We start from the raw sequence: 267,995 nt of genomic DNA, 5'->3' as shown, positions 1-267,995 counted from the left end.
GATTTCCGGACAAGTGCAGCTGGGATGGATATTTGGAATACTTAAAGAATATCTGAACCGCCACTTTAGCGAGCCCCAGGTGCTTGGAAATGACGGTATCAAACTAGAACAAATGTTCACAGCGGTGGATCTGGAGCACATTGCGGGAATAAGGATAAAGCCCACGGATAACTTGGCAGATCATCTACGGATGATTGATAAAGAGAACAAGGTTGTTGCGATATTCCACCATGCTGCTTTCTTGAAGCGGCAGACCAGGTGCGTCTAAGACAAGCTTTCGAAGGCTGTTGCTGACTGGGACAGTCACTTACATCCTGATGGTCCCCGGGAAGAAACACTACGAACATTGTGGCTTCTCTTCCCATAGCATGATAAGTAAACTTGAAATTGGTTAAGAAGGCACCCCAAATCATATTAAATCGACATGACATTACTGACATGTGACCTAATGCGACTTAACTATCGACAAATTAAGGGACTACACTTCTAGCATAACCGCTTAATTATCTCAAAGCAGGCTTTCGACCAGTCTTGGCCTGAAATAATATCACAGTGGTGGTTGGATCGGCGGAATGGCGTCCAATGGTAACCTTCTTAGTGGCTATTATTATCCTGTTCTTAACCATCTTCTTTGGCATGGTGCAGAGCGTTAAAGGGGCATTGCAAGTCTACAAGGCGTTTCATCCGTCGTAGTCCATCTTGACACAACCGGCTTCGCTAGTGATTGCCAGCTGGGGTGGGATCTCTGCGCTTAGATTCGGCTGCTGGAAATCGGCGACGTCAAACCTTTGCAGGTAACGATGAAACTCGAATTGCTCTTTAAACCAAAACTTTCTCCATCTACAGTCGACCCGCCAGCAATACCCAAGTCCGCTTTGGCAGGACGGAGGCAGTATTGCCAATTCTCGTCTGCATCTTAAGCTTTCATCTGCCTATTTATTCCACGTAATAGCTAATTTATTTACGTTTTGTCACGTTCTTAGAGTCACAGTTGGCTTGATTAAATGCTGTGGCACGCAGGTAGTTAGCCGCTCTCGATTCAACACCCAGGGGTAGCATCTATGTTCTACGATGAGCCTCACGGCTGGCCAAGGTAGAATGTACCGTTAGCTCACCATCTCCAAAACTAGTTGCTTGGGTTAGAAGACTTGCTCTTTATCGTAGAAAACATTAAAGGTAGGAGAGCTGTGACAATGATGTACCTACTTGAAATCGAAGATCCAAAAAAAAAAAAAAAATCTACTTTTACCCAGGTACCTATTTTTATACCTTGATTAGCACCGTTAAACTCTTACATGATCTCAACTAACTTTAGTAAACACATTTTTTAGGTTTCATTACATTACAACCAATTTTAAAAACCCCATTACGATACAGAATCAGGACAACTCGAAAAGGCGCCGGGGGCCTAATCAGGCTTAGAAACAACTCCACGTATTGTAGCGTTATCAACTCCGCCAGGGCTAGTGTTTTGCCAGATTTCTCTCAAAGACGCCCATCGTCCGCGTTGAGGGTGGTCATGTAACAAGGGTTCAGCCTCGCCGCCACATCGCACAATCTCGGCTTTACATCCTTGTTTTCTAGTATACCTAGGTAGCCAAGAAAAGAGCAATTTCGTCACCCTTGTCTCGTCTAAGAGCCCCAACTCCAAACTCCACACCGTGTGGCTGCTGCATGGATAGACCCAAGCTAAGAACGTCCCGAAAGTATAAGCCCCTTGAGTGAGTCGTTATTCAGAGGTCCAAAATGCCGTGTCAGTCTAACAGTAACCGCAGTCTGCGTGGTCAAGCGATCGAGGTTATGGTGGGATCCGATGCCCAAACGATGTTTAGTGGTTCACGGGCATTTCATATGCTCATCTTCAGACTTTTTTAAAGCTGTAACGAATAGTCACTGGGGGGAATCAATCAATCGGTCCGTTAACCTAGGCGAGGAAGTCCCAGAAGTGTTTGTACTGCTATTGGTTCCCTGGATACTAGATTAGTCTCAAAGTCAGCCCTCATATGACGTTCTGGGCAGCCGGGCAGCCGATCTTGTCGTCTCGACTACGTACCTACTTTGCAGACGGGGCAACCGGAACAAACTCCCTTCCACCAGGCCATATTTAGTATTTAGCGCCACTTCGATTCGTTGGTGACGAGCAGATCCTACTGGCTGAGAGCGCCGAATCGTCTCGCTAGGACGGACGCAGTTAATGTCGCACAGCGTCACAGCGTCAAAAACAGAACATTGAATGGATATCAACCACTAGTTGCGCTCATTGAAGCCAACTATGCAGCCACAACAAATACATCCATCTAGCATGGACCCTCCATTACGTGTCCCTGATCCAAGCTCTCTCTTTTGTCATGGGCCTTCCAGCTACACTACCGAAAGTGGAGAACTCTCCTGGTAGTTTATGCTCGCTATCTGGTATAATATACTATCACATCTCTCAAGACCTTAACGAGATCGACTCAGATACTATCAAATCTAGCTAACTATTAATTGCATCTTAAACCTCAAAGCCAAATCGCTCTTGACGAACCTTGGGTGGAAGGCTTAGGAATTCCGATCTAGTAATATCCCCTAATTTGTCAAGGTTAGGTTGAATTTTTTTAATCCTCGCCCGGAAATCGTCGACCCTCGTTTTATTCAGCCTATCCTCGTTTAGGTAAACTGCATCAGAGAAGAGGGCGTAGGTATCAGCATTCATTATGCTCTCATCCTTCCTGAGGTTCGTAGCTTTATGTAGGCCGTATGCTATATCCTGAGTATCCTTGATCCATTTTAAATGAGTAAATTCATGAATTACGGTGTGGATAATAGAGGATATTTCGTCAAAATCCGGAAACATAGGTTGGAAATAACCTCGCTTGCAAAACATCAAATTGGCTGGGTCTGAATCGCGGAATATAGAGGCAAAGACAGGGCGGCGGCATCGGTTAGGACTGCAAGTAATGTAAAGTCGTGTATTGTTGAGGCTACACAAGGTAGCGACTTTATCGAAGGTATTGGCGACAGAGTTCCTGGTTTCCTGGCTTGAGTCCTTGAAATAGCCCTCCATTAGCTCAGCTGAACCAGTCAAGGCAGCTTTCCGCGCCGCTGTAGCTAAAGACGCACAGCCAAGAATGCCTTCCTTTAGCACGCTCAGATAATCAGGAGGGCACTTATAGACTCTCTCCTCAAATGCTTCCGGCAGGGGGGGGGAAAAACTTAGGGTAGATTAATGCATTGTCTAACTTGTATCGAATAGAGCGGACTAGCTTCGTGCTTCCAGCCTCGGCGGTACGAAAGGTAGCATCGATCCAGAAAAGAGTGTTTTTGTTACCGCAAAACCCAGAGGCGTTACGAACATCGAGCAAGTCGATAGTTGTAGTAATGCTCCCCCCTGCTGGCATAAATTGGAACTCTGACTCATTTTTTGGGTCGGTACGTGGCCGGTCAAAGCTGTTCGTAATACCCACTCTGCAGCCTGCGCAATGAGTAAGTATTAATCACTTGTAATTACTGTAGGGAATGAAGGCATACTTCGCTCGAGAAAAACGCGCATTGATTCTAGGGGGTTACCATCAAGAACACTACCGGCTTTGAGGATATTAAAAGCCTTTGGGCTTTTATTCTCAATAGTTATATTAAGCTTGGTCCATGTATCCAACTCGGCTCGGACATTAAGGCTTTTAGGCCAGTCTTCCGGGACAGCAGGATGGGCAGCGGCAAGTGTTAGCGGTGCAATAATTGCTAGCAGCCTCATGTTTAATGGTAGAACCAGCACCGATTTGGCTGAAGTGGGCGATCAATAAGGCTATAAATGAGGAAATATTGAGAAGTGGGAGCTCAAGGCGATTTCAAGCTTAGTGCTAGCGTTGAAAGTATCTTGTTCCCTCATATACCACCAGGGCAAAGAAGGGCGTCTTTATAAGACAGTAAGCGTTCATACGCATGCAGACCATCTAGCGGGTATATTAACATTAAATTCATGCACATGCAGACCATCTACCGGGTATAGTAACATTAAACTTCGAAGGTTGTGGCGTGATAAAGCACGAGGTGGGCCGGTTTCTCCCACGATTAAGGGTGTAAGAAAATCCCCACCGCATTAGGTACGTATGCAGGGACGGGACGAACACCTGTTAATAATCAAGCGTATTATAGAAAAAAGACTCCCACAGAGCGTCCGACTAGTCACTAGTGCTTTTCGGTGGGACTTGGCTAGGTAGTGTCAATGCCAATTAAATTTCTTCCAGTTAATCGTTTATGCGTTTCTTGTAAACTAGCTGGTTTACGTGGCTGCTTCTTATCTTGTGTATTGTCTTTTATCTGCGATATTACCAAGGTGAATATAGACTCATGTAGCTACCGTGGTAAAGAACGTATAATAAAATGCTAGTAGTAACCTGTTTGAGTGAAAAGTTAGCTATTTTCCCTTATATTAGCATAAAATGATTAAATAAAAGTAAACAGCGCAAATAATATATTAGTTAGAACTACTTTTATATAGTATTTTCTATAACCTCATTACACTTACTAAGGTAGTTACTACGAGTAGTATATTATAGAGTTTTTATTTTGTATAACCAGTAATAACTTATAATAAACAAGGATTCAGTTTTGTAGCCTTAGTGCGGCATTTTTTTCCTATAAATTATTACATTCAATGCGTTGTAGATATGCTTGCTCGTATTATACGAGATAGGGGAATACGAGTTAATTTCGGTAAAGTGGACATTTATACCCACGAAGTACCGGACGCAGAGGCGTGGACCTTTTTTACCACGTTTTCAAGTTGTTAGGGTAGGCTGAGGGAAGTCTTTATATGCAATATAGTTAGTGATAACGAAGCCTAACGGCGACCTGTTTAGTAAACACTACTAAAGACACCTCTTACTTAGATACTTAGCATCTTTACGCGCGTGTATATTTAGATTAGGAAAAGCAGGAAGAAGCTCAGGTTAAGCTTAGAGAGAACTTAAGAACTTAAGAAGCTTGCTATCACTTAGTAAAGTAATAGATGATTAGCGCTTGAGTTACTGTGGCTAAAAGCAGCAATGTAATGCGTCTTGATCAACGTTCTGTTGCAAAACAGACATAGCCTGACTACAGGCTAATAGCATGCGACTATAATATTGATCGATAACTGAGAGCGCGATGTCTTGTGTGATATCCAATTATATCTGTTATCATAGTGGAGTCGTAGCGATAACACGTTTAAAGCCCAACAACAACAATGCCCAAAAAGGGCATCGCCGATATAGGACCTACCAGGTTACACAGACTGAACACATGACCCGCTGGGAGCCTTAGGCATAACTATTCCTTTCATGTATATATAGCGGCTACTAGTCCCTTTCTTTCCCTTTACAATCAAGGACATTTAATATCCAACAAGAGTATCTTTGAATAGAGTCATTACGCTCCAAGCCCTTGATACCAAGCCCTTGTCACATACCGTCCCAGGGTGACCTTTCTATAAAGCCGTAACTAGTAACCCTTACTCCGCTGGCCATCTCGCAATTTCCATCTCAGCCCTTCTCACGATCTCCATGCCTTTAACACAATGAGGCCTGGGAGTTTTTTCATTGTTTTGGCGTTATCCACGAACATTAAGGGAGCAGAACTGGATTCTGGACTATCGCACTCTCCGTTAGAACAGGACCAAAACATACGCCACTACTCTGCATATGACTCTGATTGCCTAAAAACTTGGAGATGTGGTCCTGAGAAGCAGTATTACTGCTCAAAAATCAGCGGTAAATGGCTTTGTCTCGTAAGCCACAGACTATACCATAATAACAGACCTGGCTTAACCATAACTATTACTTAGGGTACGAAATGTCCTAATTTTCCGTGTGGGAACGATTGGTTCCAGTGCAATAACGAATGCGGTTGTGATCCAGGTCCGCCGCTGAGGCGAGGACTAGCGGTAGACCATTTGGGGCACTGCTATGAACCTTGAGGATGGACACCCTCTTTGCAGGGTTTGGTGATGGAGATATATTGAAAATGCGGCAGTACTATCTTGCTTCGCATGGTTTCACTCTTTGACGTACGAGATCAAGTTGCAGAAACGGTTTCCCAGTTCTTGAGTCACCGTGCCCAATCACTGATCTAGATAGCATCAGGACTAAACACGAGTACGTATCCCATCATTCGATAAAGCGCATTGAAAGTCATCTCGCTTGTGGCTGTCACGCCTATTCTGTGGCAACAAATGGGATTACTCGCGATATTCGGCAACGTATTTGAAGCCCCGATATGGATATCAGCTTGAGTTCGTTGTTAGTCAAGACGACGATCATATACCAAGACGAGCGACATACTCGGCCATTTTCTTGCCAGCCCATGTCCTTCGCCCACTGTTGAACACGGGGAACTCGTAGGGTGACCTCTAAATAAGCTTCCCAAGCTCAATCCGCCTCTCAGGTGCAAACGTATCGGCGTCTTCGCTCCATACAAGTTTCCACCTATTCATTAACCAGGTGCACCACATTACTATCGTACGCTTGGGCAGGAAAGTGCCATTGGGTAGTGAAGTTGCTAGCTCGCACTGCCTGAGTTTGAAGGGTTGGGGGGGGTAGAGCTGTAGGGCTTTATAGAAGACTTTCGTCATGTATGGCAGCGCCGCAGGTCGAAGTGCAGACGATTCAAGCCTTGGGGAAGATGTCAAGATTCATAATTCATACTTTGGATAGATATCACAACGGACAGAACAGAGTCTCACCCCAGGGTCAGTCGTGGCCAGTGAATGATTGCCTATCAATACCGGAATGGTAAAGTATAAGAATAACTCGGCCTGCTATTAGTGCATTCATTATCACGCACGCAAAGAGAATTCTGTCTGCTCCCTCTACCTACCTAGGCAGTCTGCATACATCGATTGTACCAGCCCCTCCTGTTTGGGGGATGCTAGAAGATGCATTCGATCATAGCAGGGGTACGTATGTCTTGATTCGTGTAGGTCCAAGGGGTGTTACATGTACCAACCATATCGGACATATGTTTCTGATATCATGGCCGAGTATATCGACCTTGTACTTAGTCTGGCTGTATGCTTGAGGAGCTAATAGAATTTCCACTCGGTTCAAATGAAAACAATCGGTCCAAGCGTCTCACATTACGGTGTGCATCATGTCTAGTGTGGCTGACAGTCCAAGTCTATCTCGAGACTCTGCTAAATTATAGACTATTATTAGAAATTCAAAGGGATATTCTGAATTAAAAACCCTTAATATAGGTCTGCTATCATTCGTTTAGTATGACGGGGTTTGGGGGTTGATCCGCTTAACATATTTAGGTGCTATTCGACTACACTCGTTATCAACATGTCTGTTTTTCTTCTTCCTGTAGTTTTTAGCTTAGAATTACCCTCTTACATTTAGTCTTCAAATATGTTGGAGAAGAGGTAAGTAGCTATTAATAGTTCTATCATTCAAGACTGTCAGGGAAGGATAGTACACGAATGATAGCGACGTACCTGTTCAATGGCATTTCCCCCGAAACAGTGTAACCTATTCCGCTCAGCGATTAATTTGCTAGCTGTGGTTGGCAGAATATTAGTAGACTCATTTACTGTATTCAAGGCGTGCGTTCTGGAGACTAGGCAGAAGGTGTCACACGGTTACACGAGGGCTACGACCACGGGACCTAAGGCAAAGACCCTCACCGACCTCTTGTACTTATAGAGACCTTTGGTCCCTCGAGGCCTTGAGGAATACCAAGGATTCTTGATACCAAAGACTGTTATTAGATGAATAGAGCTATTGCTCCAAGCCCTCACAGAGCCCTTGTCACAACTATCGCAAGGTGTAAATCAAAACTTCCTGCAAAAGCCACTGAAAACAGAACCGGAATTGTTACAAGGCTGGTGTTCAGAGGATATTCCTCCTAACCATACAAAAACAGGCCCGAAACACTACCCTGCGAGACCTCAGGAATTTGGTGGTCAACATCGCATCCTTAGTTCAACAAGAACATACCAGCACAGGGTTTTCCAGAAGGCTCTGCTGCTCTCTCTCTCTCTCTGGAAAACGGACCCAGGCTTCAAAATTAGCGCTGTGCAGTCTCAGCCAAAGCCTGCACCGTACTTCTTAGCAACGTTACATCCGCGCCTTGAATTCTTTCAACCACGCCGTCCTTGGGTTTCTTTGTAGATGTGCTGTGCTTGTTACTTTGCACTACAACCGACGTGGGCTCTCCATCTTTAAAAAATAGAAAGGTCGGCATAGCGGTAATCTTGTAGTGCTTAGCAACACCTTTACAATGGTCAACGTTGACTTTGGCAAAAGCGAGCTGTCCCTTCGAAGCATATTCATCGGCCAGCTTTGAAAATTTTGGAGCGATGGCGCGGCAAGGAGGACACCAGTCGGCGTAAAAGTCGACAACGACATAAGTGGTAGATGATAAGAGAGACTTTAGCTCAGAAAGCTCGCTAATTTTACGAACGTTGCTAGACGTTTCTGGAATAGGCGAGCGGTCTTGTAAAAGAATCTATGAAGCGAATACCTGTCAGTGTACTGCATCTCGCGGAAAACGAGTGTTGGCAAAGTGATGAAAGAGCGGCAGATGCATTGTACGCTCTTCCATCGCTCTTCTCATCTGTGCATGCAGCCTATGGTGAGGCAGTAGATTAAAGCGACTTACGGGGCCGATTATAAGGATTATGACGACAGCCCAGATGATGTATTGTACTGTCTCCATATTTCAGTAGAGTAAAATAAGATGTGCTAGACTTGACGTTACGTTGGGAGATGGTGAGATGTTTGGAAAATACCCAACAATGGGCGTGGCGGTGTCGCGGCGTTTTAATTGCTGTGCCCGACAACAAAGGGACTGGTATCGGAATAAACATTATTCCGGAATTGATTGGGTGCGTGATTTAGTTGAAAACGGCCCAAGGCATCTTAAATCTTGTAAAAATACTGCTATAGTACAATTTGGACACGGCTGTACGGCCTCACGGTTTTGTTGATGCAAAGCTACCACACATATGTCGTATGGTACTCGGTGCTGGCCACAAAAATTTGCGAGGCGCGAAGGAATCGGGCCTGATTTGGTTAGTCAACTTGGACCCGATCCTTGTACTTGACGCTTGGTAAGTTGTGGAAATGTCCGCATGGTCCGAGCAATGGCTCAAGGAGGGCCATGGAGGTATTGCAAGCTCCGCCAAGGTGTCTGGGCAAGATATGTATGCCCCAGCGCATATAGCTAGATATCGTTGCTAGGGATTGTATCCAGCTCAATAATATAATACGAATCGAGAGTTATAATATGTGGGATGATGATATGCGCTAACGGTTTAGCGGGTGTATTGACAACTAACTAGGTGATTCTGGCGAGTGACCAGCGCTGGAGAAGGAAAAGAAAACAAAAGAATAAAAGAGCAACTGTGAGCTCGATTCCGTTAGTCTCGCTAGTTGCTGGAGTCTCTGGCCTGGCGGACCGGGACGAAAGGCGAGAGTGCAAGCGGAGCCGGTTACATATACCAGTTGATGACTTCAAGTAGACATATATGTCATCCCCAAGTCGGTTCTAACTCGTGAAGATATGCTATTTCGGTCCTCCCATGGCCGTTATCGAGCAGATACGAGGACACCGAATTAATCCCGGCTCCACAGAACACGGCCACAATTGTCCAGACCGCGCCGCAGTAATTGACTTGCATGCCGACAAGACATGGATCCTAGTAACGGGTTTACTAAGCGTACTTATGCAAAAGACCTCGCACCTGATACTTACGGGCATTTTGAAACACAGGTGCACGAATTGCGCCCAAGTTATCTGTTCCTTGCGCCTGCAGAACTATTTCGTGTGGCTATGGAGGCAGCCAGCGGTAGGTTTAATATTGATGTGTTATATTTGAGCTGACAAGGGGGAGGAAAAGCCAGCGTTGAGGGCCTGGAAAGTCGGGGGAGAAGAATACTTAATATGCTTCCTCCTCAACCAACATCTATTTCCGTACACCAGGCCGAATCACTTATTGCATAAAAACCTAGCTGCTGCTGTTGAGCTGTACTTGAGAAGCCCGTAAGCCAATTCTCGTCTTTCCACACACCACTATGATAACCCCTCATGCATTTAGTACGTGGCATCACTTCGGCTTCGTGTGTCTGGGACGTGTAGTGTTCCACATGTGTCTTCTGGGCTAACAGGCGGGGGCCGAGCAGCAGTGGAAAGGAGCCACAAGCCACGTCAAACTATTGCTATTTATCCTATTGATTCCTACACAGAAGAGCAGAGCAGTAGCACTGAGATCACAAGGTCGATCGGTACGATAAATAAGGCAGCGGTTAGGCACAATTCTCGTATCAGCTTACCTGCCATGGCCCTTGTGCAACCCACCCGCTGGGGATGAGGGATGGCACATTCTGGTCGCTGTTCAAGCCGTAGTCCTCCCACAGTGTCTGACGTTGCATCATTTCTGACAAGTCACGTTGTATATCAAAAGAAATGGTCAAATCGTCAAGCCCTGATCTTATACGCCGACCGCCAGCCGCAACGGACACCGGGATAAGCCTGCAGCCATCGGCGTCTAGCCCCCTCTGGTTTGGCATCCTGGATGACTTTCCCCCATCTTGAGTTGCTTCGTGGCGATCGGTCAATGGCATCAGGCAGCGGGTGTGTTGGCTCTTCAGAATTTGATGTGACGAGGCAACCAATCGCTATCGGCTATATTGCTCGGTGAGAGAGAGGTATGGTCCAGACCACTTGTATTCGCAGGAAAGGCTGCAAAGCGAACTGAGCGGCACCTGTGCTTCATTGCTATCGACTAGAAACCCAAAACTGACATGACTTCTCCCCGTCCGTCGGCTATTCCGGCAGTCACCACCTCGCCCCGGCAGAAGCAGCATAGATGCGCCGACTCACACAGATTCACCCCAATGACACGACTCCCGTCCAGGAGACCACTCGAGACCAGATCGATGCAGACTCGACCTCACACAGGGACCTACGTGGTGACGGTGAATTAAGACTCATTCACTCATTCGTGATGATAGTGATCCATCACCATTAACCCTAACCCTAACCCGGGGGAAAACACTTCTTGACACTTCGATGCTGGGTCCGAGTCCGTAACGCGACGACCTGCTTTTCCCCGTCTCATACTTCTCAGAGAGCCTCCCGGTCTCTTAGTTTACATTCATACGCCTTGCTCTATATATGTGTGATGACAGCGGGTTATTAGTTTCATTTTCGACCACTGTTTTACACCACTGCGTTATCTCTCTGGTAGTATTGCGTCTTATAATCCCGAATCCACGACCGACCCAACTACAGTGTGCAGAGATTGTGTCACCGTACTCTCAATACTCTGTTTGCAAGTGTAGTCCACGCAGCTTTCTGCTTACATTCGTCTAGCCCCTGTATGGAATACAGTGCAATTCTGGTCAGGGGATTTCTAAAAATTTATTAATTATCTTTCATAAACCAAGCCCAACAAAGTTTAGAACGCGGAACCGCAGGGGATAATCTCTGGTGCTGTAGGTTCACATCTATTTCTCCTCTGCGAGTATAATAAGTAATGCATCACTTACTAAAACGCATTTACATAAGACCATCCCTGTGGATAGCATGGGCCTCAAGGCGCTGAATAAGAGCGGACCGGTAAAGTTTGTTGAGGTTAAAGACAGCGATCCTGACAACCCAACATACGGAGCCAATCTGGGGGTATTCCATCAACTGCACTGTTTGGTACGTTTCGAAGAGTTGCTGCGCGATATGGAGGAAGTTGATACGGGAAACGCCAACCATACGATACATGACGGAATCTAGTGCGGCAGGCAACTTGGACTTTTGACAAGTTCGATCCGTCATGGGCCATGTATCCTCAGTCGTTGGTAGAGCCTCTTACTGCCAGAATGCATCTAGACCATTGTCTCGAGGAGCTTCGTATGGGTCTTATGTGCTATGCAGACATTAACCCCGTGCTCACTGAAAATGACAAAGGTGCCTCGCAAGGCAGACTTCAACGTTCATCGGAAGTGTCGGGACTTTGACAAGATTGCAGATTATGTACGACGGCATGGCGTGTCTTTGAAGCCGTTATAGGTCATTAAGACGCATCACTTGTGATGTAATGAAGCACCCTTTTCGCAGAGAATCAAGTAGTAAGCCAACGCGACATCACATCTGGTATGTGTTGGAATTTCACGGGGATTTGCGAGGGCCATAAATGAGGTGGATTAGCAATACCGTTCGCCACGTGTTGATTGTTTCACATCAATATTCTTGTCTAGCCTGAATTCTATGCCCAACGCCGACCAACTTGACAGCAGTTGCGAAAATTGAAATAGAAAGTGACAATATATCTCTTTACAATCCTAATACCTCTGCTGGGTTGGCAGCTGCAATTTCTTCATCATAATCGCCCCGGCGAATAATGCGCCCTTTCCCGAAGTTCACCTTCCATCCGCTCATTCATCTCTGCTCTAGCTGTAATTAAATGCAGCTCATATGTCAGCTACAAGAATGCAAGAGAACTGTTTCTCAACTCACCAAACAAAGTTGGCTCAACTAGGCTGCTCAATAGCAGCATAATAACAACGTAAGGGCGGGACAGCAGATTCATGTCTGTTGGTGGCCTAATAATACGAACAACGTGGAGCCTAACTGGAAGAAATATCTCTCGACTTGCTTGATATCTGCAAGAACTGGAGGGAATTGATGTCATATATGCTAGCAACCTGACCACCTAGAGTAGCATCCACGTAAAATGGAGTTACTGACATGGTGCGGCGGATGCGATGACACACAGTGGCCAGCGGGAGAGGGGGCAGTCCGCGGTGTCCTCCAATTTGCGTACACGACGGGAAAGGGAGTGTTCTTCCTGCAGGTGCTTCCCTGCTCGGGTTCGCGATGACTTCTTGTGCTGGTTGGGAAAGCTCGTGTTCTCGGTCGCGAACATGTACTTGACACGACTTGCAGCCAACGTGCTTGACTTTATGCAGCTTACTACACATGTACAGGAAGCCCACTGTCAAGGACTTAACGGAGACTCACCGGCCATTGAGTCAATGGCGTGGATGCTACAGTAATGACCCTCCACCACTTGCCCAGCTCGTTGATAGATGCCTGATCCGCTGTTACACAGGTTTCTCGTATCGGGAACCCGGCAGGCCCCTTGCCATTCCCCCAGCGTCCGGCCTACCAAGTCACAATGCCGACACAATCGTGGCTCACTGTTGAGGACTGACACCGTTGTCATTGCTACAATTTTCCGGTGGCATGTGAAACGTTTGAACCGCCCATACACAGCCTTGCCCACACTGGACCGCCTGAGCCTTTTCTTTCCCCAGTTGCAGATGTTAGCGTCTACTATTGATACGTCTTATTAAACCTAACCGAACGTCGTTGAAGAAGTTGACGTGGTTGTTGTGGAGCTCAACAGCTCCTAGGCTTCTCTGCTGGCTTCATCTTGACTACCCATCACACCACTGGCTCTTGTGTTATCTCACAGCAGAAATTGTTACCAATTTGACTAGTATTCACTCTGAAACAAGGGCAAGGAGGGACGAGTCAGTCGCCGTCATTCAGAGAAGACGTGTCTGATGTGGTGTTTGCAACTCCCCTCTTCTGGCCCTCGCAAATGCAATTCAACAGGGTGTTGGACTCTCATCGTTCCATTCGGTAAAATCTCTAGTGAAATTCTACAGTGATGTTCACCCTGTGTAAGCATTAACCTGAGATGATGCGCGGCAATGTCTTACGGGTCAGACTCAATTAGAGGACGTGAGAACAGACGCAAGTTCATTGTATAAAAAGTACTTCACTACCACAATGCCCCAGAAGATACCAGGTCGGATTCTACGTTTTAGATTCTCAATTGAGAATCACTAGTCAAAAGTTCGTGTGGTGGTCCAGTTCTCACGACTCTACCACGATCAAGTACCACGATGGTGTCAAAGTCGCGTATAGTATCAAGCCGATGAACAACAGAAAATACGGTGTGCTCTTTGAACTCGTCTTCGAGAGCTCGAACCATGACTTGCGCAGTGTGCGCGTCAACCGAGCTCATAGCTTCGTCCAGAATGACTATTCGCCCGACATGCTTCCGCAGGATGGCCCTAGCCAGGCAAACCAGTTGCTTTTGTCCGTGTGAGAGGGACAGGTCTTCAATGTCGGTGTCTAATCCACCATGCAAAGATATGGCGGCCCAAAGCTCCAGTTTATCCAATACCGAAATGGTGTACTCGTCCAAGACTTCTTCGCCGCCTCGTAATCTCCCGTCCTCGGGTTCAGTAACGAGATTGGATCGCAAGCTTCCTTCAAAGAGAACGGGTTCTTGCGGAACAGCTATAAGTTGAGATCGTAGCACTTCACGAGGCATCGCTGTAATATCAGTACCGTCCACTTCGATCGTACCCGAGTAATCTAGCAGTCGAAACAAGGTCGATACCAGGGTAGATTTTCCACTTCCGGTTTTGCCGCAGATAGCTACTTTTTCGCCAGCGTGAAAGCGCAGGGAGATATCTTCAAGTACGGGTGGCCCTTGTTGGGCCGTTGAATAGCTGGCCGTCACGTTTCGCAGTTCAACTTGACCATTTGGGGGCCAAGGCTTAGCGGGACGTCTTCCAGTCGCGTCATCATTCACCGTTTCTAATGGTGTCGTCATCTCGAAAGCTCGAAGGCGTGCAATGGCACCTAAAGATGTTTCTAGCGATGTCCACGACGAAATCAGATCAGCAAGGCCAGAGTTGAAGCCAATTACGTTGAGCATTGCAAGACCAATGCTTCCAGCGCTGGACGCTCCAGTGAAAACTGCCAGAGCGACAAGAATGACAGCGGAAGCCGCCACGAATAAATCTAGCACCAACGTGAGCCACCGCTGAATCGAGTACAATAGGTAATGCGGACGTTGCGATCGGTCTAGAAGATCTAATATCGAATCTTGCATTATAGTCCGCCATTTGAATGCCCTTATGGTTGGTAGGCCCTGGATGGTTTCAAGCAGTTGTTTTATGATGGGTGCCTTTGCTTGTAAATCCAGTAGTCGAAGTTGACGAGACGTGCAAAGATAAAATGTCTGAAGAGCGTACAGCGTAATTAATGCTACGGGTACGATGGCAGCAATGTACTTGGCGCCCATGAGGATAAGTATTGCGTCGCCAATACATCCCAGTAGTCCTATGTTGCCAAGTTAGATCCAGAAAACTAAAGAAAAGAAGCCGGTACATCCCTCACCCCCAACTGTTGTATACATTGCCATTGGCAAGTCTTTATCCACAAGCGACATGTCTTGAGTGAATCTGGTAACATATTAGTCCACAGAGCGGTTGCAAACGCAAATAGCCACATATACCTATTCATTATATCGCCAGAATCCATAGACACAAATAGCGATAACGGGGCTCTAGTCCATAATTTGGTCAACAAATAAACCATTAAATTCTTAGAATATACCATAGGATTGCACACCTTAATACCGTACTTAGTAAGGTCCAGTGCAGGACCTGTGCAGATTTTGGGATTATTTTGACGAACATAACCCTGCAACTCCTGTCAGATTTTCCGCTGATGACGAGGCGAAACTACCTACCAGCATTCAAATCCAATGAGAACGGGGCACATAGCTAGGAAGAAGGCATAAACGCCGAAATATTTGCCTGTATCAACATGGCTCCCAGAAGAGTTCGCCTCACCCCACCACTTCAGCCATATCTCTGCACAGACGCTTAGCAAAATGATATTATCATTGGAGCGAGAGAATTTCCAGTTACTTACGAGGAAAGACTTGGAAGAATTGCTGAAGAATTCCAATCGCCAGTCCAGTAATGCCAAGTGCCCAACCAATTGATCGAAAATAGTAGATATATAACGCTGGATCCCCAGACTTCCTCATCAAATCCTCCATTTCGTTTTCGTCAGCAACCGATGCAAGACCGTCAGTAGCTGCCGACTTGTAGTCGTCACCATCTGCACCTTTGACGTTTGAGGAGCGAGCATCCGTTGTTTTAGTCAATTGGCCATTGTCTATCAGCTGATGATAAGTGCCTTGAGCTTTAACTCGACCATTGTCTAGCATGACTATCTTGTCTGCATTCGGAAGAAAATTCACTAGGTTATTAGCAAACATTGTTAGTATAAGACGACTGTTATCTGCTCTCTACGTGAGGGGCTGATTGATCGCACAGTCATGAGTGGCAAGTATAACGGTAACTTTTCCTTGCTTAGCAAGCCCAGAGGAGCCGAAGACATGCGTCCAGACATAAGCGCGAGTTTCTGCATCGAGGCTGGAGAGGATGTCGTCAACAAAGACTATCCTTTTTCTGGAATATAAGGCGCGAGCCAGTGACTATACTTTCGTCAGCGTCCGCACGTTCCGTATAGCACAACATTCACCTACAACTCTGTGGCGTTGGCCTCCACTGAGCGTAATTCCATTACTTCCGATAGAAGACTGATCTCCGTTGGGCATCTGCGCAAAGTCCTTGTCCAGCGCACAGGCCCGAACAGCAGTCCTATACCATAGCTCATCAATCTCATCAGTGTTTGGACCAACAATATTCTCCTTGATGCTTCCGTGTGTGAGCCACGCTGACTGCGAACAGTACCCAGCTCCACTGATATGTCTAGAGACGAACCCAGTCGCGTGAAGTTCGCCGAGTAAGCCCAACAGAAGCATACTTTTGCCGGAGCCAACCTTGCCAGTAACAATCGTAAGAGAGGCCGGCTCGACATTCAGAGTAATTTCGTGTAGGATAGGTGCGTCTCCTTGTTTTGGTGCGAACGAAGCACCATCCGCCAGGGAAATAGATCTACCTGGTTCGTACAAGCTGCACTGCTCTGCTAGTTCAATATTCGTGCTATCTGCAGATGGTATCACGTCATGTCCCTCGCCAACGGACACCATGTTCCCGTCCGCATCATGGGTAGCCTCAAGAAACTCTTGAATTCTCTCAAAGCAGCCAAGGGAGCTCAGAAAAGAGGGCATCTCAGACAAAAGTCGGGAGAGTGGTGCGATGATCAGTCCCATGATGGAACGAGCGGTGAACACAGTTGCAATTGAGAGCCTCTGGTTGGTGCCACTTTTGGAGACGGCAATAGCGATGCCAAATGTGAGTATAGGAGCCAATGCGGACGGGGTATTGCCTGTACAATAGTAAGATTACGAAAATGTTGTTGAAAACATGGGAGGAAGCACCTAGAACGTTCATGTAGGTGATGAACAAGCGGAAAGATTTAGAGCTCTTGAGCTCTATAACTCTTAGAACTTGTATGTCAGCCAGCCACTTATTTGACATGCCAAGCATTTTGACCTCCTTGATAGATCTGATGACCTTTGACGTGGTTGACACTCGATTTTGTATAGCGTTGTTCCACGCTTTCATTGCCGGGCCAATGTATTTCGATAATTGGCTCATGGCCAGTGTGCAAACTGCTCACATAGTCAACGACAGTTTCATTCATCGTGATGAGTCAAGCTTTACCGATGACAGACACCGCTGGCCCGATGCACCCAGGGCCTAACTCGCGCTCCAAAAGGTATATGGCAAAGCCAATCTCAATTGGATTAGCCCACAGTTCGTGGAAGGCGTGGAATGATGCACAGATTGCGTTTACATCCGGGCCCGTGAGCGTAAGAACAGCTGGTCCAGAGGATTGAGTAGTCGTGCCAGTGAGAGTCAGGCTCTGGACAGATATGACAGAAATCAATGCGCCTCTAATCATAGTAATGGTGCGAAATAGCTGGTGTTGATAAAATCCCGTGGATAACTATGTTTCTCGTCAGCAGAAGGGTCACGAAGCCAGTAGGTGCAAACGTACAGCAGATCCGACAAATGTCAAACCTGTAGCGAGAACTAACGCCCATGCAACACCCGGCATGTGTCCTTGACGTTCTCCCTCAGAGGATGCATCTTGTACGAATAGAATGACTCTTTTCATGAGATATGGCTGTGCAAATTTGAAGCCTATCAATGCAATCCGAGGCAGAATGGTTAGTAAAAGAGGCCATTTCAGAGCTTTGAACACAGAAAATAAGAGGCGGTGGCGGTGGAGGTTGCCCCTTTCTCCTGACTGCCACGCAAGAACAAGTTTGCGCTCGAGAGTTCTTGAGCGAAGCTCTTCATCAGTGTCCCACAGACTATCAAGGGACAAAGTAGCCCGGAATCCCCGGATCAACAATGAGTTTAGCCACCAAAAGAACCCCCGATTTACTATACCGCTTGTGGCCTCTGGAGGGAGTTCCCTCCACGCGCCGCGAAGGCTACGCCTCTTACTCTGAAGTTCTAAGATGAGCAGTACGACTTTTGTCGCCAATGCGGCCGTGAAGAAGGCCGCAATTTGATGGGAAAACCCTTCTAACAGCCATAGCGTACGGCACTGGGCAATGTCAAATAGCGTCGAGAAGACCAAGTAAATAGAGATAATGCTCGATGGTCGAATGGACCGGTTGTGCTCTAGGTAACTTAAGCCGCATAAAGTCGCCCCATTAATGAATCCCAGCGAAGTTGCAGCAGTGGCAACGTGATTCGGATATGGACCACGATAATGAGCCCATGTAACAAGGAGCGCGAGCTGCAAAGTCGTATATGAAACGGAAACAACCTTGATCCGATTTAGAAAAAAATTAGCTCTGGTTGTGTGCTCTGGTCAAACGATGCCAGTGAATGGGAACGAGCAAGTTGGTCTCAGTGATAGCTCATACAAATTTGATGCCTAGTAGGAGATTTGCCTCAACCTTGCGGTTCTCGTAGTACAGTTGCACTATTCGCGGCGTTGCAAAAATCAGAAGCAATACACTTGGCGCTATGGCAAGAATGGCTTGATCAAAGAGAAGAGAGAAGTCAAAACGGTTGATGTCACAATCTGACGCAGCCGGCCACAAGACTGAATCGCAGACACGTCCATGTACAGCAGCAACGTGGGCGTCGGAGGCGTTTATATCCATCGTAAGCTAACACTCTGGAAAGATGAGCAGAGGCATTCGCTGCGGCTAGATTTCAGAGCCACAAGACGATGTTCGTCACTCGCGCCAAGGTCGTTCTGCTGTGGCCAAAGAAGTGAGGGAAGTCAAGATTCTGGATCGCCTGCAACTGCGGTCGAAGATGATTGTTGACTGCAGATGCACTAATTACCCAGGTAGGCAGGAGGTTATGCATGGGAGTCTTGCTATTGGTGGCAGTACAAAGCTGCGACCCACTTCTTTCCGCAAAGATACCCGCGTATGCGCTGATGGACTGACAATTGGAATAAGCACCGCGGGCTGAGGCGGAGTTTTGGTACCTGATTCTTTGAAGTGAGGGCAGGGCCGGAACGGGCATGGTAATTACCTAGGTAGTAGGTCTTGTTGCCCCAAGAGCAAACCAACTCATAATGCAACACCAGACGGAATTGGCAGTCAGCCGTATGCCCCACCTCTGCCGGAACGAATAAACGACCAAATTCTTACTTCGCTGGCCTCGGTTCGTTTAACACTGCGTCTCGTCTCAACAAGGGCTTGGCTGCCGAATTAAAAAGCGCTGATTCACCTGAAGCTTTGTATTCAGGCGTGACAGATCATCAGCTGCGCATCGTGATACCGAGACCGCCATATACCCGAGCAAGCTCCGGATATATGGGCGCACGATACCCTATAGTAACCAAATAATTTATGATCGATTCACAGTTTCACCTGTGCTTCGTTTATGTTGTTACTTTCTTGACACGTAACTGTGAAAAAAAGTAGCCTGTAATACACCCATTCTTCTAACAAGTGCGTATTTTAAGGTTAATCTTGCGCCAATAACAAATCCTGCAGCTACTACGGAAGCCGAATATTGCGCCTTCGTGTAAGCTCCTGAATCCCGCCCGGAAGGCATCACCTTTTGGTTTAGCCGCGGATTTTGGTAGAGCTTCCTTCACACCTGGCAGATCACACTCATTGGCCGCCTACAGAAACGACCATCGCAAAGCCCTCAACAGTTCCTTGACTTATGACAATAGTGATCCGCCATACCGAACTAGTTTATGAACAGCTAGTCATAGATACACTTGAATCACTAGTCTTCCACTTCGAACGGCGGTTGGAGTCATGGCAATATTTAGCTTCCGACCGGCATATTTACCTGGCAATGAAGCCTTTCAAAACCTTCAAATATGTGCGGATCAAGCTTTTTGTCACACGGACACACGGGGGCTACGATCAAGGGGCCTAGGGCAGAAGGCTCTCACCGCGGCTTGTATAAATTGAGCTTTTAGTCAACTAGGCCTTAAGGAAAACCAAGGACATTTAATATCAAACACTGAAATCAGATGAATTGAGCTATTGACTTCAAGCCTTCACTGACCCCTTGTCAGTGGTTCCAATAATAACACCGTATTGGCGGCTTATTTCCATGAATTTCGTGAGAGAATCAGCAGAACAGTTTGGCCCTACCAATGAAAGATGGGCCGCCATGTCATGTAAGGAACAGAAGTTGCACGACCTAAACAAAGAGTAATTATAGGGAGCTGGAGCTACCCTGGAAATATGGATTCCCGACACGGACAAGGTGCTTAAAGCCGCTGATAATGCCAAGTATCAGATGTAACAATAACCCAGGCTTTCCTATACCTGCTGCAACTAGCTCGCTATCAAACCATCCCAAGCAACGACACGTTTGAGTCCGTGATATAACTTTGCCGCCTTTGCTATTCTTGGGCTCCCCATTACTGCCTCGCTTATTGAATAAATTTGCATTCGGCGAAATTTTTAATATGAAGCGCAATTAGGACCGTTCATGTTGAGATGCGCCTTAGCACTTGGGTGTTCTAGGTATATAGCTATAAAAACGGAGCAGCGGAGTATCATTTTGATAGGTGTATCGGCTATTCCATCCCCAGGACTTCTACATTTCGGTGCATGAAGTTGAACTGGGCCACTACTTTGGCGAGTTCGTCGCTGCGAGCAAGGAAATAGGGGTAAGCCTATACCCTTCATGACGCTGTCGCGCGAGATCAACTCCACGTCTTCCTACCGCACAATTTTGGGTCACTATATTGTGCGATAACCTGCTCAGAAGCCTGTTGGCAGCTTTTATCTTGCCACTTTTCGCGGGGTTGGTGAATGTTTCTCTGCCCATATACCTTCCGTGCAGGAAACCATGGATGGGAAAGTAGATCCAAGAACATGGCGACATGCTTAGCAAAGGCCCAAGGAAAATGTGATTTAGCGAGTAAAAAACATGTTAAAAACATGTAATAAGATAGCACCTGCTACATTAAGACATGTCGAAATGACAATATGTCAAAAAGATGCTCCGAACTTCGTTCGAACCTGTGCACACATGCACCATAATGCCTTGGCGGGGCACGGCCTTAACCGCTCGGCCCAACTTGCATCAGCGTATATATTGCTTATATAAGCCGATGCTAGTAGTAATCACGACTCACGAGTCTGGAAGTTGTTGAATTCAGGTCAACGCCGGCACCGGCATCTCCAAAAAGGCCCGCCTGCCCGCAACCACTTTAAGCTCAAGTGCACCACCCACCATGACTTAGCGCAGCCATTCTTACCTGCATTACATATACATTGCTCCCGTTCGCCCGCCCGCCCGTTGGTGGCCTGTCACCATCTCTTCCCCCTCATTGTTGTCTCGCTGTCTGGTCTTGTTTTGCGTCGTTGCGTCGTTGCGTCGTTGCGTAATCACACTAGGTCTCTGTCCCCTCTTCCCCCAACGAAAACGACCCAACGGTATTCCTCACCAGTTTGCGCAGCGGCGTCGCGCGCCAGACTCTTGCGGTTTCCAATTCGCCCGGCCGCCTGACTGCGTATTCAATCGTCGAATCTATCAATCGGCCCCCCCATAGAATGCAACTTAGAAGAGCAGCTAGAGTTATTCTTGTAGGCGCTCCTGGCGTCGGCAAGGGCACCCAGAGCGAACGATTGTTGGGGCGATTCCCCCAGCTCGCCTCCATCAGCACCGGTGATTTGCTTCGCAGCAATGTCAAGAACAGGACGCCTCTCGGTAAGCAAGGCCTAGCATACTTCAAAACAACCCAAGCGCTCGCATTAACATGTGCACAGGCATCAAGGCCGAGAGCACCATCAAGGCCGGCGGCCTCGTCGCCGACGACTTGATGCTACGCCTCATATCCAGTGAGCTCCGGAACCGCGGCTGGCTGCAGAGCCACGGACCTCCCGAGGTCATGACGCTCTCGTCCGAGGCCACCACCGCCGCTGAGATGCGGACTCCCGACAGCATGGCATTCGGCGCCTTTGCCGCCGGCCGTCCGCTCTCGCCCGCGCAAGCCTCCGAGGACCCCAAGGCGTCCTTCATCCTCGACGGGTACCCCCGCAATGCCGCGCAAGCCAGCAGTCTCGAGGGCATCGTCCCCATCAACCTGGCGGTTTCGCTCAAAACCCCCTTCGAGGTCATCCTCGAGCGCATCGCCGGCCGCTGGGTCCACGAGCCCTCCGGCAGAGTCTACAACACCACCTTCAACGCCCCCAAGGTCCCCGGCCGCGACGACGTCACCGGCGAGCCCCTGACACAGCGGGCCGACGACACGGAGGAGGTATACCGCGCGCGGTTCCAAAAGTTCCAGGAAACCAGCGAGCCCCTGCTCGAACACTACGCTAAGAAGGGCGTCCTCGTCGAGGTCGAGGGCATGAGCAGCGACGAGATCAGCCCCAAGCTGTACGAAGTCTTTGAACAGCGCTTCGTCATGTAGACGCCCCCACTATATTCACCATGTATCAAAGCGGAGACGCCTATGAAGTTTTGCCCCCCCGAGTTGTTTTCTACTAGCTACGTTTAATGTTTGCGAGGCGAGGAATTGTGATCGCCAGTTTTCTATTTATTTTCTGAGCGGCGTAAGCGGGCTCCAAGTGCCCTGCTAGCCTACATGATGGGCAGTTTCATGTTGTATTTTCCTTCTTTTTTTTAGGCCCTGGCGGACGGAAACGATTTCTACGGTTTTGCAAGAGCTGCAGCCATACGGAGACGCAATGGTGGATGGGGAATTACCGAGGAAAACTAGCTCGGTTGGAGTATTGATCGGGCACCATGTACATACGAGTTGAATCTCGAATCAGACCTCGGGTCTTCCAGGAACTTTTGCCGGTTTGTGATGTGTTGCTCGCTTTCACATGATTCATGAAGTGACCCGGTTTTGCTCCACACATGCATGGCGGGAAAATCCGGGGATTGCTGTTCCCAACTTGGGGGTATCTTGTCAGAAGACACACTCTCTTCAGTTTGACACGCAGTGCCTAATTATACATATAAACACATGGCGCGTGGATATAATGTAGCTTGACAGAATGTCGAGCTTGGATATAGAGGCGGTTGCAAGCAGTTGTGTCAGCTACTGAAGTACTCAACTAATTCCACAACTACCCAGGTACCTACAAAAGACCCCATTTCGCCTAGAGCTAAATCATATATTCGTGCAGACTTTGAATCCTCGAAAAAATGACCTGAAATTGTTGGAAAAGAATTTATTGGCAGCCGCGACGCCGGTGAATTCGTTAATCTCGCCATTCGTCACCGCTGCGCATGCCGCTGGGCATATTACCCCCGTTGCTCCCCTTCGATGATCCAGCCGCGGGATGAGCCTCATCCTCGTCATCATCCAGAGCCTTTGCTAGCTCATCCGGATCGTGCATTTTGGCATCCGGATCAACATGGCCCCCATCCAAGCCCCCTTCCTCGCCGTCGTGGTGGCGGTCCGCATCGAATACACCCTCGTCCGCACTGACGGAGATGCCCCGTGCTCCCCAGCCGGGTCGAGCGGCCCGTCGAGCTCCGTTTCCTTCGCCGCCCAGTGCGGGAGTGCTCTCTTCATCATCGACGGATTCCACGTGCTTACCAAAGATACGGCGGAGCAACCAGCCGCGGCGCATGTCGTCTGCGTCGACGATGCCGCCGCCGCGAAGCTTGACGCGCTGCCGGGTGTAGTATACCCATGCGAAGTCGACGTAGAGCGCTGTCTGGATGATGCCGAAGATGACGGCTACTGCCTCGGGCTTTCGGCCGGTTGTGTCGAACTCGCGGACGAACCAGTTGAGGATGTACAGGGCCCTGTAGGACCCGAGGGCAAGGAGGTAGAAGGAGTTGATGACCGTTGGGACCGTGGTCTGCCGTAGGAGGAGAAGCTGGGGCAGAATACAGCCTGCTTCAAGAATCTCGGAAAACACCCACATCCACTGCATTGTACATGCTTTAGCAATCTCCATATGTGATAGCGCGCAGGGGATATGCACGAACCGTTATAAAACCCCACTGGTCGTAGAAAATCATCATCATGAAGGGCGACAGGACTGTAGCAGCGACAAGTACGCCTCCGCCTAGCTTCCAAGAGAGCTCACGCTCCCTCGAACGCGGGTACACCCACTGCATTATCCCGATGGTGTAAAAGGATGACGAAATGTAGACAATCTTGAACAGCAGGTTCCATAATATAGTTGTTCGAAAGATGTCGAGGTATCTGGTACAGAATACGAGGGCATACAGGACCTGTGTGATCAGGGAGACGCCTTCGGCGCTGCGGTTTGAGTGTATTGCGAATATGAGAATAACCTTTGATGCAAGATGGGATAAATCTCCCAAGATTCGAAAGACCTGGTGTGCATCAATCGCTCTGGTCAGTGCTTGCCGAGAGAGGGGTTAAGAAGGGCATGGGACAGGGTGGCGGCAAGCTAGCTTACGTTCCAATTCACCATGGCTGCGGCTTCGAGCGAGGTGCTCGTCGGATTAGTTGGACTCAATCAGCAGAAAGAGGAGGGGAGACAGCGACGGTAGGGTGGCCCGGATAATAGAAGAGCAGGCAAACTAGGGCGCAAGAACGTGTGAAGCAAGGTGACACGCAAGGTGTTGATGGTTTGAGGATGACTTGTCGTGTCGCAAGCTATCGAAGTGAGGACACCTGAGCTCGGGTTGTGACAGTTGATTGGGTTGAGCTGGTGGAGCTGCCTGGCCGCGAACGAAAGTACCGAGTGGACGATTGCGGCGACAGTTGGCATCTTGGCATCTTGACGTGGCTGGGAGGCGGCCCAGGCCGTACGGAGTACTTGGTACGTCTGGTAGCGTGCGCGGGTCTCCAGACGTCTTCAACTTATCTGGATACTTCGTGGCTGGCCAAGACGAGGCAATGCAAGCTTCGCACGTTCAAGAAAGTGTGTAAACGAAGAAGCCGTTCGTAGAATACTACTGCCATGCCCGCGCATCAATCAGCCACCCCACCTCCGGAGTAGGCAATCAATGTGTAACAAAGCTGTGTCGTCCTGCTACTCGATGACGCGGAGCATGATCGACAGCCGCCAGCCAGCTGGTTATCCGTGGAGAAGATGGGCAGCATGCAAACCCCCTTGACACACGGCACATGTCCTCCTTTGTTTCTTTCAATGTGGATGGCGTCGGTTCGTTAAAGTCGACATACTCTTTGATTTTCGCTTTCGAGGGATTGCTCTACTAAAGCTTCTCTTCCAGTGTCTGATGGGCCTGCTGTCTGATTCGTGCTACAAAGGCGGGCGGCATAGAACCTTGCGTCGTCGCGAGCACGATATTGGATGACGGCCATTTCTTCTTTGTAAAGGTCTACTACAGACGAGCATCGGAGACAATAACTGACACAAAGAAACGTCAACCATGCACTACGTGCGAGCGCTCGTATGGCTGGTCGTAGGCTTCACCACGGCTGCGCCTGTTCATGGCTTCGCCGATGGTCTCGCTGACCAGAAGGCCGTCTCGCATGGTGATCAATCCTTCCGCGGATCCAAATCCGACAGTAAGCAACCTCTCCAAACTTTCTATCGCCGGGCACATTGCCCAAGGGTGGCTAACCATACTCTAGCATCCGAAACGTAAGCAACACCCCAAGCAGGTCCATGTTGCATCTGCTTCCCAACCTGTTTACTCACCAACGCGCAGACATCATGACGCAGACTTCGCTTACGACTCACGATACACGAAGAAGTTGCTCGATAAAAGCGCTCATCGCGACGCCGCTCGCACCCTCATCCAGTCATACCTCATCACATGTCGCGAACTCCAGGTGCAAACTTGGCTTACGAACGGGAGTCTCTTAGGATGGTGGTGGGGAAAGAAGGTAGACAAAAACAATGTCAACCATTTCCCATTTCATCCCGCTGACACATTCCAGATGTTGCCATGGGAATACTCCAGCAATGTTCAAATTACCGAGTCTGATCTCCATTTCTTGGCGGCCTACCACAATGCATCCATTCACTTCTACAAACGGAAAGCCATGCCGAAAGGAAAGACCTTTCTGCTCGAAATAAGTCCAGATTTCATGAACAGGGCGCAAACAGGCGCTACGGATGTGATTGATGCTCGCTGGACTGATCTTGACAGTGGGCTGTATCTGAACATTACGGCAGTGCGATATAGTCCTGACCATCCGAGCGGCGAAGGGGTGCTTTATACAAAGAACGGCCAACAATTTCACGTAAGCGGAGCCGTAAATGTGCCAGGGACGGTCGAACGTTGACTAACGGCGAGTAGGACACCTTGTTGTACCCGTTGAGAGACACAACGTTCGAAGGAGTGCCGGTCAAAATCCCGTATCGGTATAAGGAACTGCTAGCTGAGAGATATGGTGAGGGGGCCTTGGAAAACACGCACTATAATGGGTAAGTTGATCAAAACCTCTTCCAATGGTTTCATCATCGCCGGGCTGATAATTGTAGACACAAGTTCGATAAGCCTGGGATGCAATGGGTAATGCAAGGATGAGTTACAAGGAAAAGCATGTAATGGCAGGCAGCATCGATCTGCCATAGTGTAGCGAAATTATAATGTTGCAGAGAAGAATGAATGAAGATTCCAAAAGGGATCAATGTTGAATGATAGTGATTAATTGGTGCATGGTTCTTCAGCATTGTGGGGTGCGAACCAAGATTAAAAACCCGGTGCCTGCAGACAAGCTTAAGCCGCCATGCCCCGCGACGTCACTGTCAATGGATCTGGACGCGTCTGACTCAACCACATTCGCGTCTGCGACCACCAAGCCCGATCATCGCCACAACCACGCACCATTGCGTGCGCTCACGATGGGTCCCGACAAACATTCACAGGCACGGTATACTATTTTTCACATGTAAAAACACATTTATACGTCTCCCGGAATGGCAACAGGTAAGCCTGCCGCAGCGCATTGCGGATCTTCATGACTACGTGGTGACCGAGCAAAACAGGAAGGGAGCGTCGCGAAGGGAAGCTCAACGAGCGGCTCCGTGGTGCCGGGTACGTAAATCATACTGAAATCCCGCCTGCAACATGTTCCAGCTGATACCTCTCCAGGCGAGCAAACATCGGCGACAACGATACGTTCAACCTCGACATCCCCAGCATCGCCACCGGACCAGCCGTCCAAAGTTCGAGCTCACCAGGCTCGCTACCCTCGCACCCCGCTGCTCAATCAAGTCTTCCAAGCAGGACAACTAGTAACGCACAGGACACCCGAGAGGAGACAGAATCGCCGTATCAGCCTGCCGGAGGCGCAGATGTTCCAGGCCCTCGCAGCTCAAGCGCACCGGTATCAGCACCGTCCGAACGCGATGACCCTGAACCGGATGAACCAGAGCCCGTGCAGCCCCCGTCAAGCGCCGGGTTTCGGGGAGCACCTCGAGTGGTCAGAAACATCACAGAAGAGATTACGGAAAGTCCAGCCGGAAAACCTGGGAGCGGTCACAGGCAGCGCATCAATGAAGCAGTCAACATCGGCGGGGCATCGACGGGACGCACACCGGACATAAGTGATGAGGACGACACACAAACGCAGCCATCATCGCCACTCGCAAACAAGAAACGGACGAGCAATGTCTCACGACCATCAATTCCAGCAGTGCCCGAAGAATCAGAAGAGGAGAGGGGGGAGGAACCAAGCAATGAAGGTCGCATTCGTCCACCACAACGACCGGAAATGGCGAGGAAGGAGGCGGTGGTCGTGGAAGAAGAGGAGGAGGAGGAGGAGGAGGAGCCTGAAGAATCAGATCACTCCGATGAAGAAGCTGTAGAGATTGACGATCGAAGGGCAGCTCAATCCATCGGTGCAAAGCGCCCTAGGCCTAACAAAACACGGTCTCCAGAACTAGGTTCGGAGGAATCCGAAGACAGTCAGCCCGAGGAACCGGTGCAAAAGAGGCACCGCAGAAGCCCAGCAACCCAGAGGCAGCCTGCGAAGCGACCCAAGCCACAGGCAAAGAAGAAACGCCATAGTTCAGGAAGTGATCGAGACGATGACGCAGCGATTGAAATTACTGTCCAACGATTTGTCAACAATTTTGCCCAAGCCGCTGATGACGAAGATGAACTACAGCAGGAGATTCCATTTGCAAACCGTGGTGGAGAGACAGTAGTAGATGTTTTCTCACAGGTCTGCGAAGAAGTGATTTCTTCGACTTTGGAAAACCTCCAGAAGATGTTGCGGTCTTCTGATGATTTGGGGAAGAAGAAGGAGCTGAGAGTCAAGATGCGTGCCATCGGGGCGTATCGGGAAGAGCTCAATTCTCGGCTGCTCCAACATGTGAGTACTCGCCATGTTGAATTTGACAGGCTGTTACTGACGAGATTCAAGGCTATTCATTTAAATCACTGGCATTCTTTACGGAGACGTCTTCGTCATGTTCAGAAGGAGAAGTTGGCACTTCGAGATGAAATTATTCGGTTAAAGGGAGAAAGGGAACAAGTGGCGCTTCGGATGGATGCTGTCCGTATCAAACATGAAGCTGACAGCAAAGAATCAACAGTGAGTTGTTGCGTTGCGACTTTGCATTGGTCATGGTCTAATATTTGGTTTTTTTTTCTTAGTCTCGTTTAAATGCGTCCTCTCTCATGCACGACATCGATTTGGCGGTCGAACAAGGTCGAGAAGCCCCAGAACTATCTCGCAAGGCAGAGAAGGAAGCCGATCTGGGCAATCTCGACCTGGTCCTGGCTCAAATATCAGACCAAGTTAGCTCAACGAGCTCAACTGGCGGCCTGCTTCGACAAGTACAAGATTTCAACGCGTTTCTGGAACGAGCAGCCGCAGCACTTGAATCAGGATGAAATCGGTATTTTCAGTTGAAAGAATCTACTTTTCTGACGCTCCACCAAACATGCCATCACAGCCTTCCGCGCCACGGCTTATTGAATCTTGGCCTTGCTGAAGTCCATCTCCGGGTGCTGCTCCTGGAACTTCTTCAAGATGTCCATCTTCTTCTGCTCATCTGACGAAGGCAGCCCCTGTTCCTTCTGACGCTGGTCATACATCATCTTCTCAACCATGCCCCTCGTCTCGCCGTCGAGGTCAGACAGTTTCGAAGAATCAGGCTGGATCTTGGTGACGTCAATGGTAGGGGCAGAAGTGACAACGTGCGCCCACCACTCCATCTTGTTAACCTTGTCGAGGTGGATTTCGACCGTCTTGGTACCGTCGGCGTTTGTGGATAGGGTCCATGTCGAGTCGTCGACGTGAATAGCATGGGGGAGATCGCCCTATGGCAGATCAGTATTCTAAAACTCTTTGCAGTGGATATCCTCTTCTGGACATCGAGCTTGGAGACCTAAACGACTATCTTAGGACCGTTTAATGTACCTTAATGACGGGCTCTTGGCCCTTGATACCCGCAGCCAAACTCTGCTTTTGAATGTCGATGACGAGATCTTTCGACTTCATGTTCCCGGGAACTGTGAAAGTGACGTCGAGTTCGGCAATAGTTTGTTGCCATTTGTAGGGCAAGGCAGCTTGCTCTTCGGCCTCTTTGGCACGGGCAGCTGCCTCTTCAACTGGAGACGGATCTGACGTGTTTGGTCAGCTCAACTTGGATGACGTAAGGGTATATGTCAAGTTTTAAGTGTATGTGATGTAAAAACATCAGGGATAATCACCTTTAACGTCAGCCATTTTCTGTGCTCCCTCAAAAAAAACGTGTTTAGAGCAATGCGCGTTGCGTAGAAGAAGTCAAGTTCGATGTGGGATGAAGTGGCGTGCCCTTTAAAGCGTTGCGATGGCGGGGCAGTAGCTGTCCAGCAAACCCCTACCGCGAGCAGGGGGTGGCGACCGCCGTCATTGGCTGACAAACCTGGCGAGCTAAGACAGAGCTCCCTTCAGCTACAACTTCGCGCACCCGTCATCCCAGATCCGCTGCCCACCATTGAATCACCGGCATCATCGCGCACCTCGCGCTCGGAGGCTTCTATCTCAAGCTCTCAAGCCTCCCGACCACGCCAACATGACGCGAAACGGCACCAGCACCGTCTCAGCGCGCCATGGCGCATCAACTGGCCTTGGTGCCCCCAACGACGAGGACGAGACATGTCCCGTGTGCAAAACGACGCGGTACTTCAACCGGGACATGGAATTCCTCATCAACCCAGAGTGCTACCACCGAATGTGCAAAACGTGTGTCGAGCGAATCTTCAAAGACGGGCCCAACCAATGTCCCTACGCCACATGCCACAAGACCCTCCGGCTACGTGGTTTCAAATCCGCCTTCTTCGCCGACCTGACCGTGGAGCGGGAGGTCGATATCCGCCGCCGCGTAGCCCAGGTATTCAACAAGGTCGAGGATGACTTTGAATCACTCGACTCGTACAACAAGTACCTAGAATACGTGGAAGACCTGACCTTCAAGCTCGTCAATGGCACGCCCGAGGCCAAAGGCGAAGCAGAAGGCGAGCTGGCCGCGTGGGAAGCGCAGCACAAGGCCGAGATCGAGCGCAACAAGAAACTCGCGCGCGAGTCGGACGAGGCGCGGAAAAAGCGGCTCGCGGCCGAACAAGACGCCGCCAGACAACGGCGCCTGCAGGACCTGCAGCAAGAAGCCGAGGACAAGGCCAGCGCCGCGCGGTTCCGCGAAGAAATGCTCGACTCGCTGCAGAGCGCGGAAGTGGGACACGCCACCGAGACAATGGACAAGATCATGCTCAAGAAGCGAGGGCAGCAGAAGAGGGATTCGGCGAGGGACGCTCTGTCCAGCGCCGCGGGGGGGCTGTCGATTCGCGGGCTGCGGGACAAGACTCGTGGTGCGGCAGAGGACAACAAGCCGTATGATCCGTTTGGGGGCCTGAATCTGGCCCCGACCAGAGTTGATTTGGGACACGACAGGTTACAAGAGTACCACAGCGAGTGGATAGACGTGATGCGCTCCAAGAGCGAGTATCTTGTCGGCGGGTACAGTGCCGACGAGTACATCTCGAGGGCTCTATACGAGTCGTTTTCGGGGCTGGGCGTGTTTATCGCAGAGGACAAGGCAGACAGGGCAGTTGCTACGGCCGTCGCCAGCGAGGCTGCTGTTGCCGGTGGGAAGATGGATACCGACGATGTGTTTTAGAGGACTACGAACCATGCGGGGGGGCTTTTTCTTTCCGGCAGGCGTGAAATGGCGTTTTGGTTGGGTCGGGCTGGCAAAAGGCGTTTTTCGAACACGATGGCTTCACGCCATTCACGACTACAGTCTGTTGCAAAAGATAGACTTGGCTATCATGGGGCATGCACTCATGCAATACAGTGTATAATAGCGTACTCCGTCGAGAGTGCCATATATTGCCACACATTTTGTTCCTCCTTCCACCCCCGTGAGCATGTACTAATTCTATCAAGAACGCGGTGGAAGCAACATTATTTCTGACAACTGCCTAATTGATACAACTTGCCTATTTACTCGACAACATGACAGCCACTACGCTATGAAAATCCGTGCCTCCTCTGTCCCCTATCCAACAACGCCTCGCTGATGCGAATACCAGAATACCTAAGAATAGTCCACGGGGAAGAAGAGCAAATTCGACGATACTGCCAAGGGAAAAAACAGTTGGAACTTGAAAGAGTTAAAAAAAAAAAAAAAAAAGAGGTAGAGTCAAAGAATGCGAATTATTGCTGCCAGGGCGTTTGCTGCGCAGGACGAGGGAATACAGGGACAGTGGGGAGTTGATCCAGCCCACCGCCGATACTGGTCTGGTTATGCTGCCACCCCATGCCGGTATTGTGGTTGACGAACGCACCGTGGCGGAAGGGGTTCGTGGTACCTGTGGGTTGGGGACCGAGAGGACCTGGATTTAGAGACTGGTCTGGAGACTGGACTTGTTGCGGTTGTTGTTGCATTTTAGCAAAGGGGTTGGTTCCAGTGGGTTGGGCCTGGATAGGCATTGCGGACTGGAAAGGGGATGTGCTCTGTGGAGGAGACCGAGCAAATGGGTTCGTAGACTGGCGTTGCACTTGGGGTGTTGGACCGGATGAGGAAAATGGCGATGAGTTGACTGGCATGCTGGCCAGTGGCATCATTGATTGCCTGAACGGGTTGGTCGTGGCTGTGGGTGTTGGCTGAAGGGGATTTGGCTGACCGGCTTGCAAGGATTGGGGTTGCTGCTGCTGCTGCTGCTGCTGTTGTTGTTGTCCGTACTGGAAGCCTTGGTTTGGGTTGAGGAATGTGGCCTCTAGATTCTGGGGGATTGGCCCAAGTGCACCGGGTTGAAAGTTTGGCTGCGGTGTGAAGCCTCCGAATCCAGCGCCAGTGAAGTTGGGTTGCAGAGATTGAGGCTGTTGCGGTTGTTGCGGCTGTTGCTGCGGCATGAATCCACCCATATTCTGTTGCTGTTGGAACATGTTGTTGGGTACAAAACCAGTTTGCTGCGGCACAAAGCCGTTTTGAGGGAATGGCATACCCGCGGGCTGCGGCTGGAAGGGGGCTGCAGCAGGCATGATGCCAGTTGGCTGCGGGTTGACCTGCAAAGTTGTCTGCTTTTGCTCAATTGAGTCGAAGAAGTCGATAAGGTCAGGATCCGGGCCCTTGTTGGCTTGTGGCTTGCTGTCGGCATTGGCATCCGGAACAGAAGGGAAGGGGTTATTCAGATTTGGCGAAGATGGCCCGGTAGGTGACTTGGGGAAATCAATCTTGGCCGCTTTAGAAGACACCCCCGTTTTCTTTGCATCCTGCTCAGCCAGATACTGTCGTCGGTGAACCTCAAAATCAGGATCCTTGAGATAATCCTCTAGCTGACGAGCCAAGGTGACTGGGGCGTGCTTGAGCTTGGGGACTTCGACTCTCGTATGGTGTTCATGAATGCGAGCAGCACTGAGATACTGCACAACATAGTCGGTCACTCGCGTGAATGTGCGATAAATTTCCAAAGCTCTCTGGGCATCCGTCTTGGACATCTCAAAGAAGTGTCCTGCATGAAAATATGTGAGCAGGGGTCTTGAGACAATTCGATTTGTTTGTCGGCCCGACGAACCTAATACGTTTATGAGACCCTGATTGAGCACTTGGAACAACGACAACAGGTCCAAGACCAACAACCGGAAGATTGCAATCGTGATTTCATTTTCAGGCTCGGTTTCGAGGACCTAGGCGCAGTTATTAGCAGAGATTAGTGTTGGCGGGCAAATTCGACGTGACATTTGCTCACATCACACTTGACTAGAGCTAACAATTGGTTCTGGACGATCTCAGTCTCACGGAGCAGACCCTTATCAACAGCTAATTTCTCCAGTCGTGAATCATTTTCGCGGACCCAGTCGATCTTGGTGTCGCGAAATGCCCGCGCTCGCTCTGTCAAATAGTTTGCATAATGCCGAATGTTCCGACCTTGAGTTTGAGCTGGAGCGCCAACTTGTCAGCCCAATTCACACTCGGTCTTACTCACGAATGACCAACCATCGGCAAAATGCCCCACGGCTAAAAGGTTACGATGCTTGGCGAGGAACGATAGAGTCGCATTCTGTGAGCCCTCTCGGATCATAATATGCGTGGTGAGCAAGCTCTTGAGCACCACTGTCCATGTTGAGTCGCGCAACCGGTATTGTAATGAACGAAAGACTTCGCCTACGCCAGCGTCGCCCGAGTGCGTGGCCACGAGGATGTGTTCGATATACTTCGTCTTGGGCGGCGCATTCTACAGGTCGCATTGGTCAGCATGGAATGGACTGGTGGTCCTATCGTCTAGTAGCTCGGGTGTCGAGGTGGTCTTGGGGGGGAGGGGTGGTTGGATTTGGGACGCAATTCGCTCGTACTTTGATCTTGGTTGCGCCCTTGACGGACTTTTCGAAAGAGCCCGACATAGTGCAAGTTCTTGTCACCCTATTATTTTCAGGTGAAGTTCCTCGCCACGAAACAAGAGTGAAAAATAAAAATAAAAACAAAAATGCTGATGGCACAGGTGGATGGCGAAAGGAAAAGAATTACGGCTGGATGCACAGGATGAGGTCGGGCTTGGTCTGGCTGCAATGGATCTCGGGTGGAGCGAACTCGCACGGCGGCATGGGATGGACTGGGCTGGGGTCGATGAAGCCGAGTGGGGCCATCCAGACTTGTCCACGCAAAATCTGAAGGCTACGTACTTAATACGGCGTGATGCCCGCAGACCAGTCGAATTGCAGCTGACGGGATACATGTTCAAGCACATAATAAACTGCAATTGCATTGGTGCGACAGGTCGGGCCCCTGAGATGCCGATTCGTCTGCACACAAACTGCTCCAGTAGTCGGGTGCCATACGGTTCACCATCTTGCCCAACCAAACAAAGATGCAAATTGATTCTCAAGACATGCTGTATTACTACGAATGGTTATTCCAGTTCTTAATCAAAACACTGTTGCAGAACTACTGCGAGTTTGTGAACCACGGTAATGCGCATCTTGGCGATGGTTCAAAAGCTGTGGTGATCAACGGCCACTTGGCCGCCAGTCGGATTAAACCAAGCATTTGCCACATCGAGAGCATACAGACTACGCATGTTCATCAACTGACACACATAAAAAGAAAAGAAAAACAACTTCTGTCAAAAATCAATCGCCAAATCATGCGTCCAGCACCCCCGGTATTCCGAACAAAAGAGTAGAAAACACTTCCATTCATAATAAATCAGAGCTGTTTTTCATCGCGTCCGAGATGTAACAAGGTCGGTGTGCCGAACGCCCATTTCAAAATACCAATTCAAGCCTCACCAGCAAACCACTTAAGCCCCTAAGGGAGAGTTTGAAGGGTCAGAAGAAAGGCATCTGCATCATATTACGCACGCTGTTCTCATCATCTGCAAGACATTGTCAGCACGGTAGTCTGCTTGGTCAGACCTGGGAATAGTCGGTGTACATACACTTATTTGAATGGAAGGGTTCATAAGGAGAAAGAAAAAAAGATAAAAGAGTGTCTGGTGGATGGCGCCGAAATTTAAAGCGGTTGTGGGTCGGTGGGGTCTCGGCGGATTTTCCTGGCAGAACGGATGACGCTGCAGGTTTGGCTGGAGCTTCGAGCTCACCAAGTTCACCATCATCTGATTGTCAGAGTCAAATTGCACCTTGGCTGTGGCTGCACCGCAGCGTCAATTCTGACAATAATGTCCCAGCTGGGTCGCTGCTGGGCTGTATCACGCCGCGGTGCTTGCAATCGCTCCATACTGGCACTAACTTCTCGCAATGGCGCTTTGAGATTCTATGCGCATCAGTCCGCTGCGGCTGGCCCAAGGGCAGGACACCTCAACAAGGAAGAATTGCTTAAGACTTGGAACCAGTGTAGGCTGAGATTTGGTCTATACATTTGTATATATACTAAATGTTCTGATAGTTCGAGGTTCCAATTCATTAACAAAAACCGATCCCGACGTCATAAGAGGATTTCTCGGAAAGCGACGCAATGTCGGAAAGCACCTGTCATTCGCGGACCTCACCACATCTTGGGGTGAAGTGATACAAATATGCTCCCTTGCCAATGGTGGACAAGAAGCCCACGAGAAATTCCGGCAAGTTCCCGCATTTGCGCCAGTCGTCGTCCACACACAACCAGAGCCGCCGGCACAATCAGCTGGAGAAGAGCAGAATAGTTCCTCGTCTAAGCGAACCCTATATCTGAAGGATATTCGATCATTAAACACGGTTCCAAAAGATCTTATTGTCACGTCTGATGTTCAATTCCCCCAAACAAAACGACACCTGCAAATTCGATTCCACCCTGAGCTCCAAGCCAGACTAAAATTCAGATCTTGGCTAAAGAGTCAGTTAAATCAGAGCTTGTTGGAAAAGCGCTTCACAGATGTTGAGACGCCTACCCTTTTCAAATCTACGTCCGAGGGTGCTCGTGAGTTCTTGGTCCCGACAAGACAAAGAGGTACTGCATATTCACTCAGTCAGAGCCCTCAGCAATACAAACAGGTCCTGATGGCGAGCGGTATTGGTCGGTACATGCAATGGGCAAGGTGCTACCGAGATGAGGATTTACGGACAGATAGACAGCCAGAGTTCTCTCAGGTACGTCCCGCTAATTATCTGCATCATGTGGAAGGCTATGCTCACAAAGGGCTAGCTCGATATGGAATGGGCATTTGCTGGATCCGCCAAAGTTCAGGCCGATATAAATGATATCCTGCTGGCTGCATTGTCACGACTCCGACCAGCTAGAAGTTACAGCGATATCCGTGGGGAGAGAATACCCATCTTATCAGATATACTCAATGAGCCCGCACCGACCGACGGACCGCCTGCTCACAAGTTCACAACCCTCACCTTCGCCGAGAGTATCGCCGCATATGGCTCCGACAAGCCAGACTTGCGAATTCCCAACAAAGTACGCCTAAATTATTACTGTCCATCAAATCTGTCAAGCTAATATGTTGCAGATACATGCGTTAGAAGATACCGAGCCTTATCGCGACTTTATCAGCATGATTACACATCTTTCCGATCCTCTTATTGAAGCATTCACCTTTCCACTGAAAGACTGTTCACCATCCGACGCCCGTAAATTTGTCATTAAATTTATGGACAATCTCCCACCCGCATTAGCCAACAACCCCGATGGCAAACCACAAATACTCATTCATGACTCCCGACAACCCTTGTGTGGCTTCTCCTCTCTAGGTTTCGAGTATGAAAGCGTCCTGGACAAACTCTCCCAAGGCCAAGGAATCAATGATGGCGATTTGGTGGTTTTCCAAGCCCGCGAAAAGCCCCCGGGTCAATACTGCCTGGGATCCACCAAAATCGGCGACATACGAAAAGCCCTCTGGACAGGTCTGGTGGAGGAAGGCTACATGGAAAAACCAAAGCTTGGAGATCCCGAGTCACTGCAATTTGTATGGGTCACGGAATTCCCCATGTTCAAGCCCGTTGAAGAAGGGGAACCCGGCCAGGGTGGCGCGGCTGGAATTTCCGCAGCCCATCATCCATTTACGGCACCACTGTCAGAGAAGGACCTCGAAATCCTCTTCACCGATCCATTGCAAGCTCGGAGTGCCGCCTATGACCTCGTTCTAAACGGTATCGAGATTGGGGGTGGAAGCGAGCGTATTCACGTCGCAGACGTTCAGGAATTCATCATGCGGGACGTCCTAAAAATGACTGATCAACGAATCAAGGACTTTTCACATCTGTTTGACGCCCTGAGGGCAGGATGTCCTCCTCACGCTGGCTTCGCGCTTGGGTTCGATAGACTTGTTGCGCTGCTTACAGATACGTCGACCGTTCGGGATGTTATTGCTTTTCCTAAGACCATGAAAGGTGAAGATCCGTTTGTGCGGTCACCAAGTAAGCTGAATAATGAACAGCTTGCTCCATATGGGCTACAACTGATGTCAAAGTCGAAATGATCTGCACTTTTCTGGTCGCTAGTCGCCACGGACCGGGCAGGATCAGGCTTCAGTTTAATGGAGCCTCTGTACAAACATGTATCACATATTGTAATATAGACTCATAGACTTGGCGCGGAGAATCCATGTCCAGGATGGTATATTTAGCTTACCAAACAGCAAGCACTCGAACACGATGCTTTATTGTCCTCCCTCGTCATACGATTCCTCATCCCCTCATAAACGCTTCGTACTTTCACTGTACGCGATATGGAATTTTCCAGCGTTCTTTTGCCGTCAACTCTCGTGATTGCTAGGGTTGCTTACGAGTAAAGTCCGGCGGCCACTGATATGTTGCGAGGAAGCGTAGGGTCGATGGTTCGCTGGGACACTGAGTCGTGATCTCACAGGATATCATCGCCATTACTGTCTCAAAGCTCTAGTCTTTTATCAAAATACTCATACCAATTTTTTTTCTTAAAAAAAAAAATACTCCTCCAGAATTTAGGGTATTCAAGCCTGCTGTCCAACTTGAAAGAACATGGGACACATACCAGGGCGAGTGGGTCTAACCGCCGAGGGACAAGGAGCGACCCACGCGCCGCCACCACATGAAGGCTCACCGCCAAAAATCTTGGAGAATTCTGCCACACTCTGAACTTCATCAGGCTGATGCTGTTCGCAAGCAAGTACACCCTTCACCACTCCACCAAGGCTTGATAGTTCATTTCTCCCGGAAAACCCTCCATTACAAGAGACCCTTTTTCGCAGTAACCATGTCATCTATGCGCAACGCCGTGGCGCGGCGTCCGCACCGTGAGCGTGCGCAGCCGCTGGAGCGTCGCCGACTGGGCTTGCTCGAAAAGCACAAGGTAAGAAGACGATGCGTAAACACCCCACGAAGACGAACTAATTGGCATTTTCTAACCTCAAGCAGGATTACTCTCTCCGAGCCAAGGATTTCAACAAGAAAAAGGCCCAGCTGAAATCGCTGCGACAAAAGGCCGCTGATCGAAACGAAGATGAATTTTACTTTGGCATGATGTCCCGCAAGGGCGTCGGATCCAAACTCAAGGACGGCAAGAGCTGGACAGGCAAACTGGAGGGCGATCGTGGCAACAGGGCAATGGACATCGATACTGTGCGGCTGCTCAAGACCCAGGACATGGGGTATATCCGGACGATGCGGCAGGTGGTTGTCAAGGAAATTGCGAGACTAGAACAACAAGTCGTCTTGACAAGAGGCCTGGACCGTCTTGACGACGAAGACGACGAGGAAGATGATGTGGGCTCCAGCGACGACGAGACGACGCCCTTGCCAGCGAAACTCAAGGCAGCGAGAAAGATTGTCTTCATGGATGACGAGGAGGAGCGAGAGGCTACCATGCTGGATAAGTTGGAGGCGGAGCAACATGACGACGACGACGACGAAGAAGAAGAAGGTGGAAATCCCGCCGCGGCAGATGAGGAAGGGGACGACGAAGACTCCGAGCGGGCCAAGTCGTTGCGGAGACTGAAGAGACAGCTTGAAAATGCCAAGAAGCAGCTCAAGGCTTTCAATGATGCCGAGGCACATCTTGATGTGCAGCGCGCCAAGATGGCCAAGACGGCGACATCTGGAGGGAACACGAGGAGAGGGAGGAAAATCATGGTTCGCGCGAGGAAGCGTTAGAGCAGTTGAAACATGTCGGCTTGTGGTAACGATGGCATCTACCGGCGTTTTGGGGTGTTCTTTACAATCACGAAATATACTTGATTCCTTAATACCCTGCGTAGGTCATCTCATCAACATATCGCAGTCCAAGACGGGACAGTCACGTCAGCAGAAAAAAAGAAGCGCACGTTCACCGTGGTACATATCCGACGTGTCTCATTATTATAATCATCGCACATGGCTACGTTAATATTTCGACCCCACACACGAATACAAACACTTGAAGACGCCCCCAACGGCCTTGAACAGCGCAGTCAAGACCCATATAGCCAGCTTGAACACGCCCCTTGCCACCTTTACCACGACGCGTATCAAAAACGGCGGCTTATCCCCCGAGGACCGACGCCCGTGCCGCCCCTTGCCCAGGCTGTCATTTTGGCTTTCCACGTCAATTTCAAACGCCTCCATCTTGCCCTTGTTCTTCCTCTCGTCCCTCCGTATACTCAACTTGCTCAGTCTCCCCGAGCTGCGCCTCGCGCCAAGAGCAGCCGCCGGCGGCGGCAGCGGCGGGGGTTCAAAGGTTTCCATCGGCGTCGGCGAGTTCCTGTCCTCGCCGGCAGCGACCAGCAGCAGGGCCGCGACGACGACGTCCAGGATGTAGAAGGAGTCGATCTGGGCGGCGACGCCCGTGTCCAGCTCGATCCAGCCGCCGCCCGTGCCGTCCCTCGTCAGCTTGGCGAGGTGCCGGGGCGACTCGTCGTGCTCAAGGGTGTACTCGACGCGCGAGTAGGCCGGGTTTCGCTCGACAGCGACGCAGAACGGCCTGGCCAGCGCATTGTGCACGAGAAAGTGCGTCGCCGTGTCCTCGTCCCAGACCAGCCGGGCGCACTCGTTCTCGGCGGCCGCGACGGACGCGGCGTCGTCCGCCTTCTCGACGGCCATTCGTGCGGCCGCCGTCGGCATGAGGAGCGCCACGAGCCCGTCGTTGGGCGGGTGCTTGCGGGACTCCTCTTCCAGGGTCGAGCTGAGTGCTCCGTAGCAGTGTTTTGCGTCAGACCGGCTGCCGCTGCTTCCCGGGGCCCCGGGGGAGTTGCCGGCGTCTGGCTTCGGCGCCTTTAGCGGTTTCGCCGGGTCGTGCCGCGTGAGGCTGATGTAGGCCGCGGCGGACGTGGGATCCAGCCGGAGGCTCCAAAACGGCTGTGAGGACCGGGACGACAGCGTGTACACGGGCGCGTCTTTCTGCTGCGACAGCTTCAGGCAGAAGACCCGAGACTCGGAAGCAGACGCCTTCCACCCGTTGGCTACTTTCCACAGGTTTTTGAGGTCGTCTGTCGTGCAGGGCGTGGGGGTCTCCGGCGGCGGCTGCGTCTGTATCCTCAGTGGCCATCGGCCCCTTGCTGCAGGTCGTCGGGGGCTCGACGGCTGACTGCGACTCGGAGCGCTCTGTATCCCTGGTGATTCCGGCTCCTCGTAGACGGATTGCCTGCTGATGACGGCGCGGGGGATGTGAGCGGGACCCATTTGCGTCGGCGCGTACTCCTGCTCGTTGAGCGAGACATCCGGGTTGTATGTCGGGAAGATGGACCTCAGCGGCTGCGAGGCAGAAGCCGGCGAGGGCTGGTCATGGAGAGGGTGCTTAGCAATGGAGTTCCTGGACCGTCCGCTGTTGCTGCGAACGAGGGTGTTGGCTTCCGAGAAGGCGGTTTCCGTCCGGCCGGGCACGTCGTGTGCATTCCGGGGCTGTTGGACGGCAGCCGTGCCGGCAGTGGTCTCTAGGCCGTGGTGCCGCGTAGGGGTCTCAGAGTGCGGTGTGTCGCTGCTCAACGGCCAGTTGGAGGGTGTTGCTGCCGGCGCGGGCTCAAATTGCACAGGTGGTGAATATGATTGATGCCCAGGCGCCTGGGGGTGCTGATCTGGTGTAGCCACCCTCTGGACCTGGGGCGTTTGCGGCCTCCTCTCCTGGGATTCCGACCGCCGCCCACGGTGAGCCTGGAGACTTCGAGATGTCGGCGGTGGTTTGGAGGCGTTGGGGCTGGGAAACAGGGAGAAGCCGGCTGGCTGGGATTGCTGCGGCGAAGGCATGACTGCTATATATATCGTTGGTATCTAGCCCCCAGTGCAGAAGTTCCGGATAACAAGAAACCAGCAGCGACCTGGGGTATCACAAGGTTGAAAAAAAAAGAAAGAAAGAAAAAAGAAAAAAAACTATAAGCCAGCTTCGGCTTACTGCATCGTGTCCCGCCGGATATGGCCAGTACCAGCTCGAAACAAGACGGGACAATCGTCACGCCTCTGAAGAATGAAGCCGAGGCAGCACAGGAAAGTGCAAAACAAAAGAACGGAGGAGCAAAAAAATGGAGGCGGTGATAACATATAGTGTCGCACGGCATGCCATCTCCTATCCATGTCAAGCCTCAAGGCTATCTACGGCAGTGGGGCCCCCGAAAGGGCTGCAGTGCCTGCATTCTGCTGGTCTGGCGCCATTTTTGCTCTTTGGCGCCCTGTTGCAGTAGTATTTCCTGCAGGATGCTGGGCGGACGCAAGGCACGCGGAGGGGGATTTACGCGCCGCGTTGAAGAATCGTCATGTCACTGGTTGGGATGAGAATGTCGTGTGTTATGCGGTGACGGGGGGAACTATATTTGGACATGCAGCCAATGGTGTCGGATATCACATTGCGTCAAAGCGGGGTGGAAGATGCGTCTAAGCGCCGAGCTGCGCAGGCGGCCGACCTGGGCTGTATTATTGGCCGGCATGGCATCTCATATTGAGTGGGCGCTTGTGGGAGGATTGGACATGGGAAGTACTAGTGTGGTGATTGAGAGTCAGCATAGTGTGCGAAACAGGGAAACGAATAGCGGAAAACGGCTTTGTCCTGCCATGACCGCTCCAGAGATGTCGATCTGCTGTAACATGTCAACCCGTCAGAGTAACTCCCGTGGCCCATGAAGCGTTAAGCTTATAGCCACAGGTTGCACGCATTGAACTTCTCACAGCACTGCTTAACTAAGTATTATTTAATACAAACTACAAGATATATTAAGTTCTTATTTCATCATCCAGCCAAAGGTCCCGCAAGCTCTGCATCAGGTTTGTACCTATCCTGCTGGATGCTTTGAACTTTCGTGGCATGTTGTGAAGTTGGTTGCGGCAATAGGTAGCTCGAAACTTTTCTGTTGATGAATCTCACAACCAACTTTTTCATATCAAAGGTCCCCTGGTCTCTTCCAAGGTTTTGAGGGGTCCAGAGCCTTGTTCACACAAGGCAGCAGCTGGAAGCCTGGGGCCTCGACTAGGTCTCGAGCTCTTATGTAACTATCTTCAGGTTCAACGGACGGTCCGTGCCGCAATGCTACGTGACTTCTGCCTAAACATCGAGCGGGCGGGGAAAGACAAGTGCCTGGATATATTTATGTCCTATAATATCCCCTCTATTCCAATGCTCCCACGCCGCATCTTAATTCTCCTGAACTAGTCACCTTATTTAAAGAGGGGTTTACATTCTCATCAGCCTTGGAACATTTGTTTCTGACTAGCAATCAGCTTGTCAATTCGTCACGGTACGCTCTCAGAACTCTAGTGGGTAAGCGGAGTCTTGATGTCCATTTTGCACTCAATAATCTTGGCGGCGTGTGTGAATCTCACTCTCCCGGAGTACTCCTCCTCTTATTCCTAGCAATGGCTTCCTCCTCAAGCCGATCAGCTTCTCGGGCGTGGCCAAAATCTTTTGGCTATCTTTGCCAGGAGTCAATGCGAAAAAATCTATCTAGAAGGACAAGAGAAGAGTGGCTTACATGCCTTGGAATTGTCGACGTAAACAGAAAGAGGATTGAGCAGAACATGCCACCATTTACTTATGCAACGATTATGTATGAGTCTCCTTTATTGACTAACAGAGCTCCTCTCCAGCTGACCAATTCAATAGCACCGGCCTCCACATGAGTCCTTCTGACCCGAGCCCTCATATAACGCTTGCTGTGGCAACGAGTGAGATGCAGATATAAAGGCAGCATTATATCATGCACAGTCGAGCCACCAGCGAAGTAACTCAGGAAGCATCTTTCGTTGGAGGCGAAGCCTTTTCCACACCTCATGAAGATGGCAGACAACTCCGAGCCTCTTACAAGAGGCTCGCCCATGCTCGAACATCCCTTATGCCAGATGAGGACGAAGGCAAACCCTTCCCCGTCGGCCAAGTGGTCGGTTCAGATGGCATCAAGCGTTGGTACGTTCCCAACAAACATGGGAAGACACTGTATATCGAATCCGACTTTTACACAGTGGGCGAGGGTTCGTCAGCGCACATGCAACTCTTGCACCCAGAGTTAAACAAGCCAGTCTAAGCATTAAAAATTATAAGTAAGTAATTATAATAATAAGTATACTTATAAAAAGAGCGTAAAAAACTCTCTCTTTTATAGCTAATTATAGACTAATATTTATATATTATTATAATAATTAATGCTACTCTAAGTATAATAACTTTAAACTCCTTAGGCCCCGCTGGGGTTACTCTAATGATGTGATAATCTTATTCTTGTGCGATTATTGTGGGACCGGGTCGTTATTGTAACGGGCCTCCCCGCAACCCCAGTAGTAAATTAGGTGGGGCGTCGTGGCTTGGCGACAGCTTCCGCCGCGACTGACCGCCTTGGTCATATAGGATCATCGGAGGCTGTACGCTTCTCTGCCAGTTTTTTAATTGTTCACTTCTTCACCTCGTCACATCTTACTTCCTACTTCTAAGCAATGACTTCCCACGTGGTCATTAAAGGCCTTTATATAGGCAACAAGCCTGTCATTATGAAGAGGTTTCTATACCACCAATACAAGCAGTTCACAGATGGTACCCAATGCTGGAGAGACAACTACATTCTTGAGCGATGGGCGGATTCTGAACGGCCCGTGGTGTACTATGGACAGGATCTGAACGGATACAGGCTGTTGAAGAGGTTGGGCGATTGGTGCTGGCTGGCCAGAAATACCAATAATGAGTATGTGTGTTTCTTCGCCCAGGACCGCAGAGGAGGCTAACCACCGGCGCCAGCGAGCTCTTGACCATCAAGTTCCTGGGGCGGAGCGAAACTCGGCAAGTCAAACGAGAATTAGCCATCAACCAATTTCTACGTTCGCGATGCCCCCAAAGTCGCCACGTGTGCACCATCAAAGACAGCTTTGTCATACCGCACCACCTGGCAAAAGTTAACCCCCAATACCGGGACGTCAGCTTTGACGTCATCGCCTACCCGCCGACTGGGACAGATCTTCAAGTGATACATACTTCGTCGGTCCGCAGCATCTCGCCACTCCCTTTAAGCCTGAAAAGGAGAGTGCAATGCATCAAGGACATTGTTCGAGGGGTGGCCGAACTCCACAGCCTAGGTATCGTGCATGCAGGTAATTCGACAGAGAGGAATTCCTTGAAGAAAGAGTTTAACAAAACACAGATATCCATCCAGGCAATGTTGCACTACCACCGCCTGCAGATGCAGACATCGAGGCGTTCCTTGAAGAGCCACATGTAGAACATTGGTTGGAACGTGAGGATGGAGCTCCAACACCTGACTGCCTCCCCAAATCCGTCATCAAGCCAGAGGACTTGGGCTTCGGTAACGGGACATGCAGAGTCTTGGATTTTGGATACTCGTTCCGGCCACAGAGAAGGTGCCGTCTACAAGGCGGACAGCTTCTCACATGGCGCGGTAAAGGCCATCGAGTTTGAAACGAGCGAAACGACAGCCCAGCCCTTCAAGGTGGACAGTTGGTACATGGGCCAATTGGTATGTACACTCGACATATAACGCCGTCACATATTGCCTGACACTTACTAGATCTATTACATCTTGACAAATGGATGTAATTTATGGATCCCCGTCCCTCAAATCTCAAGTCACATTTCCGAAACTGTATGGCTGTGTTGGAGACTGGAGTGGATCAATTTTTTAACAAGTTGCCAGGCAGACATCGGCGCCATTTCCAGCCCATAATTCGTCAGCTTATGCACGGTGAGCCTAACCGTCGTCTTTCTGTTGAAGATGTTGCGGCTAGAATGGAGTCGTTTTGACTTGGGCTGAGCCTTCCCATAAGGAATTCAGCTTAGCTCTCTTTCTTGACGTTCATTTATACAATGTACTAACTTCCCAACTATTATCACCAGGGGAACCATGGTTCTGAACAATCTCAGTCTAATCACGGACACAAGAATATATTGATCTGCTGTACACATGTCATCTTATGCACAATTATAAAGCGTGCAGCCGCGCTCAACTACCGCGAGTGGCCCCAAATGCCGCATAAAGGGGCAGCAAACTCATGGCCATGTCTCACGCGCATCGACTTCTCAGAAGTACGACTAAATATACAGCGAAGCACAATCTGACAAGAAACAGCAGCACTATATGAAAGTAGCAATACGAAACGTGCTACGAACAAAAGAAAACGTCATTCCACCGCAATCTGTAAGAGAATACAAGCAATGTACTAAAGAAGCAATGCCAAGTTGCCACTAAGAAACAAAGCATCTCAAATAATCCTTTTCTAGGCGTCGCCATTGATCACTGCACGATTGCCTGTTCAAATGCAGTCGGTCTCGTAGCCGTGCTCGTGGCCCTTGCAGTCCTATACGAATGGCAAGTCAAATCAAGTATGAAATACCAGCCAAAGCTGACAAACAAGAACCTACCTCGGAAATACGTCCACCAAGCCGTCTCAAGGCCTCGTTTGCTCGGCCATCGTTGGACTGTACTAGATGTGTAGAAGCGACATGATAATGTCCTTGGGCGCAACGCTCCTGCGTCAAGAGATGCTCCATTTCGGTTTCAGCCTCGGTCTGTATAACTGGCTTTTGCGTCGTCCTTTTACTAGAGGGGCGTACCTTTTCCCAAATACTATTCACGCCGTCTAATCCACCGTGTCGTGTTAGTTGACGCCTTGCTACTCGTTCCCTCGTACGGCTTACATATGTGATCATACGGGGTGGCCCTTGCCGTCGAGGCAAAGAAGATGGAGAGCATGCCTGCGCCTTGTTGGTCGTGCGGCAGGCGAGGCGAATGGGAATAGAAAAATGAACCGTCTGCGAATGCTACCAGACTCAGATGCTCTTATATTCCTTTTGAGTCATCCCTGCTTACCTGCGTCTTGCTGTTCCTGCTTTACTTTTTGTCCTCTCCAGTCCAAAAGAAATCTGCAACTCAATTTCATTCATGTCCAGTTTTTTCTTAGTGCGTATGTTCATCTCGCGTGACCCAAGGACCCGAAACACCCTCTTCGCTGCCCGATCAAGGCACAAGCAGAGTTTATCGTGTTTCAAGGGCTGGATCGGATTTCCCCTGCTCCACGAATTGTCTCGGACAGATCTCCTGGCACCCGAGATGATGCGCGACTCGAGGGCTTGCGGCGTATTGACAGGTCCTGACGTAATGCGGCTGCCGGGCCGTGCCGACCCGGGCCCTCTTGTGGCACGACGCCTGCAATGACGGGCCACTTACCCTACGCCGTATTTGGCGTCAAGTCGATATCTCCTTCGCCCCGTCTTTATTCAGAGCTGTTGAGTACTGCCAAGCAACACAACACACCCTCGGCCAGCTTGAAGGCAAGGGGCTTCTATTACAACGAGAGCAGCTTGACGATGCAAAATCCACCGCGACGCATACATGCAGCTTCGGTGAAAAGAGGGCACCAACTGTCACTGGGGAGTCGCACAGCCTATGCCCAAGTTTTTTTCCAGTAGTGATTTCTATTTCTGACATGCGACAGCTTCCGCAACCCTGGTCCTGCCGCCAAACTGTCGTGACTCCTCCTCGTCCATCTTATCGTACAAGATTTTGTCTTTGTCTAGTATACATTACCCAACCCCGGTACCAAAAGAGTCGGCACTGAAAAACGAGGTCAAGCGATCCCATATCCCAAGCTCCAAACTAGAAAGAAACAACAACGCCAGAAACCATGCCAATATGCCTCGAAAAGGTTGCAACCGCCCGCTCTACTCCTCGGCCTCTGTCATCTCGCGGCTTGCCGTTGCCTTTGGATTGGAACAAAAGCAGGCCAAAGGGGAATTGTCATCTGCTGCCATCAGGACCACGCGGCCTGTCCTTGGCCGCCATCCCGCCCACTCTCTCCGCCTGTCCCAGCTTCTCCAGCTCGCGCTGCTTGGACGCCCGCACCTCCTCCGGGAGCCCCCACCACTCGCGGATAAACTCCTCCTGGGCCACGGCCATCTTGGCCTTGCGCTCGCGCTGCCGGTGCCGCTCCATCCGCATGGCGAACCACTCCTCGCGCGCGGCGTCGTGCTCCTCCGGCGTGGCATGGAGCTTCATGCAGTTGTTCATGACGCGGTGCTCGGCCCGGCAGGCAAACGACACGGTGAAGGTACGGCCGAGGGCGCACGCGGCAAAGGCTAAATCCCGAGTCAATCAGTATCAGTTTCCCCCGTTTCTTCGCAAAAGTTGTCATTTCAGCCAAAGCCCCCCCCAGCTCCTCCAACGCCAAGACTACAAGCACGCACCTTTGATCTCTTCGGCACACTGTTTGCGAACCCGGGCGTAGAAAATGTCCCGTACTTGCGACTCCTGCGAAGCCGACAGCGGCAAGGGGTTTCTCGACGGCACGCCGGGGCGTTTGTCCGGAGCGTCGGGCTTGTCGGTGGCCATGGTCGTCATTTCGCTGGGAAACCCAGAGGAAGCAAAAGGGGAGTTTCAATGGTAGCTCTTTGACGCAGGGCGCGACCCTCGTCCCCGCGATGAGAAAAGCCGGCTGAGTCCAGGTCCTGGTGAAAATGGAAGCCCCGGGGGATTGGCAATGGGAGCCTGCCAGAGCGCAGACAGTCGACGTGGCCGGGCGAAATTGTGGAATTGCGCAAAGTTGGCTGACAAGCTCGATGAATCAGGCAATAGTTACACTATCGAGCCGGCTCCACCGAGAGGCTGGCAGAATCCATGACACCGCCTTCCTATTACGAACACCGACTTACACCAGTTCGAGGCTGGTTGAGGACAAGCACGTTCTGAAAACTTGCTTTATCTCGCGTGACAGCAGATGGGGCGGGATTTGTTAGAAAGATGTAATAATAGAGATGAAATAGGTATTTCCATGGTGGTTAGGTGGGGTGCTGTTGTGAGATGCAACATATCGCTATATACCGCACTCGAAAATATTGCGGGGGATAATTATATGATCATTCATTGAAAAACATGGTATATAAAAAAAGACGCAAAAAACCCAATCCCACAGGTGCCTCAGCCCCCCGCCGTTATCATTTACACCAACTAAACAGGCCTCTTTGCCCGGAAACGGCGCCAATAGACTCGCTGCCGCAACTCGTCCAAATCACACACCCCGAACCTGAACCTCATTATTAAAAGGACAAGAATGCCATGGCAACCTCTATACATCTCAGCCATCTACCCAACTACTGCGGATGCGGTCGCGGTTGGTGGTAATATTGCTGCTCCTGCTGAGGAGGCGGCGAGCTCGTCACCGGAGACGGAGAGTACGCCTGCTGGGGCAGCGGCGTGCCCGACAACTCGCTGCCCTGCTGGACATGCTGCTGGTACGAAGGGTACTGCTGGTTGTACTGCGCATACTGCTGCGCGTCCTGGGGAGGCTGGTACGGCGGCTGCTGCTGGTACGGGCTCTGAGCGGGCTGGTACGGCGCCGGCGCCGGGTTCTGGCTCAGAGGAGACTGCTGGTGTTCGCCCGTCTGCTGGGGCCGAATGGGCTGCTGGTACGGCTGGTGCTCCTGCTGCTGCTGCGGCCGCATCACGGAAGCACCCTGCTCAGCCTTGGGCTCCATCTGGTAGTTGTTGCCGCCGCCGGAGCCGCCTGCGATGGGGAAGCGGCCCTCCTTGCGGCCGCGAAGGAACATGACAATGGTCCACACAAACGTGGCGATGAACAAGAGCCTTTGCAGTCAGCATCCCGCGACCCCGGAGGGCTGACGGGCGGAAGAACTCACCACAGGAGGGCGCCCAGCCCGGCAATGGAACTCATCATGGCGCCGCCGCTCTTGAACAGAATGTCCCTCCGCTCCAGCTGGCGCTTGCTGAAGCACGTCTTGCTGCCGATGATGCTGCCGTCGTCAACGCACCCGGTGACCTGGACGTTGAATTTAAACGTGGCTCGCCGGGCGGCCACGGCGGCAAACGTAGCCAGCCACATGACGACGAGGAAGCCGTCGAGGACGGTCACGGCCAGGACGTGGTACGCCGCCTGCCACGCGGCTATCTTTTCCGTAAAGACGGCGTAAAAGAGAATACACCAGGTGAGGACGGCCTGCGAACGGGCTGGTGGTTAGATGTGCGCTTCCTTTTTCCCGGTCGTGTCATGTCACGGGGGAAACTTACAGTAGCGACAGACAGCCCAAACTCGTCCAGGTACAAGTCGTGCATCAAAGCACCCGCCAGGCCGAGAATTATGAGCGAAATGAGGAACTGGAATCCGCGGACGATAATCATCCATACCGGCGTCTCGAGGACGTGGCTCGCTGGCGTTTGGTGGACTTGCTCCATTGCGAGCGGAAACCGTGAGTAGTGCGACAAGAGTACTATTCAGCAAATGCTGTTTTCGTGTCAGTACCAGAGTCCAATTTCAAGGATGGGCGTTGAGAGAAATTCAGCGTACGCAGACTCTCAGCCCAAGTGGCGTCCCTGTCCACGACTTATATGACCTCGTTCGTCCGCGCCCCAATCTCCCATTGTCAAGATGGTCCCAGACCACCCCCCGGTTCGTTTTTGAGCCTCACCAGCATACCGCTTTGTTGCTGGCGCCTGGAAGAATCTGCCCGCTCAGGCAGCACGCCCAACGTCCGGGAAAACCAATATCGTTCAGCCCTGACATGGCTGCCATGGCCGCAAAAAGGATGCGAGGAAGCAAGCCCATATCACTAGTTTGCCTCAGCCGCACCGCGCGCAAATTTTGGGGGGATGTGAGTGGATGCCGAGCACGAGGCTGGCCCGTGCCGAAGCAGGCGTTATATTGGGCTATTTGTGTGCTTTTTTTACGACGCGCCGTTCTCTGCTTGGGCACGGGGAGCTTTTCGCACAAGTCAAGGTGAGGGCGTTTGGGCTTTGCGTGCCGCGAGTCCATAACACGGCCAACGAGAAGAGTTTATCGCGCCACGCGGAAACTGATCACGGAAAGGCGGGTCTTTTTGCCTTGGGTGATTTTTTTTTTTTTCACCTCGCTGGATTCTCAACACGAAATGGGCTGGGAGGGCTCTTGAGGTCCCTTGCTGGATTTTACGGATCCGTGTCACTGTCACTTCAGCTTCGGCCAATGCTTTGATGAGGAAATGAGAACAATCATGGCAAGAAATGGACACGGTTAAGATGGCGGATCTCTTTCCGCGGCGCCTGGTTCTAGTGCTGACGGGGACCCTGTTTCCAGCTCGCCTGCCGAAATGCAGCAGAGTACAAGTGTGCTCAAGTGCTGGCAGATTTGAGTCTCGAAACCCTGGTCCGACCAAGCTGAGCTCAATGCTGGGTCCGCAATTGGAGTGTTTGCGAGCTGCCGCTTGCTTTTCTCGCTCTCGTCATGTCACCGCCTACGCCGCATCCCTCTCCGGTAGTACAGAGTATGTCAGAGACATTCTCGACCCCCGTTTTCTCCCCTTTCCCCCTTTCCGCCTAGCATCCTGAGCCGGTTGGGCGAACCATCCATGGGCTGTTGGGCTGACTCGGTAGTGGGCTGAGATGCAGGGCATCACCAGCCCCAAGCTATCCTTGCTTTGCTCACCTTTTTTCCATTTCTAAATCGTCTCAATCTTCTCATTAGGACCGGCAATCAGAATCTTGATGACCTCGCCCTCCTTGACCTTCTTAAACGCCTCTTCGGCCCGATCAAACGGCACGACCTCGGTGACGAGCTTCTTGACGTCGACCTTGCCGCTGGCGACGAGGTCGACGGCGAGCTCGTAGTCGCCAGGGCCGTAGCGGAAGGACCCGCGCGCGGTAACCTCCTTGAGACACATGGCCATGATGGGGAAGTCGACGTCGGCCCTGCCCATGCCGCCCTGGACGTAGGTGCCGCCGGCGCGGACGGCGTGCAGGCCCGTCCGGATGGAGGCCTCGGCGCCGCTGGCGTCGATGACGGCGTCGGCGCCCCTCGGGAGGCCGGCCAGCTCCCGGATGGCTCGGGCGCCGTCCTCGGGCGCGGCCCCCCGCGAGAGGTGGGCGTGCGTCGAGGCGAAGCGGCGCGCAAAGTCGAGCTTGGACTGGACAATGTCGACGCTGACGACCTTGGAGGCGCCGTAGGCGCGGGCGACGGCGGCGCACAGCAGGCCGACGGGGCCGGCGCCCATGACGACGACGGACTGGCCCGGCCGGACGCGCGCCTGCTTGACCATGTGGACGGCGACGGCGAGCGGCTCGACGAGGGCGCCCTCCCGCAGCGACACCGAGTCCGGCAGCTTGTAGCAGAGGTCGGCGGGCGACGCCCACAGCCCCGTCAGCGTGCCGTGGTGCGGCGGCGTGGCGGCAAACACCATCCCGTCGCAGAGGTTGTACTTGCCGGCGCGGCAGTCGGCGCAGCGCCGGCAGGCGTAGCCCGGCTCGATGGCGACGCGGTCGCCGGGCCCGAGGTGCGTCACTTGGCTGCCAGCCTCGACGACGGTGCCCGCCGACTCGTGGCCCAGCACCATGGGCTCCTTGACGACAAAGTGGCCGATGGCGCCGTGGCTCCAGTAGTGCACGTCGGAGCCGCAGATGCCCGTGTAGTTGACGGCGACGATGACGTCGTGCGGTGACGTGAGCGTTGGCTTGGGCCGCTCCGCGTACGTGACCTGGTAGGGTTTGTTGAGGATGAAGGAGAGGTTCTGGGTTGCAGAGGGGCTTGCGGTCAGTTGGGCTTCCGTGACGGGGGGACGGCGGCTTTTCTTACGCTGATTTCATCCCGATTCAATGTCTGCGCGGCCATGGTGACGGAAGTTGGCGCTCTGAATGACGGCGTGCTTGGAGATGAAGCGTGAACGCGGGTTTGGTGTTGCAACAAAAAAAAAGTGGTGGTTGCGTCACGATGAGGGTGCTTGGACCCCGACACCCGAGTTTGCGGGGTAAAAGGAACGACAGTGGGAAGCGACAAGCAGGAATCGCCAATCGACACTGCGGACGCACAGACTACCGCCAGAAGCAAGGGATAATCTCGAAAAGAGGAGAATCAAGTAAAAAAAGAAAAGAGAAGAAAAAGTCCGGACAAGTTTCTGAATAAATAGGCCTCTCGGGTCACGATGCGATGATGCCCCGACGTGGGCTCCCCACAGATCCGGGGCAGGGGGGCCCGACGGAGATGGTCCCTTCAACCACTTATCCGGCCCAATGAGGTGCCGTGTCCACTGTCCACCTGTCGATGATTCAGTTGACCCGTGGTGGACTCCGTCGGGGAGTTCGGAGGCGCGGCCGGGGTGAAGCGGGCAGCCGTTCCAAGTCAATCGCAGTGTACGTACAACCAGTGGCTACTAGGTATTTTGTTTAATACGTCTTTATATAAGAATAAGTTCATCTGTGGCTGCTGGTGGTTTTTTTTTTTTGTTTATTTTTGTCCACTGCCGGCAGGTATAGCCAAGATAAGCTTGGTATGTACGGAGTAACCGCCGGTTAAATGCCACCAGACCCAACATTGGCCAGCCGAGAGGCATCGGCAGATGAATGCTTGGAATAATGCCTTTACGATTAATGCCTTTGCCCGCGCTCACCAGTGAAAAATGCCCAACGCAGCCCAGCGGTGCCACCAAGCCAGCGCCACGTGAGACGACAGTCTCCCCGGAATCCCACCCACGAACCGTGACTGGTCCGCTCATGGTGGCAAAAAGTATCTGAGCCAGGTCACATGCCACATTGTTTCGCAGGGCCATGGCAGGAAAAAAAAAACAGGTTCGTGAGTCTCGTCATTCATCCGACCTAGCTAGGAGTCGTCATAACACAGTCATATAATAATACATGGCTCCCATGGCCCTCCGTCTCTCCCGCAAAGGCCCCTTTATCGCAAATAGTGCTGCTCCTGGGCACTGATAGAATGCCTCCGCCACTTGCTGTCCTGGGGATACTTGTGCTCAATGGTCGGCGGGCCAAGATACTGGCTCAGCACCGACGGCGGCGAGTGCGCGGCATCGAGCACGTCGGGCTTGGCCGGGGGGCTGGCGCTCGTCGAGCTGCACGTCGGTTAGCGTAAGCCCGTCTGCTGTTCATCGTTGAGCTGGGCATCTTGTACCTGGGGGGAGACGATGCCGAGCCCTTGGTTTGGACTCGCGGCGAGGACTGGATCTCGCGGGGCGCGGAGCCGGACGCGGCCTCGGGGTGGGCGAGCGGGATCGCCGGCCGGTTGTCGTTGCCCAGAGTCTCCCTGAGCTTGCCCATGAGCTTGGAGGTCATTTTCGGTATTGTGATGGTGGACTTGTGTGGTGTTTATATAGATTTATACAGACGGCGTGGGGAACGTGGTGAGATGACTTATACCGGGGGGGAGGGTTGCCCACGTCTCAGGACACGCGGGCAGCCTCGTCACGTCTTATATACCCCAGACAGTTGGGATGGCTCCCGGACTCCGGGGGGCGCAGTCCCAAGCTCTATCGTGATAGCTATCCCAATCTGGCCAATGCCTGGGTGGCGTACAACTTGGGGGGTCTGTAATGACTTGCTCGCCCACTTTTTCCTCAGCGTTGCGACAAAGCCTCGACTCCTAGCCAAGGCGGGGAGTGCAGCTAGACGTTGTGTTGCCTATCCTTTTCTTTTCTTTACCTTTCGTTATTCAATATTCAAGATGCAAGTCCTCCAAGGGTGGAGCGTTGTCGCTCTCCCCTGTAGCCTCGCCCTCTCTCGATTGCACGCCGTTTCCATCGTGGGCTTGATGCAGTTCATTGATGCAGGTCTCGTGTGACCCTCCCCCGTTGTCCCGGCCTGCCGATGCTCCAGGCATGCTGTACCGACCGTGCCATCCGGCCACTCTAAACATAAGGTTTGCCCGAATCTGGCGACTACGCCTCGCTGCGCGGGGCCCGTATGTCTTGTCTGAGCAAACGGTAAGCTTGTTTTTGCCCGATGCTGTCACATCGTCGGTATCAAAATGTGGCAATTGTCCATTCCTCGCTCCTCGCCGCTTTTGGCGTAGCCATCGTGGCTCTGTTCGGGATAGCATGTGCAGGCCATGACAGGAACTTTTTGTTGTTTCTCTTGGTCCTTCTCCGCCCCGACGGCTCCTCTGAGCGTTTTCAAGCTCTCGTTTCTTCCGTATCCTGCTCTCGTCGGCACTTGCACCAGATGGACAGGGGGGTGCTTGGGCTCAAGATGCCAGGCGTCATGGGGGCGCGCCGCAAGCTGACGTACCGCAGGTCTTGGCGCGATGAGTCGATTCCGCGATAGACGAGGCCGTGGCATGTGGTTTTCGGGGTCTTGGCGATTCGTGATCTGTCTCATTCCCCGTTTACGTGTGGGCTTCTCCTGTTAGCCGAGGCGACAATCAGGGGTCCAAGTTTGTCTCTTTTTCCAGTGTTTTTGAGTTTTTCAAAAGCCTCCGACGAGCGCCTAGGCATCCGGGGAAGAGGGGGGGGGCCTTCGTCTAAGTCCAGGTGGCTTCTTTGGCACAGCGGTTCTGTTGAATCTGCCGAGTGAGCGGGTTTCAACTGCCCCTTGCATAGGATGTACAAGCATGCTCTTGTCTAGTATTCCGTTGAATGAATCGAAATATCTTGATAGAACAGAGGTATAGAGAATGAAAACAAAAGGGCACATCACGGCAGCTTTCAAACCCCCGACGCATACATATCCGCCGGAATGTGCCGAGCGTACAAGACGCAGATTGAGCTTCATCGGTAACAAAAAAAAAAAAAAGAAAAAAAAAAGAAAAAAAGAAAAAAAAAAGGCAGGGGCATACATCCAGAGTGGCTTATTTGATGTGCATTAGCATTCTACTTTGTCCGATTTCTCCCTTTTTCGTTTGTCAGCTGCATGTAATTGGGACCAGCTCCTGGCCCCATGCCTGCAGGACCTCGGCATGGCGCCATCTTCATTAAGAATCAATTGATGCTATCCCCGGGGGGGAACAAAGGATCGGTCGCACGGAGTATGGACATGCCTATCTACATTCGACCTCCTGTGTTTGTGGTCGGCATGCATACGGTGGATAGTCTGTAGCACAGCATTGCGCGTAGACACGGATAAGACCGCAGCGCCGTTTCCGCTGCAGAGCCATCTTTATGCCGAAATAGCCTAGTTAAGTGGTTGCTGGAAAGTCACTGGTATCTAGAGCCCGCGCCCTGAACTATTCCACGCGCTGCCATTCTCAGCCACGGGGTTGATGTATGCACCCTACCAATCCACGATTTTAGGCTCGCTGTCACAGGCACCTCCAAGGGTACTAATTCGACGCGTGTCAAATTTAGTCCCCCTCGGCTCTAATGCTCCATGCCGTTTCGGTGACGCCCAGGGTTGAGCCTTCCCGTCACCACGATACACTCAGGGCCTCGGCGAACCCTCCTGTCCCTCAGAGTCGTTGCCGCAAATACCATCCATCATCACACGACACAGTTCCTGTCCGGGCGGGATCACCGCAGCGATACGCAGCCCTGCTGCCACCCCGATACCCCGATCTCGGCCACCCGCGGTAGCCGCGGGCCACCCATTATGAGAAGTAGCGCAGAGTTGCCGTCTCATATCATTTGCTCACCACCAAAACAACCTGCAGGACGTAGGACGGGGACTGGCCGGCGAACGACGTCATGGCTGGGCCTCCTTCCGGCGATTCAACTATTCCCTCTTGGGAACCCAAAGAGTCTCCAGATTGTGAGTTATATCACGGAAAAAAAAAAAAAGAAGAAGAAGGAGAAGAAGGACTCGTATCAAACATTTTAGTTCCTAGGCATACTCTTCCATCTCTCCCCTCGCGGCTTCAATCTTCTCCTCCGGCACGGGTGTAGTCAGACCCAGGGTAGCCGCGATACTGAACAGCCTCATCTTTTCTTCGTGGGCGGCCGTGTCTCCAAATGCGACATCCATATCTTCGAGACTCTTGCCCTTGGTTTCCGGGATAAAAAAGTACGTGAACGCCAGGGCTATGAGGCAGAAGCACGCAAAGAAGATGTATGTCCCCCACTTGATGTTGTCCAGCATGTCCGGCGTCACGAGGCCGATGATGAAGTTGCACATCCACGTGGCGCTGGTCGTAATCGCCATGGCCTTGGACCGGCTGCCGAGGTTGAAAATTTCAGACGGCAGGACCCAGCCGATGGGCGCAAAGGAATACGAAAAGTTAATGTCGTAGATGTAGATGAATGCGATGCCCGTCCAGGCAGCCGCCTTGTGCGACTGGAGATTGGAGCCGTGCGCGCCGACGATGGCGCCGACAATGACGAGAGACACAAACGTCCCAAAGGCACCGCACATGAGCAGAAGTCGTCTGCCCACCTTGTCAATGAGGAACACGGCCGGCAGAGTGGACAATGTGTTGACGATGCCGTAGACGCCCGTTGCCAGCAGTGAGGTGGTATTCCCCGACAGTCCCAATTGCCCGAATATGGTGGGCGCGTAGTAAATCAACGCGTTGCAGCCCATGAATTGTTGAAGAAACATGGTCCCGGAGCCTACGAGCAGTCGCTTCAAGTTTGGCCATGTGGAAACGAGGGATGCATATTGTGATAGGTAGAGAGAAACACCACGCTGGCCGGGGAACTTGTCCCGTGCCACGGATTCGTCAAAAAGAACTTCTGCCTTGATTGCCAGATATTCCTCACGTAGGGTATCTGAATCCGGGTGGACGCGTCGGAGCTGGCCCAGCGCACCGAGTGCCTTCTCTTCGCTCTTGCGCATGAGGTAGAACCGAGGCGATTCCGGGAAGAAGATCATGCCCGCGCCCAAGATTAAAGCAGGCGCGATTTGCAGCGCAAACGGAACTCTCCACGCTGCTCCGCTTTGACCGGTACAGCCGTTTGGGCCGACGTCGTGTCTGGGGTCGAATTCGCGGTTCGACTCGGCGCCACCCGTGTAAGGGATATCAGGAGCACATCGTGTCCCGCCAATGTACTGCGTGACGTATTCCAGCCAGTAACTGACAAGAATGCCAAGCGTGATGCTCACTGTAGACGCTCCATCAGCGTTTCACGACGAAATTTCTCGAGAAAGCTGTCGTTGTACTTACACTGCTGGAGAACGACCAAGGTCCCTCGAATACCTGGAGTTGAAACTTCCGACATGTACATGGGCACAATCATGGTCAACATGCCTATTGAAAATCCTGCAATTGCACGACCTGTCCAAAAGGGCAGTCAGTATCACAACATCCACAAGACGACGAACCAATCATTCTCACCTGCAAACAGAACGCCAATTGATCGAGCACCAGCTTGGAGACCCGACCCCAAGACAAAGACGACTACGGCCGCCAGCATTGATCCCTTGCGGCCAAACCGGTCGGCAATCGGACCGTTGACCAATGACCCCAGCCAAGCGGCAAGCAAAAGCGTCGACACGAACCAGCCCTTAAATCCACTGTCAAGATATACTCGCGGGAATTCTGCGCCAAAAGATTCCATTTTCAGAACCCCAGAAACTACGCCTTGGTCATAGCCGAAGAGAAAACCTCCCAACGAGGCGAACTAAGTCGATAATCAGTCAAGGAATCGCAAAAGAAATTCTTGAGAAGAGAAGAGAAGAGAAGCACTTACAGCAGACAAACCAAAAATGTACGGATTGTCGCGCAATTGGCGCCAGACACCGTCCGAGGTGCTTGTGTCAACGAGCCGAGACATTACGGGCACGAGCAGTAGTCTCCGTGATGCGCGCCACGTGTTCTGGGGTATTTCCCAGGAAAAAAACGAGAGCGATGATACCACGCGGTGGGGACTCTATATTCAAATGTGTCACCCCAGTAGTCGGCCACGAAGGATCTGGACGTCACTTGCCCCAAACGGGGTAATGCAGCTAGAATGAGCGAGGAACAGGGACTCTGCGGGGAAGTTCGGACAAGTCTATTCCGGCCCAGTAAAGCAGCAAAATCGTGATCGGGGCATTTGTGCCCCAGATGAACTTCAACGACCTAGTGGAGAATGTGTAGTTGAACCCCACGCATCTTCAACACAGAATCATCTATATCGGCGAGTGCTGTGTCGGGCGTTTGCAATCCGACAGACGTGAGGGCAACAGTAGTCGAAGTGGCAAAGGCGGTCGATCACGGCCGGCTAAATGGGGACGTGCTGTGCTACACGCCTTGGCCGAAATCAGTCCATCCCAACGAATTGAAAACATGCGCAGGGTCCATTGGCCAGGAGGAAAAGTCCAGCTCGTCCTGATACAACAACTCGTCGCCAATGAGGGGGCTGGTGGTCTGTTCTGGCTGCGGCGGCACAATCAGGCCAAGGATGTCGGCACACCGAGAAGCAAGGGAGTTGCTCGTCAACATTGTCCGAAAGGTGTGGTTCGCTGTATTGACGTCTGCTTGCCATGCCGCGGTTTCGGGAGATTCCAAATCCCCTAAAATTGCGAGAGCACTGATCAATGACGCATGAAACAAAAAGTATCTGCCCACTTGATTAGCGCACGACACTCCTTTTTTGTGTGTGTGTGATTTGCTGTAAAGTTTAATACTTACGTGGCATACCAGTTGATTAATCGAGTCATTGGTGTCTGCGTGAGAAACTGACTTATTGACACGATTGTCGAGTTGGCTGCCTGGACAGCCAAGTCCCTGCACCTATTATCGGGGTCTGTTGACGCGGTCACAAGATTGTCTCGCTTCCTTTTCATGGCGCGGCTCAAAACAATCTGTCTGAACAGAATGATTCTCAAATTCCATATGCGCCACCACAATCGAGACCTGGCGAATAGGTAAGAAGGCTCTAAACTGACAGGGTCCCGGGTCATCTTGAAATATGCAGGCAGGGTCTCGCACCACGTCTCAAGGGAGTGGTTCAGCCGCAAGGCCTCCTCCGGGGATATTCCAGAAGTCGCAAGGAGCCTGTTGGAAATGTGATTTGAATGAAGGTGGAAGTCGCTTTGGAACTTCATACCAGAATACCTGGTTGGTTGGATGGACTCCTCTGGCAGGTCCACGGTCCGGGGAGTCAATTGCTACGACTTGTTAGCTTCCAGCATAGCCTCGTCAACGAGTTCTCTATAACCCACTTCATCATGAATGTTAAGAACATGTTTCACATCCATGGCTTCGCCTTCGGGGAGAAGAATCGGCCTGCCAAAGGTGGTTGATGCGCCACTGTCAAAGAGAAACAGCCCCCACCAAACGCGGCGCCTTATTTCTCTCTGGAGAAGGCTAATGTTCCAGTCTGGTAACTCACGATGCAGCCCTAGACTAAGAGCCATGCGAGTCGCCAAGCCGAGAAAGTTTCCTCCTGTATTTGGCTTGTTCCGTTTTTGACTCAAGTTGGACAGCAACAGCAAAGCTTGCACCAGGGTCAGGTTTGCGCTTTCGAACAACGACTCATCTTCACGGAACGAAAGAGCGCGGTGGTACAGATACTCATCAACTTCACTTTCCTCATTGTCGAGGCACCACGCTCCCAGGGCCAAAACAGTATGGAGTAGCATTTGCCAAGATTGCCGGTTCGGCCGAGAAATGAGTTGGTGATACTGGGCCATGAAAGTTGCTTCGTGAATAAAGGGGTATGAAACATGGTACACGGAGAAGTAGGCATCAAGAAGCTGGTTCGCCATGTGGCCAGAGTCGAGCGATTGTTGAATATGCGATGACGACGTTGGCGACGGCTCGAGGTGTCGGGGCGAAGATGTTGCAGGCTGGAGAGGGTCCGAGACGGCTCGTCTACCAGCAATCCAAGACAATAAGGCCCGGAGGAAGTACACTCCAGCAGTAGATCCTACGCAGACATATGAGCTTCCGAGGGCATCTGTTTTCTTTTTCTTTCCACCGCAAAACCACTCACCTAAATACCCTGTGCCAGTGGGCTCCACGGCCAAAGCCGCCATGCCGTCCACCAAATCATTCGCCTCTTCTTGCCAGTCAAATCCATCCGCTTGCTCAGGGACAGCCTCCGATATCGACTCCTGCGCAGGCTGCTCCTGGCTACTTGAGCCGAGTCCGGTATTACTGTGCTGGCGGTGATCCGACGGGAACGCGGGCGTCTTAACCTGCGCCGGCGGCGTAGCCGGAGAGCTGGTGGCAATAGCAGCGAGTGCCTCATCAACATCCAAATCGGGCAGTTTCTGTGCCACCAGTTTCTCCAAATAGTTGAGCCGTCTTTCCACAGAAGTGAGGTACCTAGGGGATACTGTCAAAAAAAATCACCAAGGTGTCGGGTATCGTGTCTGTGAGACCTACTGCCTGGTGAGTGGCGACCGTACCACTTTTCCACTGTAATGGCATTGTCTGCGGTTTTGAACGCAAGCCGTGCACGCCGGGCGATCTTTGGAACACTTTGAGACGCCTTAGCTACTCCGTTGCTTGCCAATGTGGCAGAGGCAGCAAAGTCTCATACGTACCTTCAACTTCTTGATCCGACAGACGTCGCACTTTGGAAGGGGGTCAGTCATGTGAGAGAGACATGAGGGCGTCTGGGCCAAACTCACTGCCAGATTGCTGCCAGAAGCGGAGCTCGAATCCATCTAGAAGACAATTCATGAATTCCCCAGCGCTTCACGCTTTCGATGAGATGCGCTTCAACGGGATTCGCGGCGAGGTTGTGGTGGCGGTACATAAAATGATAGTAGGTCGCACTAACTCATCCGATGAAAGCTCCACTTTAATTCATATCCCATAGGCTAACCCTGACACCTAACCTTAACCCTTACATTAACCACTAACCCTAACCGCTAAACTACTGGGGGAATACCTAATATCATCAATTGATGTCTTCACGTCCCTCGAGGTTGTGAGATGGCCACATCGGGATGCAGCGGGGCGGTTTGAAGAACCCATCACGTGGGACAAAATTACGCAGCGAGAAAGCCAAGCAAAGCAGTAGCAGCGCATAAGTCTAAATAGTGTATTTTTTTTCACGCAGAGGCATTAGCACGGCCATGAATGCCATATATCTGCGTAGGTGTATTTATCTATTAAGCATCTGGAGACGCCCGGATGAAAGCCATGCCTGGAATAAGCACATACAAACCACTCACCAACTCCTCCCACGACCCTGAGCCTCGTCACAAAAAACGAACGCAAGAGATTCCTCCTAACGCTAATCAACCAACCACTACTCGTGCCACGCCCCACATTAGGTTGTTCAGCTAGCAAAGCCCTCACCACCTAAGGTGGTGCTTAACACCAAGGCGGGCCACTTAGTAAGCCAGGCTAATTTTTGACCTAATAACTTAATTAACCTCTTCGCGTATAATGTATACCCTTTTCGTCCTAAATTTCTAGTGAATTTAGTATAAAAGTTTAATGCTATTTACGTGTCTCTTTTATAGCTTTAAAAAACGCCTTTTTAGTTAAGTTATAGTATTTTTTTTTAATAGCCTTAATAACCTAATAAGCTTAATGAACGTTATTATTAGTTTTTTGCTTAATTATTTTACGGCTATTAGTAATAAAAAGTATACCGCTAGATTATAGTAAGCGATTTTTTATAGCTTTACGTTTTTATAATAATAATTAAGCTGCTTTAATACGCTTAAGGTCTCTTTTTATTTATATAAGCTTAATAGTTATAATAAGAGACCCACGAATAAATCTACTAATATTATATGTAAATTCTAGGTTAAGAGATATATTATACTCTAATATATCCCCTAACTTATTAGTAACCTTATTTATTTGCCTAAGGGTTATAGGGGTCTTAAAATCAAAAGATTTATAATATAAGGCTAGTGGTAGTAAGAGCGTGTAAATAGCCTCTTAATCTTTAAGGGCTTAAATAATTAGTTATAGGTTATAAGGTGAAATTCCCGTTTTTTAAAAAGCTAATAAAATAGTAGAGGTCTTAAAAGCCTTTTTTCATATATCTTAAATATAGCTAAGAATTTAATCTTTATAATATTTATAAGGCTATTATAAACTATAATATCTAATACCTGTGTATAATAATACTTTAATAGCTAAAATACTATAATATTAAGAGGTTAAAGGATATATATAAGGTTTAGAGGCATTATAAAGGGAATTATCTTGTGTTTTTCGCAGTATTTAATGAATTTAAATGTGTAATATAATCCGTAGCTATTTAGGTGTTAGGATAAACCTAGGATATAAGACGATTAGGTAAGGAATTAGGAAAGAACTCTATTCTTAGGTCTTTTAATAATATAAGATTAAAACTTATTTAAATTATCTAGTATTTAAATTAATTCTTTTATACTTATTTATTAAGAGTTCTAGCCTTAATTTATACTTGCTTCTCACGTAATAATACTTATAGGATTTAAACTAGAATTAATAGGGATTTATACCCTATTTTAGTATATAAGCAAACCTAATTTAGTCTCTCTTTATAGGTAACTTCTTATATGTAATATCTAATTTAATCCCTCTTTATAGGTAACTTTATATACGCGTTATAATTATTCCCCCCTTTTAGTATAATTATCCCTAATTATTATTAATATAAGTAAGCTTTAAAGGTGTATTATTCTTATTAAAACCTAATAAAAAAAAGAGTAATAATACTATCCCCTTTAAGTTCTTATAGTTTTATTCTTATTCTTATATTCTAAGATACTATTTTAAGGTCTTATACCTTTATTTTATTAGGTTATAATTATTACTCTTAGTCGCTTAATTATAACGTTTACTCTACTAATACGTGTTATTTTTACTCGTTTTCGTTTTTAATAGAGCTCTTAATTAAGGTTTAGTATTTTTTAAAGAAGAGCTTTATAGGTTCTTTTTTTTATTTTAATAAGTGTAATTACCTTAAAAGTTAACTTATAGATTTAAGGTAAAGGTAATTATAAGTCTATTATAGTATAAATTTTTAGTCTTATCCCTTATTTTTTTCTTTCTTATTTTAGCCTTATCTCTCTTCTCTTTCTTCTTTTAATAGCTTTATTTCTTATTATTTAAGTATAAATTCTTTTTCTAGCTTTTATATATTTTACATTCTTATTATACTTAATTACTACCTAATATTTACGCTTATAATTCGTATACTTTTCTTAGCTTATAAATTATAATAATACTTATTAGGCTTAAATTTTAAATATATACTTGATATAATACTTTATTTATATTTTCCCCTAGTATAATAAAGCGTTAACGTTATAAGTTATATTTTTAACTTAAAGTTATATTAATATTATAATTAATTAATCGTTTTATTATTAGGTTAATAATAGTTTATTTAAGTATATTAAATTAAAATATATTTTATTATAATTAATAAAACTTTAACGCGAATTATAGGTATATATTTATTAATTTTAACCCGTTTTTAGCTTAAATCTTATTATTAATATTATTATTAGGTTTCTTATATTAACTCTTATTACTTTTAGTTACATTTTATTTTACCCTTTTAATTATTATATTTAAATACAGCTATTTTAATTCGTATAATATAATATACTATTAAGGGCCTTCTTATAATATCTTAACTTAGCTTTCTTTGCGCTCTTTTTTATCTTCTCTAATACGTACTTTTACATTTAACTTTTATTTTAAATTATAGCTAATTTAAGTATAAGTTATATTCTTATACCCTTATACTTAAAAAAGCGCGTTTAATTTAACGGTAATACGTATTAATATTCCCCGCTTATTTTATAAGTATATGTTTTTTAATAAGGTGAATTTAATCTAGTATTAAATTACCTTTTTAAATAATTCTATTAAATAAGGTAAGTAGTTTATTATTATTCTCTTAAGTTTTAATTTTAACGTGATTTTTTAAAGAACGTTATAATTATTATAAATATTATATTATTCTTAAAGCTATTAATTATTATACTTATAGTTTTATTAAATTAAACTTTAACTTATAACCCCTTTAAAACTCTAATTAAATATAAGGCCTTAAAGGGAGATATTATTAAAGTGTTTAATATTAAATTAAAATAGATTTTCACTTAAAAGACTTTACGTTAACTTAACTTTACGCCTATTAACGTTATTACTTAAGCTTAAGTAATTTAAATAATAAGAGGTAAGTTTAGCTTACCTTATAAGAGTAATAGCGTAACGTTAAAGATTTAAGCTTACGTTAAAGCTTAATAAAAAGATTTTAACGTATATAATAATAATTGATAATACTACTATTATATAACCTAATACTTAAGCGAGTATTTACTTAAAATTAATTCTAATTTTAACTTTACTCTCTTAATTAAGATTAAGCTACGTTATATTCGCTTTATTAAGAGGGTTAAGAATAATTATAATTATTATACCTCTTAAGAAAATCTTTATATTCGCGTAAGTATTAGATTTAATTTCTTTTTAATTTTATTACTAATTAAAGATAAATATTACGTGGCCTTATAACTAGGGATTTATTTAACTTAATTTAAGTTTTAAAGTTTATTTAGGTTACCTTTTTAAAGAAATAACTTATAGGTAATTTTAATTATAATTATAATATTTATATAAAGATTTTTACTCTTTTACTTTAGCTTATATTTAAGTTTCTATTAACTTAAAAGGCTTATTAAAGTAATTATAGCTTATCTTTAAGTAATAAGTTACGTAATATTATAGGTAATTCTTAGGTTTACACTTTCTTAGAATTATTTTTAACTTAAATTATAGAGTCTTCTTATTTATATAAAGAAAACTAATAAAATTAGGTTTAAATTAAAAAAGTAGTTTTTACTTTTAGCTAATATTATACGTATAAGATTTAAATTTAATTTCTTTAGGATTTTCTTATTAATCTTTCTTATTTTAAAGTGTTAAGCGTTATTTTAAATATACCCTTAAGCGTATTTCTTATCTTCTTTTTAAGAATATTTATTATTACTCTTAATATATTACTTTAATAAATTTTTATAATAGCCTATTTTTATACTTAAAAAGGTTTAAAGGTACTAAAAAGGCTTAATAGGTTATAAAAACGTTTTTAATTAAGCTAAGATAAGATAATATTATTAAGGGTTTTAAGAAGAAAAAGGCTTATAAGAGCGCTAGTTTTAATATTAAGGCTTAATTATTTAATACTTAATTTCTTTATTTTAGGTTTAATATAGCCTAAAATATTTAGCTTATTTTAAAGAGAGATAAGCTTTAATACTATACTTCTTACTTATATTATTTAATTAGTTTAATTAACATTTATTTCTTATACTTTTTTAAGTTAACCTCTCTTTTAAGATTCTTATATAATTTCGTTTCTTTTTATAATTAAAAGTAACGTAATATAATTACATATAATATTAGATGTATTTATAAGGTCTTTACTATTAAGCTATTAATTATACTTATATAATTATTCCTTTTACTTTATAAGATAATATAATTAGGCTCTCTTTTAAATATAATTTTTAATGCTTTTTACCTCTTATTTATTCTTATTATCTTTTAGCTTTAATATTAAAAGTGTTTTTAACTTATTTATAGTACCCTTATACTAGTACTACTATTCTAATAAGCTTACGTAAAAGATATTATAAAGTTTCTTATATTAGGTTAAAAGTATTAAATAATATACTTATTATTTAACTTAATTAAGGATTTAAAAAGAGCTAATATACTTTAAAATTAATTTATTTTTTTTATACTTAAATCTTATATTTTTAATTTAAAGTAATATTAGACTTTTATTTTAGAATTATATTAGTTTATATTTATTATTATAGTATTTTACCTAAAATATTATTACTTACTTTTAATATTCTTTTATTTTTTATCTTACTTAAAGCATTTTTTTAACTTAATTTCTTACTTTTAATACCCTCTCTCTCGTAATATTATTCTTAATATTATAATATATATAAGGCTTAAACCCTATTAAAAGTTAATTTAATAAGGTATTAGTTATTAAATTAATAGTATTATTACACGTAAATTATATTATAGGTAATAAAAGTAGCTAATATAATTAGTTCTTTATTATAAAAGCTTAAAGATAATATTCTAGTATTTAATTAACGCGTTTCGTTTATTCGTTTATTTAAGGGTAATACGCGGTAAAGAGTTATCTTTAAATCTTTACTAGATAATATAAATTTAATTAAAAATAACTAGTAAATAAAGATCCTTTATTAAATATAATTTTAATAAAGATACTATAAGTATATTTAACCTATTTATAGAATAATATTACTAGTTTATTAATTATAATTATATTTAATACTAGGTAAAATAATAAGTACTTTATATAATAGTCTATTATTACTAGAATAATATTAACGTTTTATTTATAATACTAGGTCTTTAATAATTCTATTATAAAGTCTATTAATAATTTAGCTTATAAGCCTTAAGAAATTAATAGTAACTTTAGTTTACTATAAGGCTAATACCTTTATACTATAATTCTTTAATATATTATATAAGACTTCACGTAATCTTTTATATTTACATTTATATATATTTAATAAAACTTTCTATTTAATAGCTTAATTATTCTTTTTATATTAAAGTGCTTAATTAACGGGTTATTATAATATAACTTAAGTAATTCTTAAATAATAGCCTTATTTAACGAAACCTATACACGTTATTAATATATTAAGATTCTTTAATTATTTAAGTGTTATTTATTAGCTAAATCTTAACTAAAATAAATTCTTATATATTTAGCTTTTATTTAAGAATCTCTTTTTTATGTATTTAAGATTATATCTCTTAAAGGCATATTTATATTTATTTTATAAGAGTCTTCTCGTTTTATAATATCTTAGATTTTCTCTTAAAGTAAGAGTAATTATAACCTATCTCTTAGTTTTAAGTTAAATTAATAGCTTAAAAAAGGTAAATCCCCTTATAAAGGTATCTTATTACACTTACTAGATTCTATAAAGACTTATAGACTTTCTTTTAATAAAGGCTTTTTATTATATCTCTTTTAATTAAGTGCTTTATTTAAAAATAATAAATTATATTTTTATACTTAAATAAATCTAATAAGCGCTTTATTTACTTACGTTATCTTTACATGAATTTCTTTAAGAATTATAAGATCTTTACGCGATTTCTTCGCGTAATTTAGCTATTTTAATAGTATATTAGTAAGGTTTCTTTTCCTTACTTAATACTTAATTATAAAGTTAAAAGGGGTTAAGTATAAATACTATTAGAATTATCTTCTATTTAATTACTTATTACTTATAAACGTTTATAGATTATAATCAGAGCTCTTACGAATATAGTAAATACAAGTGTATTGTGTATTGTATTTTGTATTGTATTGTATTTTCGTGTATTGTATTTAAATACATTACATTACATTAGTAAAATACCTATAAATGTATTTTAAGGAAAAAAGACCCTTGTTTTTTTAACTTAAAATTATAAGGCTAATTATAAAGGTTATAAGGAAAAATTTTATATCATTTAAAAGAGCTAAATCAGCTCTTTAAAATGCACCACTTTTCACTATTATAAGTTACTACATTAAGAAGTTATAAGCAATTGAAACATCGCCCCGCTTTACTTACTTTTTATTTTAAGACATAACTTTAAAGCTTAATATCTCGCTTAATATCCACATTTTAAGGTTAATTTTTAAAGATTTAAAGTCACGTGATTTTTAGCTTTATTTTAATATATAATATGCTTATATAAGCATTTATTTATAATATTGAATATTTTATAGCCTTATAATACATTTATAGGTATTCTAATCTTGTAATGTATTGTAATATATTACATTACAATACAATACAATACAGTATAGTAAAAAATACAAAAAATACAATACATTTAGAGGTCTAATTATAATAGTCTATTAAGACCTTAATCAGCTCTATTATACCGTTTATATAATATTACTAATATTTAAATGCGTCTTTAATTACTAATATCTTCTAATTAAGCGTGCTATAATAGGTCTTTATATCTTATAATTTTTACGATTAAAAGGTAATAAAATACTATTTTTTATCGTCTTTAAATTATAATAAAATTGCTATAATTATAAAGATTAATATATTCGTTTTAATTTAGGTTTACTAATTAGAATTAAAATACTATAATAATAAGGCTTTTATAAAGGCGTTCTTTAAGGTGTAAAACGCTTTTATTTCCTTTTAATTAAGTTTTACACTTCTTAGTTTTCGCCTATTTTTACTCCCTTTTAATAAAGCTATTAATAGGGCTATTATATAGAAGTATACTTTAATAAAGCGTTAATAAAAGTTATAAAACCTTAAGAATACTTATATATTATAGTAACTTTTAAGTTTTAGTTAAGATATAATAGTTTTAATTTAAGTGGAATTTATAGAGATTTCTTTTATTAATAAGATAAACCCTAGAAATTTCACTTAAGATTAAAAGAATTTACACTTAAATAATTTAACGTATAACCTTATATTTCTTATTTATTTTAATACTTATACTAGGTGTTTTTTATATTTCTTTTTTATCTTAAAGAATACTAAGATATTATTAAGGTATATAATGTAAATAATATTATTTAAGCCTTATAGCGCTTAATTTATATAACTTTAAAATGTAATAGGTGTATTAATTAATTTAAAAGGTATTATTAAGTATTTAAAATACTCGTATTATATTTAAAAAGCGGTTTTTTATTTATTCTCTTTCTTAATTTTAATCTAATAATAAGCTTTCTTAATATTTAGTTTTAAGAATACCTTAGCTTCTTATATTTAGTCTAGTATCTTAGTAATTAAAGGAAGTAAATATTAGTTCTTAATATTAACTTTATTTAATTCTTAATAGTTTACGTAAAGGTAAAGCGTTCTATTCTTTTTTAATATAAATAAGATTAATACCTTTATTAGGTTTTTAAAGTATTAAATTTAGCTTACCTTTAGGTTTTTATTTAAATAATCTTATAATATTACTAGCTTCTTTAATAAAAGTAGGTATATAGGTTTATATAAAGGTAATTCTTTTTTTACTAGGTTAATTATATAATTAATTAGGTGGTATAATAATAGTTCTTTTATCTTCTTATCTTTAAAAACGTTAGTATATTCCCGTAATATTAGTAGTAAAGGTATTACTTTTAGAAAGAGTTTAATACTATTTTCTTATAATAATATTACCTCTTTTACTTTAAATATAATAAAAACGTATACGTAATTTTATGCTTTTCTTTTAAACTTATATATTGGAATTACCTTATATTTGCTTTTCTTTATATTATATTATTATTATTATAACCTTACGTTTATAGTAATATTCTCGTTCTTAAGAGCTAGCATTTTAAGTAAGAGAAGATTCTCACTTATATCTAGTATTATATAATAGATTTAAGTAAACTTTCTTCGTTTCCCTCGTAAATTTATAAGAGCTAAGAGTACCTTCTATTATAGGCTTAAGCTAGTAGCTTAGGCTTAAGCTAGACCCGTTACGGAGGTAGCTTAAACCTAACTTAAATAATTTACGGGTTAGGTAAGTGTTATAAACGACACTATATAAGACACGAGACGAGACTATATTAGCTAGGATAGGTATAACCCGTAGGTATAAGAAGAAGGTAAGGGCACGTAACTAGCCACGTGACCTAAGAGGCGATTAAAGAGGTTAATATTTAAATATATTAATTAAAGAGAATTAAATTAACTAAATCTTAAGCTAATTAATTAAGGTTTAAAGAGATTAATAGTTAAGTAAATTAATTTAAGACTATAATAAAGAGATAAATAAGTACTTAAGAAGAAGGTATTCTTATAATTAAATAATTTAAATCTCTATTAATTAATTTAAGTAATAATTTTACTATTAAAAGTTATACTCTTAATAGCCTTATTATAATATTACTTAAAAAGCTACTTTATAGCATTTAATTAACTTACTTTTTAAGAAATAAATCTATTATACCTTAAAACCTAAGCTATTATTATATTTTAATTAATTTTATTTAATAAGTTACCTTAAAACTTTAAGTAATAATAACTTCTAAGATATTTACTTTAAGCGAAAAGACTATTAACCTTAAGAAGATAATAAAGTATCTTTATAATAAAATTATTAAGTTTAAGAAGTAAAATTAATAGCTTTTTAACTAATAGAATAATCTCTACGAAAAACTTAAGGTATAAGAAGAGAAACTTATAATAGTTTAAAATCTTACACTTATATTCTTTAATAATAATAATAATATACTAAAATTCCTTAAGCTTAAATTATATAATAGCTATAAGGGTAATATAAGAAACTTTCTTATATAAGCTTAAACTTACCTTTAAGTTAATAAGAAAATCTATATAATACCTAAGTTATAAATTCTTTATATTAATAACCTTTTAACTAGAAAAGTAATAAAATAGTAGAAATTAACCCTTTACGTATATCTTAAATATAATACTAAAGCTAAAGTAAAAGTTATTTATATCTTCTTTAATTATAAAACCTTTAAAGAATAACTTCTTATTACATTTAAAAACTTTAATAAGCATAAAAAAGCTATATAATAGCTTACTTAACTTAAGTAAACCGAATTTATAGCTTACTATACTAGAGAGTTTAAACGTATTATAGTAAAACTTAACTAGAATATTAAACCTAAAATAAAAGTCTTTTATTAAGAACTTAAAGAAGAAGTAAAGAATAATATTTATTAAGAAGATTATCTTAAGTTATTTAATAACTTTATTAAAATAGTTATTAAGATAAATAACCGTTTATATAAGTAATATTACGAAAAAAGTTATAGGAAATTTAAATTATATATTAGGTTTAATAAATCTAATAATAGTAAGCTACGCTAAATATTAATAGTATACGAGTATTACACTTAGAGCATTAATAAAAAAACTATACTACATGTAGTTTTTTAGTATAGTTTTTAGTATAGTGTAGTTTTTATAGTTTTAGTGTAGTTTAACTATACTACAATTACATTTATAGTGTAATGTGTAATTATAGAGAGAAATTTTTAATTATAAATATAACGTTAATTATAAGACTTATAAGGTTATAATTATTATACCTTAATAGAGCTAATTTAGCTTTTTATAATGCACTAATTTTTATACGTATAGCTTATAAATTAAGCGAGTTATAATAGGTTAAATCTTAGCTAAAAATTAAGATCCACTTTTTTTAAATAAGAGACTAAAAGCTTAATATCTCGCTTAATATCCACATTTTAAGGTTAGTTTTTAAAGATTTAAAATCACGTGATTTTTAGCTTTATTTTAATATATAATATGCTTATATAAGCTTTTTTTTAGTAAAACTTTTTTATAATAAAATTTAAAAATAAAAAAGTTAAGTAAGAAATACAAAATCTATTATAATATAAGAAATAATATATATAAAAAGAAAGTATAAAATATTATTTTATATGAAAAATTTTAAGGTATTTAAATATATTATTTATAACTTTAATATATTTCTTATAACTTTAATATTTAATATTTTATATTTGAGTTATAGGGTAATATTATAAATATTATTATTTTATAAGATATTTATATATAAATAATAGAAATTTTTAAATTTATTACATTAAATATATTTTACTTATAATAATAATATAAAATAATACTTGCTTACTTAATATAATTCCCTTATAATTCCCTTTTATTTTATTTTTATTTTATTTTTATTAGTTTTTTAATCCCTGTTTTTAGCTTATTTAAGCTAGCTAATCCCTGCTTACTAATATTAATATTAGTAAGCAAATGTAGCTCTATTTTAGCTTACTAATTATATTAGCTAATAATAGCTTATAAATTAATTAACACTACACATTACACTAATTTTTAAAATGTAATGTAGTGTAGTAAAACTACACTACACTATACTACACTAAAATTCACTAAAAACTATAAAACTACACTACTTTTAATGCTTTAATTACACTAAACCTATAGAACTTAACGCTATAAATAAGGAAAAGGGAAAGACTTATTATAATTATAGTAAGACTAAATACTTTATAAATAAATGTAAAGCCTTAAAAAAGCTATAAAAGCTAATCTCTGAAGGTAAGAAGCTTTATATTATAAATTAAGAAGACTTACCTACGCGAAATCTTAGTATAATAAGTAATAAAGAAAACTATACGTTAATAAATAATACTAGTTTAAATAAAGATTAGAAATTTAAAATTTAACTAATACCTAATAATTTTTAGGAATATTAAACGCTTTTACTAAAAAGTAAACCTTTACTAGAACTAATCTAGAAAAAAGAAAATTATTTAACTAAGAAAGATAAATTTAAAGTTAAATATAGACTTCTTAATTAAACCTTTTATTATAATAATAATTATTACACGTACCTTAATAATAAGTAAGGTAGTAAATAGTTTCTACGAGAATAAAAGGGAAAGAGAATAACCCTTATAATATAATTAAAATTATAATAAACTAATTCTAAGATATTAAACGGAAAATTATATTATATTAAGAATAACGTATATATTACTTAAATTATAACCTTATAATATAGGGATAAAGGGAACTATATAACTATAAGTAACTCGCTTAGCTTAAGTTTAATTAATATAAATAGTAGGTTAAATAATTACTAAGAAAGCTTTAATAATACGTTAGAAGATAACTATTAATAATAGTACCTAGAATAACGCGTTAAAGAATAATATAAGAATAGGATTAATAAATTAAAAAACAATAACTATTATTACAATTAAAACTAATTCCTTAATAGAGATCTAATAGGTCTTTATATACTATAAATATTAATAGTATAGTATACCTTATAATTAATATAACTATAATAGAATAAAAGATTTAAGTAATAATTAATAGTAGAGTTTAAGGAAATTTTATCTTATTAAATCTTATTAATAGATTATAATTACCTTAAATACCTAAAGATAAGCCCTATTAACTTATAATTATAGAAGAAACTACGGTAAAGTATAGCTAAGAAGTAATTAATATAAAAGTAACGTAACTTCTCGTTAATATATAAGGTATAAAATACTAGGTTATATTAAATATTATAATAATCTTAAAATATAATATTATATTAAAGATACCCTAATTATAAGCGAGTAATCTATAAGTTAATTAAAGAACTAATTAACTTTAATAGAATTTACTAGAATACAATTATAAAGCTAAAAGTAGCTTATAAAAGGCACCTTATTTAAACTATAATAAGCCTTTAGAAATATATGTAATTACTAGAGAGTTAAAAGCTAAGATAATAGAGATTCTTAAGGAATACTTAAAGTAAAATAAGCTATTTAATAAAGAGCTAAAAATAAGACTATTAAAGTATTTACACTAAGACTATAAGATTAAACTCTAGCTTAATATTAAACTAACGTTTAATAAGATTTATTCTTAGAACCTTAAGTAAGATAAGGCGCTTAAGAAGTATTTAAAGAATATATTATAAAAGGGATATATAAGACTATTAAAGTCTTTAATAGAATATTTAATTCTATAAATATTAAAGAAGAATGGGAAACTATAATTATATATTAATTACTAACACTTAAATAAGATTATAATTAAGAATTAATACCTATTACCGCTTATAATAAAAATTAAAGATAAAGTTAAAAAAGTTAAATAGTTTACTACACTTAACTTAAAAGAAGCTTATAACTTTATACGAATAAAAGAAAGCTATAAGTAAATAATAGTATTTTAAATTAATAGAGAATACTATAAATATCTAGTAATACCTTTTAGGCTTACTAACATACTAATAACCTTTTAAAGAATAATTAATATAATCTTATGAAAATAACTAAAAGTATTTATAGTTATATACCTTAATAATATTCTTATTTATTTAAATACCCTTAAGAAATATAAATAATATATATATAAGGTACTATAAACTTTATAAAATAATAAACTCTTAGTTAAAGCCTTAAAATACTAGTTCTACTAGAATACTATACACTTTTTAAGATATATACTTATATATAAAGAAATATAAATAAGCTTAAATAAGATTAAAACTATTAAGAAATAGCTTATATTAAAGAACCTAAAGAAAGTTAAAGAATTTATAATATTTATAAACTTTTACTATAAGTTCTTAAGCGAATATAAAGACATTTTATAACCTCTTATAAACCTAATAAAGAAAGAAATTAGCTTTTAATAGAATGAATTAAAAGCTATAGTATTTTAAAAAATAAAAGATTTAATTACGTTAAAACCTATATTAAAAGCACTTAATTAAAATAAACCTTATAAGCTTAAAATAAACGCCTCAAACTTTATATTAAGCGAATAGCTTAAATAATAAGATAATTAAGAAAGATTACACTTAATTATATTCTTCTTAAAGAAACTTTATAAACTTAAACTTAATTATAGAATTTATAATAAAGAACTTATAGCTATTATTAAGTGCTTTAAAGAATAAAGATATTATCTTATAAAAGTAAAGCATTAAATTAAGGTTTATATTAATTATAAGAATCTTATATCGTTTTTAACTATAAAGAATTTAAATAAACGATAGATTAAATAGTATAAAACCCTTATAAATTATAACTTTAAGATTATATATTATAAAGAATTTAAAAATAAAAGAGCTAATACGCTTAGCCAAAAAGAGAATTTAAAATTAAATAAGTAAGTAAGTAATATATTCTTATTACGCGCTATTAAGGGTAAGAACCTTATATTAGGTATTTAAGAAGTTAATATAACCTAATAAGTTAAGCTAAATAAAATATAAATGTAATAAATTACATTATATATTAAGAATAATAGTTACTTAAATAATTAAAAAACGAAAACGTATTTATTTAAGAAAGGTAAAACCTTCTTATATAATAAATAATAGTATATTCCTAGTATACTTTAAGAATAGCTTATTAAAGAAATATATAAATACCTATTACACGAATATTAGGGTATAAGGAAGATAATTAATAGATTATAAAGATTATATAACTTTTTAAAAAGTAGAAAAATAGTATAAGAAGTTATTAAGAAATGTAATACGTATAATAAAGTAAAATTAGCGTGATACGTATTATATAAAGAATTACAACTAATATTACTACCTAAAAGAGTATAGTAAACTATTATAATAGACTTTATTATTAAACTATTAAAGTTAAAAGAACCTATAATAAAAGTAGCTTATAATAGTATTCTAGTTATTATAAATAAACTTATAAAATACGCCTATTATATTCTATATAAGAAATTAAGTAATACTAAGAACTTAATATATATATTCTTTAAAATAGTTATTATATAATATAAATTACTAATAAAGCTTATATTAAATCGTAATAAATTATTCACCTTAAACTTTTAAAAATACCTTATAAAAACTATAAAAATTAAATAAAGCTTATTAATAGTATTTCATTTATAATTAAATAAATAAATAAAAATCTTAAATTAAATACTCGAATAATATCTATAAAGCTATATTAACTACTAATAGAATAATTAAGTAGAATAATTACTATTAGTATAATAGGCTTATAATAGCTCTAAGATTAATAATATAAAAATATTACTATTTAAGGTAAATTACGGATTTAACCCTATTATTAAGATATATATAATATAGAATATAAACGCGCTAGTAGCTATAACGTATATAGTAATTATAATAGAAATATAAAAACACTTATAATAGAAATAAATATTTTTATAGAATTAAATAAAATACTACGTCAATAAAAAGAGATTACTAGCGCTAATCCTAAAGAAGGGATATAAAGTATACCTTATTCGTAAAAATATTAAAACTAAGTAACCTAATAATAAACTTAACTAAAAGAAGATTAAACTATTCCTTATTAAACGGAAAATCTTAAATATTAACTATAAACTATTATTACTAAATAGAATAAGAATCCACTTTATATTTTATATATTACTATTAGAGAAAGCATTAAATAAATTTATAATTACTATAAATATTATAATAAAAGATACTAATAAATATAAAGTTAAATAAATACTTAAAGTATAAGAAGATATAAAAAATCGTTATTACCTTATTAAATAAAAGGGATATTTAAACTTTAAAAACACTTAAAAACTAGCTAAAAATCTTATGAATTACTTAATATTACTTAAATAGTTTTATTTCTAAGAAACGTATTTTGATTAATCTCTTAAGTATTATCTAATAACTTAATATTAAATTTAGTATTTAAGAAATAAACTAAAATAAGATTTAAATTCTTAAAAGAAGTAAAAAGAACCCTTATAGTCTTTTAAAGCTATTTTACTTTCTTACGTTTCACACGTTTTAACTCTTTAATATTATTAATACTACGCGTAATTACACGTATTATTTTCTTAAACTATAATTTCTTTTATTTTCGTAAATATAAGACCTTTTAATTCTTAGTTAAAGCACGCTTCTTAGCTTCTTTAAGCTCCCTCTTAAGCTTATAATATTAATTTATAATACTATAAAGTTATTAAAAGGTTACCCTTATAATATTATAATTCCCTTACTTATTTACTATATACTTTATATAATAACTCAAATTAAAAATAAAGGCTTTATATTAAGAAAATCCCATATAAGCGTAGTAAGTATAAGCCTTTATAAGAGATAAAAACGAATTATTAATTATTATAAAAAGAAGGTTATTTTAATAAAGAAAAGAAGTAAATAAAGCTTTAAACTACTATTTTAAGATATAATTAATTAATATAATAGTATATAATAATAAAAGAAAGAAAACGTATAACACTTAAGCTAGCTTATTTTAATAGCCTTAAGAATAAGACTAATAAAGAAGGGGAATAATATTATAAATAATACTATATAAGATATAAAACGAGACTATACTAGCTAGAATAGGTATAACTTATAGGTATAAGAAGAAGGTAAGAGCATATAACTAGCTACGTAACCTAAGAGGCGATTAAAGAGGTTAATATTTAAATATATTAATTAAAAAGAATTAAACTAACCGAACTTTAAGCTAGTTAATTAAGGTTTAAAGAGATTAATAATTAAGTAAATTAATTTAAAACTATAATAAAAAGATAAATAAGTACTTAAGAAGAAGGTATTCCTATAATTAAATAATTTAAATCTCTATTAATTAATTTAAGTAATAGTTTTACTATTAAGAGTTATACTCTTAATAGTCTTATTATAATACTACTTAAAAAGCTACTTTATAGTATTTAACCTAACTTACTTTCTAAGAAATAAACCTACTATACCTTAGAACTTAAGCTATTATTTATTATAAATATTACTATACGAGACGCGAAAAGCTAGGCTATACTAGTAAGGGTAGGTATAGCTGCTAACTAATAAGGACATTAAGTTACGTGATAGCTTATTAAATTATATAGATAATTTAACGAGATAGAATTATTAGGATTATTAGGCGATTTAAATAATTTAGGTCTATAATAGAGAGATAAACAAATACTTAAGGAGAAGGTATTCCTATAGTTAGATAATTTAAATCTCTATTACTTAATTTAAGTAATAGTTTTACTATTAAGAGTTATACTCTTAACGGCCTTATTATAATACTACTTAAAAGCTACTTTATAGCATTTAACCTAACTTACTTTCTAAGAAATAAACCTATTATACCTTAAAATCTAAGCTACCATTACATTTTAATTAATCCTATTTAGTAAGTTACCTTAAAACTTTAAGTAGTAATAACTTCTAAGATATTTACTTTAAGCGGAAAGACTATTAACCTTAAGGAGATAATAAAGTACCTTTATAATAAGATTACTAAGCTTAAGAAGTAGAATTAATAGCTTCTTAACTAATAGAATAATCTTTACGAGAAACTTAAAGCATAAGAAGAGAAACTTATAATAGTTTAAAATCTTACACTTATATTCTTTATTAATAATAATAATATACTAAAATTCCCTAAGCTTAAATTATATAATAGTTATAAGAGTAATGTAAGGAACTTTCTTATATAAGCCTAAGCTTACCTACGAGTTAATAAAAAAATTTATATAATACTTAAGTTATAGATTCTTTATATTAGTAACCTCTTAACTAGGAAAGTAATGGAATAGTAGGAGTTAACTCTTCACGTATATCTTAAGCACGACGCTAAAGCTAAAGTGGAAGTTATTTATATCTTCTTTAATTATAAAACCTTTAAAGAATAACTTCTTATTATATTTAAAAACCCTAATAAGTATAAAGAAGCTATATAATAGCTTACTTAACTTAAGTAGACCGGATTTACAGCTTATTACGCTAGGGAGTTTAAACGTATTATAGTAAAACTTAACTAGAATACTAAACCTAAAATAAAAGTCTTTTATTAAGGACTTAAAGAAGAAGTAAAGGATAATATTTATTAAGAAGATCGTCTTAAGTTATTTAATAACTTTATTAAAATAGTTATTAAGGTAAATAACCGTTTATATAAGTAATATTACGAAAAAAGTTACAGGAAATTTAAATTATATACTAGGTTTAATAAACCTAATAGTAGTAAGCTACGTTAAATATTAATAATATACGGGTATTACGCTAGACTTATAGAACTTAACGCCGTAAATAAGGAAAAGGGGAAGACTTATTATAATTATAGTAAGACTAGACACTTTACGAATAAATGTAAAGCTCTAAAGAAGCTATAAAAGCTAATTCCTAAAGGCAGGAAGCTTTATACCGTAAACTAAGAAGACTTACCCACGCGAAATCTTAGTATAATAAGTAATAAAGGAAGCTCTACGTTAATAAATAATATTAGTTTAAATAAAAATTAGGAATTTAAAACCTAACTAATACCTAATAACTTTTAGGAATACTAGATACCCTTACTAAAAAGTAAACCTTTACTAGAATAGATCTAAGAAGAAGAGAATTATTTAACTAAGAAAGATAAACTTAAAATTAAATATAAACTCCTTAATTAAACCTTTTATTATAATAATAATTACTATATACACCTTAGTAATAAGTAAGGTAATGGATAGTTTCTACGAGAATAAAAGGGAAGAAGAATAACCCTTATAATACAACTAAAATTATAATAAACCGATTTAAAGATATTAAACGAAAAGTTATACTATACTAAGAATAACGTATATACTACCTAAGCTATAACCCTATAATATAAGAAGAAAGGGAACTATATAACTACGAGTAACTTGCTTAGCTTAAGTTTAATTAATATAAATAGTAAATTAAGCGATTACTAAGAAAGCTCTAATAATACGTTAAAAGATAACCGCTAATAATAGCGCTTAGAATAACGCGCTAAAGAATAATATAAGAATAGGATTAATAAATTAGGAAATAATAGCTATTATTATAATTAAAACCAATTCCTTAACAGAGATCTAATAGGTCTCTATATACTATAAATATTAGTAGCATAGTATACCTTATAATTAATATAACTATAATAGGATAAAGGATTTAGGTAATAATTAATAGTAAAGTATAAGGAAATTTTATCTCGCTAAATCTCGTTAATAAATTATAATTACCTTAAACACCTAAAGACAAGCTCTATTAACTTATAACTATAGAAGAAACTACGGTAAAGTATAGTTAAGGAGTAGTTAATATAAAAGTTATGTAGCTTTTAGTTAATATATAAGGCATAAAACATTAAGTTATACTAGATATTATAGTAATCTTAAAAGACGATATTATATTAGGGATACCCTAGTTATAAGTAAGTAATTTATAAGTTAATTAGAGAACCGGTTAACTTTAATAGGATTTACTAGAATACGGTTATAAAGCTAAGAGCAGCCTATAAAGGGCACCTTATTTAAACTATAATAGGCCTCTAGAAATATATGTAATTGCTAGAGAGCTAAAAGCTAAGATAATAAAGATTTCTAAGGAATACTTAAAGTATAGTAAGCTATTTAACGGAGAGCTAGAAATAGAACTATTAAAGCATTCACGCTAGGACCACGAGATTAAACTTTAACCTAGTATTAAACTAACGTTTAATAAGATTTATTCTTAGAACCTTAAGTAAGATAAGGCGCTTAAGGAGTATTTAAAGAATATATTATAAAAGGGATATATAAGACTATTAAAGTCCCTAGTAAAATACCTAATTTTATAGGTATTAAAGAAGAACGGGAAACTATAATTATATATTAATTACTAATACTTGAATAAAATTATAATTAAGAATTAATACTTATTACTGCTTATAACGGAAATTAAAGATAAAGTTAGAAAAGCTAAATAGTTTACTACACTTAACTTAAAAGAAGCCTATAACCTTATACGAATAAAAGAAGGCTATAAGTAGATAATAGCATTTTAAACTAGTAGAGGACATTACGAATATTTAATAATGCCTTTTAGGCTTACTAATACACTAGTAACCTTTTAAAGAATAATTAATATAATCTTACGAAAATAACTAGGAGTGTTTATAGTTATATATCTTAATAATATTCTCATTTATTTAAATACCCTTAAGGAATATAAATAATATATATATAAGGTACTATAAACTTTATAGGATAATAAACTCTTAGTTAAAGCCTTAAAATATTAGTTCTACTAGAACACTATACACTTTTTAGGGTACGTGCTTATATATAAAGAAATATAAATAAGCCTAAATAAGATTAAAACTATTAAGAAATAGCCTATACTAAAGAATTTAAAAGAAGTTAAAGGATTTATAGTATTTATAAACTTTTACCGTAAGTTCTTAAGCGAATATAAAGATATTTTATAACCTCTTATAAACCTAATAAAGAAAGAAGTTAGCTTTTAATAGAATAAACTAAAAGCTATAGTATTCTAGAAGATAAAAGATTTAGTTACGTTAAAACTTATATTAAAAGCATTTAATTAAGATAAACCTTATAAGCTTAAAACGAACGCCTTAAACTTTATACTAAGCGGATAGCTTAAATAACGAGATAATTAAGGAAGATTACACCTAGTTATATTCTTCTTAAAGAAACTCTACGAACCTAAACTTAATTATAGAATCCACGATAAAGAACTTATAGCTATTATTAAGTGCTTTAAAGAATAAAGACACTATCTTATAGAAGTAAAGCATTAAATTAAGGTTTATACTAACTATAAGAATCTTATATTATTCTTAATTATAAAGAATTTAAATAAACGATAGATTAAATAATATAAAACCCTTACGAATTATAACTTTAAAATTATATATTATAAAGGATTTAAAAACGAAAGAGTAAATGCGCTTAATTAAAGAGAGAACTTAAAATCAAATAAGCAAGTAAGTAATACACCCTTACTACGCGCTATTAAGAATAGGAACCTTATACTAGGTACCTAAGAAATTAATATAACCTAGTAAGTTAAGCTAAATAAAATATAGATATATTAGATTATATTATACATTAATAATAACAGCTATTTAAATAATTAAGAAACGAAAACGTATTTATTTAAGAAAGGTAAGACCTTCTTATATAATAAATAATAGTATATTTCTAGTACACTTTAAGAATAGCTTATTAAGAAAATATACGAGCACTTATTACACGAATATTAAGGTGTAAGGAAAACGATTAATAGGCTAAGAAGATTATATAACTTCCTAAAAAGCAGAAAAATAGTATAAGAAGTTATTAAGAAATATAACACGTGTAATAAAGCAAAATTAGCGCGACACGCACTATACGGAGAATTACAACTAATATTATTACCTAAAAGAGTATAGTAAACTATTATAATAGACTTTATTATTAAACTATTAAAGTTAAAAGAACCTATAATAAAAGTAGCTTATAATAGCATTCTAGTTATTATAAATAAACTTATAAAATACGCCTATTATATTCTATATAAGGAATTAAGTAATACTAAGAACTTAGCGTATATATTCTTTAAAATAGTTGTTATATAATATAGATTACTAATAAAGCTTATATTAAATCGCGATAAATTATTCACCTTAAACTTTTAAAAATGCCTTATAAAAACTATAAAGATTAAATAAAGCTTATTAACGGTATTCCACCTATAATTAAATAAATAGATAGAAATCTTAAACTAAATACTTGAATAATATCTGTAAAGCTATATTAACTACTAATAGAATAATTAGGTAGAATAGCTATTACTAGTATAATAGGCTTATAATAGCTCTAAGATTAATAATATAAAGATATTACTATTTAGGGTAAATTACGGATTTAACCCTATTATTAAAATACATGTAATACAAAATATAAACGCGCTAGTAGCTATAACGTATATAGTAATTATAATAGAAATATAAAAACACTTATAATAGGAATAGATATTTTTATAAAACCAAATAAAATACTACGCGAATAGAAAGAGATTATTAGCGCTAATTTTAAAGGAGAGATATAAAGTATATCTTATTCGTAAAAACATTAAAATAAAGCGACCTAGTAATAAACTTAACTAAAAGAAGATTAGACTATTCCTTATTAAACGAAAAATCTTAAATATTAATTATAAACTATTATTACTAAATAAAATAAGAATCTATCTTATATTTCATATATTACTATTAGAGAAAGCACTAGATAAATCTATAATTACTATAAATATTATAATAAAAGATACTAATAAATACGAAGTTAAACGAATACTTAAAGCACGGGAAGATATAAAGAATTATTATTATCTCATTAAATAAAAGGGATATTTAAACTCTAAAAACACCTAAGAACTAGCTAAAAATCTTACGAATTACTTAACATTACTTAAATAGTTTTATTTCTAAGAAACGTATTTTAATTAATCTCTTAAGTACCATTTAATAACTTAATATTAAATTTAATATCTAAGAAATAAATTAAAGTAAAATTTAAATTCTTAAAAGGAGTAAAAAGAACCCTTATAGCCTTTTAAAGCTATTTCGCTTTCTCACGTTTTACACGTTTTAACTCTTTAACGTTATTAATACCACGCGTAATCGCACGTATTATTTTCTTAAACTATAATTTCTTTTATTTTTATAAGTAACGTACCTTAACGCTTACCTTTTTAAGTTCTTTCTTAGTAGCTTTTAACTTAAACTTAACTTTCTAGTATTAGGTACTAATATAACGTAATTACTATAAGGTAAGAGGATTTATATTATAATAAGACCTATTTAAACGAATGCACTTATAATAACGGGACGAGTCTACGTTAAATGCCTTATAATTCTAAAGGCCTTAATCTCGGTAAAAGGAATAAGTAAGTATATTAATTAAATTCCCAATTATTAACTTAAGAAGAGCGTTTTACTTGTTTATCTTACAAGAAGGTTTACGGGATTAAATAAAAGGTCTTAAGACACGATTAGCTAATATAATAATACACGAGGAGAATAAAGAAGGGAAAATTACCTAAGCCCTTAGCCGGCCTATTTTAATAGCTTTAAGAATAAGACTAATAAAGGAGAGGTATTATATTACAAACGTTATTATACGAGACGTGGGAAGCTAGGCCGTACTAGTAAGGGTAGGTATAGCTATTAACTAATAAGGATATTAAGTTACGTAATAGCTTATTAGATTATATAAATAATTTAACGAGACAAGATTATTAGAATTATTAGGCGATTTAAATAATTTAGGTCTATAATAAAGAGATAAATAAATACTTAAGGAGGAGGTATTCCTATAATTAAATAATTTAAATCTCTATTAATTAATTTAAGTAATAGTTTTATTATTAAGAGTTATACTCTTAACGGCCTTATTATAATACTACTTAAAAGCTACTTTATAGCATTTAACCTAACTTACTTTTTAAGAAATAAACCTACTATACCTTAAAACCTAAGCTACTATTACACTATTATAATAAGAATATAAAAAGGGGTAAGAAAAGGGAAACCTTTCTTTCTCTTTCTCTTTTTTCTTAAGTTTATTCTTACTTTTTAAAGACGTATACTTATAATAGTATAATATAGTTAATTCTTAATAAAGAATAAACTTTATTATAAATAAACTTAATAAAGTAATATTTAATATAAAATAAAATCTACTTATACTTAACGCTTTTATACTAGGTAAAAGCACTTTATTTAACTTTATAACGCTATAAAAGATTATAAATACCTAGGTTAAAAGACTCTATTAACTCTTTAAATAATACTATAACCTATAAAACTAAGTAATATAAGCTATACCTATTATAAGAATACCTATTAATAATAATACTTTAATAAAACGAAAATTAATTTTAATAAAAACCTCTTTTAATAGTAATAAGAACATATTTAAGGCTTAAAAGAAGCTTATAATATATAAGTTAATTAAAGATATATAATTTATTAATAGCTCTTATAATTAATAGGTTTTTATTTACTAGAACCTTTTTAATAAAGTTAAGAGTTATATAGCTTTATTTTTTAAACTAGGTAAGGTAAAGGGTTATAACCTATTTTAGTTCCTAAAATATCTATTATTTATATATTTAAACCCTTATTAAAAGAAAATTATACTTATTAAGTTAAATTAAATATAATAGTACTAGAATAAGTTATTTATAGACTTTTTCGTTTAATTTAAGAATAAGCTTACGCTTATTAAAGGAATATTATAAGCTAGTTTTATTAAGCTTATAAAACTATAAGCTTTATAAAACTATAATAAGCCTTAAATAAGCGTATATAAAAAGAAATTATAAGCAAGAAAATATTACGCTTTAAGTATAATATAATAGTAGCTTAGCTTTATAGTATAACTATTAATATTAAATTCTTATAGCTAAAAAAGAAGTTCTAGAATAAGTAAAATAAAGAGATTACCTTTAAAATAAAATAATTAATAAATAAAGATACGTTAATAATAAATATAATAAAGATAAGGTTTTAGGTTAAATCTAAGAAAAGCGTAAGTTAAGATTATCTTAAGGGTAATTAAAAGAAGAGAGCTTATTAGGTTTTAAAGGAGATAATTAATTAATAAAAGAAGAAAAGAAAGTGTATTTATTACGAATTAATAGGGTATTATATAGCTAAATATACCCTTTTACTTATATAATAGCTATAAACGTTTAATATAAGAGGCGCTATAATAAAAGATATAATTAATAGCTTAAATAAGAATAATAAGTAATTAAAAATAATACGCTCTTATAATAAGTCTCTTAATAAAAGCGCTATAACGTAATAATAGTTATAAAATAAGAAGTGTTTTATTTAAGAAATAAAAGTTAAAGGAAATTAAGTTAAGAATAAATATATTACCTCTCTTAATTCCCGCGTTAATTAACTTCTTAAAGTTTATAAACGCTTAAGTAAATATAAGCTATAGTTATTATGTAATAAGCGAAAAGTTTATATAATATATAAGCTTTAAGTAGGTCTTATTAAGGTAATAATAATAAATATATATAATAATAAAGACCAAAGCTCTTACAAATATAGTAAATACAAGTGTATTGTGTATTATATTTTATATTGTATTGTATTTTCGTGTATTGTATTTAAATACATTACATTACATAACTAAAGTACCTATAAATGTATTATAAGTAAAAAAAACCCCTGTTTTCTTAAACTAAAGATTATAAGGCTAATTATAAGGGTTATAAGGGAAAATTTTATATCATTAAAAAGAGCTAAATTAGCTCTTTAAAATGCTCCACTTTTTCTTACTATAAGTTATTATCTTAAAAAGTTATAAGCAATTGAAAATTCGCCCCGCTTTACTTACTTTTTATTTTAAGACATAACTTTAAAGCTTAATATCTCGCTTAATATCCACATTTTAAGGTTAATTTTTAAAGATCTAAAATCACGTGATTTTTAGCTTTATTTTAATATATAATATGCTTATATAAGCATTTATTTATAATATTAGATATTTTATAGCCTTATAATACATTTATAGGTATTCGTATCCTATAATGTATTGTAATATATTATAATACAATACAATATAATACAGTATAGTAAAAACTACAAAAAATACAATACATTTAGAGGTCTAATAAAGACTAAGTAGCGTAAAGTAATATAATAAAAGTTATACTTTATAATCTCTTACTTAATATAGTTTATAATAAATATAAATAGCTAGAAATCCCTAGTAATAGCTTACGTAATACTAGGTTTTACCTAGAACGTAATATTAGAGATACCTTAAATAATACGCTATAATATATACGTGTAATTAACTAAAAGAGAGCTTATAATAAGCGTTATAAGTAACCTAATAATTAAGAGATTTAATAATTAAGTGATATAAAACCCTATAATAATAGTATTAGAGTTAATATTTACGGGACTTATTTAATAGGCTTAAAGAAAGAAGAAAAAGTATTATCTTATAGCTATAAGCTTACGTGAAATAATAATAGTCTTACGTATATACGAAGTTAAGGTAAATTAAAAGCGGGAATTAGCGTTATAGCTTCTTAATAAGTTATAGAATCTTTAAAACCTATTTAACTAAGAAAAAGTAAATAAACTTGTCTTATATTAAAGGCAATTAAACTATTATATATAATTAAAGAAGCGTTTAAACGAATTTAACCCTAAGTTATTATAAGCGTTACTTTATAATATACTATGTAAACACCTATTAAAGATTAGGAAATAAGTTATAAACCTAATAAATAAGGGCTAGATTCGCGCGAGTTCCTTATTAATAGCGGCCTTAATTTTACTTATAAAGAAGCCTAGTAGAGGCTAGCAGAGCTAGAGCTCTTACGAATATAATAAATACAAGTGTATTATGTATTATATTTTGTATTATATTGTATTTTCGTGTATTATATTTAAATACATTACATTACATTAGTAAAATACCTATAAATGTATTTTAAGGAAAAAAGACCCTTGTTTTTTTAACTTAAAATTATAAGGCTAATTATAAAGGTTATAAGGAAAAATTTTATATCATTTAAAAGAGCTAAATCAGCTCTTTAAAATGCACCACTTTTCACTATTATAAGTTACTACATTAAGAAGTTATAAGCAATTGAAACATCGCCCCGCTTTACTTACTTTTTATTTTAAGACATAACTTTAAAGCTTAATATCTCGCTTAATATCCACATTTTAAGGTTAATTTTTAAAGATTCAAAATCACGTGATTTTTAGCTTTATTTTAATATATAATATGCTTATATAAGCATTTATTTATAATATTAAATATTTTATAGCCTTATAATACATTTATAGGTATTCTAATCTTGTAATGTATTGTAATATATTACATTACAATACAATACAATATAGTATAGTAAAAAATACAAAAAATACAATACATTTAGAGGTCTGAGCAGAGCATTGGAAGTAGTGTAGTTTTATAGTTTTGTAGTTTTTGTAGTTTCGAATATAAAAAATTATATTAAATCTAATAAAATACTTATAGAATTATAAGTTTTATAAATAACTAGCATAAATCCAAAATTATAAGCTTATAATAAAAAAAGTGGGTCCTTATACACTATTATAAGCTTAAAACTTCAAAAACTACAAAATGTAGTTTTTATAGTGTAGTGTAGTGTAGTGTGTTTTTAGAAAATTACATAATCTAGTTTTTAAGCTTATAATAAGCTAGAAGAACCCACTTTTTTATGTAAGCTAATTAGTTATAATATTAGCTAATTTATGTATTTATTATTATAATTCAAGTATTTTATTAGCTTTATTATTAATTATTTAAGCTTTTTTGAAAATTGAAAATGTAGTTTTCTTATTAATACTCTAGAGGCTAGTAATTCTATGTTAATTATCGTGCCTTAAATAAAGTTATAAAGTAAAACTATTACTTACTCCTATTAGTTAAGGAAATACTAAAATCCCTTTTTAAGGTTAGGTGGTTTATAAAGCTAAACGTACGTTTAATATTTTATAAGCTTTAAGTTACTTTAAGAGAGAAGTATTTAATAGCGTTTTAAATTAAGTTTAAGTTATTTAAGTAGCTAGTATACTCGTTTAAGCTAATAGGCGCTCTTATAACGTTTTAACGTTATATTAATAGTACTTTAAGAAAAATATTAAGAGATTTTATAATAGCTTATTTAAATAATATTTTAATTTACTTAAGTAGCTTATAAAAAGATTATATATAAAAAGTACGCGAGATATTAATAAGACTTTACGTAATAGGGTTATATTTAAATATTAAGAAATACGCTTTTTACGTGTAAAAGGTAAAATATCTTAGGTTTATTATTTACGCGAGTAAAGAGATTTATTTTAACTTAAAGAAGATAAAGGTAATATATAATTAAAAACCTCTTATACGTTAAAGAGAGGTCTAGGAATTTTTAGGGTTTATAAACTTTTATTAGAACTTTATATTAAATTTCTTATCTCTTATAAGCTTACTCTTAAAGTTACTTAAAAAAGGCGTTTAATTTAAGTAATTTAAGGAGTATAATATTACCTTTAAGTCTTTAAAAAAAGCGTTTATATTATACCTAGTTTTAAAGTAATAGAATTTTATAAAGAAAACGATTATAAAGGTAAACTACTTAATTAATACTCTTAGAAAATACCTATTATAATTTAATAATAGGGTTCTTTACTTAATAGTATACTACTTTATAAGGCTTATAGCTTTAAAAAGAAATTATACTATTTATAATAAGAAACTCTTAACTATTATCTCTTACTTAAAAGCTTAATTAATAGAACTTTAAAGTATTACGTAATTATTTATTATTCTTATAAATTATAAAAACCTAAAATACTTTATCTTATTAAAGAAAATATTAAAGAGATAAGCGTATTAAGTAAAAACACTTTCTTTATTTAACTTTAACCTTTATTATAAACCTAAGATATAAGCGTAACGCTTTAACGTACTCTTTTAAAGAGACTAGAATTAAAATACCTTTCTATTATACTTTAATAGTATTATTTAGCTAATAAATATATTACTTATATTACTAGGTAACCTAGCTTTAACTATTAATAATAAAGAAAAGGCTAATAAAACTATTAATCCCCTACTAAGAATAAAAATATTTAATAACTATTATCTTTAAAGCTTATAAAATTAAGGTTAGTATAAGAATAGAGTAATAATATATTAAATTAAAGTTATTTAAGAGAATACCTAGATTTTTCTTAAGAAGGTAAATATACGGGAATAAATTATAAATTATACTCTTTTTATATACGAAACGCTACTATTTTAAGGTTATATTTAGGCCTTAAAGTAAAAGCTACTTATAATAACACTTATATAACGCGTATATAACTTCTTAATAGTAGGTTACCTTAAAAAAATAGTATCTTTAAGTTACTTTAATAAAACTATTATTAAAAAGAGATATTTTAAGACGTTACGTGGTTTATACGTAACTATTACTATTATAAGGGATATAAGAGTAGGTAGCTCTAGTAAAGACTTTTATAGTTAATTTTAATTATAAATAAATACTAGTTATAAATCTTAATTAACTTTATAATAGACCTCTTTACCTATAAGAAGAGAGACGTTAAATACCTAATAGTTATTATAGATTAATTATTTAAGTATGTATAGTTAAAGGCTATAATATTAATAGGGGCTAAAGTATACGTAAAACGTTTTAAGTAATATTAATAATGGTTTTATAAATTCTTAAAATAAATTATTATAAATTATAAGTTAAATTAGCTTAATAAATTTTAAATAACGCTTTATAAACTTATAGGAATAACCTAGCTTCTCTTTATAAAGTATTACTTATAAATAAATAATAGTATAAAACGCGCGAATTAAAAGGTATAAGTAATTCTTTAAGTTATAATCTTATTTAAGTAATTTAATTAAATAAAATATCTTATAGCTTATTAATTAGCCTTAAATAACTAGAACTTAATTATAATTAAAATAAGCTTAAATAAAGCCTTATATAAATTTAATATAGCATAATTTAAAAGCTATTTTATATATAGAAATTAAAGACCTTAATAAAGAGAAGAGTAATAGTATTTATTAATTACTTATAAGAAGAAATAAACTTAACTTAAGCTATAATTATATTTACCTAATAACGTACTTAAAACTTAATAAGTAAATAATAGCGCTTAATAAAGAAGTTTAAAATTAAAGATAATATTTAATTAAACCTATAAAATATTAAAATAAATTAATTAAGTAAAAAGTTAAATTAAGTTATAATAAAATATAAGGTTATAAACGTACTAATATTACTTATAATAAAGCTAAACGTTTTAAGTAATATTTACCTAATATTTTACGTTAATCTCCTAAAACGTGTAACTTATAATCTACTTTTATTTTAAGAGCTATAAGACTTTAAGTTAAGCTTTAAGTTAACGTGAATAAATAATAAGATAAGCGGTTAATTAGTAAAAGAATTTAAGGTAAAGGAAATTCTTATAATAAAGAACGTATTAAAAAGAGATAAGAAATAAAAAGCTTACGTAAAATAAATAAATTATATATAATTAACTTAAGAGCTATTAAAAAACGTATAAGAGATAATAGTATTAAAGCGTTTTAAAAACTAATAGGGGAACGTAAGGTAAAATAATAGCCTTATATTACCTTTACGTTACACTTAAACTACTATAATTATAATAGTACTTATATATAAAAAAAAAAAGAATAATAAGGGCTTATAATAGGTTAGAATAAAGGTAATAGAAATAGTAATATAGTTTAAGAGCCTTAAATCGTATAAGTAAAGGGACTATAAGGGGCTAGTAAATTTTTTTTGGATTAATTAATTATAAATATTATAATTAAAGAATATAAAAAAAAACACCTTATTTAACAGGTAATTAACGTAATTAAAAGAGCTAATACGCGGCTAGCTTAAAAATAAAACGTTTACGTAAAGTAGCGTTTAAATTACTAAAAACTAATAATAATAAAGGGAAATAATTCTTATTAGTTAAAATATAAGATAAAATAAACTATTAATAAGAAGTAATAGAGACTTTTATTAAAGTAAAAAGAAGTAGTATTAAAAGAAAGCTATTAAAGTTCTTAGCTTTAAATTAAGTAAATAAAAAGAGGCTTAAATTAAATAGGTTAATAGAATTAATATACTTAATAGGTAAGTAAACCTTTAATAAGAGGCGCGCGAATTAAAATTAAGCTAAAAGCTTAAAGTAGTATTAATAGGAGTAAAACTATTAGTATTAGTACTATTAACACGTAATAAGAAACCTTAATAGAATTATATACTATAAGTATAAGAGCTAGTCTTATAAGAGAAAAAGCTATAAGATAAAGCTAGGTTAAAGGCATTTTAGAAATAATTAAAAGCCTTTCTCTTATACTTATTCTTACTTTTATTTATTAATAGAAAATTATTAAAATACTAGTTTTAATTAATATTAAACCCTTTCCCCTTAAAGGAATATTATAGCTTTTAAATAAGCGTAATTAGCTATTTAATTATAAAAGGTAAAGGTATATTTAAGCGAGAGGTAAAGGTAGCTAGCTATTAAGTTATAAAAGGTAAGAGCGTAATTAAGCGGGAAATAAGAGCAGTTAATAGCGTAATAAAACTAATAAAAGAAAGATTCTTAATTAAAATAAGCTTATTAGAATTATTAAGGGATTATTTAAGAAGCTAATAATAAGTAATAAGGTTAAGAAAAATAAAAGGAAATCCTAATAGAGTAATACTAAAGGCGTAAATAAAACGCTAATTATAGCTAATAAGAGATAAGCTAATAAATTTAATTACCCTTTTAAGATAAGCTATTTATATAATACGTTCTTTATAATTAATACGCTAATTATTAATAAGCTAATTAAGGGCTTAAGTAATACTAGCTTAATTACGGTAAAAATCTACGATTATTACTTAATAACTAGAATTCTAGTAAATAATAGCGCTCTTATAATAAATAATAGGCGTAAGGAATATACTAAGAATAATAGCCTATTAGATTATAAATAGTAAGTTTTAGTTAAACTTAATAAGGGAGTTAATTATTTAAATTAAATTAAAATTAACGTAAATATAAGTAAGTATAGACCGGAATTTTTTTGCTATAAAAAAGAACTCGTGTAAGAACTTAGCTTAAAAAGCCTTAACGTTAGCGCTCTTCTTAATAGCCTTAATAGTAATATAATTATTACAGGTAATAATACGCTTAACTTTCTTTTACTAACGGTAAAGCTTAGGATTTACTACGTAAATATACGACTTTTAGACGTATCGTTAATAAGTATTATAGTAAGGTTAGTATACTATTAGAGTATTAGAAGTAGTGTAGTTTTATAGTTTTTAGTGAATTTTAGTGTAGTGTAGTGTAGTGTAGTTTTACTATACTATATTACATTTTAAAAATTAGTGTAATATATAGTGTTAATTAATTTATAAGCTATTATTAGCTAATATAATTAATAAGCTAAAATAGGGCTAAATTTGCTTACTAATATTAGTATTAGTAAGTAGGGATTAGCTAGCTTAGATAAGCTAAAAACAGGGATTAAAAAACTAATAAAAATATAAAAATAAGAGAAAGTATAAGAGAAATTTAAGGGATTTATATATTAGGTAAGTAGGTATTATTTTATATTATAATTATAATTAAAATTTACTTAATTTAATAAAGGAAAAAAATCCTATCATTTATATATAAATATTTTATAAAAAAAGAGATTTAACTTATTACCCTATAACTTAAATATAAAAATATTAAATATAAATTTATATAAAATATAAATTTAAATAACTCTTTATATAGTTAACTTTAAATATTACTTTTTAAACTTTTGTAAAGCTAAAATTTCACTCTTTTATATAAAATAAAAAATAATAATAAAAAAAACCCTTTTAATATTAAATTAAGTATTAGAATCATAAATATTTTCCTTCTTCTCTTCTTCTTTTATATTCTTACTAATATCTATATAATTAAACTTAAAAATATCCCTATTTTTATTACAATTAGTTAAAACTTTATTTTAATCTTCTTCTTTCTCTTCTTCTTCTTTTTCTTTTAAATTTCCACTAGAATATAAAAATAAATTATAATATCTCTTATTTTCCACCCTTTTATTCTTATTTTTAACCTAGTTTTTTAATAATAAAATAATTCGAATATTTTCATGTAATAAAGCAGTTCTTCGCTTAGTAATAATATTAGTTCCCTGATTAAAATTCCCTTTTATAGCTTCTAAAGTAGCTGGAATAGCTAAATATTTTCGAGCTATTATAGAAAGAATTAGGAAAGATTTAGTGGAATTAGCCTACCAAATAAATATATCTTACTATTAAAAGTTAGCTTATAATTATAAATGTATAAATAATATTATAAAGATAAAAAATACTATATCTTCTTTAAAATTAAGCTTTAAATAACTAAAAATCTCATTTTTTTTAGTTTTTTTAATAGCTTTAGTTTTTTACTTTGGAAATAAGTTATTAAATAAGCTAGGTTAAAGCTTAGTATTATTATAAGAAGCTAAATTAGCTGGTTATTATAAATTAACTTTAATTTAAGTATTATTTGTATTTTTAGTTGATTTTTTAGAATTAAAAGAAATTTCTTTTAATTCTATATAAGAAATTGCTTTATTTTTAGGGTCTTTTATATATTCTTAATAAGTTCTATTATATAATTAGTTAATAGTTATTAAGGGATTTAAAATATATAATAACTTACTCTTTATATTCGGCTTTTAAGTCTTTTAATAGTTGATTAATAGTAATAGAATTAATACTTAATTGATTTTTAATTGATTATAAATTAAGCCTAGGGTCTAATATAATAGCAAATAAATAAGGCTTTTAAAAATTATAATTACTATTAATATTCTTAAGAAAATAGTAATTTAATTTATGTAAGCCTTTTTTTAAAGCTAAAATAAAGACCTTAGTTAATAGATTATAAGTATTTAACTATAAAATAATTAGTAATTTAGAATAAAATTATAAAATTATAAAACTTACATTTTTAAGCTAACTTTTTTGATCTTTTAATATATCTTAAAGTAAAGTATAAATTCTTATTAGAAAAAAATATATTAAACTTATAGTATTATAAGATTAGCTTTATAATTATATTATAGGCTAATTAAAAATCTCTAAAATACTTATTAAAGTATTTAAATTAGCCTATTCTTACGTAGTTAAGCTAGCATCTTTAAAAGCTATTAAATTCGTTTTTTTTGTAATATTTTAATAGGTTCTGCTAATAAAATAGCTGTGTAAAGCATTTTATAGGTTAAATTCTATCTTATTACGTTTACTAATATAAGTAAAGTTAGTTATTATAACTTATTAATATTAATAATAATATTTATAAGCTTTTAAAGCTTTAAATAATATTTATAATATAGAATTAATAACTTACCTAATAGTATTTTTATAAGATTACTATTTCTAGTAATAAATCCTTTATCTTTAGCTTCTTTTAAAGCTTTTAACTATTATAAATAAAGTTATTGGTTATTTTTAATAAGAATAGCTATTCTTTTAACTTTTCTAATAATTCCTATTTTATAATTAGCTTAAATTATATAAAATAAGTAATATAATAAATACCTAGAGTTAAATTATTAAATTTTATTCTTTTTTTAGCAGATAAATCGTTGAATTCTTTGGTAGAATAATGTAAAAATTCGCTATTTATATAATCTTTGATATTTTCGGTATTTATTATTTCGTTAATAAATATAAATATTATATCTTTAGCTACTATATTTAAAATATAGGCTATACATTAAATATTTAAAGGCTTTTTATGCCTTTTAAAATATAAGTTTAAAAAAGAAGATAAAAAGGTATTATTATTAGAACTATTATCTCTAGTAAAGCTATAATTAAAAAGTTAGTAAATTAATATTATTTTATATATAATTATTAATAATAAACTACTAACCTTATAATTTTTTTAGGGTTTATATTATATTTAGTTAATAATTCATTAAAAATTAAATTAATTAAATGGCTGGTATAGCTAGTAGGTAAATATTTAAATCCTAAATATATAATTAGCTTTTAAATTATAATAATAATAATAATAATAATAATAATATAAATATACTTACTAATTAAATAATATTCTAAGTTAAATTAGGGGTTTAACCAATTAGCTATAGCCCCTAAATATAATTTAGAATTAATAAAAGTCTAAATATTAAGTTAAATAAATATAAAACCTATTTTATTAACTTAATTTTAAATTTTATTTATTATATTATTTTTTATATTTAAATGTAATATTTTCATGTGAGATATAAGGCCTTTATAATGAAAAAAGCTAATATTATAACTAAAATAACTTAATATTAGTATAATATATGAGTTATATATTAATATAATAATATAAACTTACTTGTAATAATAACTTAAAAGCTTTTTAAAGCTTTTACTAGTTATAATAGCAAAAGATAGGTTATTTTAAAGCATAAATTTAAGAGCTAATATAAGAGTAGTATCCTTAGAAAATCTATTACTACTACTAGTAATAGTATTATTTCTAGGTTTTTTATTGCTTCTTAAAAAGCTAGAAAACTTAGATTCGGTTAAAAAGTTAAAAATTAAAGGTAATTCTGTAATAGCAGGGACTATTTATAAGTATATTAGTAAATCATAAATTTATAATATTATAAATATATAAATCAATGATATAATAAGATATAAAATAATAATATAATAAGATATAAAATAATAATATAATAAGATATAAAATAATAATATAATAAGATATAAAATAATAATATAATAAGATATAAAATAATAAAAGAAGTAACTTACTAGTTATTTTATCGTTTTCTTCGGCTTTTAATACTATAATAGTAGAATGTTTTTTCCTATAATATACTAAACTATTAGAGGACTAAAAACGGCTAGCTAGGCAGGTAAAAGTAAAGTTATAGCTTAGCTAACTGTAAAAAAAGGTGATTTCTCGTGGTTTTTTTAAATTAACTACTAAAACCTTATAAGAAAAAAGGTTATGTTAAATAATATATAATTTTATGCGAAATTAATAGCTCTTATTATTTATATAGTCTTTTTTAGTTAAAGTTTACTAAGAAAAGCTTAAATTATTCGTAATAATAAGAGGTGTAATTCTAAGAGGATTTTAATCTATTATAAAGGTAGGTTTTAAATAATAGAAAGTTTTTATAAGATAGCCTAAATTTAAGGCTATTTAATAATAGAAAAAGTTTAAATAAAAGTTAAGTATTTATAGAGTTATAAGGGTAAGAAGATTAATGTAAAAAAGAAAGGTTTTAAACTTTAAAGCAAGAGAATACAGTTAATATATAGAATAAATTTAAAATATAAACGGTTTTAGAAACCTTAGAATTTAGGCATTTTTTTAATGCTTAAATTACCCCTTAAACATATATATTCGTGTGGAAAATAATAGAATAGTTTTACGAGAAAATACAATTATAGTGAAATAGTTAAAAAAGCCGGTGTGCTTATAATGTATCAAAGGCGTTATATTATGTGATAATATGCTGTTTTATCACTTAAAACATGCATATATAGCTTACAGGAAATCTTTATATCTTAAAACTTTAACCGAATATAACTCCTAGAATACTAGACTTATAATTATATAACTAGTATTAAATTAAAGGGCTTTTTAAGGGCTATTAATTAGTTATAAGCTTATAAATTTTAATTAAGTATTCGTAGAGATACTAGGAAATAGAAATTATAGCGTTTTTTATTAAAGTAGGGTAAAACGCTATAGCGTTTTACCCTAGTTAACTTACCCTATTAAATACCGCGGCTATTATCTTTATAATTAATGGGTGAAATTAAGTGGGGTTAATATTTGTAGATAGCTAAGATTATAAGCTTTAAAATGATACTACTCTTATTTTTAAACTCCTTTTTTTCATAAAGTTATAATAGTTTTAATATATAGAATAAAAAAAAACTTAAGAATAAAGTTTTTAATATTTATATTAATCTTTATATATATAGGATTAATTATATTAAATATATATTTAAGCTTATAAAATACTTTATAATATATAAATTAATAATATATATAATTTTACTTTAATATAAATAATATATATTAATTAAATTAAAAAACATATATAATTATATATAAAATAATTTATATAAATTTTATTAAATATATATTAGATAAAGTTATACGTTTTATATTAATAAGCTATTAAGATAACTTATATAAAATATAAAAATACTTATTACTTATTTTTATAGATTTATTTTAATTAAATAAAATATAAATAAAAACTAAAAATATTTTAAAATATTATTTACATATAATTAAAGTAAAAAAAAATATATTTTAAATTTTTATATTAATTACATATATTATATATATATAAATAACATTTAAAAAGCATTTATTTCTTATTAAATACTTAAAATAAATCAAGTTAATATCTTTATTTTTAGAATTCTTTAAACTTTAATATCTTACTTATAAATTAACTTATAAAGGATATTTTTATAGCATTATAATGAGCTAAAATTATAGTATTTTTTGGTTATTTTTATAAGCTTATAAGTCTACTTTTAAAGCCCTTATAATTACACATTACACTATAAATATAGTTATAGTGTAGTTAAACTACACTAAAACTATAAAAACTATACTACACTAAAACTACACTAAAAAACTACATGTAGTGTAGTCTTTTTGTTAATGCTCTGTATACTATACTAGGACTAAAGGCGCATTTATAATAACTAGTATTTAAAAGTTAATTTTAACATTACGTATAAGGGTTAATAAGCTCCTTACTATTAGAAATATTATTCTTACTAGAGTTACCTTCCACGATAAAGTCGCTTAAATAGCGCTTGAAGCGCGGGGTAAAAGGGGGTAAGAGAGCGCTAATAATACTAGTTATATTATTATTTTTCTTTTTTTAAACTAACGCGAGAATAAAGGGATTAATTTAAAAGCTTAACGAATAGATTTTATAGGAAAACGCGTGTAATAAGGTTTAAAATTATTCTAAGAAAGAGGTAAAAATAAGGGGTTATAAAGAATAAAAAGAAAATACTATAAGAGATTTATTTTATACTTAACCTACCTTACCCCTATAAAGAAATAAAAATAAATAAATATAAGAGGTAAAAAAGAGGTATAACACGCTTTACATAGCTATTAGCTAGGTATTAAGAGAGCCTAAGTAAGTGAAAGGGTATATTATAGGCTTAAGCTAGTAGCTTAAGCCTAAGCTAAACCTATTATAAAGGTAGCTTAAACCTAACTTAAATAATCTATAGGTTAGGTAGGGATATAAAGGGAGGTAAAAAGGGGGAAACCTTTCTTTCTCTTTCTCTTTCTTCTTAAGTTTATTCTTACTTTCTAAAAACGTATACTTATAGTAGTATAGTATAGCTAGTCCTTAACACCTCCTATACTCCTAGCTTTTATAAATAGATATTACTAGGTACCTTAAGGCTTAATAGAATCTTATTTAAGCGGTGTAATCTTATACGCTATATTAAGGTAATACTAATTAAGTCCGCTTTAGCTCTAGTATTTAAGGTTACTTTAATTAGAGCTCTTATAAATATAGTAAATACAAGTGTATTGTGTATTGTATTTTGTATTGTATTGTATTTTCGTGTATTGTATTTAAATACAATACATTACATTTAAAAAATACCTATAAATGTATTTTAAGTGAAAAAGACCCTTGTTTTTTTAACTTGGATTTATAAGGATAATTATAAGGGTTATAAGGGAAAATTTTATATCATTGAAAAGAGCTAAATTAGCTCTTTAAAATGCCCCACTTTTTATTACTATAAGTTATTATCTTAAAAAGTTATAAGCAATTGAAAATTCGCCCCGCTTTACTTACTTTTTATTTTAAGACATAACTTTAAAGCTTAATATCTCGCTTAATATCCACATTTTAAGGTTAATTTTTAAAGATTTAAAACCACGTGATTTTTAGCTTTATTTTAATATATAATATGCTTATACAAGCATTTATTTCTATTATTAGATATTTTATAGCCTTATAATACATTTATAGGTATTCTTATCTTGTAATGTATTATAATATATTACAATACAATACATTATAATACAGTATAGAAAAAATACAAAAAATAAAATACATTTAAAGGTCTAAAGTCTTTAATAAGTATTAATTTTTATCCTTAAATTATAGCCTATATTATAAGGCTAGCTTTTACCTAAATATAGTCTTTATTAATTATAAATTAGGTATTATTTATAATTAATTCTCTTTTTTTATAATATTCTTCTTATTTTCTCTCTTTTTATCTTAAGTTTTTATATTATTAATCTTTTCTCTCTTAAGGTATTTATTTTAAAGATATTTATTACTATTATACTTTTAGTAGGTAAAATTCTTTTTCTCTTTATTATTAGCTTTCTTTTTATCTTTATTTTAAGATAAGTTTTAGTATGAAAAACGCTTTTAATTAGGTTTTAAGAACCTTTTTTAATTACTTTCTCTTTTAAGAGAAGAGTCTCTAGAGTTTCTTTAAGGCGCCTTAAAGAGCCTCTTATTTAAGTTCTTATTTTAAGGCTACTTATTATTTCGCTTACCTTTTATATTATTTTAAAAACGAGTAATAAGAGCTATAATTTCCTTTTAAGTTTTTAGTATACTTAATACATGTATTTTAATATAATTTTAAAGGTAAGAGTAAAGTTTTATAAAGAAGCTAAGTGCTTATTATACCTTTAAGATATAAGGGAAGTGCTTTTTTAATAAGTTTAAGTATACGTGAAAGTCTTAAAGAGATTAATCTTCCCTTTAACGTATATCTTTTAATTATTATACTATAATTACATTTTAATTAATAGAATTTTAAATAAGATTTAAGGTTTATACTTTAAATTTTTTTAATTAATATTTACGTTTAAATTACGCGCCTTTACTTTCTTAATATATTAGTTTTATTAAAAATAACATTTATTTTCTATTTACGTAATTATATATAAGATTTAAAAGTAATTCTTCTTAAACTTTCTTAAGATACCCTTAAAAGTATATTAAAGGTTATTTAATTAATTATCTCTTTTTCTTTAGTTTATATTAAGGGATAACTTAAAGAGATTCTTAATTTAAATCTTTAAACCTTAATCTTCTTTTAAGAAGAAGAAGTCTTATTATTTTAAGAACCTTCTCTTATTATTTAAGAATAAGTCTTAAAGTAACTCTTACTCTTAAGCTTTAAGTTCTTAAATTCACTTAAGTTTACGTAAGTACTTCTTTAATTACGCCTCTTATACGATTATAATAGAGTATTTAATAAGAGTTAAAAGGGTAAATAATTTACGCGTAAGGGATATAATAAGTATTTCTTCTTTTAATATATTATTATATAACGTATAGCTTTATTCTTAAGTTCTTATTATCTTTTTAAAGGTAATTATATAAAGAAGTTTTTAGAATTTTTAAAATAAACCTAAGATATAAGATAATTAGGTAAGAAATTAAGAAAGAACTTTATTCTTAAATCTCTTAATAATATAAGATTAAAACTTATTTAAATTATTTAATATTTAAACTAATTCTTTTATACTTATTTATTAAGGGTTTTAGCCTTAATTTATACTCGCTTTTCACGTAATAATACTTATAGGATTTAAACTAGAATTAATAGGGATTTATACCCTATTTTAGTATATAAGCGGACCCGATTCGGTCCCTCTTTACAGGTAACTCCCTATACGTGGTGCCTAATTCGGTCCCTCTTTATAGGTGACTCTATGTGCGCGTTACACTAGGATTAAAAGGTAATAATTGCTAATAGGCTTTAAAAACTCGTTAAAATACTATATTTAAGCGAAGCTAATCTCGTTATTAGAATAACCTAATAACGAGACTATAATCTTTATATTTACTTTAAGTTCCTCTAATTTATACTAAGATTACATGTGTTTTTACCTTAAAAGAATAAGAAAGGTAAAAATAAAAAGGCTGGTAATAGAGACCCCTTCTATTATTATTACTAACTCGTAATTTTTAGGCATTACGAAAAGATGTGCCCTTTTTCGCTTTATAATAATAAGCTTATATTTTTTAATATTAATATAAAAGCCGGTTTTATTTATATTTTAAATATTATAAGAAGGGATTTTATACTTCTTAATAATAGCTTTTAAGGTGTTAAAATAAGTAAGAACCCTTTTAGTATCTTTTAAGGCCTTTTAATTTATATTAAGCTTTCTTTAAAGGTATTTATTATATTTATACCGCTTAATAAAGCGAGTAGTTTAAAGCTTTTTAAGAGGCTTAAGTAGGGCTATTAGTAATAACCTCTCTTTTAAAATGTAATTTATAATATTCGTAATAAATTTAACTTATATAGCGAAATTCGTATTATTAAGGCGATTAATATAATTATATAAAGTAACTTCTTCTTCTCTTAAAAGCCTTATATTAGCTGCTAGATAGCCTTTCCTAGTAATAACACCGTTAATTCGTCGTTAAAGCTTACTGTAAGGCACGTTAAATTTTTAGGCTATAGCGCGAAGTTTTACACCTAGATTTTCGTTAATAAATTAAAGAGCCTTAATAACACGTAATTTCACTTCGCTTTTTATGTTTTAGACACTTATTACAGCCATTTTCGCGGGTAAACGCGTCATAAATTAGAAAGTGGCCCGGCTTACTAAGTAGCCCGCCTTAGTGTTAAGCACCACCTTAGGTGGTAAGGGCTTTGCTAGCTGAACAACCTAATGTGGGGCGTGGCACGAGTACCCCGAGAAAAACCTAGCCCCGGAAAAAAAATCACAACCAGATAAAAAATCGGATGATACAAGCAAATGTGGAAATCTCATGACACCTGAGGGATTCGAACCCTCGCCTATTACTAGACCGCGAATGAGCTTAGTCGAACGAGTCGACTAACCTGAACACGGCGCCTTAGACCACTCGGCCAAAGTGCCTTGGATGCTTTGCTTGTGGGTCGACGGCCTCGTTAACCATCCCAAGAACGTATCCTGTCGAGCCATTTGCCATTTTGAATGAATTTGCTGGGTACGGGGAGATCGACGCTGCTGATGGATGACGATGATGCACTAGCCTGGAAGTGGTTGTTGCTATGAGAAAATTCCCCACCGCTTTCCACCAATTTCCTCATTGGGTACTTACACAGAGTGTGTGCAGGATACAGGGTAGAACGACGATGGAATTATACCCGCCCGTCAATTCGGATACAATCTCGGTATTCTACGCGGGCTTTTTTCTCTAGGGTATTACCCAAGACGGCATGGTAGCTTGTATAGACTACTTCTCGCTCTCTCAGAGCTGTAGCCGAGAAGGGGAATTGAGACGAGAGATGCGATGCCAGGTCCAGCTACAGATCCATAATCGGGTGAAGATAAAAGATGCGGCGACGGCCAGTCAAGACACATGGAACAAGTTTACTTTTTGCCGTGAATTTATTCATCTTATACCCAGACGCTAGCTACAAACAATGTTCTGCAGCAAGCACAACGGCCCCTTCCCAACCGAGGCCGGCAAAACCCTCACATCCGTCTACGCCGACGACCAGTCCACGACGGGCGCCCTCCTCCAGTCCATCATCGAGCGCGATGGCGCCGTCATAGTCAAGGGCCTCGTGCCGCAAGAGCTCTGCGAACGCGTCAGGCGGGACCTCAAGCTCCAGTTCGACTCGGACCGCGTCGACGAGTCCGGCTTCTTCCCGACAACTACGAAGCGAGCCCACGGCATCCTGGCGTACTCGGACGCAACGGCAGAGCTGCTCGTGAACCCGCTGTTCCAGTCCGTCGCCAGCGGCATGCTGACGAGCAGGTATACCTACTGGGAGGGTCAGGGAAAGAAGAGCGTCTCGGCCAAGCCGCAGATTGCCAGCATCGTCGGATTCCGCGTCGAGCCTGGAGGGACGCAGCAGGCCCTGCATCGAGACGATTCCGACTACCACACTCGGAACTGCGACATGCCCGTCATGCTGGGCTGCGTGACTGTAAGCAAAAATAACAAACCCCCCGGATCTCAGTTCGCTCTGTGTGGGCAGGCCTGACCGTTGTTACGTTACAGGCCTTGACAAAGACAACCAGGGAAAACGGGGCGACCATTGTCATCCCCAAGAGTCACTTGTGGGGGCCGGACAGGATGCCCCTCAACGAAGAAGCCATCCCCGCGGAGCTCGAGGTAGGCGATGCGACAATTTTCGTGGGAAATGTGTATCATGCCGGTGGGGCAAACGTGACCAAGTAAGAATTTTTTTGTGTTCCAAGACCCTTTCTTTAGCACGGTCATCTGCCGTGGGTTCTGTCGTGGCTGACCTAGTCATTGCGTCTTTGAAACAGGAATGATGCGCGCGAAACCATCGGCATGTTTCTGTGCAAGGGCACCCTCCGCCAGGAAGAAAACTCATACCTCGAAGTGCCGCCCGAGTTGGCCAAGAAGAGAGGCTTCTCGCCCCGGGTTTTGCGACTGCTGGGATACGGCATTGCCCCGCCGGCGCTTGGACTGTACAAATATCAGGATCCGATGAGGGTTATTTTCGGCGTGGAAGATGAGGAAACGGTGAAGAAGTAAAGCGTGTCGGTGATCGGAAGGACGTTGCTCCCCCCTTTATAGAAGAAATGAAAAAAAAAAAAGCATCGTACCATCAAGTGTTTTGTGCATTTCACACAGGAAGGACCTGGTCTCCTTTTTCTTGGAATTGCTGAGCCAGCGGTCGCCAGTCTGGATTTGTGCCGCCCCAAAACACGCTCAAAAAGTTGAGAATGTCGGCGTGGTTCTTAAAGCCCGTCGTCTTGGTGATATCCGTTAGCAAATTGGTGACGGCTTGCTGCTTCCCAACGTCGTCGTGGCATTCGGCACCGGCAATGAAGGCAGGCCAGGGTAGGTTGTGGGCGCATGGCGTGGGATCCTCCAAGGCGTCAAGCTGCTCGAAGAGCCTTTCCACCGATGCCTTCCAATCCAGGTTGCCGTCATGTGCGTATCCCAAGCAGCGGTAAGAATACAAAACAGCCGTATGGTGATAAATGTCGACGAGCCGTACAAAGTCGCGCCGGACAATGGCCGGTTCAATTCTTAGTTTGCCCGCGGCGAGGAGCGTGGCGCCTCGCGCCTGTTCGAACTGGCACCGAATAAGCGTTGCGTCGGGGGAGTTGCCCGGCGCCAAGCCATTACAAGTAGCGTCTAGACCGAAGGCGGCGCGACGAGACAGAAGCGTGACAAAGTGTAGCAGAGAGAGGTATTGCGAGAAGAGACCATGTTCGGTGCCAGGCGGGGGGAGTACGGTCTCGTGGATGTCTTGGAGGTTGAAGGAAGTGGTAGATGCCAGCACATCGTAGATGGAGAGTTGGGTGCGGAGAAAGCGGAAGAGGTCTCTGTTGCTCGCTTCCTTGGTGGTAAAGACGTTGACTAGAGCCCTCGCGGCGCGTTTGTGTCCCTCGGCCGCGGCAACCTGCGAATTGGTCATTTCGTAGCACGAAATCATTAGAATGGAGGCCAAAATCCACTCGGCCTCGGCAATGTCGGTGCCAGTATTCAGCTCAGAACCGTCGGCCAGCCGCTCCGTCATGTTCTGGACATGGCGATTAATCAGGCCGAGACAAGCGTCCCTGGCAGCCTCGGGAAAGCGAGGCATGCCCAAAGAAAAGGTGCTCGCGCCGTGATGGGCGGCGATGGCAGCAACAGCGTATCGCACGGCCGGCGTGCTCGTGGCTAGGGGCAGCACACGTCGTCGGTAGTCGTTTTCCTCCGAGTCAAACCACACCATCAGCCCTGCCAGATTCTTGTCGTAGTAGTCGATGAATTCGGGCGACGAGCTGCGCAGGGTAAGATCCAGCGGCATGGACAAGCACACAGACGGCGAGCCGGCATGGCGCTGAACCTCATCAACCCCGTCAACCTCGTCCTTTGACGCCGTCGCAGACACATGGTGCGGCGTCGGCTGCGGTGTATTCGTCAAGTCGCCGCCCTGGGGCAGCGGAATCATCTTGCCCTTCAACCTGCCTCGCACAGCAACGCCGCCTGCCCAACGCAGCCGCTGACCGTAGCCGGGACACTCGAGTCCACGCTTCACGCATTTCTGGCAAAATGGCCGTGCCAAATCGCATCGGATGCGACGTTTGGTGCAGGTACCGCAACCCTCTGATTGGTGGTTCCGGTGAGCATGTTGGCCTTGACATCGAAAGGCAAAGACAAAAATATAAAAAAGAGGTCGAAAGACTTACTTTCAGGAGCGGCATTGGGGTCCCTCGACACCATTAGGGCGGTGAGACAGACATGTAAGCCGATCGATGTGCACACCCGGGCTCAGACCATGTCTGAGAAAAAGAAACGCTGGCAATCGGTGGCATCACAGCTGGTTTTAAAGAGCTCCGAAAGGGTTGCCGCATTGTGAAGCAGCCGTCGGGGAGGTTTCAGATGCGGCGGTTCCATGAGTGGCGACGGGAGGCGGCAAAAACCCTTGGCATGGCCCGATTTTGGGTTTGGCCTTAATATTGCGGTGAGAAAAAAAGACACCACACTTGGGATTTTCTCGACGTTGCATCACGAACTCGTCAACATGATACCTGCAGCCGCCGACCGACGTCTCCCAAAGAACCTCGTCCATGTGCTTCATCTCCGTCCGCTGTGCAACTTCAAAAAGATGAGACGTCCCATTTTGTTAAGTGCTGCATTTAGCACACTTGCTGCCGTACTGGAAAACAGGCTCGACACATGACGCATGTCACGCAATCAATTACCCGCCTGCTCATCTCATTCTCCTCTCCCACCCAACACATACTGAACAAGCAGCAGCGTTCGTGAATCATCAAACAATGTAGCTCACCCCGCGAATAGACTGCACACTCAACCGCCCCCAATGATACATACCATCGTGCGCAATCAACCCGCTCCTGCTGCGGCTCTTTCGACCATGCTCTCTCTGCATCTCCGGCAATTCATCCTACGTTTGTACTTGCCTGCTGCTCGCGGAGGTGCATCGTAGATGTCTCCCGCTTGGCAGCTTCCTCACCAAGCCGTCAACACCAAGCGTGCTTCAAAACAACAGAGGAGCCAAAAAACAAAAAAAAGAAAGACAATGTCTACGGAAGAGACTGCAGATCCTCTCTTTTGGCTGCTCCAGCTGGAAGCCCTGCTCTGTGAACGCTTCAGAGAGCTCGGGCATCAATATGCGCAGATTCGGGAGGAGATTGTCACCCATGTGGCAAATGTGATTGCGGACTCGGCTGAGCAGGACGAATGGGACGCCTGCAAGTTTACTTGGCTGATGCTCAGGGAATGGCAGGACAACGGTAAGTTGCCTCAAGCTAGGGGGGTTGAAGCCTGGCTGATGACAAAGTCAAACAGCTCTCACCGACAAGGTATTCGCTGAAGAGCCGGCACCGCAGCACGTTTACCGCATAGACGTGGCCAGGATCGAATCTCTTCGCTACCTGCCCAAAGAGAGCAGCCTCCGCCCGTGGGATCACGCCTGTCTCTGCGCGGGGGAACTATGCAACACCATTCGCCTTTCCGCCGACATGCCCGTCGTGCTGTTTAAAGATGTCCTCGCGCAGAAACGGATACAGCGTCCTATCGGACATGCGCCCCGGGATGCCGCCCTAATTGGCAACGGGAGCCAGTCGGGTGCCGCGGAAATTCCTTTGGTCGACGGCGATTTTCTCTGTTGGGCCGACTATTTGGATCGGCTGGAATGCGAGCTGGTCAGGGCACGACAGGCTATTACGGCGGTCAAAAGGCAGAATCTCGAACTGGCGAGTAAATTGTCTGAGACGCAAAATGAATTGAGCGGAGCCCGAAAATCCATGGGTTTATGACCAACCTCTGAGCGCAAGAGTATTTGGCAGACTGGGTTAGAGAGGCTCGGTGCTTTGCTACTCTTATATTTGTTTTGTTTCTTGTCAGCGTTAGTTCAAACAGGACTTGAAAGCGATAGGCAAAGCCAGGTAGACTATAGGGTTAAAGAATAAAAGAGTTTGTGTATTACAAAAAAGCTACGAATCTTGCCAGCATGTAATAACACAGTCCCCAAGCTCCCGTCTAGTAACACATCGCATCCATATCTAACCCGCCATGTGATGGAGTTGATTCATAATGATCTCATTAATTTATTATCAGAGCTAAATATCAAGTTATATACACCCCGCATTCTCGTAGCATCATAGCAACATAAGAAACATGCAGTACAGTTCATGGGCCGCTTCCCAATCTCTTACAGTTTTTTTTGCTCTCTCAAAGAAGAGGAAAAAAAGGGCCAGTCAAGTGAGAGAATTTCCAGCAAAATCAAAAGACATCTAATGCAACCGCTCCTTAATGTACACCGTTGCCGCCAGCCCAGCGCAGCACCTCGTGCTCATCTCATGCCTGCACCATGAACACTTGACTGCCGTCGACAAGGCGGACGCATACCCGTACTTGTCGACGGGGCTCAGAACACTCTCTGGGTTAGCCATGGCCTCGTACAAATTACTCGGCATGTCGTGGTAGTACTTGCAGTTGCAGCACTCGACAAACACCTTGGCAACGGGCTCCCTGTCGAGCGTGCTCAGCAGGGGAGTGGATTTATGGCGCAGAGAGCGGCCGACAATGTCCGGGACAGAAGGCGGGTTCTTTTCGATTGCGGCCGAGTCAGAGTCGGAGTCGGGGAGGACAAAAGACACTGGTGGTCCGAGGCGTTGCTTGTGTGCGCGCTGCGTGGGGACCGTTAGTGGCTGTCGGCGCGCTTCCTCGAGGTATGTTGCTGGAGAAGCAGCATTTTGAGACGGCGAACCGGGCTGATTACACTTGGACTGAAGCCTGAGGGGCCTTTCCTTTAATGGTAGGGGGATACTTGCGTCTGTGGTAAGTGTAGATTGGGAGTTTGATCGTCGACGGAGACGAGGAGGTTGGACAGCGATGTCATTGTATACGTCGAGCACTTTTTCAGCGACTGCTTGGATGTGATCCATTTCGTCTTCTGAATTATCCGTGCTATGGAGAGGATACGTGGTGGTTGGTGGTGCAGGCAGTGATTTTTCTTTGCTGCGTTCCAGCTCCAGGGGTTCGTTTTTGCTAGGCTCCAGAGGCATGCTCTTCTCAGACTGCGGTCGTGAAGTAGCCGGCGTGCTGAGGATGGAAGTGGAGTGAAAGTCTTCGGAGCCAGAGTCCTCGGACGAACTGCCCAGGAGATGGAAGCCGGGTGAGGGTATATACGTGGCCGACTGGCTAATGGACACCGGGGCTTCGATGGCATGATCCTTAGCCGTGTCCTTGAAATGGAATTCATCTCCGCGTAGTGGAAAGGATCGCCGAGGCGGAGAGTCTTGGACAGGAGACGGCTGCGAGCTGCTGCTGTGCTTGGGAGACGGCAATGGCGGTATCGATCCGTCCAGACTCAATGTCGAGTTTCTCTTGGAGCTTCGCCTCGGTGGTTCGGGGGGAGGCGAGGACGGAGCCGTGTCAAAAGTATCGCCCGTTGAGCAGGACGAAATGGACACATTATTACTGTGGTCCAATTTCGGCTTCTTCTCCAGCATCTTCTCTCGTGGCGGCGGACTAGCAGGAAACACGACATGCATCGGCTTTTGGGGGGATGCGCTCGTTGGCCTCGTTGGGTCAAAAAGCAGTGCATCCCTTGGCTCGGAAGTCGTTTGCTTCAAGTCTGCAGCAACTGCACCAGTCCCGTTCAGATGAGCGTCATTGTCCAAACCCATGCTTGACCCTGGCCGAGACAGAGTCTTCAGACCAACTTTGGCACGCCACTTGTCGATCGTGTTAAGATCAGGGACGGCAGGTGCCGTTGGTGAAACAAGCGACATGGTCTTATGATGGTATGTGGTTTTGCCTCTGGTGATGGGCGGGTATCGACGCTGGTTTCCGCCATCGGCGCCAGCTCTATGTGGTGGTGGTGGCGACTTTAGTGGTGCAGACCATCTATCAGTCTGTTTTCCTTTACGAAGAGCAGGGTGAATATTCGATTCATCTTCTACGGCTTGGTGATCGAGAGCCTGTTGCGTAGTGGCATTTCTTTGCATCTCAAGTTTTATACCGCCGATAAAGCTCGAGTCTGCGCCATGATCTACCGATGAACGGCGAAACTCAAAGGGGGCTCTGAGGAGAGATACAAACGATCCTGAGCGGCTCCTAGCCTTTCGGGGAGGTCTACCGGCGTTATTGACTGCCGTGGAGCTATCTGCTCGCTCCCGTCGACGGCCCCGATTTGCATCAACATCGGACGCAGAGGCATGCTGCATTGAGCAGAGCGAGTGCGCAGGCGGCTGCTTGACCAGCTTTCTCGTCTTTACGTTTCTCGACTCCTCCCTCTCCCTCCGCTCCGTCTTCTTCTCTGTCTTGCGTCTCTCATACGCCTCCCAACTCGGCGAGTGGCAAGGCGCAGGTGCCGACTCGGTAGGAGGGAACTCAAACGAAACGACCTTGGGATACTTGTCGCTGGGCGTAGGGACAATGGTGGAATCCTCATCCCTGGGCGAGTAGTCTCTACCCTGGCCCGCGAGTAAGTCTGATCGGCTCATGGTGATGGGTGCGCCAGTATTGATGACAAGAGGGGGTAGTTGTGGAGGCAAAGAAGGTTCACGAGGCGGCATATTGCTTTTTGGCCGATTCCTCTGCGCGTTTCCTTCTGTACGACGAGTGAGAATGCCCGGGCGAGTAGGGGAGGCGTTCTTGATAACCGTTGTGGTGGCGGGTTGAGAAATTGCGTTTGACGGCGCGGACGGTTGTGAATGTGGGTGAAGGCGATCAAACTGTGAACAGTAATAAGCCTTGTCAGTCAGGATTCAGAACATGGGCCGTACAGAGGCCCGAGTGCGTGATGAAAGCTGCACAGAAGTGGAATCGAAAGAGCGAGAGAAGAAAAAGAAGAAACTGCAGAAGTACAGATGCACGGCAGACTCTGAATGTGCAGCAGGTCCTTACCATATATTGCTTTTCGAGATCCAACATGCGTTGTAGGCTGCTGGAGCGGCCCGACGGATTGTTGGAGTCGGACATTGCCGCAACTCAAAAAGTGAGGGCGAAGTGGTTGGGCTGGCAGACCAGTAGACGCTAATAGCTGGCCGACAGCTGCCAGCTGTAGCCTGTGGGTGCGGGAGCTTGCCAAAGAATGAACTCCCCCAGCGGGCTTGGGCGACCAAGGCTCGAATGATGATGCGATGAATGCGCCGGTTGAAATGGCTGGCCAGCATCAGCTTTTGTTATTTTTCCTCCTTTGTTTTGTTCTGGTCCGTTGCGCCGTTCTTCAGTTGCAACGTACGAAACACACCCAAGGGGGCTGGCTTCTTTGTCTCCAGAGAGTGGTGGCGCGATGCGGGCAACGGACAAAAATACAGTCGCTGGTCGAGACGAGTGCGATCTTGTCGATCAGGGGCAGGTTTGTCGTTGAAAGAGAGTACACAAATTCTTGACCTTGGATGCTATTGGTACTGCGCGAGTCGCAGAACAGGCAGCGTACTGGAAAGCGTGAAGAGTCGAGTTCGTTGATAGTTGAGCGGGTGATTAGATATTATGTTGTGCGAGTAGATCACGATAAACGTAGCAAACCCTCAAAAACTTAAAAGGGAACGACTGGGTCGAGCTAGGAAACATCGACAATATGTATCCATAGACCAAAAAAAAAAAAAAAAAAAAAAAAAAAAAAAAAAAAAAAAAAAAAAAAATCACAATCCCAGCTGAACAACTGACAGGACCAGGTCACACCAGACATGCAGAGGTGCAGTAGAGATCCGGGTCGATTACGGCCTGAATACGAGGGAGGGGCTTGGCCGAGGGTGGTGTGGCCCACGCCGGTTGGGCCAGACAACAGAGTCAAGGTTGAATGTTGGACATGAGACAATAAGCGAGGTGGTACGGAACTGAGAACGATTGCCGTGAGTTGAATGGCATCGGACCATTTCTTTTTGTGTCATGACACAAGAACCAAGATGCACGGACGGCCAGACATGACAGCTGTGCAGGAGCTGCGGATACTAGTCTGGTGCTACTTGCAGCACCTGTTGTTCTCTCGAGATTGTCAAGTTGCTTAAAACGCCGGGTTGAATGGTTCCAAACGCCCGGTTCGCCCTGGTTCCATCTTGATTCACTGGAACGCTGACCTGATACCCAGGCGTCTGACGTAGGAACACGGTGCAGCCGCGTACACAAAGCCACAATTGCAGGATGTGAGGCGGCAAAGTCGAGCGCGCCATTCGACTCGGCACGACAATACAGCAGCATCTCATGCTTTTCTTCCTCAAGCCTGAGCACGCAAACATTGAAGCGGAGCCTTCATCCTCAGCTGCTCCAGCACCACGGCACACCGCCAATTCGGCTCATGTTCCCGTAGGTGGTGCCGGCGGTGGCGTCTTTACACTGGCGGCCCGTCCAAAGAACTAGTTGGCGCTTGGTGTTGGCGCTGGACACGAAGTTGTCATGCACATGTGCGGTTTCATGATGGCGGCCAGCAAAATACGAATTGTGGCGGGGCTTTGGCAGTTGGCGGTCTTCAAGTGGTCGAGCCTGGCTGGTGGTGCTCGGCAACTTTGCTCGATGCCCCGCCAGCCCAGCCCCACTCTTCGTCTCCTGCCTCCCATGCCCTCCTGCCGCCTGCCCCCGGCCACCGCCCACCTTCCCCCCTCTTCCCCCGGGCTCGTCCACCCCGGCTCTCTCAATCGGATGCTCTGCATGGCCTCATCCATCCCAGGCTCTGTCCCGCATGGCTGTGTCTGTAAATAGACCCGGTAAACGTAGTATCCTTGCCGCGGGTACCCCGTAAGTGCGTGGTGTTTCCGGCGCTCCTGTTCAACAAGTTCTTTGCATTTGCGACTTTTCTCGAATATACTTGGTACTATAACCAGCTGTAGCTTACAATAAGTGGGTGCACAGGCAAGGCTGCTGGAATCATGCTCAGTCTGGACGGTTATTCTTGGCATGGTCTTTTGTCCACGGGAGGCTGGACCCTCGTCACGTGGCCACCCTGGAAAATCAAGTCGCTATGCCTTCGGCGGCCAGATAACCGACCCGGATTTATCCCTACATTTACCGGCTTTCAAGTCCCACGAAAACCTGCAAATTCCACAGATAGTTCGACCTCGCTCGACCTCCGCCACCCTCTGCCTTCTTTGGCACGGCTGTTATGTCATTACCGCCGCGACGGTTTTTCGATGGGCGTAGAGGCTGTATGCTCGGCAAGTGCCGCGGAGGCCAGAGCAGCACCCCAGCCCTATCCCTACATTTGCTGCCCTCTGGATCCCAATAACTCCCGCAAGCTCTACAGACAGCTTCGCCTGTCTCGCGCTGTGCTGTCGTCTGCCCACCTTCGCACTGGATTCGGCCAGTTTCATCGCTACACGTTTTGAACGGCCGGAGCAGCGCCCCGGCCGTATCCCCGCATTTGCCTTCGTCTGGGTACCAGTTAGAGCCGCAAATACCACAGACAGCCTGTCCTGTCTGGAGATCTGCTGCCGTCTGCCCACCTCCACACTCGGCGCTGTCATCATTGCGACACGTTGATTCAGAAGGCGGCTCTCGTGGCCAGAGGATTGCCCCCGTCTTGTCCTGACACTGACCATCTCGAGGGTCCCAGCTCAGCCCGCAGACGCTACAGGCAGCACGTCCTATCTCAAGCTCTGCTGCCTTTGGCATCTCCACCTCCATTGCCTTCGTACGGACGTCGGTACAAGCATTCTTCAGTTTCATCCTCAGCTGCTGTTGGTCCGGCAGGGTCCCCTCAACGCGTTCGCAGATGCGGAGAACGTCGTTGACGCCAATCAACCGCATCTTATTTCTCTTCCCGTATGACAGGAGCTGCAGGTCTTGCGGCCGCATCCTCGGGCCCACCAGTATCCAAAAGACCTGCTTAAAGAAGTTGATCAGCGCTGCCTCGCTGTCATTACCGCTGATGTCGTTCCGTCGCGGCCCTCCAATGTACTCTGGAATCCGTTAATACTATCATCAAGCTCCTTCACAGCCCACCCAATCGGGTGATCCCACTCTCGCAGCTGGTTCAGCACATTGCGTAAATATCGTGCCAGAATATTAAATCCCACCAATGTCTGCCCATTGAGAGAAGCGTGTGGCTCCGTCGGTTTCCTTTCCTGCTGGCCAAGCTGCTTGATGCAGTTGTCCTTGCCGGTACACAGCGCATCAATCATGTCGTCTAGACTTTTGCTCACAGGCAGTGCCTTGAATTGCTTCCAAGTGTCCTCGTCCCAAGCTGTAGATAGTCGAGGGAAGCCAGCGAGCTGTGGTGCTTCGCCACTACCTCCTAGCTTTTGCAGCTTGTCCTGAGTTTTCTTTCCAACTTGAGGGTTAGAAAAGTCATGCTCATATGTGACTTCCCACCAGCCTTCAATCTGCTCAAATGGAACAAAACCAATAGCTGCTCGTTTTGCGCGGGGTATGGCGAATATTTTCCAAGAGATCTGTTCACATCAACCATCCTTTTATCAGCGTGAATCTTGTAGACATGGCCCTTCTCGCCTGGATCTTCGTCATTGACAGCGAACGTAAGTGATGTTGCAGGGTCAGCGCTCGTCGAGACATAACGTGTAAATTGAGCACTGTCTCCTGCCGCATGACGAAACAGGCTACTACCGTCTTCCAATTCTTTCCATGACAGTGTATCACCTGAGATTATTCTCTGCATACCTCGCGAGTAGAAGCCCCCATCCTTTTGAACTTGTTCTGGGGTTCTCTGTATCTCGCCGCGGTAGACATGTTCCGGAAATTCGTCATCAAACCCACCAGATTCAGCGTCCATCCCGCGACGGTCAAGTCTCGGTTCGATGTTGCGTCCCGGCTCCAAGTGGCTGTGACAGAAGCCAAGGAGCAGCAGCAGCGTGGTTATCGGGACCCAGAGACTCGCCTTCATCATGAAAGAATGCTCCAAGAAATGACTATCACAACAGGGCGCGGTGGCGCTGGTAAAAATGCCCAAGTTTGAAAGTGCCTCTTTGCTTTTGTAATGTAAAGTTGCAAAAGGCAGCGTAGCCATCGCCAGCATTATCTGGTGTACTAATATAGTTACTACATAAAGTCAGGGGCGTACCTGTGCCACGCCGTCACTTTTTTTCGTACCCATCTTGAAGGATGTAGGCAAAGGAGGAACTCAAAAAGCGGGGACATGGCACGAATACTCCGGGGATGCTTGAACAACTACTAGGGTGTGATCCGTTATCGAGGTCAAAAACCAATGACTATATACATTGATGCTTATGCGGAGTATCTCCCGTGCGCTCCTGTCGACGGGGGGAGACATTCTCTACCCTGCCAGGTTACACCGTCACACGCCTCCATTGCTATAGCTAATCCTACACTTGAGTGCCGGGCTGACGCACGAAGAGTGAAATATTGGAGTCTATTCATCTGACGGTACGAGGGCACGAGCAAGGTCGAGTGCGACTTGGATAAAGCGGTTGTTCACAAGGAGAGTAAGAGCTACTATGAGCAGTTGTCACATCCTCTCTATAATCCTAGACAACGGAAGAATAAGTGAATATGATTGAAATCAAATATTACGTGGACTATAGGTGGATCTACTAAATAAGACTCTTGATACGCTTTCGAGTCCCTAGTGCTAATACGACGATACACGATGTTGACCAATAATGCCCACCCTACTATAACCTTAAGGTAATTAGATTATCAAGAGTCGCTGAATTTGGCACTAGTAGCATGGGTGAAGCGCAGAGGAACCCTGCTCCAGAGAAGGTGTAATGTCATAGTTAGCTTAGACGACGTGATAAATGCCTGTTAAAAATGCTATTAGCCTGAAGGCTGTGGCGTATCCTGCTCAGGTTATACAAGACCGCTCAGAGCTTCTAGAACTCCTCCTCGCGGCCTGTATCGTCCACATCCTCTCATCCATCACCATAGCCTGCCTCAGCTATGTGGGGAGTAATTTAAATCATGACACCGGAATCACATGACGGCTTTATGACATCATTTCTGGCTTTGGCGCAATAGCGCAGACAAGGCAAATAGGGATAGACCGGCGAACAGTATTACGAAAGCCCTTTTCGTTGCCTCGTTTGAGGTAGATAGTGAGACTAAAAATAGTGAAGCTGAAAAAAAAAAAAGACTTATTAAACGTGTTAAGAGAAGGCAGGGTGTTACCCAAAAGAAGAAGGGTCCCAGGAAATAGAATAGGGGGGGAAACAAAGAAAGGACGAGAGGCAGTAGGCTGCTGTCATAGGAACCCCATCTATGTGAAACCATGAGGCCTTTATAAGGTGAACTGGTATATTTTCTCGCGAAGCGGTCAGGATAGTTCAATAGTTTAGCCTAGCACGTCCTGCGCCCTGACAAGGGACCTGAGCGGCTGAAGTTGCTGGACGGAAAATACACACACATATACACATGGCCTCGCATCCAGAGCTACATGAAACAACACCACAAAGTGACGACGTTGAACAAATATGCGATTGCGCATCTACTTGACCATAGCTTCCAGATCAGCCCAGCCCTGCATTATTTCCTCATCACGACCACAAACACGCCCCAATTCTACACGTAGTAGGCCGATGTTGGCTCTCAGTTGGTACTCAAAGTCAGTCGTTGAAGCACGTCGTCTCCTCGATTACTACAGTTACCGCGTACATTTTGTACTTTGATTGATCTCTTTGCCTATGCTCCTTCACGCCTAGAGTAGTGTTGAGGGAAGGATTTATTTGTTACGCTGACAGTGCAGTTAGTTCCCTTCACTTTCATTCACTACAGGCAAAATACCTTGCAAGAAGACCTTGAATCTGATGGCAAAGAGAAGACTTGACGCCATTCACTTCCGGGATAGTAAATTGTATTTCAATCAAGGCCCAATGTCAATGTCTGCCGCCTTAAGCCTTCTTGATCCTCCTACTCTTGGCACTCTCGCAAGCCAGTAAATGGCATAGATGACAAGCAAATTAAAGACGACATAAACCATCATGTACCCCACAGCACTCCAATGCTGTCCTGGCTTCATCCCCAGCTGCAGCAACAGACGATTAGTCTCGTCAACGGGGAAGTACTGGCAGTTCGTCGTATGGTCTGGATTCTTTAGCGTCCCTCCTGCACGACGCATGAACGGTCCCAGATACTCGCCACGTGTATCATTACGGACGGCTCCCGGAGGGGGTTTGATATGGACGAGTTCTACATCAGAGCACGCGATATGCGTATTGGCCAGAGCGGCCTGAGTCATCCCGTTGATCAGGTATGTCAGCGGAGAGGCTCGGTAGACGAATACCCAGAAACGCGGGAGGTCATCAGGAGCAACCAGAACGCTAGAAAATGTCAAGCAACATATGGAAGGAGCCTGCACTCTCAAGCCCCATCTCAATGTTTTTATATGTTCTCAAATACTTCTTTGGGCTTCCTGAGCACGTCGTGTCCGTCTACCGCGCCGACGACTCCGGTCCTTTCCCTACGCCATATGTGGGCGGCAATGTTCGGCCCCAAGACCGTGTCGACCACATCACGCACCATGGCTTCCTACGCGCCCTGAGCGGTCCCGGTCTGTTGCCGACGACCCGGCGATACATGAGCGCATTATCAGCCAGGGTGGAGGAGAGAAGCTTCTCAAGAGAGTGGACCGAGGTCGCAGATTTGTCCACTTTCTTCCAAGATGTAGCTGGTTCTTCCCTTGTTGAATGCATATACGGTCCAACGATGCTCCGGCTCAACCCGAATTTTGTGCAACATCTTTGGGGCTTTGATGCCAGCGTTCCGTGGCTTGCTAGAGGACTGCCGTCATTCATCAGTCCATTGACACATGAGCCCCGTCAAAATTGCGTTAACCAGCTGAAACGCTGGTATGAATACGCCAGGGAGCAATTTGACGAGCCGAGCATTAGTCCTGATGGAGATGGAGATCCATACTGGGGGTCGAATCTTACGAGGTATCGACAGGACAAGCTATTAGCAGTCAAGAACCACGACGACGACGCCCTTGCGAGAATGGATCTTGGGTTGGCATGGGGGTAAGCTCTTTCTCCTTTGACATTGAAATGATTGCGCCGCGGCGTCTTACTATGTCGACTAATTGCATTCCCATTAGTGCTGTCGGAAACACTGTTCCCTGCGCCATGCTCTGTGTCTTTCACATCTTCAAGGAGCCTGTCCTCCTTGAGCGCGTCTGTAACGAGGTCGAGGGCTCTTTCGGTCACCAACGCTTGGCAGAAATAAGTCCTAACAAGCTTACTAGAGTGCCACTGCTTTCTTCTGTCTATGCTGAGGCTCTCCGTCTCTGCGTCAAGACGTACTTCATGGTCAGCTCGCCACATGTGGATGTCCACTTGGGCCGATGGAAGCTTCCCAAGGGTCGTATCGGCCTCATGAATGCAGGTCTATCGCACATGGATGATGCATTCTGGAACTCGCGCGATGGCGAGCACCCAGTCGCTTCATTTTGGGCTGATAGGTTTATAATTGACCCAGCAGACCCCCAGAGTGGTCCTGTGGCAGCCCATGTGCGTGAGTCTGCCGACTGGGCGGGACCGAGGCGGATGGATGATGGGCAGGGAGGCATGAGCAAAAATGCATTTTTCTCTCTGGATGGGACAGAGGGGTCCTGGTTTCCTTATGGAGGTAAGTGTTTCCATCACGAGGTTGGTAATTCTGTTAAACACTCTCGACTAGCACTCTTTTCAGGTGGTCACTCAATCTGCCCAGGACGCTTTCTGGCTAAGCGTGTAATCCTGTTTACCTGTGCTCTGCTAGTTAGAGATTATGATATCGAAATCTTCACTGAGATGAATACGTGGACGTTTTGGCTTGGCGTGGGAGGGCTGAAGTCTGCTGTTCCATTTTGAATTAGAGCGAGAAGCGCACGATGATGTTTATTACTGGTCTTTCCGTATAGGAAGATGAAGGCCCTTTTCTGATGCTATATAGGCAAAAATGCTATTCATATCCATCTTACTTCGCTTTCGCACCCGATTTGCACCTCATACCACCCAACGCTTTCGCTGTTAGAGGAAAATGTCTCTGAAGTGCTGGTATACGCTCGATTTGGGGCCGCCTCATGGAAGCTTTTGCCTCTAAACTCTGTATTGCCCATTGGTCCGCGTAAGGCTCTCGATAGGGGGCTTCAACTGCCGATGTTTGTGGCCGGAGCGAGGTCGGCTGTATTTGTCTGCCGCGGTGTACCTCCAGCACCAGAACAAGACGACATTGAATCCTACCTCGTGGAGAAAGTAGTCTGGCAAGTAACTGATTGGCCAAGTTCCAGTAGGCGGCCTACCTGTCGCCTGCTCTTCTGGGTCGCTATCAGGCCGCAAGATCGCGCTGCTCAAAAGTTACATGTCACGTTATTGATAAAAAAACGACTTATAAAGAGTGCTCCACGAATGGTCATGGTCAAATAGGTGGCACAAAAGCACCACGTCCCGTAGAAGACTTGGAAACGGCGACCTTGCTGTTGCGGTGTATAGAACGCCATAAAGAAAAATGCAAGTTCGTGTCGCTACCAGCATACCTGGAGGCACTACTTTTATCCCTGCCTTACTTGCGCCTGCGGTGTAGACGAATTGTAGACCGAGCCATGCGCGCATATCATGATACTACAAAGTGGCAAGAGTTGTTTACGGCTTTCTATGGTTCCTAAGATTAGCCTTCTTAAAAGGATTATTCCCCAGCGTGATCTTATACCTTGTTGAACCCTTTTCTTTGGATGTTATTTGGCCTTTGACCGTTACCTTCTGAGCTCTTTATTTTGCACTGAGCCTTCTCTTACAAGACGTGTTATGCTTGTCTGAATAGTCTCGCCACTCATTTTCAACCTGATGGACAGGATTCACAGGAATTCTTGCTCGCCTTCCATGCCCTATTCAACCAACAGTCAAGTGTCATAATTGTCATTAACGATATATAACGCCTCGCCTAGGATGGATCAAGTTCCCCCTGGTCTAGATATCGACTTGTGCATGTTCCCTGCGGGGACGCCACCCAATGGTACCATGACCAACTTTGAAAACCCAGACTCTGGCCCCGGCACTGATCTCGATATGCGACATCATGACTATCGGGGCTGTTCTTTTCACAACATGTAGACTATTCGCAAGAAGGCGCAAACTTGGGTGGAGTGATTGTGAGTAAGCCTGGGGCTCGCATCCCAACATCCAAGGCGCAAACGGCAACTTCATAACAAAGTTGACTAACCTGGGTGGGTTTTGTCGCCATTGCACTCATCTTGTCGCTTGCACATACTGGGCTTATGCTCGCTCAGACCAAGCTCGCTCGCCATCAATGGGACGTCAGAGCCTGTTGGTAGGACGGCACATACACCAAGGCAAGTTTCGCAAAGAGAGTATCCTCGGCGAGGTTGTTGCGGCACTGAAGTCTCTGGGTGTCGAGTCACTTGGTGCCGAGGTTGACAAACTGAAGGCTATTCCCACTGCGGGATTTTGTTGATGACGGAGCATTCTTGAGGCAACTCCAAGCCTTACAGTTCATACGGAGTAGTTGAAATGAAGTTGTTTGGTATTTCCTGTTGGCTGCAGTGGAGGACTTTGATTAGGTATATTGGAGTCACGTAGCCTATGAAAAAAACTAGTTTCTGATCGGCTATGTCGCCTTATTGGTAACCCCGTTCTAGCTAGAGCAAGGTATGTAGCTAATTGTCAACGGGAAACCGCTATTCATTAGTATCGCCGAGAAGACTTATAAAGGTTCAGGTCACGGCCTTATTGGAACCGTCATTCTTAATATAGGTAAATCCCTCATTGAATGACTTGGAGCCTCTAGCTAGATATCCACAAAAAGACTCTAATCGACCAAGCTAGACAGATTCAATCCAAGGATAATTCCATTATTCAATCGATCCGTGGCTGCTAAACCGGGGCCTTAATCCATCCCAGCCCTCATTTTTAATCTCGCCAACCCGCCTCCCCTCACAATCACAAGGTCGGTTTATAAAAAACATGCTCCCTCAGTAGCTCATGCACCGCATTTCTCGCATTAGTCGAGCCCGATAACCACTTAACCGTACGTAGGCAGCGTTGTATTCGACTTGCAATTTATAATGGACTCAAGTAAAAATTCCCGGCCCATATCACATAATGCTCTCTGATCTCGGCTTTGCCTTTTCCTTGCTTACCTTTTTTCGTCCACCCCTCCTTTGGGCGTCATTTGCTGTTGAAGATGGCTGGCTGACGCGACCATTGTAGACTGCTCGGCATGCCCGCCCTGTTCGTTACTATCGCTCTTGACGTTGCTAGACGCCGGCGCTGCGGACGACGGGTGCGAGATATCCTTCCGAAGCGGATGCTCAGTCCCCGTCTCGACCGCGCCGATGTTGGATGCTCGGTGTGCTTGGGAGAGGGCAAAATCGCCGGAATCGAAATACTTTCTTCCCTATCGCAAAAACACACGTAAGAAAAAAAACATTAGCTTCTGAGCAGCCGGGCGGTGATGTTGGGCAATGTCAAAGATGACGCCCGAAAGGCCTGACCTGCAGCTGGTGGTGAAGAAGGCGTGGTTTGCTTCGTTCTATTCCGTACAGGCGCTTGACGGCCTGCTGCTCTTGATTGGGAAAGTTCCTCTTTTCCTGGTGGGAGCTTTCCATCGCGCCTGAGTTGCCGATGCCACGCCTGGGAAGCGATGAATGTTTTTTGGAGGAAAGGCTAGGTCGGGGTATAATATAACTGAATGGGCAGAGGATGTGCCTTCACGTGGGAAATCGCCACGATTCCCTTCGTCGCAGCGCGCCATTACACCCATTCGACATGGACATGCTCGCGTATCCAATCACAACACATGATAGTGGTGGTCGCAAGGCAGCTATGATTGGTCCTGGGTTTTCCACGTTGGCATCCCGAAGGGATAATGGTGGTGTCGCGGCGTATTGCCATGTCCGTGGCGTGTGCCAGTGATGAATTTTCCTTGTCCACTGAACGTCCAAGGTGCTTCCTGGTGAACAAACGCCCAGGGTATTGCGTTGCGACATGCGCAATGATACCTTTGTCAGGGTCAGGGTTAGGGTCAGCCAACTTCCTTGACAGAAGGCGTCATATCACAATCGCGACCTATTCGCACTCGACACCGCAGTGCCGGTTGAGATGGGCCAACAGCTGAAATCAATTCAAGTAAAAATAATTAGTAAAATTTTTCAATAGTTTTAAATAGATTTTTAAAAGTTGAAATGCGGCGCTTTGCTGCGCCAATAGACCTCCGTCGTCTGCGAGTCATCAAACTGATCAAAGGCACAAACTGGGGTCTTTGGTCGGCTAAATTCCGATGGGCGAATGCCTCCAAGGATGACAGGTTCGCACTATTTGTTCTGCACTTTTTCCCGTGCGTCGTCTTGAGGAGTCAAGGGAAGTGGATGTCGGACTCTGTTCACTGGACGTCTGTCGCGGCCAGGACAAAATACGGCTCAATTGGAAAATGCCCTCATTGCATGGCTGAATACAGCTTACAGGGTACTGGAGCGAGCGGCATCGACCGGATCTGGCAAGACCTTGGGAGCGCGGATGACCCGAGGCATGCGTGCTGCACCGAGATGGTTTCGGACAGGTACAAGGCTCAAAGGGAAGCAGGGAGGATTGTGGAACTTTTTGGACCGATATAGCCTCAAGAGAAGGGAATATGCAGGCACATGGGTTCGTTCTTGACTCCGTGTCACCTCGAGGGTAAATCAGGGCGTTTCTTTGCAAGGTGGTGCTGGAGCACCGCACGAGCTTTTACGAAACACATTACCGTAGCTCGTGTCTTTTGAGGAAATTGGTTTAACGTATTGGTGGATCGGCGTATGCAAATTCAGAATTAATTGGCCAAGGATGTACTTATTTGGACAAACTCAAATTGAGAAGAAATGCTGCACCGTGCTCTTAGTATACTTTTTCAGTATCTTGAGACAAAATATGCATCTCCGGTCCTGTGGTGCACAAGAAATCAAACTATTCGAAATATGTGAGAGGTTCTGTTTTTGTCCCAGAGAAAAGCCGAGCTGGTGATTGCTGTGCCTTCATCTGAAAACTGGCTACATTGTGCACCCTCACAAGATTTTGACTAGTTGCGGTGACTAGGTTTCCCAACCTGAATATCAGCCTTGGCACAAGCCTCCATCTTTCTGATCCCGTCAGTCCCCAGGAGCGGCATGACCGCATGCAAACAAACGCCTCGCTTTGGTAATTCCTACTTGACACAATAGAAATGAAAAAAAAAAAAAAAAATAATCATACCTCCGTACATTGACAGCATCAATTCGTAATATCAAATGACCGGCTGGCCCACTCAAGTCAGGGAGCTCCTGTACGAAGCCACATCTGCACATCTCGGACTAATATGCGTCCACAACTCATCCTGCTCAGTGTAATCATGGAGTCCATTGCCCAGGGCGTCGCCTTCGACAGCTGTACAGATTAGTGTCCGCCAAAGCCTTCGACACCATGCTTTGAATCTCTTTGAAAACTCGTTGGGAATCCTGAGTCTCACTGCCACCCACTTGTAATCCGGGGCGTGGTCCTCTCTCAGCGCCTCCTCAGGCTCACTCGGTGCCGGCGCCGACAGCAACAGATCCTCGTCGAGCCAAGTCTTGTGTTTGATGTGCCCGGGCGGCAGAGTGAGGCTGAGAAACTCCAACGAAGTCGCGATAGTAAGGGAACAAGCCCTCAGTGGGTTCACCATTGACTTCATGAAGAACGACATCCAATGGGGGTATAACACAGCAAAGTCGGTCATGGCAAGATGCGTGGAGCCCACAATGGTGAGCATCCAGCACAGAGTCTTGGATTCACGCGCTTCTTGGCAAAACCCGACGACTCGTTCGAAATTCTCCTTCCAGTGCATGAATGCCTCTGACGATATGGCAATGATGGGCTTGACTACAATGTTATCGGGGCCGTCGCCTCGAGCAGGAGTTCCTTGACCCCACGCGTCGAGAATGACGCCTTGGCCCAGCCATGGGAGAGACTGGTCCCGACAGAGTTGGATCGTGGTTGCTCCTCCAAACGAGTGGCCCATGGCGGTGACCTTGTCGAGAAACATGCTCCCTTTCCAGCTGTCCCAAGTTATCCCCGTGAGTCCCCTGGAGCTGGAGCCGATATTGCCCTTCTTCCGCAAGTTGAGGCGCGCGACGTCGTCCCCCCTGCCGTTGTTTATGAGCGAGAGCACATGGTATGCCTCCTTGATCTCTTGCAGCCTGAGCTCGATCTGGGCGTTTCGGAGGTGGCTGTCTACGCCGCGAGGGTTGTGTGGAGAGGTATCCTGGGCATTGTCTTTTGGTAAAATGTAGTCCATGATGTAGTACGGGTTCACGCCGCGCTTCTTCTGACCTTCAACCTTTTTGTTCTTGGCCCCGGACCCGTGCTCCTCGTCGTTTCCGGACACGATTTCCGCTGTTGAAGACTCAATCTCCGTTGCGCTGACATTCTCAGGCAGGTTCACTAGCGTCCTCGCGCCGCTTCCGTCCCTATGCTCGACCGCGACCACGACGAAGCCGAAACTAGCCAGTTCGCCACATATTGTGCTGTAGCACAGCCTCGAGCCTCCCAACCCATGGCTAAATATGATGACGGGAAACGTAGGTTTATCGTCTTTTCCACCGTCCTCTTTGTCGGAAGCCATATCTTCCTTGGAACTATTTTTCGCCCAGTAGTCTGCCAGCTTGGCGTTTCGAAACGCAGGCAGCTTTGTAAAAAGCGACGTACAAGCCAGATATCCCGTGACGGGTGCCGCCGGGATATTGAGAAACTTTGCGTATCCCTTTGAAGTGGCAATTCTAGGCGCAGGCATCCAATTGACGCGCCGGAGGTTGTGTGCACCATCCGAGGCTTCGATGGTTTCCCTCACGTCACATGGGTAGTATATACCCATAAGCACGGTGTCCAGACGCAGCACTGGTTTCCCCCCGCGTTTCAAATTAGATATGGGACGTGGGTTCCGGGCCGGAACCTCGACGTCCATGTAGCCGACGTTGTACGGGCCATTGTAGTTGGGCAGACGGTGGAGGAATCTTTCCCGCAGCGTCTTGCGTGGGATCACTGCGGACCGTCCGGAGGTCTCAGTAGGCGTCGCTGTCAAGTGAACCATGGTGAGGCTTCTGACTATATCACTGGAGAAAACTGAATAAACATTTCATGTATCGACAGAGGGTTTTGGTCTTGCTTGCAAAGAATCTGGAGTCTTGGTCATTTTGAGGGAGGGCTGTCGGGAGGCAGGGATCTGGGACTTATAGGGCTGATCGTGGGCACTGATGGGAAGGAGCGAGAATTTGTGACGTCAACATTTGGCTGCGCGACTCGGTTTGAGGGAAGCCACGCATGCATCGGCGCACGCTTTGCATCGTCGATGAGATCGGGCCATTGATTACTTGGGACTCATGGCGTTTGCCTTGCCGTTAGGATGATGCATGTGTAGCAACTGAGCCGGGCCACAGATTCCTTACTGCTTACTCTTGGAGCCGAGTGATGTTGAGCCAACCAATTCACTTGGTCACTGAAAACGTTGAAATCTGGGCGCGTCAACGGTTTATTTGGCCACGCAAAGTGAAGTGGGTTTTCAAGACTCCCAGCCATTGGCTGTGCTTTAAGCTCCCTATCGAAGTCACGCGTCGAGGTACTTGCAGCTCTTATTCTACTACTCTGTAGCTATTTTCGTATAACAGAAATTTGAGTATAATCCCATGGAATATAGCTTACTACCATTTTTTTTTTCTATGATTCAATAAATGCAAGTATTAGTACCTCAGGTAGGTAGTGGATGCAAATCCAAATGAATAAGCGACCCTCCAAAAAAAAAAAAGCTGACTAACCCAACAAACCAAGGTGGGCGAGAGTCATAGCGCGCCAATATTTTTCCGGCAGGGCAAATCGCCGTCCCCACTCACGTGAGCCTCGCCTCCCACACACAACCATTTGCCAAATTCCGCAAAAACTCATTCGCCTCTTCTCCGCCGACCGACTCCCTCATCCACAGCATCGCCAAACACCATCCATCATCATGGGTAAAGTTCACGGATCTCTCGCCCGTGCCGGTGCGTCCTCGCCCCCTCGACCCGATCAATAACGTCGCACGGCGAACTTAGACTAATCATCTCGCAGGCAAGGTCAAGTCTCAGACCCCCAAAGTACGAACCCACCGATGCTGTGCCTGCCGGCGAAACACACCCCCCTCCCCCCCGACCACGATCACGAACGACGATGACTGACTATTTTTTTTTCTCCCTGCTGCGTTTAGGTTGAGCCCCAGGAGAAGGCCAAGGTCCCCAAGGGCCGTGCTCTCAAGCGCCTCAAGTACATCCGACGATTCGTCAACGTCACCCTCACTGGTGGCAAGAGAAAGGTGAGGACCGAAAAACGCTCAGCCACGGCATCTGGAGAGGGGAGGAAGCGCTGATCATGGTGGCTTAGATGAACCCCAACCCCGGCTCGTAAGGATATACCGACAGGAGAGGGGATGAAGTGAACGTCAAAAAATGTACAGGGTGGAACGCCGTTTCCTCATGGTTATTTTGAGAAGAAAAATCGGCGGGACGGAATATGGGTCGATCAGGAAGCTGAGCACCTCTGCATGTGACGACTGGGTGCGACGAAGCGCGGCGACTTTTCTCGGGCGTCTTGGTGTCGTTCGTCAATAAAGAAAACATTCATCCGCAGTTTGCCTCATAATCAGTGACCATGTGATGTCAAAACGACCCCGATGCGACCTTTGATGAGGAAAATGATCATTGACTTCGTCGGACGAAAATCACCGGCTAGCAGTCTGCATTCTATCCGTCCTGTGCCACAACCAATTTAGCATCCCCTTTCAACCAGATATCAAAGAATACAGGTATACATATATACAAGCCATCATCAACACCTAGAACGTAGAATCACCTAGGTCTCGTAATACTGTTCCTTTCATAAACATGCCGCCCTTCTGGTCCGGCGTTCAGAAATCACAATCACGTGACCTATACCGAGCTTCTGCCCCACGTCAATAGTCAACCCGTAGCTTCATTGCAAGGGCCGCACATCCCTCTCTGGCGCTCTAAAGACACCATCTCTTCCCGCGTCGTTCGCCGAATTCCAAACCGAAATCATGGCCGACGTAGACATGGACGTCGACCGACCTGCGTCGCCCCCGGCACGCAACGAATCCGAAATGCAAACCCACACCAAAGCCACGGCTGTCCGATCCATCGAAGGCTGGATCATCATCGTCACAAACGTCCATGAAGAGGCTGATGAGGAGGCGATACAAGACAAATTCGGCGACTTTGGAGAGATCAAGAACTTGCACCTGAACTTGGACCGGAGAAGCGGCTACGTCAAGGTACGTGCTGCCTACTTGAAAAATGCAGGAGAGCGGGAATGGCTAAACCTGGTGTAGGGCTACGCATTGATCGAGTACGCCACCTTGGAAGAAGCGCGGGCTGCGATTGACGGTGCGCACGAGACCAAGTTGCTGGACCAGACCATCGCGGTGGACTTTGCCTTTGTGAGACCGCCGCCTGGCAAGGGCGGTAGGGGAGGCAGGGCGGGCGGTGGCAGCGGCGCTGGCGGGCGAAGACAACGAAGCCGTAGTAGGAGTCCGGCTGCAAAGGACGAATGAAGCGGCAAGGGTGGATGGGCGTGAGGGAAAACGCGGGATATAAAAGCCATGAAGCCGATGTTTTGATCTAGGCGGGATCAAGAGACGTCGGCACATGTACTCGATAATAATAAGGTATGTTAAGCTTCGAGGCGGTGCATGAATGACGCCTGGCTAACCTACAATAGAATGGAACATTGGCGCAGGAAACAGACATGGTCGCCATGTTTCTGACAGGAGGGCTAATCTTGTACCCCGTCTGGGGATTTTTGTTTTTGCATAGTTGGGCGACTGGGCTTGAGAACAATGTCGCTATGTAGACATATGCAAAACTGAATTTGTCCCTCAATTGTCCAACCTTTGTTTTTTCGGTCAAAATTTCTTTGGGGCCATATTGAAAGACTCAAGCATGGCTACCATGGGAAAATCGCTGAATGGTTCAGTTTGTTTCTATATCAGTATAATGTCCACTGACTTCTTTGCGACGTCAAACATCATTTCCCCATTCATTACACCGTGCACATAACACTCGCCCACTAGACAATAATGTGCTTCTCTTTCAGTGGGACGGATCACAAATGGGACATCGCATCCATGGATGATAACTACGACATCGCTCTCCTGTGTCGACAGTGGCATTAATCCAATCAAGCGATCCTCCGTGAAACATAGCGAATGCTTGTTAGCGACAAGGCTAATTGAAGACGCGTAAGCAGCACAATCTTCTGGTAGGCCGGTTGTGGATCCTGCAGTGGCGACGCCCATGTGTACGAGGAGGTCCAACGTTGCTACTGGGTACGCATGTGTGCATATGTAGTATGCTAATGCAAGAAGCACCGGTACTAATAGCAAGACGTGTATCCAGCGGAATATGGGCAGAAGAACCATGAACACTACAGCCGGTTCAACTGCAATGTACTGCATCCATGCCAGGCCGCTCAAGACGACCACCTGAGCGATAACGGGCAAATATCGAATTCCGATGACCATCAAAGGTATTGCCATTAGACAACCCACAAGAAGTAGAACAACAGCCTTGGAAAACAAAACTTGGTCATGTTTTTTCATGTTCTCATATTGTAAAGCGAATTCCGGTGGCGCTGGTTCGCCCAGCATGGTTCGATTGGCGACCATTGTTCGCCAGAAAGCTTCAATCATTGGTTCCCCTGTGTCGTAGACGTTTCCAAGCCTCAAGACCATAGATTCGTACATGCTCACAGGGAGGAGTAATTTGCCCGGCAGCACAACCTTTACATGGCTGACTGGTGTGGCACGAACGTGTAGCAGACCCTGCTTAACATCACCGCCGAATATCACACTAGTGCCTCCAGCAGCGTTGTAAAGTTTTCGAGGGAGATTATTTAGGGTTTCTGTATTCGTGTTCGTGCTGCTCCCCTGCCTCTCTCTAGTGTCATTTGCGTTGGCTATTGTGCCCTGAGTCCCTCTGGAAACAGTGGCTGTATTCTGCGCATTGCTTGAAGCTACGGCTGTCGAAGGTGGCGCAAGTCCCTCTTTATCTTCCTGGCTTCTGTCGTGTGTTGTTTCTTCGTTGGATATTAGGGCAAAACGAGTAAATCCAGGGTCTGAATCTTGCGAATACCGCACTGATGTCCAATTTGGCACCCAAGATGGCCAGTCCCGTGGATAGATATTGTTTGATGTAATGCCAGCAGTCGAGAGGATTAGCGGGAGATGCCCATTGTTGATAAATGTAGCCGCGAATTGCGTCGAAACAATCGCGAGGCTTTGTTCCGCTGAGTATATGGGTTTGTACCCGGCCGCATCTTCGGCTAGACCGAGAAGGGCATATAGTCGGTCAATAGGCTGGGTTGCCCGGAAATTACTTGTTCGATGTAGGAGATCCAGTAGGCTATGTCTTTGAAAAGGGAAGGTTTGTCCTGCGGCACGGTCCGATAACCATTTATTTCGTGTGAACTTTTCGAAGCCTTTAATGGAGCTTAAATCTTTCCGAATGGACAATCCGGAAGGATCAGACGGCACGCCTTTGTCAAGATTGAACACCATGTAAGGTCCTGACATGTAACCTTGGGCGCGCATACGCAAATCAGTGACAAGGTGCAGAGATCTAGCCCCTTCGTGAGCTTCCCTGTAGTCATCCAGTCTCCTGGTCGTGAACAAATCTTTCGAGTAACCATGGAACATGAGCTGTCGATTGGAAATATATGCCTTAGATGCCAGCCAGAGCTTATGCCAATCTATTTGCAGGTCACCACAGATGACGCATACATCTGTGGCATATACAAACTCTTGTATGATCCAGACCCGACGGAACCAAGGTCGTCGGAAGAACGCACGCAGCGCAGGCCAACTCTTGTCTTCGACTGGGGGGAGTACAAACCCGCTTTGCTTCGCAAGACCAACTCCTATCTCGCCGTGAGGATGTACAGAGTCATCCAGATGCTCAGAGTAGTCGGCTATTGAAGACAAGAGCTCCAGAGCCGCGGGAACGTTGTCAGCTTCATCGCCTAGGTAGACTTGCACACAAGCTGCAATGCGATATATGTCAGGCATAAGTTGGATTTGTTCTCCCTTCTCCGTGTTCGATTCCGAGGTAATCTGATTGATGCAAATCGCATCTGCCCACAAAACTCGAGCCTCGTTGGGCAATGCCAATCGGCGAAGAATTGTGTGAAGCGTAGACGTAATTTTTATCGCGGCCTCCTCGCCGTTGTCGCCGCGAATAACGACTTGAAATGGGGTTCTGGTGTCACCTCCCCAATGATAGGAGATTGCATCGTATGAAAGAGAATGCTCCAAGTAACCGTCGCCAGCCTCGGAGAGTTGGTATTTTGGGTTTGTTAGCCGGTGATGGATGATCTTTCCGGAGAGGAGCCGTTGAGAATTTTGAGTAGCATCCAGCCGCAACAGACGGATCTCACCAGGTTGAAGTGCCTCATATTGGTAATCTCTCATCTTGATCGCAGACGGAGTTGACGGGCTGCAGTATTTGGACCTGACTGAAACAAAGGACGTACGTTTCTGCTCCAATAAGACACATGGCTGAGGACGACCCTCCCAAGTGTTAGTGTCTGATCATGCAATATAAAGGTTTTACCCTGGCTGACCTGGAGGATCAGCATCGTGCAGGGTTTGCCTCATGACCGTGAGCCGCATCTAATAATTGCCTGATTGGGAGGCCTCGGCGGGCAGATTCCACCATGACAGAAGTGAGCTGCCTGTTTGATGCGGCTGAGTTGAACAAGGGGGCCTTGGCACGGCGAAATCCCAGCCCCATGCTGTGAAACGATAATTCGGCCGTCGGAGAAATCTGTTGCTCGTAGGCTGTAGCTGAAGTTGGGCGTTTGCCCTTGGCAAAGAAAACTCGCTTGATATAGCGCATATGTTGGTGCGTGCTGCCGCGTCGTCAGCCGATCCATGGACTCGGACTTCATGATCAGCGCGCTGGGTAGCAAATGTATGAAATGGCGAGGCAATGACCTGCTTTGGTGCCGTCAAAGGTGTCAAGTTGGAACATATCAGTTTGACATTGATCGGTTGGAGCCTAATGACGCCTAGAAGTTGGATATCCGACCCAGACCACGGAACCAACTCGCCGAGGAAGCCACGAAGCCCCACCCAGCTTGCTTGCTCCTTCCCCACGTAATACCGTCCCATCTCCCTTCAACGTACGTTCTGCAGGTCCGCCTTGACACAGAGTTGCATTGGCATTCTCCCAAACCATCTCAATTACACCCGACGCTGATTCACAGCCATGGGCATTGCGCCGTCGCAGTAAATGATCCCGCAAGTCTATTGCTTCGAATGCCCCTGATGGCGTCTCTGATATACCGCCACCGCCGCCATCATGTATAATCGCGAGTCCAAGATCATGCGCAAGCTCCTCGGCAAGGCGGCGCCCGACTCTGCGACTGGTGACTTGGCTTCAATCACCGGCACGACCACACCTATTCCGACCTCGTTCCGCCCGTCCAAGTCGCAAAATGCCGTATATGATGCGGGAGCCCCGATATCGTGCTTTGACGTTTCTGCTGATCGCCGCGCCGTCGTGCTGGGAGGGGCGCATATTCTCAAGACCATCCTTCTGGACGATCTGACAGCCTCTAGCTTCAAATTTAACGACGGCATCGATGTACGCACCGCAATCACTACGAGACAGTCGACTGTGTCTCGGCAGAATGTTGTGGCCGATCAGCTCAATATACGCGACGTGAAATGGCACGGCAATTCTCACATATACACTGCGTGTGCAAGCGGCAAAGTCTTCTCATACGATCTGACGCGATTTAGTGCGGGCGACAATGAACCCCTGGAATACATCTTGACCCAAGAGGACTCACGGCAGATGAACACCTTGGACATAAGCCCTCACCTAAAGACCTGGTTATTGACTGGTGGACAGGATGGAACTGCGCGCGTCTTTGATTGCAGCAACACCACTCCGGCGAGACACGGTCTCAGCTTTAGGCAACGCTTTGCACCACTCAGATGCATCGATCCGATCAGAAAAGTTAGATGGTCTCCTGCCAACGGCCACGAGATGGCTTGCTGTACGGAAAGCGGCGTCATCATGAAGTGGGACGTGCGACAACCCTCACGCCCCGTTCTTAGAATCAATGCACATGAGAAATCGTGCTCAGATATTGCATGGCACCATGACGGCATTCACTTGATTAGTGCCGGAATGGACACAAAGATTCACACTTGGGACTTGGGCAACACGGCGGACAAGAGACAGAAGCCGAAATGGACCATATCAACACCTGCACCAGTGGCTGCTGTAGCCTGGCGCCCGGGGCTTTGGTCGGCGAGTGCCCATGCCAGGCGAGTTGCGCAGATTGCTGTGACCTATGATGAAACTAGCAGTCGAAGATATGGCACATCAGCAGTACACATTTGGGACTTGGCGAGGCCATCCATGCCGTATAAAGAAATCGAGAGGTTCGAAACATCTCCATCAGCTCTGGCGTGGCAGGACCAGGATATGCTATGGACTGTTGGCCAGGATGGGACCTTCAACCAATGCGACGTGGCATTTGCTCCCAAGGTCATTGATCGCCAATCGACTTCGGCCATGGCATTTTCTCCAAGAGGAGATCTGCTCATGTTTCTTGATGAGCGTCCGCTATCACATCGACCACGGCTTCCAGTGGTACACCAATCTGATGCTATGCATCGCGCCACATACAGCTCCAGCCCCAGCAACCAGGGCCTAAGCATAAGCCGAAGCGATTCTGAAGATGATGTAATAGGAACCTTTCTTGGATCACGGCGCAGGATCCTCCGAAACAGGAGACCCAGTGGAAGAGGTACCATTCCCTTAAGCACCACCCCGCCTTCCGGCGGAGCACCATTTGCAGACGATAACAAGCAGAATATGGGTCTGGAACAATCTATCAATATGACTGGAATCTTCAGGTCTCAGCAAGCCATGTCTTTTGGACCTATTCCTGCAGCGAAGCCTGTGCACATATATCACTTTTTATCTAATACGTACCTGGAGACGCTCAAACGAGAACTTCCATACTCTGATGGTGGCAAGCCATTAGTAGAGAGAGTGGGCATCATCATGGAACAGTATGCGAAAGCTGCTGAAGTAGCGAACTTGTACCGTCTGGCACAGACATGGCGAATCTTAGCATATGCCATGAATCTTCTCCTCAAACGCAGGGCACAATACCATTTTGAGGTTCGAGTTGGGCAGTTCCAGAAAGTTCAAGTTGACGATGTCATAAAAGGCGCAGATAAGTTAAAAGCCTCGGAAATGTATGCCAATGGGGAAGATACTCCTAGACGACCGTCAGCACAAAGAAGCAGCATCGACGGCCGGTTCCACTCTATCCGGTCATTGCTCGCGGAAGAGATTGAAAGCACATCGAATGTACCAACACCTGTGGCAAGGCCAGCTGATAGTGCCACGAACACTGCCAGTCCCGGTCATGACGATGCCGTACATCAGCATGGCAAACGATTGTCACCCATTGTCGAACCAGAGTCGCTCACTATCGGGCCTGCTGCTCATGGGTCCTTTAGAGAGTCCCAAAGTCCCCGGCAACGTCATGACTCGGAACCTATATCAGTGGGGAGTGAGCAAACCGATGATTCGGCAACTTCATGCACCGAGGGCTATGACTTTTATGATACAGAGGTGTTAGCAAAGGCGATCGATGTTCCCGTACCAAGGAGAAAGAACAGCTCTAGAGGAGTGCCTTATCGCGGTAGGAACGTCAGGCAGGATTCAGACGAAAGCTTTGGCCAGATGTTCTCCATCTCAAATGGAACTAAGAGATCTGGGAGGATGGGATCTAGTGGCGATGCATTTGCCAAGCCGCTCAACCGGGAACAGTCTGACCAGGGGAGAGAAAGCGGTGCCTCGAGTGCAGACTCCCCAGCCATGGCAAATACGCTAGCGGGGAGGAACGGCCGGTCTCCACGCTCGAATGACTCCCAAGAGGAAGTTTTCATGATTTCACAGACGACAAAGACTGAGGATAGCCATGCATCTCAACCATCCTTTACTTCACAGGACACCGATGGGATGGGTCTAGGGGAATCGCCTCTCAATTCGGTGCCGGAGATCAGAACCAGCCGATCAGTCAGCCCCAAGAAGGAGTCCATATCACCTCGGCACGACCCCCGGCCTCACGTCGTCGAAACAGATTATCTCCCATGGAGCAATGATCCGCCCTACCCTCATCCCGTAAACGCCCACAACTCCAAAGCGAGCCCGGCTTCAATCTCGCCTCTCAACCCCTGCAATTTGTTGCTCAGCGCGTTGGACTTTGAATCCAAAACATCGGCCCTGAATGCCTCAGCAATGATCCTGTTGCTAAGACCGCTCGTGCCCACTCCTGTCATCGACAGCCACAGGGCCAGCGCCATCCTTCGCCAGCACCACCTGCGACTGATGCGAATGGGCCTCTTTGTCGAGGCAGCTCTGCTACGGAACCTGTGCATACAGGGATGGCCGGACGGCCTGCCAGACTGGGGAGACAACTACGTATCCATCTTTGGCGGTGCCCAACAAGGCGTCAAGGTGGGCTTATTCTGCTCGTCGTGCCGCAAACCCCGAGAAGTCGACCCCTCGGCCGGCCAAGACGCAGTGTGGACATGCGAACGATGCCGAAGTGTCATGGCGCCATGCCCGGTGTGCGGCCACCGCGAAGCAGAGCGGCCATCCTTCATCCCATCGGAGACGAGGCCCTCTGCCTCGGACGTCGAATCCGAAACGTGGCTGTCAGAATGGTGGTACTGCCCGGGCTGCGCACACGGCGGCCACGCCTCCTGCCTGCAGCTATGGCACGGCGCGTCAGAGCCCGTCGCCGCCGCAGATCCATCCGCCAAGTACAGCGACGGGTGCTGTCCCTCGGACGGCTGCGGCCACGCCTGCCTGCCCGGCAAATACCGCGGCGAGACAACGACAGCCCGGTCAGACGAGCTCGGTCGCGCGGCGGTGGATTCGTCCCGCGTAAGAGATGGCCCCGCGAGCCGCGGCGGCAGCAGGCGATCGAGTCCCGGCGCGCCGTATGACCGCAGTGTAAAGAGCGACATGAACGATGTGCCGCAGAGCAAGGCCGTTGGCACTGGCGCGAGAGGCCCTGAACAAGGGCAGCGGGGGCATCCTGAGTTCGAGCCCGGGGAGGTCAAGCGGCGCGGGAGACAGGGAGCGAAGGAAGAGTGTAAAGTTTGCAAGGACAGATCGTTGATTGTTGTTTTTTTTTCTTTTGGCGTTTACAATACCCCCGGTTCTCATAGAGCGGACCCATGTATTTATCCTGGGTGCTCGACGGCAGGATACTTGATGCTTTGGCGCAGAGCAAGGTTGTAGAAATTACGATGATTATACTTATGACATGATGCCTATCTGTTGACTATCGTATAAACATGATGGCGCCCTTCATCCCCTGAAGCTACGTTGCTGCGTTCCCGTTCGGCCCAAGCTCCCCTCTTCAACACCACACATCCCATCACGCACATTCAGGGGATGATGCGAGAGTAGCAATCAAGTCTGCACTATACAGCGGGACACTTGGATTAAGAGATGTAGTGTTCATCTAAAACAAGGTGTAGACTTGCACGGCAGGGATACAAGCGAGGACAAGTGGACGACCAACGTAAAAACTGGGATGTTACAAAGTGCCGCCAGTCTGACAACCAGGACACGGTCGCGAGGTCAAACGAAACCGCTCCCAGCCACGCCTCGCCGCATCGTACACGGGCTATGCAACATTCTCCCTCAGCCCCTTGGTGCGCAAGGTAAACCTCGCGTCGTCCCCAAACGGCAACAGGCCGACACCACTGTCCGCTCCCCAGCCGCCGTCCCCGTCGCCATTCGCCTGTGCGGCCGCGTTGCGCAGCGCCTCGCCGTGCTGGTTCGCAATCTCGCTGTCTGCGCTTCCCCTCCTGCTGCCGCCGGCACTGCTGCTGCTTTCGGCGTCGGCCACGGCGCCCATGCGGCCTTTCAACCTGCCCGCCCACAGACCGCGCACGCCGCCCTTTTTGCGCTCGGGAACCTCGTCTGTTCCGGCGCTGCACACGTAGAGGAGGTACTTTAGATTAGGGAGCGAGTGCCGGATGTCGACGACCTTGAGGCCCTGAGACGCGCAGAGGGCCTCGATGTTCTTGTTGAGCAGGAACCAGCCGTATTCGAAGCGCCACTGGGCGATTGTCGAGCCGCCCCGGGGCAGGTAGAGGGGGAATTCGCGCCGCTGGGGCTGCCGCTCGGGGATGTGGGAGATGTCGTCTCTGGCGTAGGACCGCGAGCCGCAGGCTGACAGGGGGTATGGCAGCGGGCAGGATAGGTAAAACTGCAAATGGCGCGTGAGCATCGCGACGAGGCCTAGCGCTGCGGAGAGCACGTCCTCGTTGATTGCCCTGGCCGTGGCGGCGTCGTATGTCGAGTTGGGCAGTGGCAGGTTGCAGATTTGAAAGGACAACGGAGGCGCGTTTGGGATCGGGGTGATGGGGAAAATGTCTGACAGCTCCGAGCATATCCTCCGCCTCTGGCCGCGAATTTGCTGCTCCGTCTTGTGCAGCAGCGCAATGGAAGCGGCCAGCTTCTCCTTGTTGTTGGCAATGTCTTTTTCTGCCGCCGCCTGGGCGTCCCTGCCTGTTGAAATGGCTTCCCTCCTGCTGCGCAGTGACTCCAACAGCTCGTCCCGTCGTTTTCGGGCCGTCTTGTTTGCTCGCTGCTGTGTGGCAACGAACTTGTCGGCAAGGGATACTTCTTCATCGGCAGCAGGGGTCGGGTCGCTCGGGGATTTTTCGAGGATTTGGTTGATTTGCTGGGTGATTCTGTGCTGGGTGTCGATGGCATCTTGTATGGAGCTTTCGAGGTTAGCGAGCTTCATGAGTGCGTTGTACGAAGAAGTCGCGGCTGCCGGGGGAGCATGTTTCGGGTCGGCCGTCTTGGTCGGGAAATCGAGCGAGTATACGCCGTCCTCGAGGTGTAGTATTATGGCATTGGGGGGGAATTGACGGTCTATTAATGTGCTGATAAAGTTGAGTCGTCGTAAATCTATGAATTCTTGGAGGAGAAAGACCCATGTCTGCTGGGGCCGCTTTGCCCAGACGCGGATGCTGACGGTGCATGATCTCGAAACAAGGGGTCCGTCGGCCGAGAGATCGAAGAATTGGAAGTTGAAGTTCTACAGAAAGAGTTAGGCGCGTGGCGGACAAGACAGCAGGGCGTGCTGGAGCGTGATATCGTACCGCGGATTGATTGCGGACTTCGCTAATGTAGATGGGCTCCTCGCACTCGGCCACATGCAGCGAGAAGAAGGCGTCTCCCACCGAGGCTTGCACCAGACTCTCCAGCCTCTTCTGGCGCGTCGAGGGATTCGCATGCGAAAGACTCAAGCTCGTCCTACGAGGTTGGGCGGGCGGCCTCCTCTTCTCAGCGCGCAGGCCATCCCGCCGCAGGCTATCGGACGAGCGAGACGTGTGCAGGTGTGCGGCCTCGCGCAGCATGCCGAGCTTGCTGGGGCTCCCGAGTATGGCTGCATCGTCGGCGGAGTGCGAGGTGGCCAGGGCAAAGGTCAGGTTTCGCAACGAGAGACCTTTGAGATGGCGGAGCTTGCGGTTCTGGGGGAGCAGGCGAGGCCGGCGGGGCTCGGAGAGCGTCGACATGATGCTCGCATGCTGGCGCAATCTCCGCGCTGTCGATGGCTCATGCCTGGTGGGACGGGGGTGAGGCCACGCGCTTGTGATGGACGTCGCGGGTTTGGCTCGAGGTTGCGCGTGCCGCCACGTATTCACGAGACATGTGGGCTGTTTGGTGTTGCCATTGGCAGCTGGCTTTACATCGAGTCGATTTGACGTTGGCGCCACATGCACACGCCACTCTTCACTCGCCACAGGGATATGTCATTCATGGTCTTTTCTTGATAATACGGCCAGCGTTTTCTTATTCCATCTAAAATCGCAACTCTAACGACTCCAATGAACATGTAATCGACATGGTTTTGACCATGGAGTTCAATGTCGCACTCAACGATTCGACTTCTATCCTTGCTCAGAATCCCCTTTCCCTTGCCTCCGCAAAAGCCGTCAAGCGCCTAATCCTCTTCTGTCTTCTCTGCCTCTTCCGTCCCGTCGTCTTTACCTCCTCTGTCTCCTCTGCCTCCTGTGTCTTCTCTGCCTCCTCTGCATGACGGATAAGTGTTTTTTCCGCCTCTTGGAGACCGTATCCAATTTCGGACACGCTCCACTGCAAGGGCTCCCAGTGTGCTTGATCGAATTGCTTCTGCTGCTCTTTGAGTTTCTTCTGCATCCAAGACAAGGCTCCGTGTAAGGCCGAGACAATCTTGTGTTGGTCCTTTAAACTGCCATCTCCCTGGATCAAGTCGTCCAGAGGGAGGCCACCATGCTTCTTAAGGTTCAAGAATAGTTTGGCAACCCCACACTCATCAAGTAAGTTTGAGAGAGCTGGAAAAAGCGCCGGCTCCGCATACAGCTTTACGGCGACCACGAGGTTTGGATGGACAGGATCGTAACCAGCGGACTTGTTTTTCTCGCGCGTCTAGGTTCCATCGGCAATTAGCCTGAATCTCGCGAGCTATTTAATGTTGGCTGTCGGCTGTCGGCTTATACATACCTCTGGCTGTGCATCTGGATTCAGCTGAAATCCCAAGCGCTGATTGGTGTCGTAACATCGGATGCCCTTCGAGTGATGTGCGAAGTTGTCATACGACTGCGCAATGGAACCGACGTCTTTTATTCCTAGCTTGGTCTCCTCCTGAAATTCTCTCTCGCTAGTCTGACCATGATTCTCACCCGTGTCCAAGTGTCCTCCTGGCACCGCCAGTGTTCCTGCAAGTCATCACGTTAGTCTAGTTTATCACATTTGTTGATAGCCCACGCAGCGAAACTGTAGATAAATGGTACAAGGTGCTAAGTGTCTGCGGTGACTTACCAGCTCCGTGGCTCCCCATGCGAGGACCGACTATAATGAACCCAGTCTTCGGGTTCACTACGAGAGTAGACACGCCTGTTCGAGTGTGCTTGAAGTCTGGATGCACTTCGTATTTGGTCAGATCGGCCGTTTTCTTGTCCTTCATTTCCCTTCTCTTTCCATCCTCGACGAGGATTCGACTAGCCTGCTTATCATGGAGCGCACGCAGCTCATTACCGCTCAAAGCCAGTCTAGCAGGCTCGAAAGGCTTGTTGAAGCACATGGTTGATGATGGTTGGCAAATAATTGCAAGGATAATGAGCCTGGCACTTGAAAATTCTAGCCAGGGCAAAAAGGCTCCTTATATGGTTGGCTGGAGCGAACACGGCCTCTTCGTGTCACACAAACCCAAGAAAATCAAGCCGTGAACAAGGGCGGCTCCATGTGTCTGATCCAACGCCCACATGTGCACTGCTGTTTGTACTCTGACACTGCCCCCAGACAAGTCGACAAACAGGACTGAAGCTCCAACGACCAATTCTCAGAGAAAGGGCCTCCATTCACTGTCACGTGGACATCTGACGAGTGGGCAACTGTCGTACAACGGTTGAGCCATGCTTGGCGCAACAACACTACGAACGAGGTTGGGTGCCTGGGTTGCCCTGTATCCAACTTCTGTTCATCGAATGATTTCTGCTCTTGAATATTCACTGGGCCTGAGTGCTGTCAAGTTTCAATAGTCGATCGCCGTTGACGCCCGGCTTCCTGAACGCCCAGATGTGCGCCTTGGACTCAGCCTCGTCCAACAAAGAAAAGTCGCCCACCACTTACACAAAACCTGAGGCCGCCAAAACAAAGACCAAAAATACAAGTCCCAAACTTTACTTGAACAGCCTCTAATCCTGGAGAATCTCAAAACACCTTTGCGCACAAGCCGTCCCATCAGTTCAGAACCGGCAGACGACGACATATCACTCTATGACATGTCCACCATGACTACTTCTTTGGCATTCTCAGCCACCATGCACATCAACGGGCACACGTCTTACAGCTCCTTGCAGCTCCCGAACACAAATCAAACAGTAGCCCTTTCAGCCGCCTTTTCTACCACGGTAGCTGGACGAGTTTCTTGATTCTGAGTCTGCCTGCAGGTCATAGCGATGTCCGCTGACACGAACCTCGGAAGCGAAACCTGGCCGTTCCAACGAGCAATGTTGCACGACAGCGTTTTGATGCCCACTCTTGAGCTGCGAATGCGAGTGGCGTATGATTTCTATCACACCGAGCTTCTGCAAAAGCTTGCCTCTCGAGCAAGAGCCAAGATCTTGTGCTGTATGCGTCTGGAAATCTTCTGAGGGTAATCACAACAGTGCTATGTACAAATTTTGTGGTTTTCATAGCTGAGGCATCCACTGGCTGTTCTCACGGATGGCTCAAACACGATTTCAACAGACCCATATTTGCTTCACCTGTCGCTGAGATGCGTATTGAATAATAATGGAATATTTACGTAATATATAACAAAGGGCACCATGCTCTAATTGAACAGCAACTCTACCCCTTATAATCCGTTGGCAATATAAATAACTTATCTAGATACTTCCAGGCCCATGTAAGACCGATGAGAAAGACATAAGCCCATCTCCAGGCATCTTGCTACTTTAACCTAAGACAATTATCGGTAAACGCTCAGCAAATGTAAGCTAATCATATGCAAATACATTGTAGGTACTGTAGCGGTTGCAGCGGCCTTGTTTACCCTAGCTACAGGCTTTATATTCACGATTTACTATAGCTAACTTTCCACAGCTTCCATTTTTCCAGCTAAACTTCCTCATCTCCTCGATCTCGCCGCTTCCCCTACCCTCGGTCGACGCATCATTGGATTCAGGGTCTTGTAGCTGCTGCAGCTACCCATAGACAGTCAATCAGATTACATCGTGGAGCCGTTAAAAAGAGGTGCTGTGGCAGACGGTACGACGAACGATGAGGCAAGTACGTTCAGGCCAAGGTGTTGTAAATACAACAGCAATTTACACAGCGGAAAGTTCCGTTGTTGGGGAGGCTTTTGGAGGCCTCAATTGAACGAATTTAATGATATTGGTGATTGACGAAGATCTCTGTTGAATACACTGAAAACCCTGAAATTAACTTGGCCCCTTTTATACGCTGGAAGAGCCCCTGAAGACCCCTGCTGAAACCCCCAATCCGAGCCCTAATTTGAGTCCTAGAAAAAGCAACCATCATGACCAACAGCCTCCAAATATCACCAGCTTTTTGACCCCAGCCAACACAAGGACCACGCGGCCTACTCAGACATGTTCGCCTCACAGGCTATGCCTGTAGATTCGTTTTAAAAGGCCAATTATCACTTGACACTACCACAGGCTGTGACGGGAAGCTCATTGATGGTGTTTAGTATTGTATCCATCTATCCTATTATTGAATCGCGACTGGCAAGGCCCAGCTCACCATACCTGACGAACTGTCACTCTTATCTCGTAATTCTTATCTTGACTTCCAAGTCAAAAATATCTGATGAGAGACAAATAATCATAAAATAGTGCACAATTATAAAAGTAAAGCAATTAGTTCATTTATATATTTGCAAAGCATATTTGATAGTAAATTTAGCAAGAGATTCCTAGCATCTTAAACTTATTTGAACGTATATAACAACGCTTTACATAGTTCCGAGGTGCCTTCAGCCGGGAGGACTCCAACACGAGTGAGCTGTTCCTTGATTTCCGTCGGACTCAATAGGTAACAAAGACAATACTCGAGCGGCAAGTAATGTGTCCTGTTTCCGCACACAAAAACTGGAGGAATAGGGGGAACTCGATACGAATGTCCTTCAATCGTCTGTTGAAGAAGGCTTCCAGCTTCCAGTTTCTGACCTAGTTTGGCGCACGTCGCACATAAGTGTCTCAATGCCCTTATCGAATCGCGATTCTTACACCCATATGCTTCCAGTCGTTTCTCTAATACCTGACGCAGAAGTTTCTCCGCTTCTTGTATTTCATCCAAGTGGTAGAGAGAAAGGCCCAGGCTTTCCATTGCTAATAGCGTGAGGTCATATTCGATTCCCCGTGTTCCCTTTGCCATTTTCAAAGCCCGCAGCCCAATCGCCTTCGCCTCTTTAAACTCATTTAAACGATTATGTGTATCACATAGGGATACCATTATCCGTATCCCAATTGGACAATGCTTATCGATACCCTGATTCTTGTACAAGTCCAGGGCCTCAAGGAGAAGTCTCTTCGCTTCATGAAGGTAAAGCTCTCTCTCCGCAGAAGCGTGAACCTTGAGATCGAGGTAATCCGCCACGCCAGCAGCAAAATTATAACAATGAGAAAGAATGAGCTGACTCTGTAATGATAGTGCAAATGAGTCTTGTATAGTTATTTTTTGACCATGCACAGGAGACATTAGCTTTTGTTCCTCCTTTCGACGATCAGAGGTTAGAATCTCATTACTTATTTTCGACAACGAAACTCTCTTTCCCCCCAACTTATGTATTTCGTGATAATACGAAAATATCATCGGAATCCTTAGCTGTTGCTCCGCCCCTCGCCGAACGAGATGGTCATCGTCTAGAACATGAATGCTTAGCGCCCATGCACAACGTGCCATGGTCTTCGCTTCTTCCATCTTGTCTGCCGAAATATATGCTTTGGCTATGTCCGTCATTGTCTCCAGCGTATCCAAGTCGAGGTAACCTAACTCTGTCACCCTATTTTCGAGCAACTTTGGCGTATTTTTGAGGACTGCCTCGGCGTGACAGCAGCTCCACAAGTAGACGCGCTCTTCTTCAGGACCTTCGGCTGCTTCTGTCACTAATTTGAGAGCTTCGGCGATATACTTGACAGTCTCCTTGTGGGAATCTAGCCATGCTTTGGTAGATAGCTGTACCAATCGATGCATCTCAAAGCTCTCCCCGAACTTGTTTTCGGTGAGCAATTGAAACGACCTCAGTGGCCCTAAGTCTTTGATGAAGTCTATCCCAGGCTTTTTACCCCTTGAAAAACATGAGTATGAAATTCTTTGCCTGTCTAGAAAACATAACCGTGATAAAAGCTCTGCCGAACGAGGCTCGCGATGCTTTAGCAAATCAAACGAGAGATTGAAACTTTTAATAACTGAGTGTGGGACGTGGCTGTACCGTCGTTGGTCATGTAAGTCATCGCTCAATAGCTTGATAGACTCCTCTTCACTACTCGTTAGGAGTCTGAGGTAGTCTGCCATACTAATTCCGTTCTCTAGAATAAATGCAATAGCTTGGGTAATTGCTGAAGGCAAGTATTCCAGGTTCTTTAAAAGCGGAAGCAGTACAGTCTCGTCCATGTTTTCCTGTAGTTTTGTCTGAAACAATTCTGTGGCCTCTTCAACGGTCATTCCCTCAACATCGACAACGAGACTCTGACAGAGTCTCCGGCCAGCACGCGCGTCTTGAGTCGTGACGAGCACGGAGCAATGTTTGGTGTAAGGAATATAATCAGCTAGTACTAGTTGATGGGTTACAAGGTCAGCTTGTCTGCTACAGTAGGTCGGCAACGAAGCTAACGACTCCTAGATTTTGACATGACGGTAGGAAGTGGGACTAAGGAAACCAAGCTGTACCTTGACGAGAAGACTGCCCTGATACAATCACCTCTTGCGGCGAGACAAGAAGCTCGGCATCGTCATTGCTGTCTATTATCAAAAGCCAGAGGACATTCTCTCGCTCTTTAAGCGACTGTAGCAACCAGGTAAAGTATCTCATAAGCCTTGCTATCGTTTTTTATGGGGATCTTTAAGACGTGGGCGATATCTCGATAGGATTGTATGAAACTCGTAACACTGCTAGCAATGACCCAGAATATCCGGGTTTTCGGGGCGCTTTTCTCCACGCGATTAGCATATTCGATCGCTATCTGCGTTTTTCTACAAAAGAGTCAGAGAAGCTCTGGACATACTGCGTCGCACAGAAGAGGGATATACTAACCCGACTCCGCTACGACCGACTATAGCCAGTCGACTGTGCACCGAGCGTCGCAGCAACTTCCTTTCAAGCTTTTCGAGAATGTCTTTCCTCCCGACAAAGTCCGGGTCTTCGCAGAAAGGTACGGTTGAGCATTGAGTATCAGAGGCTTCATTTTCAGTGTCTAGACCTTGTTAGTCCAGATGAAAAACTAACTTGACGACATTTGACATGTACTAACCAGGCCTTGCATCTATTCGTTTATGCGACGTTGTTGTATTTATAATGTCCGTCGCAGGTATAACCGATAGCAGCTCTTTTGCACATGCTGCTGCTGTCCCCGCCGCATACGCCTGCCACAGCTTATTCTTGTGCGAGTCCGCGTAGTCACAAATACCGCGGATCACAAGACACGGGGCGTTGTTCATCAAACCCGCCGCCTCCATTTCAAAGCAGAGTACCCCGCCGAGACCCCGGCTTACGCGATCTCTTATCACCGCATCTCTCATAACCTTGTCGCCGGATGCTATTGTGCCGTAGTGGATCACAAACTGGGAAGTCTTGCGTGGCGCCCTTTTCACCACCCGCTCTTGGCTGCATGACTTGCAAGTCTGGCCCTCTTCCCCAACGTGCGTGTACTCTGCTTCATAGAGAGTATCAGCCCAATCAATGTCGCGTCCAAATACCGGAAGGCGATGAAGCTTGGTAATATACTCCACAGAACGGATCTTTTGTCGAAAGTAATTAGATTGAAGCTTCGCGACGGCGCTTAAGAGGGCCTTGGGTGGAGAAGCAAGGGAGCCAGTACGCACAAAGCCGCCCGGCTTTTCTTTGCCGAAATCGTACTGAACTACTCCACCATAATTTTGAGCTGGCTGGCTGATAACGACGTCGCCGAGCCGGATATCGTTGCGCACGCTGGGAACCCCTCCTCCAACGCCAACCAGCAAAATGAAACGAATCTCTCTGAATGAAGCCATCATCTGGGTCACAAGGGCAGCTGCTGACACGTTGCCGGTCTGTCCGGCCGGCAAGCATGCGATCACAACGTTATGCTTGTCAAACGTGCCAAATGCATATGAATTGCCGTCATTTGGATCCAGGCTGGGTTCTGTGTGTTCCTCGTCCAATAGTTCCTGTGCTGCTGCATACTCTATCGGGAGAGCACACACCCATCCTACTGTGTACTCTTTCGGGGGAGGAAGTTGGAAACGACGTTCCATCATGGCACGGCACTGCTTTCGCTCAACGGCTGGGCCGGCAGGGCAGTTGATGAAAATATAGACGTAGCCTTCTCTTCGGCGAAAATATCTCTGGGAGGTCTCTTCGAAGCTAGTTCAAAATAGATGCTGTTTTGTATCCTTGCGTTAGCACGGTCGATGCATCTTGTTTACGAGGCGGTTGTTGCAGGTGGGAACACAATCGAGCGCCTGGATTTCGAATCTGCGCTAGCCGCAGCGAGCCTGACGGCTCAAAATATTTTGTGCAAAAGGTGATGTACTGGCTCAATATTGCAGTTAGATAGAGCAGGATGGGGAGTGATGTAGTAAGTCCCCTCGTTGACGGAAATGATCAAAAGGACCTCTGGACCTCTGGCCTCGATGCCCAAGGACAGCCACCCATCAGGCAGCAAAAAGATAGGAAAGAAGCCTCATTAGATTCAGGACGGCACAAATGCCTAAAAATATCCCTTGCTATAGGAACAAGGCTTGGAAAGGGAACGCCGCACGACGTACTGAGGGGCTAGAACTTACACAACACGCCCAGCCAGTCTCCCTCCTCGCTCCTCCCACCTCATGTCATAATTTACGAGTTGGAACGCAGTTTAAGCCTTTTACTATCGATTCCGACGCAGTCTGGAGCGATGCCGTGATCTTGGCCAAATTTTGATCCAACACTACTACTGAAGTTTCATCCTGCCAACGCATCAGGATAGTCTCCGCCTATGATCGGACCGGCCCGCGGGACCCACCAGCCGGCCCGAGCCATATGCACGCACAACAGGCTGTGCAGCCTTCATGCCCCGGTCTGGCAGCCGCGAAACCCTTTGTGGGAGGTCCAGAAAGTCGGCTTCCGAAACACGTTTACTCCACATTGACCTCTAAAATAGTAGCATGCAATTTATGTCCACTGATGAAGAGAAAAATACACAATTAAAGGAATTGAATAATCCAGGCTTGAATTTCCAGCTCTCACCTTGCTGGTGAAGTGTTGGGCTTGTCGTGATGATGGGGAGGGGGCAACAAGCCGTGAAACCTACTAGCACCGACGTGGAGCTTGAACGGCGCGGTGTGACACGAAACAGTCCTCTATTTTAGGTTTGAATGTGACAAGTCACAGAAATTCAACAAAATTGACTTAGCTGCGTAAAGCGGGCGTATGGTGGTGAGTGGCAACATTGTACGACCCAGCGTTGGGCAGAAATTGTACCATGTTTCCCTTGTTTGTCTCAGGAAAGTCATGTTTCACCAACAGTTGTCTGAACTAGTTGCTACGGCAAGCAATTCTTTCTGACGCCTGTAAACTTCATGTTTATCCTTAGCCGTGAGTTTGAAATGCGCCAGCGGTGTTTGTGGGCCACTATCATTGTTTTTCGAGGGTTCGATCCCAATTCCAGCTTGGTAATTGCTGCTCTACATTTTCTACGTCTTTATTGACCCCGGGGATAAGGCTCGTGACCTTACTCCACCCTTAATGACTTCTTCGCAAATCTGTTTCGTCCTGGTGAGTCGTACGGGCAAGTCAGTGAAATGCAGTGTCACTATCAGCGCCTGAGGTGGTCTTGAATTATGGCCTGTTGCCGCGTTCTTTAATTGGTGGTGAAGGACCGAGAATTAAAGAACGCCCACTCTCGAAGAGGCTCACGTGTCGCAGCTGACATGCATAATCCGAGAGCTTCCAGCAGGCCGCCTTGGGTAGCCCAAGAAAAGGCATTTTACATGGCAAGCTTTGGCAGGATCCAAGCTTACATTGCATGACTGAGTACTTGCGTAGTTTATAACCAATCAGTTGGCTGAGTCTAGGCTCTATTTGAAGATGCAATATGGCGGGCAATCGCGGTGACAGAGGCCAGAGAAAGAGAGCCAAGATGTGCATACTTATAAGCTGGACATCGGGGACATTCGCGGAGGGCAGCTATTGCTGGATCTTTTTGCTCCATGACTCAGTAGCTAAACACGACATACCACTCTGACAGCTTGTACAACAAGGCCGTTTTGCTTGCAGTTGCTAAGCAAGAGATGTTTTGGCGGAGATGTTTGGCGTCAACTGTCAGATATGTGGTCTTTAGTGCATGGATCTCGAAAAGGTAGTAAGCCAGTCAAAACTAAACCAACTTTAATATTCGCGTACCGCTTCACATCTGATGCCTCTACTTTGCGTACGTTAGTGAGCGTGATTGTTCCGATTTCCTGAAAGGCCTCGACAGGCTGGTTGGTCAAATAGACTAGTTCTGTATACGAGGGATATGGAAACATCATTCTGATTGTACTACCTAGTCATTGATACCCTTCCATCGTATACTCGCTCCACAACAAACTAGTTCCGCATGTCGAAATCAGCTGCTGACCGCACGCCCTCTTCTTTTATAAACATGCCGGGCGGAGCATGAGTTTCATCATATAACCAATACAGGCGGTCAATAGCTCCCCCCTGACTAGTAGATCCAAACCTGACCCTGTAAGACTTCTACAGGACGCGTCTGAAATCTCCCGCGCCTCGCAGTCATGTCATGAGGTTCGTTCCACACGAAAACATCGTGGTGAAGGTGTCGAAGATGATAAGTTTCGCTAGGCCTGCCTTGAAAACACATCCTCATCGTTTCGTTGCTGTCGACGGTGACGTCTATGTGGAAGCTCTTGGATTTATGCCAGAATCTGCCTACATACTCCTTCAATAGTCGCGGATTTGTTCCCTTTTCCCGCGATTGCTGCAGCTTCTCCTCAATCTCATCGGCCAGTTTTGCACCTCTAGCCGCCGAGACTGTCGCCAACTGCACAAAATCAATATCGCTGCGCGGCGATCCCGAGAGCAAGGTGTGCACCAGCATTTGCGGCACCCAGTCACAGGCATCACACAAGGCTGTTGAATTCTGCAAAGCAAATACAGCTGTCTCGGTCTCTGGAAGCAGGTACACAGCCGACGTGAAACCCTGCATGCTTCCTCCGTGATAAACCACGAGTCGAAATGAAAGCCCACGGCCAATCACAGGCATAGCAGGGACAAGATGCTTGTTATAGTTGAAGGACCCAAGAGGTGAAGGAAGTTCTGTGCGAGCCCATCCTAGTGCGTAGGATTCTTCGCGCATTGAGCGCATGGGAAGCTGATTATGCAGGCTCCAGATTGTAGGCAGCTGCTTAAAGGGCGAGCCGGGCGTGCTCGTACGCTGGTGATTAAACTGGTCATTTGCGGCATACATTAGATTTTTGAAGAAGCGCGAAAGATCATTCGTACAACTACGCACTCCTCCAGCGGCAGCCATTATAGTCTTGTCGGAGATGGTAGGAATAGGAACCTCGACTGGTGTGCCGTCTAGGAGAGGAAAGTAAGCCTTGGCTGCGTTTGGATCCTTTGACAACTCATCATCCAGAGAAGTGCGTGTCATGCCTAGCGGTCCATCAATAATTCGCCCAACAGCCTCGAATGCAAAATTGGAATAAAGAAAGTCGGCACGGAAAGCTCGAACTGTTGGCTGAGAGATGCATCGAGCGCCTCGGACTTGGACAGAAGAATATCGCCGGCACACTGCAACCAAAGGGCATCTGCTCGAGCCACGCCGATCTTGTGGGACAATAGATCAATCAGAGTGATTTCGCATCCTCTGCCGTCAAATGCGTGGGCCAGCTCTGGCAAGATGTGAGATACTGGCGCCTTCCAGTCAAGAGTTCCATCCTGTACCAAGATACCTACCAGAGCCGACACCATCGCTTTCGTCATTGATCCAATAAAGTAAATTGTGTCTCCATCTGGGAGCTTACCATCTTTCACGCTGGCATGTCCAAAGTGGTGGGAGTAGACTTCAGCCCCAAGGTGAAGGACACTGACTGAGAGTCCTGGAGCGCCGGCAATGCGGCATATTCTCGAGATGAGGTCTTCTTGGGCTTCTAAATTGCACCTGAGATCTGTGATCTCAGTATTGCGCTCCATTGCCGGTTGTGGAAGTAGAGATGACCGTATTAATCTTGAAGGTGAATGGATCAGATGGGATTGCAAAGCTTTGGGTGATTCACATACCTGTGGGGTATGTGAGGAGAAGCAAAGGAAATATTCCGCCGCTCTTCGATTGCCCATTATCTTACCACAGGTGCTTGTGTAAAAGCAATGTGCCATGCCTTCTTATCTACCTGGTGCCTGTGCAGATCCTACGAGTCTTGTTGGACAAAGAGAGCACTGACTTCTTGTCCCGCCCCCTGGTCGGCCAAAGAGATGCCATTCTCTGTACAATGTTCGCTAGGGACTTGAAAAAAAAAAGACGTAAGTCTTCTAGTTAAAAAGCCACAAACTGCTTTTCAAAGCTTGAGTACATCAATTCTGAACGATACCTAGATGTCAGGAATTATACTAACTGCATGACTCTATACTAGAGTTTAGATTTTTGGCAATAATTTCTCCTTGTACTGTTCTGCTAACAGAGTATGCGTTACATGCCGTATCGCTTTAAAAGCTCATAATATGGGATGCTGTCGTGTTCCAGCGTGGGTTTCAAACATTAAGCTTCATCCAATACGAAATGCGTCACCAGGAATCTCCATTCTCTTATTAACGCAGCAGGAATGGCTGCATACATGTGCTTCAGTGGCTGGTATTTCCGACCGCGGTGAAAGTTTTTTACATTGAAATTATTCGTAATGCCTGATCTCTGGTGTTACATTTCCCCGACGGCTAAAGAGCGGAATCATCCTTGGTATTCGATCTATCCAGCTAGGAACCTGGGCTATTTGTACAGGTATCCAGATAGACCCCATATTGAATGACTTAAGCACATTTCTAAATATCTATCAAAGGGTCTAAATTTGTAGCTAGATGGATTGAATGCCAAGGATGATTCCACTCTTCAGCCGTCAAAGCCGAGGTTGGTTGGAAGATCACGGTTGACTCTGTCGTGTAGATATGTAGCCAGTCGTGGGTTAAAATTCTCTGTTGCTCCCCTCATAGCGGATGTCCTATTCTGATATTGGGTAGTCTGCTGGTTGATTCCAACTGGAAAGACCCATCATGTGACAAGGGCTCAGTAGAAGTAGAAGGCTTGGAGTCAATGGCTCAATTTAGCTCATAGCAGTCTTTGTTATCAAAGGTCCCTAGCTTTCTGCAGCCCCTTTGCACTAAAGGGTCTCATTTGTACAAAGCAACGGTGAGCCTTATTCCCCAAGGTCTCGTGATGGTAGCCCCCATCTAACTATCAAGTTGAAAGGCCGGTCCGTGATGTTGTGTAGCACCCGTGTGGCACTACTAGACTGAGCAAACTAGTCCTGTAAGACTTTTCATGTCATGACTCTCAGATTTTGGCATAGATCTATCGAAATGTAAGTTCCCCGCAGCCTAGTGTAAGCCTGAAAATAGTTTCTCTCACCACTTCCATTAGCATGGCGTTTCGGCTGAATTCACCTAGGAAGGACAGAAAGTCTTTGATCCGACATATCCAACAATTCCGAAGCTAGCTAGCATAGGTAAGACAAGGCATTCCCCGATTCTTTGTTGGCTTAATGACTTCATAGAGTCGGTTCCTACGAACAAGAACGCCCCAGAGTTCAATTGCCAGCATGATGCCGACCACTCCGTGAGAGGTTATGCTTAAAAGCTTGAACAAGGATCAATGAAATGGCAATTCCTGACTACTGTATGAGATACATCTGTTAAGAGTCCTGCCATCTAGATATAGCAGTGTACGCAACCAATTCATCGTGATAGAGCCTGGGAAAAATGTCTTTTGCGTATTCTTTCCAGTCCGAATTCGCAGGGCGCTGGAAGAACTTGACATAATCCCAGTACTCCGGATACCACCCACCGTCCTCCCAGTCTACCAGCCCCGTAATTTTGCCGTCTTGGACCAAGATATTTCTGGGAGCAAGATCGCAGTGCGAGAGAACGACACGGTGATCGGTCCGCAAGTGGAGAGAAAACGCCTCCCGGATCATCTCAGGTGTAGTTTTGACAAGACTCGATAGTAGGAAATTATTAAACGATTCTTCATCGCGACAAGGGGGGTGGTGATACGTTTTGAGAACTCTAGTATCCCGAATTTCCGTGCCATCACAAGCGCCGATGAGCTCACTCGGCGGGGAAATCGATCGCATCTGCTCCAAAATTTCGCGGAGCTGGCGGGAAATGTCTTTCTTCTCCTCTACCGACATGGTTGACCACAGCTTGTCAAGGGACTCGCCTTGAATATAGTCCATGTGTATTTCGCTTTTGCCGTCGGGAAGAGTTTTAGCCTGGTGGGCATGGGGAACTGGGATGCCTGCGTTCCTGGCCACTCTCATTGCCTCGGCCTCGCCGAGGGCCAGACGTTTCCCAGACTTGACGACAATGCCGTCAGAGCGGCGGATAACCTTGCGGTGGAACAATTGGTGTAGTACCACAGCATCTAATTCGCATATAAAGTTAGTTGACGGCAACTATGATCAAACTAAAGGTCTTGCGGCCAACCCAACCTGGTTCATGCTCCTCATCGGACTCAGATTCGTCGGAAGATCTTCCTTGTCCATTCGCTATTCTTCTCTCCCTGAGTTTGGTACTGTAAAGGGACTCTCCTGGCTGTTTTCCGCGTGAGCGCGACACAGCATATGTGGCCGTATTCGGGCCGTGGTCACTCTGCATATTGACTGTACAGGACAAATCAAGTGGCACGCAAAACAACAGGTTCCTATGGCAAGTTAGTTTCGATGCACCATGGTAGAGAATGCAGATGAGGGACAATACAATAGCGCTGTAATGAAACAGGTGCGTTGGTTGCAGAAAAATTATCGTGAGGGGGTTTGCACGTGCCAAGGCGGTGTACAACCCGTAACTGCATGATTCGTCCAAAGACAACCGAGTAAGCATATCGCCGAGTGAGCCCGGTAGGTTCAAGAAGTCAGACCGTGTATCTAAGAGGCTCAATGAAGCATGCAAGATTCAGTGTCATTTGTTCAATTATATAAAAAGCGTTAATTCCCTACATATATAGATTCAAGCACCTCGCTCGCAGGTTTGAGTATGCCGGTCATATTATATATAAGGCTTGTAAAACAAAGCTCGGTTCTACCTAACAATCTTAAACCGTCAAATGCAAGAGTAAACCCCCGTCAGTTTCAGAGACGCCGCCCCTAGCAAACCTATCCATATCGGAGATGCGTCCGCGTCCTATCATCGGCAACTTGTACAACACCTTGGATCCGGAGACTTTTGGAGCAAATAGAACAATTGCAGTCGTTTCGCTTATAGATGCCCGTTATAGGAAATAGGGTCCGTCAATTCAAGCGTACTTCCTAGGCTGACTATCTCTATATTCGACGTCTAGATTGCTCTACCATAGATCCGAAGCCATTTATAAGCTTTATCTGCGACTTGATCAAAGAACTACTATTCTAGTACTAGCAGAGATAATAGCGAGTTTACTAATAACCACTCTTATAGTCCTACTAGCAATATGTAAGCGTGCTCATTCACTGTAGAGGAGCTGTCTCCCATTCTGCTTCTATCACCTTAGCCTGTTATATGCAGAAGCGTCATCTAAGCTTTGACGAGGTCCTAGCCGAAGTAAAGGAGAAACCTAGGTTCGGCCAACCCTACATTTTACAGGCCAACTACACATCCAGGGATCAGGAGACAGTAGGCTATCGAGTTTGGCGGAATATCAGAAAGGTTCTGAAGTAAGAGGTTCAACATTATCAATAATAAGAGGCCATCTTTATTAAAATCTATGTCTAACAAGCCACATACCTATCAATATACAAAATCTCCAACGTGTTTAAACCAATAACCGTGACGTTATAAGCATATATCTCTCAGCCACGAGGTAATACAATCCTCTGCAGAAAACTGCCAGAGGCTCACCCGAATCCACCCCTTCCTCTCCCTTCGCCCAAGCACCTACTCGCCATCAGGCACGCTCACAGCCAAAGCACAAGTCGCCCCAGCATCGACCGTCAAAACCGTCCCCGTAATCCACCTCGCCTCACCACCGGCCAAAAACCTCACGGACCCAGCGCAATCCCACGCATTCCCCTCCGTCTGCAACAGGCTCCTCCTCCTCCTCGCCTCCCTCACCTCCGCCGACATCCCCCCCTCGGCAGCATACACCATGGGCGTAAACAGCATCCCTGAAAAGTCAGCGCAAAACTCTCCCAGAGATGGAGAGCAAGATCCTCACCAGGACAAACGCAATTCACCCTCACCCCATCCTTGGCATGATGCGCCGCCATGGCCCTCGTCATATTCACGACGGCGCCCTTGCTCGTCGGATACAACAAACTAGGCGTGCCGCCGCGCAGGCCCGCCACCGACCCGAGATTGACAATGCTCCCGCGGACGCCAGCCTCGGGCTCGTTCTCCCGCATCGCAGGAACGGCATACTTGGCCATGAGCATCATGCTCGTGACGTTGACCTCGAGGCCCCGCGCCCACTGCGGGACATCCACGTCGACCGCCGTGCCCGGGGGCCCCAGGACCCCGACGTTATTCACCAGGATGTCCACCCTCCTAAAGACACGCAGCGCCGCGTCCACGACCCGGGCGCACTCCTCGGCGGAGGAGACGTTCGCCTCGACCGCCAGGGCGGAAGCCCCCTCGTTCTCGGCGAGGACCAGCTCCGCCGTCCGCTGGGCGAGGGCTTCCTCGCGGTCGACGCAGACAATCGTGGCCCCGTCCTCGGCCAGCAGGAGGGCGATGGCGACCTTGCCTCTGAGGCTGCGTGACGGGCGGGGCGGGTCGACGGCCGACATGATTTTTTTTGGTTCGGAAATGTACTGACTTTCTTCCTTTCTAGGTAAATACACGGACGCACGCAGCTTGATTTATGGTGTGGTTCTACGGCTAGACTAACCAAATATTGGAGTTTGAGCCTGGGAAGAATAATGTTGTGCCCAGTCGATGCCTCGGCAAGTGGTGGGCTACCCTAGGGCCATTGGTCGAAAGCTACACTCCTCTTCGTCAGATTCAAACATGCAGAGTATTGCAGTTTAAGAGACGAGAATCCCGTTAGCAATTATATTGTGCCCGGTCCCATCGTTGAAACCAATAAACGAGTCGAGGTTTTTGATACACGTTCACGCTTTGCTGGTGTAAGTAGATGGCCAAGTGGGCACTACCTTGCGACAACACTTCAGAAGTTGGTTGCCAAGCTTCGCTGGGTATAACTCTATTCCCTAGGTAATTAGGTAGCTGATACACGGAATGTCCTGATGCGCTGGGCCTTGCTACCATCTAACCTTTGCCTGAGTCAAATTGCAGTTTATCGGCCCTTGTCAAGAAACAGCCAGATGCCAATATAGAGATGTCTCTACTCATATACGCCACTAACCTGAAAAAAACACAAAGGAAATATAAGGGGAAAAAATCGAGTTAAACAATTCGTGAAACTGCCTCGGATGGCATGTCCTTCTTCCGCCGTATGCTGCCAAAGCGCCGCTTAAGACCCCCGCTCACCTTGTTGCCGGTAGAGTGGGCTCGGCGCAAGTCTCCATCTGGGTTGTTCTTATACGTGACGCCGCTGGACGAGCCCTCCGCAGAATGCTGACTGACGCTACGCTGGTGACTTGCCGCCCACCTGGAGAATCTGTTGGTGCCAGGTTCCATCTCGAATGCATCGGCCTCGCTCAAGTGACATCGATGGCGTCTTCCCTTCTTGAGGTCGCGCTCCAGCGTGAAGGATGGTTCACCCTTGCCTTTTAGATCGTCTGGGTGGTATTGCTACGCACAATGTTAGCTCTTTGCTCGCTCATCAATTGAGGAATCCGACTGACAATACCATCCCATCGCTTGTACGCGCCACCCTCGGCATCAGGCTCTCGCATCAGATCGGCACCTTCTTCATAGTCCATGATTCGGCCCCTCATGTCTGGCAGGCCGCTGGGGATGGAGGCGGTGCCTTGGAGGGGAACGTGTTTTATCAATGAATCCATGATGTGCTCTCGGGGTGTGGCACGGATGGCCTCCATGTTGGAGTCTTGAACAGCGGCGACTGGTGAGTACTTTTTGTTGAGGTTACGGCTACGCAGAGTCGCATCGTAGGGACCGCCATGATGGTAGGCGCCACCAATTGTGTCGAGGGCGTCAATTGTGTCCGTGTCTGAGATGCGCTTGCGATGGCGATGAGGGCGCTCCGCGGCCCTTGCCTCGCGTTTAATCATGTCAAGTGGACGGTGAGACATGTCTCCAGGAAATCGCTCAGCAAGGCGACCCTCTGAACTGGGGTTATTATTATTGTTATTAGAGTCGGTAGAATTGCTGGCGTTCTGGCGGATTCGACGGGCTTTGTCAAGCTGGTTGCGCGGATACACCGGATAGGACTCACGGCCCCACGTGGTCGATGAGGTATTGGCGGAAAGGCTGGCGTAGCGCTGGTGACGCGGGGGTGGAGAGTGAGTGTTGTTATTGCAGAGGTTGTTGTCGTCGTCGCCGGTGGTGCCGGTGCTGTTGCGATGCGATGGAGATGCAGGAGGGGTGACGACGGAAGGAGGTGTCAAGGCAGCGGTAGAAGTAGATTCAGACGAAGCTCGTGTCGATTGCCGGGAGCCGTTTCGATGGCTGAAGAGGTGGAACGACTCGTTGGAATGGCTTGACTGATATGACGTCGCAAACGGGCTGGACTGAGAGACGTCGAAGCTGCGATGAGTGGGGCTGGCTGAAGATGGAGGGGTGGGATATGGTTGATGAGGCGTAGCGCTGGGCGAGGGCCAGTACGCCGGGATGCCTTGTAAGCCTTTCAGAGGGCCAAAGCTTTGACTTGTTCTCGTTCTTTTTCTTGGCCGCGGGGGGAGGCGATGGTGATGCGGCAGACGCAGTAGACGCAGCAGAGGTAGCAGAGGTAGCGGCAGCAGCTTGGGCTTCGAGCCTCTCCTTGGCTGCAGTTATGTATGGATTGACGTGAGAGCTGCCCAGGCCGGTCTCTTGGCTGGGTTCAGGAGCTGTCAAGGGTTCCAGAAGGTATTTATGCGCCTGTCGTTGTCGCTAACGTCAGCATATACGGGCAAGAATCAAGAAAAAGATGGTGAAGATGGCAGTGTGATGCATAATGACAGAAATGAAGACTTTGGAAATGAGCTGATAGACCAGTGACATGTCAAGTGTGTCCAACCCACGATTGGCCGTGTACGTAAGCGAGCACTGCTTTTGGAAGCAAAGAGAATGTCAAGTGCGGTGACGGACACGTCGACACATGATTGCCAAGAACCCCCACAGGGCAACCCTTGCGTCGTTTCGTCCCTTCAAGGACGATTCTCGTCTGTCTGTTTCGCTGGTGACGCAACCCAGTGTGCAGGGTCCAATCCGTCGTCCATCGGTCCCATGTGACAGATCCATGATGCAACATGCATCAACCTTGGGACGTTGACTAATCCCGGGCTCTGCGCCATGGCTTAGCATTACGACCACGGCACCCATCATCATGGCGAACCCGGGTGGGTCACCGTCAGTGACGCGACGTGCCAACTAGAGACTCATTCTACCAGAACAACATCTCTCGGACTGACGACACTCTCTCTGAGGCACTCGCCACAGAGTCGGGGCCAGCATCTCCCCAGCGGTAGGTAGGCCCTTGTGTGCGCAGCCAACGACGACGAAATTAAAACTGACCCATTGCTTGTCATAGTAAGGCCCGTACTCGTCCGTCTCCTTGCGAGCCCTGGAATCTCGTTCTTTCCTGCCCCCTTTGCGGAGCAGGGTCTGGATTCCCATGTTGCCGGCTCGATGGTCAAGTGGGAAGGGAGCTCTGACTATCTTTCGGATGCTCGAGCGTGTTGCTGGTTTTGGTAGTCGAAACGAAGCGCTTTGTCGGCAGTTCAGGTCAGTGAACAAGTAGAAAAGGCGCCAACTGAACTGGCCGTAACGCACATAGCAAGAGAAAAGGCGACAAATGAATAGCGGAAAGGAATCCAAACACCAGTCTCCTTTTATTACTATCCGACAGCACACGGCCATGAACTGCTAGCCTCCATCCACAAAACTTACTCGCCGGCCATGTCCAAGCCAAGCGTCAAAATTCCCTAGGCACAGACACATCAAAGTTGCTCGTGCCAGCTACCTTTACCACCACCAACGCCTCCACCAAACCATGTTGGAAGGAGAGTATAGACGGAGGGTCCATGTGCATGCGGAGGCGGTACCGGCGGTGGCATGGTGGCAGAGCGGCATGGCGCCGAGCGGAACTTTGGTGACATGCTGTGGAGAAACAGCCGCAATCTTCAGCCAGAACACTGGACGATGGGGATTTGGAACATGGCCTCCTCCCATTGTTTATGGGAGAATGTTCAAAACCACTCGGACACAGAAGCATCACGAGGAATCTTCCCTTTCCAAAACCGTCTCGCCAAAACTCCCATCTACAACCTCACAGACCCCTCGACACCTACCCCCGGACGTCCCCGCCACAAAGCTACGCAAGCGCGGGGAACACCAATATCAAGGTCAGGTGAGACATGACAAGCGCCCATTCAAGGGTTACCAAGGGTGACAGCGGGACGCCGAACCCTTGCCAAGCCAAAGTCTCATGGATATTTCCGCGCTAAATTCACACTCTAGTCATTTAAAGTGTAGCCAACAAGACTTGCCGTTGAATATGGCGGTGACCAGATCTGGCCCAGTGTATTTAGCGTCCAAGGTACCACGGGAGGAATACAACCCAACCATGAGACTTCAGACAAGCAATTTTATCGGGCACTGCGTCACCCGCCAGTGGCCGCGATAGACGCAGGCGCGGCGCAGCCAAGTTCATTTATGAACCATGGCTTGCGTGCAGAGGGAAACGCAAATCCAGCCATGATAAGTAACGGGCCGAGATTAAAAAACAAATCAGAAAGCCTAATTCGGGTGGAATTTGATGTTGAGTCCTATTTACACTTTTTTTACGTTGGGCGGAGGATGAAGGTCTGGTAGACTTGGTTCAAAATTGGTCTTGGTTCTTGTGCCCATGTGGTAGCCCTAAGCGACATAAGGCTGTTCTTCTCAACCTACGTACTCCTTTATAACATTGAAGCTTAAGGACATGATTTTGCCATCGTGCCTGGCGCTATTGGTGCCCACTCAGTTCATTGTCTAGCCAACACTGTCGAGCATCGCAAGCTGGTAGGCTAAAAGGGCATGGCCAGATTTCCGAAGCCGTCATCACCATTCACGAGAAACACTGCTGCATGTCAGTGTGAACTTAATTTGTCGCGTGTATGGCGTAGCGCATGTGATTTTGTTTTGGTATTCATTTTAGTTTATTTTATTTTGCAGGAGACTTTTAGCGCACATGTCCAAGACCTTAATGCCGAGGGACTGATGACGTGCCCTATACAATAGATGGAGAATTTCCCCCCTCCTCGTCGATAATGCGGCGTGTTGGATGATATATGTGGCTTTACACTCTGTATGGAGTTATGGGGTTGCCTTTTCGAGCGAGGCGCTCCCCAGGATCAGGGCTATTCTGCAGGAAACTACACATAATGATAAGGAGGCTTTTGGTAGAGCCCTTGTACACTAAGCTCTTGAATTACCCCGAAGATCTATAAAAGAGCCCTGAACTTCTAGCTAGATAGATTGAATAATACGGACAGGTCCATTTAACGTTCGTAACGGCCACTGCGCGATAGGACAACGACCAGCCCGATGTGAAATGGCAATGTAGGCACGTGCCTTACAATTACCTACCTAGGTAGGTATGTAACGCAATGATGGTATTTGTATGTTTGTGTGCGTATTAGTCTTGGGCTCCAGCTTACTCCTAATAAAATTTAACATGTAAGAAATATGACCTGGCCTTTGAAAGAATAGACATAACACGCAGCTAAGCTCCAAGAGTCGAATCTCCTCTCTGAAATATTGACTACTGTCCGAATTTCCTTTCTTTAGCTTGATATAGCATGAGCATTGTGTGTTACCCTTCATAATGCCACCTACTTAGGTACGCAGGATCCCGGCGTCGATCGCCATTTATTTTAAAGACATACAAATGAAAATATCAATTGCAGCTTCCATTGAACAAAAATCTTTGCCGAGACCAAAGGGACTATATCTGGTTGATTTGTACTCCGTATGTTCATCTTGTCATTGACTCCTTGTCTTGGTAGAGGTACCCACCCAACCACCCACCCGCAGTTCAACTGGTCTAGACATGCTCCACCCACATAATACGCGAACAAACGACCAACTCTGCTTCGACACAAATGAGGAGTTCATCAACACACTGCCAGCCTTGCCTTGCGCCTTGAGCAGTCTGATTCCAGTCCAGCAATGTATGCACAACATCATTAGGCGCAACCCTCTACAGGGCCACGTTCAGCAAACAAGCACGCCGTTGACGGCGGTGGACCTGCAACCAGGGCCAGCATTCATCGGTGATGGGCCTGGTCGAATACTCATCGTCCTCCGACGATGAAGCTCCAGCACCGCCAAAGAAGCGCCTAAAGGGGCAAGACCATGTCTCGGACTCCAAGATGCCCCCGCTCCCCGAAGCTTTCCATGACCTGTATGCGTCCACAGTCCGGCAAAGTGTGGAAGACGACCCGAGCCTGCATCAGGGGCGGAAGAGGCTCAATCCTCATGTGGCCGGCAACTGGCCCACGCATCTTTACATCGAATGTGCGCCTCTTCTCAGACAAACGAACTGTAGGTTGCGTGTATGCTGACTGCGTGGAAAGGGCATCCGACTGAAGTGCAGCACGACACGCTCGATGCGCTCATCAAAAGAGCCCAGCAAGACTTGGGAGACGACATCCAGCTTCACACCTTTCTCAACAGCGATCTTGGCACAGACTTGCCTCTGCACATTAGCCTCTCGCGACCGCTCAGCCTACTTACGTCCACCAAGGACGAGTATCTTTCCAAAGTCAAGCACAGCATTCGCAGTTGCGGGACGGGCGTGTTCTCAGTGAAGCCCGCCGGGTTGGCGTGGTACAAATCCCCAGACTCGGATCGGACATTTTTCGTCCTACGCATTGCTTCCGCGAACGCCACTCATGATTCCAAGCATCTGCGGGCGTCGACCAATCCGGAGCTCATGATGCTACTGACGAGGTGCAACACGGTAGCAGCGCATTTTGATCAGCCTCCTCTTTATCAACAGTCACAAGGGGAGTCTGCGGATACGGCGTTTCATATCTCCATTGGCTGGACCCTGGCGGCGCCCGACGAAGAAGCGCGCCTTAGAGCGCTGAACTTATTTCAAGACAAGGAGTTCAAGGATATTCACGCCTGGAATGTCAAGGTGGATGGGGTAAAGGCCAAGATTGGCAATGTGGTTACACATGTACCCTTACTGGGGAATGTGAAGACAACAGACGATGAGGACGATTTTGCGGATTTGCTATACGGGTCGTGAACAAAAAAGGAATGTAACAGAAGAGTTGGTATAGAATGGTAAAGCTCAACAAAACATTAGGAAGCGCGTTTTTTCATCGGGTTTCGAAGCCCGGGCGATGCATACGATCTGATGATTCGCGACAAACACAGTTTCAACTAACTCGACAACTAGTTCGTACAGTCTATATTCCGAGGAACCCACTATATCGACCTAGTGTGTATGTACGTACGTACCCCTTGGCAACGCCACACGGCATGTGGACGCAAAAGAGAACAAAAAAGATGTGAAACAAAAAAAATGCTTCTCGCACACTGAGCATCATGCAAGGATGGTTTATGTGCGCTGGTCGGCATGCAAAAAATGCGAATTTGAGGCCTGCCCGGATCGAACGGACGACCTCCCGGAATCTCCAAGGACTGGAATCGGGCTCTCTACCGCTGAGATAAGGCCCCGCAAGCTTGGCTGCCGGATTCTTATTTGTGAATATACATGTCAAGCATGAGTCAGGGTGTGAAAATTGCAATTCAAAGGACCAGAATCCTGTCGTCGATTTAGTGGCTTTGTTCACTGCTTTCTGTGCCAGGTTGTATTGGACTGTTACACAGAGAATTGCACCCCCTTGGCTAGGAGGGCTCCGATCGACAGGTCGTGATTCCCAGGATAGTGAGACCTGCAGGCGATGATTTGCTACCACTACACAAGCATACACACTTCAGTGCTTAGGGCCAACAACTGATACAACCAAAGTGTGTGGTCGTCGTCTGAAGAAGAATATCTTATCCTGCCTATCTCAAAGGCGTCTGGTAGTTGTGATGCACTAATCTTGCACTTGTGCCAATTTGAACGTCCGAGCGAGCCAATCAATGCTCCCCAGATGCTCATAGTTGGTGACGTGCCGAGCGCAAGTTAAGCACATGTGCATGGAACATTGAAGCTTCAACAAGGTTGAACTGAATGGCCCACGCACTTTCTTAGCTGTGCATGTATGCAACATTTAAAAAAAAGAGTGGTATCCCGAACGCGGCATTGCAAGTTTTCACGTCACTGTGCAGTAAGTAGTATTTTGCTCCTGTGCCGCAAGTGTGCAGAGTGCGTGCATGAAAGAAAGCAACCAGTTGACATTTGCAGGGCGCGCTGGTTGTTGTGGTTCTGGCACTTGCACGGCTTCAACCTTCAAATGTTCAGAGGCCACGTCCAACGCTCCATGTCTCAACGTCCTATCAGCGGTCCTGCGCAAGCTCAGCCTGCTACCGGCAGACGTCACTACACAAGTGTGTTTACAGCAGCAACCACTCGACGTCCTTCCATGTTTTTCCAGTCTTGTTGTCATGTTTTTGTGATGCGTGCCCACGCTAAACCGTTCCGCCCCGACTTTCGGTTCAAATGTTCCTTAATCCTGGCACCAACTGCTGCTGGCCCCTCCACACACCTGACCGTGCCTTTTTCATCCCACCTCTGGACAACTTTCTTCAACCGTTGAGCGGCTTGTGTGCTTGCCCTTTGTCCTGCGTGTTCAGACGCGTGAAATTGCTATATATTGGCGCCCGAAGCACCTGCCAGAGCTCGCCACCATCACTCAATCCTTCCAACAAGCACATCGTGTCTTAGAAAAATCCCAAAATCCATCCCACAATCCACTAGAGAGAGTGGCCATCCGCCCCTCCCTCCGAATCCCTCCCCTGCCTCCCCGCACCACAACTTGGACGCATTGGCCCTTCACGCGCCAGTCGTGCTCGAGAGCTTTCTTCCCCTCCAAATATTTTCCAATCCCAAAAGTCTGGGGAGAGAACCGACCTCTCCGCCGGCCCAAGTGGTGAGAAGAACACGCATTTCAATCAAGCCCGTCGCATCAGCTGCGCGGCAAAGGTCAACCAGTCGCTTCACCACTCGAGTCAACAAACCGCCGTTGCCTACGCCGACGCGAAATAGACGACATGGATATCGACATGAGCCGCCGGAACAAGGTCCCTCGGTCCTTGTCAGATGCCGAACGGGCGCGACTCGACGAGTACATTGACTCAATTCACTATTCTGCGAGGTAAATTTTCCAGTTTGAACACGGGTGCTTCACCGCCGTTAGCTGGTGTTGCTGGGGGTACCGCAAACCAAATGCTGACCTGGGCGCGTTTTTCTTTCTCCTTCTAGATACTCTGACAGCGAATACGAGTACCGGCACGTGCAACTACCCAAGGCAATGCTCAAGGCCATTCCCAAGGACTATCACGACACCTCCAAGGGGACTCTGAAGCTTTTGTGGGAGGAGGAATGGCGAGCGATCGGTATTACCCAGGTACGCAGTGTCCCCCCTGTCTGGTTGTGAGGCCCTGGCTTCCTTTTCTGGGCGGGAAACGAACAAACAAATGTTTCACAGGAACCAATCATTGACCACTACCACAGAGTCTCGGCTGGGAACATTACGAGGTCCACGAGCCCGAGCCCCATATTCTGTTGTTCAAGTAAGTCACCTTCGTCATATGGACCGGAAGCGGCTGGGCTCGTTTCCCAGAGCTAACAGATGCCGATGCAGACGTCCTCTCAATTACCAAGCGCCTCAGTGATCGATTCATCATATTTTTCTTTTTCAGCTTGAAGCCTCATGTACGATAGTCCCAATTCCGCCACTTCCACCGCCGTCGGTGCTTGCTGCATGTGCGGCTCTTGTTTCATGCCCTCTCACGATATTACGGTCTGCACTTTACGATATTTGGGTTGATAGAAATATCAATACACCACGGTCGAAAACGCTTTGCCCTCACACTGGCATTCCGCATTTTTTACTCTTCATGGCATGCTTGCTGTCGCTCCTCAATTGATGACGCCTCATTGGATGTTTTGGGGCCGCGGATTGGATGCGTTGGGGCTCCTCTGGGCGTGCCGGATATTTGCTACATGGCGACGGACACGAAGTGAGTTTATTTGGAGATTGCTTTTTGTTAGTTTCCCAGAGATTCAGGTGTTGCCGCGCCAGCTTGGGGAAGTCTTTTTGCCCTTACCAGGGTTCATATGCATTTGCCATTGTACGTTGCGAGGCAGCAGCTTCGCAAGTAGCACGCGGGAGTTGGTGGGTAGTTAGAATGTAGACGAAATTGATGAATACGTCAACTATTTCAAGTTTGTTGAGCGTGATTGCGAACATGCTTCGCTCGCCGCGACTGTTGGTCTCAGTCTGTGTACTCCGTACCTAATGCTTGCTACCCTGGAGCCCCTCGTGATTGGATGTTAGCTTGGCATCATCAGATAAATTATGATCCTGGCAGTGAGTCAGACTCGTTTCATGCCATTAACAAAATACCCGAGGTAAAGTTGCGTCATTTCATCTGATATTTGGTGACGTGCATGGTATGTCTACAGTATAGATATATCGACCCTCTCCACGAAACGACATGATGATTCCGGGATTGCTCAGGAACCGAATGTTGTGGTGGTCCCACTACTGCGTGGCTGTCACGCCACGACAAACTAAAGTACTAGTGTACTCCGTACTTTATTGTCCGCTCATCGCCTGCACAGAGCGCAGCCTCGCGACGAGGTGTAATCGCAGGCACTATGCATGGAAATAAGAGCTGCTCCAGCAAAAAAGTCATATCAGTCGCATGATGTAAAGGACAGATTTGGTCGGCTCCATGTTACCGTCTAATCCCCTCTGGTGTGCGAAGGCTCCAAGCAGGTCGCGTGGACCCACAATATCCCAGCTATAATCAGTGACATCAAGCGATATAATAGTGGCTCAAATCTAGTGATTTATGATATAGCTTTTTGTAACTTAAATGCTTATTGTGTTTATTATACTAGAATTTGAGTGTGGGATAAAGTACCTTTTATTTTACGGCTTTTAATTGACGTATTATCCCCGTAGATACATGACTGGAGCCTTCGCACACCAGAGGGGATACGGTGCGACGCGCCGGCGATGCGTGTCGTAATGGTGGATGGAGTTTTATGCGCAGCCGCATCAAACAGTTGGACAATAGCCCAGATGGTTCCATATATCGATTGTACATCCAATCAGGTCTCATGCCATAAAGTGCCTGACAAGGCTAGGCTAGGTACTTAAGTAGGCATTGTAGCATCTTGGCCGTGGCATGACATTGGAGACGTTGCAGCACAGTGCTGAGCGGGTACGGGGCAGGCGAGATGATGATGGGACGAATTGGAAGGGATGCAGGGAGGCGCTTGACAGAACGAAAACACTGGACACCTGTCGCGGCGGAGAATAAACAAAGAGGCCACATCGTCACTTCCATTTTAGTCCGAATGGCCACCCAATTCATGGATAATATGAATCGGACATCCACCAGTTTGCTTCCTTCCTTTTTCTCTGCTCGTCACTTTTCCTCGATTGTGTTTTATCGGATCTTCGCCTGCTTGAGCACTGGCGCTCCTCTCCACAGACGTCTGCCTTGGATTAAGTGGTCGCATCCCGCTCCGCAGGCGGCTCCGCAGTTGGAAGCCAAGATTTGGTTAGTCTGGCCTTGATTGATCATCATCGACAGCGTAGCATCTTCACATCATACCATTGTGTCCCAGGTTATCCCTTTGTCCAAATACATCGTTTTTCCGTTTGCGAGACACCGGGATTGAGAGAGTTTGTACTTTCTTTTATATTTGCGGCGATTTTAAACTTAATACGTTGTCGGCGAGCCCGGATTTGAGCCTTCACTCCAGCCACCTACTCTGGTGGCGCGCTGTCGATAAGATAAGTGTCGCTTGCGTACGGAGGAACTGGTCTTTTCGTCGCCTTCTTGAACCACCACGGCACCTTTACAACTCTTCAAGAACGAGAAACCACACGCCCTTCTTTCTGGCGGCTTGTTCTCGTCAATTGCCAAGTCATTATGAAGTCTGCAAGCAGACTATTTTATCTATCCATCTTTGCGCTCTGGGCATCGCCTGGAACTTGCGCTGCCGGGACTGATAGCGATTGTGCAGTACGTCGTTCCTTGGATGCAAGTCATTCCGCCTGCCGAGGGCTCTCCTAACAGCTGCATTTGACAGATTTCCCCCAAGTCTATTGTTCAAGATGCCTGCGCCTCATTTTCAACCCTCGAGAAGCTGAATGAACGGGTTAAACCTGCCCTTGACGACCTCACACGAAACACCGACTTCTTCTCATACTACCGCCTCAATCTCTTCAACAAAAAGTGTCCTTTCTGGGACGACTCGAATGGATTCTGCGGCAACATAGGATGTGCCGTCGAGACGCTCGATAACGAAGAGGATATACCTGAAGTGTGGAGAGCGAAGGAGCTATCAAAGTTGGAGGGACCTCTTGCGAAGCACCCTGGCAAGCAAGAGCGCAAGCAACATCCCCAAAGACCGTTACAGGGAGAGCTGGGAGAAAATGTGGGTGAAAGCTGTGTAGTTGAGTACGACGACGAGTGCGATGAACGAGATTACTGCGTCATTGAGGACGAGAGCGCTTCATCCAAAGGCGACTATGTGAGCTTGCTTCGGAATCCCGAGCGCTTTACCGGATACGGTGGAGAGGGCTCCAAACAGGTGTGGGATGCCATCTATCGTGAAAATTGCTTTCAGAAGAGTTCGTTTTCGCATTCTGCAAATCTCGGCATGTCTGACAATTTCAACCCGGCCGCTCTGGACTTCAAGCAAGTCATGGATGCTGCAGGACGGCAAGCCCAGCTTCAGGCACAACGTCTGCAGCACCCCAACACTCCCTTTGTTGCCAACACTGGGTACGAAGTTGATGACGAATGCCTGGAGAAAAGAGTCTTTTATCGAGTCATGTCCGGCATGCATGCGAGTATCAGCGCTCATCTTTGCTGGGACTTCCTGAACCAGACCACTGGAGAGTGGCAACCCAATCTGCAGTGCTACAAGGACCGTTTGCACGGATACTCTGACCGAATTAGCAACCTCTACTTCAACTACGCGCTTGTCACCCGGGCTGTAGCCAAGCTTGGCCCAGAACTGGCCGGAGCCGAGTACACATTCTGCACGGGCGACCCGACCGAGGACTTGGTCACTCGTGTCAAGGTGACTGAGGTGGCAAAGCAGGCAGGGAGTATCCCTCAAATCTTCGACGAGAGCCTCATGTTTGTCAATGGAGAGGGCCCATCCCTTAAGGAGGATTTCCGCAATCGATTCCGCAACGTGAGCCGGCTTATGGACTGTGTTGGGTGCGACAAATGCAGGCTCTGGGGCAAGATTCAAACCAATGGATACGGCACAGCCCTGAAGATCCTCTTCGAGTCCGACAACCACAGCAAAAAAATCCCCGTCCTCAAGAGAACCGAACTTGTCGCCCTCTTCAACACGTATGCACGACTGAGCTCGTCGATGCGAGCCGTTGGGGAATTCAGGCAAATGATGGATGCAGAAAGCGGCCAGAAGCCAGCAGCGGCAAGCGAATCTGCCGTAATCGAAGATGAGAAGGTCAATGAGGAGCGCACCGAGGCAAACGACTACGACCCAAGTGACCCATCCTACCTGTGGCGTCAACTTGAAGACATGAAGCGACGTGGACCCAAGAGCAGTTCATTCCGGGACCAGTGGGCACACGAGACTGCGCTCATTCGGCAATCTGTGAAGGTGGTTCTTCACGGGTGGCTGCACGGCTCGATTCTGATGTAGGTTTGAGACGCGGCCATTTGTTTGGACTTGTTTACGATTTTCACATGCTAATGTGTCTTGTTTCAGATATCGCATTGCAGTGACGGAAGCCCATCGTCTCTGGCTGTACTTTCTCGGTTTGCAGCCAGGACCGGGCTTGGTCGAGTATAGATGGGCGCCCAAAGACAAGAAGAAGGAGCTGTAAGAATAGGTTGGCATTTTTTTGGCGTTTTGAATCAGCATTGCATCGACTTGTATTTTTTTTTTTTCGCAAAAACATTTACATGACCATATGCACTTTAAGAATGGGCATTCATAAGTACTGGATCTATCTATATGCACATCCGGCCAAGAGTCCATCAGGGCTGTGCAAGCACACCTGAGCTCGAGCTGTCTTCTATATCGAGGACGTGCCCCTGAGAAGTGCGTCCTCCTCGAATTCCTTCTATGGCAGAATAGCGATGGTTTTGCTCGAGGCAGGTGACTGTTCATCGAGGGACGAAGTCGGGCTGCGATCAACAACCACATTTTGGATGCTGTCGGAAAGATGGGGGAAGAGACCAGCTGCGTGCACCCTGAGCACCACCGGGGAAGGGATCGTAGCAAATTCCTCCAATTTTCCGCCTACTTTTGTTTGTATTTATGGCTTGTAAAATGGTTCAGCGGACTTTTTGTTTCGTGCATTTGGCGGCTGCGCTATTTTTTTCTTCTTTTTTTTTTTTGAGTGCAGCAAGGTCAGCTTTTGTATGCAACTCCAGAGCTTGTCAAGTCTCCTGTATCTTGGCTGAAAACGCCGCTAATTCATGTGCTGAGAACTGTTAATACTACTTCTATCAATATAATAGATAGGTGGGCATTCCTGCGCCTGCTTATTTCTCAGTTCCCATTGGATACCATCCCAGTAAGAGAATTTGCCTGCACGTTGCCGCACTCAAGGGGCCGGGATGCTTATGAATTGGTATGTCGAGAGCGAGACGAGCCGGCCAGCAGCGGGGGTGTCTTGTGGTGCGGCAGCGAAGGGTGCATGGTGGTAGGCGGCTGACACGGGAGCGATGGCGGTGGTGGTCGGGTGTGGGGATACAGACAGGGGTGCATGTGTGATTGATCGATCCATGTCGGGGCCTAGCGCACGTGGAGTGGATGGAACGGCATGGGAGGGCGGTATCAAGGGTCCTTCTACAGCGAGTCAACAAGACTAATCAGTATGATTCCACCGTCATGTGTCTTTACAGGATAGGCTGGCTGTGCTGTTTTTTGTCGTCTTAATCTAGGTTGAGATTACCATCGGACATGTCAGACGTGCGCCGACGTCGGCGCCCAAGTTGGCACCGTCTCCAGCCCCACAGTATGACGAGGGCCTGGGGCACGGCGACGAGGAGGGCGATGATGGCCAGAGTTGCCTCGGTGCTGATGGCCATGGGGCTGCCTTTTTTTCTTTCGCTTTTTTTTTCCTTGGGAGGTGTTGCGTGGTTTGTGCTTGTAAATGGCAGAAATGAGTTGGAAAAGAAGGGTGTCGAGTGTGAATCTTTGGGAATGGAAGCAGAGGGCATGAGAGCATCGGCCCTCGGTTCGGGTTGGAGGCGCAATATACAATACCCCCCCTGTATGTTTCTACACGAGTGACCTGACAGGGTAGCTATAAGCAGGGGGTAGTACACTATCTATGATCTACATATTTTAAGTAGTAATATGTTAAGAAGGCTTACAGGGTTCACGATAAAGACCTTAACTTACTAAAAAAATCTCGGGAAATCTCAGGTACTTTTAATACCCACCTTTCTCTTATAAAATTATTTTTTATTGGTTATTACCCCCCCTATTAGGTCACGCATGAAGAAACATTCAGGGGGGGGACTGTATCCCTTTGAGTGTGCGCAGGTGCCTGTTATGTATATACTCCACTTTTCTCTAGTACTTACTAAGTACATCGTTTATAACAGGGTACCCACTTATTTACTTGTAACTTCTAGTATATAAGGCACTTTATTTACCATATATATTTTCAGGTGACTTAAGTATCTTTTAATCTCATGTCTTTAATTGGTTAACATCCTTGGTCGTTACCAAAATGGCACCTGCGCACACTCAAAGGGATACACATCTTGAAGACACTGCCGAAATCCATCCACCCCTGTATGCTCATGACTTGTGGCCTAGCAAGGAAGTGCTTGGACTGTCGGCGGGCGTCCGTACCAACAGCAACGCACTGTAATTATGTGGGAGATTGTAAGCAGGGCTACAGGGCTGCAAGCGGAGAGATCTCTTCAATGTTGCAACGGACTAGGGTGGCGCAGTTTTGGAACAAACATTTGGTGCCAGGCACATTTAGATAGTATCGATATTGACCCTGCTCGACCTCGAGTGGTCTCGCTGGGAGTAAGGCTGCCAACTGTCAAGTAGCACCAGACCAGACAATGTTTGATATGCACGGCCCTCTCCCTAGCAAGAGGGCACTGAGGCACCGGGGAAATTTTCAGGGAGGCCTGGCGGTTTATTGGGCCACCCCCCGGGCGGATTTTCAATCAACATCTGCACAGCGGCTGACCCTGGGGGCCCTGGGGGGAAAGAGGGAGAGAAGGGGGTGAGCGCATTGTTCACCAGAACAGACCAGACTCTTTACTGACAGACAGGGCAGCGAAGGCTCCAACGAAGCATCTTCCAAGGATTAGGGCCAATAAGCAGTTACCGACGTTGACGGTGCGTCTATATGTCACTTTAATCCCACCAGACCCCAAAAATAATTCCATTACAGGGTTCTGCCGGATAAAAGGGGGGAGGACTGGTCCCAGGGCCTTGTGGAGAGGCATACAGCCTTTGCTGCTCCAAGGGGATTCTCTTTTTCGAATGCACCAGACATCTCATCCTCGTGATCAATCTTGGCAGTCAATCCATCACATAGTCTAGCAAGAGATTGCAGTTAGGTGAGGTCAAGCAGCAAGGTACTTTGCATACTCGGTATACCAAGTGTGTATACATATAGAAAGGCGACCGTAGATGCAGCGGCGGTTACGAACACGGCTGTGTCGAAATCCCTATTTGTCTGGTGTGCGAGCGTGAGCTTGAGACCTCAGTGCCGTCATTGGGGGCGTAGGAGGCAAGCTCTGCGCGTCGACATTTCGTGGATAGGTCCGATGCGTGATGCCTCCAACCATTCCTTTCACATTGAGACGAGATTGACGAGTCTATTACGACTTTGATTGCGCCTTTATTGTACATGTATCCCCAAGTCTGCTCAAGGTAGAGACGAACGACTAGGTGCTAGGTAATATTGTATTATGTCAACTCTTATTTTTCTTCTTCTTTTACTCGTTTCCCCCCCCAAAGTCTGAGTTATTCTTTTGCTCTAGCCTTTATCTTTACTGCCAGTTGACCTCTCTTTCCGCTCTTCTTTTCTCCCCCCTTCCCCCCTTCCCCCACTTCTGTCTCTTTTACCATGTTTTGAAATTACTACTAAAAGACACCGCTCGTTTCTTATTATAATATACTTGGATTTGCTTGGCATGGATTATAGATTGGCTTTGAACTGTGCTTGCCGACCTTCTCATGTCAGTAGGTGCGTGCAACCTATTTACCACCGTCAACAAGCTTGTGAAATGAGTGAAGAAAAGGGAAGAAGAATGGCATCATCTGTCGAGTCAACATGTACAAAAGTGTTGGGAATGCTAAACATTCTTATTGGGAATGCCGGTTCCTTCTACTTTCGGGAGACCAGCTGCGTCAATTGGAGTCAGCGACGTCGACGGCTTGCCGATCAAAAGGTCAGCGTGAAGATGCTGCAGGCATCCTCCCATGGCATCGAAATTGGGCGCGTTGCGGTGTCTCCCAATTAGGCTGTCATTATGCCATCCTTGTTGGGATTCCGCGCAGCAGCCCAGGAGGAGACGTGCTCGGAGAATAAAAACTAGCCTTTCGGGCGCTAATGGCTGCGAAACAAATCATAACAATATCATCGGAGCTCTCTTTCCGTGACATTTTTTATCATGCAGGAGACCCGAATCGCGACCTAGACAAGGAACGCAGAGGTTGCTGGAATGCCTAGCATGCCTTCGGCGTGCAGAGGCCCAACAGGTCTACCACGTGCAATTCACCAACCTGACACAGATACCACTGTTTTTACTGTTTTTGTCTAATTAAGGCTGTTTTTGATGCCAAACAACATTACTCCATGAAGTCACTCGATGGCGTTTTGGCCAACGTCCAATGTCGACGAGGCTCAGGTGTAAAACATCTTCATCATCAGTCAAACAGAAGCCACGGCCTGGGCAAAAATTGGATAATAAGATTATGCAGACTCCTTCAAGCCAGGTTTAAGGAGTTGTCGGCAGATCTTCTCCAGTTCTCAATTCGCCGACCGCGAATGAAACCCGACATCTGAACGTATTTCCACCCAAGAGAGCAAGTGGTTCTGAGAATCGGCCAGGACGAACTATTCAGACCAGATGCATGGCACGCCCATTTCCAGAAGCCTACCGAGAAGTTTGGCAGAGACTCAGTGCGTCGTTACAAACTTGACAGCCATGTCTAACCATCGCCTTGAGCCGCCGCTCGTTTCCGGCGCCAAAGACGCGTCCTTGTCCACGAATTTATCCTCTGGCCGTTGCCTACCTGCACCAAAGGTTCTTGCCATTGCTCGCAAGGCAATGCGAGATGCTCTCCTGAGCGAAGGGTCGGCTGGGCAACTTGGCGATGCAGTCGTTGGTTTGCATCCCGGCGTCACCATTGACCTTAGCCGGAGTGCCATCCCCGAGCTGCCGGAGGAGCTTGTGGACATACTCAAGGATAAGTTAGAAAGGTCAGTTTGTGCAACAATTAAAATTATGAGCACGGGCAAACGTCAATGCTGACAAAACGACGATGCTTTGACAGATTGGCCTTGTCGCACAATCAGCTGTCGTCTCTGCCAGTGCGGCTTTCAGAATGTACCTCACTACGGTACCTGAATATCAGGGCAAACAAGATTCGGGAATTCCCATTGCCCGTAAGGCAAATCTACAGACCACGACTCCTGTCACTGTGCACCAGGTGCTAACTCCGGAGCAGCTGTGCTACTTGAAGCGCCTCGAGATTCTTGACCTCGGTCAGAACCAACTCCGCGTGCTGCCCCCAGAGGTTGCGAATTTATCGTCACTCAAGGTTCTTTCCATCCCGAAGAACCAAATACGGGAGTTGCCATTATGCCTGGCCAATATGGCGTCCTTGCAGGTCCTTAAAATTAAAGGGAACCCGATCACCTTTCCGCCAAAGGATCTCATCTCTACCCTCGCCACCACCTCACTTCAAGAAGGTAGCAGTGACACGACAGAGGTTGCTATGACGGCACGCATAAAATCCATCCTAAGGCAGGAGGCTATTAACAGCCGCGTGGAGCCAGATATCTCCCATAACTGCACTGGCCCGGGTGACGAGACTCCGCGCCCAAGCCGGAAACGAGCTGCAAGTGGACGCTTTCCAATAAAAGTGTCTGGATCAGAATTTTCCGGTATGAGGTACCAAAGCATGGGATCGGGTTTCCACCCAATGCCTCCCAAGCTACATTATCGCGAACAGTCTCATCCTTGTGGAAGCACCCAAAGGACCGGCGTTGTGCCTTCAGCGACTGGCAATGTTGAAGAACGCCTCCGGAGTAAATCGGAAACCCTGTCATGCTTAGGCCAACCAGATAAATGGAGCCGATACAGAGAAGTCAACGAAACCAGAGCATGCAATCATTACGATCGAGAATCAAGCTTCAGCTGTGCCACGCACGGAGTTAGGACTGGGCACAAGAACGCTACTACGCCCGCTGACTCAATTCTCCAACAATCCATCTACGGCAGACGACTCTCTGCGGTACCCAAGCGGCGCCGGATATCGAAATGCTTCAACCCATTTATTGCATTTGCCAAGGGGATGCTATACGCTATTCTCCAAATCCACCCCATGATCCAGCAGCTGGCGATATTGGCTCGCGGCGAACTAGCGGATAGTCAGCCCAGCCTGCAAATCGTGATTTACAGTACAAATTGCCACATAGAGGTGTTGGAGCTGGAGATACAAAAGTACGACACAACAGCTTTGGAAACCAAGGACCATTCAACTCAGACGAATATTGTCCTCCGAGCGTGTCAGACACTCATGGGAGCGTACCGGCATATATGCGCTCTGCTTGCGGATAGCACGGATGCGCCCGTCGACAACGGACACGCACGATATATTCGGACGCTGTTGACGTTGCTCTACAATTGCGTCATGGAGCTCCGTGCCACCATTCTATCTGTAACGAACGAGTGCACGGAGCACTGGCCAGCAGACTCTGCTCCGGAAATACCGTCCATCCCCAAGATGGCTCCGTTGCGGGCGCCTCGGACAAGCTCCGAGACGAGGAGATGATGCGGAAATCTAACCATCCTGCCGCTGACGTGAATGCTTCATGTAACCGGGGGCCAATTCAAAAGTCGCCGCGGCCTGAGCCCGGAGAGATGCCGGGGGAGTTGAAACCTCCTGATTTGACCCTTGACACATCGGACTCGGACGGGCTATTCGACAAGATTCTCCTGTGCCTGCAGAACTCAGCCAACATAATGCTGCGCATCCTCCCGGCGTTTGGCGGCCAGTTAACGCATGGGCTTCGAAGCGCCGTGCGCAAGCACGCGCCCTTGTCGCACATCCAGCACTGGAAGTGCCTCACAAAGGAGTGCGCCAATGCTATCCAGCACATGCAGACTGTCAAGCGCGAGATCTGCCGAGTCAAGCTGAACGGACCGGCGCAACAGCCTGGCTCGGAATTCTGGGACTTGATCATCAGTTTCATCGCGTCTTGGACGACGTTGGTGGCGGAGATTATGGCGTGCATTAACAAGATCCTGTTGCCGCCGGATACGAGGGCGCGCCTCAGGCCGATCCAGGAAAGCATGAAGGAGACAAGTAATGCCGTGGTCCGGTCACCTTGGTGCGACGTGCTTTCGACGGGGAGAAACGACACGGGGGCTTTGAAGGCGACTGTCTTGCCGGCTCTCGCCTCACCGGCGCCTCGACGCGTATCTATAGAGCCAGGCGTACGAGCCACGGAGCCTCTCTCGGGTGAAGGGGCTTTTGTCGCTGTGAGGGTTCATGGGAGCGGGTTTGACCGTGTAGATGTCCTGCCTGGACATGCTGGTTACCGTTGTCGCGGGGTGGTGCGGTGAGACATTTGAATTTCACTTTGCGGCCTTGTGTCTCTGCGGTTTCGGAAAAGATTGCTTTCAAGCGTGGTCAAGTGAATGAGAAGTGATTGGGGTCGAAGTAGAGGATTGTGACTAGGGCTCAGCGAGGGCTTGGAGTGATGACTCAATTCAGCTAATAACAGCACTGTCTTTGGTATCAAAGGGCCTTGGTTTCTCTCAAGGCCTAGCTGATTAAAAAGCTCTATAAATACAAGAAGTCGGTGAGGGCCTTGTGACCTGGGTCCCGTGCTTGCAGCCCTTGTTACACGGTCAAAGCTCAACAACAACAAGCCCAACAAAGGGGCATCGCCGATATCCCTTGAATGTGCAAAGAGACAAGCTGGGGAGTACCGAGTGTATTTATAGGGATGATGTGCAAGCCCACACTGAGGGCAAGATGTAAGCCAGTGTATTTGTTCTGTAATCGAGGAAAGTATATAGTGAAAAGAATGTTATATGGACAAGACATCACCGTCACACATGACGGTGTGTTGGCTGTCTCCGAGCATAACTCTTGTACGCCTCTGCAGACGCTGCTCTGAACTTCTTGCCCCAAGTAAGTAAAATGACGGGAATAAGCAAAATGGCAAAACACAGCACAGAAACAAGAATGTGCACATTTCGCAGTCCCATGCCGCTGATCCAGGGCGTCAAAGCAAAGAGGACGACGACCGAGAACGCATTGCGTGTAAATACGACTCCGACAAGGGCGTTACCGATGATCTGGCGAATGATTAGCTATTGTAGCAACTACGGAAGAAGACAAAACTGACGTCGTGATAGCAGTCCATGGCGTAGGAAAGTGCAATGCCGCCCGCGACCACGAGACCAAATCCAAAGATGCCGTATCCGACGGCAACCAGTGGCCAAGGCGAGCCCTATACAACAAGGATTTCATCAGCAGAGCTACGAACGGGCACAAAAAGAGTTCGAAACGTCGGTACTCACATATGCCAAGCCAACGCCGCACACGAGGATGCCGGCAGGCGTCATGACCGACATGGGCAGAGCAAGCCAGAGACGCATCTCTGGCTCGTAAATGCCGCCGTTGCGCCGCGCCAGCCAGACAATGGACTTGTCGTTCATCCACCCACCAAGGAAAATACCCGGGAAGGTGCCGATAAAGGGCGCGACATTCATCAGGCCTACACCCGCGGCGGTGAAGTTGTACGGCGCACTAAACAAGTACGTCGCCTGGACAGAGTCACAGAGGTCAGAATCGCAAACCAGGCCAACATGCTGCCGTACGTGATGGCGGCATATGCGATGGCCGGAAAGGTGAAGAGCAGCACGACGGGCTGATAAAAGTCGTGCAAGAGATGCGTCTTGCTGTTTGTGACCCAGGCCATGCGCTGCCGGTAGCTAGCCAAGGGGATCGAGTGGTCGACCTGAATGACGGACCTGTTCCACTCAGCTTCCGCAACAGAGTGTTTGTCGTCCCCGGTTGACCGGGACCGGATAGGTTCCATGCCGTCCCTGGCATCGACGTTGTTGATAAACTTGGATTCCTCGAACAAAAGGACAATGAGGACGAGGTGGACGCCGAACAAGATGACGCACCACCACCACATCCACCGCCACCCCTGGCTCTCGACAATGTAGCCAGAGGCAACTGGGCCCAGATACGCGCCGGCAAAGGTGAAGAATAGATACCACCCGTTCATGATGGCGTGGTGGTGTACAAAGAACAAGTCTGCAATGGTAATCTGCACAATCGTCTCGCTGATGGCGCCGCCGACGCCGGAGACCAGGTTGCTGCCGATAAAGTCCCCCCCGGTCTGCGTCTCTGCATACCACACACACGATACGAGCTGTAGAATCGTGCTGAATAGGTACAGCGGTCGGCGGCCGTACTTGTGGACGAGGGGCACGAGGAGGATGCACCCGATGGCGAGGCCGCCGTAGTTGATGGCGGCGCCCGCATTGAGGAGACCGATGGAGAAGCCGAGCTCTTGCTGATACCGCTCCCACGCGGTGAAGCCAATGTCCAGCTGGACAAAGGTCAGCAGCACGTAGAACGAGACGAGGCCAAAGTTGACGTGTTTTCGCCACGATGCCCAATTGAGAGGATCATTGGGGTTCGTGGTTGGGACTGGGTGCAGGATTACCCCCTCGGTAGGAAGAAGTACTGTGTGTGAAGGAGGGCGTTAGATCTGAGCGTGACAAATGAAGTTGGGCGGAAAATAGGTCTTCTTACAGTCTTTGAGGGCGATGGTTCCGGGAACCCAGAAATCAGCGCCATGTGGAGGAGGCTCGTCCGAGGACATTTTCATGACGAAATGATTCTGATGGGGGAAAAATAGAAAAGGCAATGGGCTGATACAACCAGCCTGACCGAGGCAAGACGATGTTGCCAAGGCGGTCCTCTGACTCCTCTCATGCCGTTGTATGAAGTTGGGAATCGTCAACTATGCGCGACCGTGCTCGACTAGCAACGCCAGCTACGACAGCTAAGCGTTCATCCGATTCTGGTCTTTGACATTTTACCAGGCCAATGGAAAAAGAAGTTTGTCTGGCGGGTTATTACGCGCAGTGGCTGGCGGTCACGTTGGCGTCTCGAGCGTGGTTTTGCCAACGTGACGGCCCACGGGCCACAAGTCCGCATTCCGGCTGCGGGATATGAGGAGTTGGAAGTCCACGACAGTCCAAATGCCCTCTCTTTACCCTCTTTTGGAGTGACGTGCCACTGTCTAAAGCCAACATGCATGCACGGCCCGCGGAATCCACCGTGGTTGTGGCGGCTCCGGGCTCGGATCGGATCGGGAGGGGGAGTCAGTGACACTACCCCGCGTTATCAGGACTTGCGGGGGCCAATCATAATGCGTTTAATAGGCCGGCTTGGCATGTCGCAAAGGACTGTGGCGTGGCCACGCCCATTTTTGGTGTGACAGATTCCTGCCTGTCATGCTGTTTAGGGCCTAGTTGGTACCAGGCTGTGTCTGTGGTGGTGATACGACCGACTCCGTACATATGTACTCTCTTATTCGTCGATGGAAATTTGCAGCGGCCGCATTATTGACTATCATGATGGACTTGGACTGTTGTTTGACGCGTTACGAGATGAACAAGTTGCCCAGAGCTTTTATATGGAGGCATGTCGGATTCCGAGGCGGCCGGCGGCCCGCCCAGCCAAGCTCAACACGACCAATACATTTGATTCCATGGTTGATAAATACTGCGGCTTTCAGAGACACATGACTGCCCAGTCATTCGCCACTCCACACGCTTCACACCAGCTCGTTATCAACTCCTCGTCTAAACAGCAACAACCACAATGGCACCCAGGGTAGAGGCCAGCGTCATAGCCGAGCTCGCTGCCCAGGCATTCCAAGACCCCCAGTTGCCGCGGGATAACCCAACAGTCTCGTTTTGGCAAATGCCTCCCCACCCATCCCTCTCCGAAGTACAGTCGGCGAGTCTGCCCTCCACAACAGACTACGCCATCATCGGCTCAGGCGTAACCGGCTGCAGCGTAGCAAAGCATCTGCTGGACAACTCGCCGTCAGACACCTTTTCCGTCACCGTGTTCGAGGCACGCGCTCTTACAAGCGGCGCAACCGGCAGAAACGGAGGCCTTCTCACCTCCTTCGTCCCAACCGACTACAAGCTGCTCAGCGAGCACTTTGGCCACGAGCAGGCCACAAAGATTGCCCGCTACGCCAACCGAACGCTCGAAAAGATGCACCAGCTCGCCAACTCGTCTCCAGAATTCAAAGACGCCAGCGACATCAGAAGAACACTAGACGTGCTCTTGTTCGAGGACGAAGCATCCCGGGAGGCATTCAAAGAGTCGTGGGCGCTCTACGGGGAGCATGTGCCCGAAGACAAGGGCAAGATTCAGTTCCTGACGACCGACGAGGCTGAAGCGGTAGGTCCAACCTTGCCAGAGGAGAAAATCCTGGGAAGAAGGGAAATATGACATGAGCAGAAATACGACGTCAAGGCCAAGGCCGGCGCCTTGCTGTACCCCAACGGGGCACTCTGGCCATATCGACTCATCACACGGGTCTGGGGCCAGATCCTCGACCAGTACAAGGCTCGCGTGTCTGTCGAGACCAGGACGCCCGTCACGGAAATCACCTACGACAAGGCCTCGCATTCTGCGCATCCCTACATCCTACACCCCCCGAGGGGAAACGTGCGCGCTAAGAAAATTGTTCACGCAACCAATGGCCATACCGGCCACCTCCTGCCCGAACTGCGTGGCAAGATCTACCCGCTCCGTGGGACCATGTCGACGCAAAAGTCGACTGCTGCGTTTGGCAAACGCGGTCATGAAGTGACCTGGACTGTTTTGGGGGGAAGCAGCTACGACCCCGAGACGCAGATTGTCAACGTTGGCCTCTTGTACTCGAACCAGAATCCACGGACGGGGGATATTTTCATTGGCGGTGAAAAGGCCAATATCCGGGAGTTACTCATCAGTGACGATTCGCAAATCGATGCCTCGTGTGTTGAGAATCTGTCTTCCGTTCTGCCTGCGATATTCACAAAGGGCTGGGAAAACGGGGAGAAGCCCGAAGTTCGCAAGATTTGGTCGGGAATCATGGGATTCACCGCGGACCGCCTCCCGATTATTGGACCCCTGCCGCTTGAGTTTACGAAAAGAGGCGAGCAGGGCGGCGAGTGGATCGCTGCTGGGTTTAATGGGTACGGCATGCCGCTTTGCTGGTCTTGTGGCGAGGCCGTGGCCAAGATGCTGCTTGGTATTGATGTGGGCGACTTTTTGCCCGAGGTGTTTGCTGCTTCGAGTGAGCGGCTGGGTGATGACGTGAGGATGAGCCCGCGTGCTGCGTTGGATTTGTTCTTCGGTGGGCACGTTTAGATTACAATTTGGGATACTGAGCATTCTAGCCAGGAGCTGAAAATGGACTTGCTTGAAATATAGACGGCTGCGTTGTTCTGAGAATCAAAAAGTTGCAGTCCATTTCGCGCTTTATATCTTTAGTGAGGGCGAAGAATTTTCCACAAGTGCGAAAGGAGGCCTTTTTGTTACCGTTTCGAGAATATGAGACATCTGCAGCATCCTATCTCGAGGTTTGGGCGAGTACGATGCATGTAAGCGGTGCGAATATGCTTGTTGTGGTAGTCACGTAGTTATGGGTGTTTGCAACAACGCCGGCAAGGGGCATAAAGGATGCTTGAGAGTTTGTTGGCGACTTGGTGTCACAACGGGTATTGGGCTTAACCAATGAGGTACTCCGTAAAAAGATGCAGCGATAGCGGCCATTGACTCTGCTCGTCACATAGCTACCCGCCTCCATAATAGCATTCTATTCACTTATACGGTCTGAGGTTTGGCTGTCATGCCGATGGCTACGTAGAGTCGGCCAAGTATAGATGTGGGTATACATGACGTGGGCGCGTTGCTATTCAGCCAACACAAGCCTCCGACTACATTCATGATGCGGCGAAATCAAAGCTATAAACGACTGGTGAGCTGCTAAAGTACAGACAATCACCTTCATGTATCGGGGAGACCGACGCCCAGCTTCGGCCAGATTTACGGCGTGTACACAGCACTTTGATGGAGTGTCCAACATCCCTTTCGCCTTCTCAGCCGCCCTGCTACCTTTGACATCTTTCAAAACAGAAACTCCTTGAAACGTCACATAAGCCGAAGGAACGTTCCCCCAATTCCGTGTTGGTCTGGGGATGAGTGTCACGGGCCACTGTTAACTCGGTGTATCAGTCTGATTTGTGTAGACTACTTCACTCCCCTGATCTGCCGCGCAGAAATCAAATGGTTGTAATCCCAAGGCGGCCTTGAACATGCTCTTTTTTCTTCCTCCCTAATTTCTGTATTTACAATTGTACCATGTCTTCGTGTTAGACAAGCAAACGTACAGTTCTCCAAAACAACGCTCTCCATGAGGAACCCGCTTTTAGCAGACTATGCCGACCTAAACCCTCGTCCTGGCCTAGGTATATTCTTTAATCATATATGTAGTTTAATTCCACAACTTCACCAGTGATTAAACCTACGCTCTGCAGACACCATGATATTCTCGCGCCTAGATAACGGGACGCCTTGTTTTAGCTTTTCTCAGACGTAGCTCTCAGTGGCAAGTCTCAGTTGTTGCCGAAATAGAGCGGTGTTTATGCCAAGTCACAAGACTTTTAGCTGACTGAATTGCAGCTGAGCTCAAGCAAATGAAAATCTATATGGCGGCCCTTTATAGTGCGATCAATTATCTACTGAAAAATATCATGTGCTACGTGGTTAGTGACCCAACCAAGACAATTCTTAGGAGGCAAGTGCCACACGGATGTTACACGAGGGCTACCATCACGAGACCCTAGGGGCACTAGATTCATCGCTGTTTTGTATGAATAGATACTTCACTGGCGGAAAGAGCCCAAGAAAAACCAAGGACCTTTAATTCTAAAGAATGTTGTTAGATGAATCAAGCTATTGATCCTAAGCCCTCTATTAAGCCCTTGTCATAGCAAGGATATCGGATACATTTACTTCCATATCAGATAACGTACAGGGCTTGGGTATGCTATGGAAAAGGGTTTGTTGAGTAATTAATTCCTCTACGGTTGAGTTGTTTTGTTACCTTGTCAGCAACACAACATTAATTCAAGGTGGTGCTGCATGTCAGCTCGTATCTTGTCTCAATATTTGCTGCATGAGTCAAGATGTGCTCATCAGCAGCTGAGCCCTCTGTTTGTCGAACTCACCTCGTTGTCTAATGCAAGTTTCGCTCTCATTCGAGGAATTGAAATGAGACACCGAAGCTAGTGAGACTCGGTTAAAGCGCCGGTGGCTAGCTGTGATGCACATGGTCGAACTGTCTTGGGTATCGTGTACCCTCGACCTAATAGTGGTAGCTATATCCCCCTTTTCCTTGTTCGCAACTAATTGGAGTTTTGATTCTCCTGTCGGCAAGTACTCAGGCTTTGAATACTAGAGTTTTGGAAGGGTGCTTCAAGTTAATTTTTTTCTTCCTTTTTGGGGGGCCAAATTGCAGTATTTTGCAGGGTTTGTGTAACGTCCATCATGTTTATCTATATAGTTGTTTCTTCTACAGCGCTCTACTGAATACTGCGTCCTACGCAGGACATTGCAGCATTTCATCTCTGCATAGAGTATATAGCCCCGTGTTTAGCTCTTGTTAAATGCATTCAAGTAGTGACACTCTAAACCCCCCTGCCGCTTCAGCGTGCATGTCTAGGCATCTTTGTGGTGACAAGGGCTCAGGAGTAACACCCATGTGACACTTGTGGTGAGACTTTCAGGACTGGGTGCTAGGGGTGGTACTATTAATAATTACTTCTGCATGTCCCTTAGCACATGCATTGATCTTGAACGACGTCAAGGCCACAGTCGCATAAATCATCGTACTGTAAGTGTGTTATCTGTATGAACTGGTATTGTCTATGGAGGCAGCCGTGAGAGACTCTCGCGCCGAGCCCCTTTTGCTACCGCACAGGAAAGATGTATACTGGCCACCAATTTGTATTCCCACTGTGCAAAGATAGCTTCACCACCAGCAGTTTGCGTATCAACAAAAGAAAAATACAAATAATGATTCTGGCTTTCCCATCCACAGGCCAATTCATTGTGAGACATGGTGAATAGACATTGGCACATCTCGTGAATGCATTTTCCGCACATTTAGAAAAGTCTGAAGCAGTCGGCGTTGATGTTGATGATGCTAATGCCGGTCTGGATTCCACAGATGAGTAATGCCATTCGACCAAAAGGGAAGACACGACGGCTCCGAAAACTTACCTTGGGACTGGCCTTGCAGCAGTAAGACCCTCCGGCGCATACGCCCAAAAAATCAATTTGGCAGAAGAAATCTGAAACTTTGCTGCAGCAGGTGAGGTGCTGGTTGTTGTTGCACTGGCCTGAGCCTGCGCCTGGAGCTGGAGCTGGGGCTTGGGATGGGGGTGGGGGTGGGTTGTCGTAGGGAGCTGCCATGACGGCGGCAGCAAGGGCGAGGATGGCAGAGGTGAACTTCATTTTGAAAGGTGAAGGCGAAGGTCAAAAAGCCCAGGGGTAAGTGAAAGTTTGGGGGAAGAGTGAAAAGTTGTACAAGAGTTGGGAACTGAGTGCTTGATGGGATCCAGGACAAGCACAAGGAGGATATCGCGGGCTTTTTATATTCAAAAGCCGGAGAGCACTGGGACCTAACATTGAGCAGTTTTTCCTGTGACGTTCCGGGACGTGGCGCGGTTGCCGCCGACGTATACGCACATGCTGCGCTCATCTTGCGCATTTTGGTGTTTGTGGGGAGTATTTTCCTTTGGGCCTGTACAGTGCCGAGTCTTGTCGGAACTAGTCCTGCAGAAGCATCGACAGAAATAGTTTGGTGCCTATACTAGCCATGGGCTGTCAAGTTTTGCAATATGGAGGATCAGGCTGGATTATCACAACCTGTGGAGTAGACGTCTCCTGTCACCTGAAGTTGCATGTCTCTTTCCTGTGCTAGTTAGACCTGCGTGAAGAACTAAAGCATAAATGGAGTCAGGAGATGGCTAAGTAGATCTATGTGGTTGAATTACGAGTGGCGATGGCAAATAAGACTTGAAAAGTGTGTGCCCTGGGACCTCGGCTTGTCAAACATCTAGTCCAATTTATTTGAACGAACGACGGCACAACATTATAGTACTCTTCTGCAACAGAAATGAGTTTGGCAGGCTCTCAAAGGTCACATATTGCATATCAGCATCCATGATTAGGGAAGACAGACCATGTCTATAGATGTTGTGGATTCGACAGTGCTCGCTGGGAGAGACATGCAGAAGTACATTGCAGCATCAATGTCTCATGATAACTCGTGGTAACCAAAAGACTAGTCTCCACTGTTCAGCGAGCAGCCGAACGTGTGACGCTTACGATTTCCACGATGTATCTCCAGCGGCCGACAACTCGGTCCAAAGGGATAAAAATTACTATTGTGTCCTGATGCTACCTTATTGCCTTGACCAAACAGGATCATGGCTTCTAAGAAAAAAACCACCATGCGTGGAGGAGTTGAAGCTCTTTCCAAGTTCTATCTGCCGATGATGCAGGTTGGAGCAGACGGAGGATGGGGAAAACTCGGGTTTGCCTCTGGCCCCGAGCGGGGGAACGAAAGACTAACCAATCAGAGACACATGAAAGGCTAATCTAGACATGTAAAAACATAAAATGAAACGTCACTAAGGGGTGGGTCGGTAGATCGTCTACGGCTCTGGCTGCGTTTGCTGGTTGTAATATTACCCCGTACGTCAGGGGAATTTCGGTAAGTGACTTTAGAAACTACTTTGCGTATTGGATCTTGATCGGATCATCGGCGACCTGTCTGTGCTCTTGTCTGTTACTTGTCGCGTTTACAAGCCACGCGAGTAGTAGAAAACACGAGACACTCACCACTCATTTACACGACAGAGCGTCTCCTGTTTCCGGCCACCCCTCGCCAGCAACCCGGAAAACGCCTGTCCGAGGTTGACTACTCCGCCTGTGCTTGGAATAATCGCCTCGCCATTTCCCAAAATCCCACTGTTAACCGGATCTTGATCTGCATGTCCCCGTCCGACTTAATGGGGCGGCACGTCCCTCCCGCAGAAGGCTCCTTGATATTGCCAATTGCCCCATCCGCAAAGTCCAATATGATTGGTTCGGAGTTCAAGTGCCCTTCTTATGCCTAGACCTGAACAGTTCAGCCCCTGCTAACTCTCCTGGAGGCTGGGAGCCAGAAATAAACAGAACGCGAAGTTGAGGTAAGATGAAGTCATGATGCTGCTCAGTACGGAGCAGTGGCGTTCTCCGAAAGGGAACATCTCCCACCACGGCATGCTACTTGTTTAATTCGGGTTGTTTTCTTGATTACAAAAAACCCCTCATTAGCCAGGGTACGTGTCATTGGATCTTGGACGTCTTTGGAGACTCAATGACGTGTGACGTGGGGATGCATCGCGTCTCGGTGCGGCCCATCCGGGTCCTGCCACCCAGTTAGACTGACAGACTAAGGGGCAGGCCAAAGCTAGACGAGGCGCTGGCAGCTCATATCACCGCATTAGCAAGGTCGAGAACCAATCTTGTCTTGAGCCATGATACAATCAGGTTCCGATACTGTGGGACACGCTAACTCGCACGACAACTTGAAGCAAAACCAGACATGGTGAAGGTGCCAAGTAAAATCAAAACTATAAAGTCAGGAACCAAGCAGAGCAACAAAGGGCGAAAAAGAAGAAAGAAAAAAAGAGGTTGTTTCACAAACCAAGTTGTGAAAAGAAATCGTTAAAAATATATGACACCTGAGGGATTCGAACCCTCGCCTATTACTAGACCGCGAATAGGGGCAATCGGATGAATCCGGTTGGACACCTGAACACGGCGCCTTAGACCACTCGGCCAAAGTGCCTTAATGCTTGATGTTAACTGTGTTCTTATTACTTATTATATAGCCTTCATATATGACGCCGTTATCGCGAGCAAGTTGGCGTATCCAAATACGCTAGAGTTCTCAAGGCGGTTTTTTTTTTTCACACAACAAAGCGAAGCAACCCATTAGTCGCCCATTTCCAAGCCCTTTAGCTGTATCCATTTTACCTGTATATGCTTCGAAATTCAGAGTCTATTTTCCTTTTTTTTTTTCAGCCTCCCACTTGACAATCTGTTCAAGACCTGTTTTCGCCTTCCCTTACCGGTGCAGACTCTGCCGAATTCTCATCCCAAGGGCATTAGAAGCACTCCTGTCAACAACTCTTTAGGCTTTGTTCTCAGTCTGAGGCCTAGTCGGATTCTGTCGGTCGTTGTCACAATACATGACTCCCGACGTGGTGGCGTTGCAATCTAAGAGTAAAAAGTTCGTCACGACGCCGCGCAACTTTGACTCGGGTTGACACCAAATGGATGACGACAATCAAGCACATGGCCATCGATTTCGGCCATGTCCCGCATTTCATCCTCCGTTGATGGTGAAAATTAGAGTTTGGAACAGGGGCGGTTCACAACAGCTGATCAGGGTTGCACCAGATCGCCGGATCAATACAATGTATCAAGGCCTAAAAACAACAAACAGGACCAAGTCAATCAAATACATCCATGCAATAACGTTCCTTCCGGATCCTCTTGAAATGCCCAGCAGCCTCTTCTTCAGTCAACGGCTCCCCGGCCTTCTCGTACTCTTCCATGACAATCTTGACCAGCACGCCCTTCACCCCCTCCGCCATCTTCCCAGAGCCACAGACGTAGAACCTGGCTCCCTCCTCCCACATTTCCGTGATTGACCCTGGCTCATGCCAGATGCGGTCTTGAGCATATGGGCATCCGCACGACTCTTCTTTGTCCCCGCTGTATGCTCGGAAGATCTCCACAACCCCGGACTTCTCCCAGGCATCGAATTCGTCTCGATACAGATCGTCTGATGAAGGGTTGCGACATCCGTAGAATATGATAGCCGGAGCGAGATTTCTGCCACTTCCATGAAGAGTAGCACGTTCTTGGACGAACGCCCGGAACGGTGCGAGTCCTGTGCCTGCCCCGATGCACACTATCGGAGTTTCTTCCTGGTTCTCCGGCAGGTGGAAGCCTGACTGGGCTGGCCGCACTGATATCTGTACATTTTCACCTGGCTCCAGGGATGAGAGGTATGAAGACGCCACGCCGATGAACCGTCCCGTGCCGGACATTGCCGACTCGTTGACAACACCGTACGTCAGACTGACCTTTCTGGAGTCGAAGAGCGATGAAGACGAAATCGAACTTTGCAAGAGTTAGGATTCACCCGTTCTGAAATCCGGTAATAGGATGCATGGAAACAACTTGATACTGTCGTAGTCGCATGGCAGGCAACATCTGAAGGAATTCGTGGATCGGCACACACAAGGCAGGGAACTTTTCCAGCACATCCAGCACATCCAGCACTGAAAGCCGCCCTTTTTTGACCACTGTGTCGAACTCCTCATCGGCTAGCTTTTGCAATTGCAGAATCTCATCGCCTTCTTTGTTCATCTCGCACAGGGTGGCAAGGTCCTAGACAAGTCAGTCACGTCCCTACAGTTCCCATTCTTCAACCGAAAAGGGCTACTCACCCGTTTGGTGGCCATCTGACCAAGTTCGACGTACGAGCTTGTTCTGCTACCGGAAGACTCATGCCTATAGGAAGCGTCGTTGGCGAAGAGGACGAAATAGTAACGTAGGCATCTCGTGGGAAATTGAAGCGTCGCAGACCTCGCGACTCGCTCTCCTTGGGATTGTGTGGCAGAACCGCCAAATAATCTCCCGCGGAATACGGCATATTTGCCGGGAGTCGCAACTCAACGTGTCGCTTCTCCTGGTTGCCGCCACTTTGGTCGACGAGCCGACGTGCTGCGACAACCGTGGCTTCTTCGACACTCTGATGCAAGACGGATGCTCTTGGCGTAGAAAAACTGACCCTCAGTCCGGGGGCGGAGTTACCGCCAGCATCACTTGGACCAGCGAACCGTTTCAAAACAGAGGGCCAGAGGACATCATCTTCCCTAGCCTCAGAGTCGGAGAACGTGTCCCTGTCTTTGGCGTTGGTGGAGTGTCAAGGAGCAAGTATTGAAGCGCCTAGCGTTTCTAGAGTCGGGTCGATGAGTCAACTTCCTGCTGAAGCCTATGGTACACATCCGGCCGCGGAGAATCTGGTACATGGTAAAGGACAAGGTAGCGGCAGTCGTCTCATGGCCAGCGGTGAGAAAAGTGATGAGGTTGTCGATGATGCTCTCATCCGTCATCTTGCGACCCGTTTTCAGATCCACCCCGTTGAGCATCTTGCTCAAGAGATCGTTTCTGTCCGCGGATGCAGCATCACCGCCGTCTTCCTTCCTGGATTTCAGCACCTCCAGGGCGGTCGAACGCAGAAGCGCTATGTTTTCGCGGTACTTTTCTTCCTTGCGCGGGTAAAACATGGGTGGCAGGATACGTAGGGACTGCGCGCCGGCTTCCTTGACAACCGCATACATGGCGGCAATGAATGGATGCAGGCCGTCCCGGTAATAGGAGTTGCATCGGAACCCCATGGAGCAGAGGGCCACCGTGTCGAGAGTCAGCCAGGTGAAGTCGTCGCCGACGTCGATGGGTTGAGACGGGCCCTGGCGAGCCCATTTGAGAGCGAGCTGGGTTGCAATTTCGTGCGTCTCGTCAAACATGCCTCTGATGGACATGGGCCCAAAAGCGGACATAGAACTCGGGGAACGATCCCCCAGTTCTCCTCTTCTACCCCCCCTGACTATGCAAGTTGGCTCTTGTCCTTTGATTGAGTCATTAGGGAAACCTACGGTCAAGAGTCCATCGTGGACCACTTTTCTCAGTTTCTATGTCATGGCACTGATAAGTTGACTGGTTCGTGCCTCAAAGCGGTCGAGATGGCGAGATGTACCTCCAAATCTCCCTCAATAGACTTTTTGAATCTGTTGTCGTCGCAAACTTCGTGTGCCAACTCGTAAGACGAGACTACTACGATTGTGTGTTTTCCAAACTTTAGTTTGTAATTCTGGCCTGTTTTTACTCAGTATGCGCAGAATGACTTCTCCCAGAGACCAAAACTCACCGTATCTCTCCGATAGTCTGACGAAGGATTGGAGCGATGTCCATGTCAGTGATATTTCCTAATATGGGCAATCCCGATGGCCCGGGTATGGGGACTGTGTCAATCGCCATGTCGATATCGACCGAGTCTCGATCTCTTTGCAAACGGCGCACCTATCGAGGCTGACGGCCTTTTATAAACTGTCAAGTGCTGCAACGGCGAAGACGCGGGCCCGCGAAACCTCCGTCTTGCGCCTCTCTCCAGCAACCATCTTACAGCCTTGCCACGGCCTGGCAATGCGAGGTCGTATTTCCACGCAAAGTCACGGCTTACATGCGCACTGTTGGTGCTTATTGACTACGGAGGCTGTTGCTGCAGGGCATGTCTGGGGTCTAGTTCTAATTGATGGATCCCGCGGTGTCCGGCGATGCCGCCCCCGTACCGTGGTAGAGCTGTGCGGAACATGACGTGGCCATGCAATGAGCGACAGTGCCATGCCTTGATGACGGGCGATTGAACATTTAGCTTGCGTCAAATGCCACGTTTAAATCTCACGTTTCGTGCGCAAGGAGCCAAGACTTGATCTACAATCTTCATCTACAAACTCCGCCACGCGCTTCTACCGGCGGAGTTAGTAAACTGCCAGTTGAAGCCGGGATGGCTGCAAGAGCTGGCAGCTGAGCGTTCCATCCTAGACAATGTGCAATGAAGTGTTGCCAAACATGTTTCTGCTTGTCGTATCAACCAATGGCTTGATACAGTCCACCCATGGTACATGACTACAGTTGGACAAAAGTCTTGAAACTTGCCGATGAATGCAACTCCAGTTTTGTTGGCAGCAAAGCCTTATTAGTCTCGCATTGCATGAATGTAGGAGATGAGGAGCATGGGGCATGTCGGAATTGGAGCCTCAAGCGAAGACATCGTGTTTGTCGAGGAGATGGTGGCGATAGATGACCTTGCCGAGAGGAGGCTCCTTATAGATGCTCTTAGTGAGACGATGTTGGCCGCGAAGTTGTAAAGCATTGGATCTGTTGTCGGACCCGGCAAATTCGAATATGTTGCGGCGAGTGTTATCGGCAATGTCTGCTCCCGTAGAAGAACGTGATATGCCGCTGGGAGCAGGAGCATAAACTCGGCTGACAAAAGACGAATTTCTTTGATGATCCCACCTGCGATGGGCCTTTTCGTAGGTCGATTCCTAAGCAATCGAAGACAGGCTCGGCGTGATCAGGCTTGGCCAAGTTCTCTGCCCGGAGACACAGATAGTCGTGGCCTAGGAGGCGCTTTAGCTCCTTCTGTGTTGACCTTGTGCCTGATTGGACTTTATGGACACGATCTGCTCTACTCGGTCCTGTTGTGTTTCCGCTGCAGCTGCTGCCAATGGTTAGCAAAGCTATGGAATTGCACGGAGAGTCAGCCGCGTGACGTACATTGCCTGTTGCCGGCTTGGGTTTGCTCCTCTAGCAGAGCAGAAACAAGCTTGCCAATCCCAGCCGTCTTGAGAACCGTATAAAGATAAAGCCGAAGTAGACTCCAACGCATATGTGGCTTTTGCCACACGGCCTGCTCTGTTGTGGGCCGTTACAGACGTTTGATGGACACAAGGGGATTGCTCATGGCGACTTTGAGGCAGACAACTTGGAGGGAAATCGAATCTCAGGAGACAATGGTTGACCGCCTTCCGACTGACAAATCTTGGACCGAAGTCTCGGTGACGTATTTATAGGGACGAGCAGCGGGTGGTGAGTTGGTGTCTACGGCATCTCTTCCGTATACGGACTCAAGATGCCGCCGCCACCATATCCAGGTAATTCAACTGTGCAGATGTAGCTTTGCTGGGCCGCAATACCTCCTGAACCAGGGAGTTGGTTTGATTCAAATAAATGCGTTCTTGTACATCCTGTCCTGTAGCCTGGATGCGGCGCGAAAACATCATCATTGGTGGATTGAAGGTCTTTTTCGAGTACGGAGTACCGAACTACAATATGAAATGCTATCCAGCAACGAAAGATCCCATCATTGATGGTCTGGAGACACCCACCCGGTTGGTTGTAGCAGACGGGTCGCACGAATACCTAACAAGGCAGCATACAAATAGTACCTGGCGTATCGGAGTATTCCAGTCTCAACTCGTCCCACCTGAAGCCTTGGCTTCACCAACGTTGCATTCGATATGGGACCAAGTTCAACTAAGAAAGCGTGACCGTCAACCCTGGTCACGCTATGACCGCTGACTGTTCTCGAACACGGCCAGGCATCTTGACGCCAGGTATTATAGCCAGCAAGTCGGATAGTCATGGATTCTGTGAGCAACATTCTCTTTAGCGCTAATTCAATCTCATACAAGCAGCTTGAGGCTTTTACAGTTGGGCGGACGGGACGGGTATGCAAATCATTCGCAACGCTCAACCACAGAGTTCAGCATCATGGCTTCTGACTGGCAACACAGCTGAGGCACCTCTGCCGACTGGGTTGTCATTCAACAATGCCTAGGAATGACTAAGCTCCAAAACACGTCTGTGGACTACATATGTACGTCCGGAAGACTATTGGTCCGGGGTCAACAGATGGAATCAGCTCTCCCTTTTGACCCTCAAGATTGTGGATTCTATGGATCAAGACGTCCATAAAATCGAAACGCAACAATTTCGCTGCCGATCAGGGTTGTGCGTGATATGCTTATCCGATGTAGAAAGCTCAGACGGGGAGGTGCCGCAGTTGCTAATGTAGGGCTGGCCGTAGCACCAGTTGCCAGAGGAAGCCGTGGCAACATCTGGTTGAACGTGTAGAATTTATCTTCAGAACGAAGGGTGATGTGCTGATGGCAGTGAATTTGAGGACTTCAATATTTAGACCGGCGTTCTGTATCCTCGCGCAGGGTTAGATAAACATGGTAGATTCGATGGGCTCGGTGCTGTATCTAGCCATTCATGTCGCGCAGAGCCCTTTGAAACGACATGTTCACTAGCCCTGGGCCGAGGCTCTACACATGATGTGTTAAAGGTATGCTCTCCGTGATGGTAGCTCCGGTAGGTGTGGTTAGGGTTAGGGTTGTGTATTGACCCTGTCTCGAGCGGCAAAAGATGGCATTCGGGTCAACTGGTCTAATCAGGCTAGTATAAGAGGAGCTATATAGATTAGATGACGTTTTCAAAGTGTGGATACTATTAGATGGTCTGCCTGACTGCTAGATTCTGTCCCGTCTCCCTTGAACCTTGCGCCAACACTGACTACTGACTACTCACGATTTGGACATGGCGACCGGAGACGACCAGCCTCAGGTGAGCGCTGCCGCACTGTACTTTTTAGGCATTATTATCGGATCCTTTGTACTGTGCAGCAAAAACACTCCCTTGGACGGACAGAGACTAATCGAATGCCGTTAGTGTCCACGTCCGGGCGCGAAGCCACCGGCAGAGCTCGGGGATCAATCATGTACCTGAAACGGACCGCTCCCACGTTTTCGGCCGTGATCTGCCTTGGCCTTACCGTTGGACACGCGCCGCAGTCTCCGGCAGAACCTGTCGCATCCATCTGGTTGCGCCAGTGTCTGTGCGCATGACCTTCACAGTCGCATTGACAATGGGGTGCAAATTACGACAAGGCCATCCGTTCCCTACTAGAACCGAGCCCGGCATGGGACGCCTCCGGTGAGCATCTAGAGAGGAACGGATGCGGTGGAATAATGTCATTACTATGTGATTAGGCGACGTTCGTAATGGTCCGGGTCAGATGGCGCCAACGCGACAACAGTTGTACCTGAAGTTCGTGTTCTAACAGTCCTGCGCTTTGGTAAAAGCCCGTATGTTCTCATGAGAAATCTTCTGTATAAATAGAGAAGGGTGGTCCAAAGAGTTTTGCTGCTTCTGCGCTCGTCAACCACGTTCTTTACTACACGGTAACACTTTTTTAGTTGGGCCCATTCATTCACTCGATTCGTTCGTTTCATTTTCTACATTCGTTCATTATCCCTGGCCTACATTTATCAAAAATGAAGTTTCTCATTCTTTCCCTATGCCTGTCTGTCTCGGCGGTGCCAGTTCCTTCTCCTGTAAGTCCCTACCACTAATACGCTCTGCACTCACCCCTTTGACGTGTTTCAAGCTTGCTGCCCAGCTGCCGAGTAGCATACGCGTGACTAACATGACTTTACTATTCAGGCCTCACTCATTGACATCAATGCCAACAACAATGACTTGAAGTTCCCTGTCAACGTTCTTGGTCTTCAGGGGAACGATGTGAATGCCCTCAGCGGCAACCTGGCTGACAACTCAGCAAGTCTTTCAAATGGACAGACAAATAATAATGCTCCAAGCGGCAGCAATGGATCTGGCCCAAAGAATGAAAACACCAAGGCCAACAGCGGCGGGACCACGACTACCAACAACGTCAACACCAACCATGCGTCAAACTCGCTCGTTGGTGTCAACGCCAATGGCAATAAACTCGACTTCCCCGTCAATGTCCTCGGTGGCCAGGCCAATGGTGTGAATGCTCTGAATGGCAACCTGGCTGGTAACTCGGCAAGCGCTTCAAATGATCAGACCAACAACGGCCAGGAGGCACCAAGCCCCGTCAGCTCTCCTACCAATACCATCACGAACAATATCAACACCAATGGGGATGCCGAAAACACAAATACCAACATTAATACCAGTCCTAATGGCAACACAGTCAGTACCGGCACAGGCAACACCAACACGGCCAACACCAACACCAACACTAATACCAACACTAATACTGACGCCAATGCAAACACGGCCAATACCAATGCCAATGCCAATGCCAATGCCAATACTAATACCAACACCAATATTAATGCAAATGCCAACCCTGATGCCATTGTCAACAACACTAATAACACCAAAACCAACACCACCAGCCCCAGTGTCATCAATACCAACTACGCTGGCACCAACACCACTGCCACCAAGACCGACAAAACCGCCGACATCAAGACCAGCGACGCTCCCAACGCAGAGACTGACGCCAGCCCTGAGACCGACAGCGACAGCGACAACGAGACAGAGACCAGCGCCCCAGCCAACACCGGCTCGCAGCCCACTCCAGTCGCAGAGTCATCTCCCGACAGCGCGCCAAACAACCAGGAGAACGGCGCCGCCCCAACCAAGGTCGTTACCTACACCGTCTCCCCAATCCCTGTCAACAATGTTGTTTCTGCCGCGCAACCTGGCTCCGTCGACGTTTCAAGCGTGGTCAACGCCATGAATGGTCTTACGGCCGCGATAAACTCGCTCACTGGTGCCGTCGGACAAGGACAAGGATGTGCTAAACAGTGATGAATGAGGTCACAAGCCGTAGTAGTCTAGTCGGAAAATTACACCTTTCTTTGCAGTTGGACAGAAGCGTCCTTTTTACTATATAATTTAATATGCGCTCTAATGCTGGTAGACGATAATGAAATCTTGGTTTAATGGCTTTAATTCCGTAACATTTGTGCGTGGCTCGAAGACGCATTTCACCAGAGTGTTTACCTTTGTATACGTCTGTTCTGCTTGTCTCGACGGCAGCCGATCTGGGCTGGTGTTACACGGTTGCACGAGGGCTGCGAACTATTCTCCCCTCATAGCCGTTTACGTCACACGGACATGGCCGCTGAGCCAGACGTTCATTGCGTACATTCTTGGTCTGTTCTTGATCGGATAAGCAATTTATGATTGTGTTTTGCGAATGTGAGGCATGACAATGAGAGAGTAACGAGCGGCTATGCCGTGATGTCATGGATAGGATGATGACCGCACGTACTGACCCATCCTTGACGATAACCTGTAAACATCGGCCAAACATTGCCGCCTCAGCCTGTTTCGCCAGAGTTGCTTTATAAGTATTTTCTCTTGATTATACAGACAGATATGGGCCAGTATATACCTGGCATCGCAGATTGACTACGCCCTCCCGGGAGCAGAAGCCAGGATTCGACTGACAAATCGTACCTGGTCTCTGGGCTCCCGCTTATAGGATAAGCCGCTCATCACTCCACCAAAATAAATCTGGGATTCTACAGGGGAACTTTCCGTCCGGTGTCTCTTGGTTTCTTGGAGTGTAATCCGAAAACCACCATCCACCCAATGGAAAGGTGATCCTGCGCCAAGTTTACAGCCCAACTTGGCTGATGCAATAAAGCTGGCTGTTGCATAAGAGAGAATTCTATCTTGGATCTCGACGGGAAGGGATTTGATTGCACTTGGTTGCGGCTCGGCGCTGCTCGTGTTAATCGCCCAGAGAATCATGTCGATGGCAGTATCAGATGTACAGCCATCACCGAAGAGCGTCTCGGGGCGCGTCCACGCAAGTTCACTCCCTCGTGCCTTGCAAAGAATAACATGCCGAAGGGTCAGGATGGCATATGTTCTCACAGTTGTTGTAGAATCTTCCAAGCGACTGGTCATATGACGTTGTACCATTTCAAGGCCCTCTCGAGTGTCTTGCGCAAGAGCAAACCAGCATGATCCGGCTCGGACGAGAGTCTCCTCGGGGGCCTCCCAGCTTGGAAGATCAACTACATCAACATATGGACCACGGGTGAAAACATGCTCAAATCCCACACGCTCAAATATAATAAGTTCCAACGTTGATATCCAGATGGTAGCATATGCTAGCCTTTTGAATGATATAGTGTTCATTAGCCTTCGAAGAACATGACGCCATGTGTAAGCAAAATCACGGAGAAGTCTACCAAGAAATGACTTTATCCGCAGGAGGGGATCCAATTTGGGCTCCCAGTAAGGCTCTGGGAGGTTCTGCTCCTGCTCCTCAATTAATGATTGTCTGGGTGGGTTCAGCACCTGAAAATCGTCCAGAGTGAGCAGTCGTTTCCGGGCAAGTTCAAGAGAGCTAAAGCAGGTTTGACGATTATTTTGAGAGAAACAAGGTCTTTGTCGAGGTCGAATATCCAAACGCTGTCGAATACACAACCTCGGCGGTCACCAAAAGGGTCAACAAAATCGGGCACATCCTCCCAAGCTAGGTCAATGCTCTGCTCCAACGACGCAGATAGTTTTCCTTTGGCTGAGTTAGATCACATCGAATTCAGAGACGTAATTCGTAGGACATACTAGGGCATTTTCCTTGATCCACGAGGGCCCTGGAAAACAGTTCAAGGCAAGTCGCATCCGCCTCGTGCCAATAGCCCCTGCGGAGCGAAGTTCCTGCAGCAAGCTATCAGTATTATGCTATAGAAATAGACCACAGCCAAAAGGTTACCTTGGGCGAATAGACTAAAACTGGCTGAGGCGACATGATGGGAGGAGGGTCGGCTGGTGAATGATGAAGAGGCAAGGAAATGTCAGAGTAGGTTACATTCCAACAAGCTCGCATGGCCGAATCGCTCCGAATATTAATCCGTTACACCTCACTTCGCCATTACCGTGTGGCCTACACTGCAAACTTACTACTTCCACTTCACCTGCGTCAGTGAGAAAGAGATCTCAAATTTGGACCAACTCGGTATGCGCTCGCCGTGAGTCATTGCCCCAAAGCCATTTCATAATAAGTTTCCTTGCTCCGTGGCAGCTCATTACGGCTTCCTGGCTCAGTTATGCCGCCATTGGAAAGTCAAAGAATACTTGAACTTCTCGTAGTGCTAAGCTCCTTGAACACTTCACTCAGCGCCACGAAACAGTTGCAGCAGCTCGTCCCTCGCATCCAAGTCCCTGGCAAGCAACGGCAATTCGGCAGCCAGTCTAGCCGGTGTGTTTCCGCCGTCATCCTCTGTAAAAACGTCGGCGCCATGTGCCAGCAGACTGCTCGCCACACCAACAGCACCGTGATATGCCGCCCAATGAAGCGGTGTTTCGTTGTGTCGGACCACGGAAGCGGCATACTGCGTTGCACCCTGCACACGGGACCCCCAGAGCCCAAAGCCATGGCCGTGAGACGGGCTGCGACTCCTCGTCGAGCGCCCGAGAAGCATGGGAGCGCGAGCTTGGAGAGGAGCGCCTCTTGAAATCAAGTCCTCCACAAGCTGTGCCGTGCTGCTCGTGGCGTCGCTCTCCAGATGCAGGACAAGCAATGCAACGCTGTGATGATCGGAGAGGGTCAGCACCATGGGCAAGCAGGAGAGTCGCGGTCCGCACTACCTGATGAGCCTGCTTCATTGGCGCTGTGGATGGAACCAGCGAAGTTCCGAACACATCAACGGCGTCCAGCCGTTGGCGGTCGTGCTGTTGACGTCCAGGCCACAATGTAAGAGATGTCGCACCATGTCAACTTGGCCGCCACCGGCTGCCCAGTGCAAAAGCGTCTCTCCATTCTTGTTTTCCAATGCTGCCAATGCCACGTCTTGATCCTGGTAGTGCACTTGGAACTCAGCCACCGTAGCTTGGAGATGTGGTTGTCGCGGACGCAGCCGTGTAGCATGAACTCCGGGGAGCTGAACGAACTGGGCATCTGCCGCCAGTGGTGAATTGTCATAGCTTGCAATGCTGTTACCAGCGGCATCGTAGTACGCTGTGCTCGTCCATGGCAAAAGTGGGAGAGTTCAACATGTCGTGCTCTTTAAAGTCTGGCGTATGTATTTCACTGACTAATCACCCGATACTAGGTAGGTACCTAGGTATTTAGCTTCACGCGCGGTTCTTAATTCTAGTAATAATTATTGTAATTTTATTTAAAGGTAAATATGATTACAAAAATTTGATCACTTTATCATAATTATTGTTTTAATATCAATAAGCGTGGTTACGGTTTCCTGGAGTAGGTACGGCCAAAATACACTATTACTAGATGTCCTGCGTGTAGCCCTTTTCTATTCTATTTAAATATAGCTGTTATATGTCAAGCTCCTACGGGAGACCATGTTAAACTTTTTGATGACAGCCACTGGTGTTGGTCACATCGCTACCTCGTCGTGCAACTGGACTGCTCCCACCTTCTTTTTCTCGGCTTATCGATTTGCGCCTTCATATAGTGGGATGCCATGGATACGGAATCATTAGACGGTGCCCTGGAACGGACCTTCGAGTCTCAAAATATGCTGTCAAACCCAGGGGGTGGGGGGGCAAACCACGCTACAGCTGACAGTTCTTGGGCCAAAGGAAATCTTGCAGTTATCGGAATCCCGTAGACATAGGCCCTCATACCTTCATTATAACTTGAAGGACCACAAGAGCTGGTATCTGGAAGCCATGGAAGCCCTTTCTCGATGTGTTTTCTTCTTGTGCTCACTAATAGCGCTGATAAATAATCAGTTCAACCGGCCTGGATGTCCCAAATCTGGCGTTTGTGTCTTTTGCAAAATCCTTTTACATTCATATACTCCGTTCTGCATATTTCTTCACGGAAATTGGCTTTCTCCAGGCTTCCGTTGAGCAGACCTGGCAGTTTGTGGCACACGCCAGGTTGATCTAGACTCTAGTAGATGTGCATGAAGCGTTTTAGCATTTGTATATATCAACGGCCAGTCGAGCTATATCCCTTCGTTGCAACTTGGAAGACACACCATATCCGGCACCAGTTCCGATGCAGCACGAGGTCTAATCAACAACTGTTATACAGAATGGCAGCTCCGAACACACACATTCGCGGCTCAGTCAAGGATATATTGTTGGCGTCTATCCTGTCGTCGGCGCCACTGGTGGCCCTGTCCGCTATTTTGCTTAGGTTCGTCTTTGGAAACCGAGTATATCCCAGTAGCCTTTTTTCTGACACCCAAGGAGCTACAGCCTCCGAGAACGATGGCAGTGTAATCTATGTCAACCTGAGTGCTACGACATTAGCTGACCTGGCCTCTTGGTCTGGCACAATTTCTCCGCTCACCTTTCCGTACATCCTATCCTTGGTGTCGTTTCCGGCTGCCAAGGAAATGGTTCGGGAAGCGGTCAATACCCCAAGGTCCGGGCCCGGAACTCTGACCCCGTACCAGTTGTCATTGATGCTCCGGATGATTTGCAGTTCGTACTTGAACTCTGCGTGGTATTACATTACCTACACTGCCAATTTGCCAAAGAGAGCACCGATTGCGAGGCCTGTTGTCATTATGATATAGATCCTGATATTGAGTTCATTGCTCAGGTGAGAATTCTATAGAATTGAAAGTCCCCAAACTGTTGACAGGTTGGCTCATGGTAACTTACATCTGATACAGCGCGCTAGTCTTTGCCACAGACGTATGGCTCCATTGCACAACCAAGAGCGTAACTCTCACTCGGTTCAGGGCAGTGACATGCAGCGATGCTAGCTTCGGGTTACATCAGAACTGCACAAATTTGACGCAGAGCTTTACTGCCCAGTGCGACCTGAACCCTGCTGGGACGGCATAATTCCTGTGGAATTCTGGGGAGTCGCTAAATCTTCCCGCAAATGTCTCGACGACGAGCATGGTGCAACCCCTAACGGACGATGCTGGTAATCAGTATGCATACATTGGTCTTCCAGCAAGCCTCTCGAACAGAAGCGTGGATTACGTGGCCGCATCGCTGGCAGTACAATCTCAGCGCCCTCCTGTTACTACGCGCTGTTTCAATGCGGCCAGCCCTATATCAGGCTCTGGTGCAAATCAGAGTTGCGATTTTGCCATCAAAGGGTTTATCAGCACAACTGAGAATAACACCATGGAATTGATGTACTTAACCACCCGACCTTGTCGAATTCTATCACGGGAAGAAAGTTCGATGCCCGACTCTTATTACTTTGCTGCCGTGATGAGCGTAAATCAGAACCTGGGACGGAATCAAGACCTGATCCACAATCCCGAGATTACCAGCGGCTTGCGCAGTTCTGTGCTCTTCGTCATATTGTGTAATGCTGCGGTATTTGATTTGCTATACACCTCCGCCAACGGCGTAGTCACACAAGTCTCTATGCTGGAGAGCAACCCGTCCACCACCAGCGTCGTCATGGGAACACAAGCATATACACACCTTGGAGATGCGTATCTCCTCCAGCGTATCAGTCTCGATGTTTGGTAGAGCCACAGCGCACAGGAGATAGCGAGCCAGTTCGCGAATGCGGACAGCGAGATTACTCTAGCGGCTTCCGGTGCGGCCCTCGATCCAGGACCTGCCGTGGAAGCCCAGCTGCGTTCTTGGACCACCGTGGCCAAGGTGCCGAAAGCGCCTTTGGATTGCCTGGTGGCCGCGAACTTGCTGTTGGCAGTTCTGGGTATTCTCCTCACAATCATCGCCCTTTTGGTTCGAAATAATGACGTGGGAGACGTGAAAGCAAGGCTTGATATCCCCGCCGGAGTAGCGGCACAATCTGAGACAAATGAGGAGATAAGCCAAACATAATTGAAGATATGTTTGAGGAGTTTGAAGGCCAAGCTGGGCCGCGAGTTGTGGCAAATACGGCACTGGGCTGCTGGAGGTTGGAGGGACGGCAATAACGCTGACGATGCTGCCGAACCCAGGCAGCTGAGCTACCGACTGCTTTTAAGCTGTTTTGAAGCAAACGTGTTGAAATTGCGGATTAAAGTTTTCAGAAGCCAGGTGGACTGGGCAAGGCCCCGGTACAAGAGGTGCCGCTTCATCCATCATGTTTCCTCATTTTCTTTCTCCATCCTCTAGTTGGAATTGACCGTTTTGCTACCAGCAGCCAATGTCTTATTACAGTCAATAACGGGTCCAGAGACGCATCCATGTTCCACCAACAACTGCTCTTGCACTAAGCCTAGTCTTTTGACAAACAATTCAGCATAAATCAGCTACTCTACTATTTTGTTCATGGATACTGGTGCCTAGAATCTCCCTCGTCTTGTTGACTCTACTCCTTTTCGACTTTGGCAACGACAAACATCCACTGCTGTTACACGGAGGTCGCGTAGCGTTGCGGCACGGACCGACCCTTGAACCTGACGATAGTTACACAAGGACTCGAGAGTCGAGACCTAGTGGGGGCCTTGGGGCTTCCTTGCTCAGAATAACGGCCATGTGCCCCAAGGACCTTGAGGAAAGCCAAGGACATCTGTCACGGCTGCCCTGATGACAGGATGAAGAAGGGTCACAAGGCCCGAGAGGCAGCCAGTTCTGCAATGCAAGAGATGAAACGGGCCGAGAGTGGAGTTGACTCTCTCAAAGGCTGTCAGCCAAAATACTCGTCACAAAAAAAAGGGCGTCCGGTAGCCGGCGCTTCATCTAGGACTTCCTGTGGTGGTCAGGCTTGGGCCGCAATGGGATCGATCATTTACACGGAAGTGTCGGCATTCAAACGGATCCGCTCGTGCAATCTCACTTCTCCTCTGCGGAGTCATCCAAGACCATCTGACTTGCAATGGATCGTCTTGGCTTTTGAAGAATCGCAGGTTACGACGGGGTCACAAGGTCACAGGTGTTGGGCCGGGGGCGCCGCAACTGTGCATTTGCATCGGCTTCCATCAACAAGATGCGCACTACGCCAGGCAAAGGCATCAAGAAATAAAATGAAGAAAAAACGAACGAGTTAATGAGTAAATTGTCAACGGAAGTTGTGTGCTTTTGCGACAGAACATCAATCCGCCCGCCGTTCAGCAGCACCACCACGTTGGCATCGCAACAACAACCTTGTATATGTATTCTATTTTTTTTTTTGTTTTTCCTTTCACATAATCAGACAGGAACATCTCCATTGGGCATGAAAGCGTGACTTCAACGCTCAAGGTATAGCAGCTAGCAAGGTCCCAGACCTCACTACTGCCCGTTGCCGGTATCACTTTCAAGTTTTTCCATCTCTTCCCAAATTATTGCCGTTATCTGAGGCATCGCATTCGAAAATGCTTGCATGACAAGCTGTTCGCACAGTTAATAAACTTGTCTTTGCTGACTGAGAGTTGGACTGACGGTATGGTTGTCTGACTGCTGTACATTGTCCCCGCGGGGAGCGCATTTGGGGCGAGCGCAGATGGTGCCATTGTACGAGCTCCCGGACATGTCGATCGTCGAAAGTAGCTTGCGTAGTAGTCAAAGGGGTCAAGGCAAACACGTATGTGTGATGCCACAGACTAGATATTGGGCGGAGCTGTGCTTTTGATGAGATAGAGTAAATGGCGGCACCTCATTGCCCTTATAAGGAAGTCGAGGTTGATGTTGTGATATCAGCATGCTTTTATGCTCTGGACGCCTTGTACGTGACTGCGTACAGCCATCGAAACGAGTCACAAATTGGCAGATCGCCTCGCGGCTTGCGTTGGCAGTCTGCCATCACATGGGCCGCGCGTTTGCTGACCACCTGCGCACCTCACCGTGGCTCACCGCGTCTCGGCGTGCATATTCTCTGTAACACTACATGATTCAGGAGACAACCCTGCAATTGGGCAGAATTCCAGCGACAAGGGGGGTTCTGTACGCATGGTGAGGCCCCCCGTGGACGAGCATGGCAGTCTGCCAGAGTGCCTGGAGGCAGAGAGCGACAAGTCGGTTCAAAAAGTGCATGTTAAAAAGAAGGTGATTCCCCGTTGTTCAGCCCGCTGTCTTGTCCTCCAGTGCTTCTAACTGTAATCACTAGCGCATACCTGTCAGAGTGTTGATCCAGGAGCACAATACGGCAATAGCGGCCCTTGGCCGAATATATCCGCGTATATTCAGCTATAAGTATGCACATCTTGGCTCCCTCCCTCGCTATGGCCTCTGACAACACGATAGCAAACTTCTGAACTGGAGAAGACCATGAATACCCCTTCCGGGACCGGGACCGAGGATAATTCCTTGAGTACCGATGCTCGTCTCGACGGAATCCCCCAGTCCATCCGTTTTGAGCACAGTTCCCCTATCGCCCCAAATGATGATCTAGCCATGTATCAAACAGGGGGAAATTTCGGCCTGTTCGGAGAGCTCGACTGGCCAGAACAGCTCGACTCGTTCGAACAGCACGGCTCGTTCGAACAACACGACTCGGCCGAACAGAAACAGGTAGACTCTTTCACGTCTTACCCGATGTACATGCAAAGCCCGGACCCTGGCCAGCCCGACTCGGCAAACAGTACTCTAGCCGTCGGAGCCGACTGCTTCTCGCCGACTCGGGCCTCACAGCCTCCAGTCGCCGCTCCGGATGTCAGCACTCCATATCTCTCCCCATCCCGTCCCGGTTCGTCTCCCAGGGGCACGAAGTGGACAGAGGAGATGAACGCCTTCTTCCTGGAAAGAAAGAAGATGCGCGAGACACACAAAGTCATAGCTGGAATGATGTGGGACAAGTTTGGCGTCTCTGTCAACCCAAACATCCTCAGCAAGCGATACAAGGTACTTAGGCAACAAGAGTCAATGGATTCAGTGAGCTTGAAGCCCACCCATCTCCCCCTGCAGACAAAACACTAACCTCAAAAGCCCATATGCAAGGCCCTCTTCAATGGAACTTTGCGCATTATGAGCATTCTCGAAGACGAGCTCAAGAAGCTCGCCGCCGGAGATGACGCCAAATGGGCCGAACTCAAGCAGGACCTGCATGGCCTATTTCCACACCACTCGCAGATTCTGCCCGAGGTAATACGGAGGCTAACACACTTACAATCACAAGCACGGGGTGCCTAGATGAATCTCAAAAAGTCTGCAAAAGACATTATGCCCCTCATGATGGGGTTTTAAAACAAAAGAAACGACTCAGCCATAGAATAGACTCCGAGATTAATGTTTTGGATTGCACACTGTCTCATGAAAGTCCTGACGAGTCATCGGTGCAATATTGGACGTCCATGGACTAGGAAGGTAAGAGCCGACGAGGAACGGCATGGCATTTTCTGTTTTCTTCTTCTTTTAGTCTGCCCCAGTCTTTTGAATATTTTATCTACAAGTTTTCTAGCCTCTAATACCAGGCATTAAGTATTCAACTAAAGTAGATCTTTAGTTATCGCGCTATATACTACAATATACAATGGTATATCAGCGTATACTTAAAGTCCCGCTATGTATTACAGTATACCACGGCATATTAGTGTATGCTTGATAAACCCCTTATATAGTATAACGTACGACAGTATGGTGGTGTATACTTGATGATAAGTAAATACATTCTACTATAGGCTGTCGGCCAATGCCATAGCAACTGAGGTATAGTATTGCGATTTATGGCCTACGCTGGGCCGTTTGGTCAGGCACTTCATCATACAGCATACTACACAGCGGAAATAACAAAGAAAAAGTAACGGAAGGAGGGTGATGGTCGGATCGGGGTAAAGAGGACTTTGCAGGCGCTTCTACAACACAAGTCGCAGGGAACGGTACAAGGCCCTGATGTCCGCAACACATGCAGTCGGGTTAGGGTTAGTAAGCGTGCCCAATGCCCGACTCTGCCAATCTAGGTAACTAGTTATATGCCGTTGACACCACAATCCCGACGTCGCCCAGCAGCCACCACCTCTACTCTCAGCGACATGCAGGAAATGGTTATGGAACTTTCGAATCCAAAAAGACAAAGCCTAATTAAGCCGTATATAGGACAATCATAGCCAACTGACAACAACTCTGGCGAGAAGACAAGATAACGCAACTCCAGCATCAAGCAACATCCCTGCCAAGAGATCGTATAGCCTAGCAATTCTTCCAAACTACAGCAAACCTAGCTAAGCTACCAAACTTTGTCAACCTCGAGAGTAAAAGCGGCACTGCCCACCGTTGATTCACACCGAGATCCATTTCAGCTCGCTCGTAACTGCGCACCCCACGCACCAACTTAAGCTTCACAAAATCCTATTCACGCCACACAGCCGAGGGACCGTTGCCGCGCTCGGATCCATACGAGATGCCAACCCCTCAAACCCAGCCATGTGGTGTCAATATATAAACCCCCTTCACTCCCTCGCAGCTCAAACACGGAGCAACTTCCAAAACTCCCAAAAATGAAGCCCATCGCCATCGCCATCGCCATCGCCCTCGGGTTCGTGACAACCCCAACAACCACACTTACATATAAACTAACAAACACAAAAAACAGATCCCTCGCCTCTGCCTCCGCCGTCACGCCAGGCACGAAGCCGCGGACAAGCGACACAGACGGCCCAGGCTGTCCGGCGCCAACTACCGCCAGCCCGCCTCACACCACGCCCGGCCCGTCGGAATGCGGCATCACGACCACGCACACGTGGTACGGGAACAAGACCATGGGCTGTCAGTATGATGCTGCGGGTGACTTCTGCATTGCCGACGGTACGTTTCGGACTCGTCTCCCCAAAAGGTTCCCAAAGACTGACGTGCTGTTCAGCAATTCTCACGCTGCCATGCGCATGTACAAGGGCCACGAATGTGGTGCAGCAGACGACGACGGTTTGCGCAACAGTGCCGAGCGCCGTCAACTGCCGTACGGGGTTCATGTTTACTACTACTGCCACGAATTGCTAGCCACTGGTCGGGCGGGTTGGTAGATAGATGGATGTGAACAGCTGAATATTCGATTACATTTGACCCCTTTCCCCGAAACCACTAAAAGTACGCCATTGCAGACCATCCGAGTACACCTTCCAAGTCGTCGCGCAAATCAGCGACGCTATCGTAGCCTCCTCTTAGCGCAACGTCTGTCCGCTTTGCGGCCCCCAACTCGCTCCATCTGGCTAATACCGTGCCGTCGACCAAAGCCCTGCCCGACGACGCTGCTGTTTCCACGCCCACGGCTACGCATGACTGGTCCGGATACCGGTGTGCTTTGGTGTGAAGACCGCAGTGGGCAACAATCGCGGGGTGTAACTGATTCGTCACCGACAATAATCGCCGGTACGTGGATTCGGCGAGAGGAGAGAGGGCAGCAACCTGGCCCGAGGGGCAGGCCAGCAGAAGCATGTGTGACGATGACGAAGCGTGTGGATAGGATGGGGAATGGGTTCGCGGCAGGAGAAGTGTCGATGTGGGTGTGTTTGGCGTGACGGCAAAGGATGTCCGGTGAAGGAGCAGGTGGCCCTGCAGCGACTTGGGGTGTTCTGGGTTGAATTCCAATATGTGCATGTCTCCTTCTGCATCGACCGCCACCATGGACAAGTCCTCGCCGTCGGGTAAGAAGTCGGCCACCAAAAGGGGCAGCTTGCCGCTGCTTTTGCCCAGTATCTTGAACGTGTAGGGCTCTTCGGTATATCCTGCGAACCACAGGCCCTTGAACACATCTGCCATGACGCAGAGGCCTGTCCCAGGGAGTTCCTTGACGCTGGCTACGTGGCAGTTCATGTCCAAAAACGCTACAGGCAAAAGAGATCCGTCTTCCTTGAGACCGCGGACCATGCATTTTTGGCCTTGGGCAACGAGCATCAATCCCTGCGCCCCGACTTCCGACAAAGCCGTCACGCCACCTCGGGGTATTTCCTCCTTGGCGATTAACTTGAGGCGTTTGTTTGTCTCTGGCCTCCCTGGTTCTGGAATCACTGTCACAATGTCAAACACCTGCACTCGTCCTCTGGTAGGCAGATCTTCTCCCTTGGACAGCGCTGTGCCAACAGCGACGAGCATTTTCCTCTCCTTGGTTTCTTCTGACACCTCAAGATGTAGAGTCTTCATGCTCTCAATTGATTCGCAAGGCTCTAGCTCCAGCTCATGGATTACCGTCCATGTTACAGGGTTAATGAGCTTCAAGATGCCTCGCGCCGTGGTTGGCGGAAACTTGATCGTCTCCTTTGCCCATTCTTTGTGATAATCATCATCTCGAGGAAGTTCGAATGGCTCCAGCTTGGTGCAGGCAACCACATAAGTGCCCGTGGGATGGTGATATGAAATCATGCCCACATCACCGTCCAATGCTATCTTTTTGACAGACACTCCCAAGTCAGTGAAGCTGGCGTTACTTGGAAGCTGCGTTACTCGGGCAATACCCTCCACGTCGACGTAAATGAATCCTCGGTCACAGCCCTCGGTGTGAAACGTGCTCATTCCTCGAACGCCCAAGCCTTGCAGGCCTATCACCCGCGGCTCACTATGACTACTCTTTAACACAAAACTTGGCGAGGCACCCGGGAGGAAGACGGCGCCATAGCCATTCACATTTGCACACCGTCGCAGTGGTACGAATCGCGGCGGTTCTGCGTCATCCTCGGACACCTCTGGAGCCGTCTTAGCAAGTGATGTGTTGACACATTTTTTGAAAAGCAAAGAGGCTGACAACTCGGCGTCGCCCTCTTCTTGACATCGTACAGGTTCGTAGATGGTCAAGTCATCACTAGCATGCCGTACCTGATATGGTTAGTATTTGGATGTGAATCACTCCGAGGCACTTACTTACAATCAGGTATGGCGTCTGTGAAATGGCATCGCCCAAATCAGCCACAAGGATTTCCGTAATGCTTTCTTTGCTTGCCCCCTTTCTGGCTACAAAGGCTGCAGACAAGAAGGGTGGGATCGAAGTAAGAGCCTCTGCAACAAATATAGGTTTGGACACATCAGGCAGTGCGTAAACCTACGTCTGTTAGCTACGCACCTGAATCAGCTTTATGTAGAAACTTACATGCAAGGCACCAGCCGAACTAAGCAGAAACATCATGATTCGATCCGCTGCGTCAGCTTTCTGTTTGTTGACATTACTCTGGAAGATCCACTGCGTATCATTGTACAGGCATCCTGAAGCCCATTTGGTCGACTTGAGGGTCCCATCTGGCTTGAAGACCTCCTCTAGTTCGTTGTTGCTATGTATTTGGGCGATAAAGATGCTACTATCATCTCGATTCAGAAGCAGATATGGGTCGACTATGCTAGCACTCGTAGCTCGCGGTTCCGCCCCTGTGTCTTCATCCAACATTGGGAGGATTTGGCTCAATCCAAGATCTGGCTCAAATTAGCACACAACGCACTTCACAATGCTCAGCTGTTAAAGAAAGAAAAAGAAGAAAGAGGGAAAAAACACACCCCCGTCATAGCATCGAACTTCGGATTTGAGAACCTGAATGATTCGCATCTGCTTGCCCATTGTTCCGGCTTCCACAGTAAATCCGGCAGCTGGTTCAAACTCGGTGTCTTTCAACGTCTCGAACCCAGCCGCCGTCAATGCATATACATCTGAGGTCTCATAGCCGTCAAGATCAACCTTGGCCACGATCATGTACTTGTCGTATTGTGCAGTAGTATCGTAGTCGCTTGCTACCGCTGCGCCCTTTGACAAGGGTTTCTTGACGCACATGGTCCAGAAGCCCCGTGCTTCCGGGAAATCAAATCTACCAATGACCTTGGGTTGGATTTCTCTATTGAGGATTGCCACTGAACCGCTGAACCCTCGCCCAACTGCGCATGCCAACTCCAGCTCTGCAGTAACACCTTTGGACAGTGTTGCTTCCTCGCTGTCAGGCACAAATGCAGGAGCGCCACAAGCAACATCGCGAATGGGTGCGATACTCAAAAGGGTATCCTGGACGCGAAAGCTGACTTCGCCCGGCTTGGAGCTCCCGTTGATGGTTTGGCTGGGCTTGGCCAGGCTAGAGTCGTTTCCATAGAGATCGTCATCTTCATCGTCATCCAGGTCGAGATCATCAACATCCAAAGCAAGGTCGGGATCCAGGAGCCGCGACTTCTTTCTCTTCTCCTGGCCCTGTTTTCTCGACCAGCCCAGCACAATGGAGTCATTGCTTTCACTGCCCAAAAACAGGGTATTGCTGCCTAATTTCGAAATACAAGACACTTGGCTTTTTATCAAATTTCCTCCGCATTCAGCACTAACAAGTCTAATGGAAATCTTAGACACGGTGCGGCCGTCGATATGGAAGCAAATGATGGCTAGACGCCCATCATTCAGAATCAAGAGCAGCTCACCAATATCATTTGCCAACAGTTCAACTGCACAGCCCTCAAGTCTAAGGCCCAACTCAGATTGGTCAACTAGGCTGAATGATGTCATTTGCTTTGCCATGTCGTTGACAGCCACACCATTGGGCTTGCCAGACTGATCAATGTGGATAAGCTCATTTTCGCCCACGAGCAAGGCCCCTCCCATGGGGGCAGGAAGGGCAATGACTCTGAAAAGGTCTTGTGGGAGACCCGTGACCGACAGAATAGTTGTTGATGCTCTTTGTTGCAGATCCAGAGTAAAGACCTTGTAAGTGAGGTGGTCCTTGATACCAAGCGCGGGTGATGGTGACTGCATTGAGGACAAAATGCCAAATGTGGGCTCCCTATACTCGTGCAAGAAGGCAAGATGTACAGGATGCAGTAACGATGGATCTAAAAGCGGTAGTCGTAGGACAAATGACGGAGTGTATCTTGATTTGACCAGGTCGTGATCTCCCGGACCGTCTCCGTTGGTAGTGGGCGGCTCCTCCTTGACGGGGCAAGGACCATCCAGGTCTTCATCCCAATCGTCCATTTCCAAATCCTCTTCGCTTTGAGTAAAGGGCAAAATGGCCAGGTTCCTGCTTCCAAATTTGAAGGCAACACATCTGCTGCCAGGATCAGCCTCGAGGTAGTTGACATAGTCGCCAAAGGGCATCTCCCATGGCGCGCCTTGTAATTCGTCCTTTTCGTAATAATGAATGGATGTGGTTTCGAGTGTATGCCTCTGAGGATCCCACTCTGTCAAGCACATCTTGGCGGCCTTGTAAGCCAGGAGCAAGGCTTCCCCTCCAGATGGCGTATTCTTGATTTTGACTCTGGCCAAGCCAATGACAGTCCCTGCTAACGGAATCTCGCTGATGAGAACTAATTTGGTATTATGGGAGGGGTCGGCTCGAACGATGAGTGACTCGACGCCAAGAAAAGAAGATTCGAGGCCATCGTCGTCGTTGGCGCGGCGGTCAAAGTGTACATGGCCTTCTTTGACTGAGGATTGCGCGTCTTGGGCTTGAGGATCAAGCTCGGCAGGGATTGATCTGGTGGAAAAAATCTGTAGGAGGGAGCCTTTGGCGACGACAAGGTTACTGGCAGAGGCAGAAGTCAAGGGCAAGCTCAAGGAGTGTGTGACGGCCGAAGGAGGCACGAGCTCGGTGTACACCTGCATGGCGCAAGACCATTATCCCAGCATCCGGGCAAGTCAAATATGAAGCCAGCCGGGGTTCCGGAGAGGTCGAAGGAGGATTCACGGCTTCGGTGCGGCGGCAATGGACAGTATTTGCGCGGCAATGTCGAGTATCGCAAATAGCCCAGGTTGAAATTGAAGGTGCGCTGCGCACGGCGGTGGCTCTGGTGAGCTCCAGACATGGATGCACAAAGCTGCGCGGTCCACCGAGATTTGGGCGGAACAATTCGCAGCCGCGCCGGCAACAATGAAGGTGCCTGGCTGGCGTGTGCATTAGCAGTGGGCCAGGGATTATGTGCAGGGCATTGGCACCGGGGACAGCAGAACACATGCAATGCCTAGCTCCAACCACACGGCGAATGAATGGCTCCAGCCCTCAATACTCCAGATGTCAACTCAGCTCAAGTGCTCAGACCCGACTGTGGCCTTGTATCTGCAAGTGCTGGTCCCACACGCCTCGCACCATCGGAATTTTTGGACATCTAGAACTAGAAACATTGGACTGCCAACGTCAAGGTTGCTGATGCTCAGTGCAGTTGCCCAGCAATCACTTGCGCCGCAAGCTCACCATGTCTCAGGGCAGCAAAGCCCCACTGAAACAAACACTGAAGGCCCCCAGAAACAGGCATACTAACTACTTAAGTAACTAGTACCAGAGTACCTGCGCAAGCATTAGCCAATCACATGGCGCCAGGACCCCAGCGGTCGCCTGGTTGTACGCTCCCCGTTCCTTGCCGCCTTCTCGTATCCATGACGTCTCCATCACGGAACGTTGCGTCACGCCCGTTTTTGCCTCCCACTTTGCTCAGCTCTTCAGCATCTCGTGTCAAGCTTCGCTCTCAAGCCTCAATCTGCTCTCCATCCATATACTCCATATCAACCGAGCATCAATCTGGTGAACCACTTCGCCTGGACCAATGACGACCGTCCGCCATGGCTGACGCAGGTCTCGTGCAAACCAGCTTAATCTGGACCACATACGCCATAGTCGTGGTCCTCTGCTTCCTCGCGGCCATCATCACAACCTTTACATGGCAGACCCCGCGCGACCGTTCCGCCGTCGTAAGCATCGTCGCCATCATCACTCTCACCTCCTTGCTCGCCACCGTCCTGCTGCTGCCCGTCGACATCGCCCTCGTCTCCGCCACCAGCTCCGTCTCGCAAGGCGCCAAGAAGGATTGGGCCACTCCCGAGAGAGTGAACAGGATCCTGCTTACCCTCAAGATCGTCTACTACTGCCTGTACAGTGCCGACGCCTTACTATGTCTGGTCATCATTCCCTTCGCCTACTTTTGGTACGAGGAGTATGACGAGATCGAGTTTGAGGAGCAAGGAAGAACATGGCACAGCCGATTCTGGGCTGCCTGCAAGTACACATTGTTCTTTGTTGCCTTGGTCGTCATACTGTTCCTGCTGGGCTTCTTCATGCCGTCTCCGGGGGACTCGTCCAAGGCACACTGGGACTTGGACTACTTCAAGGATCTAATTGCGCGGAATCATGCGGAAAAGGCCCTTACTTTTGCCCTGGGCCTGCTAATCACATTGGGAACTCTGCTGTACGTCGTCTACACGGGGTCGGGTCTGGCGCTGATGCCCATTGCCTTTATCAAATCCGCGCCCTCCGTGTCGGCGCCTCAGCTCTCGGCAACCACGGCTTCTCAGCTGGAGCAAAACCGCGAAAGGCAGCGCCAGCTTGAGATGCGCAATGCCGGCCGCCAAGAGGGCATGTCTCGCAAGGACCGCCGCGAGCTTGATGCGCTCGTTAGAGAAGAGCAGACGCTGGTGCGTCGCGAACGCATTGCTGCCGAGGCACAGGGCGAAGGCAAGAGCAAAGTATATCAGGCTTGGCTCAAGCTCTGTGCGCTATTGCGGCCGCTCAAGATGCTCTGCGGCATCCTTCTCCTACTCCCCTCGCTTCTTATTTGGGTATCCATGCTCATCACGGGCATCGACAAGGCCAAAAACTCGGTATGCAAGCAACGGTGCGGCTACATCCTCGGCAATATCCACATCTTCCAACCCCTCAACTGGGTCTTTGTCAAGCTCGCCCGCGTCTTTCCCATTGACTACGTCCTCATGGCGCTGTTGATCCTCTTTCTCTTTAGCAGCACCATCTCGGGCATCGCCACTGTCGGCATCCGCTTCCTCTGGATCCGCATCTTCCAAATCCGCCGCGGCAGAACTGCCCCTCAGGCGCTGCTCATCGCCACCGTCATGCTCACGCTCGCCGTCCTCGCCATCAACTATGCCGTCAGCATGTTCATTGCGCCACAGTACTCCATATATGGCACGCAGACATTCTGCTCCAACAAGCCCGAGTACCCGGGCGCACAGCCCTCTTGCCAAGGCCAGCCAGATCTTGTGCGTCCTTGCTCAGAGCAGCTCGACTTGAAGCACGCCAAGGACATTTGCACGCCATCCGTCATGTCTACATTCTTGAACCGCATTACCATCACATGGCCATTCTTTGGCATCGTCGATTTCTGGGTCCAGTTTGCCTTTTTGGCCGTATTTTTGATCGTGTTCGCAACAGCCATCGTGCGCAGTCCAAGAGTAAATATCGCCGATCTGGATGAGGATGCTGAGGAGGCCGAGGAGGAAGGCCTGTTGGCTGCTACGGGGAGACGCCTCAACGCTACGTGGGAGGATGTGCGTAGGAGCCCAGCATATGGATCGACTCAGAATGAGAGGAGTGGTAACTCGAGAGCGTAAATGAAGTCTCGGTTTCTTTTACTTTAATTTCCAGAAGTAAGGTTAGGTAGCATGCGTCTTAGGTTTGGGAATGCACGGATAGGCAGGCTGGAGTTAAATTGATTTCTTATTAGCACTGGTGGCGGACGACAGAACTAGCCGTAGGACTTTCTGTGAATGCATTGGTTATGTAGGCAACAAGGCTCGATAAGTCCTTTGAGCCCTAGCGTGTGACGTGCGGCGAGTTTCGTCGCTTTGTTCTCTGGAAAGGCAAGAGCTTGATGTTTGTGTATGTGTATTGTGCCTAAATACCATGAGTGTGCCTTGGTACGCTTGATAAATGGCCCTTTGTCGTAGACTACAAGCTTCAGGGGTGTCCGCAACGACGGGCATATGCTGGTACAACTCCCTCACCACACTTTCCGGAACCATTGCGGGAAGCGTGTTCCACAATGAAAATAACTCGCGGCCAGGAATTCAGCGAGTCCAAGCCCACATCTCGAGTTGTGGGTGTGAATGGTTCCAGAACCATCCGGCGTACAATGAAGCCAATACACCTGCCCCTTGAAATGGGAAAATCTATAGACACCAATCCCTTTTCCCCCCTCGCCGGCATCTGCGGGAGCCAACCCCACTGGCCCGGCATATCACCGTCTTTGTGCGCGACACCCGGCATATCCACGTGTGCCCTGGCCTTGGAATCCTTCCACCTCGGTTCACATAAATGTATCTTGGCCGCTGCCGCTTCCTCGACGAGGTCTGACATCGCGGCCATGTTTCTCCCCGGCTAGACCACTAGTAAGATGACGGCGTCTTTTTACCGTCTTGGCCACGCACAGCATGACTAGGAATGCCGGCAAGGGATAACGCAGCCGGCCACCCGTTCAATAAGCAGAGGAGCAGCCCAGCTTTTGTTACACCAGCGAACATGGCGGGATAAAGGCCGCCGCCCGCGTTTGGTGTACAAAGTGAACCGGCGGTTCAAACAAGATGGCACTTTTTTGAGGGATCCATCTAGGTGAGTGCGCCGACCGGGGGTTTTGAGTAAAGAGGGAGCCGGCAATTGGGAAATGGCACTTGAGTGGCGTGGTTGTCTTGCGCTACAGTCTCGAGCATGAAGTCTCGTTAGGCCCCCAGGGCAATCTTGCTCTCCTTGTCGCCGTCCCTCGTGAACTGCACCGCCCTGTGGCTCCTTTCGTCCCACGCGGCTGCTGGCCCGACGTGCATCTCCCGCCAGCACCGGGCGCAGTACGCGTCTCCGTCGCACCCCAAGCACCGGAGCGTGGCGTCCTCCAAACACACCGTGCACCAGGAGTCCACGTCGTCGTCTGTGTAGTTTGTCCTGCTCGTCAGCCTGTCCACGCGCTTGGACGGTTTCGACGTGGGCACCGAGGGGAGCTCGTCTTCTGCTGCTGGGGCTCGGAGGGCGGCCATGCGTGCGGTAATGTCGTCTATTCCTTTGGGCTTGGGCGACGTGTCTTGTGGGAGGTCGGGGTTTGCCGGGACCGACGGCAGTGCAATTTGTGTGTTGTCGTCCGTCCCTCCTTCTGGTGGTCCTTGGCCCTCTTTGTCGTCCCGCGCTTCGACTTCTATCTCGTCGTTGAACCGGGCAATTACGTCGTCCACCTCTCGCGCCATTCGCTCCCCATCTGAGTCGTCTGCTTGGTCGTCATCTTTGGGTATTTGGGCTGATAATTGCTCCAGGAGGGCTTGAACATGTTCGTCCTTGGACGCGGGTTCGGGGGTGTCGAGGTCTGCGAGCATCTCCTCTAGTGCCTTGTCGTCTGTTTCAAAGAGGGCATCTACGTCATCCTCGACATCTTGAGTCTTTTTTGAACCCGGTACGTCTGATGTGTGTTTTGCGGTCCGCTCTGTGATTTTGGCAGGTGCTGGCGAGATGGGTGCATCTGCCTGGCTGCGGAGGTTCTTGAGCCGGGCGGCGAGGATATCCCCCCCTGTTGGCGCCTTGGCTCGCTCGACAACGTCGAATTTTATACTAGTGCTGTTAATAATCCGCATTTCGATGAGATGGTGAGGGGACGATGTGCCGTACGGGTTTGATGCTGGGCTTTTGGGCGAACCACCCTCACCGCGGAGGGCTTGAAGCCGTGAGAGGAGAGAGTTGTCGACGTCACCAGACATGTGGATGGACTTTGTTTGCACCTTGGACTCGCTCTAAAATAACCCTCCCAGCGTTGGTAGACGAGAATTTTTGCCTTTTGTGAAGGCTATGCAATGCCGTTTGAGATGAGGTGAGTAGTAAGTAGGTCAGGTGAGTAGGTTGACGGTTGCGCAGCCACACCCAACGTCTGGGTGAAAATGCGCAACTGGGAGTGGGGATTGATAATTGATATCTGGAGTTGGAAAAGGCTGCATAGTCACCATCTGCAGCCTCACATCAACGGCATCACCATTTATTACAGCTTTGCAATAATGTAAAGACAAATTCGAATTCTAATCAATTACACAAATCCAGCGCTCATCACTCATAATGGTATCGTTCTCTCCAGCTCCCATCACTGCCCATCAGGCCGCAACCAATCAAAAGTGTGCAAAAGTTCAAAGTTGAAAAAATCATTCATATCCCCAGAAAAGCCGACTCCGAAATCGCCAACCCAGTCCATCGGCGCCGTAACCTGCGGCGCGCCCGCATTCAAAGCCTGGTCCAAAACGTGCCGCACTGCCTTCTTCACACTGCTGCAGCTCTCTGTGTTGGGGGCCATGGGACCAACCCAGTCCAGAAATCCAACCAGCAGACTTAGCTGCTGGATCAAGCGCGACCTCGTAATCGGGGGATTGGTGCTACTATCGCGACGGCCAGGGGTGGCTGCTGCCGAGCCACGACCGCGGAGCAATTCCATGCAAAGAATGCCGGCGGCGGGCGCGGCATAGCACAACAGTAGCCATTCGGAGTCGCCCGACACGCCGAATAGTTTGTCCTGGTGTGTCCAGAATATGAGCGTCAGGGAAATCATTTCGAAGCTAATGTCGATGATTTCAGGGCCGAGCATGGAGCTGCCTTTGCTGAGGAGGCGCTCGATGAAGAACATGTTTTGGAGGTGGTCGAGGCGAATCATGACGCGGGAGTAAAGGGTAGGCCCGTCCGTGTCTGGATCATTTATATCCGTGTCGCGGTAGATGAGGACTTTGGGGAACTGGTCGAGGGCTTCCAGCTCTCTCCTCCGCAAGTCGTTTCTGGTGCCCGAGTCAGCCTGGAAGACAGTGTCGACAGGTACAAACCGCCACTTACAAGACTTGGTGTGTATCACTACTCGGCGTAATCTGAAGCGCGATTTCCAAAATCTGCTCCTTGATCAGAGTAAGTATCATTTTGGCTCTCATCATGGTCCCGGGGAAGATCTTGCCCCTGTTGTTCCATCCGTGCTCGTCAACATTGGGACTGTTGGCCAGCGAATTGCCGTCGCTGTTTAGCAATTCTTCGTCACTGACATCTAGTGGCAGCGGTGTCGTGGCAAACCTACTGCCAATGAGTGGAGGGCGACCGGTAAATGTAGCAACGACTTTGTCGCTCTTGAAGATCATGCTGTAAAGCCGACGCTTCATCTCGGAGCTGATGGAGTGATCATTAATCATGGAGGGCGGCGTGACGTGTAAACCAAGGAAGCTGGTCAGAGCGGCAAGTTCTCCGTGGATTCTCCAAACCTGAATGCCTATTGCCGAGTTAGCTTACATGATTTCGTCAAGATTCTTCACATGGCGCTGAAAAGCGTGGAATGGGGGGAACAAAAGACTTACTTGCATCTCCGCTGATGATGGACTGAATAATGCCGTATCTGTACAGTAGAATCGCAAGCATTGAATTCGCCGTGGAGCCATTCTTGCATATATCCACGCACATGCCCGCACAAAGCGTGTACTTATTGAGTAGTCTTCGTCGATCGGTATCACGCAGTTGCTGGGTCTCGCGGAGCTCAGCATTCTCGGGGAGCGATTTTGTGCCCAAAGCCCAGTAGCAAAACAGCAGCCCAAGCGACTCCCATCGCATCTTTTGGCCGGAAAATGATCGCAGCCACATGATTGGATCTGTATGCTCCTCCTGGAGTGGTATCGAGCTATTCCGACACAGAATCCTAGCCATGGTTGTCAGATTGGCTTGGGTTCTCGTGCCGTCTAGAACATCGCCAAACGTAATCCATAGGCTCTCGTTCAATATCTGTGCGGCAAGACGACACCACCCGTCAACTGGATTTACATAAAGCTTAAATAATACACTGCAGGTCGCACGATCTGGGATGGAGCGCAGAATGCTCAATGACCTAGAGGACGGGTGTTCTTCGAACAAGGCAAACTGCAGATCCTCGGCTTGCTCCGGAGTTCTTCCACTCTGTGGCAAGACGGTCTGCGTATCCTGGAATACAGCGGAAAAGCTGGTGGCCCCCAGATATCCCACGTTATTGTCAGGCTGAAGTGAGAAGTCTCGTGGCAGCTCAGTCCTCGGCTGCGTGGCAAGCCGTGGTGAAGGCGAAGCAGGGGGCGTAAATTGGAGCCTCTTTTGCGGCTGCTGGTCAATGATGTAAATGCATGAGTCGGTGATGTTTCCGCGCCTGCACCTTGAACAGACGGGTAGTTGATGGTCGCATGCTACCTTGCGCTTGCGACATGGTTCACACGCCTGCTGACGGCCATTGCGACGACGTGGAGCGCTCCCAGCGCCTTCGAGGCGGCTGGGTTCAGGAACAGATGTCATTTGAGGGTGGTGGCACAATATGCAGCACTTTACAGCATTGTTTCTGGATTCTGAGGATAAATCGGCAGAAGAACAGACGCTTCTTTCCCTGCTCGATTGGTCAAATATGAATCATGGCAGAGCGGCATCGCAGCTGGTGGCTTTGGAAGACGAATGGTGTAAGTCGGTGCTCGGCGCTCGGCGCTCGGCTCTCGGCTCTCGGCTTAACGATCCAATATCCCAAGTCCCAAGTTGTCCGGTGCGAGTTAGGCTTGTTATGTGACAAGATGCCATAGTGCTTGTAACTTTTGGTCATATTGGCAAATTGGGGTGCATTGTGTCGCATCTATGCTTTGTTGCCTTTTCTTCTAGCCTACATGGTCACAGTCGCTATCTAAGGGCATTGAAGCGGTGGCACAATCCGACGAGACTCGAAACCAGCCACGCCGTTCGCCAGCTACATGAGATGCACAGGAGCTGCGTGTGTGGGATCAAGCAGGGTCATGGCTGAATACCATCAAGATGCCTGTTCGGAAAACTATCTTGATGGAAGATCCGAAGAGCCTCAGCCTAGCGTCCTAGCGATGGTCATTATTTCAGCTTTGTTTCCGCAGTCATGCCCTAGTTAGTTACCTAAATGGCAACTCCCAATGGCACCTGGCCGCAGGCGGAGCAGATCACGGGTTTTGCGATTCCCACTAGGCAGCGAGTGCAGACGCTTTGTTGACGGCGAATGACTTGTGATAGTCAGGTCCAAAGTCGTCTTCGGTGCTGATTACGGCCAGGCCAGGCTAACCAGACGTCTTTCAAAAGGTTTGCTGGGGTAAGGCTCTCCCCAAGGCACTGAGCTTGTGCAAGCTGCGCCTCACAACCCTTGAGCAATGTGGAGTGCGCGATGCTGCAGAACAAATGGAAGATTCCAAAGCCGGGAAATATGCACAGCCTCTTGGCCAGCATTAGCGCAATCTGTCGCTGCCACCAGACAGTTATTCATTCTCTCGCAGCAGGCTCTGATGGATGCTTCGCGTCGAGTTTAAGCTTATCTCAAAGGCTCCTCGAGAGACACCGTGAGAGACCCGCCACGACACAAGTTCTATGACGGGATGGATTGCCAGGGCTCAGGCGCTGGACTGAAACATCGCCATCGATTCATTGACTGTTCGAGTATTTTAGGAAACATGTCAAGGCGCTAGTAATTACTTTGTGTCAAGTGAAGAAGATTCCGTCCGTCTTGGCAAGACCCTTGGTACTTTCAGCTGATGTCCATTGCCACCATTCGAAAGAGAAGCTGTCAAAATTGAAGGACAACGAGTCGAAATACTAAGAGCATGCTGAGCGTAGTCCAGTGGCAGTACGGAGCGAGGGCACTCCCAAGGACATCCATCGCCACTGAACTTGTGGGTGCAAGTATGTATCACAAACGGCGCCACAGATTATGAGTAATGAAGTCATGGTGCGCCCACCAACCCACCATCCGGATCCTTGCCCACATTCTTTCAGTCTAGTGCAATGTTTGCTCCAGTGATAATTATTGCAAACAAAATGCCAGGCGTAACCAGCCACGCCATCAGCCCCCTAGGGTCTAGCGGCTTTGCCCCAGTTGAGCCCCTGTTCAGCCACTGTTGGCGGATCGAGAGCACACGCATCGATTGATGACGCCCAGAGGAAGCCACAGACAGCTTATAGGGACATTAGGACGGACAAAACGCACACAACACACGTCGGAGTTGCATTCATTGTTCCGGCTTGTCGGAGTGAGGAACATCAAACGGGCGCCAAGACAACACGCTCGCTAGTCCCATTACTCCTTCCCCGTACCTAGGTAGTTAGCACTTGAGACTAGAAATCACTATTAAAGGCGCTGGCCTCCCCTGGCTGCCTCACGTTATTGTTCTATGTCCACAGCTTGTACTCTTCGCAGCAATCAGCATTCCGTCACAGTACACTTTCGCATCGTTCTTGACAACCCGACAACCCGACAACCCCAGTGCGGTCGCTTTCGGTTTTCCCCTAGGCCCTGCATACGGCTGCGCGGGTCTCCAAGTCGACCTTTGCTGACATTTGCCCCTGGCACTCGGTCGCATCTTGCGACCCACCCATACGTTCAACATGCGGTTCGACTTCACATTCCTTGCAGCGTTACTACTGTCCAGTACTGCTGCAAACATTATTGAGCCTCAACATGCCGTCAGAATAGAGGACATCACTCAAGACAACTTGTTCAAGCGAAAAGGCGGTGGCGGTGGCGGCGGTCGAGGAGGTGGTGGTGGTGGTGGCGGCTCGCGAGGGGGCAGTAGTGGGAGCAGCGGCAGCGGTGGTCGATCTGGCTCCAGCTCAGGTGGTGGATCGTAAGTGCTCTACCCAACGAATCGCTACCACGCTTGAGATACTTACCATTCTTGCTTCAGCCGTGGAAACACCGCCTCTAGCTCCAATGCTGGTGGCACATCGCGGGGAGGTTCGGGACCTCCACGAAGCTTTGGCGGAAATTCTTACTACGGCGGAGGTGCTGCCAAGCCGTACAGATCTGGTGGCGTTTCACCCCTCGGTATTGCTGCCGTTGGCCTTGCAGCCGGAGCTCTCGTCTTCTGGCCTGGTCATTGGCTTTACGGGGCATATCTATATCCTTACAATCACCACTATATCTTCCACAACTCCACCACCAACAAGGAAGAGAATCTTCCTGTTGTTTGTGGTTGTGGCACGTATGAAGTATGTGGCTGTGATGAAAACAACACCACAATGACAGAACTTGTCGGCAACGGCACATACGATGCTCTCAACAAGTCTCTCATCAACGTGGGGGATTACAACGGTCAAAAGACGCTCCTCGTCAATGGAACTCTCCCCAATGGCACCACTGCTGATGGTCCAGATGAAGGCGCTGGTGTCGGAGTTGGCATGAAAAGCTTGGTTGAAGCTGCTGGCCTGTGGTCCGCTGCGGTTTGTGTTATCGCTGCCATCTGCCTTGCTTAAGCTGTTTGCGACAGCTCCGTTTGTTCCGCTTCAACGAGCTCGCCCTTGTTGATAGCATTTGTACGATTCTTGATGACAGGTTGTGGTCAAATAATACCCGGCGGTATAAGGGATGGTCAGCGATTTTTTTCGATTCCAGATATATAATATCTTCCGTTGCCGAGTATCAGCACCGCACTATTATTCCGATCAGCATGATGGGACAGCGTTTGCAGGGATTTCAAAAGACAACAGTTTTAGAGTTTTCCATTAAGAACAATAGACATTGTCTGCATTCGAAAAGTAAAGCCCCATGTGTCAATCTTAACATAATTTTTTTTGTGTGTACAAATATATTGTGCCTGTCGTTTTAGTTACTTTCTGCATGGAATAATACTCATGGAACACGGTTGGTTGAGCGACTTCCTCGTAAAGGATCTTTCTACTCACTCAACTGGAATAGCTCAACACCCCCTCCATAGCACCCTGGTATGCAATAGCGATGCTCAAAGACTACCATCAGTTACTTAGACACTTAAAATGACAGCGATATGATGTTACGTACATGCATTTGCCTTGTGATTTGGGGAACGAGCCATCACGTGGTGTATTTTTTTTGCTGACTCAGCATGATTGAATACCACCCCCAACTCTCTCTCCATCTTCCAACCTCAGCTGTACCACCGTGAAGGACGCCAAATTCAAAACCGTCGCATTCCTCGCTATTCTTGTCCCGTCTCATCGACTTTCACCCTGAATCGTCGCGTTCAAAGTCTTTTACTCAACAAAGCATGTTTTAGGCGCTCCGGTGCGCGCCACCCCTCCGGAGGAAGCTCCACAAGAGTACGCGCAAACGGAAAACATCATGGCCGAGGACAAAGAGTTCTCGTCCTTTGACGAGAACGCTTGGAAGGCACAGGATGCTGCTGATGATCGCGAAATTGCTCGGTTACTAGAGCAGAGCCAGGAAGGCGGTAACAGCTCCTTGAAGCTCGATGATGCTCCGTTCGATCAGTCCAACAAGGCGGATGATGCCCAGGATTTCGAAGACATCAGTGATGATGATCTGCCAGATGAGGAGCCGAGCGCCAGCACCTCGCTGGAACTTCCGGCCCTGACTGATGACGGAGGTACCAGCAACGACGCAGACGATTTGTTCGGAGAAGGGCCCTCTTCTCCGACAGACCCCATTTTGGGACCACCATCGCCAGGTCCTCGCGTCCGCGACACAGACACTGCTGATGACTCCCACCCTGTTGACTCGAGCCTTAGTTTCGCAGCCATCAACTTTGACCCCGATCCCCACCTGAATGGAGCGGCGAATCAAGATCCCGATATTCCAGCAGTTGTGGAATCACACGAAGACTTGCTGAAAGCTGCATGGCCTGCATTCAAGAAGGGCCGTGTATTGACTTGGAGTGAACTTCTGCCACCAAAGAAGGCAACATGGAAGGAGAAGAAGCCGCTCAAGAAACCAAAGCATCTGGTTACGAGTAAGCTGAATCTCGACCTCGCCGCGGATCAAGAGAAGATGTTTCGAATTCCGGGAACTGCGACTTCTGGACCGAATCACCGCGCCCTGGAATCATCGCTTGCCGGCCTTGTTCGATGCGAAAATGATGGGACAAACCAAGAGGAGGCTAGATCACAATTTGACTTGGACCAGGAATCAGATTCCGAAACCGTTATGGGATTCACATTGCAAGATATTGATCTGGCATGCCAGGATTGGGGCGCCCAAATCAACGCAGTTGAGGCGGAATTCAAGAAACGCGTCGCTGCTGAAAAGGAACTCCTCAAACCAAAGAAGCTAGTCGAAGACCACGATGATGAGTGGGATGCCGAGTTTCTGCTGGATACTATGGATGAGCAACCCCAACAGCCCAAGAAAAGGAAAGCAGTCAGATTCGGACTCCCAGAAATACCTCGATATGCTGCGTCTACGTTCGATAACTTCGAAGATGTGACTCGAAGAGGCGCCAAGCGTGTCCATTTGGACATGAACGACCCGCACCTGCTGCTGGACACTGACACGCATCTCCGTGCAAAACGACCTCGGCTGGATTCAAAGGTTAAACGTATGGCGAATGGCAATATAGGCCGAGATATTTCGCAGCGCTTCAATCTGTCAAACGATGAGGCGTATGAGCTGCTCAAGGAAAACCACCAGAGCAAAGTACGCGCTACTCTGGGCAATATTTCTGTGGAGCACAGTATGCCTGCCATCAAGCTGTCGTGGCCGTACTATAAGGTCAAGCTCGGTGGTACCACAGACGAGTATCACCGCCCGCGCTTCCGTTACAAGAAGTTCTCTGGTCATACCATCAAGTTCGACAAGCCTCAGCATCATAAGCGCAAGATGATGAAGGGCAAGGCTCATGAAGTTTATCGTCTATCTAAAGATCTCAGTCTTAGCGACAACTCAACAGCTGTGCTATTCGAATACTGTGAACCCAGACCTCGAGTCTTGAACAACTTTGGCATGGGTAGCAAATTGATCAATTACTATCGGCGCAAGGACAATAATGAGGATGATCAGCTACCCAAGCAGGAGTTGGGCGAATATCGTATGCTGCTGCCGGAAGATCGATCACCATTCTCGCTGTTTGGTACCGTTGATTCAGGTGAAACCGTACCCACACTACATAACGAAATGTATAGGGCGCCCGTGTTCAAGCACACGCCCCGTGGCACCGATTTTCTGGTTGTCCGAAGCACAACAGGCGTAGAGGGTTCGAAATGGCATCTACACAAGATCGACCACCTACACGTTGTTGGCCAGACCTTCCCTTCCGTGGATGTTCCCGGTCCCCATAGTAGACGTGTCACGAATGCGTCCAAGAACAGAATGAAGATGCTGGCTTTCCGGATGATCAGGCATAGCCAGACAGACAACTGCCAGCTTTCAGATATTACAAAGCACATAGCAGACTCTACCGATACTCAAAACAGGCAAAAGCTCAAGGAATTTCTACAATATGATAGGGAGAGTGGCGAAAAGGGCATGTGGCGCTTGAAGCCAAACGAGATCTTGCCCGACGAGAACGCAATTCGCGCCATGATCAAGCCTGAGGAGGTAAGTCTTCTGGATGCCATGCAACTAGGTATAAAGGAGCTCGAGGACGCTGGCTACGATCCCCGAAACGCCAACATTGATGATGATGTCATGGATGTCGATGCCGAAGACGACGAGGATGACGAGGGAGGAAGCAAGGCACCAAAGGGTGCCAAGAAGCCTGGCGAAAAGCAGGAAGAGACACTTGCTGACAAGATGGCGCCTTGGAAAACTACAAAAGCCTTCATTGATGCCTGTGCCCAGAAGGCCATGCTTCAGTTGCATGGTGAAGGCGACCCAACAGGACATGGTCTTGGCTTCAGTTTCATCCGAACGTCCATGAAGGGCGGGTACATAGAGGCCGTTCAAGGTCCATTGGCGACGTCGGCCGACGCTATGGAACGTGAGAAGCGCGCTAATGGCGGCCACGCCTACAATGTCAAGAAACAGCAAGCAATGTACGAGGAGGGTATCAAGGAGATTTGGGAGAAGCAAAAAGCCACACTTTCCGACGCCCAAGAGCACGATGACAAGGATGTGGCAGTCACGGAAGACGAGGATGACAGATTCAACGTTCACGCCGCTGCAACCCCAGCACAATTCGACGACGGTACCAGTCAAATTAGTGGCTTTACATCGGCTAGTCGTCATGTGAAGAAAGCCATCCGTATTACAAGAGAGGTTCGCCTTCAAGATGGAACCACCCAGACACGAACCGAGGTCGTCCACGATCCCGTTGTCATTTCGCAGTATATGAAGCGGCGAACTGAGGCAGACTTGGAACTTAAGGAGTACGTGTTCAATATTATTAGACGCAGGCCGCGTGGGAAACCCCCTCTAGCTTGGAAGAGGCTGCCGTTGGGTGTCAAGACCCTTCACAAGTGGGCATGCCTAGGTGACATGCATCTCAGACCCGAGAGACGACAAGCGCCGTCTCCAGGTGCTGTTGCTGATGTAGTTGGATTTGAGTTCCGAGCACCTGCTTACGTATATCTATCCACAGCATCTACAGCGCCCGGCCTACGGGCAATGCCGATCATGACCGCCTTGCAGGCATTAGGTATGTAAATGGATAACTTGCCACCTTGTCGCAGCAAAGATGGTGTACTTACGCGCAACTTGCTACAGAATCAAAAAGGAGCTCGAACGACTCGAAAAGAACAAGGCTCGACGACAGGCCCGAGAACAGCAAAAAGAGCTCCATCAGAAAGCCAGCGCTGGCGAAGCTGGATCACCCGGCGCTATCGACAAGGTGCCCACTGGTACAACTCGCAAGTGTGCCAACTGCGGACAAGTTGGACATATCAAGACAAACAAGAAGTATGACACCCCCAGTTTCCCCTCCTTCATACCCATCTTTTGATTGGTGGAGCGCTGCATCGCACGAGGAGGGTCAGGAATTCCCGACCACGAAGCAAACCAGGAGGAAGAGCGTCTTGCTTCGCTTGATGAAGTCATCGGATCGCGAAGCCCGAGAAAGGGAGAAGCGGCGTCAAATTGAGGAGAGAGCGGCTACCCGGAAAGCAAGAAAGGAGGAAAACATGGTGAAGAAGTTGAAAGTTCAACGAGAGCGTGAGCAGAAGAAAATGGAGGACGCCCGACTAAGAGAGGAGGCAAGACTGCAAGAAGAACAAGCCAGAGAAGAAAAGAAGAGACGGCAAGAAGAGCTCCGCGCCGAAAAACAACGACAAGCAGAAGAGCAGCGGCGCAGGGCGCAAGAAGAGAGAGAAGAAAGGCGCAGACTCCGTCTCGAACGCGAAGAAGAGAACCAGAGGATGAAAGAAGAAAAGACGAAAGCTCGTCCCAAGTTCAACTACGGAAGTTGCCGGCCGTGACGGTGTCGCACGGCCGTCACTTTGTTTTGCCGGGCCCATTTTGTCGCTTCATCAATGTGGCTACCACGCACCGCAACTTTTTGCCTTTTTCTTGTTCATGGAGACGTTGCTAACAGCTCTGCAACAAGGTTATGCCCCTTGCTTAACGGTACGATGAAGGCGGACAACGGCGCAGCGGAACACGGCGGCTTTGGTAATTACAGCGCCCCCACGATGAGTGCTGCCTCGCCACCATGACACGACGAATACGTGGGGAATTGGAAGGAAGGGCTTTTTCTTATTTTTTGGAATCGCATGGCAAGAGCTGGTGCGGTTTGTTTTATTTTTATCCCGGGTCATTGCGAGATTCACTATACCAGGGTCATGTTGCAGGCGCACGGCGTTTGGTAGATAGCTCGCCTGACGGGCGAAAGGCACAGGAATAGGAACTATGGAGTATTCTTGTATACCATTGGTGCGGCTCGAGACGGGTGATGACGGGCCGTGTTTCCTTTCGCACACGATGCATGTGGCTTTCCTTGGCTTTGTGAGTGACCCGTGCGCCCTGGGTGGTGTCAGGGCTGTATTTGGAACAGAGCGTCGAGCATTCCGTGGCCAAAGGGCAGCCATCACGCGCCGGCTGCCTGAAACGTGGGCCAGACAACCGTTTATTCTATTCGACTGCCATGCGGCCATTTCACATACACCAGAAAGGAAAAAGGGGGGGAAGGCAGGTCAGAGCGATGCGGATTGGAGTTTCTACAGGACCGTATCGAAACGTGTTGTGGGCAGATGGTGGCTCGTTTCCTTCTCACAACCTCTACATGCTAAGTATTCCCTACAAACCTGGGGTGAATCTCCTGCTCTCGCGCCATGCAAGTCGGGTTGGGCGCGGTGCAACTTTCCTCTTGGCGGCGCGTGTATCTGCTCAGTTGGTCTCTTTGTGCCCGGCATCAGCTTGTACCTTTTGTTCTTCGCAGACGCCAGCTACTGTATTACACTGATTCGGCTCCCGCGCCGTCTTTTTTTTGTGACGACAATGTTTCCCTGTTCCTGTTGCTCTTCGTTGAACATAGTCACTCACCATGACACGCGGCCTCTCTCGCAGCCTCTGGGATCGCCCGCAGCAGGGCAAAAGCGCCCACCTGGCGTGCCTCCCGCCTGAAATCATCTGCATGATTGTCCAAGAGCTCCCCACGGTGGGGGACAAGGCGGCCCTTTACAGGACCTGCTCGGCGCTCCATACCGCCCTGGTCGAGGAGAAGCTCTTCCGGCACGGCAAGCCCAGGGACGTCAATGACATTCTCAACTGGGCCGTGGAGCGGCCGTGTCTGCGGACGGCCCGCAAGGCCGTCGCGTATGGCGCCGATGCCGAGCCGTCCAGGAGAAGCGACCGCGAGACGCCGCTCATGACGGCGTGTCGACGGCGGGACCTGGACATGGTCAGGCTGCTCGTGGGGGCGGGCGCGGACGCCAATAATCGCTTCAGCCGGGACGGGAGCACGCCCGTCGTGCTGTCGGCCATGATGGCGCACAACGAAGCCGTCGTGTTCCTGATGGCCCATGGCGGGGACCCGGCGAGGCGCAACCGCCACGGAGAGACGGCGCTTCATCTCGCCGCCAAGAAGAATAACCTCCGCCTGGCGCGGATTCTGCTCGCGTCGGGCAGGGTGGACGTGGACGCGGCGTCTGTGACGCACTCGACGCCCCTTTACGAAGCGATACAAGTTGGGGACCTGCACATGGTGGAGCTGCTGCTCGAGTACGGGGCGAGCGAGCAGGTTCACGAGTTGGGCGGTGGTTTCGTGTTTACAAAGGCGCTGGAGAGCCACGGTACGGGTCTGATGAAGGCCTTGTTGGAGCTGCGCATCAGTCCAGACGTCGCGGATGCCAAGGGGCGGACGGCGCTGTCTTGGGCTGCGGAATACGGGCATGTGATGCAGGTCAGGATGCTGCTTGGGTACGGCGCGCGTGTCGACGTGCAGGATGTCCAGGGCAAAACACCGCTCATGTATGCCGCCGTGGAGGCGAGGGTTCAGGTCATGGAGGAGCTACTTGATGGGGGCGCGAGCTTGGCCATTTCTGACAGATACGGCATGACGGCGGCTTGTCATGCCGCGAGGTCTGGGAATTGGCGGAGCGTGGGGCTCATTCTTGACCGTGGACAGGATTTTCTCTGTCCGCTTGGCAGATGCGCGCCGCTCTCCCAGGCAAACACGGGTAGTCGTGTATTTGCACCTCGGCCGGGATGCGGATCCGAAAGCTCCTTGCGCTTGCCATAGGCATGGCTCCTTCATGGCAGCCTGCGTCCGTGGCTTTGATGGCATGGAAAATGGGAAAGGCGGCAAACAGCGGAGAAAATCTGTATAAATTGTAACATGGGATTCTAGTTTCAAGGAACAGTGATGGGTATTGCACTTGGTGTTGTGGCGTTGATAGATAGCAACATGGAGGGATTTGTGTTTTGTTTCTTCCTCAGCCTTTTGATTTTGCAATCAACTTAGGCGTAGGGTAGTTAACAACCGCTGCGCGGTGTCCCTCGTTTCACTCGCCTCTAACCCCGTACTTGGGAAATATTCCACAGCTTGACGGTCTAGATGAGGAGCATCGACTTAGCCCAGAAAACCAAGCTGGAAATTGACCATAGAATAAAGGTCGCAAACGCACTCATTCATTAATCGTCAAGCGGCAGCTTGATTGAGCGGAAGTGGCTGGGGCAGGCAGGCATTAACTAGCAGCACGTCCACGTCAAGTTATTTTTAGATGCTCCGTCAGAGACGACGGAGCCTTGGGAAGGCGGGGGCCACGACGCATGCACAGGGCTGTGCGATACTGTAGTTACCTTCTTCCCACTCAACGTGTTACGACTACGTAGTAGAAGTTTGCCTTCGCCTGCATGACTGGAAGGGACATGCCATGTGCACCGTGCGTGCCCTGTGAGGTTGTGAGCGCTTACACAGCCTTGTCTCGCTTCATCATGTTGGTGATGATGTATATTGGCGGCGCGATCTAGCTAGGAGCCTAACAAGGGGATTCTATACCGCTCAAGAACAAGGTGCTTGTTTTGTTTCCGGATGGAGTCCGATTGCAAGGGCCGTTGTGTTGTTGTTGTCGATACTACGGCGATGACGCGAGCCATGTTTTAGCCGCGAGGATTCTTTGGCGGCGGTTGTCCCCTCACTCCGTACGCAGGACCTGCACGATTGTTTGCAAACATTTGTGAACAATACCAAACTGCCACGGACCACCATGCCCCCCCCTCCAAGGTCGCGGGAGTCGAGCAATGGCGTGGTGGATCTCGCAAATACACGGAGACATTTACTGCGTCATAAAAATAGCAACCACGTGGCTTCGTCCGCGCCAACGGCCTGCAAACCTGCCTGTGCCTCATGAATACCGTCCCAAAAGTGACTGACCAGGCTCGAGTTTCGACGTCAAGTTCAATTGCTAAGTCTCACTACATCCGAAGACGTGACAGATCGCTCTGTTGGTGATGCGTGATGCGTGGTGCGTCATGAAAAACGTCCATTCGTCGCTGAAGCGCTGGCCTGTCAAGTGTATGCCCAACGGGGGGTGACACTTGGCCTTCGCTGTAACCTCCAGTTGGTCCGTCCCGACACTGAATGTCTCTTGATGTCGCAGGACAAGGCGAACAAGTCGTATCGCCATTTCCATCCGAGGCAGAACATGACGGAGTTTGGCACATTGTGTAGAGCACAGCAGGACATGTCATGCCATCTGAACACTGTTCCAACCGTGCCTCTGTTGTTTCGGCTGTTGTTCAATTGATGGCACTCTGATCCCAACTGACCGTACATGCTTCAGGTTTAACTTTGAACAATTGATCGTGAAAATATTGCTAGCAAAGCGCGTCTCCTGCGGAACCCTGATGTCAGCGGTTGGTTGCTGGCACGAAGCCCGGAGGGAGCATGCACTGTAATTGCCCATATGAATGCGAGAGTCATTTCTGACTAGGTGTCAGTTTGCCGCCTTCGTGCATTTGCCGGGTCCAATATTGGCGGCGCAGAGCGGCGGCACAGCCTCGACGTAACGGCGCTTTGTACAGCACGGAGCGGGCTCAATGGAAACAGCCACATGGTGGACACAGTCATGTCTCGACAATCGCGAGTAGTAGTGTTTGCCAATTGAATCGCGGTTCATCGTTCATGGATCGTGATGCAGACGTGATGCACGCACACTTGGAGCTGCCTCAGGCGATCAAGGCCGACCCACTGAGGAAGGAGCAGCCGGCAGGGTTGAAGGGTTGGCTCGTTGAAGGGATGATGAAATAGGTTAGACGTCACCACATGCAGCCAAGAGGGAAGGAAAAAGTGCAGGGCGGATCTAGGCAGGCCAACGAGTCAATTTTTTGTCGTCGCAGAAGGGAGGGAGCATCGAGAGACACCAAACGCGATAAACCCTGACACGTTTGACGGAATGTGGCACTTGCAAATCTTATCAAGGACAAAATACATAGTGCCGAGACCGAGAGACAGAGACGGACGGAGCAAAGCGGGAGGGATTGGACCCTGACAATAGAAAGAGCAAATATTGGAACGCAAAAAGGAAACGAAGCTAAAGGACGGAGAAAAAAAATAATAAACAAACTTCCACCACAATATAGCTGGGATGACGCGCATTTGCGGCAAGCACCTGAGACTAAATCGTCAAGTCCATGGTACCGAGCATTTATGGAGTACTATGTGCGCAACTAATCCCCCCCGCCCCCCTGCCCTGCGTAAGGTATCTTGAAATTATTCAGTGCGGAGATGGATACGGAGAATTGAGCACGCAATCAATGGATTGACCGTTGGCGACGTGTGAGAATGTCATCGTATGTATTCCGTATGGCACTTCCGAGTCGCAACAGTCAGGCAACCAGGGTGCAACGGCCCATAAAAAGACTTCATAATATCAATGCATTATAGCATTAAAAAAAAAGGGCATAAGCGCATTACCCTCTAGATTTGAGCAAGCGGGAAGAGGAAGGAACAACTGGCGCTCGCCATTGCCCTCCCTTTGCCCACGGGACGCACGACAATGCCAATTCTTCCTCACGAGATTTTTTTAACTACAACATCAACTTCTCATACTAGGACCAGACGTTTCGATCGCAAAACTGGTCTGGCAACACATCCACTAGTCTGGCAATCAATCTTCTCGAGTCCCTGCGCTCCGCCACATTCCGCGAACCCATGAACCAGGCGCCGTTGCTCTGGTCGGGTCGTTTGCCCCCATTTATTAAAGCGTCAAGCCACCAGCCAAGAGATAAGCACGACAAACAACTTTAGTCGACCTTGGGTCAACCTTGGTCGCATGGCTCCCACGCCGGCAATGAGGGCGAGGGCTGACTAGTCGGGGAGCTAGTCGGGGGGCCAGTCGAATGACAAGCCCATCCATTCGCAAACGAGCTTGTCCTTTGTCTATTGTATCACACGATACATGCCAGGTCGCGCCAGTTCGCACCGGTTGGCCCCGTTCCGCCATGTATTGCGAGATAGGACAGGGACAAAGACAGCCTCGCGGCACTGGCGTCAAACAACATGACAATAACTACAGCAAACCGTATGCAAAGAAGAGACGCACGCACACGCACCCATCGCCGATGACACAGACGACACAGACCAGTATGATGCCTCGATCTGACGTTATTGTACCGAGTACGGAGTACAGAGCACCAAATACTCCGTTCCAACAACCGTCCAACTTTGAGACTCGGATCAAAGAACACCCCCGGCTCCCTGGTCTCCGTCTCCACGCCCACGGAAGATTCGATATTGTACTGAGATCTGCCGAGTAATGGCCAAAGAGATAGAGCTGGAAGCGATTGACGCGCGCCCTGTTTGTCGAAAATTGATTTCGAGGCGCTGTTCTCACGTCACAAATTGGTTGCCCACATTTGTCCTGGGTACAATTACAAGGATCATCATGGACCGCCCCCATCAGAGAAAAAGCCATCAGCTAGACCCTTGCCTTGCCGTCTTGTCTCGTTCTCTCGAGTCCTGGTCCAACATGCTCGCAGCCTTCGCGCAGATGACTACTTAAGTACTTGGTTGTACTTGGTAGGCCGTGCCGAGCACAGCAAGTGACAGGAGAGCTGCCCATTCGCCCTGCTGGAGCTGCTTCTGCAAGCCGTTGCATGTTCTCCGTATGTACGTCCCTCTCTCCCCACTTAACTCTCTTCGTCCTCTGCGACCGAGACGTTGGCACTGTTGGCGGCACACTGGCACCCTGCGACGTTGGCACATTCGGGACCCTGCGATTCCCCACTGCCCACTCACCCGCTCTGCTCCTTTCTTTTAGCCCTCTCCGTCTTCTTTTTTCCCTTTCCCCCTTCCAGTCCGAACATGATCACGTCTATTATTAGAAGCCTCCAACGCCAGATCCAGCCCCATCCTGCACCTTCGCCTGTCTTGTTGCTAAAAAATCTCCAAGTAGTCAACTGCGCCAGGTACCGGCTATTTGATCTGTTTGCAGGGTCCCGTCCAACTGTCGTTGGACTTGCCTGCGTGTTGGAGCCGTTGCGACTACCTGCATTTTTGACTTTGTGCGGCTGTCGTCTCGACACTCACCACCTCTCTAGCCGCTACGACATATCATCACCGACCTTGCCACTACGAGCTTCCACCGGCCCCGTCCTAGCCTGGTTGATCCTTCTCGTCCTGCTGCTTCATTGATACGCCTGCCGACTCTGAGCCTTTTCTCCCCGCATCGTCGTCAAGCTTCGCCCTGTTGCGTCACTCCTAGCCCTGTTTCTCCAGGTTCCCTTCCCTAGGGTTTGTTTAAGCGTAATCAGAACTGGGCGCCCTTCTTCTATCATTTGTCTCATATTCGCCACTTTTTTTTCCCCTTCACGTCAAACCGCTGCGAGTATTGACTTATCCCACTGTCGTGACTCGCGAATCGGACGAACAACTCGCAGCATCGCCGTCTATGCCAGCCATCCCTCGAGTCGTGCGCACGCGTCCGTAAGCTGCCGACGCCGGGCAGATCGTGTATCCCGACCTAGGCGCAGACAGACCGCATATACCAAACTTTGCCCTGGAAGTGTCGTCGACTTTCTCGTGGCGGTAATCACCTCGACCGCAGCCTCCTGCAAGCTGCAGCCACGGGCGCGCGGGCGCAATTCTCTTCATCACCTACCCCAGTCCCGGATTGCGTCTTGAACGCTGCATTTTGTTACAGTCGTGCTTCGGTGCGCATTACGTCACCATGGGTCGCAGAAAGATTGAGATTAAAGCCATCAAAGACGACCGGAACCGATCAGTGTACGTGGAAGCATCTGTCACGCGCGCTGCAAACTCAAGAACTAACCATACCTGTTTTTCAGGACCTTTTTAAAGCGAAAAGGCGGCTTATTCAAGAAGGCGCACGAGTTATCCGTATTATGCTCCGTTGACGTTGCCGTTTTCATCTTCGGAAACAATAAAAAGTTGTACGAATACTCATCGTCGGATATGCATCAACTCATTGCCAAATACCAATTTGTAAGTCGAGTTATGACCTGGTATTCCACATGACTACCATGATTATCTTCCAAAACGTTAGAGTCACGCGGGACTAACCCATTGCCTCTAGCATGGCGTTCCCAACGAGCATAAGGGACCTTCAGATTTTAATGGGGGCGACGACGACGACGACGATGACGGTGATGGCACTCCTCCGCGAGGACACGAAGGCTCTGAGCACCAAATGATGCCTCCTCAGTTCCACGGCCACGGCCACAGCCAACCTCCATTCGCTCATATTCGCCATCATACTCCCTCCGCATCACCGCCGGTGCCGAATGGCGGGCCGTTTCAGGCACACCCGGGCCATCCAGGGCCTAGAGGTACCACTCCACAGCCGCCGATGGGATCACGTCCTGGTTCTAGGAATGATATGCGACGAATGGCATCTAACAGTATGGCGCCCCAACCTCATGGTGCACATCCTGGAATTACATATATGCCCACACCTCCAATTTACCAAGGATCAAATCAGCCTGGTATGATGGGACCGCAGCCAGCCGGACAATACCCATATGCACCTCAACACCAACATCACCCCAACCATCACCATCACCACCAACAACCACCACCACCACCACCGCAACCACAACCGCAACAACAACAACAGCAGCAGCATCAGCAGCATCATCAGCAGCACCAGTCTTATGTGGACGATAGGCGACCCTCAGCTCCGCCAGCATATGCCCCGCAACCGCCACCCCATGCTATTCCCGTCGTATCCCGACCTGAGCCATCACCGCCTCATACTAGCAGCCAGCAACAGCCGCTGGCTCCTCAACATCCTGTACCACATATTTCTCCTCCTCCACAGCCTGATCGGCGACCCCAAGATCCTCCGCCTCCGCCGCGCGTTGAACCTAAGACCGAACCTTTGGACCGACAGCCATTGGGGTTAAATACTGACATTGCCATCAAGAAGCTGCCGCAAAGAAAGTCGCACAGCATATTTACACCCATTGAGGAGAACCGATCTATTCTATCACAACATCTGGCCTCTTTTGCAAGTGAATCTCAAGGCGTCAAAACAGAATCGAATCGTTCTCAATCTGTAGATGCCTCATCCCGTGGCGCTCCATCAGCATCCCCACAGCTAAAACGATCAAGCACACAAAACAGCCTGGACAAGGCTCGAGCCGCATCTGTTTCGTCAGGGCCGGAAAGCGCGTTCACCCCTCCTTCAAGATCAAACAGTCTCAAGATTGGTGGTCCTGGCGGTGGCTCGCGACCCAGAGGCCCTCGTCTAACTGTCCAGATTCCCGATGGTGCATCGGAGCCAGGCAGTGCCGGTGGCGAATCAATCTCTCCTCATAACCCAACCATTACACCAACTCAAGCTCCTCGACATAACTCGGTCGTTCTTCCACCACCGTCTCCTTCCGCATCGGCTCTCCTCTCCGCCGGTGCCACAGGCCCGCCGAATCCTTTTGCTCGACCGCCACCCCAGCAAAGCGTCAACGGTGAGACGCCAGTGTCAGCATTGCCTTCACGATTCCTCGGGCATGAGCTTTTACCCAGCCCTGGTAGCTTTTATCAGGATTGGAATTTTCGGGGAAACGATAGCAATACCTTGCCCAGTCCGCTAAACTTTGCAACGCCTGTTGTCGGCACCGGTCCTAGCTTTCTGAGGGACGACAACCATGGCAGCGGGGTCAACAACAATAGCAGCACGAGTAACAACAGCAGTGGTAGCACAGCATCCACCGCAGCTACCACCACAAATACCACAGCGACAAGTGGCACAGTGTCGACTAGTGTCCCACTGAGAATGACGAAACGTAAGAGCCCCGAGTTTGGAGGTGGAGGCCAAAGCGAAAGTCAAGAAGATGCAACTGAAGCCAAGAGACTCAAAGTCGAGTACACATAAGAGACGTGTTGGGATGAATTTCTTTCTGTTTGGGTTTACTACGAGTAGCCCTTGTGAAACTGATACCCCGTTTTTCTATGTACATGCTGATTATTTTTGTTGCTTCCCAACTTGGAATGACAGCTGTGTTTTGTATATCAGGGAAAACAGCCTGGGTTCGTGTCTTTTTTTTTCCCTTCCTGACAGAACCGATGGTTGGATTTTCATATTTTTTGTTTATTGGGTGATCTTCATATTTCAGGCTGATATGTAGCCCGTGTCAAGGGGTCATTTGCGGAATTTGGATCAGCATTTGTTGTTTTGTTATTGGCAACGGTATGCAACATTTTGGACGGAGATGCGGACAGTTATCGAGGGTGTTTGAATGTGCGGTAAGGCTGTGGTATGACCTTGTAGATGTGATGTGGTATAGGCGTTTGTTTGCACCATGATTAGACTTAGTGAATGGATTGTTAATGAGTGAGGTCACGAAAACGTGTCGTTGGCGACAATGACATGTTGCGCTCCGTCTAGTTACCTTTTCGCGTGCCACATTATACACCCTGAATTCGGGAGCTAGTCCACGACGGCAGAGGGATGATACCAAGAACATGGCGTCGATTGCATTAGTTTATATTGATCGTTTGCTGAACCACAGTACCCTGTATCATGTACATCCCGTGACATTATCGAAATCGTCCGTAATATTATTTCATCACTTATACAAAATCCCATGCCGGAACAAAGCAAAAAAAAAAAAAAAAAAAAAAAAAAAAAAAAACCATGGCACTCGTACCATTGCCCTACGCGTAGTTCACAACGCCCCTGATAATCCACTGGGAGTCATTAGCGTCAAGTTCGACGGGGTGGCATCGCTGAGGCGACACAGGGCATCTTACCAGCTCGCCATTTGAAACCCTACTGGCTACCCGCTCCACGGCGACGCGGTCGGGCATCACGACCCTCTCGCCGTCTTTCTTCTCCTCCCACCAAACCTCCCTCCCGGCTAGGGTTTTTGCCCTTTCCCCCTGCTTCCAGGGACTCTTGGTGACGAGGTGCGCCTCCACGAACCGCAGGAGATTCCTGTTGGCGCGGTCTTGACCCCCGCTGCCGTCGTATGCTTGCGACCCGAGGGCGTGGTAGTCGGCGGGCGACTCCCACGGCTTGCGGGGGAGACTGTCGATTGCCGAGTTGAGGGGTGCGAGGACGGTGGTGTTGGCGGACAGGTCGGCTAGGAGGGAGGACGTGGATTCGCAGAGACGCGTGAACGACGAGAAGGACGATATGGAGCGCAGGGGACCGATGGTGTCGCTCAGTGAGATTTGGGACTGGACCCTGGGTTCGTATCTGTTTTCGTTGCCGTCTTGGTGTTTGGGGGGAGGTGTGCTGGCGGATTTGAACTTGATCGAGGGCGGCGGGGGGTTTTCTTCGCCGTGGGACTCGTCGTCTGGCTGGGCGGGGAGGCGGTGCGCGTCGCCGGGCATGATGGGCTGCTGGACGAGAGGGCTGAAGGAGGCGGCGGCGACGACGACGGAGATGAGGCCGGCGAGGAGGGGTTTCATGCCGCCGGTACCGTGTGGCTGGCGATGCTGGGATGTGAGTTTGACGGCTGTGACTGGAGGAAATGTAATGCCCGCGGTGGTAGGTAATTACGACGGATGTCCAGATGGTTCAGATGGGCGACGAGTACGTCACGAGCAGAGGGTTGTGAGGAGAAGTGGAAATCTACGGATTAGGCAATGCCCGCCGGCTCTTACCCCGCCCACACTGAAAATCCTACCGCTGCTGTTAACGATTTGAACTTGTGGGGACCCTGAGTCGGGACGATGGTGATTCAACTGTTTTGTGGAGGCAGCGAAGGCTCCAACGTTGTATCTTCCGAGGATTAGGGCCAATACGCAGTCTCGACTAATCGGTGCTTTTATTATCACTTTAATCTCACCTAAAAAGAAGTATCAATAATTCGATTACAGGGTCCTGCCGGGATTTCTAGGGTCAGAGAGATACCTTACTGGAGCCTTCGCTGCCTCGAGGGGATGAACACTAAAGGGTGACCCTTGAAAGATGCATGCGATATTGATGTGGATTTACTGGGGGCGCATGGCGATGGTCCTTTTTTGCTTGGAGGCGCAAGGGAATCTGTGGCGGCTGGTTGGTGGAAATGGAATCAACCGGCGGGTATTGAAGCCCGGTAACTGAGACGATTGAGACGATGTCGATGCCGCAATCGGACCTCGAAGGGCTTGAATTGTTGTTTGTTGGGATGCGAGTTGGAAAAATGATGTAGGACGAAGTTGATTTTTCAAAGAACTAAAATTCGAGGTCATAGGTGAACAAAGGGTGGCATTGTAGATACATGTCAAGAATTCGGTTGTTTATTATTTCCCCAGACCCAGAGTCCAGACTAAGCTATATTGAATCGGGTCCCCGGACTCTACTCTCCGCGGGGAAAATGTGTTGCTTGCCAGCACTTTTGTGAATCACGAGAGCCGTCTGGGGTTGTGGCAAATAGTTATGAAATACAGACACGGGGTCTTTCAAACATGTGAAAGTGGTGGTGGCGTGTCTCGCTGCGGACTGTTGTACATAGCTCTTCCAGGCTACCAATGGCCAATGGACAAACCGTTATTCTGGTCATTCGCTGACTTGATTGAGATGCCAATTGGCCAGCGTGGTGGAGATACTTGGCTAAGACGTGGAGACCCAGGTACCAAGGCCTTTTGGAGTCGGGGTGGAATTCACATGTCAGCCCAGCATTTTCGTTCAAGCATGTGCGCTTACGGACGCAACGACATGCTGCAGTGAAATAATATCCGACGGTTGGAACCAATGCAGCCAGTGGTTGGAACGGTTTGTAAATAGAGGAGAAGGAATGAGAATACTGGAACCCGTGACACGACCACCGACTTCGTTCGTTAGGGTGGGCAGCTTGGACTCGGTGTAGGAGTGTGTGCGGATGAAACCTATAGCCATCGACTAGACTCAAGGCGTGGAACTGACTCTTTGACGGCATAGAAAGTCGCTGAATCGATCGCGGGAAATTATGTTTGTCAATCGTTCGAACAATTGAGAGAGCTCTGCCGGGTCGTTGTGATCGGGGTCGGGGTGCCATGATGGGTTCCGACGTCAGACGTCGTTACGGAGCTGATCGGAATGAGTGGTCCAACTGGGGTGTCCGTTCCCGTCGGCTGCTTCAAGGCGACGACGAAGCGACGACCTAGCCAACACTGGGGACGACTCCACAAGGTGAGCGAGTCGGTGCTTGCGATGCGGAGAGGGTTGGAGAAGCCCGGGCACAGAAGCCATTGGCAATGAGATTTGTGTTTCCAGTTGAGTAGTGGTGACTCGAGGACGAAAAGCCGGGGTGATTTTGCCTTCTGACATGCGTGCATTTGTGCATCCTTTGACACAGCATCTCCGGTTGCTCCTTCCCTCTCTCATGTCAGAGGGAGACAAAGGGCAGGTACACAGATTCACGCCGGCCGACTCGTAGTGGGGCCACGCTGCCGTTTAGGCCACTCACAGAGCTTGCATATGGGTACTGGTACTGCTCGCCCGCACTTCTGCTCCACGGCAACTGTCGCCGCTCACCTCCTCTAGGGTGTGGCAGGGTCCCCCATTCCCAGCAAGCACGGCCCATGGCTCCTGCCCCAGAAAGCCAGAACAGCCAACTTCGACCTCGGCTACTTCTGGAGTGGGCTGCTTCAACTGTCCTCGGCGCAAAGCCTCCCATTCCAACACGCCCCCCGAAACTAGGGAACTTCTTAAAACTCCCATCACCGAGATCCCCTTCCTGACCTTTCATTTCTTCCTCCCCATCACCTCTGTCCTGCCACCCTCCGATCCTCTCCCTATTTCCGCTGCATATCCTTGCTCTCCCATTCTTCGAGCGCAAACCGCAGCGTCGTTTCTTTCCCTTTCCAAATATACCCTCACATACTCAGCATCATGGCTCCTCATGTGATTGTCGTCGGTGGTGGTCGTAAGTTCTGCAGATTGATGTTTCATGTGCGATTGCAACATTGGCGCCGTCATTTGTTTCGCCTGGCTATGGTTTTGCGCGATGGGCTTGACATTGAAGCTCGGCATGTTTGACGACATGTGGCGACAACGGCGGGAATGTCCGCAAAATCAAACGCTGGCTAGCGAAGCTGGCTGCCAGTGTCACTCGTCACCCTGTATTACGGGAAGCTAACCATTTGTTCTCGTATAGTGTCTGGCCTGAGCGCTGCTCATACTATCTACCTGGCAGGTGGCAACGTCGTTGTCTTGGATAAGCAAGGTAAGTGGAAGCGCGATTCTCGATATTTCGCCCGGGCCATCCGGGATGATGGAAACATGCGAAATCTGGCATTATGGTCCCATGGCACATCCTAGCGATTTCCATTCACTGACCAACATGTGCCTCTCGTACAGGTTTCTTCGGAGGAAACTCCACCAAAGCCACTTCCGGTATCAACGGTGCCTTGACAAGAACACAGGTCGAGCACGGCATCCCCGACAGTGTCAAGCAGTTCTACGACGATACCCTCAAGTCAGCCCGTGACAAGGCTCGCCCCGATCTCATCAAGGTCCTTACCTACAAGTCTGCTGCTGCTGTTGAGTGGCTCCAGGACGTGTTTGACCTCGACCTCACTCTCGTCTCCCGTCTCGGGTAAGTTTTATACATTTTGACGACCCCTCCCCAATAGTTTCGGCCTTTCAACTGTCTACGGGCGGATTTTTGCCGGAGACTGAGGTGAAGTTCTATGGATAATGAAGCTAACGTCTTCCAGTGGCCACTCGCAGCCCCGAACCCACCGTGGTCACGATGCCAAGTTCCCTGGTATGGCCATCACCTACGCTCTCATGCAGCGTATCGAAGAGCTTTCCGAGACCGAGCCTCACCGAGTCACGATCATCAAGAAGGCTCGCGTCACCAGTCTGAACAAGGATGGCAACACCGTCACTGGTGTTACTTACGAGGCCGACGGCCAGTCTGCCTCTCTCGACGGCCCTGTTGTTCTGGCCACTGGTGGCTATGCCGCCGACTTTGGGGAGACTTCTCTGCTCCAGAAGCACCGCCCCGATACCATGGGACTTGCCACCACCAACGGCACCCACGCCACTGGCGACGGCCAGAAGATGGTCATGGCCATTGGCGGCAACGGCATCGACATGGACAAGGTCCAGGTCCACCCCACTGGCCTGGTCGACCCCAAGGACCCTGGATCCAAGTGGAAGTTCCTGGCTGCCGAGGCTCTCCGTGGTGAGGGTGGTATCCTTCTCAACGGCGATGGTGACCGATTCTGCGATGAGCTCGGCCACCGCGACTATGTTTCCGGCATGATCTTCAAGGAGAAGGACAAGGGCAAGTACCCCGTCCGTCTTATCCTCAACTCCAAGGCCTCCAAGACACTCGACTTCCACACCCGCCATTACTCTGGTCGTGGTCTCATGCGAAAGATGACGGGTCAGGAACTGGCCAAGGAGATTGGCTGCACTCCTGACCATCTCCAGAAGACCTTCCAGACCTACAACTCCATTGCCGAGGGCAAGCAGAAGGACCCTTGGGGCAAGAAGTTCTTCCACAACATGCCCGTAGATATCAACGACGACTTCCACGTTTCCCTTATGGAGCCCGTCCTCCACTTCACCATGGGTGGCATTGAGATCAACGACAAGGCCCAGGTCCTCAACCAGGAGAAGAAGCCCTTTGACGGTCTCTTTGCCTGTGGCGAGTTGGCTGGTGGTGTCCACGGCGCCAACCGTCTGGGTGGTTCTTCGCTGCTCGGCTGTGTTGTTTACGGCCGTGTTGCTGGTGACTCGGCTAGCAACTACCTCTTCCAACAGGCCCTTTCTGGCACGGCCGCTGGAGCCGCCGCCCAGCGTCTGGGACAAATTTCTCTTCACCTCGATCCCTCGGCTCCTGGCAAGCTGATTGTCGAGTGGGCCAACGGTGGCTCGGGCTCCGGTGCTGTTGCCGTCCAGCAGCAGGCCGGCGCCGCTCCTGCTGCTGCCGCTCCCGCCGGTGAGTCCGCCGCCAAGGCCAAGCCCGACCCCAAGGCCTTCAAGATCCCCGAGACCGAGTACACTATGGAGGAGGTGGCTAAACATAATAAGGAGGGCGACCTGTGGGTGGTAGTTAAGGGCGTCGTCATGGACCTCAGCAACTGGCTCGACGAGCACCCCGGCGGTCCTCAGGCCATCAAGAACTTCATGGGGCGTGATGCCACCGAGGAGTTTGAGATGTTGCACGACGACGAAGTCATCCCCAAGTACGCCCCCGAGCAGGTCATTGGCCGTGTCAAGGGCCAGGAGCCAACTCTCGAGTTCTAAGCGATGTTGGTGAAAGCAGTGATTCGGGTAAGGATTCAGCCTGGGAGGGCTTGTGTACTAATGACGAACAATGGGGAGCACAGAGTCGAGAGGCGTTTTCATTTGTTTTGTCCTTGGCTAAAAGAACATGGGGTTTATATGCACATAGAACATGAACAGATGGGGAAGCTGGTCAAGGTGACGTGTGATGAGCAAGAGAAGAGCAACAAGAGACTGAGGTTTAGGAGGCAAGAGCTGAGAGTAGAGCACCTCGGCGTGGCTGGGCATGATTCCCCTTGTGCCGGACGTCATATCAGACCAGCACTTGAAGGCGCATTTGGATATTCTTTTTGCTGATGATTTTTTCTTCTTTCTTTTTCCATGTACTAATAGTTAGGTCCGCATCAATCGACGTGTACAAGCATAATTTTGAGGAGTCTTGTCGGCGTTTCGTGACATTGAGTGTACGAGGTACTAATACTTGCCTTCTCCTAGGTCTTTGATCGGTGACGCACGCACGCATCGGGTAAGACCTACCAGGCTGCTTGCCCGAATTCGAATAAGCGCTTTGTAAAAAAGCCGCGGCAATATACGGCTTGAAATAGCGTATACGGACTGACGCAGCTAGTAGACCAGATGAAACCTTAATTGTTGGGCCCCCCCGGCCATGTGGAATCAATAGAGTCTTGGGGGTTGTGCTATTTGTGCGGCAGAAAATCGTTATTCGTGCGGCACTAAGCCCAATTTGGTCACACCCCCAAGCTGCCACACCCCACCATACAAATTTACATACATTTGGCCTGGCAACGCAAGGATTATCACGAAAATGCCTCACAACAACCGCCCGGCACACAACAACAATTTAGGCTGCAGCCGCCGGGGCCGCCTTTTTTGCAACAACACAACATCGTCAAATTCAACGATTTTGACCTCTTTTTTTATCACAAAAACGCCGCTTTTTTATCTCCTTAATGGACGACGATTATATACCTGAATTTACAGGCTTTAATGACCTTCTTGAAGAATCGTATGAACCCGAATTTAATGAATTTGATAACCCTTTTGCCCCTGAAGCCGAGGAGCCATATCGCGATGAATTTGACGAGCCGCCCGATGAAGATTCTAGCCGCCCAATCCCTGAAATGCCGCTACCAAGGACTTATGGCAACTTTGATCATCTTTTTGAAGATTTACAGGCTTAGGGTAAGGCAAACGGCACTGCCTTCATAAAAAGATCTATGAGCAGGTTTATTGAAGTTGGCGGAAGTCAGTGGCCTTAATACGGCAGCATCTTATGCTATCGCGGCTTCTAACGGCCACAAACATCTAGTGGAATTCGATAAGCTAGTACCAGGAAAACCGACTGTAAATTCAAGCTTAAGCTGGTATCTACTAAGGTTAACGGAAACTGGGAATAGACCTACGAAGTAGTACACTGTCTACACAATTATGGTTAATTTCTCGATCCATCAGCTGAACCAATACATTGAAAGTTTACAGACAAACAATAAGACCACATTACAAGCCTCGTAAAACACTAAGCTCTTCTAGTACGAGAGATTAGTGAGATTATTCGTGATACAGCGGTAAAAGACGGATTAGATGTTTATTTCCGCCGTAAAGACCTCTACAACTAAGTCGTAAAAGCTCGTGCAAATGAGCTCAATAACTTTTCATTAACACAATGGGTTATTAAGCTACTATAAGAGCGTAATATGCTACACGTTCACGAATTTAATGATGAGGGTCATTTGAAATCGCTTTTTTGGAGCTACGATTCTTGCATTGAAAAATGGAAGGTTTTCCCACAAGTTATTTGTATAGATAACACTTATAAGACCAACCGCTATAATTTACACCTAACACAGATTATCGCGATCATAGACTAGAATTCTAGCATAAACATCGGATTTGCCCTCACAGTTAAAGAGGATGAAACCGCCTTTCAATGGATTTTATTGGCCTTCAATTAAATTCGCGATAAATACAGAATCGAGGCCCCCGAGGTTATCATAACCGACTTCGATAAAGCACTTAAAAATGCCCTACGAGTTATTTTTCCCGCTACACAGCAGCAGATTTGCGTTTGGCACATACTAATGAACGTACAGGCTAAAATTATATCACGATGGAAGCCTTCCGACGATGGTGATGATGACGATAACCCGGAAGTCAAAGCCTTCGATAAATGCCCTTAAGGGCTTATTTTAGCATTTAAATCTCTTATTCACGCACAAGAAATTGAATGCTTTGAGTCTATATGGACCCAAATAGAGAATACATATAGTTACCAACGAGAAGATATCCTTAAATACATAGAGTTAACCTATTATAGTTAGAGGCGGTAGTGGGCTTGTTGTTATACTTGATCTTATCGAAATTTCGGATATACAACATCAAGTCTAGTTGAAGCAGCACATCGCGATGTAAAATCTTACATATACACAGGCAATAGCGATCTCTTTATGCTCTTTTAATTAATTGATTAAATGATTCGGAAAAAGCATCATGAATATCAGTAAAAAGCAGCTATGATGGAGATTCGTTAGTGAAACGCGTACAGGCACAACGAATGGCTTGGTGCGTTACCCACATAAATATCCTATAAGGCCGTTGATCTCTTGGCCGGGCAGCACAAAATCGCAGAAGCTGCTTATCGTCGAAGGCAATATCTCGAACCTTATGAGGAAATATGCTCTTTTACACACTAATATATGCTGCCTTGCGCACATTTTATCTTGGAAAGGCTTCGCAGGCAACGGCCTTTAATGAAAAGCGATATTCCGTATCATTGGTGGCTTTAAAAGCCGTTGGTAAGCCTTGGATTCATTTACCAATGAGTTATCATAGAAAACATACCTAATCATGACTCGTAGACTTCCGATTCTCAATATCTTTAAATTCAGCACCCTCATAGAATCGACCGAAGAAGGCGCCGCCCGCCGCCCTCAAATACACCCTTAAATACACAACACCAAGATTCCGATAATAATAGCGGTCAACAGCCAATTTAAAGGCCTCAACCAAGCTCTCAAAGTCATCGAGGCCAAGTAAATCCAAGTATCCGGCGCACAGCAACGCAGGCAGAGCTAGAACAACAATTCGGGACGCAACAACAAAGAAGACTCGTAATACAGTCAAGGCAGCGGTCAATAAACGCTGTGAATAACACACAAACTCAATCAACAAGTAGACAAGCCACAGAGCAAGCGGTAGTATTAGGGTCGCCGGAAATTGAGGAAATTATCCCTCAAACACAGCCGGAAGAGCTGCAGCTTCGATGGATGACCCCTTGGGAGCCCGGGCAGCGCCCTTGGAGGCAGCGGAATAATTGACGGCCCGTGAATGTGTACACATTCATCAAAAACACCGGAAATCGCGTTTTTGAGCGATTTGAGCCCTGCCGGCGCTCGCCCGGGCTCGCGTTGTTGAAAATTGATAGATTTAAATTGAATCCAGCTTTATTTTTTTAAATTATGGCCTTTTCCATGCGGGTGTATGTGAAAATGTATGGGGGGGTGTGGTCAACTGGCCACTTATCCAAATCGGGTCTGGTGCCGCACGAATAACGATTTTCTGCCGCACAAATAGCACAACCCAGTCTTGGATGTGTGTTCCGTGCCCATCTACCTACCTAGGTATCTACCTTTGCTTGGACGGCAAGTACCGTGCGACCAGACGTGTGCCTGTTGCTGCGCATGTGACGACAAACCGTTGGGCAAGTATCGAGTGGGCCCGCCGCGCTGGCTGTAGAGTCGTATTTTGCCGCGCACGGTGAGTCACGAGACGGGGACGGGGATGGAGAGGGTGTAAGGCTGAGATTGGGGGTTCAAGAGCGGGAATGTGAATTGGAGTATGCTCTGACACGCCGTTTGAGCGAAAAGTAATGTACCACTGTGATTGGTACCGGTAGGGGTTTCAAGGGGGAATGGCCTACCGTGGCGTTGTGGCTTTCTTTCTTTTACTCTACGGTCTACGCGTGCATGTTTTGTTCACTTCGAAACCTCTGCTTGGGTTGCCTTTTCTTCTTTCTGGGCAATGACTCGCGGCTACGGTGCAATATTGATGAGGAGGTGGGAACGGGGGCGTATCTGTCACGGCACCTGCTGCACTGCCAACAGTGGAGGGAACCTGTAGAACAGGTCGTTGGGATGTATAGCGGCATCTCGCGACCGGCACTCTTGTCGGTCTGGGTCTTGTCTGTATTTACTAGGAGGGAGAATTTTGCTCCCCCCCTACGTGGCCTACTGCTCGGAAGAAAAAAATCAGGCGGTTCTCTCTTTTGATGGGACTCTTGCTACAGTGCCCCTTTGTTGGACAAGTAGTCTGGTGGGTGGTGTGCGACGTCATTTTGCAGCGAGCCGTACAAGAGGCGGTCGAAGCGGTGGGCGGCGGAGCGGAGGTCGTCCGGGCCGGTGCGCCGCCCTGGCCCTCCGGAGCAGCCGGTTGAGGAGCTGAACTCGTCGCCGTCGAGGGGCGACTGCCGCGTGAGGCGGGCGGCCCTGAGCACGGCGTCGACGGCGCGCCCAGCTCCGTCACGATGTAGGCGATGGCGTACCGCTGCACGTGCGAGAAGCAGTACCAGGTCCAGCGCGCGGTGGGCAGGCCCGTGTACAGCAGCACCTGCGATTCAACGATGGTGACGGCGCGCACGAGCAGGCCGTCCCCGACACCATCCGGGCGCCCGCCGCAGGTGGCGAGCCGCAGCGACGGCAGGTAGGCGACGAGCCACATCCTGCTGAGCAGTGTGCACGACACCAGCGCCGTGCACCAGTAGGAGGGGTCGGCGGCGTCGAGTGCGCAGATGGTGTCACACGAAAAAATACCAAAAAACGGGCGTGTCCACGCCACGGTATTTTATGTGTTATACCCCCTTATATTCCTTGCGACAGATGGTCCACCAGAGCCGCCGCCGGGTTTCGGCGGTGAAGGCCGAGAGGCCAAAGTGCGTCCCGTCGCGATGGAGGTACATGTCCTGCGACGTCAGCGACCACATGAGCCGCAGGTTGCAGTAGCTGCGGAGGCTGCTGAGGAACATGGCAAAGGCCTGGAGCATCATGCCGGCCTTGTACCGCCCGATGGGCTCCACGGTCGGCATGTGCAGGATGCGGATGATGGGGTAGCGGTTTTCCTTGTACAGCCGCCAGTACGTGGCGAACTTCTCTGGCGTTGGGTGCAGCTGGCCCAGGTCCGCGTAGCAAGGACCGAGGCCCAATATCGACGTCAGTTGCTGGTCGCCTTGGTGTTGCGGCGACTCCTCCTCCTCCTCCTCCTCCTCGACCAGGTCCTGAAGGATGCTGGCGGCTCCGTCTACCTAGAATGAGAGCAGGAGGTTTAGTCAAGAAGAACGTCAGAGGGAGGTGTGTTGATGATTCCACGGCATTGGAGTGAGGGAGAGAGGGTGTCTAATGTGTCGAGTTTTCTGGTTGCCTTTTCGGTCAAGTTGGCCCAAAAGCTGGTCACCATGTACTGGCTTCGTCCGTCGCCGACGGCAAGCTGGCCAAACTCTGTCTGCAGTTGTCGTGCCTCCTCGTCGTCGTCGTCCTCTTCCTTACACAAGCCAGGCACGCCATCGGCACCATAAGCAGGCCCAGCCGCATGTCCCTGGCTTGGGGCACCGTCGACACCCTCGCGTGACGCCGACAGCGACTCCAACCTGGCCCTGAGCTGCTAGACGACGTCCTCGAGATACCTGACGCGCTCCAGCGCTCCCGCACCGGAATACTGCCTCGTGGAGGGCCTCCTGGGGACAAAGACGCATTACGTGCCGGCACTGCGGCACTTGGCGCACGGTTCGGTCCTGTCGTATCTTTTCCTCCTCCTGCGACAGGACAGGCAGGAATACGGCTGCAGACCGGCAGGTGCGGATTCGGCCGCCACAGCACCAGTGCCCGACTTGAGATGAAATAGAACCTTTGCTATTGGAATTTGTTGGACGAATTTGCCAAAAGCGGAGGACCTCCTACGGATGGAGATTGTATTGCGATATATAGTATATATATGACGGTGTTCCTTATAACAGAATAAAAGCGAAACAAGATGCACAACTACGTTGTGGTTGGGCCAAAGACACAAGGTGGGTTTGGGTAAAACCTCGGCAGCTTAGACATGTAAGTTGCCGGAATGCCAACGTCGGAGCACGTCTTACATACTAGGAGCTTAAGCTTTAAACGTAAAATTATTTGGCTGAAATGGACTTTCTACGCTACGTACATTGACCCCCGCCCCCTTATTCCATGAGAATTATCAAACCCCCTCTTCACAGAAGGTCGTCTTGGCACTATCTAGCTCCTTCAGCTGTCCGACAATCTTCTCCTCGGACAGCATCAGCCGGTATGTACTCCACCTCGGCAGGTATCCCGCCGGGGCATCGTCTACGTCGCCGCCGCCGCCACTGAACCGGAACGCCACTTCCTCTCCGGCCGGCATTCCCCCCCCCCGATGCCGTCGCCGGCCCTCGGCTCGTCCGCCTGACTTGGGCAGCCGACTGGATCCAAGCGTGATGCAACGGCGCCGCTGGGACCACGCCGGGCATGGCCGTCGGTAGCTAGCGCCGCTGCAACACTTGATTTTCTATAAAGAGGTCTCGTATCCTGTGCCTCCGCCGCTGGTTCTCCAGCATGGTTTCCTTTGTCGTCTTTTCCAGCTCCGGTCCTTGACCTTGCGCTCTTTTCGTTGCCGAAACGCACGCTGTCTACAGTCTGGGGAAAAAAAAAAAAATCAAATTGTGAGTTGAAATTTTGCAAAAATAGAGCAAGGGGAAGAGTAGTAACAACGTACGCTGCCCGATTCTGTGCCTGTCTCTTCTTGGCCTCGTCCTCGGGTGACCCCTTGTCGTTGTCAGGCATGCTGCCGGTGGCTTTTGCTGTTTCACACAAACACATGTGCAGCATCCGCGCGTCCGCGTCCGCGATGACTGTGTTGGATGATGCGTCGCAGCTGTGCTGTGAGCTGCCGACGCCGGTCCGTTTCGACAGGTGACGCTGGACCGGCAGAGGTCGGGATCTGCCGTCGTGGCTGAAAAAGGACATTTCGTGTGTTGTGCTCGTAGGGCTATCGGACTTTTTTGATTCTCAGTCAGAGACAACAGAGCCTCGTAGAGTCCGAGGGACTTGAATGCCCACACGTGCTGAAAACATGAGACGCAAGAGATGGGAACTTAGCCTTGGAGTAAAGCACCCCGTGGCGGGATTGACAAAGTAGTCGCCGCTTATATACGACGGCGGGAGGCATAGCGAGGCGTCCGGGTCGGCGGCCTGGTGGGCGAGATGGTGGTGGTTTCCGACGTCAATCCATTCTGGAGACAGACGGTGCACACACAGGAAAAAGGGAAGCTTACAGAGGTCATGTCCCTTTTGGCACGGCGACAGGGCTGATGTATTTACATGTAGCAGGGGACGGGTGAGGGTGTTCGTATTGCAGCTACGAATAGCTGGGCCCCCGTGTCATAGCACCCCCGTTCGGTGAGAAGCCGTCCGACACCAGACACAGCTGCGAATGGCAGGTGCAGACCGACATCTGGAGTTTGGGCAAGAGCCAGCCATTTCTGATTGGTAGTCGTATCTGCGAAAAAGAGACAATGATTTCGTGCTCGAGGGGGACAAAAGCATGCTTCCTGGTTGGCCCCTGATAGAACGTACGAATTGTGTTGGCCTCGTGTACTCTGCAGCCAGCGCTGCCATGACGGCACTCTGAAGAACTGTGCTTGGACAGAACGCCGGATACTGCGACGTTGGAACCCCCGACGTCACGAGCTGTGACATCTGCCTGGGGATTTGGGGATCGAGCGTAGCAAACACACTTGGCTCGCTCATTACGTCTGTTCGCTTGTTCTCTTCCTCTGATCGTCTCTTCCGCGCAGTGGTTAGTGCTCTAGCCCGTCATCAAAATACCCGTCGTGAAAAGAGCACTGGTTGTCTCAGCCTGTGGCAGCGCGCCCGCCCAATCGCGACCGGGCAATTGCACCAAGGGGGGTGTTTGCCGCATGACACTGCGTACGAACCGACTCGTGCAAGGCAAGCCGGCGCCTTACGCGAGCAACTCGGCCATGGGGAGCTTGCGGTGGAGAAAGGCCTGCCAAAGGTGCAATATATCTTGACTCGCGAGGGGGTGGTGGAGTTTTGAGGCCGGAACGTCTCCCGGATCGGGAAAAATTCTCGAGCGACGTGGTATGCGGCCAACTATTCCAAAGCACGCCCTGCTGCCACGTGGATGGCATGGCCTAGAGGTAGGGCTTGAGCCTTGTGGGAAAAGAAAAAGCGTGGCCAGACAGGAATGGGGACCACGGACGGCGCCTCGGGATATTACGTCGCCGTCAGAGAGCCATGCCGTGCTATAAGCTGGACAGCAATATCCACCAAAGCCGTTCCAAGTGTCTCCAAAAAAAAAACGCAGTGGCTATAACGGCGCCCGTGTCTACCAAGGTGCTGGGTCGCATGTCATTGGTCAAGTAACGAGCGGCTGTTGGGCATGGTTTCCAGGAGATGAAGCAAGGTTAACGGTAGTTTCACGTTGGACCGTCAGGAAACTGTGCTGCACGAGCTCGGAGACGTCCCGTGAGCATTGACATGTTGTGCGAGGGCGAAATCAACCTCGGAGATGACGCTCGAGCTAGTAAGATTACTGGTTTTGTTTTGGCCTTGGCGTTCTCTTGGAACTAGAGAGCGGCGAAAGGCGTTGGTGTCAAGGTTTCGCAAGATGAGGGCGTTGCTTGACCGTTGGTTGATACAGTTGTAAATAATCGAGGCTTCACCAGTGTTGTTCTGGAGTTTTGTGGCTGTCTTTGTGGATCGTTGCATTAATCTAATATCATGGCCGGGCGGGGACTTCCTGGGCCTTGCTGCGAGTTGACGTGGTGTTGGAGGTGAAACTGGACTATGTAGTGACGAGTGTGAGCCGATGGAAAAGGTGTTTGAATGCTCTGCACTGCCTCAGTTCCTGGAACTTGTCCTTGGCTGCGGCTTGAATCTCTCGATGTGCTTTTTTCTGTCATGAATCTCAAAGGAGTCATGCGGTCGCCTTTTTTTGGCCGAATTTGAGACTAGGAAGTGTCCGTGTGGGAGATGACACCGTTGCAAGGGTATAAAAGCCGTAATAGATCTTCGCCCGACCTAAGTCGTCCACTTTTGGCGTTACAGATGCAAAGAGAAGAACGCCAATAGTCCTGATGGGCTTGGAAGGTCTGAGTACATGTTGGAAACTCTAGTTCTAGAAGGCATCACATGCATTTTTTTCTCGGTGATACTCTATTGGCATTGGGGCTCTTTGTCCAATGGGCTTCACCTTGCCCCCCCGCCCTTTTTGAGTGATGTGACACTAGGAAAAATCTGCAACTGCTGCACTAGATTGTTTGTCTTACGAATATATGCAGCGTAAGCCGACTCCGGCAACGCCATGAGATGCAGTACGAGAGAACTACCGAGTCTCACTCAGTCAAGTTCATCCATTGTTTTTGAAAGCCTGCGTTCTCCATGATTCATGAAAATCGTTCAAGGCCACAGAAAAAGCCGAGATGCGCATACCCATAAGCTGCATATCGGGCACATTCGGCCATGGGCCGCTATTGCTGCATCTTTTTGTTCCATGGTTCAGGGGTCAAACCTGACAACCACTCCAACAATTTTGCATAGCCCTGGTGCACCAGGACCATTGTCTGGTGCCCCCTCTACACAAGACCCCTTCTTCGTGAGCTAGATGACACGTTGTAGAAATGAGGCTGCATGATAAGTTCATGCTCGGCCAGCCACTGCGTCGTATCCAATAGCACCGCGAAAACGCCGCCTAGGCCTCTTTATGAGTCAGCTTTGGAGCTGGAGCGTGGAAATATAAAGTCGACACAAACTTGTTTCTACTGATCAGCATGGTTTGTTGAATAGATACTGCAGTAGAGTGTAAGTAATGTACCGCGTATACGTAGATAATTTATGTTTAATGACATCACGACTTGATTTCGGCTCATATATCTCATTGCTAAAGGTAGTCATGTTCCCTGAGTGACGGCAGCTCCAACTTGTCAGGGAGGAATATGAAGACGAGTGAAGTAGTAAAAGGCAGAAACTGCTGCCATTTGTGTATCGTGCCCGTAGCAGTCTCGAGTGTCTCCTTTTTCACGACACATCGATATCATGGCGTCATGAATTTTATGTGAAAGGACTGCGACAGTTAAAGTAATTAAATAATAAATTTAACCCAACGTCCCAAGTTTCCCAGTGATGGCATGATGAATAGCAAGCATCATTGCCATCCCATGACACGAGAGGGCATTTAGTCCTCTTTTACCGCGGCTTTGATTATACCCAATATGACAAAGTCTGTAAATAGGCTGCTCTTACTTGACTATCCTGTTCCATCACCGCTATCGGCCCTCATCGTCTCTTACGTTATCCAATTCCTACCCCTCTAGTTCTTTCTCCTCATCCCAAAGATAACATGGGAGTCTCGTTCCTAGACGCGAGTCATTGCCGGGGAATTTATGGCTGGCTACGGGCCTCCCTCTCACGCACGATGCGTTAGTGCTGATTGATTACGCAGATATCAAGTGCTTAAGCCTTGAGCAACTGCCGCCGCTTGACTCGCTGCGTCCGAGGTGGATGCGGGACGGTCGAGCCAGCCCACCGGGTTCGCAGCACGGGCCTGCGACCGGCTCGATCCGAATTACCCGCCCGATTGCGGCATTCCGGCATTTCGGAATTCCGGAACCACGGCCGTCCCACCCGTTTCGTTCGTATTGATCCACTCCATCGCTGGCATTTCGAATAGTTTGTCGCAAGCTCTTGTTGCGGTATCAATAGCTGGTTCAGGTGGCTTCGCCCACCCAACAACTCTTGTGCCCTGCGCCCATGGGGGGCGGGTGGCGGCGGCAGTTGAACCGCAGCCGCGTCAACGCCTCGTGGACCCTGCCGGGCTGCACAGCTTGGATCGAGTCAGGGCCAGGGATAGTTTGCGATAGTTACAGACCGTCGTGACCCCCACGTATAGTCAGGCTCTTGGATACGGCATTCGTAATTGTTGATAAGGTACTTGGACGATTTCAGAGCCTGGAGTTGAGACCGGGCGGTGTTGTGTCTGGGAAAGGCAGTTGCGGACATGCGACATGTCGAGTGCGTGTGAGACCAGCATTGAATAACGAAATGAACATTAGCTCTACTCGGAACCTCACCTAAGCTGCCACCCCATAGTTGTCACTCTCTTTGCTTCTGAGCAACGACCAACGTGCCGTATATAAGGCGGTAATCTTTGCAGGCAATTTCAATGGAAACCTAATGAATTATTAAGCTAGTTTCTTTCATTGAGTTACCAGATGAGATTTCCAACATTTATCTTTGCCTCTATTTCAGCCAACGCAATTTGCGAGAGCAGGTTGTCGGGCTGACAGATTCTGTCTTTGAGATCGTTTGCGCCTCACCAATCATGCCTATTTGTGACAAGGGCTTAGTAGAGGGCTCGGAGTCAATAACTCAATTCATCTAATAATATCCTTTGGTATCAAAGGTCCTCCATGGTTTTCATCAAGGCCTAGATGACTAAAGAGCTCTATTTATTCAATAAGTGTGTGGGCCTTATGCCCTCGGTCTCATGATTATAGCCCTCGTGTAACACCCTTTTGACACTATTATAGTAAGTCAATGCCTCCTTTATACCGTAGCCTTGGCTTACCAATCATCAAAGCCAACAGAGACCAATTTTCCATTGCATTATGGACCAACGTGTCGAGTTTATTCACCAAGGGCCTGATCCGAGTGACACCTCACGTGCTTTGGGAAGTGATGCCGCAAATCGGGAGCCTCGGTTGCATGCAATGGCGAAATATCAGGTAGACTCGTGCCATGGATAGAGACAAGTGCCATGGCTACCTAATCCTCCCAAATATTACATATATCACAAAGGGAGATGACTCGTCGCCTTATTCCTAGGCATGATGTTTCTCTCTCCCGCGGCCCTACCAACCGGGAATTCTGAATATTCCCTCCTGAATCGTTAGGTAGACGCCCATTTCATGAGGCATGTTCAAAAACCTCGGCGATTTTGACATTTCGTGTTACCGCACGCCTTCATATGCCAAGGCCCACGACTTCTCTTATGGCACATGGCCAAAAATTAGCATTACGGGAAACGTGAAGACAAATCCAGCTTGAACAAGGTCATGAACAATGACATTGTACCAGTCACTGATGGCGATGTCGAAATTAACGGCACGGTAGATATCACTTGTCCCCCAACCCCGTTTTTCCATGCCAACGACCCCAAGAAGGCGCTCCATTTCACTCAAGGCAAGGCAGCCGAACCTGTGTTTCCGTTTGGCCGGATGACACCCTGCTGCGTGCCAGCGCGCAACATATACTGTGACCGCCGGCAAATAGCACACAAAGTGCCATACTCATGTCGCCCCTGCTACGCTTATGTCCGACAAAGTCGTTATAACTAACAAGGGGCACCACCGCGGTACATATCCATGTAACTGACAGCAACATGAAGTATTCAGTACCATAGACGCCTTAAACATAGCCGCTCTGGTTGATGAACAGCTCCACGTCCACTTGGCAAATCGTCACTTCTGGAACCCCCTTAACCATAAGACTAAGCAGCGCTTGCTCTATCCACAAGGCCAGATCATTGTGAAAGTGGCCCGATCATTCTAAACAACATCAAATATTTCTTTGATGGGTGGAAGAAGGACGTATCGCCGGAGCGGTTCATTTTCAAAAACGACATGAAATTCTCGTCAAGTTTCTCAAGTTTGCAAAGGGGGCCATCCAGGTGGTGGCAAATTCGACGGTTAGACACCATCTCAGTGCGCCTTGAAAGATAACTTCAGGTCATATATACCGCGAAAAGGCAAAAGCCCAAACGTAGCAGCATACTGTTCTCTGTGAAAGCAGGGGACGGCGACCATCATGTTCTAGGTGAAGACAGCTGGCTCGCACAGTGGCTCCGGGAACCTGATCCTGAAACTGAATCAGCACCGGAAAGATGGCAAACACTGTTGCCCGCCGCTTTTGTCTTAAATGTAGACTTCTCCGCGTATGCCAGCTAGCGAATGCCACGGATCATGCCATGCACGTAAAGACGCATCTACAATCGGCACTTGACCACTGGTGGAGGGGGGGAAAGATGGAAGATCCGAGAAACAGCGGAAGGCTAGGTGAGTACCATCAGCTGGCTGGTGCGAACCGTGGCTCCTGATGTGGCCTTTGGCTGGGTAATCGTCATCCGAGGCATGGGCATTCCTGAATGGCGAATGATTCGTCCGTATATGGAATTTGAAATAGTAGCCTGGGGTTAATCGCTCAATGACTATATACGATCTACTTAGTTCATCAAATTTATACAAGTGTTTACTACTACTGTATGTATAATTTGGATGTAATTTTTAGTGCATTGTGATGCGCTCGACACCACAAGGTCAAGATCAATTGACCAAAAGATCAAAAAATGGCCAGCACTTTGGCACCGAAATTACAACCGAAGACAGAGATAATGTATCACTAGCAGGAATTGGATGGGACGTGAGATTGGCGTTGAGAAGATTACACTGTATATCCTCACTTGCACTTTGACTGGCACTATTAAACTCAATTCTCCTAAGCGTCGATTTGTAACATGCGAGTGACTAGTAAACTTCATTATCAATGTGCTAGCCATGTTATTACATGCGTTGTCCCTATTATATGCTAGTCTTGTTCCATCTTGGTTTGCTCAAGATTAACCTCTACATGTCAAACGCTGAAAGGGCTACCGTACGTATATCCTGTTGGCTCAATCAGTGGTAGCAAGCACCTGCGTAGATGCGAAGCTGATAGACCGAGAAAACCGTAACATACCCTTTTGCTAAGAACCACCCTCTTGGAGCACTAGGAGTTTACTACTAGAGCACAGCGGAGTAACACGAGTAGCAGAGAATTTCAGACTCTGACCTTATATTATAAGTGTTAAGAAGTGTGTATTTATTACTTTAAGAAGATGGTGGATCCTGCATTGGTGCCCCCAGATTTCGTGTGGCCAAATACCATGCTGACCGGAGCAAATATCCCATCTAGCTAGAATCCAACCCAAACGATTCCCTAAGGCACGATAACGACAGAAACCCGCTTTGGCCGGCCGAGCTCAAACTCCCACGGAGAACTCCATACAACGGCCAAAGCTTACATAGAATAACCTATGAAAACTTGACGGATGCATGGAGTTACTAGAAGAGAAATGCAGGTAAGTATGGTGCCAGCTAATTCTAGTGTTTGCAAGAGGAGCGGTGCTTACAGTCTAGGGTTATATATATTAGCATGATCCTCGCAATTATTCAAGTAGTAGCAGTATTAAGACTGTACTTACAGTCTATAGTAGCCGTATATATTAGTATGCTCGTAGATATTAATATGCTAGGTCTCAAGAAGAGGCACTTACAAGCTAGAAGTCCCATTATTAGTAACGGTAATTAATAATTCTCTTCTAGTAATACTAGGGGAAATACTTACACACTAGATTTATTAAGTAGATAATTATATTAGTAGTTAATAAAATTGTATTTGTGCGGGCAGATATTTCTTACAGTCTAAAATTAAGAGAAAGATTAGCATACTTAGTATTATTATATTACTAAAAAGACTAGAAGTACTCATCGCCTTTAATTTATAAGATATTAGCAGTTTAACAGTTATTATAATCATATAGTACTTATAGGTACTTACAAGCTGCAGTTATAAAATATTAGCGTAATTCTACTTATATATATAGTTATATTAGAATAAGACACTTACAGCCTATAGTTATTATATGAATTAGTAAGTTATTACTAATTTAAGATATACTAGATATATTAGGCGTAGCACTTACAGTCTAGAATATAGTTAGTATAATATGAGATTTTAGTTATAGAAGAAGAGGTACTTACTCCCTATTAAGGTTGTACATATTAGTTTACTAGTAGTTACTAGTATACGTCTTGTATTACAAGAGATACTTACGGCCTATTATTATTTAGCATATATATTAGTCCACTTTTAGTGAGAGAAATAAAACTTACATTCTAATATTCCGATATTAATTAGTACATTACTAGTTATTATACGAGTTGTATAATAGAAAGTACTCACAGCCTATAAATATATAATTAGCATATTATAACGTTATTTTAATTTTGAAAAATACTTACAGCCTAGAATTAATAATTAGTAAATACTATATATTAGTATATTACTAGTCTTGTAAAGGAAACTTACACACTATAACACTATATTAGTATATAAATAATAGTAATTAGTATTATAGTAAAAGAGACGCTTACAACCTAACGTTATTATATATATTAGTAAATTAACTTTTATTACTTATAGTAGAAGATATACTTACAGGCTAAAGTTTTAAAGTATGTTAGTATACTTTATATAAATAATATAATATAGCCTTAAATAAAGGCACTTATAGCCTATAATTAGATATATATTAGTATAGTTCTAGTAGTTATTTTATATATTTTTTTTAGAAAAAGATAGACTGTCTAGATTTATAATTAAATTAGTAAATTACTAATTTATTATATTGTTCAATTATATTATAGAAAAACGTACAGCCTAATATATATATATTAGTAAAATACTTAATAAAGGATAAGAGTAAGTTAAACACTTACAGGCTAGTGTTTTTATTTATATTAGTATATTAGTGCACTTTATATCTCTTCATATTTAAAGAGACTTACTTTCTATAAATGGTACATATATTAGTAGCTTTAAATATATAAAGATTGACTTAAATACTTACCTCCTATTTTTATAATTAGTATATTATATATAAGTAGTAAAACTCTTATATGATGTAATATACTTACCAACTAGAGATAATATAAATATTAGTTTAGTAATTACCAATATAGGACACTTGTAATATTAAAATTAGTACTTACATACTAAAGTTATAGTATATATTAGTAAACTGCTTAATATAAATGCAGTATAGTTTTAATCTTATAAACATTACTTACGGCCTAAAGTTATAGTTTTTATTAGTAAATAGCTGCTAATTAAAATATTACTTTAATGAGATTAGACACTTACTTTCTAGAAGCGAAATATATATTAGTATAGACTTAGTTATTATAGAATACTAGTTAGAGAATATACAAGCTAGAAGTTCCGTAAATATTAGTATTTATTAGGGACTAGCTATACTATACTACTATAGGTATGCGTCTTTAAAAAGTAAGAATAAACTTAAGAAGAAAGAGAAAGAGAAAGAAAGTTTTCTCTCTTTTTACCCCCCCTTTATATTCTTATTTAACCTATAAATTATTTAGGTTAAGTTTAAGCTATCTTTATATTAAATCTAGCTTAGGCCTAAGCTACTAGCTTAAGCCTATAATATACCCCTTTACTTACCTAAGCCCTTTTAATATTTAGCTAATAGTTATATAAGGCGTATTATACTCTCTTTTTACCTCTTATATTTATTTGTTTTTATTTCTTTATAAGGGTAAGATAAGTTAAATATAAAATAAATCTTTTATAGTATCTTCTTCTTTATTCTTTATAACCCCTTATTTTTACTTTTATCTTAGAATAATTTTAAACTTTATTACACGCGTCTCTTTATAAAATCTATTTATTAAGCTCTTAAATTAGTCTCTTTATTCTCGCGTTAATTTAAAAAAGAAAAAACGATAATATAGCTAATACTATTAGCGCTTTTTTACTCCCTTTTACTCTATACTTTAAGCGCTATTTAAGTAACTTTATTATAAAAGGTAACTTTAATAAAAATAAGATTTTTAATAGTAAGAAGCTTATTAACCCTTATATATAGTATTAAAATTAACTTTTAAATATTAGCTATTATAAATACGCCTTTAATTCTAGTATAATATATTAACCTTACTATAATACTTACTAATAGTATAATTAAAAGTTATATATTTACGCGGTAAATTCTAAGCTTTATTATTAATAGAAGAAAGTTAAGCGTATTATTACCTATAATAACTATATTATTATTAAAGCTATTAAGAAGAGCGCTAATATTAAGGCTTTTTAGGTTAAGTTCTCACGTAAGTTCTCCTTTATAGTAAAAAAATTTTAATTTATACTTACTTATACTCGCGTTAATTTTAATTTAATTTAAATAATTAACTCCCCTATTAAGTTTAACTAAAACTTACTATTTATAGCTTAATAAGCTATTATTCTTAGCACGTTTCTTACACTTATTATTTATTATAAGAGCGCTATTATTTACTAGAATTCTAGCTATTAAGTAATAATCGCGAATTTTTACTATAATTAAACTAGTATTACTTAAGCCTTTAATTAGCTTATTAATAATTAACGTATTAATTATAAAGAATATACTATATAAATAGCTTATTTAAAAGGGTAATTAAATTTATTAGCTTATTCTCTACTAGCTATAATTAGCGTTTTATTCGCGCTTTTAATACTACTTTAATAGGATTTCCTTTTATTCTCCTTAACCTTATTACTTACTATTAGCTTCTTAAATAGTCTTTTAATAATTCTAATAAGCTTATTTTAATTAAGAATCTTTCTTTTATTAGTTCTATTATACTATTAGCTACCTTTATTTCCCGCTTAATTACGCTTTTACCTTCTATAACTTAATAGCTAGCTACCTTTACTTCTCGCTTAAATATACCTTTACCTTTTATAATTAAATAATTAATTACGCTTATTTTAAAGCTATAACGTCCCTTTAAAAGGGAAGGGTTTAATATTAATTAAAATTAATATTCTAATAATTCTTTATTAATAAATAAAAGTAAGAATAAGCGTAAGAGAAAGGCCTTTAATCGTTTTTAAAACGCCTTTAACTAGGCTTTATCTCGCAGCCTTTTCTCTTATAAAACTAGCTTTTATACCTATAGTATATAATTCTATTAGGGTTTCTTATTACGTGTTAATAGTATTAATACTAGCGGTTTTACTTCTATTAATATTACTTTAAGTTCTTAATTTAATTTTAATTTACGTACCTTTTATTAAAGGTTTACTTACTTATTAAGTATACTAATCCCGTTAACCTATTTAATTTAAGCTCTTTTTTATTCGCTTAATTTAAGGTTAAAGACTTTAATAGCTCTCTCTTAGCGCTACTTCTCTTTACTCTAATAGAAGTTTTTATTTCTTTTTACTAGTAGTTTATTTTATTTTACATTTTAGCTAATAAGAATTATTTCCCTTTATTACCGTTAATTTTTAGCGATTTAAACCCTACTTTACGTAAACGTCTTATATTTAAGCTAGCTATATATTAGCTCTTTTAATCGCGCTAGTTACCTATTAAATAAGGTGTTTTTTTTTATGTTCTTTAATTATAATATTTATAGTTAATTAGTTTAAAAAAATTTATTAGCCCCTTATAATCCCTTTACTTATACGATTTAAGGCTCTTAAATTATATTACCGTTTCCCTGCCTTTATTTTAACCTATTATAAGCTCTTATTACTCTTTTTTTTTTTTTTTTTTTTTTTTATATAGGTGCTATTATAATTATAATAGTTTAAGTGTAGCGTAAAGGTAATACGAGGCTATTATTTTACCTCGCGTTCCCCTATTAGTTTTTAAAATACTTTAATACTATTATCTTCTATACGTTTTCTAGTAGCTTTTAGGTTAGCTATATATAATCTACCTATTTTACGTAGGCTTTTTATTTCTTATCTCTCTTTAATACGTTTCTTACTATAAGAATTTCCTTTACCTTAAATTCTTTTATTAATTAATTACTTACCTTATTATTCGTTTACGTTAACTTAAAGCTTAATTTAAAGTCTTATAGCTCTTAAAATAAAAGTAAATTATAGGCTATATACTTTAAAAGATTAACGTAAAATACTAGGTAAATACTACTTAAAACGTTTAGCTTTATTATAAGTAATATTAGCACGTTTATAACCTTATATTTCGTTATAATTTAATCTAGCTTTTTACTTAATTAATTTATTTTAATATTTTATAGGTTTAGTTAAATATTATCTTTAATCTTAAACTTCTTTACTAGGCGTTATTATTTACTTATTAAGTTTTAAGTATATTACTAGGTAAACGTAATTATAACTTAAGCTAGGTTTATTTCTTCTTATAAGTAATTAATAAATACTATTACTCTTCTCTTTATTAAGGTCTTTAATTCCTATATATAAGGTAGCTTTTAAATTATAATTATATTAAATTTATATAAGGCTTTATTTAAGCTTATTTTAATTATATTTAAGTCCTAGTTATTTAAGGTTAATTAATAAGCTATAAGATATTTTATTTAATTAAATTACTTAAACGAGATTATAACTTAAAGAATTACCTATACCTTTTAATTCGCGCGTTTTATACTATTATTTATTTATAAGTAATATACTATAAAAAGAAGTTAGGTTATTTCTATAAGTTTATAAAGTATTATTTAGAATTTATTAAGTTAATTTAACCTATAATTTATAATTATTTATTTTAGGAATTTATAAAACTATTACTAGTATTACTTAAAACGTTTCGCGTATATCTTAGCTTTTATTAATATTATAGCCTTTAGCTACATGTATTTAAATAATTAATCTATAATAATTATTAGGTATTTAGCGTTTCTCTTCTTATAGGTAAAAAGGTCTATTATAAAGTTAATTAAGATTTATAATTAATACTTATTCGTAATTAAAATCGGCTATAAGAGTCTCTACTAGAGCTACCTACTCTTATATCCCCTATAATAGTAGTAGTTACATATAAATCGCGTAATATTTTAAGATATCTCTTTCTAGTAATAGTTTTATTAAAGTAACTTAAAGGTATTATTTTTTTAGGGTAGCCTATTATTAAGAAGTTATACACGTATTATATAAGTGTTATTATAAGTAGCTTTTACTTTAAGGCCTAAATATAGCCTTAAAATAATAGCGTTTCGTATATAAAGAGAGTATAATTTATAATCTATTCCCGTATATTCGCCTCCTTAAAAAACCTTTAAGTATTCTTTTAAATAGCTTTAATTTAATATACTATTACTCTATTCTTACGCTAACCTTAATTCTATAAGCTTTAAAGGTAATAATTATTAAATATCTTTATTTTTAATAAAGAATTAATAGTTCTACTAGTCTTTTCTTTATTATTAATAGTTAAAGCTAGGTTATCTAGTAATATAAGTAATATATCTATTAGCTAAATAATACTATTAAAGTATAATAAAAAGGTATTTTAATTCTAGTCTCTTTAAGAGAGTATATTAAGGCGTTACACTTATATTTTAGGTTTATAATAAAGGTAAAAGTTAAATAAGAAAAGTATCTTTACTTAATACGCTTATCTCTTTAATATTTTCTTTAATAAGGTAAAGTATTTTAAGTTTTTATAGTTTATAAGAATAATAAATAATTATATAATACTTTAAAGTTCTATTAATTAAACTTTTAAGTAAGAGATAATAGTTAAGAGTTTCTTATTATAAATAATATAATTTTTTTTAAGGTTATAAGCCTTATAAAGTAATACGCTATTAGGTAAAGAACCTTATTATTAAATAATAATAGATATTCTTTAAAAGCGTTAATTAAGTAATTTACCTTTATAACCGTTTTCTTAATAAAATTCTATTACTTTAAGACTAGGTATAATATAAACGCTTTTTTTTAAAGACTTAAAGGTAATATTACACTTCTTTAATTACTTAAATTAAGCGCCTTTTTTTAATAACCCTAAGAGTAGGCTTATAAGAGATAAGAAATTTAATATAAAGTCTTAATAAAAGTTTATAAACCCTAGAAATCCTTAAACTCTCCTTTAATACGTAAAGGGTTTTTAATTATATATTACCTTTATCTTCTTTAAGTTAAAATAAATCTCTTTACTCGTATAAATAATAAACCTAAGATATTTTACCTTTTACACGTAAAAAGCGTATTTCTTAATATTTAAGTATAGCTTTACCACGTAAAGTCTTATTAATACCTCGTATACTTTTTATATATAGTCTTTTTATAAGCTACTTAAGTAAATTAAAATATTATTTAAATAAGCTATTATAAAATCCCCTAGTATTTTTTCTAAGATACTATTAATATAACGTTAAAACGTTATAAGAGCGCCTATTAGCTTAAATAAATATATTAATTATTTAAATAGCTTAAACCTAGTTTAAAATACTATTAAATACTTCTCTCTTAAAGTAACTTAAAGCCTATAAAATATTAATTATATATTTAGCTTTATAAATTACCTAGCCTTAAAAAGAGATTATAGTATTTCCTTAATTAATAAAAGTAAGTAATAGTTTTACTTTATAACTTTATTTAAGGTATAATAATTAATATAAAATTACTAGCCTTTATTAGGCTTCTTTATAAGTAAAACTAAGGCTACTATTAGTAAGAAACTCGCGCGAATTTAACTCTTATTTATTAGGTTTATAACTTATTTCTTAATCTTTAATAGGTATTTACGCGGTATATTATAAAGTAGCGCTTATAATAACTTAAGGTTAAATTCGTTTAAACGCTTCTTTAATTATATATGATAATTTAATTACCCCTAATATAAGAGAAGTTTATTCGCTTTTTCTTAGTTAAATAGGTCCTTAAAATTCTATAGCTTATTAGGGAGCTATAACACCTATTCTTACTCTTAATTCGCTTTAACTTTTTATACACGTAAGACTATTATTATTTCGCGTAAGCTTATAGCTATAAGGTAGTACTTCTTCTTCTTTCTTTAAGCTTATTAAATAAATTCTATGAATATTAACCCTAGCACTACTATTATAGGATTTCGTATTGCTTAATTACTAGATCCCTTAATAACTAGGTCGCTTATAGCGCCTATTATAAGCTCTCTCTTAGCTAGTCGCACGCAGACCTCTAAATGTATTGTATTTTTTGTATTTTTTACTATACTGTATTGTATTGTATTATATTATAATATAATATAATATAATATATAAATGAAATACCTATAAATGTATTATTAGAATATTTAATAATAAATTTTAAAAAATATATAATAACAATAGATTTTTTTCTTATTATAATAATATAAAAATTATACTTAAAAGTCTACGTATTAATGAAATATTTTACTTTAAAAATAAAATAAATATAAAATATTATATAACTTTTTATATAAAATAATAAAAAAATGAGGTTTTTTTTAAGCTTTATAAAGACTTTATATTATGTAAATTAAGTAAATATTTTTTAAATAATTTTTTTTACTTATATTATATATAAAAAACTAAAAAAATATATAATATATATTAATTATTTTAAAAATAATATTAAATAATAAATAAAAATATATATATAATATAAGATAATTATATAATAATATATTCCTTATAATATATATTTTTTTTATTTTTCTTTTATTTATTACTAATTTAAATTATTTATTATACTTTATATTTTAAATATTTTTATTAATATAATATAAATTATATATAAATTATATATTATAAAATTCTTTAGCTTTTTTATATTTATTTATATATTTTATAATTATAAAATATTTATATATACTTATATATATTATAATATATATATATATATACATTAAAAATAAATTCTATGACTTTTATTATACTATATATTTAATCTACTATAACTCTATGAAAAAAACGAATTTTATTATAAAATTAGTATCATTTAAAAGCTTATAATCTCAGCTATTTAAAAATAATATTTTTATTTATTTTTAATTAATAATTTTAGAGATATTATATGCGGTATTTAGTAGTGTAAAGAAAGTAGAGTATTTAAGTTACCCCGCGTAACCCCGCTTTAATAAAAACGCTACATTATATAAACTAGAATATCTCTACTAATAATAGACTAAAATGAATAAAAATAGAACTAATTAATAGCTCTTAAAAAGCTTTATTTATATATACTAGATGCATCTTTATAAGTCTAATATTACGAAAGTTATATTAACTTAAAGTTTAAAAATGTAAATACTTCTTATAGTATATATATGTATATTTTAGGTGAAGAAACGCCTTAACGTAACACAATAGAAAGCCCTTTATACATTATAATTACACCGGTATATTCTACTATTTCACAATAATTATATTTTGTCTTGTAAATTTTTCACCGGTTTTTATACGAATATACACGCTTTAGGGGTAAGTTAAGCATTAAAAAAATACCTAAAATTTAAGGTTTTCATAACATCTTTCATTGTATTTAAACTCTATATATTAACTATATTATCCCTCTTTAAAGTTTAGAATTCTCTTTTTTTATACTAACACTTTAACACCTATAACTCAACTAATATCTTACTTTTAATAAAACTTTTTCTTTCACTAAATAACCCTATTCTTAGGGTATATAGTAACTATTTTTTTTACCTTAAAACCCTATCTTATTTATCATTAAAAATAGCTGAAAATCCCTTTAATTCTAAACTCGATTTATCTACGAATAATAACTCTATTACGAGTCTTTTAACGCTAAATCAATATTAAAATGACCCTAAAAATAATAAGAGCTATCAATTTAGTTTAAAATCATATATCTTTTAATATAATCTCTTTAATTCTCGATTATTAGAGATTAATTTCAATAAAGAAAGACTAATTTATTATTTTTACACTTAACTAAACTATTTATTTACTTTTTATAGTAAAGTAAAGCGTTTTCAGTCTTTTAATAGTGTTATATACTATAAAAAAAACATCCTTCTATTATAACCTTAAAAAACGAAGAAGATTCTAAATTAACGTGTAAGTTATTATCTTTAAACTATTCTTTTAATATATTAATATAATATTATAATATTTTAAAGATATTAATTATTAATTTATTAATATATAGTGCCTATTATTACGAAATCACCTTTATTACCCGAAATATTAGCTTAATCTAGTATATCTAGCAGTAAAAGAGGCAATAAAAGACCTAAAAATAATACTATTATTAGTGAATTTTCTAAGGATACTGCTCTTATGCTAGCTATTAAGTTTATGCTTTAAAATAACCTATCTTTTACTACTATTACTAGTAAAAGCTTTAAAAAGCTAATAAGCTATTATAATAAGTAAGTTTATAATATTATATTATATATTTAATAATATTAACTTATTTTAGTTAAGATATGAGCTTTTTTCACTATTAAAATATACTTTCTCATATAAATATTTTATATTTAAAAATGAAGAAGAATATAATTAATATAATTTAAAATTAAGTTAATAAATTAGGTTATATATCTATTTAACTTAATATTTAGACTTCTATTAATTCTAAATCTTATTTAGGAGTTATAGCTAATTAGCTAAACTCTAAATTTAATTTAGAATACTATTTAATTGGTAAGTTTATTATTTTTCTTATTTTTCTTATTTTTATCATATAATATTATATTATTATTTAACTTTTTAAACTAATTATATTTAGGATTTAAATATTTACCTAATACTTACACTAGAAGTTCTATTAATCTTTGTTTTAATTAATTATTATTAGAATATAATATAAAACCAGAAAAAATATTAAGGTAAGTTAATTATAAGGTTATTTTATGATATTTTATGATATTTTATTAACTTATTTTAAATTATAGTTTTACTAGAGATAATAGCTCTAATAATAACACTTTTCTTATCTCTTTTTTAAACTTTTATACGGAAAAAAACCTAAAACCTTTTAATATTCGTTATATAGCTTATATTTTAAATATTATTACTAAAGATAGTATATCTATGTTTATTACTAAATTAATAACATTTGAAAATATTAAAAAATACAAAAATAGCGAGCTTTTATACTTTTTAATAGAAGAATTTAACTAATTATCTTCTGAAAAATAAAAACAATTTTCTAATTTACTTCCAGGTATTTTAAGTTTTTTTTTATTATATTTATATATCTTTTAAGCTAATTATTATATAGGAATTATTAGAAAAGTTAAAAAAATAGCGATTCTTCTTAAAAATAACCAATAACTTTATTCTTAATAGATTAAAGCTTTAAAAGAAGCTAAATCTAAGGGCTTTATAGCTAAAAATAATAATATTATAAAAATACTATTAGGTAAGTTATATAATATATTTAATAGCTTTTATTTCTATTATTAAGACCTTAAAAATCTATTTAAAACTATTAATAATTATTACTAACTATTTTTACTTAACTTAGCAAACGCAACGAGATAGAATTTAACTTTTAGAATAATAAATACGACTATTATGCTTAAAAAAGCTATTATATTATTATAAAACGTTATAAATATAGCAGCTTTTAAAGATACTAATTTAATAACGTAAGAATAGCTTGATTTAGAGACTTTATCAAGCATTTTAAAGGTTTTTAATAAGCCTATAAAGAAATTATAAAGCTAGGCTTATAATACTATAAGCTTAGTATCTTTTTATATCTTTAAAATATACTTTCTTCTTAAAAATATATTAAAAGATTAAGAAAGTTAGCTTAAAAACGTAAGTTTTTATATTTTTAAACTTTTTATATTAAGCTTTTTATATTAAAATAAATTATAATAATTATTCTAACTTATTTATAGAAAAACGCTTATAATCCGTTAGCTAGAGCTTTTATTTCAGCTTTAAATACAGGTTTAAAGAAACTAAATTACTATTTTCTAAAAGATATTAATAGTAATTATAGTTTTTAGAAGCCTTATTTATTTGCTACTATATTAGACCCTAGATTTAATATTAAAACGGTTAAAACTCGATTTAATATAAATTCAACTACCTTACATTTATTATTAAATGATTTAAAAATAGAATATTAAGAGTAAGTATAAATAATTATTAAAAATAACCTTTTTTTTAATATTTTATAACTAATTATATCTTAGAACATATGAATTATATATAAAAGACCCTAAAAATAAGCTTATTTTAAATATAAAAATAGAAGAAGATTCTTCTTCTAGTTTTAATTTAAATAATCGAGTAATAATCGATTTAGAATAACTAGCTAAGAAATTAACATCTTATAAAGATCCTAGGCCTAAATTAAAGCCTAGTTTATTTAATAACTTATTTCCTAAGCAAAAAAATAAAGCTATTAAAGAAACTAGAAAAAACGAGATTTCTAGTTATTATAAGCTTAATTTAGAAGATAATAAGGTATTTTTAACTTTTATTATAATAACCTTAACTTTATAAGCTTAATTATATTAAAAAAATACTAACTTTTAATAGGAAGATATATTTATTTAATAGGCTAATTCTATTAAAGCTTTTCCGATTCTTTTAATAATAGCACGAAAATATTTAGTTATTCCAGCTACTTTAAGAGCTATAAAAGGGAATTTTAATTAAGGAGGTAATGTGATTAGTAAGCGAAGAACCTCTTTAATGTATTCTAATATTTGAAAAATTTTATTATTAAAAAACTAGGCTAAAAATAAGGAAAAATAAGTTAAAACAAAGAAATATTATAATTTATTCTCTTAAGCTTAGATTTAGAAAAATCTAAATCAGATGAAAATTCAGCTTTTTCTAGTAGTAATAAAGCTATTTTTAAAGTTAAATTTGTAAATAGTACTAAAAATAGGGAAGAAGAGGAAGATAGTAATATTTATAATGCATAATAGCTTTATATTAGTATAAAATAAAGCTTTTAATATTTTTTTTGAATTTTATAATAGTAAAAAGAACTTTAGCTTTATAAAGATATTTATATTAATATTATAAGTTATATATTTAAAAAGTTACTTGCATTTATATTTTCTTAAATTTAACATTTACTCTTAAGTCTTTTTATAGTATATTTTTAGATATATTATTGAGAATTAATTATATAAAAAATAGTATTATATTAATATAATTTTAAGGTTTATAATAATATATTATTTACTATTATATTTTTAATAATTATTGAGATATTAAATAATAAAGCTTAAAAATTTAAGTTTAATACTATATAAATTAAGAAAAAAGGACTTAAAAATAATAATAATTAAGTAATATAATTAATTAATGCGTTAATAGCTTTAAAGTATTTAATTTTATAAAATTTATATATTTAAAGTTTAAACTTTATATTTTAAATTTTTAATAATATATTTTAAATAATAAAAATATAAATAACTCTCTTATTATATAACTTATAATAATATAAATTAATGCATTTTAAAGGACTAAAACAGCTCTATTTAACTATATAAAAGTATTTCCTACAAGCCTTATAATTAGCCTTATATATACAAGTAAAAAATTTACTAGCGTTTTTCCCTAATAATACATTTATAGGTATTTTAAGAATGTAATGTATTGTATTTAAATACAATACACGAAAATACAATATAATACAAAATATAATACACAATACACTTGTATTTACTATATTTGTAAGAGCTCTAGTCGCACGTATATATTATAGCATATTATCTAAGGTATCCCTAGTATTACGTTCTAGGTAAGACCTAGTATTACGTAAGCTACTACTAGGGATTTCTAGCCGTCTATATCTATTATAAATTATACTAGGTAAAAGATTATAAAGTGTAACTCTTATTATACTACTCCGCGCCGCTTAGTCTCTACTATTATACGTATTTATTACTATTACCCTAATAGAACCTACTTAAGGCCTATACGTTATATAAACTTTTCGCTTATTACCACGTAATAATTATAACTTATATTTACTTAAGTGTCTATAAACTTTAAGAAGTTAATTAACGCGAGAATTAAGAGAGGTAATATATTTATTCTTAACTTAATTTCCTTTAACTCTTATTTCTTAAATAAGGTACTTCTTATTTTATAATTATTATTATACTATAGCGCCCCTATTAAGAGACTTATTATAAAAGCGTATTATTTTTTAACTACTTATTATTCTTATTTAAGCCGTTAATCGTGTCTTCTATTATAGCGCCTCTTACTATTACGAACGACACTACATAAGACACGGGACGGGACCGCACCGGCTAGGATAGGCACGACCCGTAGGCATAAGAAGAAGGTAAGGGCACGTAACTAGCTACGTAACCTAAGAGGCGATTAAAGAGGTTAATATTTAAATACATTAATTAAAGAGAATTAAACTAACTAAACCTTAAGCTAATTAATTAAGGTTTAAAGGGATTAATAGTTAAGCTAATTAATTTAAAACTATAATAAAGAGGTAAATAAGTACTTAAGAAGGGAGTATTCCTATAATTAAATAATTTAGTTCTCTATTAATTAATTTAAGTAATAGTTTTACTATTAAGAGTTATACTCTTAATAGCCTTATTATAATACTACTTAAAAGCTACTTTATAGCATTTAACCTAACTTACTTTTTAAGAAATAAACCTATTATACCTTAAAACTTAAGCTATTATTACATTTTAATTAATTCTATTTAGTAAGTTACCTTAAAACTTTAAGTAATAATAACTTTTAAGATATTTACTTTAAGCGAAAAGACTATTAACCTTAAGAAGATAATAAAGTACCTTTATAATAAGATTATTAAGCTTAAGAAGTAAAATTAATAGCTTCTTAACTAATAGAATAATCTTTACGAAAAACTTAAGGTATAAGAAGAGAAACTTATAATAGTTTAAAATCTTATACCTATATTCTCTATTAATAATAATAATATATTAAAATTCCTTAGGCTTAAATTATACGATAATTATAAGGGTAATATAAGAAACTTTCTTATATAAGCTTAAGCTTATCTATAAGTTAATAAAAAAATCTATATAATACTTAAGTTATAAATTCTTTATATTAGTAACCTTTTAACTAGGAAAGTAATAGAATAGTAAAAGCTAACCCTTTATATATATCTTAAATACGGTATTAAAGCTAAAGTAAAAGTTATTTATATTTTCTTTAATTATAAAACCTTTAAAGAATAACTTCTTACTATATTTAAAAACCCTAATAAGTATAAAGAAGCTATATAATAGCTTACTTAACTTAAGTAAATCGAATTTATAGCTTATTATACTAGGGAGTTTAAGCGTATTATAGTAAAACTTAACTAGAATATTAAACCTAAAATAAAAGTTTTTTATTAAGGACTTAAAGAAGAAGTAAAGAATAATATTTATTAAGAAGATTATCTTAAGTTATTTAATAACTTTATTAAAATAATTATTAAGGTAAATAACCGTTTATATAAGTAACGTTACGAAAAAAGTTATAGGAAATTTAAATTATATACTAGGTTTAATAAACCTAATAATAGTAAGCTACGCTAAACATTAATAATATACGGGTACCACGCTAAACTTATAGAATTTAATGCTATAAATAAGAAAAAGGGAAAGACTTATTATAATTATAGTAAGACTAAACACTTTATAAATAAATGTAAAGCCCTAAAAAAGCTATAAAAGCTAATTTCTAAAGGCAAAAAGCTTTATACTATAAACTAAGAAGACTTACCTACGTGAAATCTTAGTATAATAAGTAATAAAGAAAGCTTTACGTTAATAAATAATATTAATTTAAATAAAAATTAAGAATTTAAAACCTAACTAATACCTAATAACTTTTAGGAATATTAAATACTCTTACTAAAAAGTAAACCTTTACTAGAACGAATTTAAGAAGAAGAGAATTATTTAACTAAGAAAAATAAACCTAACATTAAATATAAACTTCTTAATTAAACCTTTTATTACGATAATAATTACTATACGTATCTTAATAATAAGTAAGGTAATAGATAGTTTCTACGAGAATAAAAGGAAAGAAGAATAACCCTTATAATATAATTAAAATTACGATAAACTAATTTAAAGATATTAAACAAGAAGTTATATTATACTAAGAATAACGTATATATTACCTAAGCTATAACCTTATAATATAAGGAGAAAGAGAATTATATAATTATAAGTAACTTACTTAGCTTAAGTTTAATTAATATAAATAGTAAATTAAGCGATTACTAAGAAAGCTTTAATAATACGTTAAAAGATAACTACTAATAATAGCGCTTAAAATAACGCGTTAAAGAATAATATAAGAATAGAATTAATAAATTAAGAAATAATAGCTATTATTATAATTAAGACTAAT

General features: G+C 45.1%; 76 protein-coding genes and 3 non-coding genes across 81 annotated transcripts; 35 read left to right on the top strand and 44 right to left on the bottom strand.

Annotated features, from left to right (window-relative positions):
• Positions 1-7,701: 7,701 nt before the first annotated feature.
• On the bottom strand, positions 7,702-8,923 carry J3458_015692 (uncharacterized protein). Its single transcript, XM_007812168.2, has 2 exons — positions 8,620-8,923; positions 7,702-8,466 (listed from the first exon to the last, which is right to left on the bottom strand). Exons 1-2 carry the CDS (start codon positions 8,674-8,676, stop codon positions 8,026-8,028), a joined length of 498 nt encoding a protein of 165 aa, XP_007810359.2. The 5' UTR covers positions 8,677-8,923; the 3' UTR covers positions 7,702-8,025.
• A 4,745-nt stretch (positions 8,924-13,668) lies between these two features.
• J3458_015691 (uncharacterized protein) lies at positions 13,669-18,522 on the bottom strand. Its single transcript, XM_066120896.1, has 11 exons — positions 17,740-18,522; positions 17,403-17,688; positions 17,117-17,350; positions 16,319-17,064; positions 16,105-16,267; positions 15,697-16,029; positions 15,512-15,635; positions 15,391-15,462; positions 15,275-15,325; positions 15,157-15,221; positions 13,669-15,099 (listed from the first exon to the last, which is right to left on the bottom strand). Exons 1-11 carry the CDS (start codon positions 17,857-17,859, stop codon positions 13,787-13,789), a joined length of 3,507 nt encoding a protein of 1,168 aa, XP_065974224.1. The 5' UTR covers positions 17,860-18,522; the 3' UTR covers positions 13,669-13,786.
• A 2,842-nt stretch (positions 18,523-21,364) lies between these two features.
• On the top strand, positions 21,365-22,989 carry ADK2_1 (Adenylate kinase 2). The gene is made up of 2 exons (XM_007812166.2): positions 21,365-21,902; positions 21,962-22,989. The coding sequence occupies exons 1-2, from the start codon at positions 21,746-21,748 to the stop codon at positions 22,606-22,608; spliced, it is 804 nt and encodes a 267-aa protein (XP_007810357.2). The 5' UTR covers positions 21,365-21,745; the 3' UTR covers positions 22,609-22,989.
• J3458_015688 (uncharacterized protein) lies at positions 22,990-24,815 on the bottom strand. The gene is made up of 3 exons (XM_007812165.2): positions 24,587-24,815; positions 24,147-24,500; positions 22,990-24,085 (listed from the first exon to the last, which is right to left on the bottom strand). The coding sequence occupies exons 1-3, from the start codon at positions 24,599-24,601 to the stop codon at positions 23,408-23,410; spliced, it is 1,047 nt and encodes a 348-aa protein (XP_007810356.2). The 5' UTR covers positions 24,602-24,815; the 3' UTR covers positions 22,990-23,407.
• Positions 24,816-25,276: 461 nt separating this feature from the next.
• On the top strand, positions 25,277-26,733 carry MNN4_1 (mannosyltransferase). Its single transcript, XM_066120895.1, has 6 exons — positions 25,277-25,665; positions 25,732-25,741; positions 25,809-25,986; positions 26,041-26,346; positions 26,403-26,530; positions 26,588-26,733. The coding sequence occupies exons 1-6, from the start codon at positions 25,527-25,529 to the stop codon at positions 26,631-26,633; spliced, it is 807 nt and encodes a 268-aa protein (XP_065974223.1). The 5' UTR covers positions 25,277-25,526; the 3' UTR covers positions 26,634-26,733.
• A 199-nt stretch (positions 26,734-26,932) lies between these two features.
• J3458_015685 (uncharacterized protein) lies at positions 26,933-29,868 on the top strand. Its single transcript, XM_007812163.2, has 5 exons — positions 26,933-27,035; positions 27,095-27,143; positions 27,201-28,425; positions 28,477-28,647; positions 28,710-29,868. Exons 1-5 carry the CDS (start codon positions 27,026-27,028, stop codon positions 28,947-28,949), a joined length of 1,695 nt encoding a protein of 564 aa, XP_007810354.2. The 5' UTR covers positions 26,933-27,025; the 3' UTR covers positions 28,950-29,868.
• On the bottom strand, positions 28,987-29,868 carry J3458_015684 (uncharacterized protein). The gene is made up of 3 exons (XM_007812162.2): positions 29,772-29,868; positions 29,479-29,681; positions 28,987-29,378 (listed from the first exon to the last, which is right to left on the bottom strand). The coding sequence occupies exons 1-3, from the start codon at positions 29,785-29,787 to the stop codon at positions 29,028-29,030; spliced, it is 570 nt and encodes a 189-aa protein (XP_007810353.1). The 5' UTR covers positions 29,788-29,868; the 3' UTR covers positions 28,987-29,027.
• A 143-nt stretch (positions 29,869-30,011) lies between these two features.
• J3458_015682 (uncharacterized protein) lies at positions 30,012-34,103 on the bottom strand. The gene is made up of 5 exons (XM_066120894.1): positions 33,895-34,103; positions 33,539-33,776; positions 33,291-33,481; positions 33,117-33,228; positions 30,012-33,053 (listed from the first exon to the last, which is right to left on the bottom strand). The coding sequence occupies exons 1-5, from the start codon at positions 33,940-33,942 to the stop codon at positions 31,756-31,758; spliced, it is 1,887 nt and encodes a 628-aa protein (XP_065974222.1). The 5' UTR covers positions 33,943-34,103; the 3' UTR covers positions 30,012-31,755.
• TFB3_1 (TFIIH/NER complex subunit) lies at positions 30,116-31,216 on the top strand (the record flags this gene model as incomplete). The annotated part of the gene is made up of 1 exon (XM_007812161.2): positions 30,116-31,216. The coding sequence occupies one exon, from the start codon at positions 30,116-30,118 to the stop codon at positions 31,214-31,216; it is 1,101 nt and encodes a 366-aa protein (XP_007810352.2).
• A 236-nt stretch (positions 34,104-34,339) lies between the features above and the next one.
• J3458_015681 (uncharacterized protein) lies at positions 34,340-34,913 on the top strand. The gene has a single exon (XM_066120893.1). It carries the CDS (start codon positions 34,407-34,409, stop codon positions 34,719-34,721), a length of 315 nt encoding a protein of 104 aa, XP_065974221.1. The 5' UTR covers positions 34,340-34,406; the 3' UTR covers positions 34,722-34,913.
• Positions 34,914-35,003: 90 nt separating this feature from the next.
• Positions 35,004-37,888, top strand: MSD1_1 (aspartate--tRNA ligase msd1). The gene is made up of 4 exons (XM_007812159.2): positions 35,004-35,391; positions 35,444-36,123; positions 36,179-36,439; positions 36,492-37,888. Exons 1-4 carry the CDS (start codon positions 35,103-35,105, stop codon positions 37,458-37,460), a joined length of 2,199 nt encoding a protein of 732 aa, XP_007810350.2. The 5' UTR covers positions 35,004-35,102; the 3' UTR covers positions 37,461-37,888.
• Positions 37,889-38,215: 327 nt separating this feature from the next.
• Positions 38,216-39,111, top strand: J3458_015679 (uncharacterized protein; the record flags this gene model as incomplete). The annotated part of the gene is made up of 2 exons (XM_007812158.1): positions 38,216-38,311; positions 38,377-39,111. 2 exons carry the CDS (start codon positions 38,216-38,218, stop codon positions 39,109-39,111), a joined length of 831 nt encoding a protein of 276 aa, XP_007810349.1.
• Positions 39,112-39,290: 179 nt separating this feature from the next.
• Positions 39,291-41,907, bottom strand: J3458_015678 (uncharacterized protein). Its single transcript, XM_007812157.2, has one exon. The coding sequence runs from the start codon at positions 41,173-41,175 to the stop codon at positions 39,340-39,342; it is 1,836 nt and encodes a 611-aa protein (XP_007810348.2). The 5' UTR covers positions 41,176-41,907; the 3' UTR covers positions 39,291-39,339.
• An 865-nt stretch (positions 41,908-42,772) lies between these two features.
• Positions 42,773-43,436, top strand: J3458_015677 (uncharacterized protein; the record flags this gene model as incomplete). Its single annotated transcript, XM_007812156.2, has 2 exons — positions 42,773-42,962; positions 43,019-43,436. Exon 2 carries the CDS (start codon positions 43,113-43,115, stop codon positions 43,434-43,436), a length of 324 nt encoding a protein of 107 aa, XP_007810347.2. The 5' UTR covers positions 42,773-42,962; positions 43,019-43,112.
• Positions 43,437-43,896: 460 nt separating this feature from the next.
• Positions 43,897-44,815, top strand: J3458_015676 (uncharacterized protein; the record flags this gene model as incomplete). Its single annotated transcript, XM_066120892.1, has 3 exons — positions 43,897-44,087; positions 44,141-44,490; positions 44,541-44,815. The coding sequence occupies 3 exons, from the start codon at positions 43,897-43,899 to the stop codon at positions 44,813-44,815; spliced, it is 816 nt and encodes a 271-aa protein (XP_065974220.1).
• Positions 44,816-45,051: 236 nt separating this feature from the next.
• J3458_015675 (uncharacterized protein) lies at positions 45,052-46,452 on the bottom strand. The gene is made up of 3 exons (XM_066120891.1): positions 46,224-46,452; positions 45,776-46,174; positions 45,052-45,711 (listed from the first exon to the last, which is right to left on the bottom strand). The coding sequence occupies exons 2-3, from the start codon at positions 46,061-46,063 to the stop codon at positions 45,667-45,669; spliced, it is 333 nt and encodes a 110-aa protein (XP_065974219.1). The 5' UTR covers positions 46,064-46,174; positions 46,224-46,452; the 3' UTR covers positions 45,052-45,666.
• Positions 46,453-47,150: 698 nt separating this feature from the next.
• Positions 47,151-47,750, bottom strand: J3458_015674 (uncharacterized protein; the record flags this gene model as incomplete). The annotated part of the gene is made up of 2 exons (XM_007812155.2): positions 47,151-47,488; positions 47,597-47,750. The coding sequence occupies 2 exons, from the start codon at positions 47,748-47,750 to the stop codon at positions 47,151-47,153; spliced, it is 492 nt and encodes a 163-aa protein (XP_007810346.2).
• Positions 47,751-48,248: 498 nt separating this feature from the next.
• J3458_015673 (uncharacterized protein) lies at positions 48,249-50,147 on the bottom strand. Its single transcript, XM_007812154.2, has 3 exons — positions 49,434-50,147; positions 49,046-49,362; positions 48,249-48,992 (listed from the first exon to the last, which is right to left on the bottom strand). The coding sequence occupies exons 1-3, from the start codon at positions 49,596-49,598 to the stop codon at positions 48,500-48,502; spliced, it is 975 nt and encodes a 324-aa protein (XP_007810345.2). The 5' UTR covers positions 49,599-50,147; the 3' UTR covers positions 48,249-48,499.
• XYL2_2 (Endo-1,4-beta-xylanase 2) lies at positions 50,144-52,589 on the bottom strand. The gene is made up of 2 exons (XM_066120889.1): positions 51,967-52,589; positions 50,144-51,901 (listed from the first exon to the last, which is right to left on the bottom strand). Exons 1-2 carry the CDS (start codon positions 52,000-52,002, stop codon positions 50,837-50,839), a joined length of 1,101 nt encoding a protein of 366 aa, XP_065974217.1. The 5' UTR covers positions 52,003-52,589; the 3' UTR covers positions 50,144-50,836.
• On the top strand, positions 50,302-51,159 carry J3458_015672 (uncharacterized protein). Its single transcript, XM_066120890.1, has one exon. It carries the CDS (start codon positions 50,403-50,405, stop codon positions 50,724-50,726), a length of 324 nt encoding a protein of 107 aa, XP_065974218.1. The 5' UTR covers positions 50,302-50,402; the 3' UTR covers positions 50,727-51,159.
• Positions 52,590-53,061: 472 nt separating the features above from the next.
• J3458_015670 (uncharacterized protein) lies at positions 53,062-53,453 on the bottom strand (the record flags this gene model as incomplete). The annotated part of the gene is made up of 2 exons (XM_007812152.2): positions 53,062-53,233; positions 53,293-53,453. The coding sequence occupies 2 exons, from the start codon at positions 53,451-53,453 to the stop codon at positions 53,062-53,064; spliced, it is 333 nt and encodes a 110-aa protein (XP_007810343.2).
• A 1,485-nt stretch (positions 53,454-54,938) lies between these two features.
• Positions 54,939-57,820, bottom strand: J3458_015669 (uncharacterized protein; the record flags this gene model as incomplete). The annotated part of the gene is made up of 4 exons (XM_007812151.2): positions 54,939-57,148; positions 57,211-57,321; positions 57,382-57,667; positions 57,737-57,820. The coding sequence occupies 4 exons, from the start codon at positions 57,818-57,820 to the stop codon at positions 55,932-55,934; spliced, it is 1,698 nt and encodes a 565-aa protein (XP_007810342.2). The 3' UTR covers positions 54,939-55,931.
• Positions 57,821-58,269: 449 nt separating this feature from the next.
• On the bottom strand, positions 58,270-60,663 carry J3458_015668 (uncharacterized protein; the record flags this gene model as incomplete). Its single annotated transcript, XM_066120888.1, has 7 exons — positions 60,609-60,663; positions 60,522-60,551; positions 60,361-60,455; positions 59,966-60,300; positions 59,193-59,899; positions 58,660-59,138; positions 58,270-58,588 (listed from the first exon to the last, which is right to left on the bottom strand). The coding sequence occupies exons 1-7, from the start codon at positions 60,642-60,644 to the stop codon at positions 58,270-58,272; spliced, it is 2,001 nt and encodes a 666-aa protein (XP_065974216.1). The 5' UTR covers positions 60,645-60,663.
• A 40,974-nt stretch (positions 60,664-101,637) lies between these two features.
• J3458_015667 lies at positions 101,638-101,746 on the bottom strand. Its single transcript has one exon. It is a non-coding gene; the product is annotated as a tRNA-Leu (tRNA).
• Positions 101,747-102,229: 483 nt separating this feature from the next.
• J3458_015664 (uncharacterized protein) lies at positions 102,230-105,163 on the bottom strand. Of its 2 annotated transcripts, XM_066120885.1 has the most exons (3): positions 105,014-105,163; positions 103,436-104,930; positions 102,230-103,295 (listed from the first exon to the last, which is right to left on the bottom strand). In XM_066120885.1, exons 1-2 carry the CDS (start codon positions 105,045-105,047, stop codon positions 103,456-103,458), a joined length of 1,509 nt encoding a protein of 502 aa, XP_065974213.1. In that variant the 5' UTR covers positions 105,048-105,163; the 3' UTR covers positions 102,230-103,295; positions 103,436-103,455. The 2 variants fall into 2 exon arrangements, with proteins under 2 accessions (XP_065974213.1, XP_065974214.1); XM_066120886.1 differs by having other exon boundaries at positions 102,233-105,163.
• J3458_015666 (uncharacterized protein) lies at positions 102,277-102,843 on the top strand (the record flags this gene model as incomplete). Its single annotated transcript, XM_007815835.2, has 1 exon — positions 102,277-102,843. The coding sequence occupies one exon, from the start codon at positions 102,277-102,279 to the stop codon at positions 102,841-102,843; it is 567 nt and encodes a 188-aa protein (XP_007814026.2).
• J3458_015665 (uncharacterized protein) lies at positions 103,158-103,364 on the top strand (the record flags this gene model as incomplete). The annotated part of the gene is made up of 1 exon (XM_066120887.1): positions 103,158-103,364. One exon carries the CDS (start codon positions 103,158-103,160, stop codon positions 103,362-103,364), a length of 207 nt encoding a protein of 68 aa, XP_065974215.1.
• Positions 105,164-105,292: 129 nt separating the features above from the next.
• Positions 105,293-106,764, top strand: J3458_015663 (uncharacterized protein). Its single transcript, XM_007815833.2, has 2 exons — positions 105,293-106,081; positions 106,137-106,764. Exons 1-2 carry the CDS (start codon positions 105,775-105,777, stop codon positions 106,604-106,606), a joined length of 777 nt encoding a protein of 258 aa, XP_007814024.2. The 5' UTR covers positions 105,293-105,774; the 3' UTR covers positions 106,607-106,764.
• Positions 106,765-106,822: 58 nt separating this feature from the next.
• On the bottom strand, positions 106,823-110,376 carry J3458_015662 (uncharacterized protein). Of its 2 annotated transcripts, XM_066120884.1 has the most exons (2): positions 109,704-110,376; positions 106,823-109,531 (listed from the first exon to the last, which is right to left on the bottom strand). In XM_066120884.1, exons 1-2 carry the CDS (start codon positions 109,776-109,778, stop codon positions 107,084-107,086), a joined length of 2,523 nt encoding a protein of 840 aa, XP_065974212.1. In that variant the 5' UTR covers positions 109,779-110,376; the 3' UTR covers positions 106,823-107,083. The 2 variants fall into 2 exon arrangements, with proteins under 2 accessions (XP_065974212.1, XP_007814023.2); XM_007815832.2 differs by having other exon boundaries at positions 106,823-110,346.
• A 1,211-nt stretch (positions 110,377-111,587) lies between these two features.
• Positions 111,588-112,810, bottom strand: J3458_015661 (uncharacterized protein). The gene has a single exon (XM_066120883.1). It carries the CDS (start codon positions 112,587-112,589, stop codon positions 111,801-111,803), a length of 789 nt encoding a protein of 262 aa, XP_065974211.1. The 5' UTR covers positions 112,590-112,810; the 3' UTR covers positions 111,588-111,800.
• J3458_015660 (uncharacterized protein) lies at positions 112,634-113,523 on the bottom strand (the record flags this gene model as incomplete). The annotated part of the gene is made up of 2 exons (XM_066120882.1): positions 112,634-113,064; positions 113,106-113,523. 2 exons carry the CDS (start codon positions 113,521-113,523, stop codon positions 112,634-112,636), a joined length of 849 nt encoding a protein of 282 aa, XP_065974210.1.
• Positions 113,524-116,081: 2,558 nt separating this feature from the next.
• Positions 116,082-117,553, top strand: J3458_015659 (uncharacterized protein; the record flags this gene model as incomplete). The annotated part of the gene is made up of 2 exons (XM_066120881.1): positions 116,082-116,722; positions 116,800-117,553. The coding sequence occupies 2 exons, from the start codon at positions 116,082-116,084 to the stop codon at positions 117,551-117,553; spliced, it is 1,395 nt and encodes a 464-aa protein (XP_065974209.1).
• A 1,927-nt stretch (positions 117,554-119,480) lies between these two features.
• J3458_015658 (uncharacterized protein) lies at positions 119,481-120,507 on the bottom strand. Its single transcript, XM_066120880.1, has 2 exons — positions 120,193-120,507; positions 119,481-120,095 (listed from the first exon to the last, which is right to left on the bottom strand). Exons 1-2 carry the CDS (start codon positions 120,304-120,306, stop codon positions 119,835-119,837), a joined length of 375 nt encoding a protein of 124 aa, XP_065974208.1. The 5' UTR covers positions 120,307-120,507; the 3' UTR covers positions 119,481-119,834.
• Positions 120,508-121,451: 944 nt separating this feature from the next.
• Positions 121,452-124,164, bottom strand: J3458_015657 (uncharacterized protein). Its single transcript, XM_007815829.2, has one exon. The coding sequence runs from the start codon at positions 123,771-123,773 to the stop codon at positions 121,977-121,979; it is 1,797 nt and encodes a 598-aa protein (XP_007814020.1). The 5' UTR covers positions 123,774-124,164; the 3' UTR covers positions 121,452-121,976.
• A 424-nt stretch (positions 124,165-124,588) lies between these two features.
• On the top strand, positions 124,589-125,336 carry rps30a (40S ribosomal protein eS30). The gene is made up of 4 exons (XM_007815828.2): positions 124,589-124,716; positions 124,784-124,809; positions 124,920-125,024; positions 125,093-125,336. Exons 1-4 carry the CDS (start codon positions 124,683-124,685, stop codon positions 125,114-125,116), a joined length of 189 nt encoding a protein of 62 aa, XP_007814019.2. The 5' UTR covers positions 124,589-124,682; the 3' UTR covers positions 125,117-125,336.
• A 429-nt stretch (positions 125,337-125,765) lies between these two features.
• Positions 125,766-126,278, top strand: RBM8A (RNA-binding protein 8A; the record flags this gene model as incomplete). Its single annotated transcript, XM_007815827.1, has 2 exons — positions 125,766-125,999; positions 126,057-126,278. The coding sequence occupies 2 exons, from the start codon at positions 125,766-125,768 to the stop codon at positions 126,276-126,278; spliced, it is 456 nt and encodes a 151-aa protein (XP_007814018.1).
• Positions 126,279-126,707: 429 nt separating this feature from the next.
• J3458_015654 (uncharacterized protein) lies at positions 126,708-129,764 on the bottom strand (the record flags this gene model as incomplete). The annotated part of the gene is made up of 1 exon (XM_007815826.2): positions 126,708-129,764. The coding sequence occupies exon 1, from the start codon at positions 129,189-129,191 to the stop codon at positions 126,708-126,710; it is 2,484 nt and encodes an 827-aa protein (XP_007814017.2). The 5' UTR covers positions 129,192-129,764.
• A 157-nt stretch (positions 129,765-129,921) lies between these two features.
• On the top strand, positions 129,922-136,493 carry RTC1 (SEA (Seh1-associated) complex subunit). The gene has a single exon (XM_007815825.2). It carries the CDS (start codon positions 130,084-130,086, stop codon positions 134,062-134,064), a length of 3,981 nt encoding a protein of 1,326 aa, XP_007814016.2. The 5' UTR covers positions 129,922-130,083; the 3' UTR covers positions 134,065-136,493.
• Positions 134,456-136,364, bottom strand: J3458_015652 (uncharacterized protein; the record flags this gene model as incomplete). Its single annotated transcript, XM_007815824.2, has 2 exons — positions 134,456-135,883; positions 135,948-136,364. 2 exons carry the CDS (start codon positions 136,362-136,364, stop codon positions 134,456-134,458), a joined length of 1,845 nt encoding a protein of 614 aa, XP_007814015.1.
• Positions 136,494-136,749: 256 nt separating the features above from the next.
• On the bottom strand, positions 136,750-137,911 carry J3458_015651 (uncharacterized protein; the record flags this gene model as incomplete). Its single annotated transcript, XM_007815823.2, has 3 exons — positions 136,750-137,256; positions 137,332-137,546; positions 137,650-137,911. The coding sequence occupies 3 exons, from the start codon at positions 137,909-137,911 to the stop codon at positions 136,750-136,752; spliced, it is 984 nt and encodes a 327-aa protein (XP_007814014.2).
• A 4,913-nt stretch (positions 137,912-142,824) lies between these two features.
• Positions 142,825-143,814, bottom strand: J3458_015650 (uncharacterized protein; the record flags this gene model as incomplete). Its single annotated transcript, XM_007815822.1, has 1 exon — positions 142,825-143,814. One exon carries the CDS (start codon positions 143,812-143,814, stop codon positions 142,825-142,827), a length of 990 nt encoding a protein of 329 aa, XP_007814013.1.
• Positions 143,815-146,243: 2,429 nt separating this feature from the next.
• On the bottom strand, positions 146,244-147,191 carry J3458_015649 (uncharacterized protein; the record flags this gene model as incomplete). Its single annotated transcript, XM_066120879.1, has 1 exon — positions 146,244-147,191. One exon carries the CDS (start codon positions 147,189-147,191, stop codon positions 146,244-146,246), a length of 948 nt encoding a protein of 315 aa, XP_065974207.1.
• A 2-nt stretch (positions 147,192-147,193) lies between these two features.
• On the bottom strand, positions 147,194-147,733 carry J3458_015648 (uncharacterized protein; the record flags this gene model as incomplete). Its single annotated transcript, XM_066120878.1, is given in 2 exon segments — positions 147,194-147,478; positions 147,497-147,733. The coding sequence occupies 2 exon segments, from the start codon at positions 147,731-147,733 to the stop codon at positions 147,194-147,196; spliced, it is 522 nt and encodes a 173-aa protein (XP_065974206.1).
• Positions 147,734-149,384: 1,651 nt separating this feature from the next.
• J3458_015647 (uncharacterized protein) lies at positions 149,385-150,500 on the bottom strand. Its single transcript, XM_066120877.1, has 2 exons — positions 150,238-150,500; positions 149,385-150,170 (listed from the first exon to the last, which is right to left on the bottom strand). Exons 1-2 carry the CDS (start codon positions 150,401-150,403, stop codon positions 149,440-149,442), a joined length of 897 nt encoding a protein of 298 aa, XP_065974205.1. The 5' UTR covers positions 150,404-150,500; the 3' UTR covers positions 149,385-149,439.
• A 968-nt stretch (positions 150,501-151,468) lies between these two features.
• Positions 151,469-152,900, bottom strand: J3458_015646 (uncharacterized protein). The gene has a single exon (XM_066120876.1). The coding sequence runs from the start codon at positions 152,506-152,508 to the stop codon at positions 151,831-151,833; it is 678 nt and encodes a 225-aa protein (XP_065974204.1). The 5' UTR covers positions 152,509-152,900; the 3' UTR covers positions 151,469-151,830.
• Positions 152,901-153,127: 227 nt separating this feature from the next.
• Positions 153,128-154,846, bottom strand: J3458_015645 (uncharacterized protein; the record flags this gene model as incomplete). The annotated part of the gene is made up of 4 exons (XM_066120875.1): positions 153,128-153,475; positions 153,529-154,374; positions 154,469-154,723; positions 154,805-154,846. 4 exons carry the CDS (start codon positions 154,844-154,846, stop codon positions 153,128-153,130), a joined length of 1,491 nt encoding a protein of 496 aa, XP_065974203.1.
• Positions 154,847-155,004: 158 nt separating this feature from the next.
• On the top strand, positions 155,005-157,314 carry J3458_015644 (uncharacterized protein). The gene is made up of 3 exons (XM_066120874.1): positions 155,005-155,309; positions 155,376-156,194; positions 156,305-157,314. The coding sequence occupies exons 2-3, from the start codon at positions 155,838-155,840 to the stop codon at positions 156,317-156,319; spliced, it is 372 nt and encodes a 123-aa protein (XP_065974202.1). The 5' UTR covers positions 155,005-155,309; positions 155,376-155,837; the 3' UTR covers positions 156,320-157,314.
• A 619-nt stretch (positions 157,315-157,933) lies between these two features.
• Positions 157,934-159,373, top strand: USB1_1 (poly(U)-specific 3'-to-5' RNA exonuclease). Its single transcript, XM_007815817.2, has 2 exons — positions 157,934-158,344; positions 158,404-159,373. The coding sequence occupies exons 1-2, from the start codon at positions 158,104-158,106 to the stop codon at positions 159,081-159,083; spliced, it is 921 nt and encodes a 306-aa protein (XP_007814008.1). The 5' UTR covers positions 157,934-158,103; the 3' UTR covers positions 159,084-159,373.
• A 61-nt stretch (positions 159,374-159,434) lies between these two features.
• Positions 159,435-159,517, bottom strand: J3458_015642. Its single transcript has one exon. It is a non-coding gene; the product is annotated as a tRNA-Trp (tRNA).
• An 821-nt stretch (positions 159,518-160,338) lies between these two features.
• CKS1_1 (Cyclin-dependent kinases regulatory subunit (Cell division control protein cks1)) lies at positions 160,339-162,379 on the top strand. The gene is made up of 4 exons (XM_066120873.1): positions 160,339-161,103; positions 161,211-161,355; positions 161,463-161,521; positions 161,593-162,379. Exons 1-4 carry the CDS (start codon positions 161,000-161,002, stop codon positions 161,621-161,623), a joined length of 339 nt encoding a protein of 112 aa, XP_065974201.1. The 5' UTR covers positions 160,339-160,999; the 3' UTR covers positions 161,624-162,379.
• A 70-nt stretch (positions 162,380-162,449) lies between these two features.
• Positions 162,450-166,673, top strand: ERO1_1 (endoplasmic oxidoreductin-1). Its single transcript, XM_007815815.2, has 3 exons — positions 162,450-163,993; positions 164,061-165,652; positions 165,723-166,673. The coding sequence occupies exons 1-3, from the start codon at positions 163,901-163,903 to the stop codon at positions 165,838-165,840; spliced, it is 1,803 nt and encodes a 600-aa protein (XP_007814006.2). The 5' UTR covers positions 162,450-163,900; the 3' UTR covers positions 165,841-166,673.
• A 3,479-nt stretch (positions 166,674-170,152) lies between these two features.
• SOG2_5 (RAM signaling network component) lies at positions 170,153-172,004 on the top strand (the record flags this gene model as incomplete). The annotated part of the gene is made up of 3 exons (XM_066120872.1): positions 170,153-170,427; positions 170,502-170,613; positions 170,676-172,004. 3 exons carry the CDS (start codon positions 170,153-170,155, stop codon positions 172,002-172,004), a joined length of 1,716 nt encoding a protein of 571 aa, XP_065974200.1.
• An 89-nt stretch (positions 172,005-172,093) lies between these two features.
• SOG2_4 (RAM signaling network component) lies at positions 172,094-172,798 on the top strand (the record flags this gene model as incomplete). The annotated part of the gene is made up of 1 exon (XM_066120871.1): positions 172,094-172,798. The coding sequence occupies one exon, from the start codon at positions 172,094-172,096 to the stop codon at positions 172,796-172,798; it is 705 nt and encodes a 234-aa protein (XP_065974199.1).
• A 492-nt stretch (positions 172,799-173,290) lies between these two features.
• J3458_015637 (uncharacterized protein) lies at positions 173,291-175,089 on the bottom strand (the record flags this gene model as incomplete). Its single annotated transcript, XM_066120870.1, has 5 exons — positions 173,291-173,539; positions 173,590-173,694; positions 173,765-173,993; positions 174,065-174,944; positions 175,014-175,089. The coding sequence occupies 5 exons, from the start codon at positions 175,087-175,089 to the stop codon at positions 173,291-173,293; spliced, it is 1,539 nt and encodes a 512-aa protein (XP_065974198.1).
• Positions 175,090-176,090: 1,001 nt separating this feature from the next.
• On the top strand, positions 176,091-177,641 carry J3458_015636 (uncharacterized protein; the record flags this gene model as incomplete). Its single annotated transcript, XM_007815813.2, has 2 exons — positions 176,091-176,684; positions 176,745-177,641. The coding sequence occupies 2 exons, from the start codon at positions 176,091-176,093 to the stop codon at positions 177,639-177,641; spliced, it is 1,491 nt and encodes a 496-aa protein (XP_007814004.2).
• A 2,799-nt stretch (positions 177,642-180,440) lies between these two features.
• J3458_015635 (uncharacterized protein) lies at positions 180,441-180,791 on the bottom strand (the record flags this gene model as incomplete). The annotated part of the gene is made up of 2 exons (XM_066120869.1): positions 180,441-180,491; positions 180,558-180,791. The coding sequence occupies 2 exons, from the start codon at positions 180,789-180,791 to the stop codon at positions 180,441-180,443; spliced, it is 285 nt and encodes a 94-aa protein (XP_065974197.1).
• Positions 180,792-183,064: 2,273 nt separating this feature from the next.
• J3458_015634 lies at positions 183,065-183,177 on the bottom strand. Its single transcript has one exon. It is a non-coding gene; the product is annotated as a tRNA-Leu (tRNA).
• A 667-nt stretch (positions 183,178-183,844) lies between these two features.
• On the bottom strand, positions 183,845-184,447 carry J3458_015633 (uncharacterized protein; the record flags this gene model as incomplete). The annotated part of the gene is made up of 1 exon (XM_066120868.1): positions 183,845-184,447. One exon carries the CDS (start codon positions 184,445-184,447, stop codon positions 183,845-183,847), a length of 603 nt encoding a protein of 200 aa, XP_065974196.1.
• Positions 184,448-184,538: 91 nt separating this feature from the next.
• On the bottom strand, positions 184,539-184,864 carry J3458_015632 (uncharacterized protein; the record flags this gene model as incomplete). The annotated part of the gene is made up of 2 exons (XM_066120867.1): positions 184,539-184,790; positions 184,850-184,864. 2 exons carry the CDS (start codon positions 184,862-184,864, stop codon positions 184,539-184,541), a joined length of 267 nt encoding a protein of 88 aa, XP_065974195.1.
• Positions 184,865-185,284: 420 nt separating this feature from the next.
• J3458_015631 (uncharacterized protein) lies at positions 185,285-186,601 on the bottom strand (the record flags this gene model as incomplete). Its single annotated transcript, XM_066120866.1, has 3 exons — positions 186,334-186,601; positions 186,062-186,281; positions 185,285-186,012 (listed from the first exon to the last, which is right to left on the bottom strand). Exon 3 carries the CDS (start codon positions 185,963-185,965, stop codon positions 185,285-185,287), a length of 681 nt encoding a protein of 226 aa, XP_065974194.1. The 5' UTR covers positions 185,966-186,012; positions 186,062-186,281; positions 186,334-186,601.
• Positions 186,602-190,306: 3,705 nt separating this feature from the next.
• J3458_015630 (uncharacterized protein) lies at positions 190,307-191,615 on the top strand (the record flags this gene model as incomplete). Its single annotated transcript, XM_007815810.2, has 2 exons — positions 190,307-190,366; positions 190,476-191,615. The coding sequence occupies 2 exons, from the start codon at positions 190,307-190,309 to the stop codon at positions 191,613-191,615; spliced, it is 1,200 nt and encodes a 399-aa protein (XP_007814001.2).
• A 1,684-nt stretch (positions 191,616-193,299) lies between these two features.
• J3458_015629 (uncharacterized protein) lies at positions 193,300-193,575 on the bottom strand (the record flags this gene model as incomplete). Its single annotated transcript, XM_066120865.1, has 3 exons — positions 193,300-193,338; positions 193,392-193,484; positions 193,540-193,575. 3 exons carry the CDS (start codon positions 193,573-193,575, stop codon positions 193,300-193,302), a joined length of 168 nt encoding a protein of 55 aa, XP_065974193.1.
• A 3,077-nt stretch (positions 193,576-196,652) lies between these two features.
• J3458_015628 (uncharacterized protein) lies at positions 196,653-197,243 on the top strand (the record flags this gene model as incomplete). Its single annotated transcript, XM_066120864.1, has 1 exon — positions 196,653-197,243. One exon carries the CDS (start codon positions 196,653-196,655, stop codon positions 197,241-197,243), a length of 591 nt encoding a protein of 196 aa, XP_065974192.1.
• Positions 197,244-199,913: 2,670 nt separating this feature from the next.
• On the top strand, positions 199,914-200,774 carry J3458_015627 (uncharacterized protein; the record flags this gene model as incomplete). Its single annotated transcript, XM_066120863.1, has 2 exons — positions 199,914-200,486; positions 200,583-200,774. The coding sequence occupies 2 exons, from the start codon at positions 199,914-199,916 to the stop codon at positions 200,772-200,774; spliced, it is 765 nt and encodes a 254-aa protein (XP_065974191.1).
• An 842-nt stretch (positions 200,775-201,616) lies between these two features.
• On the top strand, positions 201,617-202,886 carry J3458_015626 (uncharacterized protein). The gene has a single exon (XM_066120862.1). The coding sequence runs from the start codon at positions 202,079-202,081 to the stop codon at positions 202,598-202,600; it is 522 nt and encodes a 173-aa protein (XP_065974190.1). The 5' UTR covers positions 201,617-202,078; the 3' UTR covers positions 202,601-202,886.
• On the bottom strand, positions 201,752-207,286 carry CFT1_1 (mRNA cleavage and polyadenylation factor subunit). The gene is made up of 4 exons (XM_007815808.2): positions 205,056-207,286; positions 204,658-204,974; positions 204,436-204,609; positions 201,752-204,386 (listed from the first exon to the last, which is right to left on the bottom strand). Exons 1-4 carry the CDS (start codon positions 207,130-207,132, stop codon positions 202,659-202,661), a joined length of 4,296 nt encoding a protein of 1,431 aa, XP_007813999.2. The 5' UTR covers positions 207,133-207,286; the 3' UTR covers positions 201,752-202,658.
• A 677-nt stretch (positions 207,287-207,963) lies between these two features.
• J3458_015624 (uncharacterized protein) lies at positions 207,964-209,978 on the top strand. Its single transcript, XM_007815807.2, has one exon. The coding sequence runs from the start codon at positions 208,084-208,086 to the stop codon at positions 209,860-209,862; it is 1,779 nt and encodes a 592-aa protein (XP_007813998.2). The 5' UTR covers positions 207,964-208,083; the 3' UTR covers positions 209,863-209,978.
• J3458_015623 (uncharacterized protein) lies at positions 209,950-212,199 on the bottom strand. The gene is made up of 2 exons (XM_066120861.1): positions 211,895-212,199; positions 209,950-211,837 (listed from the first exon to the last, which is right to left on the bottom strand). Exons 1-2 carry the CDS (start codon positions 211,981-211,983, stop codon positions 210,967-210,969), a joined length of 960 nt encoding a protein of 319 aa, XP_065974189.1. The 5' UTR covers positions 211,984-212,199; the 3' UTR covers positions 209,950-210,966.
• A 6-nt stretch (positions 212,200-212,205) lies between these two features.
• J3458_015622 (uncharacterized protein) lies at positions 212,206-214,638 on the bottom strand. The gene is made up of 3 exons (XM_007815805.2): positions 213,598-214,638; positions 213,092-213,512; positions 212,206-213,036 (listed from the first exon to the last, which is right to left on the bottom strand). Exons 1-3 carry the CDS (start codon positions 214,547-214,549, stop codon positions 212,358-212,360), a joined length of 2,052 nt encoding a protein of 683 aa, XP_007813996.2. The 5' UTR covers positions 214,550-214,638; the 3' UTR covers positions 212,206-212,357.
• Positions 214,639-216,254: 1,616 nt separating this feature from the next.
• On the top strand, positions 216,255-218,005 carry J3458_015621 (uncharacterized protein). Its single transcript, XM_007815804.2, has 2 exons — positions 216,255-216,876; positions 216,937-218,005. Exons 1-2 carry the CDS (start codon positions 216,638-216,640, stop codon positions 217,502-217,504), a joined length of 807 nt encoding a protein of 268 aa, XP_007813995.1. The 5' UTR covers positions 216,255-216,637; the 3' UTR covers positions 217,505-218,005.
• Positions 218,006-218,348: 343 nt separating this feature from the next.
• Positions 218,349-222,373, top strand: J3458_015620 (uncharacterized protein; the record flags this gene model as incomplete). Its single annotated transcript, XM_007815803.2, has 4 exons — positions 218,349-221,329; positions 221,542-221,598; positions 221,667-221,858; positions 221,911-222,373. The coding sequence occupies 4 exons, from the start codon at positions 218,349-218,351 to the stop codon at positions 222,371-222,373; spliced, it is 3,693 nt and encodes a 1,230-aa protein (XP_007813994.1).
• A 1,064-nt stretch (positions 222,374-223,437) lies between these two features.
• J3458_015619 (uncharacterized protein) lies at positions 223,438-224,634 on the top strand (the record flags this gene model as incomplete). Its single annotated transcript, XM_066120860.1, has 1 exon — positions 223,438-224,634. One exon carries the CDS (start codon positions 223,438-223,440, stop codon positions 224,632-224,634), a length of 1,197 nt encoding a protein of 398 aa, XP_065974188.1.
• Positions 224,635-227,328: 2,694 nt separating this feature from the next.
• Positions 227,329-228,357, top strand: J3458_015618 (uncharacterized protein). The gene has a single exon (XM_066120859.1). The coding sequence runs from the start codon at positions 227,736-227,738 to the stop codon at positions 228,150-228,152; it is 417 nt and encodes a 138-aa protein (XP_065974187.1). The 5' UTR covers positions 227,329-227,735; the 3' UTR covers positions 228,153-228,357.
• Positions 228,358-228,639: 282 nt separating this feature from the next.
• J3458_015617 (uncharacterized protein) lies at positions 228,640-233,508 on the top strand. The gene is made up of 3 exons (XM_007815802.2): positions 228,640-229,620; positions 229,683-229,839; positions 229,931-233,508. Exons 1-3 carry the CDS (start codon positions 229,565-229,567, stop codon positions 231,725-231,727), a joined length of 2,010 nt encoding a protein of 669 aa, XP_007813993.2. The 5' UTR covers positions 228,640-229,564; the 3' UTR covers positions 231,728-233,508.
• J3458_015616 (uncharacterized protein) lies at positions 232,510-233,268 on the bottom strand (the record flags this gene model as incomplete). Its single annotated transcript, XM_066120858.1, has 2 exons — positions 232,510-232,542; positions 232,606-233,268. The coding sequence occupies 2 exons, from the start codon at positions 233,266-233,268 to the stop codon at positions 232,510-232,512; spliced, it is 696 nt and encodes a 231-aa protein (XP_065974186.1).
• A 2,483-nt stretch (positions 233,509-235,991) lies between the features above and the next one.
• On the top strand, positions 235,992-238,450 carry OSM2_1 (Osmotic growth protein). The gene is made up of 2 exons (XM_007815800.2): positions 235,992-236,360; positions 236,482-238,450. The coding sequence occupies exon 2, from the start codon at positions 236,534-236,536 to the stop codon at positions 238,022-238,024; it is 1,491 nt and encodes a 496-aa protein (XP_007813991.2). The 5' UTR covers positions 235,992-236,360; positions 236,482-236,533; the 3' UTR covers positions 238,025-238,450.
• A 3,762-nt stretch (positions 238,451-242,212) lies between these two features.
• J3458_015613 (uncharacterized protein) lies at positions 242,213-242,737 on the bottom strand (the record flags this gene model as incomplete). Its single annotated transcript, XM_066120857.1, has 1 exon — positions 242,213-242,737. One exon carries the CDS (start codon positions 242,735-242,737, stop codon positions 242,213-242,215), a length of 525 nt encoding a protein of 174 aa, XP_065974185.1.
• A 130-nt stretch (positions 242,738-242,867) lies between these two features.
• Positions 242,868-243,764, bottom strand: J3458_015612 (uncharacterized protein; the record flags this gene model as incomplete). The annotated part of the gene is made up of 3 exons (XM_066120856.1): positions 242,868-243,317; positions 243,467-243,659; positions 243,721-243,764. The coding sequence occupies 3 exons, from the start codon at positions 243,762-243,764 to the stop codon at positions 242,868-242,870; spliced, it is 687 nt and encodes a 228-aa protein (XP_065974184.1).
• Positions 243,765-244,697: 933 nt separating this feature from the next.
• On the bottom strand, positions 244,698-245,034 carry J3458_015611 (uncharacterized protein; the record flags this gene model as incomplete). Its single annotated transcript, XM_066120855.1, has 2 exons — positions 244,698-244,704; positions 244,784-245,034. The coding sequence occupies 2 exons, from the start codon at positions 245,032-245,034 to the stop codon at positions 244,698-244,700; spliced, it is 258 nt and encodes an 85-aa protein (XP_065974183.1).
• Between the last annotated feature and the right edge of the window lie 22,961 nt (positions 245,035-267,995).

Source organism: Metarhizium acridum (genome assembly GCF_019434415.1).
Source record: "Metarhizium acridum strain ARSEF 324 chromosome Unknown scaffold_356, whole genome shotgun sequence".
Taxonomy (NCBI): Eukaryota; Fungi; Ascomycota; class Sordariomycetes; order Hypocreales; family Clavicipitaceae; genus Metarhizium; species Metarhizium acridum.
Note: the sequence above shows the minus strand (reverse complement) of the source record. Positions and strands in the feature narration are given on the sequence as shown.

Bases quoted from the DNA above. Each gene is read 5' to 3' on its own strand.
- J3458_015692 (XM_007812168.2), bottom strand. From the start codon at position 8,676: ATGGAGACAGTACAATACATCATCTGGGCTGTCGTCATAATCCTTATA. The intron at 8,467-8,619 runs GTAAGTCGCTTT...TTCGCTTCATAG, and splicing joins TAATCCTTATAATCGGCCCC to ATTCTTTTACAAGACCGCTC.
- J3458_015691 (XM_066120896.1), bottom strand. From the start codon at position 17,859: ATGAAAAGAGTCATTCTATTCGTACAAGATGCATCCTCTGAGGGAGAA. The intron at 16,268-16,318 runs GTAGGTGAATGT...ACGAAAGTATAG, and splicing joins GAGGCCAACGCCACAGAGTT to TCACTGGCTCGCGCCTTATA. The intron at 15,636-15,696 runs GTAAGTAACTGG...GCGTCTGTGCAG, and splicing joins ATTCTTCCAAGTCTTTCCTC to AGATATGGCTGAAGTGGTGG.
- ADK2_1 (XM_007812166.2), top strand. From the start codon at position 21,746: ATGCAACTTAGAAGAGCAGCTAGAGTTATTCTTGTAGGCGCTCCTGGC. The intron at 21,903-21,961 runs GTAAGCAAGGCC...ACATGTGCACAG, and splicing joins CAAGAACAGGACGCCTCTCG to GCATCAAGGCCGAGAGCACC.
- J3458_015688 (XM_007812165.2), bottom strand. The intron at 24,086-24,146 runs GTTCGTGCATAT...TGTACAATGCAG, and splicing joins ACCAGTGGGGTTTTATAACG to TGGATGTGGGTGTTTTCCGA.
- MNN4_1 (XM_066120895.1), top strand. From the start codon at position 25,527: ATGCACTACGTGCGAGCGCTCGTATGGCTGGTCGTAGGCTTCACCACG. The intron at 26,347-26,402 runs GTAAGCGGAGCC...AACGGCGAGTAG, and splicing joins AGAACGGCCAACAATTTCAC to GACACCTTGTTGTACCCGTT. The intron at 26,531-26,587 runs GTAAGTTGATCA...TGATAATTGTAG, and splicing joins GAAAACACGCACTATAATGG to ACACAAGTTCGATAAGCCTG.
- J3458_015685 (XM_007812163.2), top strand. The intron at 27,144-27,200 runs GTACGTAAATCA...ATACCTCTCCAG, and splicing joins GAGCGGCTCCGTGGTGCCGG to GCGAGCAAACATCGGCGACA. The intron at 28,648-28,709 runs GTGAGTTGTTGC...TTTTTTTCTTAG, and splicing joins CTGACAGCAAAGAATCAACA to TCTCGTTTAAATGCGTCCTC.
- J3458_015684 (XM_007812162.2), bottom strand. The intron at 29,379-29,478 runs GTACATTAAACG...GATCTGCCATAG, and splicing joins GCCAAGAGCCCGTCATTAAG to GGCGATCTCCCCCATGCTAT.
- J3458_015682 (XM_066120894.1), bottom strand. From the start codon at position 33,942: ATGTCGGGCTCTTTCGAAAAGTCCGTCAAGGGCGCAACCAAGATCAAA. The intron at 33,777-33,894 runs GTACGAGCGAAT...TGCGACCTGTAG, and splicing joins AGGGCGCAACCAAGATCAAA to AATGCGCCGCCCAAGACGAA. The intron at 33,482-33,538 runs GTTGGTCATTCG...TTGGCGCTCCAG, and splicing joins CGTGGGGCATTTTGCCGATG to CTCAAACTCAAGGTCGGAAC.
- J3458_015681 (XM_066120893.1), top strand. From the start codon at position 34,407: ATGCAAATTGATTCTCAAGACATGCTGTATTACTACGAATGGTTATTC.
- MSD1_1 (XM_007812159.2), top strand. From the start codon at position 35,103: ATGACGCTGCAGGTTTGGCTGGAGCTTCGAGCTCACCAAGTTCACCAT. The intron at 35,392-35,443 runs GTAGGCTGAGAT...ATGTTCTGATAG, and splicing joins GCTTAAGACTTGGAACCAGT to TTCGAGGTTCCAATTCATTA. The intron at 36,124-36,178 runs GTACGTCCCGCT...ACAAAGGGCTAG, and splicing joins GACAGCCAGAGTTCTCTCAG to CTCGATATGGAATGGGCATT.
- J3458_015678 (XM_007812157.2), bottom strand. From the start codon at position 41,175: ATGCCTTCGCCGCAGCAATCCCAGCCAGCCGGCTTCTCCCTGTTTCCC.
- J3458_015675 (XM_066120891.1), bottom strand. From the start codon at position 46,063: ATGATCACATATGTAAGCCGTACGAGGGAACGAGTAGCAAGGCGTCAA. The intron at 45,712-45,775 runs GTAGGTTCTTGT...CCATTCGTATAG, and splicing joins TTGGTGGACGTATTTCCGAG to GACTGCAAGGGCCACGAGCA.
- J3458_015673 (XM_007812154.2), bottom strand. From the start codon at position 49,598: ATGGAGCAAGTCCACCAAACGCCAGCGAGCCACGTCCTCGAGACGCCG. The intron at 49,363-49,433 runs GTAAGTTTCCCC...GCCCGTTCGCAG, and splicing joins TTGGGCTGTCTGTCGCTACT to GCCGTCCTCACCTGGTGTAT. The intron at 48,993-49,045 runs GTGAGTTCTTCC...CTGACTGCAAAG, and splicing joins GGGCTGGGCGCCCTCCTGTG to GCTCTTGTTCATCGCCACGT.
- J3458_015672 (XM_066120890.1), top strand. From the start codon at position 50,403: ATGGACACGGTTAAGATGGCGGATCTCTTTCCGCGGCGCCTGGTTCTA.
- XYL2_2 (XM_066120889.1), bottom strand. From the start codon at position 52,002: ATGGCCGCGCAGACATTGAATCGGGATGAAATCAGC. The intron at 51,902-51,966 runs GTAAGAAAAGCC...TCTGCAACCCAG, and splicing joins TGAATCGGGATGAAATCAGC to AACCTCTCCTTCATCCTCAA.
- J3458_015664 (XM_066120885.1), bottom strand. From the start codon at position 105,047: ATGGTGTCGAGGGACCCCAATGCCGCTCCTGAAA. The intron at 104,931-105,013 runs GTAAGTCTTTCG...ACCACCAATCAG, and splicing joins CCCCAATGCCGCTCCTGAAA to AGGGTTGCGGTACCTGCACC.
- J3458_015663 (XM_007815833.2), top strand. From the start codon at position 105,775: ATGTCTCCCGCTTGGCAGCTTCCTCACCAAGCCGTCAACACCAAGCGT. The intron at 106,082-106,136 runs GTAAGTTGCCTC...AAAGTCAAACAG, and splicing joins CAGGGAATGGCAGGACAACG to CTCTCACCGACAAGGTATTC.
- J3458_015662 (XM_066120884.1), bottom strand. From the start codon at position 109,778: ATGTCCGACTCCAACAATCCGTCGGGCCGCTCCAGCAGCCTACAACGC. The intron at 109,532-109,703 runs GTAAGGACCTGC...TACTGTTCACAG, and splicing joins ATCTCGAAAAGCAATATATG to TTTGATCGCCTTCACCCACA.
- J3458_015661 (XM_066120883.1), bottom strand. From the start codon at position 112,589: ATGCGGCCGCAAGACCTGCAGCTCCTGTCATACGGGAAGAGAAATAAG.
- J3458_015658 (XM_066120880.1), bottom strand. From the start codon at position 120,306: ATGGAAAGCTCCCACCAGGAAAAGAGGAACTTTCCCAATCAAGAGCAG. The intron at 120,096-120,192 runs GTCAGGCCTTTC...TTTTTGCGATAG, and splicing joins TTCTTCACCACCAGCTGCAG to GGAAGAAAGTATTTCGATTC.
- J3458_015657 (XM_007815829.2), bottom strand. From the start codon at position 123,773: ATGGTTCACTTGACAGCGACGCCTACTGAGACCTCCGGACGGTCCGCA.
- rps30a (XM_007815828.2), top strand. From the start codon at position 124,683: ATGGGTAAAGTTCACGGATCTCTCGCCCGTGCCG. The intron at 124,810-124,919 runs GTACGAACCCAC...TGCTGCGTTTAG, and splicing joins TCAAGTCTCAGACCCCCAAA to GTTGAGCCCCAGGAGAAGGC. The intron at 125,025-125,092 runs GTGAGGACCGAA...ATGGTGGCTTAG, and splicing joins TCACTGGTGGCAAGAGAAAG to ATGAACCCCAACCCCGGCTC.
- RTC1 (XM_007815825.2), top strand. From the start codon at position 130,084: ATGTATAATCGCGAGTCCAAGATCATGCGCAAGCTCCTCGGCAAGGCG.
- J3458_015647 (XM_066120877.1), bottom strand. From the start codon at position 150,403: ATGCAGAGTGACCACGGCCCGAATACGGCCACATATGCTGTGTCGCGC. The intron at 150,171-150,237 runs GTTGGGTTGGCC...TATGCGAATTAG, and splicing joins CGATGAGGAGCATGAACCAG to ATGCTGTGGTACTACACCAA.
- J3458_015646 (XM_066120876.1), bottom strand. From the start codon at position 152,508: ATGTCGGCCGTCGACCCGCCCCGCCCGTCACGCAGCCTCAGAGGCAAG.
- J3458_015644 (XM_066120874.1), top strand. From the start codon at position 155,838: ATGTTGGAAGGAGAGTATAGACGGAGGGTCCATGTGCATGCGGAGGCG.
- USB1_1 (XM_007815817.2), top strand. From the start codon at position 158,104: ATGGGCCTGGTCGAATACTCATCGTCCTCCGACGATGAAGCTCCAGCA. The intron at 158,345-158,403 runs GTGCGCCTCTTC...CTGCGTGGAAAG, and splicing joins CACGCATCTTTACATCGAAT to GGCATCCGACTGAAGTGCAG.
- CKS1_1 (XM_066120873.1), top strand. From the start codon at position 161,000: ATGGATATCGACATGAGCCGCCGGAACAAGGTCCCTCGGTCCTTGTCA. The intron at 161,356-161,462 runs GTACGCAGTGTC...CCACTACCACAG, and splicing joins GAGCGATCGGTATTACCCAG to AGTCTCGGCTGGGAACATTA. The intron at 161,522-161,592 runs GTAAGTCACCTT...ATGCCGATGCAG, and splicing joins CCCCATATTCTGTTGTTCAA to ACGTCCTCTCAATTACCAAG.
- ERO1_1 (XM_007815815.2), top strand. From the start codon at position 163,901: ATGAAGTCTGCAAGCAGACTATTTTATCTATCCATCTTTGCGCTCTGG. The intron at 163,994-164,060 runs GTACGTCGTTCC...TGCATTTGACAG, and splicing joins GGACTGATAGCGATTGTGCA to ATTTCCCCCAAGTCTATTGT. The intron at 165,653-165,722 runs GTAGGTTTGAGA...GTCTTGTTTCAG, and splicing joins CTGCACGGCTCGATTCTGAT to ATATCGCATTGCAGTGACGG.
- J3458_015626 (XM_066120862.1), top strand. From the start codon at position 202,079: ATGAAGCCCATCGCCATCGCCATCGCCATCGCCCTCGGGTTCGTGACA.
- CFT1_1 (XM_007815808.2), bottom strand. From the start codon at position 207,132: ATGCAGGTGTACACCGAGCTCGTGCCTCCTTCGGCCGTCACACACTCC. The intron at 204,975-205,055 runs GTGTGTTTTTTC...AATTTGAGCCAG, and splicing joins AGTTCGATGCTATGACGGGG to ATCTTGGATTGAGCCAAATC. The intron at 204,387-204,435 runs GTAAGTAAGTGC...TAACCATATCAG, and splicing joins CACAGACGCCATACCTGATT to GTACGGCATGCTAGTGATGA.
- J3458_015624 (XM_007815807.2), top strand. From the start codon at position 208,084: ATGGCTGACGCAGGTCTCGTGCAAACCAGCTTAATCTGGACCACATAC.
- J3458_015623 (XM_066120861.1), bottom strand. From the start codon at position 211,983: ATGTCTGGTGACGTCGACAACTCTCTCCTCTCACGGCTTCAAGCCCTC. The intron at 211,838-211,894 runs GTACGGCACATC...TAACAGCACTAG, and splicing joins AAAAGCCCAGCATCAAACCC to TATAAAATTCGACGTTGTCG.
- J3458_015622 (XM_007815805.2), bottom strand. From the start codon at position 214,549: ATGACATCTGTTCCTGAACCCAGCCGCCTCGAAGGCGCTGGGAGCGCT. The intron at 213,513-213,597 runs GTAAGTCTTTTG...ACTCGGCAATAG, and splicing joins CATCATCAGCGGAGATGCAA to GCATTCAGGTTTGGAGAATC. The intron at 213,037-213,091 runs GTAAGTGGCGGT...CTCGGGCACCAG, and splicing joins AGTGATACACACCAAGTCTT to AAACGACTTGCGGAGGAGAG.
- J3458_015621 (XM_007815804.2), top strand. From the start codon at position 216,638: ATGCGGTTCGACTTCACATTCCTTGCAGCGTTACTACTGTCCAGTACT. The intron at 216,877-216,936 runs GTAAGTGCTCTA...TTCTTGCTTCAG, and splicing joins TCCAGCTCAGGTGGTGGATC to CCGTGGAAACACCGCCTCTA.
- J3458_015618 (XM_066120859.1), top strand. From the start codon at position 227,736: ATGACAAGCCCATCCATTCGCAAACGAGCTTGTCCTTTGTCTATTGTA.
- J3458_015617 (XM_007815802.2), top strand. From the start codon at position 229,565: ATGGGTCGCAGAAAGATTGAGATTAAAGCCATCAAAGACGACCGGAAC. The intron at 229,621-229,682 runs GTACGTGGAAGC...CCTGTTTTTCAG, and splicing joins GACGACCGGAACCGATCAGT to GACCTTTTTAAAGCGAAAAG. The intron at 229,840-229,930 runs GTAAGTCGAGTT...CATTGCCTCTAG, and splicing joins TCATTGCCAAATACCAATTT to CATGGCGTTCCCAACGAGCA.
- OSM2_1 (XM_007815800.2), top strand. From the start codon at position 236,534: ATGGCCATCACCTACGCTCTCATGCAGCGTATCGAAGAGCTTTCCGAG.